Here is a 288,358-nt window from a genome sequence, read left to right as displayed (position 1 = left end):
AGCCTGCACAGAATGGACTGGTGGGTGCCTGTAGTTCCATTCCCACCCCCTAAAGGGCAGAAGGGACAATATCCCCTGAGTCTTTAAGAGAACTGCAGGCACATTCAGCCCACACAGATTAGATTGTCGGGCACTCCAGAAAGTCCATCCTCTCCCCTGGCAGGGGAAGAGGGTAACTGGTACTACATCAGTCTACCTGGACAACTGCAATCATTTTGGATACACACAGCATAGATTGTTTGCCCACACCTGCAGCTCCATCCCCACCCAGGCAGGGGAGGAAGGGGTGTGAAGCTTCATCAATCTCTCCAGGCAACTACAGACAGTCGTGGCCAACATGACTTGGATTATTAGACATGGCTGTGACTCTGTCCTTACCCCAAGCAGAGGAGAAAGGTGAGAGAAGCTTCATCAGTTCCTGGGGCAACACAGGCAGCTTCAGCCTCCATAGTTTACAGGACTAATTACATCCTCTGCTCCTCTTATACAGCCAGCAGGGAGAAAAGGCAAGAAAATCCTAAACTGAAGAGAGAAACTGAACACAGAATAAATACATCTAGTAAGCCAGATGCCAAGATACCAACAAATATGGTCCAGTCAAAGGAACAAGATAAGCGTCCAGATGACACAAAGGAGTTGAGACAACTAATCATAGATATTCAAACAAGTCTCCTTAAAAAATTCAATGAGATCACTGAAGAGATTAAAGATATTAAAAAGACCTTGGGTGAGCACAAAGAATTTGAAAGCATAAATAGAAATATATCTTGCCATAACCTACAGAATTGAGTGGGAGAGAGTGTAAACTACAATGTAAACTATAATTCATGCTTAGTTGCAATACTCCAAAATGTGTTTATCAATTGCAATGAATGTACCAGACTAATGAAAGATGTTGCTAATGTGGAAATATGTGGAAGGTGTGGGGAGCAGGGCATATGGGAATCCCCTATATATTCTCTGTGACATTTATGTAATCTAAGTATTTTTTAATTAAAAAATGAAAAGAAAAAAAGAAATAAAGTAGATCTTATGGGAATTAAAGGCACAAATGAAATTTACACTACAGGCACATTAACAGCAGACTTGAGAAGGCAGAAGAAAGGATCAGTGAACTTGAAGACATGGCATACTAAAGAACAGATGAAGGAAAAATCGAACAGGGTCTCAGGGAACTAAATGATGGCAAGAGATATGCCAACAGATGTGTCATAGATGTCCCAAAAGGAGAATAAAGGAAAAGGGACAGAAGGAATATTTGAAGAAATAATGGTAGAAAATTTTCCAACCCTATCGAAGGACATAGATATCCATGTTCAAGAAGCACAATGTACTCCCATCCAAATAAAACTGAATAGATCAACTCTGAGACACATACTAATCAGAATGTCAAATGCCAAAGACAAAACGAGAATTCTGAGAGTAACAAGAGAAAAGTGATGCATAACATATTAGGAATACCCAATGAGATTAATTACCAATTTCTTATCAGAAACCGTGAGGCAAGAAGGCAGTGATACGATATATTTAAGATACTGCAAGAGAAAAACTGCCAGCCAAGAATCTTATATATGGCAAGATTGTTTTTCAAAAGTGAGGGCAAGTCTAGAATATTCACAGATAAAAAGAAACTGAGAAAGTTTGCAACCAAGAGACCAGATTTGCAGGCAATATGAAAGGGATTGCTACAGCCAGAAAAGAAAAAACAAGAGAGAGAGGCTTGGAAGAGAGTCTAGAAATGAAGATTATATCAGTAAAAGTAACTAAAAGTTTCAAAAGAGTGGTGAAAATAAAGTATGACAGATAAAATCCAAAAGTCAAAATAGGTGAAATAACAACTGCTTTACAGTAATAAGATTGAATGTTGGGAAGTGGATGTGGCTCAACTGATAGAACATCTGCCTACCATAAAGGAGGTCCAAGGGTTCAGTACCCAGGGCCTCCTAGATCGTGTGGTGAGCTGGCCCATGCACAGTGCTGCTGCACACAAGGAGTGCCAGCCCATGCAGGGATGCCCCCACATAAGAGTGTCCCCTTTGCAAGAAGTGGACCCTGCTCAAAGAAAGCCACCCTGCACAAAACCGCAGCCCACCCATGAGTGGTGCCCCACACACAGAGAGCTGACGCAGTAAGATGACACAACAGATCCCTATTGCCACCTGATAAGAATACAAGCAGATAAAGAAGAACACACAGTGAATGGACACAGAGCAGACAATGGGGGGGGGGGGGTGAATAAATAAATAAATCTTTTTTAAAAAGTTTGAATGTTAATGGATTAAACTCCCCAATCAAAAGACACAGACTGGCAGAATGGATAAGAAAATGAGACATTTATACACGGTCTATAGGAAATTCTCCTTAGGCCCAAGGAAACCAATAGATTGAAACTGAGAGGCTTGAAAAAGATATTCCATGTATGCAATAACAAAAAAAGAATTATATTGGATGAAATAGATTTTAAAAGCAAAACTTTATAAAGACAAGGAAGGACATTATATTTAATAAAAGGAACAATTCACCAGGAAGAAATAGCAATCATAAATGTATATGCACCTAACTAGGATGCCCCAAGATAAATGAGGCAGACACTGGCAAAACTGAAGGAAGAAATAGATATCTCTATAATAATAGTTGGAGACTTCAATACACCACTCTCAGCATTGGACAGAATATCTAGGCAGAGGATCAATAAAGAAACAGAGAAGTTGAATAATATGATAAATGGACTAAACCTAATAAACATACACAGAACATTGCACCCCAAAACAGCAGGATTTACATTTTTCTGAAGTGCTTATGAGTCTTTCTCCAGGATAGACCATATATTGGGTCACAAAGCAGATCTCAACAAATTCAACAAGATTGAAATTATACAAAGCACTTTTATTATATGGAATAAAGTGGAAATCAACAAGAGGTAGACAAAGGGAAAATTCACAAGTATATTGAGATTAAATAACACATCTTTTTTTTTTTTCATTTTAACTTTATTATTCTTTTTGGCATATTTTGTTTTTTATTGTCTATAATATTTATCCAGTTTTTCCAAACATTTCATTATTCAGTAACTCCAAGTACCTTAAATCTTTACCACATTTATCATAAAGAGAGAAAAGGTCATTGGTAGCCATTAGGTAAGTAATTTGGGTTGCCAGCTCTACAACTCTAAGGACATTTGTCATCTGTCAGAACGATACTCTTGCAATTTCTCAGAAGAGTTGGTAGGCATCAAATATTAGAGGTGAAGAACGAAGGTTTGTTTCTTTCCTATTACAAACATGAGTCTAATTAAAAAACAGACCACAAACTATCAGTAAGCACAGTAATGTCCACCTTTGGCAAGAAAATTTGTGGGTATAGGTTTAAGTACCAGGCTTATACACCAGGGTACAGGTGACTGTCACATAAGTTTATATACCATAAATTCCACAAACTGTGCCCTCAAAGAGGATGTCAACATTGCCCTAAATACAGATGTTTGAAAAATAAAATACAAAGTTCATTTTCCTACACTCAATCTAGTCTATCTGGTCATAACTTATCTTTATGATAAAGTCCCTCTGCTCTTCTGCATGAATCCCACAACACATTCTTAAGTAATCAGTGGGTCAAAGAAGAAATTGTGGGAGAAATCAAAAAGTATATTGAGACAAATGTAAATGAGAACACAACTTATCAGAACCTATGGGATGCAGCAAAGGCAGTGCTGAGAGGGAAATTTATACCCCTCAATGCTTATATTCTAAAAGAATAAAGAGCCAAAATCAATGGCTTAACTACACAGCTAGAGGAACTAGGGAGAAAAAAAACAGCAAACTATTCTCAAAGCAAGTAGAAGGAATGAAATAACAAATATCAGAGCAAAAATAAATCAAAATTAGAACAATAGAGAGAATTAACAAAACCAAAAGTTGGTTCTTCAAGAAGATTAACAAAATCGACAAGCCTTTAGTTAGACTAACAAGGAAAAAAAGAGAGAAGATGCAAATAAATAAAATAATAAATGAAAACAGGGACATTACTACTGACCCCACAGAAATAAAAGAGATCATAAGAGGAAGTATGAGCATACAGTTGATGCCCACAAACTAGACAATGTAGATGAAATGGAAAACTTCCTAGGAATGTGCAAACAACCTATGATGACCCTAGAAGAAATAGAAGACCTCAGCAAACTAATCACAAATAAAGAGATTGAAACGGTCATCAAACAACCCCCAAAATGAAAAGCCCAGGGCCAGATATTTCACAGGTAAGTTCTACTAAGCATTCAAAGAAGATTTAATACCAATCCTACTCAAGCTCTTCCAAAAATTGAACAAGAAGGAACACTACCAAACTCATTCTATGAAGCCAATATCCCCCTCGTACCAAAACCGGGTAAAGATATTACAAAAAAAGAAAATTACAGACCAATTTCCCTAATGAAGACATATGCAAATATCCTCAAGAAAATACTTGCTAATTGAATATAACAATGCATTAAAATAATTATTTATCATGATCAAGTGGGTTTTATACCAGGCATGCAAGGGAGGTTCAACACAAGAAAATCAATCAGCATAATACACCACATTAATAAGTTAAAAAGAAAAAAAAACGATACTATTGATTGACAAAGAAAAGACGTTTCACAAAATACAGCATCCTTTCTTGATAAAAATACTATAAAAGACAGGAATTGAAGGAAATTTTCTCAAAATGATTAAAGCCATATGTGAAAAACACACAGCTAAATTGTATTCAATGGTGAAAGACTGAAAGCTTTCCCATTGAAATCAGGGGCAAGACAAGGATGCCCAATGTCACCACTGCTGTTCAATATAATGCTAGAGATTCTAGCTAGAACAATCAGGTAAGAAAAAGAAAGAAAAGGCATCCAAATCAGAAAGGAAGATGTAATACTTTCACTATTCACAGATGATATGATCCCATACCTAGACAGTCCCAAAAAATCTACAATAAAGCTGCTAGAGCCAATAAACGATTTCAGTAGAATGTCAGGATTCAAGATCAATAACATAAAAATCAGTGATGTTTCTACATACTAGTAAGGCACAATCTGAGGAGGAAGTCAGGAAAAAAATTCCATACAATAGTAACTAAAATAATCAAATATTTAGGAATAAACTTAACAAAGAGTATAAAGCTTTTATATCAGAAACCTACAATGCATTGCTAAAAGAAATAAAAAAGACCTACATAATTAGAAGAACATTCCATGCTCATGGATTAGAAGACTAAATTTTATTAAGATGTCAATTCTACACAAATTAATATACAAAAATTAACTCAAAATGGACCAAAGACCTAAATATAAAAGCTAGAACCATAAAGGTCCTAGAAGAAAATGTAGGAAAACATCTTCAAAACCTGGTGGTAGGTGGTACCTTCTTAAACCTTACATTGAAAGCACAAGCAATGAAAGAAAACATGGATAAATGGGACTACCTCAAACTTAAACTCTTTTGTGATTCAAAGGACTTCATCAAGAAGGTGAAAAGACTGTCCGCTCAATAGGAAAAATTATTTGGAACCCACATCTCCAAAAATGGCTTGATTTCCATTCTATATAAAGAGATCATACAATTTAATAACTGAAGAGCAAGCAATCCAATTTTAAAAATGGGCAAAAGACTTAAAAAATTTTTTTCTTCAAAGAGGATATATAGATGGCCAAAAAGCACATGAAAAAAAAGTTAAATATCACTAGCTATTAGGGAAATGCAAATCAAAATGACAGTGAGATATCATCTCACACCACATAGAATGGCCATTATTAAAAAAACAGAAAACAATATGTGCTGAGAGGATGTGGAGAAATAGGAACACTCCCACTGGGAGTGTAAATGGTGTAGCCTCTGTGAAACACAGTTTAGAGGTTCCTCAGGAAGCTAGATATAGAACTGCCATATGATCCAGCAATTCCTCTACTTGGAATATTTCCAGAAGAACCGAAAACTTTGACATGAACAGACATCTGCACCCAATGTTCATAGTGGTATTATTCACAATTGTTAAAAGACGAAAACAATTCAGTGTCCATCAACCAATGAATGGATAAACAAAATGTGGTATGGACATACAATGGAATACTGTGCTGCAGTAAGAAGAAATGAAATTGGGACATATGTGATGACATGGATGAATTTTGAGGACATTATGCTAAGTGAAATAAGCCAGACCCAAAGGACAAATATTGCACTGTTTCACTAATATGAATTAAATACAAAGAATAAATGCATGGAGTTAAATACTAGAGCATACGTTAAGAGATAAGAAGAGGACTGTGAAGGAGTACTGATGTTTTATGTATGTAGCAGTTTAAACGTGACTGTTATTGTGTGGAAATGGATAATTAATAGTAACACATTATAATGTGCAACAGCTGATTTATAAACAGGATTGCGGCTGAAAAGGGTAGTCTAGGGATGTAAATGAAGGTTGAAAGATAGCTAGAGAATAATCTAAGGACTGAATAGTACAGTGAACCCAGAGGTGTATGAGAATTGTGATTAATACTACAAATGCAAGAATGTCCTTCTATGAACTGGAATGGACGGATGTACATCACTATTGCAGGGTGGTGGGAATGTGGGGAAGGGAAAAATACAATTGATGTGACCTATGGACAGTAGTTAACAATAATACTGTAATATTCTTGCATTAATGCCAAAGCTGTACTGTGTTAATAATGGAAGGGTATGGAAAAAGTGTACCAAATGTATGGACCATGGTTGGTGAGTAATATTATCTCATAATCTATGATATTATCTCATAATCTATAACAAATATTTCACCACAGTGTGGTGTGTTGATGAAGGGGTGTTGAATGGGAATTTTACACATGTGCATGATTTTTTGTAAGTTCACAATCTCTGTAATAAAAATAAATTTTAAAAAATATTGGGGTGGGTTGGGGGGAAAATACACAAAATGTAAGATATGCACTATAGTTAGTAGTAATATTTTGATCATGCTCTTGCAGTTTGTAACAAATGTTTCACAATAATGCAAGGTGTTGGTAGTGGGGTGATGTATGGGACCCCTGTATGATGTTATGCATGTTTATTTTGTAAGTTCACAACTTTTACTACACACTTATTGTTTATGTATGTTCATGTATGAATGAGATACTTCAATAAAATAAAAAAATATTAAATAACTAAAAAAGTAAACAAAACAAGCAAACAAAAAAACCATGAGCTTTGATTAGTAAGGACAGAGGTATTATAAAATGAAAGAGGCCTTTGGACCCCCTCCAAACAGGAAGTAGCTGAAAAAGCTACCACCACAAACACAAGACATTTCATATGGATAATAAAGGATGACCAAAGGGCAGAATAAAGAACCCAAGGATGGTGTCAAGAGCCATGAAGATTCATTCTCAGGTAGAAGGACCAAGGAACTGGAAACATATTTGGCAGGGTTTTTCAATTTCAATGAACTAGGGAACTCTTGTAAGCCTCCCATCTCTTCCCTTTTTGAATTGCAGTGTCTATGGCTGTTATTCCTATTGTGGGGAGGAGATAACTTGTCTCTTTAGCTTATAGACATCTAGATCAAAATATGATGAGCTATGCATGAGGAATTACACTCAAAGTGACTCATCCACACACAGCTGGACCTGATTTAGATGATGAGATCTTAGACATTGAGCCTCAGTCTAATGCCATAGTGGAATAAGAATTTGGATGTAGTAGTGGAAGAGTGAGTGTATTTTTCACATGAGAGGGATGTGAACTGCTGTTGCCAGAGAGAAGACTGTGGTAGATTGTATTTTCCCCAGAAGGTCATAGCAATACTGCTGGTACCATAGTTCCTCCTTGACACTCCTCCCATATAAAGATGAAGTTAATATAGCCTGGCCTTCACAACTGCTTTGACAAATAAAATGTGGCAAAAGATATGTTGAGCAACTTCCAAAGCTCATTCATAAAAAGCAGTCTCGCTTCCACCTGGCTTTCTCTTTCTCTCTCAGGATGCTCATCTTTGGACTGCAGCCACCATGTTGTAAAGAAGCTCAGGTTGCACCAAGAGGCCACATTTAGAAGTTCCAGCTGACAACCCAGCTAGTGTGCAACTGACAGCACCAACTGCCAGAAATATGAATAAATGACAGGACTCAAGTCTTCTAGTTGAGTCCCTGGACCTTAAGGAAGAAGGACAAGTAATCCCTACTATGTTCTGTCCAAATTCCTAACCCATAGAATCCACAAGCATAATCAACATTCATTTATGCCACTAAATTATTATTTATGCCACTAAATTATGTGGTGATTTTTTAGGCAGACATAATAACTAGAAAAAGAGTAGTAAAGAGAATCATATAGTAGCAAAATAATTATATTTTATGTTAAAAAGCTACAATATTAACTCTAAGTAAACTATGATAAGTTGATGATGCATATTGTAATTCCTAGAATAATTACTAACAAAAATACAAAAAGAATTATAGCTTTAAAAACCTTTTAAAGGAATTAAAATGTAATACTAAGGGAAGCGGACTTGGCTCAACTGATAGAACATCCACCTACCATATAGGAGGTCCAGGGTTCAAACCCAGGCCTCATGACCCATGTGGGGAGCTGACCCACACACAGTGCTGACATGCACAAGGATTGCCGTGCCACGCAGGGGTGTCCCCCGTGTAGGGGAGCCCCATACGCAAGGAGAGCCGCCCCGTGCAAAAAAAGCATAGCCTGCCCAGGAGTGGCACTGCACACACGGAGACCTGACGCAGCAAGATGTGCAACAAAAGAGATACAGAATCCCGGTGCTGCTGACAAGAATGTGAGCAGACACAGGGAATGGACACAGAGAGCAGACAATGGTGGTGGTGGGGGGGGAATAAAAAAGAAATCTTAAAAAAGTAATACTAAACAAAATTTCATTTATCCAAAATATGGTAGGAAAGGAGGGACAGAGGAACAATTAATATGCTGAACAGATAAAAAACAAATAGCAATTTGGTAGACTTCAACCCAATCATATAAATAATTTCATTAAATACAAAGAAATTAAACACTCCAATGAAAAGGCAGATGCTATCAGACTAGATTTTTTTTAAAAATCAGAGCTCTATTGTAAACCATCTGCAAGAGACAGACCTCTAAATATAAACTCATAGATAGGTAGTATAATAATGACACTGACTATTTTTGATGTTTGACTGCTGACAGTTTACAAGCCCCACACCTACCCCTTTAGTCCCACATCTGTAAAAGAAAAAATAATAATAAAGATAAGAGCAGAAATCAATGAAATAGAAAGAAGACAAGCAAAAGAGAAAGCCAAAAAGATTTTTCAACCATATCAATAAGATTGATAAACCCTTAGGAAAATTGATCAAGAAAATAAGAAAGAATGCACAAATTAATATTGGAATGAAACAATGGAGGACACTATAAGATCCTAAAAATAATAAAATGATAATAAGGGAATATTATTAATAGCTTTATGACAATGAATTTGACAACTGAGGAAAAAATGAACAAATTCCTTGAAAAATATAATTCATCAAAATTGACACAAGACAATATAGAAAATCTGAATAGCCCTATATCAAAGAAATCAAATTTGTAATGAAAAACCTTTCTACAAAGAAAATTCCAGCTCCAGGTTATCTTATTGGTGAATCTGATCGATCACTTAAGGAATACATAATAATAATCTTAACAAAGAAAACAGAGCAGGAAGTAATACCTCCCTACAGATTTGGTGAGACCAGCAGCACCCTGATACCAAAACGTGAAAAAAATAATTGAAAGAAAAAACTTACAGGCTAATATCCCTTATATATATTTCAAGAAATAAATAAAATTGCAGACCAGAATCCTTTTAAAAATTAGCAAATTGAAGACAGCAATGTATGAAAAGGATAAAACATCATAACCAAGTAGGGTTTATCCCAGGAATATAAGGTAGTTTTGGGTTTTTTTTTTTTTAGCTGTTAAAAAAGTTCTTTATTGTAAAATTGCAAAATAAAATAGAAAATAGATTGAAAGAAATTATAAATTCTTAAAGAGACTGTAGGGAAGCGGACTTGGCCCAGTGGTAGGGCATCCATCTATCACATGGGAGGTCTGCGGTTCAAACCCCGGGCCTCCTTGACCCGTGTGGAGCTGGCCCATGTGCAGTGTTGATGCGTGCAGGGAAAGCCGTGCCACGCAGCGGTGCCCCCGCATAGGTGAGCCCCACGCACAAGGAGTGCACTCCGTAAGGAGAGCCGCCCAGCGCAAAAGAAAGTTCAGCCTGCCCAAGAATGGCACCACGCACCCGGAGAGCTGACACACACGGAGAGATGATGCAACAAAAAGAGACACAGATTCCATGCTGCTGACAACAAGTGTACAAAAGAAGATCCTGCAGCAAATGGAAACAGAGAACAGACAACTGGGGCGGGAGGAGAGGGAAGGGGAGAGAAACAAATAAAAAATAAATCTTTTTAAAAAAGATACTAATTTGCATATATTGCTAATCTGTAGTTTAAAAATAAATAAATAGATAGATAGATAAATAAATAAATAAAAGAGACTGTAAACCCAGGTTAGATTTAATATAATCCATTATAAGAAATAGATAGCATAGCAACAGAGATTTATAAACATAAACAATTCTAATATAATAGAAATTAATTATAACTTAAGTCTAATTTTTATATTCCAGCTCTAACTATTAGACATAATAATCTCTAAGAATGAAATAAATTATTGACTTAGTTATTTAATTGCCATTCAGGCCATAATTCTTTACAGATAATCAAATTCTTATTTGGGAATTCCTCATATCTTATTGGCATGAATTACCACAGATAACAATATGGCAACTCATAATTCTCTGAGGCAGAAAATCTTAAAATCTTTTTCTTTTTTTTTTTTTTTAAAGATTTTTTATTTATTTAATTCCCCTCCCCTCCCCCAGTTGTCTGTTTTCTGTGTCTTTTTGCTGCGTCTTGTTTCTTTGTCCGCTGCTGTTGTCGTCAGCGGCACAGGAAGTGTGGGCAGCGCCATTCCTCGGCAGCCTGCTCCCTCCTTCGCGCTGGGCGGCTCTCCTTACGGGGCGCACTCCTTGTGCGTGGGGCTCCCCTACGCGGGGGACACTCCTGTGTGGCACAGCACTCCTTGCGCGCATCAGCACTGCACATGGGCCAGCTCCACACGGGTCAAGGAAGCCCAGGGTTTGAACCGCGGACCTCCCATGTCGTAGACGGACACCCTAACCACTGGGCCAAAGTCCGTTTCCCTCAAAATCTTTTTCAACAGTAGTCATGCTAAAATTATTGATCCAGGGGGATTATTTTAATTAACAAGTATGCATAAGAAAGGGCTAAAGGCTAAAGAAGTATCCAAAAAGTTATCTCTTTTTCAGTCCTCAAATAGAAACAAGTGTTTCTTTTGTATGAAAAAAACTTACAGAATACTGATCACCACTCTTTTGATAGGCATCAGAGCAAGCAACGGGGGGGGGGGGGGGGGGGGGAGAGAAGGAGGGGGTGAGAAAGAGGGGGAGAGGGAGAGAGGGAGGGGGGAAGAAGAGAGAGAGGCAGAGAAGAAAAAGGAATTTTTTGTGCTCTTGTATCTTAAAAAAAAAGCTTAATAGAGAAAAAAAAAGAAAAATGGAGAAAAATGTCAATAAGGAGAGAGAAGATCAAAAACAAGATTATTAGACCCTTCAGTGCTGAGAAGGATAGATTCCTGCTCTTTTCAAGTCTACCTGAAAGTGGCTAGCATGGTCCCTATGCTAGGTCTAAATCTTTCTTAACAAATTTGAAAAAACTAAAACCATATAGCGGCAGTTCTCAGAAAAGCAATGAATTAAACTAGAAATCAATACTATAGAGATCAGTAGGAAAACCCCAGTGTTTCAAAATAGGGCTCCTCAGAGCTCAGGAAGCCAAGGGACAAGGAAGAAATGACAACAAAAATGAGAAAGTACTTAAAATTCAATGACAAGACACAGTCTATCAAAAGCCACCAGGTATTAGATACAGCCCAGCTTAGCCAGCAATGGATAACCTGTTCAAGGAACTTGAAATTGGCCTGCAGACCCTGGGTTCCAAAATGGCTCCTGGCAGAGGAGGCTGGTAAGGCAGGAGCATGCCACCCCTCGATATTGTGGTCCCACGGGCAGTTCTGACATTCAAAAGTAAATGTAGGGAAGCGGCTGTGGCTCAAGCAACTGAGCTCTTGTTCACCATATGGAGGACCCGGATTCTATTCCTGGGACCTCCCAGACCTGTGCGGTGAGGCACAGGCCCCTGCGCAGCATGGAGAGGCGCAGGCCCCCATGTGGTAGGGAGAGGCACAGGTCCCTGCGCAGCAAAGCAACACACCAAAAAAATGATGACATAACCAGTTAGAAAAAAATTTAATTTAATTCTCTATAATATAAGAATAAATGAGATATACTACGCATATATTAATCAAAAGGAAGTTGCGGTGGCTATACTAATATCAGACAAAGTAGATTTTAGAACAGGGATTATTACTAGGGTGAAAAAAGACAAATATTGATAAAAGGGACTATTTATCAGTTTGATATTTTAAAAATCATAATTGTGTTTTCATGAAATAACTGAGTAAACAAATGAAGCAAAAATTGACAGAACTGAAAGGAGAAATAGAGAATCCACAACTGGAGAAGGAGATTTCATAATTTCCTTTCAGCAATTAATAGAACAAGCACAAAGAAGATCAGAAAGTATATAAAAGACTCACCCAACACAACGAACTCACTTGACTTAATTTCCATGTATAGAATCTTTCACTCGATCACAGATAAAATGTTTTTTTTTTCATGTACATGAAACATTCACCAAGGCAGAATATATACCAGGTCATTTTATATCTCAACAAATTTCAAAATTTTGAAATCATACAGAGTACATTCTCTAACCTCAAAAGAAATTAATTTTAAAATGTCAGGTTGCTGTCACCCTGCTCATTGTGCCAAACCATCAATCAGACAGACACCCAATATCACCTCTGAGAGAGGGGTCTCACCGCATGGTGAGTAGCAAGAGCATAACAAGGTCTGCCACCAGTAACGGCAGGCCTAGGTCCCAACTCATTCCATGATTTGCAGATGTCATGGTTGCCACCAAAAGCATGACTCACATGACCACTGATGGAAAGATGCTCACTATGGAGAGAGGACACAGCAAGGTCAGCTTCACTAGTGGGCCTCAGTCCCCCAAGACCAGCAACTCCTGATTCAAGCCAACACAGGGAAAAGTATCTTGTCTATGCACACCCTCCTTGTGCCACAGTGCGAAGAAGGCTGCTCTCGCCCTACCAGTGGGGGTGGGGCAGGAGACATAAAACTTACCTTACTTAGTCTGGGAACGTTTACATGTGCTCAGGACAAGAAGAGAAGGAACCACTACTTGCCATGCCCCAAGAAGGGAGTCAGCTCACCTTTATCATCCTGCCCTAGGAACTAGGCCAACACATCTGCTCCCAAGCACAGACTTTATTTGTGGATGCCAGGAAAAGGCAGCAGGCTGCACTCACTTCCAGTAATATCAGTGACAGAAAGATATCTGCTAAATCCCCAAATGTTTGGGAAATAAAGATAAAAACATTACATACAAAACATATGGGATACAGTTGAAGCAATACTCAGAAGGAATTTTATAACAGCAAACGCTTATTTAGAAGAGAAGAAAGGTGTGAGATTTCCTGCTGTCGTACACTACCCTCTGGACTGGGACGTCCAAGTTTTGACTCTTAGCAGACTCAGGCCTGAGGCTGCCATGCGCCTGGAAACACTGTGCCTTAAGGTGCCTGACTGAACTTGGTGGAATGGCCACTGCAGCCGGGCCAGGGCTTCTACCCAACGGATAACCCATACCTTTGGAAATGGAGCCCATCCATACTAGTTCGTCTCCATCTCTGCTGTCTTGCCACACTATTCCAATATGCTTTGTTGTAGATCTCAACTCACAGGGTTACATCTAAAAAAAAAGTTTTTCTTTAAAACGTAGGAAAGGTACAGGTCATTTCCAATTTAAGAGTCACTTCTGAGCGTAAAAAAAATATCCTCAGAACAGTAAACAAACTCGGCCCAGTGCTTTGGCAAAAGAGCACCACCTGATGAGAGCTACACTGCCTGTCTTGGAAGTGCAAAAAAATAAAATAAAATAGAGGGTGGAATACCATTTGGTATTGACAGTAGAAAATGTTTGGAACCCCACAGGGACAGCTGACTCTGCTAAAATCATGAAAGAAGGTGAATTTCTTGAAGATGTAAAATCATTTGGGTGAAAATATTTTGTTGTTTTTGTAATGTGAATATATTTTCAGGTAGACAAGCCTGTCCTTTAAAACATTACAAAACTGAATCTTTTTTAAAAAAACATTTATTTATTTTTATTTATTTCACTCCCCTTACCACCCCCCCCCCCCCCCCCGTTGTCTGCTCTCTGTGTCCATTCACTGTGTGTTCTTCTGTGACCGCTTCTATCCTTGTCAGCGGCACCAGGAATCTCTGTTTCTTTTTGTTGTTGTTGTTGTTGCGTCATCTTGTTGGGTCAGCTCTCCGTGTGTGTGGTGCCATTCCTGGGCAGGCTGCACTTTCTTTCATGCTGGGCAGCTCTCCTTACGGGGCGCACTCCTTGCATGTGGGGCTCCCCTATGTGGGGACACCCCTGCGTGGCACGGCACTCCCTGCGCACATCAGCACTGCGCATGAACCAGCTCCACACGGGCCAAGGAGGCCCAGGGTTTGAACCACAGACCTCCCATGTGGCAGGCAGACGCCCTAACCACTGGGCCAAGTCCACTTCCCCATAATTGAACTTTATACTCCCTATTTTTGAGCAAATGTGCAAACTACAAGTTAAACTGGTAATAGTTATTTGTCGAAGAAAAAAGCTTCCAGCATATATTAGAGACCATCAAAACAATTTAGGCTCAATTGCCTACTTTCTCTGCTTCAATAGTGATTATCAATGTCCCTACTGCTGAACCTAAAGCAGTGGTTCTCAAGTAACACACCTAAGAGTCACGTGGGGAATGTGTTGTGAATTTTTGTTGTTGTTGTTGTCTGTGTGTTTTTTTAAGGAGGTTCCAGTGTTTGAACCTGTGACCTGAACTACACCCACTCTCCATGGGAGTGTGTTTTTAAATACAGATTCCAGGTCTCTAATCTCAGCGGTTCAGCTTCACTGGTCTGAATTGTGGCTTAGATATCTAGATTTTTAAACAAGCACACTAAACAATTCTAAAATCTCTTAGACTTGGGGAGATGATTTAAGGCACTGTAAAATGCCAAATTTCCTTTGGAATCATTAAAGAAAGATGAAATTATTTTTTATCCAAATATCTTTTAAGTCTTGAAAAGCAAGTAATTCCCATGTAAGTCACGTGCAATAGTTCTCTATAATCAGAATATTTGATAATACGAGACAATTAACTGCCTGAGCGCTGTCTGTTAAGAGGTAACAAATATTCCCACTGGGGAACGGAGACATAAGGGGATTTGCTACCTGCCAACTAAGCAGACCAAATTTCAGAACAAATTTCTGATGTCCTCCCCCTACAGTCTGCCTCTCCTGGAGGATGGAGCCACTGCCTCCATCTGTACATTCATCCCTCTGCTCCAAGACCAACCTGAGGCAAGCTCCAGCCACCCTCAACGGAGTCCCCTGAGCACCAGCAGCAAAGGTGAGCTCTCCTGACTCCTTTGACTATCTCCCTAAAGTTTGGATGAGCATCCTTGATTCTCTCCAAAGCCAACTGGCCCATTCAGTGTCAGCTCTTACATTTGGTCCAGTCCCATCACTCTGCTCCAAATATTCCTGTACAGGTATCCCCCAGCACATCCCCCTCAGCTGCTTAGGGCAGTGATTCTCAACCTTGGATGCCATCAGAACCATCACAGAAGCTTTTAAAAATCCCAGTGCCAGGGGCGGCGGACTTGGCCCAGTGGTTAAGGTGTCCATCTACCACATGGGAGGTCCCCGGTTCAAACTCCGGGACTCCTTGACCCATGGGGAGCTGGCCCATGCGCAGTGCTGATGTGCGCAAGGAGTGCCCTGCCACGCAGGGGTGTCCCCTGCATAGGGGAGCCCCACGCGCAAGGAGTGTGCCCAGCGCAAAAGAAAGTGCAGCCTGCCCAGGAATGGTGCCACTCACATGGAGAGCTGACACAACAAGATGATGCAACAAAAAGAAGCACAGATTCCCGTGCTGCTGACAACAACAGAAGCGGACAAAGAAGACACAGCAAATAGACACAGAGAACAGACAACTGGGGTATGGTGGGGGGAAGGGGAGAGAAAGAAATAAAATAAATAAATTTTTTTTTAAAAATCCCAGTGCCCCACCTCAGACTTATTACATCTGAATTTCCAGGGTGGGCCCAGTCACCAGTATGTTTTCAAGCTCTCTAGTTGATTTCAACATGCAGGCTAAGTTAAGGGCCATCAACTTAGGCTGTTACCGGCTGGTGTGTGTCCAGCCCTACCCAGCGTCTCAGTGGAATTGGTAAACACTTCTGGTGCCTAGAAGTGTCCAGGCAGCATCCTGCTTTGAGTACATTTGGGGCCATTTGTCTTGGTTCCCTGAGCTCTCCAGGGCTTACCAATCTCTCTTCAAAAGGCTGATGTCCAAGGAGGACTCTGGCCTGCCACCCCCAGCCAGCTGTAGCCTGCTTTGTTTCGTCAGATGCCGTCTCACAGGGTTGGGTGAGATCACTCCCTATAAACTTCCTATGTTCTGCCCTGAAGGAATTCTCACAATAACCAGATTTTACAGTCACTTCTCACACTGTCTCCACCATTGGCCATTTCTGTGACTGTGCAGTGTCTGTTTCCTCTCAGGATTTCTGACCTTGAGAGTCCTGGGGAGAGGCAAAGAACTCCCGAGAGAAGCTGAAAACGGCAGTTCCCCTTGAAGCTAGGGCATGGGCACGTGACCTGACTTGGCCAAAAAAAGGAACCCACTCCAGGCTTTGAAAAGAGCTAGTGGTGCAGATGAGTGAGGACAGCAGGGGAGCCGCCCTTCGGGACGGTTGCTGGGGTCTCCGTGGTAGTGATTCTGCTGACAGCATCCTCTTTCCAGAGCCAGTGGGCTCAGTGGTTCAAGCTATGCGATCTTGTCCTCAGCAGCAAGGGCCACGCCAATTTCCAGCCAGTTCAGTACACGTATTTGGGGTAATTTCTGCCTGTAAAGCCTCTGGGAACTTAATACATTCATTCGGTTGTTAAGTTAGTTGATTTTTAAAATTAGTCAGTGTCATTTTCTTTTCATTCAGATATCTGACTGTTTATCTCCCTAACGACCCTCCTTTTTGCTGCTTAACTTTGGCTTAAATTGACTGTTTGGACTTGGCCTTGGTGGGTGAGGGGTGGCAGGGAAATCCCACACTTGCTCTTTTTCGTTTTAGCTCCTGCTAGCTCCATGTCTGCCTCGTGCTCTCGGCAGGCTGCACAGTCACACCAGCCAAAGGCGTCCACCCCTCCCTGGGCAATGGCTGTGGGATGGGAATGCTAGCCAGAGCTTTGCAGTTCTCTGTGAAAAAAGTGTCACCGGTCTAACAGCCCGGTCAACCCATCCCTCTGCTCAGTTCTGCAACCACTCATTCACTCAGCAGATATTTTTGAGTCCCTACCATGTGCCAGACACTATTCTAGTCCCTTGGATAAAACAGTGCACAAGACAAGGTCCCAGTTTATATGCAGCTTAGATTTTATGGGGAAAGACAAGTAACTAAATTAATTTCACATACCGCTGAGTGCAATGAAGACAATCAAAGAGGATAAATGGTATACAACGTGAGAGCACGAGCAGGTGGGGTGGGCAGTGTGGCACGCTGCTTTATCTACAATGGTCAGAGATGAGGTTGAGCTGAAGGCTGAGCTGTGGAAAAGATCCAAGCAAGTGGAGATTTGGGGGAAGAGCATTTCAGTCTGCGGCAAACTGAAGAGGGCCACAGGTCTTGTGCTCTCTTCCTAACAAGAGGCAATGCCCCCTCCCCTGAATCTGGCTTGGCTCCGTGGCTGCCTTGACCAGCAGAACAGAGCAGGGTTGATTGGGGCTTCCACTTCCTGTCTGTGAGAACCCTCACTCTGGAAGCCACCAGGTAAGAAACCCATGTGCAGTGCTGCAGATGCCATGTGGAGAGGTCCTAAGACTTCATGGGGAGGCAGAGGGACCCAGCTGGATGAAGCCATCTTAGACTCTTGGGACCAGACCGGTCACCAGCTGAATGAAGTTTGTGACCCAAGTCAACACCACATGGAACAGAAGAACTGCCCAGCTGAGCCCTGCCCAAATTCCTGACCCACAAAATCATGATTGATGATAAATGGTTGCTGCTTAAAGTCTCATAATTGGGGGGTAATCTGTTATGCGGCAACAAATAACTGGAACACAGTCCAAGGGAACCACTACGCAAAAGTCCTGAGACAGGAATAAGTTTTGGAGAACATGACCAGTGTGGCTGCTTTAGTTTGGCTAGGCTGCTATCACAAATGCCACAAACTGGTTTTGGCTTAAACAACAGGAGTTTATTGGCTCATGATCTCAGAAGCTAGAAGGCTTGCTTCCTCCCAAGGTCAGTATCATCCTAGTTGGCTGGCAAGGGCTCTTTGGTTTTCCTGTCACAACGTGATGTCTTCTCCTTTCTCTCCAGGTTCCATCAACGTCCAGATTCTGGCCCATCCCAGTGGCTTTCTCTCTATAGGCCTAAGTTTCTTCTGCTTAGAAAGGACTCCAGTAATCTAAGTTAAGGCCCAACCTCATTCAGCTGGGCCACACCTTAACTAAAGCAGCATCTTCAAGAGATCCTATTTGCAGAGGGTTCATACCCACAGAAATGCAGATCAAGACCAAGAACATATCAAAATTGGGGTATGTACGGTAATACCATTGCTAGGTATATATCCAGAAGAACCGAGAGCAGAGACATGAACAGACATCTGCTCACCAATGTTCATAACTGCATTATTCACAATAGCCAAAAGATGGAAGCAGCCTAGAGTCCATCAACCGATGAATGGATAAACAAACTGTGGTGTATTCACACAGTGGAATATTATGCAGCTGTAAGAAGAAATGAAGTTGTGAAGCATATGACAACATGCATGAAACTGGAGAACATTATGTTGAGTGAAGCAAGCCAGACACAAAAGGACAAATACTGTATGATTGCACTATTATGTGTTAAATATATTGTGTAAACTCATGGAGTTAATAATTAGAATATAGGTCACCAGAAATAGAAGGAGGATAGAGAATGGAAAGCTAAGGGTTAATGTGTGCAGAATTGTAAAACGGTTGTTTGTAAATCTTTGGAAATGAATAGAAATGGTAGAAGAGTATAATGGTGTTTGTAACTAGCAGAACTATTATGAGTATGACGGTGGTTGAAATGGAAAGTCTAAGTTCATGTATATTACTAGAAGGAAAGCGAAAAACTGTAACATGGGCTTGTATAAGATAGTAAAACCTCATGTAAACCATGAATATGGGTGATATTGCAAATATAAGACGGTTCTTACAAAATATAAATACCAATATACTAGAGAAAAGGAAACAGAATAGCAGCTTTGTACAGCAGGGGAAGAAAAGAGTGTTTGAGAGGTATGAGTTTAGTTTGTTTGTTTTTTATTATTATTATTGGAATAATGAAGGTGCACCAAGAATGACTGAAATGATGAATGCACAAATATATGATTATACCAAATACCATTGATTGTACACATTGGATGAATTTATTCTTTATTAATATGTATCAATAAAATTGATTTGTTTAAAACATTTGGAGTAAGTAATTCAAGCCACCACAGTGGCTTAAGTCAATAAAAGGATGGAGAGGAGTAGGAAATGAGTTAGGAGAGTTGTGCAGGAGAAAGATTGTGTGGTGTGCCTGGAGGACCATGCAGTAGATGGCTGCTGAAAGGTTTTAATTAGACTAGTTATAGGATCTTAATTTTGAAAGTTCTTTCTAGCTGCTCTATGGCAAACAGACTTTAGTGGGGCAAGAGTGAACAACATGCCACCAGTTAGAAGTTTGCTGCAATTAGTGATTTTTTTCTGGTTGGGAATTTGGTCCAATATGTAGAAACTTTCCTTGCACTACTGTCATCAACTTCCTCACCTTTATTCCATTTCAACTAACTGGACCTCTGCCTTATTTCTAAACTTTATCCCTTATTTTGCATCTCAGTTCCAGTGATGGTGACTGTATCTTGTTCCCCCATGTTCCAAGCTAACAAGAAACAGGAAGAAGGAGAATCCTTCCCCACTTCTGATCATTCCTTATGTAAAGAAACACCACTGTGTGACATTGCTGGCCTCTCCTCTTCGGGAGGAGGGTAACTTATTTGGGAACAGTAAGTGTATTGAGCACAGTTGGTTTGGCTACTCACTTTTCTTGGGGGCCAGCCTACCCATGATAGCATGAGTTCTGCTCTGCTTTCTCCCATGTGGTAAAATGGACCTGTCCCCACGGAAGAGGTCAGTGGTGGTTGAGTGCTGCTCTGACTGGGGTTCAGTACTAAGACACTCCCTCACCTGCACTCAGAAGCCACATTCTTCAAGACCAGCTTCATCAATAAAAAAAGTAATATTTTGACCTATGTCTGCCTGATTCCTATCTGTTTGACAGCTGGATTCAAACTCAGGTTGAAAGAAGGAGTGCTGCTTACTGGAACCCTAAATCCCTAACACCTGAGAACTCTAGATCTGTTCCCACTCAGCGGGCAGGAGTTGTGTCTTGTTTACATGTCTGTGTCCCTCCCACTGACCAGGCCCAGAACCTATTGATTTAAGAACTCCCATCCTTGCAAGACAGATAAGACAGAGCAACATAATATTATGGGTTCTAGAGTTCTACTGAGTCCCAACTGTGTGTCTTTTGGCTAGTTTCTTAACCTAGCTCTGCCCCAGTTTCCTCATCTGTAAAAGTGGGGTAGTTTTACAGATGGTTTTACGTAGTTTTCTTACCTCATGTTTCTGTGAGAATTTCGAAGATACCTGTAAAACACTCAGCACATAATAATAACTCAATAAATATTAGCTAATATTGGGCAAAGCCCTTCCTCACGCACTTTCAGAGTTAATTTGAAATGCGGATGGAAAGAGATGTTAGGAGAGCTAGGAGATCAAAAGCCACAGAAGAAGCACACCAATTTCACATTAGGGCCCAAGACTCATTCACTGAGAAAAGAGACCATGACTTTTCATTTTTTTGTGTCTCTTTCACATAGCTTGGAGCCTAGCACATAGTAGGTGCTCAATAGATGTTTGATGAGTAACTCCAATAAGCAACCTAGGGTAGTTTGCCCCTGTATGTACCCCAGAAAGACATTCTTATTTGTAGCAGTTTGATATTGCTTATGAATTTCAAAAATAGAAATTGGATTTTGTTTGTGAACTGGTCTATTCCTCTAGGCATACTAGACTGGATTGGACTCGGCGGTTTTACTTTTACTTGATTAAATAATGATTAAGGCTTTGATTGGGCCACTGTCAGTAGGATATTGAGTCCCTGCCCTTTGGTGGGCAGGAACTCACAGAGAAACGACATGGCAGAGGAGAAAGTTGGAGTTTTGATCCTGGAGCCCAGAAAGTAAGCACACAGAGAAGCAGATATGTGAGGAAAGAGAGAAGGCTCCATTAGATTCAGCAGAGGCCCTGGGAAGAGAGATGAGCCATTTGCCTGATGGTTTACAGCTGGCATTGTGGGAGAGCAGAGCAGCTGAGCCCAGAGAGAGACAAGACTTGTCATAGACTAAAGCTGAGATTGGAAGGAGCTAGGACCACAGAGCCTTAAGAGGAAGAGGAAGACTGATTCCTTGCAGACATTACCTGCCATCTTTCATCAACGGTGGCAACAGACTCTGGGTGAGAAAGTACTTCTTGTGGTACCTTGAGTTGGGCTCTTTAGGGCCTTGTGACTATAAGCTTCTACCACAAATAAATATACCCTTTATAAAAACCAAACAATTTCTGCTATTTTGCAACAACATCCCTTTGGATGACTAATACATTATTCTTAATCTCTTCCTGTGGGTGTGAACCCATTGTCAGTAGGACTTTTTGAAAAGGTTACTTCAGTTGGGGTATGGCCACCTCAATCGGGATGGGTCTTAATCCTATTACTGAAGTCTTTTATAGGAGAATGAAATTCAGAGAGAGAGAGAAAGCCACTAGAAGCCAGAAGCTGGAAATCAGTAGAACAGGAGAAAAGAAGGAGGCCAGGAGAGGCCACCATATACACTGTCATGTGACAAAGGAGCCCAGGACCCCCAAACACAAGTCTTGGGAAAGAAAGCATCCCCTTGATGACATCTTGATTTGGACTTTCCCTTAGCCTCAAAACTGTGAGCAAATAAATTCCCATTGTTTAAGTCAACCCATTGCATGGTATTTGCTTAAGTAGCCATGGGAACTTAAACACATGCATTGAATAACTGGTCTTGACTGGAGAGACTCACCCACTCCAGGCCTTGGAATGGGAACCTTGAACTTCTCTTTCTTCTCATTTTCCTTCTAAGGCCAAGTGAGGCAGGCCCAAGAGTTTTATTTTGAACTCCCAAGTCACCGTGGACCTGCATTTCAGAACTGAGTGGAAGCCCAGCCTTGCAAATCTGGCATAGTTTCCAGGGATTGGCCCCACAGTGGACACCTCCTCAGGCAGTGTTGCAGGCAATGCTATTTTCCTGTAGGGCTGGGGGAGCATTGTAATGAGAAGGAGAAACTGGAGAAATAATGAAGATATGCCAGGCCTTCTAATTTTGCAGGTTGGTGCCATTTCCAGTGAGCAATGTGGCAGTGAGAGATAAGCCCGGGAATTTGAATTGCTATTGTGCTTTACTATGCAAGCAACTAGAGGTTTTTCTGTGGAGTCCTTTGTAATACCAGGTGGTAGTGATTATCATGAACACAGAATGGACAAATGATTAAGCTCTTCCTTTCTTACTGGTTCCTGTTTTACTTGAGCCTTTCTTCCATCCAACAATACACAGCACAGGATAGACACAGAAACATAAGTGTATGCACAGGGACTGCTGAGGTAACAGTCTCAGGCTCTGGGTTCTCAGCTCCACTGTCAGCCTGCTGTATAGGATTCTGCACAAGTCATTTCCCCTGCCTATGCCTCAGTTTCTTTCTCCTGGAACCCAGAATTCATGTTCTGCCTGCCATTTCCTTAGCCGAATGGTGTCATGAGCGATGTCAGAGGCAGGGAAGAAGGGTGCAGTAATGATACCTTCCTTTCTTTAAGCACGTGGCCTGCCTCCTCATCTGTATTATTGCCTCCTTAGTCCTAGAACACTCCACCTTTGCTTCCACATAGCATGAGATCCTGGTAGAGAACTTTGTACACAATATGCTCTTATTACACATTTATAGCTAATTAAGATAGTAAGAGCCCTCTCAACTGTGTACCTTGCATGCTGAATTTGGGACAAGTTTCTGAGTCCCCAGTATTCACTAATGTCTCCACCAGCTCTTGATGGTCCCAAACCCCTACAGCCCCATGCCTTCTACTCTTACCACTGGTGGTTACACTAAAAACATATGCAGCCTTGTGGTAACAGAGGCAGGAACATGGCTCCATCCCAGAGAAGAGCCAGTGCAGGACCTTTCCATTCAAACACCTGCCCAATGGGAAAGTGAGTTGAGAGTCACCCACCGAAAACATTTGGGAGGTGTGACATGGTGTCCAAGGTCCTGGCCAGGCATAGAATCTGTGATTCTGCCTTCCTTGTAGGAGCTAATAGAATTATGTAACATTGCGGTCATAATTAGAGGATCTTCTCCTCTACCACTGGACATGGGCAAACACTGAACCCACAACTGTAAACATTGCAACCTCCATTTAGGACCCAAGTTGGAGTTGGAGAAGCTGACCATTCCTGGGTTCACAAGTCCAGGAGCTCCCAGCCCACATATAACCTGACAAGCTTTCCTCAGACCATGATTGGTTAAGTCCACTCAGTTGGTGTCTCTGAATGCTAGACCACCTCATCCATCTTTGTAATTTAGTCTTTCATTACCTGTTTGTAATAGCCAAAAAGGGTGCTGATGCTAAGTACCAGAAACCTATTGGCTTTTATAATATTTATTTGGGGTAGAAGCTTACAGTCACAACACCCTAAAGAGTCCACCTCAAGGTTACTTCCGTGCCAAACTTTGTTGCCAAGTGTTGAGGCAAGATGGCGGGTGATACCTGTGAGGGTTCAGCCTTCCTTCTTCCTCTTAAGGCTCTGTGTCCCAGCTTCTTCTGATCTCAGCTGTAGGCTGGCATAAGGCTCGTCTCTGTCCCTGGGGTTTGTTTCTTTCCAGGCTCAGCTGCTCTGCTCTTTACACAAGGTCAGCTATAGACTATCAAGCTAATCTCTCTTCCCAGGGCCTCTGCCATCTCTATTGAGCTGTCACTATTCCTCTGTGTTCTTCTCCTGTGTGTCTACTTCCATATGAGAATCTCTTTTTTCAGTCCAAGAGGGCTGGGACTCAACTCTGAGTCACATTCTAATTATGTGGTTGAATTAAAGTCCTAATTAACATAATTTAATCAGAGATCTCAGCTGAATCTAAAACAATCAAAGGGTATCATGCCCAGAGAAACAGACCAGTTTACAAACATAAACAATATCTCTTTTTGGAATTCATAAATAACATCAAATTCCCACACTGTTCATAATATTTTTTTTATTAAACAACTCCAAAAATATAAAAAAGCAGAAAGAAGAAAAAAGCCTTCATAATCTTACCACACAGAAACAATGACTGATAGCCCTAAGGCTCATACCTTTCAAGTTGTTTTGCTGGGTGCTTTTATTTTATTTTATTTTTTATTAGAAAATTTGCATAGTTATGCAGAAAATACAGCTTCTCCTATACCTCACACACATACCAGTTTTCCCTAATTATTAACAATTTGCATTATTGTGGTACATTTGTTACAACTGATAAAAGAAAATCATTAAATCTAGCCCATATTTTACATTACGGTTCACTGTATTATACAGTCTTTTTTTTCCTGAAAAATTTTCTTGTATCATACATACAACCAAAAATTTCTCCTTTTAACCACAGTCAAATATATTATTCAGTGGTATTAATTACTTTCAAAATATTGTGCTACCATCACCACCATCCCTAACCAAAATTTTCCATAAACCCAAAGAGAAACTCTGTACCAATTAAGCATTGATTCCCCATTCCCCCCCTTATCCCAGCCCCTGGTTACCTATATTCTATTATCTACTCCATGAATTTTTTTATTGTAATTATTTAATTCGTGTGAGATCATACAATATTTGTTCTTTTGGTGTCTGGCTTATTTCCCTCACATGATGTTTTCAAGTTTCATCCATGTTGTTGCATGTATCAGAACTTCATTCTTTTTTATGGCTGGATAATATTTCATTGTATGCATAGACCACATTTTATTTATCCATTCATCTGTTGATATACACTTGGTTTTCTGCCATCTTTCAGCAATTGTTCATAATGCTGTTATGAATATTTGGGTGCAGATATCTGTTTGAGTCCCTGCTTTCAATTCTTTGGGAAATATGCATACAAGTGACATTGCCATGTGGTAATTAACTTTTGGAGGAACTGCCAAAATGTTTTCCACTGCAGCTACCCAATTTTACATTCCTATCAACAATGAGTGTTGCTATTTTTCCACATCCTCTCTAACACTTATTTTCCATTTCTTTAATAGTAGCTGTTCCAGTGGATGTGAAATGATATCTCATGGTGGTTTGATTTGCATTTCCCTAATGGCTAATGATGTTGAGTATCATTCCATGTGGTTTTTGGTCATTTGTATACCTTCCTTGGACAAACGTCTATTCAAGTCTTTTTTAATGTGGTTGTTTATCTTTTTTATTGGGTTGTATGATTTCTTTTCACCTTTTGTCTATTAAACCCTTATCAGGTAAAGTTTCCAAATACTTTCTCCCATTCTATAAGTTGTTTTCTACTTTCAAGATGAAATCCTTTGATGCACAAAACTTTTAAATTTTGATGAAGTCCCCCTTACCAATTTTTCTTTTGTTGATCATGCTTTTGGTGTAGATTAAGAAACTTTTGCATAATACAAGGTCCTGCCTAACACAAGTTCCTGAAGATGTTTCCCTACATTTTCTCCTAGGAGTTTTATAGTTTTGATTCTTATAGTTAGGTCTCTGATCCATTTTGAGTCAATTTTGTATATGGTGTGAGGAAGAGTCCACCTTCATTCTTTTACATATGAATATCCAGCTTTCCCAGCACCATTTGTTGAAGAGACTACTCTTTCCTAGTTAAGTGGACTTGACACCCCCAAAGATCAATTAGCTACAGATGTGAAAATTTATTTCTAAATTCTCAATTTGATTCCATTGGTCTATATGTCTGACCTTGTGCCAGTACCATGTTATATTCATTACAGGAGTTTTGTAATAAGTTTTTGGGTTTTTTTTAAAGATTTATTTATTTATTTTATTTCACTCCACCACCCGCCCCCTCCGGTTGTCTTCTGCTCTCTGTGTCTGTTTGCTGCATGTTCTTCTTTGTCCACTTCTGTTGTTGTCAGCGGCACGGGAATCTGTGTTTCTTTTTGCTGCGTCATCTTATTGTATCAGCTCTCCGTGTGTGCGGCACCATTCCTGGGCAGGCTGCACTTTCTTTCCCACTGGGCGGCTCTCCTTACGGGGCGCACTCCTTGCGCATGGGGTTCCCCTACGCAGGGGGCACCCCTGCATGGCACAGCACTCCTTGCTCACATCAGCACTGCTCATGGGCCAGCTCCACACAGGTCAAGGAGGCCCGGGGTTTGAACCGCAGACCTCGCATGTGGTAGACAGACGCCCTAACCACTGGGCCAAGTCCGCTTCCCTGTAATAAGTTTTAAAATCAGGAAGTGTGAGTCCTCCAATTTTATTCTTCTTTCTCAAGATGGTTTTAGTCATGGGGGGCCCTTCACACTTCATGTAAATTTGATGATCGATGTAGCAATTTGATATTATTGATGAATTCCAACAAGAAATATTGGATTTTGTTTGTAAACTGGTCTTTTCCTGTGGGCATATTAGATTATATTGGATTCAGAGGTTAAATAATTAAATATTCAGAGATTAAATCATTATCAAGGCTTTGATTAGGCCATATCAGTAGGAATTTGCATCTCTGCCTCCTTAGTGGGCAGGAACTCACAGAGGAAACCACATGGCAGCAGAGGTTGTTGGAGTTTTTGAGCTAGAGCCTGGAAAGTAAGCACACAGAGAAGTTTGGTGGTGAGGAAAGAGAAAAGGGGCTCAGAAGAGAAACAAGACATTCACCTGAGAGTCTACTGCTGGCCTTGTGGAGATAGCAGAGGAGCTGAGCCCAGAGGGAAGCAAGCCCCAGGAAGAGAGGAACCCAGGAAGCATGAACCCTGGCAGACATCACAGCCATCTTGCCCCAACACGTGGCAAAAGACTTTGGTGAGGGAAGTAAATTATGCTTTATGGCCTGGTAACTGTAAGCTTCTACTCCAAATAAATACCCTTTATAAAAGACAAAGAGTTCTGATATTTTGCATCAGTACCCCTTTGGCTGACTAGTACAATTGGCTTTTCCATGACAGCAAAGAAAGCTGTTGAAATTTTTATTAGGATTGCATTGAATCTATAAATCACTTTGGATAGAATTGACATCTTAACAATATTTATTTTTTAAGGTCTTCTTTGAGTTCCTTTAGCCATGTTTAGTAGCTTTCATGTATAAATCCTTTACATCATTGATTAAATGTATTCCTGTATATTTTATTCTTTTAGTTACTATTGTAAGTGGATTTTTTTCTTGATTTCCTCTTCAGATTGTTCATTACTAGTTATAGAAACACTACTGATTTTTGCATGTTGATTTTGTACCATGCCAAGTGGCTGAATTAGTTTATTAGCTCTAGTAGTTTTGTTGTCAAGTTTCCAGGATTTTCTATGTATAGGGTCATGTCATCTGCAAATAGGAAATCTTAACTTCTTCCTTTCCTATTCTAATGCCTTTTATTTCTATTTTTTGCCTAACTGCTTTGGCTAGAACTTCAGATACATTGTTGAATAACAGTTGTAACAATGGATATCCCTGTCTTGTCGTGACTTAAGAGAGAAAATTATCAGTCTTTCACCTTTGATTAAGATGTTGGCCATGGGTTTTTCATATCTGCTCTAAATCAAGTTACAGAAGTTTCCTTCTATTCCTAACTTTCTAAGTCTTTTTTGTCAGGAAGGGGTGCTGGATTTTGTCAAATGCCTTTCCTGCATCAACTGAGTTGATCTTGTACTTTTTTCCTTTGTTCTATTAATGTGATGTTTATGCCTGGTAGGCTGCCCAAAACAATAAACTAGAAGTGAGTTAACTTTTGCAATGGGGATTTATTGGCTTACAGTTCAAAGACTGAGAAAACTGTCCAGATCAAGACATCATCAGGCAATACTTTCTACTCAAAGACCAGATGCTGGTGATCCTGGGCTCTTCTGTCATATACACGCTGGTCTCTCCATTCTCTTTCAGGTTTTGTCGCTTCAGCTTCTTGCTTCTGTGGTTTTCTCTCTTAGCTTCCATGGTTTTTCCTCTGTGTCTCTCTCCAGATTCATTCCATTTATAAAGATTAGGACCCACCCTGGGCCATGCCTTAAATGGAGTAATCTAATCAAACAGTCCCTACTTACAATAGGTTTAAACCCACAGGAATGGATTAACTCTAAGAATATGATCTTCTGGAATCTATATAGTTTCAAACCATCAAATGTGGTGTATTACATTAATTGATTTTCTTATATTGAACCACCTTTTTATACCTGGGATAAATCTCACTTAGTCATGGTGTATAATTCTTTTTTTTTTTTCTTTTTCTTTCTCTCCCACCCCTCCCAATTGTCTGCTCTGTGTGTCCATTCACTGTGTGTTCTTCTGTGTCCACTTGTATTCTTGTCAGCAGCACTAGGAATCTGTGTCTCTTTTCATTGCATCATCTTGCTGCATCAGCTCTGTGTGTGTGACGCCACTACTGGGCTGTGCTTTTTTTGCACAGGGCAGCTCTCCTTGCAGGGCACACTCCTTGCGCGTGGGGCTCCCCTATGTGGAGGACACCCCAGCATAGCACAGCACTCCTCGCACACTGTAGCACTGTGCGTGGGTCAGCTCACCACACAGGCCAGGAAGCTCTGGGTTCAAACCCTGGACCTCCTATATGGTAGGCGGATGCTCTATCAGTTGAGCCAAATCCACTTCCCTTAATACTTTTTAGATGCTTTCTTTATGTTACCATGGGGCTTAGATTTAACATCACAAATACATAATGACCACATTTTACTTGATAACAGCTTAAATTCAATAGGATACAGATACACTGTATCTATACTCCCCCTTCTCACCAATTCTTTGTTGTACTTCTTACAAATTATCTTTATGCATTATGTGTCCAAAACCATAGATAAATTATTACCTTTATGTTTTTGTCTTTTGCCTACTGTAAGAAGTAAAGAGTGGAATTAAATATCAAAAACATACCATAGTACTGGCATTTATAATTACCCTTCTGGTTACCTTTGCCAGAGGTTTTTATATCTTTACACCACTTCAATTCACTCTCTATTGTCCTATCTTTTCAGAAAGTCTGAAGAACTCCCTTTAGCCTTGCAAGTTAGGGCAGATCTGGTGGTAACAAACTCCCAAAGCTTTTGTTTATTTGCTAAAGTCCTATCATCCCTCATTTTTGAAAGACAGTCTACCAGACTTTTTCTTCAGCATTTTAAATATTTTATTCCACTGCCTTCAACCCAAGGCAAATGTGAAATCAGGGTCCTCCCTATCTTTTATGGAGCCTGTGTCTTGAGCTGTTTGTGCTTGCTAGTGGCTTTAGTAATTCCTGTATACTGGAATTTGCATAACCCTCTACTCTCTAGGAAGTAGACTTTCTCCTTCTCCTGGATGCTCTATTGTTTCACTTAAAGCAGGTAATACTTTGCCCCAGGCTGCTTTGACTTAATTGTTTCTTATACTGTTCTAAGTGTGCAAAGGTGCTTCTGCCTGCAGGGCAAGTTTGGGAAGGTGAGCCAGAGAGGAGTTTCCTGGTTCTGACTTTCAGGCTGCGACCTGAGAGACTGTCACCAACATACAGGCGCCCGGGGATGTGCATCGAGGCTCTCTGCTCCCCAGGAACTCGGCCAGGGACTCACAGTGGGGGCACAGCCTGGCTCCACACCGCACTGGGGAGGGATTTGGGGAGAGTCTAGCATGGGCTTCTTTTGCCATTTTTTAAAGCTGGATTTTCTTGATTCAGCACTCACCTGGTTACGGTAACCTTTAAATGTTTTCCAGAATTCTGAGGAAGATGGTTTCGCCAGTTTTTGCTATTTGTCAAAGATTCTGTGGGAACAGCACCCTGAAGCATCTTATGCTGCCATCTTGTTTGACTGGAACCTTGCCATGTGCATTTTTCATTTAATTAAAACCATGCAATAGTAAAAATTATACACCTACAATTTACACACCCTTTTTCTAACTGTACAAGTAATACATAATTATGGGAAAACTTTTAATAACTTCTGAGATGCCAAGAATGAAATAGAAATCATTTGAGTTCTGCCAATCATAGCTAATCAATTTTAACACTTTGGTTTATTCCCTTAAAATCTGTTTTAATGACACAACATATACTTATTTTTAAGCAGTCAACATAGGAACATTCACAAATTCTAGATAAGTAGAGACAATATAGGAAAATATGTATGTAAGTGCCTAAATTAAAAGATAAACAGTGATATTCTCTTGGTGGAAGGATTATAAATGTTTTTTACTTCTTTTCATATGTCAAACGCTTCCAATTTTCCCACAATGAATATTAATTAATACAAAAAAAACAAAAATTATTTAAGAGACTATCCAATTCACAAAGGTGATTTAGTCAGTGTTTTTTTTCCTACTTTTCCCTGCCTCCAAAGCACAACTTTTCTCCTCTTCTCACCTTTTCCTGGAAGTGGGTCTTTGATGGGGACTCAGAGTGGCCCCCAGCATGTCTATGGCTTGCAATGAGCGAAGGGTGAAGGTCTGTCACCTTAGGAATGCTTCACTCTAAAGAATCTGAAAGGCTGATCCCCTCCAGGATGCACAGCCTTGAGGAACTATACAGCCTCCATCCCCCTCCCGGGATGGAGCTGAGACCCTTCAGGTAAGGACAGCAGGGAGCAAAAAGCCTTTGGTTGAAGGGAAAAGCAGCTTTTAGATGCCTGGGAAGGAAGGACTCTGCAGGGAATGAGGGTGGCTTGTTGGAAAGGTAAATAATTATTTTACCCCTCTGGGCTCCAGCAGTTTGTGATAAAATAATAGTGTGGTCACTAAATATGTTAAGAATATTAAGAAAAAGAGGGATATGATGACTATTTGGGTGACACTTTACTTTCTCAAAAGTAAAATAAATTTCAATAAAATTAAATAACCTCAAGTCAAAACTTAATAACTCCTATTTTATGGGTTTCTTTAAATGCAGAAAATCATTAATTGAGTTCCAAGACTGGGTAAATGTCTATTATCTTAATCTACTCTGCTCTGCCAAAAGGGAGTAGGAAAAAATGTCTTTTCTTTCCCCCTAAATTATCTTGGCCCAGAGTTCCAAACATGTAAAATAAATCCAATTTTTGCTAGAATATATCAGTATTGATGTGGGCTATGGGTGGGAGGCTCTTTGTCTCTTCAGAGATAACTTAAGCTGTCTGATTTGTGGGTGTGAAACGGTAAGAGGCTGCAGTCCTGCCCTTGGTGACAATGGCAACGATTCCAGTCCCAGGAAACAGTTTAACAATGCAAGGTCTATAAACTTTAAGTATTTAGGGGAAATGGAAACCAAATATGCTAAAAGCTTATCTAGAATGTATGAAGTCCATGCTAAAAGCTTACCTAAGATGTGGAAGATACATATGCTAATTCAAGCCTATTGAGAACTGAAACAAAGGGACCATTTAACCTTTCCTCTCTGTATAAAAGAAATTTGAAAGTCTTGTTCGGGGTTCAGGATTGAAACAGAAAGCTCCCGAGTCCGGCCGGCTGTCAATAAACCATTTTTCCTTCTCAAAGTCATTCTTGAGTCCTGGCCTCTCTATACGCAAATAATTGAACATCTTCCAAATTCTACAACAGTATCACTTATTATTTTAAGAGATCATAACAATAACAAAGATGGTAATTGTCCCTAGGAGGATAGGGAATAAAAAACCTATTTTCTGACACTTGGAAAGAATTGAGGCAGAAGAGCTGAGGAAAGTACTGGTACATTCAGTTTCATCCTTAGGCTGCAGAATTCACCTAAAAGTAAGTAGTCCAATAGATTCCTGAGTTTGGGCACAAATTAAGAAAGGTTGTCACTTGGTGATCTTTGTTTTAATAGGGTAGTTCACCCATTCTTGAGTTCTTCATTTTGATTTATCTTTAAGTTGGCAGTACTAAGCAATTTTCAAAAGAGGAATACATAGGTGGTATATTTTGTGAGCTCTGAATATCAAAAAAAGTCTTTGGGTTGTCTTCTCCCATGAAACACAATTTCACTGTGTTTTATAAAATTTTTGGTGCCATCTCTCCATTTAAAACATGGCAGATGAAGTTATATTTTTTCCCTGACATTCAGTTTTGCAGAAGATAAGTCTGTGACCCATCCAGTGTTGATCCTTTCTAGGATACCAGTTTTTAAATCTGAATGAATATAAAATAATTTTCTTTATCTTTGTAACTCAAATCTTTTTTCCAAGATGTGAGATGCTGTTTATAGACTTATTTTGAAATACAGTGAAGTGGATGTAGCTCAACTGATTGGACTTCAACCAACCACATAGGAGGTCCCTGGTTCAGTTCCCGGTGCCTCCCAAAGAAACAAGGAAGATGAACAGACACAGCAAGTGCAAACAAAGAGGAGGTGGGAAGAAATAAATAAAATTAAATTAAAAAAAAATACAGTGATCTTTTCCATTTGAACACTTAATTCTTCTTTCAACCCAGGAAATCTTTCCTCAATTGGTCTTTAAAGATTGCTTATTTCTTCAGGAGCCCCTATAAAACATAGATCAGATGTACAAACTCTGTCCTCCATTTATCATTTTAATCATCCCTCATGAATTTCTTTTCCTTTATGTTTTTCAAGAGCGTCTCAGATTTGTTTTTCATACCACTTATTTAGCTTATTCAGATCTACCCTTTCCAGCCTTAAATGAAGGTTTTAATTTGGGTTTTTGCTCTGATTACCTTCCCTACTTAAGGCTGTCATGGATGGCAATTAACAGAAAACCCTGACTCAATTCAACTTAGACAATAAGGAAATTTATTTTTCCACCTGACAAGGATTACTTGGACCCTCAGCTGGATATTAGCATAAGGTGCATGGCCTCTAATCCAATTTCCATTATCTCAGAAGTTTTCCTCTACTCTGTCTTTGCTGGACTCACATGGAATTCTCTCCCATTGCCTATTTCTTTCATTTAATTAACAATTAAAAGACATGAAAAAAATATAATCCTGGAGGCCTGCTACCAGGGATTTTCATGTCTCTGACTGCCTATGGTATTTCATTTGTGGGAACTGATTGACTTTATCCAGGATGCAATGTCATTCTTTGTGGCCTCGATCTTGCTCTCTCTTTCTCTTCCCACCCCACCCCCACATCCGGTCCCTCTCCAGGAACTGCAATCACTGTATGGATGTGCTACTAATTGTATTCTCAGAGGCACTCCGCCTTATTTCAAAATGACAGTAGGCTGAGTACGGACGGTTCATCACTTGTGCTTTTCAATGTAATTTCACTGGTCTCATTCTTAATAGGACTCCTTCCACATGCAAGCACTAGGCTGACTGTCTATACTAGTTGATGATGATTCACAGGGATTGGTCTTGTTCTGTGTCTACTTAGATAAAGGAATTCGTATCTGAACTTGCACTATTCAGAAAATAAGCTACTTTTTGCAAAAATATTCACCGTCCAACTCTGAAATTCACTTTAAGGCAGTGCATGCCCGAACCAATGAGCACACAAGTAACCCTTGCACCCAGGTTGCAGAAGCCATAGTGCTGGCATCTTCTCCACCCTCTCCCAAAGAGTTACCCTCCACGGTTCCCAAGTGAGCATCCCCAGAGCACCTGAGCGCACTACCAACCTGGGCCCAGTGCTGGTAGAATTTTCAATGCTTTTCGCATATTATTTCATTATTGACTTACTTTTCGGTACATGTTCACAGCCATGCAAAGGTACACATAATTTGTAACTGTTCTCAGTAACATTGTGTACTTCCCACAAAAAAAACCACTAATGAATAATTGTTGCATAAATGATGCTTTAAAATGCTTTATTTTATTCAGAAATTCTTGGTAGGTTTTCGTATCGGTGTTAAAGGGCATTTTAGTGGGGTTTTTTTTTAAGTTTTCAGAAAAATAGATAAATAAAGAAATACTTGGGTTCTGGGTAGCCAAGGAAGCCTTATTATTTTTCCCATTTAAAACAATAGAATAATGCTCCCAACCCCTGAAAAAAAATGTTATTCAGCCCATCTTAAGGAAAGAATATCATTCGATATAAGGGAGACTGTATTTCTGTGAGAAATTGGGAACTGTACCAAAGGCTCCTAGTCAAACGGCATTTTCCTCTCGCTTCTTAAGTGCTCCATTGCAGATGGATACTCCCCAGTTTTTATCTCTGTCATGTCTTGACACTCTGCAATGCTATTGCTGTCAGCCTTGGTCTCCTAATTACTGACCACAGCAGTCAATTTCATTTCTGGTGGAGGAGTCTAGAGGCCAAGAGTGAGTCATGGTAAGTAATAAATCGTGGTGAGCAGCAGGTTGCACAACGGTGAACCCGAGTGGAGATTAGATTAGTGTCTGGAGGAAGGAAAAGGCACCCTCCCATACACCCCTAGAGCCACCTTCTGCCCTTCTTTCACACACACATACGCAAATGCACACAAGCTTTGCGTGGGACAAACAGCAGCACATGGAGTAAAGAGCATTATAGGAAATCCATCAATCCTCCCACTTTCCAAACCCCCCAAGGCCCTGGCAGCTGGGGAAGGTTGCTATCACAGGCATCATGTGTCAGAGATAACTGCAATGATCTCATTATTTTCTCATCAACATAGAATTTTTCTAACATCACCATTGGCAGAAACAAGCTTAAAAAAAAAAAGAAAAGAAAATAGCACTAATCCCACAGCATCTGATTTATTTTTTTAATCAAATATTAGGAATTCAACCAAAACTGATAGCAGATTTTTTTATCTCCTGGACTCCCCCAAAAATCCTATCTGCTATCTTATTTTTGAAGAAATTAGGGATGTGGTAAAGTACATTGTGTAAATATAAAACATTTGCAGCTACATGTTGGCCCAGGGATTGGCAAACGATCTATGGGTCAAACTCAGTTCGCTGCCTGTTTCTATACAGGCTAAGAAAAGTGCTTATATTTCCAGATGGTTGGGGAGGGAATAAAAAGGAGAAGAGTATTTCATGATGCTAAAATCGTATGAAATTCAGTGCCCACCGTGTCCTTGGAGAGAGGCTGATGTGGGCACGCGCTGGCGGGAGGGAGGACACCAGTGCAGCCTGTGGGGAGGGCTCGGTCGGTTTGGGCCCCTGCCTTGGCTGCACCCCACGCAGCCCGCCCTCACCCCTTAGTGGTAAACAAGATAACACAACTTCTCACAGATAAGCCTGACCTTGCGGGAACGAGAGTGGGTGTCCCAGCCTTTGGGGTTATAAAAGCCTTTCTTTATTCTAGAAAATATGAAGACAAAAAGAGATCTTGATGAAGTTGTTCAAGAAGGAGTCAGAGGGTTTCCTGAAAAGAAGACACAGCCAACACTTTAAGGAACAGAAATGGACACTGTAGAAGACCAGTTATGCAGTGAGCTTGTATTCAATAACCCAAACATCAAAGGAACTTGTGGCTATGGAGAAAGCTTTAATATTTAACACCTCAGGCCTTCTCCTTTACCATTAAGCTGCATGAATGCTCCTGGAAGACTTGGGGCTTACTAAAGAAATAATGTGACTCTCACGTTGTTAAGGTTTATAATGTATGGCTGCCTGGATGAGGAAAATAAATATTGCATTTTGAAATATATAGATATGAAATTCAAATTTCAGAGTCCATAAACAAAGATTTATTGGTACTATTATTTCCAGTGTGGTAAGTCAGGTCTGAAAATCAACGCCCATCAATGGTCTTTTTATTCCAAGGACTACATCCCCCCTTTCCCCCTTCTCCCGCCCCTTCCTTGAGTTATATGGCTTAGCTTTAAGGGCAGATGGCTGAGGGGAAACGTGGTTTATAGGGGAGAGGAAACTATGCAGTTGAATATTTTCAAAAAAGTATTCCCATTACCCTTGCTAGTGAAAATGCCTTATAAACACTGGTATTCTTTAAAAATAAAAAAATTACATTATATTTCAGTAGAACTCTTTGGAAACAGCTGTCAAGGCCAGTATCAACTGATGGTTTTATATAGTTACTAATGGTACAGTTTGTACAAAAGAATTACACCAATGCAAATTTCAGCTGATGAATACGGGTTGATCCCACGATTTTTCTCCAGTGGTAGGCTCTTGATATTATAGAGGTCTAGGGTTTTCTCCCTGACTGACCACCAGTGACACTATTTATTTTAGAGCAGTGTTTCCCAACCTAGAGAGATTTAAAAAGAATTACTTGTAGCAGGAGAAAAAGCCATTATCTTGGCAACTGCCACCAAGTTCCTCTTAGAGATAGGAAAAAAAATCTTTTTCTTTTTAAAGATTTATTTATTTATCTCCCCCCTCCCCACCCCCCATTGTCTGCTCTCTGTGTCCATTTGCTGTGTGTTCTTCTGTGTCCGCTTGGATTCTCACCTGGCGGCACTGGGGATCCTTGCCTCTTTTTGTTGTGTCATCTTGCTGAGTCAGGTCTCTGTGTGTGGCACTACTCCTGGGCAGGCTGCAGTTTCACACGGGGTGGGCTCTCCTTGTGCAGGGGCCACTCCCTGTGCAGAGGGCACCCTTAGTGAGGGCGTCCCTGTATGGGCCAGCACTCCTTGCCCACAACAGCACTGTGCATGGGCCAGCTCACCACACCAGACAGGAGGCCCTGGGTATCAAAACTTTGGACCGCCTACATGGTAGGCAGATGCTCTATCTGTTAAGCAACATCTGCTTCCCATGGTTAGGAAAGTATCTTGAGGGATTAAGGGTTCAGAAGGGACAGAGTCTGAGGACAGAGGTTAGGAGACTGGGAAGCAAAGAAATACATGTGTGCTGTATAAGAAACAAAATGGGAGGTGGGGAGGTGGAGGGGGCAAGAGGAAAACCAAAAATAGGAGGGAGGAAGGGGGATGGAGGCAAAAGAGAGAGGCCAGGTGATGGGAGAGTGGAGTGGAGCCCAATCAAGAAATGGCCAAGGGAGGAAACTCCCAGGGGTAGGTGGACAGCCCTCTGTCCCTCCAAAATTATACTAAATTAGTTGGGAGAAGGGAGTCATGTCTTTTCAAATCTACACTATAGCTTTTTTTTCTGATCAAGTGGTGTCTCATAATCAACTTGCCAGAGGATTCAAGTTAATTTTAGATACAATTCTTCCACTACTGAAAACATTCCACAATGTTTCAGATTACTGAGAAGATGACCATGATCTGCCTAACACTTTTTTTCTGTATTCACTGATTTTTTTCCCCTAGGTGGTGCTTGAAAAGAGGTAGGCAAGCCGAATAGTCTTTCTTTGAGAAATTGCTCAAAGCTTTACGCCCACTGGCATTAGAGAAGAAGAGATTCTTTTGACAGACAAGTTTTAAAGGGCAACAGGACACTGTCGTAACCTCTCTGGCATTTTGAAGTTCCCATCTAAAGAGCAAGACACCGTCAGTGATGTGAAGTTTGCACACGAGTGCAGCCAAGCCCTAACAAGCAGGGACAGAAACAGCTTCAGCTCTGCTGATGCCTTACGTTTATTACTGTGAGCTGGAAGCAGCCTTGAAAGCAACAAAACCTGCTCACCAAGCTAGAACATGGCTTGATTACTATAACTACAGTGAGAGATCAAATTCTGTGTATTCCCACTGTATGATTCTATTTACATAACCTTCTCAAAATGACCAAATTACAGAGATAGAAAAACAGATTACGGTTTGCCAGATGGTAGGAATGATAAGGGGTCATGACTCTAAAGGGGTAGCACAAGGAAGTTCTCTGTGGTTTTGGAAGAGTTCCGGATCTTGACTGTGGTTGTGCTTATGTTTGATAAAATGGCACAGAATCTGTGATGCTTAAGTTCATGTGTCAACTTGGCTGGGTTATGGTGTCCACACACTGGCCCGATTGTTCCTGTGAGTGTATTTTGGAGTTAAATCATCAGTAAGTTGATTGCATCTATGGCTGATGACATCTACAATCAACTAAGGAGATTGCTTTTAGCAATGAGGGAAGTCTCATCCAATCAGCTGAAGGCCTTAAAGAGAGAACTGATTTCAGCTGTCAGAAAGAAGAATTTCTATCTCTACTTTAGCCAGCTTCTCCTGGGGAAATCATCCAAACCTTCACTGAAGTTCCCAACTTGCAGCCTTGCCAAACCCTATGGTCACATGAGCCAAAGAGGTTCTGTTTCTCTGGAAAATGTTGACTAAAACAGAGCTATATGTACACATTGTACCAATGTCAGTTTCCTAGCTTTGATATTGTACCATACTTATTTAAGATGGAACCATGGGGGGAAACCTTGTTTGTGCTATCTTTGCAACTCACTATGAATCTATAATTACTGCAAAATGATTTTTTTAAAGTAATGCATTCAACCTGCATTTGCCAGTGTTTAAATATAATATAATGTGATAGTTCCATTCTTATAGCTACATGGGAGTAGAGCTGATCCCTGTGGACAAATCACCAGTTAATCCTCCTTAGTCAGATATCTATAGGAGTTTTTACCAGGCTCTCTTGTAGTTTGAAAACTATTACATTTACTTTTAAATATTTTAGCAAGCTAGTGTGATATATGTGCGTTAGTAGGATTTATTCTACAGCTTGGGGGCAGTTAGTTAATATATAAACTACTCTAATAAAAAATATACCCTCCAGGTGTTTTTGCTAACATACTAAAGAATGAAAAGCCTGCACACCCAAGGCAAACTACTATTATTTCAACTATTTTCTTTTAAGTTCAATCAGCACTAGAGGGTTTATTAATTAACATAATGATGTTAAAAATTATTTTCCATCAGCAAAGTATGTGGTATTCAAAATAAATGGATTGTTTTTTGTTGTTGTTGTTGTTTTTGGCTTTTGGTTTTTGGTTTTTTTTTAAAGATTTATTTTCTATTTATTTCTCTCCCCTTCCCTCCCTGCCCTGTTGTCTGTTCTCTGTGTCCATTCGCTGTGTGTTCTTCTGTGTCTGTAAATATTCTTGTCAGCAGCACCAGGAATCTGTGTCTCTTTTAGTTGTGTCATCTTGCTGCATCAGTTCTCCGTGTGTGCGGTGCCTCTCCTGGGCAGGCTGCGTTTTTTTCACGCTGGGTGGCTTTCCTTATGGGGCACACTCCTTGCGCTTGGGGCTCCCCTATGCAGGGTACACCCCTGCATGGCACGGCACTCCTTGTGCGCATCAGCACTGTGCCTGGGCCAGCTCACCACATGGATCAGGGGCCCTGGGTTTGAACCCTGGACCTCCCATATGGTAGGCAGATGCTTTATCAGTTGAGCCAAATCCGCTTCCCAAAATATATAGGTTGTTTGCTGGTTGAGCCCAGAATATCAGCAGAGTTACAGCCAATAATCTCTCTCCAATTCATCGGACTCACCCAGGACAACTAACAAAATGACGATGATGGACAATGCCTATCCCAAAATTATAGAGTATCTACAACTGCAAGCAAGACAGTTTCATCCATCAGCCTCATGGGATCTAAGTCCCCTCCAATTAGAAACAGAATGGGCATCACCATCCCAAAATCTTCAATATTTAGGAATGAAAAACATAGTGGGAATGCAACAAAGGACAAAAGTAGACTTGTTATTATTCTAACAATGGAAGAAGTAACATTGATATAAAGGCAGTGACCACCAGAGGGTCAAGGGAAGGAGATGGAAGAATAGGTATAACACAGGGCATTTTTGAGACGTTGAAATTGTTCTAAAAGACATTGCAATGATGGATACAGGCCATTATATATTTTGTCAAAACCTATAAAAATGTGGAGTGCGAAGTGTAAACTACAATGTAAACTATTGGCCATGGTTAGTAGCAGTGCTTCAATATGTGCTCATCAATTCTAACAAATGTACCACACTAATGAGATGTTGTTAATGGGAAAAAGTGGGGGGGGGGATTTTTTTTTTTTTTTTTGGTATCATTTTTGTAATCTAAAGCCTCTTTAAAAATAAATTTTTAAAAAAAGCTATATGGACTGGTTGGATATATTAAATAGGAACTTCTACCTTGCCATGAACAGATATAAAAATTTGGCCAGCCCCAAAGTCTATATCCTTCAGAGTAAAAAGTCAGCTTTAAAGTGGCATATCAGCTTCCAAACCTGACAGATCTGAGACAGGCCAATAGCAGGAGATTCTGTCTCTTCAAACACTTAGAATATCTGTTGAAACCTGTCATTTAAACAGTATCACGCTTACCTCAAGTAAAATTTCATGACCACTACTTGTTGGGATGTAGAAATGGACAGAGAGCTAAAACTTCAAATTTACAGAATGGATTGTGTGACTATTTTTGTACCTACTTGTGTGATTTGCAGAATTCAGTATGTAAGAAAAGGGTTAAGTTTAGCTTTCACATGAAGATGTGAAATTGGGGAAAACAGAAACAAAAATCAGCCTCATGGTTTATTATATCAGGCACCCACATCCTAATAGGGGAACTAACTAAAACTGGCTCTGCAGGTAATGGAAGGAAAGGAAAAGCTCTAAAAGCTCTGGCACAAAGTTTAAAAGTGGTGCCAAGTTTGAAAGGCAGTGCCAACTCCTTATATGTGTAAAAATCCAGGGTGGGGGGGGGGGTGGAGACTCACATGGGTTACTTAGATCTCTTGGATAAGCTATAACCTCTGGAGTACCAAGCCAATAGGGAAAGGGCAAGGATCTTCATGCCAGACTTAGGTCATAAATTCTGCCATGCCCTGCCATGTGGCACGCCGACCATTTTACGCAGGTTGCATGCCCATTCTTACAAGATCGTGAATAAGTTTTCTTCTCCACAATCAGGTGAGTGTTCATTCTCTTTTAGGTACAGCTTTCTTTCTAACAACTTTGAAGCTTCATCTAGTATCTGAACCTTCGGAGAGGGACCCCAAGGGTGGATGAGGGGAAGGCATGCCCCGCTGATTGAGCAGTCTCAGACTCCGCCATTGGGGGCCCACCTCAGACAGCTGGAAAGACCCACAATCAAATGGTTAGATCTGCTGATTGTGGCCATGAAAAGGGGAAGGGAAAACCTGCCTCTCATTAACCAGGCAACTCCGTGCATGAACCAAGGTAAGAAAAAAGGATTATTAAGCATTGCCTTGGTGGGGAAATTCTAATGAGTCTGAAGTTAGTGATGTGTGTCTGAGACACACGACGTACTGCACAAAGTGAAGGCAGAGTTCCAATTCATGTTTGCCTTCTCCCACGAGGGAAAGGGCCATGAAGATGGACAAAGGGGAAGAATGTGAGAGAAAAAAACCCAGACAAGACTCAAAATGGGGAGTAGGGGTAGTAAGCCGGGGAAAGAGAAAAGGGTGTATCTGAAGGGTCTCCCAGGGACATTCCTCCAGATAGTCCATTAGGGAGGATGTTGAGACATTGGACCAATAATCAGACCAAGGGAAAAGACAAAAAAGAAATAATCACCTGATGTATTTTGGCCAAGATTTCGGGCAGATGAGGATTGGCTCTGTTCCAACTGTGTACTCTATTAGTGAAAAGAAACCCTTTTCCAAGGAGGCCTCTGACTATGCCATGTGCTGGTTAAAAGGAAAAAAAAAAAAAAAACACTCTTTATCCCATGAAAACTTAAACTCCAGACCTGGAAACTAAGTCTGTAAAAGCTAAAACCTGGGACCCCTTATTAAGCTCTCCTTCTCTCTATACTCGCCCTCCTCTTCCAGGGCAGAGACTGTTAGACTCGGATGTGCCACAATGGTGGGCTTGAAAACAGCCGTAAGAAAGGAATAAGAGTTACGGGTCAGATTAAAAAGCTTTATATCTCTGTTGGTGTGTCATAATTTTTTTGTGTTTGTTTGTTCAGTGTCAGTGTATATTTTAATATTTCCAGTTGGTAGTATTAAATGGATAAATGGAAATTCTCTAAAAAGCTCTACTAAAATTTGCTAAGTTTATTTAAAAGAATGTGTTCTGTGTGAATGTGAAATTTGTCTTGAGATGAAATGACTAGAAACTATGTGATTAAGGATAGTTGTGGGGAGTTTGTAGAAGCATTGTTTAAACCAAAGTATTTAAATATCTAATTCCAAGAAGTCATTATTCAACAGAAACTAAATTGATAATAATAACAAAAAGTAACTTTGTAACAGGAAAACTTGTTAGCAACCAGCCTCCCCTGCCAACTTGCCTCTAAAAGCCTGTTTCTGGTGTTGCATACTACTAAGTATTTTAAAGTAAGGAAAAGTTATATTTGCTTATAACCAAATTGAACAATTATTCTGACAAGTTTGCTTAGTGCTGATAGCAATTGTATGTTATAAGAGGTTTGCTGGAGACAATTTTCAAAATCATTTTGGTAACTAATATATGCAAGGTGTATAAAATGTGCTTTTCTTATTAAAGAAACAGAAAATAATTTTGTCCTAAGATAAAATGACTCATTTTTAAGAAAGAGTAAAATGTGGGACAAAACCTGAATGAATACGGAAAGTGCAGAAGGTTTGTGGAAAAGAAATTTTTAGGGTTAAAGTTGAGTAAAATTTGATGGGTCTACCAATTAAGATTTTAAAACTTTAGTATTAAATAATATACTGATGCAAAGTTAGAATTTTGTTCTTTCTGAAAGTTTTTTAAATCATGAGTCTGTTTTAGTAAAAGTTTATAAAAAGTTTTTCTCATGAATAATCAGTATACAAAGAAAAAAGTCTATTTTATCAAAATAGCTTCTTGTACTTTAACCTTATCATTTCCTTAGTTTTTAAAGAGAAAATATATCACTTTTGAAAGAATATAATGTTCAAATCTGACAGCTTTTTTTTGGTCTTTATTCATTTTTTTAATATTACATTCAAAAACTATGAGGTCCCCATATACCCCCCACCCCCCCGACAGCTTTTAATGTTGTGCTTCCTCAAAGTAAAATCCTGAAAAAGTATCTTTTTATTTCAAGTTATTGTAAAAAATTTGCTCTTTTACCTTGGAAAAAAGTAAAGTAATAAAATAGTTAAGTTCATTTAATATGTTATAAGTTGAAAAGAGAGTTTTTAAAAGGTTATAAATATAATTTTTAAAAGGTTATAAAATTAAAAGAGATTCTTGACACAGAGAACAGACAACTGGGGTGGGGTGGGGGAAGGGGAGAGAAATAAATAAATAAATAAATCTTTAAAAAAAAAAAGATTCTTTAACCCTCTGTTAATTAAAAGGTATATGAGTAAAAGGTTCATATGAATACTTAAAAAGTGTATAAAATTCCTAGAAATTTAACAATGTTCATGTGTCACAAAAACAATCTCTTATAGTAAATTAAAGTAATACCACTGTGGTATGCAGCAGTCCCAAATATAACTAGTTTATTGCAAGAAATTAATATCCAGTTATGTCAATATCACTTTGTTTTAGAACTTGCTAAAGCTTTCTTAATATCTTCTTAGGCAAGTCAAGCCAGCCTGCTTTCACATGTGAACAAGCCAGCAGTAAATTTTACAGTGCTTCCCCAAGGCTGTGTGCATAGCCCAACCATCTGTCCTGGCATGGTGGCAAAAAATCTGACTGTGTGGAAGAAACCTGTGGCTGTAACCCTATTGATGATATTATGTTAACCAGCAATCCTTTTTTTCCCCAAAATTAAAAGAAGCATCAAAGACAATGGTATCTTATCTTAAGGACCTGGAATAAGCAAACAATTGAGACAGGCTGCAAGGTCCCTGCTGCTCTATTAAATTCCTAAATGTTGTTTGGTTGGGTAAAAAAGAACTGGGAATCTCCCCTTACAAAATGCTTTTTGGCTTGCCTTTTCCTAGGAGGACTAGAGAAGTTCCTTCCTTAGAGTCGAAGGATCTCGTCCTTAAAAATTATATACTGGCTTTGTCCTCTACTTTGTCATCCCTCAGTTTGCCAGCCCAGACCCCACCTCCTGAATTCACTGTCCATCAACACTGACCCAGCCGCTGGGTTCTGATCAAGTCATAGAAGGAGTTCAAACTTTAGCCAACCTGGGAAGGACCCTATCAAGTTCTGTTGTCCACTGAAAATGCCATCCAGGCCGCGAAAAGAGGCTGGACTCATTACACCTGAGTAAAAAGACCAGTACCTGAACCAGATGATAAGTACCCAACAGCACCGTCTGAGTCATAACTCTAACACCATATCCCTTAAAAATATCTCTGAAAAGACAATACTTGGGAAGGCATATCAGGAAAGGGGGAGGGATGGTCAAACTCTGTATCTTACTGAAAATATTCTTCCACTTGAACGTAATTCATAGAGGGCAAACTATTACCCATACCCACATTGTCTAGTGCCTTCAACTGATAAATGAAGGATTTAAAGTTCAGTCCAAGAATGAGAATAGTTATACTGGCTATGATGTTCCAGATTCGGGACACAACAAGTCCCATCAACTTGGTAGCAAATGTAACCGAAAGCCTAGAGTCCCAGACTGTGCAGTTTGACGCCTGCCAAGTGATAGATTGTGGGAATTTAGAATATCAGTGGTGGCTGAGTGGAAAAAACAAGTACCTATGCCCAGAACCAGGAGGAACTCCTGGCACCCCTTGCCCCTCCTGGGATGTATGGTGGACTCTCCAATATAAAGGATGGGCCACAGAAGGGGGATGGGGCTCACAAAAATAGAAAGCACTGAAAATTAAAATAACCTTTTATAAAAGTAATACCCTACCAAATTGCAAAATTCTTCAGTGCAATCCAGTAGTAATAGCCATTAAAAAAAAAAAAAAAAACAGACAAATTAGAAATCAACAACAATAAGTGGGACAAAAACAAATATTCCTCCCCTAACAAGATATATGAGATGGGGCCAGATGTTACTGATAAAAATCCTTTTAAAAGTTTCCATATACAAATTGTCCCTCCCCCACCAAACACAACACCAACAACCAGTTAGCTCTTCAGTGATGCCAGAGGGAACTCAGCTGGAGGCAAGTTCCCCAATCCAAAACAATCCCAAAATAATGAGGATACTCAAGGCAGAAGATCTAAAGCAAACCATAGAAACAGAGACAGGATATAGAGACATAAATGCCTGGGTAGAATGGGTCAAATATACTGTCCAGAGTCTGAACAAAAGCATCTGTATTGCTTGTGCAATGGACTGGCCCACTTCTATCATACCCTTTCTGCCAAGTATAGAAAAGCATAAAAGGGAGTTTAAGTGCATAGTACTCCTCTTCCAGAATGCTATTCTTGGTGAAAATTATAATACATTGTCCTCTCTCTTTCCTCCAGTCAAGAAAAAAAACATCAAAGCCATATTGGCTGCCCGCCTTGGTCCAGGAAGTCACTCTGCCTGTCTCTCTAGATGGGGAGAAAGGCTCCGGGATCTTGGAACCACGACCTTATGTACACAAATGTGAAACATGAGTAAAGATAATACTGGCAATTTCTCCAGTTTGGCCATACCCCAAGCAGACCTGCAGTGGCACTGCAGGAAAGGCATCCTCCAACCCATATTACCTGAAAAGTGGGGTGGAACCTGTGCTCTGGTTCAATTGGCCATTCCATTTACCCTGGAATTTTTTAAAAAAGAGGTGGAAACATAAAATCAAGGAAAAAGGGGGAAAAAAAACGTATCTGGTTCTTTGATAACCCAATTTATCTTAATAGTATAGGGGTTCCCCAGAGAATCCCAGATAAATTTAAAGCTAAAACTCAAGCAGCTGCAGAATTTGATTCATTTCTAGTCTAGTAAGTCACCATTGACAAAAATGTATATTAGATTAACTATATATATTACAACCAGCAAAGATTTATTAATTACACCAGAGATATAGTCAAAAGAAAAAAAACAACAAATGGCACTAGTCAAATGACATGGGAAAATAAAATGGCCCTGGACATAATATTAGCTGAAAAAGGGGGCATCTGTGTTATAATTGGAGGTAGTTTTTGTACATTCATCCCCAATAATACGGCACCAAACAGAACTATCACCAAAGCTTTGCAAGGCTTAACTGCCTTATCTGAGGAATTTGCAGAAAATTCTGACATTGGCCACCCCCTCAAAAGATAGTTGAAAAGCTGGTTTGGTAAATGGAAAGTGGTCTCACTGTCTGTCCTGATTTCCCTTATCATTTGTAGGTGGGGTACTCACAGCATTTGAATGTTGCATTATTCCATGTGCCCAAAGGTTAGCTCAAAAACTCATTGAAGCATCCCTAACCAAACAGATGCCCATACAGTGTGAGCAAAACAACTTATACCCCCTTAAAGAGGAAAATTTCTATGATGAAGAATGTGAGGAAGCTCTTGGTAAATCTGAAAAACTAAATTGTGAAAACTAAAAGAAAGAAGGGGTATTTGTAAGAAAAGGGTTAAGTTTAGCTTTCACATGGAGACATGAAATTGGGGAAAATAGAAACTAAAACCAGCCACCCAAGTCCTAATAGGAAAACTAACTAAAGCCAGCTCTGCAGTTAATGCAAGGGTGGGGGTGCGGAAAGGCTCTAACAGCTCTGGTGCCAAGTTTAAAAGTGGCACCAAGTTTATAAGGCAGCGCCAACTTCTTATGTGAATAAAAATCAAGGGTGGGGAGAGTCACACAGGTTAGTTAGCTCTCTTGGATAAGTCGTAACCTCTGGAGTACCCAGCCAATAATGAAATGGGAGGGATCTGTGTGCCAGGCTTATTTAATAAATTTTGCTGCATCCTGCCACATGGCATGCTGGCCATTTACCATAGACCATGCACCCGTTCTTGCAAAATCGTAAATAAATTCTTTTCTTCTCCACAATTGGGTGAGCTTTAATTCTCTTTAGGTACAGTTGTCTTTTTAAAATGTCCAATACTTGTTTTATTATAGCATACCATTGGATGGTAAGGTTGAGGGGTGAAAACAACTAAGGCTCTCAATTACCTTTAACTTTTGAAGCTACTGGTATCTACCAAAAAGACATCTTTATAACTGCAGGCAACTAGATTGGTTGAAAACAATCTCTTTCATGTTTTATAACACAGAGCTCTAGGGTTTCAGCTGGATATTTGCTCAAGAACTTGAGTAGATAGAGGGGTGTGTGTGTGTGTGTGTGTTTGTGTGTTCACATAAGCCCTTTCCACATGTAGGTTGTCGTATGCTCCTTACTCTGAGAAGCTTTCCATACCTCCTTCTTGGGTCAGTTTCTTGTGGTCCACAGTTCTCCTAAGAAAGTATCCATCATACTGCACTGCCATCTTTCTTTGCTAAACTGTCTACCCTGTGAGACTTCAATTTCCTTGAGGCCAAGGATCTTATTCATCTGTGTGGCATTGGTTCCAAGCACAGAGCCAGAAAGCCTTTGGGTGGTGGAGTATTGGCAGAGGTGGGAAATGTAAAGACTATATTATGGGAAAACGGACTTTGGCCCAGTGGTTAGGGCGTCCGTCTACCACATGGGAGGCCGGCGGTTCAAGCCCCAGGCCTCCTTGACCCACGTGGAGCTGGCCCATGCGCAGTGCTGATGCGCGCAAGGAGTGCCGTGCCACACAGGGTTGTCCCCCGCGTAGGGGAGCCCCACGCGCAAGGAGTGCACCCATAAGGAGAGCTGCCCAGCGCGAAGGAGGGAGCAGCCTGCCGAGGAATGGCGCCGCCCACACTTCCCGTGCCTCTGATGACAACAGAAGCGGACACAGAAACAAGATGCAGCAAAAAGACACAGAAAACAGACAACCGGTGGAGGGGAGGGGAATTAAATAAATAAAAATAAAAAATAAAAAAAAATAAAAAAAAAAAAAAGACTATATTATGTTCTTCTCACCCCTGTGAAACAAGAAATTTCCAAGGTCTCACATTACACATATTTTTTATATTTCTTTCTAGCAACTAAATTTGACCTCATTTAAAATGTTAAAGTATTATACACTATCAAAAAAGACTTTTTGGGGCTGATCTAAAGCAGAGTTGAGTTATAAAGGGACATTTGGTGAGGAGATACTATAATACTTACTTTTTAAGATTTATTTTATTCCCCCCACCCACCCAATTGTTTGCCCTTGCTGTCTGCTCTCTATGTCCATTCACTGTGTGCTCTCTGTGTCTGCACATCTTCTCTTCAGGAGGCACCATGAACCAAGCCTGGGACCTCCCATGTGGAAGAGTGGCACTCAATCACTTGAACCCCCTCTGCTCCTTTCCTGTGCTTTTTATTTAGAAGTAATCTGATTCCTGTATGCTCTCAGACAGATGCAGTTCAGTCTAAAGCAAGACTGTGAAGTAAATATGTATGGTCCCTAATTTCTATGGTATACCCAAGAATAAAAGAAATTGCAATGTCCAACATTTAGAACAGGAGCAAAAATCCCAGGCTGCCTACATTGCCCAGATCACAGTAAGGCTGTATCCAAGGGGACAACAGACTCAGGTGTAATTTGAGGATTTACTTTTTGATGGAGATGGGGATGGCTGTGCAAAGGTCTAAAGACAGATGCATTTGAAGTCAGTCAACAGTCCATACTTCCAGAAGATAGGTTCCCTCGGGGCTGGTTGCTTGTCAGTGACTCTAGGAGATAAATCACTGATTCTTGGGTCCATTAGGCCCAATGCCCCCTTTTATAATAAATATCTTGTAATGCTTCCTTCACCAAGCTAAAACGAAAGTAATAGCTTATATAGGCCTCCTACACATAACGTTTTTATTTTATTTTATTTTATTTTAAAGATTTATTTATTTATTTAATTCCTCCCCTCCCCCGGTTGTCTGCTCTCTGTGTCTATTTGCTGCGTCTTGTTTCTTTTGTCTGCTTCTGTTGTCGTCAGCGGCACGGGAAGTGTCGGCGGCACCATTCCTGGGCATGGCTGCACTTTCTTTCCCGCTGGGCGGCTCTCCTTATGGGGCGCACTCCTTGTGCGTGGGGCTCCCCTACGCAGGGGACACCCCTGCATGGCAGGGCACTCCTTGCGCGCATCAGCACTGCGCATGGGCCAGCTCCACACGGGTCAAGGAGGCCCAGGGTTTGAACCGCAGACCTCCCATGTGGTAGACGGACGCCCTAACCACTGGGCCAAGTCCATTTCCCCACATAATGTTTTAAAAGTCAACATAATGCTTTCACTTGAGAGTAAAAAGGAAGGTAAAAGATAATATATATTTCAATTTGTGAATATTCACACACAATTACACTAGAAGACATTAAAAGATCAAAAGCATGCAGCTTTCCTGAATGCAGCAGCTGCGAATTAGGCTGAAACATGTAAACTTTATTGATAATTCAAATATCATGCAAATTTACCAATATGATGAACAACTCTTAATAAAGCTTTTTTTTTTAGGTATCAGGAGCCAGGGATTAAATTGGGTTCATGTGTGAGAAGCCGGTGCTCAACCACGGAGCCACACTGGCTTTTTTCATTTGTTTTTCTTGTTGCTTGTTTTTTTTTTTGTTTTTTCGGGAGGCACCAGAAACTGAACCCAGGACCTTCCATGCGGAAGGCCGGTGCACAACCACTTGAGCCACATCGGCTCCCTCTTTGTAAAGCTTTTGATGAAACAAAGTACAATCTTTCTTCTATTGCATATAGCATCATTCAAGAAAATCCAGTGTCAATTACAACCTGGAAAAAAACTACACTTTTTCTTTTTACCTAAAAATGGAGTTAGGTCCCATCTCAGATAATTAATAATAAATTGTCTATGCTAATGTCCTACAGGATATTTGAAAATTGTACAAGACAATTTTTGGTCGTGCAGAACTGTCCCAACCTTTCCAGATGTCTAGTGTCGCTGACCAACCACACTAAATGCCAGTGTGGCTCCCCTTTATTGGGACAAAATGCCCCCACAAAACTCCAAATATCGCCTGGAAGTATATAGTATCACACCCTGGTCAGGACCACTGAGACAGAGCAAGTAAGAAGTAGGTCCTGCCAAGTGAGTGCTTGCAGTTCTCATGGGGCACTAGATGATTCAACAAGGAAACCAGAGATCCAGTTCTCTAACGGATCACATGGAGAATGAGGAGTAAGGGAAAGAGGGATGCGGAAAACATGCCTTGTAAGCGACTATCAGTTCTGATCCCTGGGTGGTGGTTTCTTGGGCAGCAAGACTTAGTCCCGCCCCCTCCCAGATGGTGGCGCTGAAGAGCCTCATACACTTCTAGGTCACTCCCGCTGGCTCCGGATGAGGCAGAGCCGACTCGGCCCTCGACAGGATGACGCAGAAGCAGCTGCCACTGCTCATGCTAATGACAATAACAGCTACTATTTATTGAATCATGACCAAGTCCTTGACAGATATTTTTAATTTAATTTTCACAGCAACCTTTCACAGGCGAGAAAACAAGTTCAGAGAGTTGCAAAGAGCTCAGGAAATCAAAAATCATTAGAACAACGCAGGCCACGGTTACAGAGATTTGCAACCAACAGATCCAACTCGCCCGCTCACTCTGCGGGCTCACTCGGCGGACCTCCAAGGGGGGCTCCCGCTCCCTGCGGTTTGGGGGGGACGTCAGCTGGGGAGGTGAGCATGGCGGGTTCGGCTACTGCCCCGCCAGCCGGAGGACTCCGCTGCCAGCGCCGTCTTCTGCGTGTTCCCTCCACCACGAGGATCTGATTGACACAAGTGGACTCAGCCCATCCCCGGCATGCGCTTTCAAGGGTTTAAAGTTGTGGGAAGTACTTACTTCTCACGGGGCGGCTGGAGGTCCTAGCTTCCCCTGTAATCACGCACACGGCACTGCTGGAGCAAGTGCTGTCGGCTGACAGCAGCTCAGGGCACTTCATATGTGAAGGAGATTGGCCTCCGCCGCTCCTCGGCGAGACGTCTTGAGGCACTGGAGCAGGACTGAGTGTCCCTGTTTTACCCCTTCCTTTCTTGAAAAGCCCCCCCTGACCGGTTCTTCTCCAAGGGAGGACTCTTTGATGTTAGCCTACACCTTTAACCCTTTTCATGCCACATGCCACCCCCACCCGCACCCCAGTACCTACAGGGACTCTGTCAGTGAGCACTGGTGCTGCCCACGGTTATTTGCTTCCTGTGAGATCTTTGCAGGCAGGGTCAACTCGTCTACGGCCTTTTAACCCTAGCTGCAGTCTCCATCACAACAACTGCAGTTCTCAGGGCAGCGCCAATATTAGGGTACCTGCTATTTTTTTAACTCTCCTTTCACAGCACCTCATGTGATCCTCGCAACAAACTTGTCAGGCATTCTACACATGAGGAAATGCGAGACCCAAGTCACACACCTGGAATGCAGCAGGACTGGCTCCCCATTCCAGGTCCTCGGGCTCCAAACCACAGTGCTGACCGCCAGGGAGTGATGCGCTGGTCGGCAAGTTGCCTGAGTGCGACTCCTGAAAAATCATTCTATTAATATTTGAGAACACAGTATCCTAGTACAGGAGCAGGCCCTTTAAAAAAAAAAAATAGCAAGACTTTGTACTTTCTTTGTACTTTCCCTCACTTGAACCAGCTTAAAACCACAGGCTTTCAGTAAGATGCAGAGAGCAAGTATTAGGTTCCCTGTTTCACAAAGAGAGCAGTGCAGAGGCCAGCATCAGTGCGAGGGCCCCCTCCTCCCTGGACAGGTGTGGGAGCCAGAGATCCCAGCAAGTGGGGGCCCAGATTCCTTCAGGCCCCTGGTAGAGTGCTTGTTGCCAACGGGCAATCATTAAACGTACAACATAAGAGTCCAGAGGCAGGTCCACAGATCCAAACCACAGACAGGTGCGTCGAAACGCAGAGCCAAGTGCATTGGAAGTCATGGTTAATGGATGCACGACTCCATCTATATAACTCTGCACATTCCTGGAGTCAGAGGCTGTGAGTTTGGGAGTGGAACTCCAGGAGGGTGGTCCCAAGGGCCAAGCCAGCTGGGCCCTCCGCACTGCTGCTGGGGTCGTGCGGAAATGGAGGGGCAGTGCATAGAGCTAGGTAGACAGTCTTCAAGTGAAATGTGAGTGCAAACAGGCCTGGCAAACAGAAAGCCCAGATGTGAAGTCAAGCCAAATGGAGAAAGCAGATTCTGAGACTCTCAAAGGGGAGAGGGGAAGTCCTATCTCATTTTTCCCTACTGCCCTGGGGGTGCCGATGTGTTAGCCCACCTTAAAGGGCGAGCAGTTTTAGTAGCAACTAACCACTCACATAGCAAATAGATGATAGCATCACCTAAGAGTTCTAGTCTCTTAACATTCAGTGAAATTGCTGTCCCTTCTAGATGTCCTCAAGTTGCAGAAAATCAGAAGATTTTGAAGAAGGCAATTATCAGAATGCTAATGTCCTGATAAGACATTCCGCAGTGAGGCATTGTTCTTCTTTCCTAAGACCTTGGAATTACCTGTTTCAACTATAGACAAGAAGGGCCTTTGCAGAAAATGGTAAACAGATGTGGCTCAACCAACTGGGCTCCTGCCTACCACATAGGAGGTCCAGGGTTCGATGCCCAGGGCCTCCTGGTGAGGGCAAGCTGGCCCACACAGAGTGCCGCCCTGCTCAGGAGTGCCGCCCTGCATGGAAATGCCACCCAGCACAGGCAAGCTGCCCTGCACAGGAGTGCCTGCTGGTGCAGAGAACTGGCGCAGCAAGATGATGCAACAAGAGACACAGAGGAGAGAAAATAAGAAGACGTAGCAGAACAGGGAGTTGAGGTGATGCAAGAGAGTAATGCCTCTCTCCCACTCCAGAAGGTCCCAGGATCGGTTCTCAGAGCCACCTAATGAGAATATAAGCAGACACAGAAGAACACACAGCAAATGGACCCAGAGAGCAGACAATGGAGGAAGCGGGGGAGGGGGAGGAATAAAATAAAATAAATCTTTAAAAAAAAAGAAGGGCATTTGGACAGCTTCTAGAATTCCAAGCTGGAAGTGCTCCCTGGGAGGTCAATGTGGCTAACCTGGGATTTCTGGGGCTGAGTCACCTGGAGCCCAACAGTTGAACTAGAAGTGACCTAAGGTATGTGCAAAGGAGAGTTCCACTGATGTGCATTATCTGGAATCTCAAAATGGGATCGAGGATTTTATTACTTTTATCTAATAATTGTTATTCTTTATTAAATAAATGACACTATAAATTAATAGAACTTTTAAAAAAAAAACATTTTACCCACACTCTCACACTCCAAGTTGAACTGTTTTACATTTGCTCAAGTTCCTTTTCTATTCATTTTATTGGCATAGGTCTTTTTTAATTTTTTTATTTTTATTTTTAAAGAAGCTTTAAATTAAATAAATGTGGGGAGCAGATGTAACTCAATGGTTGAGCACCTGCTTCCCATGTACAAGGTCCTGGGTTCAATCCCTAGTACCTCCTTTAAAATAAGTAATTAATTAAATGTTACATAAAAAATATAGGGGATTCCCATATGCCCCACTCCCTCCCCCTCCCATACTTTCCCCCATTGACAACATCTTTCATTAGTGTGGTACATTTGTTACAATTGATGACCACATATCGAAGCACTGCTACTAACCATGGAATACAGTTTACATTATAGTTTACACTCTGCTCCACACAATTTTGTAGGTTTTGACAAAATGTATGTGGTCTGTATCCTTCCTTGCAATCTGATGCAGGACAATTCCAGTGTCCCAAAAAATGCCCTCATGTTACACCGTTCTTCACTCTACCTCCCCTCAGAACCTCTGGTGGCTGCTATCTTTACATCAATGATACAAGTTCTTCCATTGCTAGAATAATAATAAGTCTATAATAGAATAATGATAAGTTTATTTTAGTCCATTGTTCATTCCCCAATCTTGAAGATTTTGGTTTGGTGATGCCCACTCTGTTTCTAATTGAGAGGGGGCTTAGATCCCATGGGGCAGATGGATGGAACTATCTTGCTTGCAGTTGCAAACACTCTCTGTTCCTTGGGATGGGCATTGTCCATCATCATCTCCTTGTTAGTTGTCTTGGGTGAGTCCAATGAACTGGAGAGTAGGTGTTGCAACTCTGCTGACATTCAGGGCTCAACCGGCACAGGGGCAGACTATAGATTTATGTCTCTGGGCCATATATTTAACAAGTATAGTGCTAATTATAAGTTCAAATAAAAGGGCAGAAGAGCCATGTGTACGGAAATTATAAATGAGTCTAATACTGTTACACTGAGGAGCATAAATTACAAATTAGGCCATTGACAGGGTGCTGATTTCCTGATCTTGTCTGCCCTGCTTGTAATGTCTCTAGAGCCCTCAGGAGCCCCGCTGTTTGAAGCACTATTTACCGTGGCAGTCAATGAGATCCTGCTGAGACATGTGTAACTGTAATCTTTGAAATGAACTCCGGACTCACTTTGAAATCTCTTAGCCATAAAAACTCATTTGTATTTAATATTCCCCCTTTTGGTCAAGGTCTTTTTCCAGAGGCATTGCTAACTTGTGCTTGGTAATAATCCCTCAGTGCCAGGGAGGTTCATCCCTGGGGGTCATGTCCCACACTGGCGAGAAGGTAATGCATTTATATGATGAGTTTGGCTTAGAGAGAGGTCACATTTGAACAATAAGGAGGCTTTCGGGAGATAATACTTAGGCAATATATAATAATAGGCTAAGTTTCAATTTCACAAGAAAAGATTCCTAAGTACAATTATCAATACCAAGGCCTGGCATAATGGTCTGTATTCCTTCACTAAGTACTGCCCATGTACTGGGGGGATTCTTCCCATTCTCTTAGAGAATGTAGCAGGACTCCCCAGGATGGGAATTCAATATTCTTTCAGTTATTGTGTAGGTCTCCACCCACTGAGACAATGCCCCATGAACACTTGAACTTTGGGTAAAAGTTTATGAGTACTTGAACATTCATACACCTTAGAGGCATGTCCCAGGGGAATCCCTCCCCATGCATGCCCCTATCACTGACACCCTACACCAGTGATCCTCCCCGCCACAGTTGTGACCCTTCTGCGATCCAAAACCTTTCCAAAAATGAAGCCAAAAAATAACCAGATAAAATTAATAAGAAAATAATATAATAATAGTTTAAGAAATAAAAAACAAATCACAAAAATAAAAAATAGAAAAATTTGAAATAAAATAAAAAATTTTTATATATCGTCTTTCCTCACTGTAAGATCTGTTATCTTGTATGTACAGTGACAATTTCTTCCATATGTTCTCCAGTGTCTTATTTTGTTCATTTTATCTTCAAAGAAGATTTAGGTTACAGAAAAGTCACATAGAAAATATAGGGGATTCCCATATCCCCAATGATTTCCACTTCTTCTACTATCCCCTATTAATAACCTTTTGCATGTGGGTGGTAGATTTGTTACAACTGATGTACAAATACTGAAGCAATGCTACTAACGATGGTCAATGGTCTGCATTATGGTTTACATTTTGCACCATACGCTTTTATAGGTTTTGATGAAATTTAAAATGACCTATGTCCATTATTGCAAGATCATGTGGAACAATTCTAATGCCCTAAAAATGCCTTATGCGCCATCCATTCTATTCTTAACACCCCTCCTCCCCTCAGAACCTATGGTAACCACTGAGTTTTAGTTTTTGAAGGATAAGGTTCATAGTAACTTGCAATAGAATTGAGGGCTTGACATATTGGTCTGTTTTCTTTTATTAGGCACTGTCTGTGTTCTCAGAAGATTCTTGTCCCTCTAATTGAGAACATAGCAGGACTCTCCAGGATGGGAGTTTAATATTTTCTTGTTTATTGTGTGGGTCTCCAACCACTGAGATAACACACTCTGACAAGATGAACACTTAAATATTCCATAGAGGCATGCCACGGGTGCACCCTATCCCACATATTTCCCCACACCCAATGCCCTACACCAGTAACCCTCCCTGTCACATTTACCAAAATAATATTCGCACCACTGTAGTTTTAACCACAGACCTGCAAATCCCCAGAGTTCACCTGCTCCTTCCTCTAGCCCTCCCTCCAGTTCCATAGATAGTCCAACCCAACTCACAGACCAGCACCGCTGAACCCAATCACATCACTGCACCACTCTCATCCCCCTCCACTGCCCAACAACACCCTTCCACCTTATTATAGATTTTGCCCATATGGGCATTGCCTCACTACCTTCTACTTCCTTTCTGTCTCCTATTAATTTATCTTCCAGACTCTAGCTCTGTGAATCTGATCAATTTGCTTAAGTCATATCAGTGAGGTCGTGTAACATTTGTCATTCAGTGACTGGCTTACTTCACTCAACATAAGGTTTTCAATAGTCATCCATTTTGTCCCATGTGTTAATACTGCATTCCTTACTACAGCTGAGTAATATTCCATTGTATGTTCCTACCACTATTTGCTTATCCATTCATCTCTTGATGGACATTTAGGTTGCTCCCACTTTTGGCAATAGTAAATAATGCCGTATGAACATTGGTGTGCATATGTCTGTTTGTGTCCCTGCTTTCAATTCTTCTGGGTATATACCCAGCAGTGGGATTGCTGGATCATATGGCAGTTCTATAGTTAGCTTCCTGAGGAACCAAACTCTTCTCTACAATGGCCGCTCCATTCTACTTTCCCACAAGCAAAGGATAAGTGTTCCCTTTCCTCCACATCCTCTCCAACACTTGTAGTCTTCTGTTTTTTTAAAAAGCCACCAGTGTAAGAGGTATAAGATGATATCTCATTACAGTTTTGGTTTGCATTTCCCTAATAGCTAGTGATGTTGAGGATCTTTTCATGTGCTTTTTAGCCATTTGTATTTCTTCCTTGGAGAAGTGTCTATTCAAATCTTTTGTCCATTTTTTAAATAAGGTTGTTTGTCTTTTTATTTTCAAGATGTAGGGTTTCTTTATATATGCTGGATATTAGGCCCTTATCAGATAGATGGTTAACCAAATATTTTCTCCCATTGAGTAAGCTGCCTTTTCACTTTCTTGACAAACTTCTTTGAAATGCAAATGTTTTTAATTTTGAGGAGGTCCCATCTATCTATTTTTTCTTTTGTTTCTTGCACTTTGGGTATAAAGTTTATGAAACCATTTCCTACTACAAGATCTCATACATGCTTCCTCACAATATTTTCTAGGAGCTTGGTGGGCTTGGTTCTTATAGTTAGATCTTTGATCCATCTTGAGTTAATTTTTGTATAGAGGGTGAAATGGTGATCCTCTCTCATTCTTTTGGATATGGTTATCCAGTTCTCCAAGCATAGGTCATTTTTATATAGCTGAAATCATAGCAAAATATTTATCTATTTACTTACTTTAACTTTATTTTACACATTCAATAATTGAAAATATAAACAATTACAAACTAAAAAGAAAACACAGATGAATAAAAACATATTCTCATAAGCATTTTTAACGTTATTAGGTAGTCTTTGTAATTGTTACTGGCTCAAATAAATGTCATGAGAGGCCGTTGCCACATAACTCACCCAACTGTCTCTCACCTAGTGTACTTTCAGATTGCTTGCAGTTTTTCACTATTGTACCTAATATTGTAATGAACCTATTAGTGCATTTTTCAGAAGCCTAAGGAAAATTGAGGGTGAAGTGCTCACAGAGTTTCAGGCAACTGTTTGCCTGAGACAACATGCAACATGCAGTGTACCTGTTCTGACCTGTGGGGAGAGAGATGGAGAGATAAGAAGCAGAGGGTCGTAGCCTGTTCCACGGCTGGCCCGAGGTGCTGGTTCTGACCTTCTGTAAAGTGGGGGTGAACAGGCGGAAGCAGAAGCTGTCATTTTTATGAAAGGTCTTATGAGACCCAGAGTACAGCAGGGTCATTTCTTGGTCCAGGTGTGAAAATGCAGCCGCAGTGTCTGGAGGAGCTCAGGGAAGCAAAGGAGCATGGGCAGAGCTTGGCTTGCCCATGAAAATGGCCCCGATGCAGCATTTTCACGGGGCCCGCATAAGTGTTTCATGCAGACACAAGGTATTACCTCCCGATGGCTCACAGACCAAGGACCCCACAAGGAAGCTAGAGAGGAACAGAAGTCGATTTTTCCCTTAGCACATGTGAGACATGTGCAGGAAACTCCAGGGAGCAATTGGGAAGGCTCTGAGGCAGTTATGCAGGAGGGGCCAGAGGATCTGGAGATACTCGTCTGAACCCACTGGCCATTCAGGCTGGAGAGTTTCAAGTGATTTAGATTTGTTTGTTTGTTTTTGGATTAATTTCCCAATATAGATTCCCAGAAGTAGGATTACTGGGTCACAGGCCATCGAGCTTTTTCTTTTTCTGTGGAATTCCCAGAGCCAGTTCTCAGGCTCATGCCAGTTACCCACGTTCTTTGTTTTTCTTCCCCACCACAGCCCCAAGGACTCAACTGTTTTCCTTTTCTCTCCTTTACTGCTGCCATTCTCTGCCTCCATAGGGTTCCTCTCAATTCAGGACTATTCCTCCAGCCCTCGACTCCCTCCTTTCTTACTGGCTCTGAAGACAAACTCATGGGTCCTTTTTATTTTAAGTACCACTACAATGACACAATGAGGGAATAACTGAAATATTTACATTTTTTTTAAGGAGGTACCGGGGATTGAACCCAGGACCTCATACATGGGAAGCAGGCACTCAACCACTTGAGCTACATCCACTCCCTAAAATATTTAAAAGGGAAAAGTTACAAAAATTGTATATCTTACTAAGTTTTGACAGTCATAAACCTTCACTTACAAATTCCTGACTCTTTACTGAGATCATTATAAATATCCATTGATGACATCAGAGAATCTAAACTTGGGGTCCATGTTGAAGATTCAAGGGGACTATGTCAATTGGACTGGTCTGGAACAAAACCACACCAGTTATTTTAATAGAGAGAATACAAGGAACTTGATTGAAAAGGCATTGGAAGACTGAAAGGCAAAAAGAGGACACTGAGGTAACACAGAAATAATAACTGTAGGAAGCACCTCCCACCCTGGGCTGGAAAACAAATGTGCTTGTCCTGGGAAACTAGAAGCTTGGAGAAGGTTTCCACAGAGCTGGGCCCAGACCAGGGAGGAGCGGATATTACCCAGCTGGTGTTGGTATCTGCAAGGGGACACAATGAAGCAGTTCTGAGAGTGCAGGGAAAACGGAGGATGAAACCAACTGCTACTGAAATCACCTGCCACAGCTAGAATGAAACACCATTGTTGAGATGATGCTGACAGAAGCAAGGAGCAGAGCAGGAGACCTCTCTCTCTTCCAGCCTTCCAGTCTCCTTTTGTTAATACTCTTGCCATTGCCCACCAAATGGGAAGCCAGCTGTCAGAGGAGAAATGTGGTTTGCAGAGTGCCGAGGATGGTGGGGGGAATAGGGTTTGTGAACTTGAATGGGGGGAAAAGTACATCATAATTCTTATTAACTTCATTTTATTAACATTTTCATTTAGCATTTCCTTCAATTATGAATACAGGCTAAAGATAACAAAACCACAGTGGTATTAGCAATACTTGTGACCCTGTCACTAATAGAAATCACAGAGGTTTTTGTGGGTTTTTTTAAAGATTTATTTTTTATTTATTTCTCTCCCCTTCCCTCCCCCCCTCCCAGTTGTCTGCTCTCTGTGTCCATTCACTGTGTGTTCTTCTGTGACCGCTTCTATCCTTATCAGCGGCACCAGGAATCTGTGTTTCTTTTTGTTGCATCATCTTGTTGTGTCAGTTGTCCGTGTGTGTGGCACCATTCTTGAGCAGGTTGCACTTTCTTTCACGCTAGGTGGCTCTCCTTATGGGGTGCACTCCTTGCACGTGGGGCTCCCTTACGCAGGGACACCCCTGCGTGGCACGGCACTCCTTGCGCGCATCAGCACTGTGCATGGGCCAGCTCCACACGGGTCAAGGAGGCCCGGAGTTTGAACCGTGCACCTCCCATGTGGTAGATGGATGCCCTATCCATTGAGCCAAGTCCACTTCCCCACAGATGTTTTCATATCACACTAGAGTTGTTGCAGATATTACCCATTATCATTTATGCTCATCAGCACTATTTTAAAATTCTAGTAGTGTTAGAATTGTTGCTAGATCTAGTAATTTAATGTGCTAATAAAGATGCAAATATCACTAACAATTTTGTTTTTCAATGTTTATGCTATTATACTTCAGTATGTGGTTTCCTTTCATACTTCTATTATTGTACTTTACACATTTAAAACCCTTATTTGGGGAAGATCACCGAAGACTTCAGTTGACTGACAAAAGGGTCCACAGCACAAAAAATAGATTAAGAACCTCTGGTATTGGCTGATTCTTTCCACTATATTACAGAAAATGGGTCTCATCCAATAGTGCACACAAAGCCTGGTTTAATGGGTAGAAGGTAGAATTCTTGTTCCAAACAGAAGCATGAAGAAAGGGTACAATAGGGACTGAGTGGCTAGACTCCAGTCTTCTTTGGTATAGTTTGGAACAATTCCACTTATCCCTTGGGGCATCCAGCTTTAGAGTAGGAGGCTTGTCTTTCCCATCTTCCCAGAACTTAAAATGTGGTCTCTGCACCACAGTAGACCTCACAGTTTCTCCCAGGTAGGGCCAGCTTCGTGGACTTTCACACCAGGCTCCACAAAAGACCCCACAGCTGCTCTGCTATTGTCATCTTGATATTGTTAACAATTTTGAACAAGGGGCCCCGCATTTTCATTTTGCACTGGGACCCACAAATTGTGTTGCTAGTCCTGCTCCTAGGAGATGTAAAGGCCTTTGCCCTAGAGTTCCAAATATTTACAGTCAGACAGAAATTTTCCTAGTATTACATTCATGAATAATTCCCTTCTGGTTTTTAATAAAAGGCAAGCTTCACCTTATTTACTTCTCAAAATCATTTTTTTAAGGAGGTACCAGGGATTGAACCAGAGACCTCGTACATGCGAAGCAGGCAATCAACCACTGAGCTGCATCCCTGCAAGCTCACAATCATTTTAATGAGAGTTTGTTTTTCTACGAGAAGAAAGGAGAAATAGATGAAGGCAGTGGGTTTTGCGCTCTTTATATATTCTTGGTCTCTTGACATCTTTGAGAACTCATGATTGAGAAATATATAAAATGCTTTTAAAAATTAAGTTTTGCTATTACCCCAGGATTCATGGCAGATCAGAAATTTGAGACTGCTCTACAATCCCCAAGTCATGTGGGGTTCGCAAATTTTCTAGCTATCGATGGTTGAATTCCCAGACTGCACGATTTAAAAGCCTCAAACTTGCACTCTTCTCCGCAAGTTTTGTCCCTAAGACTGCAGCAGCCTGAAAAACTTGAGTCCTTTCTTTCTGCATCTGTGCTGGACAAAAAAACAGAACTGAAGTAACTACAGTTCAGCAGCAGCAAGTAGCCCTACCCATTAGAGGTTTCATTGGTTCCTCAACATACACGGGTTGCCCTCTGAAGGCTAAAATACCTCAGGCAAATTTTCAGACAGGAAGTATTTTCCTTCTTGAACCTCAGGGACAGTCTCTGCCTACTGTCAGAATGACTTGCCAGGCACAGAAGCAGGGTGAAGTTGTCACGGAAATCCACGAATCCACGGGACCGTGAGGCCTCCTCAGGCTGGATTCCAATGCTATGAGGCATTTCCAACTCCTGAGCGCGCATGCTTCTCAATCATTCATTTTTAGGGAAGCATCACATACAAGAACACCAGCTCTGGAAGGAACCTTTCTAGATACACTAGCCGTGTGACCTTGGGCACGTTATTTAAATGTGCTATGCTTTAGTTTCCTCCTTCATACACGGTAGATAATGAAACCACTTACCTCACAGGGTACGTACATGAACCTACCCAGTGTAAAGCACTTAAAACACGGCCTGGGCCTGGCACTCAGGCAGCATAAAATGTGCCTTTAGTTCACTCACGTCTTGAGGTGCCCTGGGAAATAGAAGCCATGGCCTCTATCATCTAGGAATTTTGTATTTAACGTGCGCTTCCTGGGTCCTGACATGAAGTATATCCAGGGTTGCCTTGGAAGCTGCATGGAGGTTGGTGAGCAGGCGGTTCTTTAGCACCTATCCCACTAAAGGCAAGAATCTTTCTTTTACCTAATTTATATATTGAGTTTCCAGATAAGATTGCATTTGAAGAAATGTCCCAAACAAGACTTTAAACTCTTTAAAGCTTAAAGTTTGAAAACCACAGCTCTTGGAACTTACTGTCTAAACAGAAGCCCAGGAAACGAACCCATGAAAAAAGTCCACAGTCACACCCGACTGTATGGGAATGTGTTGTGTTCATCATAGTCCCAGAAGGAAACAAGTGGCACACACCCAAGTGGTTATTAGAGGAGAGGGTAATGAAGGGACTATCGCCAAAGCAGTAGGCAAGTTTTAGGGAATGCAGGGAGGGTACCTCAAGCCATTTCCACCCCTATGCCTGAAGAGGCAACAGGAAGGAGTGGCCGGAACACAGAGCAGACACATGTATGGTGAGGGTGCCTAACAGCAGCTGAAAACCCTGGTAGAGGGAGGCAACCAACCTGTTGGTGAGAGAGCCTGGAGAATGAATACTCTGACCATGCTCTCTTCCCACCCTTTAATCCCCTGCAGGTGCCGCCCATTGCCAAACTCTACCAGAAACAGAGGGCAAAGGAGCCTGTTGCTGTGTGCTGGTGAATAAATGGCTGCCTGAGGTGGGGCTGGGGATGCTGTTTGTAGTGTTTGCTGATTTCCCTCTTGTAAATAATCTTACCATGGCTACCAGTCATGGAGTTATGAAGAGATGCAATCAGGTCTCACGGCCAGAATAAGCCAGCTCTGGTACATCCCTGAAGCAGACCAAACAGCTCAACCTCCTGGGGCACAGAACAGGATGGAGAAGGATGGAGAGTGGATCTGAAAGGACAAAAGACCCCACGGCTGAAGTTGCCATCTATGCTTCAGCTGCCAAGCTCAGGCCAAGGGTTCCGACAGCTAAACCAAGGGTACCAGTGGGTCCACCTTCACCATCAGCTAAATGCCAAGGCTGTTAAAGAATAGTTAAATAGAATAAGGATCCAGCATATCAGGAGTATACGTGAGAGAGAGAATGAGATGCAGAAAGAGAGAGACCGCTAAGGCTGGGGAATGTCTACATTCCTCACAGATTCCATGTTGCCAATAAACACCAGCGTTGGCACCGGGGTGCAAGAAATGTAGTTTAGCTGTAGGCCCGAGGAGAAGAGAATATGGATTTGATGAGTACCAGGAGTCTGGTCATCAAATATTTGTGCTGCTCTCCTCCCACACAGAGAAGGCACACCTCTCCCATTATCAATATTGTATCAGTCAGGGTTCAGTCAGGGAAACAGAAACTAGTCTAGTATTTCAAATATGGACTGCAGTACAGTGAATTGGGTGTTTACAAAATCGTTAGAAGATTTAAGGAAGCAGAGATCAAGGAAACCTGCTGCTGGCTTTTCAGGAAATGATATGCAGAAACTGCAGGAAGCTGGCTGAAGCACCGAACCAGGCAACAGGCAAGATCTCACTGTGAAGTAGCTACAAACCATTCATTGCATAGAAATCAGGAAGCCACCACCTGCTCACGTGGACTGCCGCTGCTGGAGGAGCATAAGCACGTCTTCCCTTCCACCTTCCTAAACTCGCACAATTGCTTCTTATTGGCTGACTTCTGGGCAATAGGGGGAAGAGGTGAAGATGAGCAAACAGCAGACCTTTTAAATCACTGGGGGAAATGGGAAAATAATCATAGAAAACATAATACATACAATAAATGATAGAAAGTTAAGGGAAAAAAGCGCTAAAATAGAAAACAAAAAAATTAAATAAATATTTAAAACACTCAAAATAATCAAAGGCAAATGCAAATTCCTGAAGTTAGTGTTAGTCCTCTATCAAATTGTCAAACAGGTTGGAGTATTGGGAGTGTTGGTAAATATGTAAACAGCTACTAACTTTCTTGAGAGAAATTCCATAGTAAATGTCAAAAGCCTTAAAAATATCTGGATTCTTCCATCTACATTGCAAATCTAGGAATTTTAGCCTTTGTTAATAGGCCTAGGTGTACACCAAGATTCAATGATAAAAATATTTATTTCAAAAAAATTTTATAGCTGCAAAGACGTGTAAATAAGCTAATAGAATATTGGTTAATTAAAACCTCTAGAAAATAGAATATATGCAGTCTCAATCACAATGTTGTAGATCATGTTACATAGGCAGATGCTCATCATAAAAGGCTAAGTAAACCAAGTTAAGAAACAGTCTTCAGAGTTTGATTGCATTTTTATATCTAAAAGGTCAAAAGGGAATACTCATATAATTATTTAAATAATTGTGAATATATAGGTGAACTTAAAATCTTAGCAAATTACGATGGCATACAAGTACATTTAAAGAATAAAGGACCAATCTTTTGAGATGAAATTACATTATTGGGAAACAGATTTGGTTCAATGGACCACATGGGAGGTCCAAGGTTCAAACCCAGGACCTCCTGACCTGTGTGGTGCAGCTGGCCCACACGCAGTGCTGATGCATACAAGGAGTACCCTGCCATACAGGGGTTTCCCCTGCATAGGGGAGCCCCACGCGCAAGGAGTGTGCCCCGTAAGGAGAGCCACCCAGCGCGAAAGAAAGTGCAGCCTGCTCAAGGAGTGGGGCCGTACACATGGAGAGCTGACACAGCTAGATGATGCAACAAAAAGAGACACAGATTGCCGGTGCCGCTGACAAAAATGTAAGCAAACACAGAAGAACACACAGCAAATGGACACAGAAAGCAGACAACTCAGAGGGGCAGGGGAGAAGGGGAGAGAAATACATAAAATAAAATAAATCTTAAAAAAAAAAGAAACTACATTATTTAAATTCTCATCAATGCAATAGGTAAGAAAAAAAAGGATATAAAGCATCATTACCGAAGGAAGGAGATTAATATCATGACTTATACAAGCTTTATTTGTGTACATAGAAAACCCAATTGAATCAATTAAAAAATTTTTAGAGATAAATAAGTTAGATTTCTGGTTAAAAAGCAAATACAATAAGCACATGAAAAGATGCTCAACGTCATTGTCTTTAAAGGAATGCAAATTAAAATCATATTGTATATCAGTGCATACCCAGTAGAATGGTTAAAATAAAAATAAAATAAAAACAACTGACCACAGTTGGCAGTGTTGGCAAAGGATACGGAAGAACTAGAAATCTCATTTACTGCCAGTGGGAACATGAAATGATACAATCACTTTGAAAAATGGTTTGGCAGTCTCCTAAAAAGTTTAATTCATGCCTCCCATATGACCCAGACACTCCACTGGTAGATATTTACCCAAGAGAAAATGTAGTATATGTCCACATAAACTCTTGTACATGAATATTCATAGTAACTTTATTTGTAATAGCCCAAAACTGGAACCAACGCAGATGTCCATCAGCAGGTAAACGGATAAGCATGTTGTAGTCTATCCATATAATACAACAAAGGAATAAACTATTGATCCATGACACAACATGGATAAATCTCAAAATTATGCTGAGAATAAAAGGGTGCATACTGTATATTTCCATAAATTTTTTTTAAAAATTCTAGAAAGTACAAACTAATCTGTAGTGTCAGAAAGCCAATTAGTGGTTGCCTTGGGCCAAGGGCTGGGGCCAGGGAGGGATGGATGACAAAGGCACATAAAAAAACTTTTGGAGGTGATGAATATATTCGTTATTTTTATTGTGTTGGCATTTTCATGAGTATACAAATGTTAAGGCTCATCAAAGCACATGCTTTAAATACGTGCAGTTTTAATTATGTCAATTATACCTCAAAAACCCTAAACCGTGTACGTAAATAAATAAATACAATAACCTATATACATGATTTTACATAGTAAGAACAACCAGTTAGAAAATATAATGGGAAAATATTGCATTCATCATACCTACAGGAGATACAAAATAACCTCTGATGAATTTAACAAGTAGTGTGGCAGCATTATGGAAAAACAGCAAAAGTCTTCGAGAGAAACATTTTAAAAAGTGATTTGAATAAGTGAGAAGACAGAGTGTGCCCCCAGATGGAAAGATTTATAAGGGTTTCCGGCACCGCGGAGGCGCCCCCTTCAGGACCAAGCGCCTCACTTCGCCGGGAGCGCCGGCTGCCGGCGGCGCGCAGCTCAGTTATTGCCAGGTATCTCCCTCCATCAAGAAAGCCACCTCATGCAAGCGGACTCCTCCTCCCCAGAAAGAGCTCTCATCTAATGAGTGGTAGTGGTCGGGCAGGAGATTTTGCAAAGACCTGGCCTCTCGCCTCAACTTGGGACAAATTTGAAGGTCCATCCTATCTCCAGGACTCCTCTTGGGACCCACTGAGGCCGCATGACAGTGTCAGCTGCCTCTGCCCAGCCCCATTTCCTTCACTCCCACGTAGGCAGTGAGCCCAGTAGTACTCCCTAACTAACACATTGCACGAAATCTCCCTCTCAGAGTCTGTTTCCCACGGAACTTGACATACCACAAAGGGTTAGGGCATCAATTAAAGCCAAATTAAATTATACATTTAATGCAATTTCCCAGAATTCTACAGAATAACAGGAGGAATAAGAAGCAAGTGAAAATAGCAAAAAAATTTGACAGAGAGAAAAGAATAACAAAATTGGGCTTGCAACACTGCAAATTAAATTTTATTACAAAGCTCCAGTAATTAAACATTCGGTTATACAATAATAGAGAACAAAATCAGTAAAACAGAAGAGAAAACACCATCTGCAATATAAGCAAACCCCCAGGATGATATTATTTTTAATGTTCTCTTCACTTCCTTAATTTTTTTTTTGAATCCTGTCTCAGATTTCTCTAAGGATATCAGTACCCTAGAACTTAGAACTTTTCAGTGGAGGTTGCTCGTTCCTTCATGTGGACGTCAGAAGTAGTATTAGCATTCCCCTAACTCCCTAATAATGCTATCAGTACATTGTTTTCCCCTCCTCATACCAAACACCTGCTTCTGAGGTTCATGCCACTTAATTATTTCAGCGTCTACCTTTCTCATTAATAATCTACTGGAGGCTGCATTTCCCTTCTACATTCATAGAGTACTTTGGCACCTGGCTGAGTCTTCCTCCCTCCTAAGTGTCTGCTACCATCTTAAATGAAGTCTATATCCACACGGTCAGCACATCCAACACCCTAGCCTTTGGTCCCTTGACGTCTATGACAATAAACTTCAACTCCCTTCCCCCTCTGCAATCCACTCCCAGGGCTTTGGCCACAGTGGTCCTTTCCGTTACTTTAGTCCATGACTACGATCTCCTCACCTTCCTATTTCCCCACTACCTCTCTTTTTCTAAATCTTCTTTTTCATTTCACAACGATCTAAAGAAAGTCATTTGAACGCTGCGGTTAATTAAGATCTCTCAATCCTACCTGAAATTTCTTCCTTTCCTTTTGAGCTTAGAACCCATCTTTGACTCTCCCAGACAAATTTTCAGTTCCCTGTCTCTTTGTCCTTCCACCACATCCACCCAACAAATTTCCAATCCTGGGACAATATTATAATCTGCCTTCTGAGTGTTTCTTAAGAAAGTGACATTTCCATGGAAACTGGCACCACTGTTAATCAGATTTCCGTTTCCAGGTATGCCTTCATGGCAACTTGAAAATGCTGTACTTGTAATCATCTGGTTTCGCTCTCATTTACCTTTGTTGCTACTTCAGGCCATTTTCTTTATACTCCTTACCTGTCCTTATAGCCTCCTCCCATCCTGGCTCCTCAACCTGTATTCTAGTTTCTGACACCATGAAATTTGCTTATTCTAATTGTATCAATGAGAGCACACAATATTTGTTCTTTTGTACTGACTTATTTCATTCTACATGATGTCTTCAAGGTTCATCCATGTTATCGCCTGTATCAGATCTTCATTCATTTTTATGGCTGAATAATACTCCATTGTATGTATATACTACATTTGTTTATCCATTCATCGGTTAAAGGACAATTGGGCTGCCTCCATCTTTTGACAATTGTGAATAATGCTGCTATGCTATGAACATTGGTGTGCAAATTTCTGTTCTAGCCCTTCCTTTCAATTCTTTCTATATATACCTAAAAGTGGGATTGTAGGTCATGTAGTAATTCTATACTTTCTGAGGAACTGCCAAACTGTCTTGCACAGCCACTGCACCATTCTACATTCCTACCAGCAATGAATGAGTGTTCCTATTTCTCTACATTCCCTCCAATTTTTCATTTACTTAAATAGTAGCCATTCTAGTGGGTGTGAAATGGTATCTCCTGGGAGTTTAGATCTGCATTTCCTTAATGTAAAGCCACTTGCAAAAGGAAAGAAAAAAAAAGACTCTTTCCTGTCACACGCCCCTTTCTCAAAAGAAAGGGAACACCGTTAACCTTGTGTTCCCATTCAAAAATACCCTAAGCACATATGAGTGGATAATGTATGTATCTTTGCTATTCTATTCTTTTGTTTTACTTTGTTTTTAATCACAAATAGGAACTTATTCCAGATGTTATTCTGGATCTTCCTTTTTTTTTTTAAGTTTTATTTACTTTTTATTTATTTATTTATCCCCATACCCCCAACGGTTATCTCATCTGACTGCTCATTGTTAGCTCACCTTCTCCAAGAGGCACTGGGAACTGAATCCAGGACCTCCCACATGGGAGGTGAGTGCCCAATGGCCTGAGCCACACCCATTCCCTGCAGGCTGTGGCATCTGCTAGCTGTGGCATCTGCTCATTGTAGCAATGCAGCACCTAGGTCATTGCAGCAGGTGCAGCATCTAGCTCATCTTCTTTAGGAGACATGAGAACCCGAACCCAGGACCTCCGTGTAGTAGGCAGGTACCCAACTGGTTGAGCCATATCTGTTTCCCAGGACCTTTCTTTTTTTAACCTAGCCTTGTATCTTGAAGATTCTTCTTCTTTGTTTTTTCTTGGCTACTCAGTGTTCCATTGTATGGATGATTCAAAATTTATTAAACTGATCACCTACTGATGAACAATCAGTTTGTTTCCTACCTCTAATACTGCCAACTCTGCAGCAATAATAGCTTTCAGGTTTTTGCACACAGGTGCAAGAATATCTACAGAACATAGCCCTAGAGGTGGAATTGCTGTGTCAAAAAGCATTCACACAAATTTTTTTAAAAAAACAAAGAACAGAAAAGAAAAAAAAACAAACAATAAAAATAAAATAAATTTTAAAAAGCATTCACCACTTTAATTTTGTTAGTTAAAGCTGAATTTTCCTTCAGCAAAGGATTAAAACCAACAGCCACAAAACACTGTCAGTGTCACCCAGGCGTGGGGAAAAGCTATTGCTTACAACAAGCTGTTGCTCACACACCTGAGTTTTGGAAAATTAACCAACCTTCATCATCACCCAGAAAGAAGGGAATGAACAAAAAAATACATTCCCTTGGAAGGCACCTGTCTTCTGCTTGTGGGATGTGGACGAATAGGGCAGTTTTCATTCATATGGAAGGAGGTGCACCAAGCTCTGTGCTCATAGTTTCCTTCTAGGAAGTTATTTTCTGCACTTCCCTTCCCCACCCTGCCTTCCTTCCTGAGGCTCCTTGTTTTGATTGACACCTGCCGGGCTAGAACTTTGGGTTGGGAATAGTTCTGCTTACCATCACCACTCCACCCCCACCTCCTGCTTTTGCAGCTAGTGACTCTAAGCATTTCAGGGGTGAACACCAGGGCAGGTTTTGACCAGGAACGGTGAAGCTCTGGGTCAAGTGGACTTCAGAAAAGGCCTTATCCACAGATGGGAATAGGCATGCAAGTGACCACCACACCAGTGTCTGAGTAAGTTTGCAAAAATTACTTTTGCATCCCTTTCTAGGTTGGTGCTTTGATTCCTAATTTCAGAGCTGACCCTTTATTTGGGATTCAGCATGAGAACCTTTGATTTATGCCTGCATAGCTGTATCAGCCAAGATAGGTTAAGTTATGCTTCAAAAACAAATGACCCCCCAAAATCTCAGCGGCTTACAACAACAAAGGTTTCTTTCCTCTCCCATTCATACTTCATATTTAATGAGGGTTGGTTGTGGCCCTGCTCCAATTCACCCTCACTCCAGGACTTAGAATCATGAAGCAACCTGTATCTTCTCCATTGCAAAGAGGAAGGATGAGTTCCAGTTCTTAAAGCTCTTTTTTTTTAACAACCCCCCCCCCTTGCCGCCTGCTCTCGCTACATGCTCTCCATGTTCATTTGCTGTGTGTTCTTCGGTGTCTGCTTGTCTTCTCTTTAGGTGGCACCAGGAACCAATCCTGGGACCTTACAGACTGGGAGAGAGGTGCTCAATCTCTTAAGCCACATCAGCTCCCTGGTTTGTTGGGTCTCTCATTGTCTCTCCTCTGGGTGTCTTTTTTGTTGTTTTTTGTTGTGCCGGCTCGCAGCACAGGCCAGCTCTCCACGGTGCGGGCCAACTCACCTTCACCAAGAGGCCCCAGGAACTTCCTATATGGTAGATGGCAGCCCAATTGCTTGAGTCACATCCACTTCCCATCTTAAAACTGTCTGTGAAAAAGTGGCACACGTCACTTCTTACGTTTTTGGCTTCAGCTAGATTCCAGCAATCACACACACACACACTTGGAGGGAGTAAGCAAGCAGATGAAACACACTGGGTGAGCAACTTTGCAGGCATGATTTGGAGGGGAGCTGCAGGGCATTATGTCATATGGTTTTACTTTCTATATGTATCTATGGAGATAAATAGCCATGATAGGGCTCCCACACAACCATCGAGCTGGCCTCCTTCTGGAAATGGCTCTGACAGTGCGGTTTTGGGGTCAGTAGCCACAGCTTCCTCTCTAGGCTAGATCTATGGTGTAGTTTGAAGAATTACTTCTGGAAGTTCAGCTTCAAATCTATTTTTCTCCAGAACACCCCAGAATTCTGTGAGCCACTTAAAATCGTTGCACAAGTTTTTTTCTTCCCAAAAAACAAGAGAATTCACTCTGCCTAGTTGGCTAAGAACAAGAACCAATACAAGCTATATATTTTTTATTTTACTTTGGAATGTGAAAGCAAAGATTAGGCAGAAATGACTGAAAGGGTTAAAAAGTGGTTGCCGCAAAGAGGCAGCAAGGGGGAAAAGGAGAGATCAGGCAGAACTGCCGTTTTTTAAATAAAAATTTGGTAGTACTAGATAGTTTTAAAATTATTTCATATATTGCTTTGTTTGTTTGTTTTCTTCTCATAAAGCAAAATGATTTAAGGAAACCACTGGAATATCATCATCAACAAGAAATCCTCAGGCTACTAAACGCAGAGGAAGATGTTTTATAATGAAACACAGCAAGTGTCATAAAATCCAGATTTCTATGTGAAGAAATGCTTCCCTTCCTCGCAAGTCACCCAGGGCTATGTCTGTCACTCCTCCGCCACCGCAGTGCAGAAGAGAGACAAACCCACGCAACCAGGGCTGCAGTGGAGTGTGGAGACAGACAGAGGGAGCAGTGGCAGTGTTCTGGGGGCTTCACAATTAGGATTAAAGCTGTGACAGCAGGAAGTGCAGTGCCTGTGGGGGACTAGGAGCGTGCTGCATGGCAATACAGAGCCAAGGGCACCGGAAAGGGGCTGAGTGGGACTAGACCGACACTTATTTCTCCCAGTCACATTGGCGAAGGGATTTCACTGATTCTTCAGTGAGAAGAGAGTGGAAGTTAATAATAGAATTAGACTGTAGATTAGTCTGCTTAAGCAGCTTGCCCAGATTGCTTTGTTCAGAAGAAAATAGAGAGTTTCTAGGTCACAAGGGCTGGGGTGGAGGGAAAGTGGGAAGAAGGAGTTACAGCTTAATAGGAGAGTAGTTTCATTTGAGGTGATGAAAAAGGAGGGGTAAAGGATGTCAGTGATGGTAGCCAATATTGTAAATGTAATTAATACAACTGAACTGCACATTTTAATGTAGTTAAAATGGGAAATATTGAGTTATAAATTTGTTACTATAATAAACAAAGTTTAAAATAAAATAAAAAGAAGAGGTGACCAAATACCTCAAACACTGTTGTCAGCATGGTAATCTGGAAATTTCTTTTGGAAAGCAATATTCCTGTTCCAATTCAACCAACATTTATTGAGAACTTGCTAGATGCTAACCCCTTAGCTAAGTGTTTTTTGCATGTATTCAAGAGTTCTTCAGCAGCAGCATCCCACTCCAATCTAACAGACTAGGAAAGTCATTTTATGAAGTGGTTCCTCACAGCGCTGTCTACACAGTGACAGTTAGGAACAACAAAATATAAGAGTGAAGTAACTGAGTGAATTAAGGCTCATCTTTTTAAGACAATGTCTGTTGCTATAAAAGCTATGTAGAAAAATGACAAGATGTGCTAACCTTAGATATAAAACAATTGCATTACACTGTGATAACAATGGGAGAAAAAATACATATACGGTCAAGACTGGAAGTGAACTAAAATAAAAATAGTTGCTTTGAGTAGATCAGCCTGGGCTGCTCAGCACAGTGGCCAGACCCCGAGCAGGGTAAAGAGCAGCTGCCTAGGAAGGATCCTTGGTGTGAGGTGATGGAGCCTGGGGGAGCACAAGGGAGGAGGATGGCCATAAGTGGGAGTGGGCAAGGGTAAGGACTCAGACCCTGAGCAGGATGAGGAGACCACCTACACAGAGAGCAGCAGGCATCCCAGAGTGGGAGCCAGAGCCCCAGCAGGTAGATTAGAATGGAAGGTCTTCAAGCCCAGATAGATAGATAGAGAGAGAGATAGATAGAGAGATAGATAGAGAGATAGGCTAAATATCACTAAGATGTCAATTCTACCCAAACTGATATACAGATCCAATGCAATCCTGATAACTATTCCAACACCCTTTTTTAAAAAAAAATTTTTTTTTAATGTTTAAAGAAGCTTAAACCTGAAAATGTTTACATAAATGTTACATCAAAGATATACCTCACACCCTTCCCCTCCCCCACATTTCCCCATTAACATCTTTCATTAGTGTGGTACATTTGTAATTATTGAGAGCACATATTGAAGTATTGCCATTAACCATGGTCTATTGTTTACGTTATGGTTTATACTTTGAACCACACAATTTTATAGGTTTTGACAAAATGTATAATGGCCTGTATCCATCCATGCAATGTCATGTGGAACAATTCCAATATCCCAACAATTCTTCCCTGTCACTCCTCTCAGAACCTCTGGTGACTACTGCCTTTATATCAATGTTACAAGTTCTTCCATTGCTAGAATAATAATAATGTACTTTAGTCCATAATTGCTTCCCTCTGTTATGTTTGTTCATTCCTCCATCTTGAGGATTTGGGATGGAGAATCCCATTCTGCTTCCATTTGAGAAGGGGCTTAGATCCCATGGGGCAGGTGGGTGGAACTGTCTTGCTTGCAGTTATAGATGCTTGAAAGGATGATGTCCGTCATCAGCCTTTTATTAGTTGTCCTGGGCAAGTCCCGTGAACTGGAGAGTAGGTTTTGGCTGCAACTCCACTGAGATTCAGGGATCAATAGGTATATGAACAGCCAGAAGATTAAATCTCTGGAACACATATTTAAGGGGTATAGTGTTCGTTATAGGTTCAAATAAAAGGGGCATGAGAACCGTGTGTAGGGAAATTATAAATGAGTCTAACTCTGATACACTGGGGAGACAGATTATCATATATTACAAGGTAAGTCCTGCCAGTGGGGTGCTGATTTCCTGGGGTTGTCTGTCCTGCCTATAGTGTCCAGATGTTTCTAGAGTCCTCAGAAGCACTCCTACTTGAGGCACTGTTTACTGCAGCAGTCAGTGAGATTCTCCTAAGATGAGCGTAAGTATAACCTCTGGAATGACCTCTCGACTCACTGTGAAATCTCTAAGCCATAAAAACTCATTTGTATTTAATATTTCCCCCTTTTTCCAAATGCATTGCTAATTGGCTCCTGGTAATAATCTTTTGGTACCAGGGAGGCTCATCCCTGGAAGTCAGGGCTGACACCAGGTTGAGGGGGCGCAGGGGAAGTAGTACATTTATATGTTGAGTTTGGCTTAGAGAAAGGCCACATTTGAGCAACAAGGAGACTTCCAGCAGGTAACTTTTAGGCAATCCAAGAACCTAAGAACCTGGAACCTTGTATATGGGAAGCTGGTGCTTACCACTGAGCCACATCACCTCCCCTGAGTTGGTTATTCCATTTGTTTACTTGTTGTTTGTTTGTTTATCTTTAGGAGGCACCAGGAACTGAACCTGGGACCTCCCATGTGTGAAGAAGGCACCCAACTGCTTGAGACACATTGACTCCCTGACCTTAAGTCAAAGAAGTAGAAAACCCAATTTTCAAGTTTATTAAGACAGGTAAGGGGCCCCAAATAGCCAGAAACATCTTAAAAGGGAAGAATGAAGTTGGAGGACTCTCACTTCTGGACTTTAGATCATATTACCTAGCTATAGTGGTAAAAGCAGCATGGTACTGACATAAAGGTAGACATGTAGACCAATGGAACCAAATTGATGGTTCAGAAACGGATCCTCACATCTATGGTCAAGTGATTTTTGACACAGCTGTCTAACCCACCCAGCTGGGGCAGAACAGTCTACTCAACAAATGGTGTTGAGAAAACTGGATGTCCATATCCAAAATAAATAAAGAGGACCTCTATCCCGCACCTTATACAAAAAGTAACTCAAAATGGATCAAAGACCTAAATGTAAAATTAGCATCATAAAACTCCTAGAAGAAAATGTAGGGAAGCATCTTCAAGGCCTGGTGGTAGGTGATAGATTCTTAAGCCTAGCACCAAAAGCACAAGAAATGAAAGAAAAAAATGGATGAACAGGACCTCCTCAAACTTAAACACTTTTGTGTTTCAAAGGACTGTCAAGAAGGTGAAAAAGGCAACCCACTTAATGGGAGAAAATATTTGGAAACCAGATATCTATGAGGATTTGATTTCCATGCTACATATATAGAGATCATACAACTCAACAATAAAAAGACAAGCAATTCAATATAAAAATGAGCAAAAGACTTAAATAGATCTATTTCTCCAAAGAGGAAATACAAATGACAAAAAGCACATTAAAAAATATTCAATATCACTAGTTTTTAGGAAAACGCAAATCAAAACTACAAAAAGGGAAGTGGATTTGGCTCAACTGATAGAGCATCTGCCTACCACATGGGAGTTCCAGGATTCAAACCCAAGGGCTCCTGACGCATGTGGTGAGCTGGCCCACGCACAGTACTGATGTGCTCAAGGAGCATGGTGCCACACAGGGTGTCCCTGCATAGGGGAGCCCCATGCACAAGGAGTACACCCCTCAAGGAGAGTCACCCTGCGTGAAAAAAGTGCAGCCTGCCCAGGAGTGGCGCCTCACACATGGAGAGCTGACACAGCAAGATGACGCAACAAAAAAAGACACAGACTCCCAGTGCCACTGACAAGAATACAAGTGGACATAGAAGAACACACACAGTGAATGGACACAGAGAGCAGACAATGGGGGGAGGGAGGAAGGGAAGAGAAATAAATAAAAAATAAATCTTTAAAAAAAAAAACTACAAAGAGATATCATCTCTCATGTCATAGAATGTTCCTTATTTAAAAACAATACAAACAAACAAAAACAGAAAACACAAGTGCTGGAGAGGATATTGAGAAATAGGAACACTCCTTCACTGTTGGTGGGAATGTAGAATCGTGCAGCCTCTGTGGAGGACAGTCTGGTGGCTCAGCAGGAAGTTAATATTAAACTGCCATATGATCTGGCAATCCCTCTCCTAGAAATATATCCAGAAGAACTGAAAACGGTGAACCGGGAGGTGGATGAAGATTGTGGTTAATAGTACAAACACAAGAAGGTACTTCTATGAGCTAGAACAAATGTACATCACTATTACAAGGTAGTAAGAATACAGTGATGTATGGGAAGAACACAAATAAAGTAACTTATTTTAAAAAGTAACTTATGGACTATAACTTAACAGCAATATTATAATATTCTTGCATCAACATCAAAGAACATACTATATCAACGGAAAGGGTCAATAATAAGATGGTATGGAATTTTTTCTTTTGGAGTAAGGAAAATGTTCAAAAATACTGGTGCAATGACTGCACAACTTCATGATAAAAGTGAGAGTCCCTGAGTGTATACTTTGGATAGATTGTACAAGGCATAGGAAAGTATAACACCGTGAACCATGTGGTGGAAGATGGACTGTGGTTAACAGCACAAATATGAGAGTATTCTCTCATGAACTATAACAAATTAACAATATTAATACATGGTGTTAATAATGGGCGAGGTATGGAAAAAATCTAGCAAATGTAAGCTATGGACCATAACTAGTGCTAATAGTCTAATGATGTTCTTTCATAATCTGTAACAAATGCTCCACAACGATGCAAGATATTGGTGGAGGGATATTGTATAGGAGTTCTGCATATTAGGCATGATTGTTTTGTAAACTTACAACTTCACTAATAAAAATATATTTTTAATATTTAATATCTTTAATATATCTTTAGCATATTATAACCCATTAAATAAAATAAGAAACCATGTTGATATACTTTGATAAGTAACAGGATTTCATAGTTTCAAAATAACTCTTGGGAAGTGGATGTGGCTTAAGCAATTGAGCTCTTGCCTACCACATGTGAGGTCCATGGTTGGGTTCCCGGTGCCTCCAAAAGAAGACAGCGAGCTGGTGTGACAAGCAGCCATGACAAGCTGACACAACAAGAAACACAAGAAGCAAAACATAATGAGAGACACAACAAAGCAGAGAGCAGAGGTTCCAGTGCCTCCTAGAGAAGACAAGCAAGACAGTGAGCTGATGCAACTAGGCAGGCACAGCAAGCTGACACAAGATACTCAACAAGAGACACAGGAAGAAAACATAATGAGAGACACAAAGCAGGGAATGGAGGTAGCTTAAGTGATCAGGCACCTCCCTCCCACATTGGAGGTCCCATGTTCAGTTTCCGGTGCCTCCTAAAGAAACAAGACAAACAGACACAGCAAGTGCAAACAATGAGGGGGTGGGCAGAAATAAATAAAAATAAATCTCAAAAAAAAAAACCTCTTCACTAAATTCTTAATATTTATAAAGAGGAAAAGTCTAACTCTACATAGGAAAAGTTTGGCAGATACCACCTTAATGAAATGACCAAAGTAAACATCATCTAGAAGGGACAAATGGAAATCATCTTTTCTGCATTAGAGGCATCATCTTAATCATACCATGAGAAAACATCAGACAAAACAAATTCAGAGGCAAAGTAAGTGGGCCATAACCTTTCTAAGCAGTAGGGTCATAAAAGTCAAGGGAAGACTGAAGAATTGTGTCTGGTTAAAGAGACATAACAACTGAATGCAAAACAGTTCTGAAATGGATCTTTTTACTATAAAGGACATCATTGGGACAACTGGTGAAACTTGAATGGAATCTAAGGATTAGATAATAATAGTGTACCAATAATAATTTCCCAGCTTTCATGGTTGTATTGTTGTGCAGGAAAATTGTCCTTGTCTATAGGAAATACATGCTAAATTATTGGGGAGTAGGAATGATGGAGAATTAAGAAAGCAATTTTTTCTCAAATGTTTCAGGAAAAACAAGTTCTTTGTACAGTAATTCCAATTCTTCTGTAAGCTTGCTTTCATTCAAACAAAAGATATAAACATAAGTACTCGCAGGTTGTTCTTATACTCTTTGCAAAGCACTCTTAAAATAAAATGAAGGCAAAAGAATAATCATGTTTCATAAAGACTCATTTGGAAAATTGTTAACAATTTTATCCCTGGTGTGATAAGTTTCAGTTATTTTGAAAATGCATTTAAGTGGAATACTTCACACCTTGGAGATACTCAATATATAACATATTGCATAATGGGTGTTTTCAATGCCAAATAACACAATCACGATGGACCTACATATTTCAAGTCTTGCTGGAGTTCCCTTACACAGTTAAATTCAAGTCTTTTCCAGGAGCAATGTGTTTATTTCTAAAGTGGCATTTTACATCATTTTATGGCTCCTTCAATAGGCTACCAGCTGTGTGCACCTCCCACATAGCCACAAAGTGTATTAACTAAGAGCAGAAGGAGAGGAGAAGGGAAAGGGAGATGAAGAGAAGCGTTGAATTTAATGTTACTCGGTCTTGCCAAAACATAGCATCATACCATATGGTGTACATGCAACGACACTGGATCTGGAAAAGGCAGGTGGAGTTGAAGGAAGAGGAAGATGGGAGAGGAGAAAAATTGGACAGTGGCACATGAATAATGGGACCAAGGAAAAATGAAACTCACTGGGGTGTACCAAAGCAAAACAGAGAAGCGTCAGTCCCTCCTCAGGTCTTCAGTGAGGGCATCGGCTCGCCCAACTCTGCAGGCCCAGACAGACACCTCCTCAGTGCCCACACTTAGCCCCTGTGCTTCTCCGTGCTCCAGGACGCCTCCTGGTCAACGATCCTTACTGGCCCGTTGCTCAAGGTATAAAATTCCACTGGAAAAGAATACGTGTGTTAACTAAAACATTGTTTTTAAAGTTTTTCCTTTTAAGATGTAAAGTTGTACAGGAAGAGTCGTGATTTAAGACTTTGTCAAGTCGCCTTAGTATGAATCGGGCTGTAGGAACAGGTGCAGATCAGGTCTGGGTGAAAGCTAAAGGAAGGGAATTCACGTTTAATAAGAGCCAAGGACTAGTTCCTTCCCATTCTCTCTGAGTGACTGTGCCTCTACCCGCTCCCCACCCTCCACACACGCTGATAGTCGGGGAACTTGAATTAGGCAAAACTTGGCCAGGATCCTCAGAATTTTCCAGGTCTTAACTTGTTCTCTTTTTTCAAGCTCAACTTCCCATCCCACCCCCAATTCCCTATCCAGTTATGATTTCGTCTCTCCTGTAAGATGCCATTAAAATAATACTTAATCTTTGAAGCCTGCCATGCTCCAACCCACTTCCAATACCTTCTTACACTGCTGTTTGAGCACTTATTCTTGTTTTTATTGGGGGATCTGCCAATTCTACTACCAGATTGTAAACGATTTGAGGGCATGGACAATTCCTTGTGCCTCTCCGTGTTCCCAGTACCTGCTACAGTGCCTGGAACATAGTAAGTGTTTAATAAATGCTTGCTGAATTAAATAAACTCTGAGTTAATAAAACTTTCAATTTTCAAGGTTCTTGTGTATATTTATGTATATTTCAATTTGTGTATATTTCAAGGTATCTTGTGTATATTCACGCTATGGTGCAGGAAAGCAATGAATCAAAATTGCATGGAAATGAGTCTCTTGCTGCCATAAATTTCAAAAAATTAATTAAAAAGCATTTCTTCCTATTAAAATGAAAGAACAGGCGGAGGACTTGGCCCAGTGGTTAGGGTGTCCGTCTACCACATGGGAGGTCCGTGGTTCAAACCCTGGGCCTCCTTGACCTGTGTGGAGCTGGCCCATGCGCAGTGCTGATGCGTGCAAGGAGTGCCATGCTACACAGGGGTGTCCCCCGCGTAAGGATTGCACCCTGTAAGGAGAGCCGCCCAGTGCGAAAGAAAATGCAGCCTGCCCAGGAATGGCACCGCACACATGAAAAACTGACACAGCAAGATGACGCAACTAGAAGAGACACAGATTCCCGTGCCGCTGACAACAACAGAAGCGGACAAAGAAGACGCAGCAAATAGACACAGAGAACCAGGATGGGGGCGGGGAGGGGGGAGAGAAATAAATAAATAAATCTTTTTTAAAAAATCTTTTCAGAAAATACTGTTATAAAACAAAATATAATATAATATAATATAATATAATATAATATAATATAATAAAATGAAAGAACAATTGCAAGAGCAGAAACTCCATCCTCACTTACCTAGGCAGTATAAACCCTTATGCTTGGAAGCAGATTTGGCTCAACTGATAGAGCGTCCGCCTACCACATGGGAGGTGCAGGGTGCAAACCCAGGGCCTCCTGACCTGTGTGATGAGCTGGCCCATGCGCAGTGCTGATGCAAGCAAGGAGTGCTGTGCCCCGCAGGGGTGTCCCCCGCCTAGGGGAGCCCCACACACAAGGAGTGTGCCCCGTAAGGAGAGACGCCCAGCGTGAAAAAGTGCAGCCTGCCCAGGAATGGCGCTACACACACAGAGAGCTGATGCAGCAAGAAATCACAACAAAAAAGAGACACAGATTCCCGGTGCCACTGACAAGAATATAAGTGGACACAGAAAAACACACAACAAATGGACACAGAGAGCAGACAACTGGGGGAGGGGGGTGCGACACGGCAGGGAAGGGAAGAGAAATAAATAAAAAATAAATCTTAAAAAAAATAAGAGAAAAGAAAAGAAAACCCATATGCTCCTATGTGGCACAGTGACTGAGCACCAGCTTCCCACACCCAGGTTCAATCCACTACCCAGGTACCTAAAAAAAAAAACAAAAAAAATGCATATGCTTTAGTGCCAATGATTTGAAAAGTAATGAACTTGAAAATCAGTTTCCCTTAGCTTTGTGAGCTGTGAATTATATTTCCTTCCCCGTTTGCTTAACAGTAAGGACACTGAGAACAATGCCGGAAAGGGCCTCTGGGGATGCTGGTGATGCTGTCAGGGAGCCAACCTGGGAGCCTGAACTGGGACCTGGCCAGAAAAGAAACTATATTTCAGGGGATCGAATATATCACTCTTATGTGTTATTTGAGCTGGGCTTTGAAATTTTGATTCTGTATTAAAGATTTTTCAAATCAGTGCACTAGAATTTGCAAACGTAAACGTGTGCCCAGACCTCTAAAATTCCCATGCTTATTGCATCGACATGGGCCTGCTCACAACTATCAGGATCTCTCCTATGAGATGGCCTCTGATTTTTCAGTCATCCAAGACTTTCTTTTGAATCTGAAAAGATGTTCTGTAGCTAGGTCACTCACCTACTTTTACCAGACTTCAGTCCAAATGACTTGGAGGTAATTTCAAATATTAAATCTACTCTAAAATGACAATAAGACCACTGAGAATATGTAGGAGAATATGGCCTGATGTGGACATATACAGCCACAGTTATCTATGGAACAAGAATGCAACACCCCAAACAGATGTGGTAAGAGGCATGATATTCGTTTGGATATGCCAAATTCTGGTATGTTTATTTAAAAGTCAGGGTCCTCTCATTCATCTGTAAAATAAGAATGATGATCCATAGATTAAACAAGGAGAATACGAAAGGCCTTGTAAAAGAAGAGCATCATCCATTCATTCATTCATTCGCTCAGCTCACATTTATTAAGCCCTGACTCTAAGCAACTGCTCCTCCAGGGACTGACGATAAACTGATCCTTAAGACTCAGTTTGTAATCTCTAAAAGTATTCATAGTCTGTTAGATAAACAGACACCGAGATCATCTCCATACCGTTTAAGTTATTTCAAGGAAGTATGCCCAGAGCAGCTATAGAAACAAATAGGAGGGGAGCTGATGCTGGGTGGACCCTGTAGGAGAGATGGGAGGCAAGCAGGACGTGGACAATCCTCTCTGTAAATATGGGCATCACTTTTCTTTAAGGCAGAGTACACTGCAGCATCCAGGATTCAACCTGGGTTAAAATAGCCCAACACCCCAAAAAATCTATATATAATTTTTTCAAGGGCAGATAGAACATAAAACAAGGTAATATGTGCAACTGGTTACATAATTGAAAGACCATGTCACCATTTTATCTAATGTGACACTGAAAGACATCTCAAGTTTTCACCAAGATAGACACAAAGAACTAAGGTAAACAATGATTGATTGCCTCTCACTGAGATCTACCACAGCTGGGTTAGACCATTCCCTACCCCACTTCCTCTTTTCCCAATCCAGTTGCTTCGGTTTGTAATGGGAGAAGAAGAGGAAGAGGATGTTGTGACGTCTGAACATGAGACATTGTTTCTACCTTCTAATTATACTTCCAAATGGGGACCTACAAATTAGTCCTGCCTGGTTTTCAGCCTCTGCTCACCTTCTCCTCCTACCAGGGGACCACTCACTAACCCAGATTCTAATCTGGAGTCAATGCTATAAGCAACCTTGGTTCAAACATATGAGATTTCAGTAATTTCACAGTCTGAGATCCATCTTGTCTTTTTTCCAGTACCTGGACGTCTGACTTATTCTCTAGAAGTAACCAACAACCCATAACTCATTTAGTATAAAACAATTTCATTACACAGGTATTATATTATCCACTTTGTAAATAAGAAAACTGATGTTCAGAAAAATTAAAATATTGTCCAAGACCCCATAATTACAAACCCATGGACCAAGGATTTGCATCCAAGTCTATCTAATTCCAAACACCGTGCTTTCTCCTCTACTTGCCAATAGGAGAAACTCACTCTGTGTCTTTTGAGTAAATTACTTCATTTGGCTGGGTCCTGAAATTTATGTTCATTGCTATGTCCATGTCCACAAGTGTGGGGCAAAAAAGGGGGTCAAACACATTTGAGAAAACTGACTTAAACAAGTATCAGCATAATTATTTCCTTCGGTACTTCTCAGATATGTTAATATAATGATATGCTTTGGGAATCTTTGAGAAATGAATATATTTTGCAGCATTTCCCTCATTTAACTATGAAACACCATTTTCTCTGGAACACTAGTGCTCTTTAGAACAAGTCTGGGCAACACTGTTGTGATGGTTTGAAGATGTATGTGCCCCAGAAAAACATGTTCTTAAATTTAAGCTGTTCTTACGGGTGTGGACTCATTATAAATAGAAACTTTTGAGAGGCTACTTCAGTTAAAGTGTGACTCACCTCATTCAGGATGGGTCTTAATCCTCTTACTAGGGTCCTTTATAAATGGAATGAAGGCAGAGAAAGGCAGAGGAAGCCACAGAAGCAAGAAGCTGAAAGCAACAAAACCTGGAGGAGAAGGCAGAGACTAGCAGATGCTAACATGTGTCTTGTGGAGTCAAGCATCTCCAGCATCCAGTCCTCGAGAAGAACGCATCACCTTGAGGATGACTTGATTTTGATATTTTCATGGCCTCAAGCTATAAATTTTTAAATTCCCATTGTTTAAAGCCAATGTATTTCATGGTATCTGCTTTGAGCAGTCTCAGAAATTAAACCAACTGTCCTGGGTGATATGTAAGATTCTATCAGTTCCTACACTCAGTGTCTGGGGCCCAGAGCCTCTGCCTCTCACTCTACACAGAATTAAAGACCTCAGGGGAAAATAGTTCATACTGTTTCTTAATGATTTTAATGATGAGTCCGTAAGATATCTTCCTGGCCTTAAGAAACATAGAGAATGTGTTAAGATAATTAATGAAATTAATTATTTGGGTGGCACAAAGATAAGATACCTTACAATTATCCTATTGATTTCTGGAGCAAAATAGAAGCCAGAGCGTCAAAGTATTCTTTACACATGCTCTTTCCCTTTCCGGTTTAGCAGTTTGATGTGGTTGTTAATTCCAAAAACAGATATTGGATTATGTTTGTAATCTGATCTGTACCTGGGCATGATTGAGTTATGATTAGGGCAAGGGGTGGGAACTCACAGATAAAAGGCATGGCAAAGAACAGAGTTGAGGGTTTCTGATATTGGAGTTTTGATGTTGGAGTTTGATGCTGAAGACTTAACCTGGTGCCCTGGGAATTCAGCTCACAGAGGAAAGAGAAGCCAGCCCCAGGGAGAAAAGAACCTTGAACCCAGATAGAAGAAAGACCTTGGAAGGGAGGAACCCAGGAAGACTGAACCCTCACAGCCATTGGCAGCCATCTTGCTCTAATAAGTGAAAATAGACTTTGGTGAGGGAAGTAATTTATGCTTTATGGCCTGGTATCTGTAAGCTCCTACCCCAAACAAATACCCTTTATAAAAACCAACCAAATTCTGGTATTTTGCATCAGCACTCCTTTGGCTGACTAATACACCAGGCTGCTGTCCTTTGGTTAGCATTGCTGTTTACACAAGCTCATTTATTTTTCCTTACACACTCAGACTTGGATTCACTTTCATAAACTTAAAGCTGCTATATATGGAGTTTATTTTTGTAACTTTAAATTGACTTAGGACACTTCTTTTTAAAAGAATAATTCACCCAGGGCAATTAACACGGAAATGATGATGGAAAATGACCATCCCAAAGAAAAGAGAAAGTCTACAACTGCAAGCAAGATAGTCTCATCCATCTGCCCCATGGGACCTAAGCCCCCTCTCAAGTAGAGATGGAGAGGACATCACCATCCCAGAATCCTCAGGATCGGGGAATGAATGATGGACTGGAGTAAACTTACTGCTATTCTGCTATAGACTATTGTTACTCTAACAATGGAAGAAATTATATCATTGCTGTAGAGACAGTGGCCACTGGAGGAGCTGAAGGAAGGGAGAGGGAAAAAGAGGTGTAGTATGGAGGCATTTTGGGGACTTTGAATTGTCCTGAATGGCATTGCAATGACAGAAACAGACCATTATATATCTTGTCATAACTTACAAAATAGTGTGGGAGAGAGTTTAAACTATAACGTCAACTATAATCCACACTTAGTGGCAATGCTCCAATAGGTGTTCATCAATTGTAACAAATGTACCACACTAATGAAGGATGTTGTTAATGTGGTAAAGTGTGAGAAGTGTAGGGAGTGGGGCATATGGGAATCCCCTACATTTTTTCATGTAACATTTATGTAATCTAAGTATCTTTAAAAAATAAAAAGTGTTAACAAGTAAAAAGAATAGCTACTCATTTCTCTGAAATAGTGTAAGTACAGTGCTCTCTAGATGCAGGGGTTAGGCTGGAGAGTTTATGGAGGTCTTGTCCTAGCACAGAATTCTAGGATTCCCTTATATTTCATCCTCCTCCTCCCATCTTTCTAACTCCTTCAAAGAGTCATGGAAATTTTTTTAAAAGGAAAGAAAGCTGTTTTCCTTCTCATTGCTTGACACTTTCTATCCCCTCTTTATTTAAAAAAGTTTTTTTCTGAAGTTTTAATGCCAGCGTGCCCCTTTAGCAGCAAGAAGAGAATCCCTGGTTTAATAGCTAAGAGACTAGGGAAGCGGACATGGCTCAACTGATAGAACATCCGTCTACCATATGGAGGGTCCAGGGTTCCATCCCAAAGGCCTCTGACTGTGTGGTAAGCTGGCCCGTGTGCAGTGCTGCTGCACACAAGGAGTGCCATGCCACACAGGGGCACCCCCACGTAGGGGTGCTCCACGCGCAAGGAGTGCGCCATGAAAAAAACACAGGCTGCCCAGGAGTGGCACCGCACATATGGAGAGCTGATGCAGCGAGATGACACAACAAAAAAGAGACACAGTTTCCCAGTGCTGGCGGATAATGCAAGTGGACGCAGAAGAACACACAGAGAATTGACAGAGAGAGCAGACAATGCGGGAGAGGGGGAGGGGAGAGAAATAAATAAAAATAAATCTTAAAAAAAAAAAGTTAAGAGTCTAGATTCGATTCAAATTTGCTCCTAATTTTTTGTGAATGTGAAATAATGGACAAGTCATAATTTCATCTGTTTTCCCATCTGTGAAATGGGATAATCATTTCTCTAATCTCTTTTTCCTTCCATAAACTTCCCAAATGATGAATCTGATCTCATAAAATCACTTTGAACACTTCAGTTAAAGCAACTGTGCAAATAAAAGATGTGATTAGAGAGCTGCTTGGTAAATCTGCTCTTGAAATCTGACTACAGTAAGCCCATACCTGATTTTTTATTGGACTTTGCTTCTCTGTGTCCCACCTTATATTATATACAACTTCCTGTTTCCCACTAAAAGGAACCAGGGCTCCTTGGAGAAATGGCTGATTTCAGGTCTGGAGCATTCTGTCATAACAAGAGGGCACGGCAGTTATCAAAGATTATTAGCGTCACTGCAAAAGGTTAGGGAAAAACCTGAGTAGGTTCCAATTGTGCAAAGATGAGACAACTTGAGCTTCAAAAAGAATAATAGCTAAAATGGTTGAAACATATAAACATGTTTCATTCATGAGTTTATAACAATACTTTAAAATCTAACCTGTGCTTATTGTCGTTATTGTAGGGGTGGTTTCATGGGTTTATACAGTTGTCAGAACTCATCAAATTCTGCACTTTAAATATGTACAGCTTGTCAATTAAACCTCAATAAAGGTATATTAAAAATCTAATTGGTTACAGTTGGACAATACTAATAAACCAACTGATTATTTTGAAAATTAGTAAATAAAGGGAATCAAGAATTTTTCCTTTTTCCAATCCAAACTATATTTCATTATAACCAAATAGTAGATGATGGAAATTTTTCTTTATAAACGTATTCCTATTAAAAATGAAGGAAACTCTAATAAATATATGGCCCTAGGCATAGATCATCAATGTCTACTAACATCACAAGAAAGACAATCCCAAAAAATCAAATCTCATTATGATCAGGCATCTACATCCAACTACCAATTTACATGAGATACAGAGGTGAGAAGAACATGTTAAATGATACAGGAGGATGCAATCAGAAAAATCCAGACAGTGGGAAATTTAGAAGACAGAAAGTCTGATTTCTTCACCAAATAAATTTCAAGAGAGATAGACCATATAAATTTAAAAGAAACTTAAAAGACATATTGACTAATCACAAATAGATGAGCCACACTGAGTCCTGATTTCAACTGGAAATTTGAAAACAGTTTAGATTTTTGATATTAGGAAAGTATTTATCACTTGGGATATGATATATTTATTGAAATTATGTTTCAGTTTTTTAGTTTTTTGGAGGTACCAGGGATTGAACCCAGGACCTTGTACATGGGAAGCAGACACTCAACCACTTGAGGTATATCCATTCTGCGATATCTAAGATTAGCTTCAAAATAACATGATAGGGAAACGGACTTTGGCCCAGTGGTTAGGGCGTCCGTCTACCATATGGGAGGTCCGCGGTTCAAACCCCGGTCCTCCTTGAGCCGTGTGGAGCTGGCCATGCGCAGTGCTGATGCGCGCAAGGAGTGCCGTGCCACGCAAGGGTGTCCCCCGCGTGGGGGAGCCCCACGCGCAAGGAGTGCGCCCGGGAGGAAAGCTGCCCAGCGTGAAAAGAAACAGCAGCCTGCCCAGGAATGGCGCCGCCCACACTTCCCGTGCCGCTGACGACAACAGAAGCGACAAAGAAACAAGACGCAGCAAATAGACACCAAGAACAGACAACCAGGGGAGGGGGGGAAATTAAATAAATAAATAAATCTTTAAAAAAATAAATAAATAAATAACATGATAGAGGGAAGCAAATGTGGCGCAAGCAATTGGGCTCCCATCTATCATGTAGGAGGTCCAGGGTTCAATTTCCGGGGCCTCCTGGTGAAGGCAAACTGGCACACTGCAGGAAGCTGGCCTGAGCAGAGTGCTGGCCAGCAAGGAGTGCAGGTGCAGCAAGATGATGCAACAAAAAGAGATACGGAGAAGAGACAATAAAGAGATGCATCAGATCAGGGAGCTGAGGTGGCTCAAGAGATTGAGCGCCTCTCTCCCACTCCAGAAGGTCCCAGGATTGGTTCCTGGTGCTGCCTAAAGAGAAGATTAGCAGACAGAAATGGACACAGAAAGCAGGCAGTGAGCTCAAAAATCAAGGAGGGGGAGAAATAAATAAATGTCTTTAAAAATAAAGAAATAACATGATAGACACAAGAAAAGTGGCTGTCACCAGAGTCAGATCTTTTGCCACCACCTCCTCCAAAGCCAGGCCCCTCAGCGCCGCTACATGCCCCTGGCCCCACCATGCTGTCTGAGAAGACCATCAAGCAGCGCAGCACCTTCAGACAGAGTACAAGACGTCAGACTCATCCGAGAGCAGCATATTACCAAAATCCCGGTGGTAAGAGGAAGATACAAGGGTGAGAAGCAGCTTTCTGTACTGCATAAAACCAAGTTCCTTGTACCAGATCGTGTCAACATGAGTGAACTAATCAAAATAATTAAAAGGCACTTGCAACTGAACACTATTCAAGTCTTCTTCCCGTTGGTGAATGGACACAGCATGGTGAGTGTTGCCGCACCCATTTCTGAAGTGTACGATAGCAACAAGAGTGGAGAGGGCTTCCTGTACTTGGTGTATGCCTCGCAGGAGACATTTGGACTGAAGTTGCTGGTGTAAGGCTGGCAGGCGTACCTACCCTAGAATTGTTTAAGCCCTTACACCGAGGCAAAAAAAAAAAGGTGCGCTAAGCTTTATCCGTCATCTAATCACAGGTCATCAAAGAATAGTGCTCCCACCTAGGAGCTCTAAGAAGTTGTTTTTGTATTTCAAGAGGAAAAACTGAGCTCCAGATGAGCACGTTCAGCTTTGGAAAACTATATTATTTAACCTAGAGCATCTTGTTTTCAAATTTTAGAAGTTTTAAAATAAAAGACTTTGCATTTTAAGTTGCCAATAAAAAACGGTAGTAACATGATAGAGTACAAGTGGGGAAAACAAGATTGGCCATGAGTTGATAGTTGTTGAAGTTGGGTGATAGGTATACTGAGGGGCATTATACTTCTCTCCCTACTTCTGTACATGTTAAAAATTTCCCATATTCAAAAGTATTTTTTAAAATAATAACATGTGAAGCCTCTTGACAAGTTAACTAACTTTTTCATTCTTTTGCAGGACAGAAATTAATCCAGGGACATCAAACCCCTGGGGCTGCTCTTGTCTATTAATATTAATATTTAGAAAAAGCTTTGAGGTTTGAAGATGAAAGACACTATATAATTATAAGGTGTTATTACCATATTAGAATTAAATAAATTACACGGTAAATTTGGAAATCCAAATCTGACCACCACCTAACTCAAGACAGGGTCATGCCGAGATTGTACATCCTGAGTAATGCCCATAAAAGACCAACGAACGAAGGTTGATTCAACTGACATCCTTTCCCATATAAGACTCCTTAGGCAGAACAAGCCTAAGACAAAATAACCAAGTTACTCACCTTGGTGTCCCCTCATATTCCTATTTGAGATACATCTCTCCTCTTCCTTCCTATTGGCTCCTAATAAACTCATGCTAGACCAGAAAATTATCCCTCCACTTAAGACTTCTCTTGTTCGTTCATTCATTCATTTTACTCAGCAAATATTTGAGTGTCTATTCTGTTTTGTGAATGCTGATATCAATAAAACTCATCCTGGAGGTGCTTAAAGCCTTACAGGCCAGCCAAACATCTAATCAAATAATTACAATGCCACCACATGAGGGATGAACAAAGTAAGTGGGAACAGAACTATAGGGGAATCTGGGAAATTGTCAAGGGCAGCAATATTTAAACTGCCTCTTGAAGGATGTGTAGGAGATCACCAGTGGAGTCAAAGGAGAAAGCATTCAAGGCAAAGAAAGGAACATAATCAAAGTCATGATAGGGACCAGAAACAATTTACTTAGGTATGGAGATACTTAGGTATGGAGAAAATGGGTTTGGAAAGATAGGTTGAGCTAACTATTTTTAAGGAGGTACCAGGGATTGAACACAGGACTTCATACATGGGAAGCAGGCACTCAACCACTGAGCTACATCTGCTCCCTAGGTTGAGCTAAATTTTGAAGAACCTTGTATACTATGCTAAGACCTTGTACTTTAAGCCTGAGGACCCCTGTATGCTTTTTAAGGAGATTAATGCATTATTCAGATGTGTGTTATGACTATATGTTTACCTGTCTGTGGTCAACATACGACTGCAAACTTTTTCCAGCATTTAGGCCTTTTGCAAGAGTCAGACTTAGAGTCAGTAATTTGCATTTTTTTAGGCATAAGAACTACAATGAACCCTGAGGAAATGGAGGGGGAAAAGGATGTCCTTTAAATAAGTCTAGCCTGGCTACCTGATTTGATCTAACCTTCATTCCCACTTCAGAACTCTGGGATGTCCATCTTCATATTTTTCCCTTGAGAGAAACTGAAAAGAGATAGAGAGGTCCAAGGTCATGTCCCCGGTCATAGGGAGTAAGACTCCTGTACAAGAGAGAGGAGAAAAGCATAAGCCCCACATCCCAGGAAAAGTAGGTAAAAGGAGCTCAACCTAAGAGTGGAAAGACCTGGGTCCTCATTATGGAAGTTGGGTCAGGGAAGGAGGGTTTTGGGTGCAACACAGAGCAGTTATTTCCCCAAGGAGCTTTCTTCCAGTTCAGAGGAACTGGGTCTACATCTATGATGAAGGGAGTTGTACTGCCTGAAGATCAGGAGTACTGCTGAGAGTTTGAAAAGAGCCATAAACTCTAAGAAATCTCAAGGACTAGACTGCCCTGGCACAAATTGCTGTCCTAGTTGGAAGGGGAACCCTTCGCTTGGATGGAGAGAGCTCTGACCTTCAGTGAGAGCAGGCTAATAGGGTTTGGGGTGTGCCAGTTACTCAATATCAGGATGTCTAGGGACAGCCAGCCTTTTAGCTGGAACCTTTGTGAGTCTCCCTAGACTTTGGAGGAATAAGTCTGGTACATTACTACTGAAAAAAAAGCAGCTTCTAGGGGCCAGAACTGGCGAAGTCCCACCAAACTTAGTTGGCAATGCCACCCCAAGAACTGGAATTCCTGCTTTTGACTCTCAGTCTCCAAAAGAAATCCTCTTGGACTTCCCTCAGGCTGGTTCCGGGCTGGAGTTTGGACCATATTCATGCCAATTCAGACCCTGTTGGACCAGGGACACTTTTGTTTCCTCTTATAATATTACCTTGTCTTATTCACTCTTTCTCCAACGGACTGTTCTGCCTTTGGATTTATCCCCACTGCTCAGCCTTAGCATTTGAAGTTGCTTTAGAGAGTGATGACACAATCTTGGGTAAAAGCCATTCATGTGCCAGTTTTTGTTTCTCCGAAGTAATCCGTGTAGCTTTTTTGGCATACTTGATTCCAATTTTCTGCTTTAACATCCTCCTACCTATTCACAGGCATTTTGGAAATGTATGTGGCCTTTTCATTTTATTAGTGATCACTAGTAACTATTAAGGAATGGATAATTTATTTGTTTCTATTGTTCCATCATCGACTGCCTGTCATTTACTACCAGTATAGCTTTGTTACCGATTACTGGGGCAAAGGCAAACATCATTGTTGTATGATCATCATGGATATTTCTGTTAGTTGAATCCACCTCTGATCCAATTGGTCTAAATGTCAATCAGTAATGCATTCGCAATTGGACCTGATGAGCTAATCACTCTTAAGTTAAAATGTCATGGTCTACAAACTTGACATCTTACATTATATCTAATAGTATCTTTTAAATTTCTGCTGTAAATAAACTGGAATGTTGTATTTATTTTTAAAATTTTAATAAAATAAAATAAAATAAAATGCTTATAAGCCTAAGTATTTCTTTTTCCTGTAATTGGTCTGAGTTAGGAATATGTATTACTCAACAATGTGGAATTCAGTTTTTAGATTGCTTTAGGGCACAGCCACCTTTTAAAACTGCACTTGAAGTATTGCCTTGAAGAGTATACGAGAACTACTCTATCTTCCAGGGGTGGGAGAGGGAGGGTGAGGGCAAGGTGGGGAATTGAGATGATCATCCAAAATAAGAGTCTTGACTAAAAGCATATATCTTAGCTATCTATTTAGGAGTAACAAATTACCCTAAAACTTAATGACTTAAAACAACAGTAAACATTTATTGTCTCTCATCATTTCTGTTGGTCCAAAACTCAGGAGCACCTTAAGTGAGTTGGCAAGTTGGTGCTGGCTGCTGGCAAACCACAGTTCTTTGCCACATGGACTCCTCCAGAGGACTGCCTAAGAGTCCTCACAAAGGAAAGCAGACATGGCTCAACTGATAGAGCATCTGCCTACCATATGGAGGGTCCAGGGTTTGATCCCCAGGGCCTCCTGACCTCTGTGGTCAGCTGGGCTACGCGCAGTGCTGCTGTGCACAAGGAGTGCTGTGCCACGCAGGGGCACCCCCGCATAAGAGTGCCACACACACAAGGTGTGTGCCCCACAAGGAGCGCTGCCCTGCATGGGAAAAAAAGGGCAGCCCACCCAGGAGTGGCACCACACACATGGAGAGCTGAGTCAGCAAAAAAGAGACAGTTTCCCACTGCCGCCGGATTATGCAGGCGGACGCAGAAGAACACAGTGAATGGACACAGAGTGCAGACAATGGAGGGGAAGGGGAGAGAAATAAATAAAATAAATCTTAAAAAAAAAAATGAGTCCTCACAAAAATAGCAACTGGTATCCCCAGAGGAAGTGACTCAAGAAAGAATAAGATGGAAGCATCCATCTCTCTTGTTATCTAGCCTCAGAAGTCACATCATTTCTGTAATATCCTATTGATTACACAGGTCAGCTCTCCTCAGATGGGAAGGTACTGCACAGGGTGTGAACACCAGGGGACAAGAATCCTTAGCGGTAGGTAATCTTAGAGGCTGGCTAACTGCAATGAGCCACATAGATATTAGTCTCTCAATATTTCTAAGTCTTCTACTTTTCTAGAGTGTACTTGGCCTTTACAGTGTAAGTAAAAATCTACTCAAACACCCATCCTATATATGGTATAAAACCTAATGACCATCCCATTATCCACAGGGGTTCTTGAGGTGGTCTGGTGGGCTTAAGTTTCTCCTACTCACCAGTGTCTTGGAGGATTTCATTAGAAAGCAGGAATTCTCTGCCTTTTGCCTTCTATGTGCTACCCTTTTCTGCACCATCTTGTTCCACTGGATACTGTCTCAACTGTCAGTCCTCCAAGAACCACTGACTTGTGGCTATGTGAAGTAGACTTCTAGGGAATTAGAAGGATGATGACTTAATAATTTATGGAGCATTGCACACAGACTACAACTAAGTATTAATCTCTTCTCTTCTTAGTGGTAACTTAGTCATGCCTACTATTAAAGAAATATCCCTGGTAACCCTCCTCCTCAGAATCTAGCACTAAAGTCCCCTATGCCCAGTATTGGGGATGCACAGCCCAGTCCCCCCTCAAGGAAGGAAGTGTGTCCCAGCTGCTGGGAAGCGGACAACCCCAGCTGACAGCCCCTGTCTGCCTCAGCTGCAGAGCCACCTACTCAAGGTCATATCTTTCTGGGAGTGGCCCACATCCAATGATCGAGGGTGGTATATGAGGGTACAGCCATTTCAACCCCACTCAGGACAGCGGTGACAGGCCATTTCCATTCCAGACTGCCCCAGAGGGTCCCTTAGACTTTGGGGCCTGCAACACAGCTTTCCTTCTCCCTCTGCTAATGCTCCTTCCTTCCATAATCTTGATCCCAAAGGCCCTCCTTAGCAAACATCTTGAACACTAAACTCTGTCTCAGGATCCACTCCCCAGAAAACCCAACACTCCATTTACTCCAGAGTTCCTCTGAAGCACTCACTCTCCCCAGTCCAAAACCAACTTACTGACTCTCTGCCTCACCCCTTGCCCAGGCCATATATACCTTGAGTTCTCTTTCATCATAACCAGCTCGGTCCATCAAAGTCTGTTAAAAAGACAATTCTCTCCCCTAATGTTCTCAGCTCAAATGTTAGGAGTTAGGAGGAGGGCCATGAAATAGGAAAATTTCTTCACTTGACTTTCCCACCCAGTGGCCTGACATTCACCTCTTCTTGGTCTTGGATCCCGACACATCCCGCCACTGCCTTCTAGTCCAGTTGGGCCATTCTCCTCACTTCACTCCCCACACCTGGCTTATTCCCTTTATTCTCACCAGCACCTCCCCGAAGCTACCTGACTGCTGTTCTGCCCCAGATCCGGAGCCCATCCTATTGCATGGGTATGATGTGTTTCGGGGCAAAGCAAGGCACATCTCACAACTTTCAGTGCTGGTTTTCATTTTACAAGGCTCCAGCCTCTGAGTTCTTATGAGAAGCTGTCCTTCCCACACCCATTCCTGGTTCCTGTTAGACTGGGCCATGTCTTACTTTCTCAAGTCCCTTGGGCAGGGTGTGGACTCCTGCCCTGCCTCCTGGAGGGAGAACTGCTAGTTGTCCTTCACTGCCTGCCTGCTTCATTTCCAAAGGCAGGCTGCTTCCCAGACCCCCACTGGAGTGACCTGTGGTACAGCGCTCTCCTCAGCACCTCACTTTTTTTTTTTAATAGATTTTTTCATTTATTTTTTTAAAGATACATAGATCATAAAAAATGTTATATTAAAAAATACAAGAGGGGAAGCGGATGTGGCTCAAGTGATAGAGCTTCTGCCTACCATCTGGGACGACCTGGATTCAATCCCTGGGGCCTCCTGATGAAAAAGAAGAGAAAGTGTGCCCACTCAGCAAGCTAGTGCCCATGAGAGTGCCCACGTGGTGAGCCAGTGACCCATGCAAGTGAGTCACACAGCAAGGTGATGATGCATCAAAAGAGAGACAAGGAGAGAGTCAAGGTGAAGCACAGCAGAAACCAGGAACTGAGGTGGTGCAATTGACAGGGAAACTCTCTCCCCATCAGAGGTCTCCAGGATCAAATCTCAGTGAATCCTAGAGGAGAGAAAATGAGAAAAGACAATACAGACAGTAAAAACAGCAGGGCAGAAGGAGGGGAACGGGGGGAAACAAATTTAAATATATATATGTGTATGTGTATATGTGTGTGTGTGTGTGTGTATATATATATATATATATATATATATATATATGAGGATCCTATATACCCCCACTCCCCACCCATTCCCACTCCTCCCACATGACCAAACTCATTCATCAGTGTGGCACATTCATTGCAATTGATGAATACATTTTGAAGCACTGCTACACAGCAAGGATTATAGTTTACATTGTAGTTTACACTCTCTCCCAGTCCATTCACTGGGTTATGGCTGGATATATAATGTCCTGCATCTGTCCCTGAAATATCATTCAGGACAATTCAAAGTCCCGAAAATGCCCCCATATCACACCTCTTCTTCCCTCTCCCTGTCCTCAGTAACTCACATGGCCACTGTCTCCACATCAGTAATAGAGTTTCTTCCATTGCTAGAGTCACAATAATTTTATAGTAGAATACCAGTAAGTCCACCCTAGTCCATATTTTATTCCTCCATCCTGAGGACCCTGGGATGGTGATGTCCACTCCACCTCTAACCCAAGAGGGGGCTTAGATCGCACATAACTGATGTATGCAATTCTCCTGCTTGCAGTTGTAGACTCTCTTGGCTCCGTGGTGTGGTGGTTGACCATCCCCACCTCTCTGTTAGCTGACCTGGGTAAATCCAATGACCCAGAGAGTAAGTGTTGCAACTCTGCTGAGGCTCAGGGCACCACCTCACTTTATACCTCTGGTACCCAGTCCTGGTCCACATGCCAACCACTGTCTCCAGGCTTATGTGTTCAGCCTCCGTAGCCAACCTTCCAATATGGGCCCACCCCCCGCAAGAGAGAATCAACAGTTACTCCTGCTCCTTCCACCCATATTAGCTTCCTCCCTTCCACTGCAAACCTACCCCTCTTTTCTTGACTGTTCCCACCCACAAAGAGCTCTCCTTCCCTCAACAACTCTTATGCTCAAAAACAGAGCCACAGTTTAGTACATAATTATAGCCTTCCTTTATTTACTCACTTCCTCTTGTGCGTCACGTCTCACCAACTAATTTGTAAACTCATTATTAAGTACAGAGCCTGCATCTTTATACAATGCTGTGTTCGTATTAGGCGTGCCCATTCTTTAATTCAACTGGTATTTGAGTGAGTGCTTTGTCCAGGCATGGTTCTAAGGACCAAGATGCACGAGGCAGAAAAAACAAGCAGGGTTCCTGCTCTCGCAATGGGAAGACAGACAAAGAATCACATAAACCAATGGGAAAATCATACCTGAGGTAAGTGTAGCAAAGTAGCAGGCTGCTGTAAGAGCGTATCTAGGAAGGCTGCCCAGAGGAGTTGATGGCGGAGCTGAGTTCCAAAGGGTGGGTAAGGTCTAATAGGGGAGTGGGAGCATCTGTCCTTCTGCACTTCTGAGGTCATCGACTTGCACAGAGCTCCAGGCTGGAAACCAAACCTGACATATCCGGCCTGGACCCAACGCTCTTTCAGACACACACTCCTCTCCACTGATGGAACCCAATCAATAGTTCACCTCATTCAGGCTTAAGAAATGTGCAGGAAAGGAGGTAAAGGAGCTTTTCGCTATAACGTCCTGTGCTGGTGGCGGTGGCGGTGGTGGTGGTGAACCCAGGACCTCGTATGTGGGAAGCTGGCGTTCAACCACTGAGCCACATCAGCTCCCCTGAGTTCTTGTGTGTGTGTGTGTTTGCATTTTTATTTGTTTTTTTTTTGTTTTCAGGAGGCACCAGGGACCAAACCTGGGACCTCCCATGTGCAAGGCAGGCAGTCAACCCCTCGAGCCACATTGGTTCCCCAACATCCTGTGATTAAATATCCTAGGACACGTGGATTGCCTGCAGACTTTGTGCTATTTTTTTCCCCAGGCCTAAACCAGGGGTTCTAAAATTTCAGGACACATGGAAGGAGCTTGTAAAAGGCAGATTCCCAGGCCCTAGCCCCAGATAATCTTATTTAGTAGGTCTGGCCTGAGACCCTGATATAGATATTCTAAATAGTGTCCCCCCTGCCAAGTGATTCAAAAGCAGACCACCTCTAGACCACAGATTTGTGAAATGCTAACCAGGATCTCTGTCAATTTTGTAAGCTTAAGACTCCAGGCTCAGGTCATTATTATTATTAATTTACCATCCCATTCTAGGGTTAGTAACTGAAGCAATTTATTTCAGAATAGCCTCACCATCAGAAGAAAATTAATAGTAGAAGTGAAGTCATATATTCACTCAATACCTATATCTCAAGAGGCTTTACAGACAAAAATTACCCACTACAACTTTCTGGGAAGCAAGGAAACATACTTCCATGGCCCATTCTATAAATAAATAAATGAAGACAGGCACAAGGCAGTAATGTGAGTTATCTAAAAGATAGGTGGTTGGCATGAAATACGGTCTCTGACCCACCTTCTATTAAGCCAGAAACGTTCCAGCCCACCATTTGGCAGAGCCTAATTTCCTAGAAGCACTGCTGTCAAAGGCACTCTATAAGAAGCATGCTAGGGAATGTTTACCACCTAACTAGCCCAAGCTATTAAAATTGTTCCCAGAAATTGCTCTTAGGTCAAAGCTTAGCAAGCCATCACTATTTTCAGTGGAAATCACTGTTTTCCAGTCTTACCCTACAGTGATGATCAAGTCATTTTGATTCTGCACAGTTCTGGAGGAGAAGCGGGGACCGTGCTCAATCACCAAAGAAAGACTAGTCTTACATTGGTTCCCTCTGTGCTACCATGTGACATTGTTCATTTCACCAGGTCTCTAGACCGGGCTGGATACAAGGTGTAATGAACACTCCTGTAGAGTCTGGAATGGAAAGTGTTCTGTTAACATGAATGGGCCATTCCTTTGCTTTATCTGGATCTTTTACCCTCAGCCAAACTTGTACAATTTCTACTCTGACTTTCCAAGACAATCTCTGGCTTGACTGTTCCATTTTAGTACTCAGGCCTTCCTACAAGTTCACTTGTTTGTGTCTTGCCTCCCTGCTGAGTCAATTAGCAACCTGAGAGCCAGGAGGAAAATCTAGGCCTCCTGATTCCTTCTACCATGATGTTCCACATATAATAGTCTCCTGAGTCCTAAGGGCCTTGCAATCCTTAATGATGTTATAATATAAGGAAGGACCGTGGCCTGGAAAACATGCCCAATAAGTCCTGAAGGCTGATAGACTAGTATTTGAATCTGTTATATCAACTGGGATGCTTTCATCCACAAATAACAGATACCCTAACTCAAATCCTTAAAAATTTATTAGTTGGGAGGAAGTGTAACTCATGGTTGAGCACCTGCTTCCCATGTACAAGGTCCTGGGTTCAATCCCTGGTACCGCCTTAAAAAGAAATATATATATATTTCTCACGACAAGAGACAGGGTGGTTCCAGACAGGTTAACTCAGTGGCTCAAGAATATTATCAATAATCCAAGTTCTTTCCATTTTTCTCCCTGCCCAACTCAAGGCATTGCATCCAGATTCAATGTTCAATAGAAGAAAAGACTATTCACTTCTTTGAGCCTAGTTATCCATAAAATTGTCTAATCATTGGTATATATTTTAAGGAGCTATTTTAAGAATTAAAGATAAAATATATGCCTAAGCTAAGCATGTGTCCTGTGGTAGCTACTCAAAATAAGAAGGTTGAATAAGATTTGACCAGAGCCTCATAGGGTTTATAGATTTAAGTGATTAATAAGAGTATGGGCAGACCCTAAAGTTCCTCTACCAGGATTTAAAATTTGGCACCACTTCTACATGAATTTTCTGCAAACCTACAACTGCGCTAATGCTTTTTTTTTTTAAGATTTATTTTGTTTATTTCTCTCCCCTTCCCCGCCATTGTCTGCTCTCTGTGTCCATTTGCTGTCATGCGGCACTGGGAAACTGTGTCGCTTTTTGTTTTTGTTGCGTCATCTTGCTGCATCAGCTCTCCGTGTGTGCAGCACCACTCCTGGGTGGGCTGTGCTTTTCTTGCACGAGGTGGCTCTCCTTGCAGGGTGCACTCCTTGCATGTGGGGCACCCCTCCTGGGGGACACCTCTGCATGGCATGGCACTCCTTGTGCACAGGCAGCACTACACATGGGCCAGCTCACCACACAGGTCAGGAGGCCCTGGGTATCAGCCACAACCACTTTCCTCTAATGCTTTTTTTTAAAATCACAGACCATCACTTAGTAGCTGAGTGATCTTGTATAAATTCACATATTTTTCTAAGCCTGTTTCCTCATCTATAGCATGCAGATAATATAATAAATTGTCTAACTTAAAAGAGTTTGGGAGGAGGTCAAACAAAATGACTCTTGTAAAACACGGGTACCTGGGAGTGCTCAATAAATACTATTATTTTTATTGCCTCTGTTTGCAGAATAGTTCCCTCTTTGCAGGAGAGCAGAGGAGGCCACTGCTTCATGAAGTAAATTGGAACACACTTGAATTTAAAAAATATGCCTGGGAAGGAAGTCTCACTAGCTCACCAAAGTGAAGAGCCGCTGGTACACTGGGAGATGACACTAGCTAGGTAAGGCTGGCGAGATGAGACCAGGCTTTCAGTAAATCTTCACTTGCCCAAGGAAATGTTAAGCCTTTGTAATAGTAATGAACCTGGGATGCTTCTGCAGGAATCGCGTCAAAGCGATGGAGCTGGAATGGCTCAAATGCAGAGGCCAGGCCTGTCTCCACAGATAAAAGGCAGGGCTGTGTGGCTGACTTGCCTCCCAAACACCGTAGGTGGCAGTGTGAGTGCAGCGATGAGGGCGAGATGGGGCGTGGCAGTCCCCGCGGCTAGACCAGACCTGGACCAACTGTACGCCAAAAGCTCCACCAGGCACCCGGGAAAACTGTGCTGACCCAGGTCAGGGTGCTTTCCAGCTGCGCTTCCACTGGCCCACGCTTATCTTTTCTGTCAGCCTCACTCTGCTGTAAGCAAAGCACAGATTTCAAAAGGTTCGTTTCAAATAAAAATACTAGGAGAAAAAGCCACAGCTGTAAACATCTTTACCAACTCCTTGTGCTCAGAATCGATTCTTAAATTTGTTTTTACGTCAAGTGATTCCATAGTCAGCCTTTGGGCCTGAGAAAATTGTTCTACCAGCAAGAGGCCTAGGAAAGGGTTAAATGGCTGCTAGGATTCAAAGTGAGGCTAATTCTTTCTCAGCTTGTTTGTTATTCACAGTGAAATACATGTTTTGCTCACCCTAACAAGACAGTTTTAGGTTTATGTGGTGCTTTATAGCCTCAGGGTACTCCACATATTATTTCCCTCTGGCACCTCTGAAAAGCAGTTATTTCAAAGGCAAAGGGTACCAGCTGTCTGGAACACACATTAACAAATCAGGTGAAGAAGGCAGAAAACTGGTCCTAAAAACATCAAGTCACCCAAAACCAAGGAGGTAGCTAGGGTTTTATGAAAAGAGCACAGACAATGGAGTCCCAAGTCCTGGGTTCAAATTCCCTGTCAGCCATTCACCACGGAGTCACTCAGCTCTTTCGAGTTGCAATAGTTTATGTTCACAAAATGGAGCGTTAAACCCTAATGAGTACAATAAGAGGTTTAGCAGTGCCATCTCCAACCACATCAGAGCCTGAGGCCAAAGGTACCATCATTAATGCTGACCTTGACTCTATTTTTCTAATCATGAATTTTTGCTTTAATTTGATTTTTAAAAAATATTGCATTAAAATATAGTTATCTTGATTATTGAAGAAATATTTTGGTGCCCCCTTAAATTGCGCACAAGAGACAAATGTCTCACTCACCTCACCTTGGTCCAAGCGCTGAAGATTAGATCAAGCAATATATGTGAACATGCCAAGAACATCACAGATTTTCCCTAATGTTTGCCGAAGGAATGCATTTGGGATTTGGGACTGAGATTGGGGGTTGAGGGCCATATGAACAAACACATTCTCTCTGCTGACCCTTTGACACAAGTCTCGTTTAACACCCACAACCACGCTGAGTTGAGTATTAATTTCTCCATCTTCAGATGAAAATCCAAGGCGACCTAACGGTTTGTAGGAAAATGCTGCTCCCTGAATCCTTTAGTCTCTGTTTGCAGACCCAGTAGCAATGAAGCTTCTGCACTGAGTCACTTGAATTCCTCCTGCTGCTCCTTCTCAGCACACCCACGTGTGAGACAGCAGGCAGTCTTGGCAGTGACCGCGGTGTGGGCGGCACCGTGTGTTCCTGGGCCAGCACCCTGGTGCAGCGGAGAACCCGCGGCTGTCCTGGGCTTCGGGGGCCCCGGGGGTAGTTTTCATAGGAGCTCATTGCACAGCCCTTGCTAGAGATCAGATAGGTTCTAGATATTTGCAAAGCTAGACCAACCTCTTTGTTGGCGGGGGAGGGGGTCAGGAAGACAAGAGGAGGGTAAAATCGTATGAGCAGTGTAATGCATTCACTGAAACTCGCGATGCATTCACTGAACTATAATTAAACTTCAATGGTTTAAAAAAATGACTCCAATATTATTTCTAGACTTGAAAAGAAAATTAAAAGTTCAGTGATCAAAAACATACCCTCCTCTGTTTGTATGTAACATCTTACAAATAAGATGTATCTGCTAAAAATTAAAAATTAAAAAAAAGATATGTCTGCTGGACAGAACTAGTCTTAAAGTAGAATGAAATAAAGTGGCATGGATGGTGTGCTTGCTTGCTTCTGAGGGTTTTAATTAAATTTGATGACTGGATTGGCAAAGACCTACTTAAAATAGCTTCCACTTTAATGCTGCAATATAATTCCTCTCTCTTCCTCCCATTTTTGTCCCCTGACTCTCTATTCCTCCTCTCTGGGAAAAAGGAACAAATGGCCAAGTCCTTGCTAGGTCCCAGGCCCTCCGTTAGGGGCTCCCTGGCTGTTATCTAATTTAATGCTAAAACGGGGCTGTGAAGTAGGCATTCTTATTGTCAACTGAAGGATGAAGACATAGCCCCGGTTCACAGAGAATCTAATGGCACCGTCAGGCTCAGCCAGGCCTTCTGACTCCAATGCCCCTCCCCAAACCCAACTCCAAGCCCCATCTGAAGTTCTGAATTCAATTCTACCATAGCCAATAATTGCATCAATAGATAACTGGGCATTGTGCAAATGGATGACCTTGAATTTGCCACATCCAAAGGATTATTGTCTTAATAATGTTTGTTTTGTATGAAAGGCAAGAGGTAGACATTAACTCCCTGTGTTCTAAAGGAGAGAAGTATCTTGAGATAAAATAACTCTCTGTAATCACTGACTGGATGGCTACAGGTCCAAATCCCAACAAGAGCCCCATTCTTCACCCAGCAGACCCCACAGTGTGGAGTTTAGAGCCCTTTCCTTAGAGCTGCTCCCCTTGGAGAACATGAAATGCCCTGTTTCTACTGCTGGCAGCAAATATCAAGGACCAAGTACACACTTCTCAGGAATCAGTTTCAGGACAATCATTTGTCTGCAGTTCAGAGGGCAGTTTTAGCATGAGCTCTGCACACGTGTCACACAAAGAGCAAGGGAAAGAAGAAGGAAACATAACATGTGAGAAAAAGAGCATGAATGTGTAAGTGGAAGAATCATCTCATTTAATCTTGTGCTTTAGCCTGGGATGAAAAACGTGACAATCTTCACTTCTGCGCCCCTCAGTTTAAGCGGTGTGGCAGCTTCTGTGTAGAGTGGGAGGGACCTAGAGGGAGAAACAAGTATGCGTCTTCTCCAGGATGAAAGATGTGAGAGACACTGCTATTTGCCTCCTTGAAACAGCCTTTCTCCCTTTCCTCCTTTGTAACTGAGCCTCAGTTGTAAGTGGAGCATGTTACCGTCCAGCTGAAAGACTTCATTTCCCAGCATTCCTTACAGACGTGTGGCCATGCACCAGAGTGTCATTGAAGGAGAAGTGCTGTGTGGGACTTAGTAAGTCGTTTTAAAAGTGAAAAGATGCTGTTTCTTTCTCCCCATGCCTCCTCCATCTTGCTTCCTCAAACATGGATATGATGACTGGAACATTTGCAGCCATCCTGGAGCATGAGGCCACCCTCTGGATGGAGGTATGGTAAGCTGGGAGGGACCTTCCCCGTTTACCAGCAGTGTTCTGTCTTTAAGTTGGATAGCATTGCCCTCAGCTACAAATAATTGCCTTCCCAAACTCTCTGGCAGCTGGCAATTAGATTCTCTGTTGCTTGCAGCCTAAACGCATTCGTAGGTGTTTTAACTACATACTTAAAAATGAAACTGCAAACCACTGCCTTGGTGTAAGAGCCTTAGGGACTGAGAAACTTTCATAAAGAACAAACGAACAAGGCTCTGGATGTCCACAAATCATCTTTTTTTTTTTTTTTTTTAGATTTTTTATTTTTTATTTCTTTTTCTCCCCTTTCCCTCCCACCCCAATTGTCTGCTCTCTGTGTCCATTCTCTGTGTGTTCCCCTGTGACTGCTTCTATACTTATCAGCACCAGCAATCTGTGTTTCTTTTTGTTTCATCATCTTGTTATGTCAGCTCTCTGTGTGTGCAGCACCATTCCTGGGCAGGCTGCACTTTCTTTTGCACTGGGCAGCTCTCCTTACGGGGCGCACTCCTTGTGCGTGGGGCTCCTCTACGTGGGGGACACCCCTGCGTGGCACCGCACTCCTTGCGTGCTTCAGCACTGTGCATGGGCCAGCTCCACACGGGTCAAGGAGGCCCGGGGTTTGAACCGCGGGCCTCCCATGTGGTAGACGGACGCCCTATCCATTGGGCCAAGTCCGTTTCCCCACAAATCATCTTATTCAAGTGTCAAAATTCTAGTTTTTAAAGACTGGAAAGACTTTAAAGTTGTATTTACAATATTATAATAACTTATAAGAGATAAATTCCTTATACTTATGAGTCTAAAACAACTATAAAACCAAGACAAACATATACATTAAGTCCAGGCAAAAATCCAAAACCCTAAATATTTAAATTAACATTATCAATTTCATATGATTGATCAGGTTTTTCTAAATGAACACATATACTTTGCATTTAAAAACAGGACCTAGTAGCCTCAAGTGCCCTTCTTTATTTAGACTGTTCTATAGTTTGACTTCCATAATAACAAGGCAAAGAACCTATATTTGCATAAGTGTTGTACAAAATGGCATTAATAATTTCAAGACTTTGTTTGCTGGTTCAAGATAATCCAACCCAATGCTTAACCAAAAGTCTGCCAGCAGATAATCTTCAATGCCGGTTTTAATAAGGTGTCATTTGATCTCTGCAAAGCAATCTTGCTAACTTGAACATAAAGTTAGCATTGCAGTTTTATTGAAATCTACACTAAATAAATACCTAATCCATTTATTACTGGAATTGGTTACAGAAAATTTCTTCCTGGCACATTTCCTACTACACTTACAGGTAATGAACTGTTGCCAGGTTGGCTCTAGACAGAACAGCTGATTTCTCTGTGCATCCAAGACTCATGCCCTGGCCTGGGGTTTTTTGAGGGCACATGCCCACACTCTCTTAGGACATGCAATGGTTTAAGCCACTGTCATCCCCACCCCCCCACTTCCCCTATCTGAACTGCTGAAACCTGATTCATATGGTATACTGTGACATAAATGGTTGAGATTGGGGTCCTAGAGTCATAGAGCCTGGGTTCAAATCTTGGCTCTAAGTTTTACTAGCTCCGTGGTATTTGGCAAGTTATTTAACCTCCCTGTGCCTTTTTTTTTTTAAGATTTATTTTATTTCTCTCCCCTCCCCGCCCCCACATTGCTCTCTTGTGTCTATTTATTACGTGTTCTTCTGTGTCCACTTGCATTCTCAGCGGCACTGGGAATCTGTCTCTTTTTGTTGCGTCACCTTGCTGCATTGGCTCTCCGTGAGTGCAGCGCCACTCCTGGGTGGGCTGTGCTTTTCACACGGGGGGACTCTCCTTGTGGGGCACACTCCTTGCTCATGGGGCTCCCCTACACAGGGGCCAACCCTGCATGGCACAGCACTCCTTGCACACAGCAGCACTGCACATGGGCCAGCTCACCACATAGGCCAGGAGGTCCTGAGTTTGAACCCTGGACGTTCTATATGGTAGGCGGACGCTCTATCTGTTGAGCCACATCCACTTCGCCTCCCTGTTCCTTAATCTTCTCATTTTAAATAGCATAATAATAGTATCAACTTCATAAAATTGCTGACTGAATGAGATCCTCTATGGGGCTTGGAAGAGTACCCAACACATAGTAAGCACTCAAATAAAGTTTGCTGCTGTTGTTATTCTCATGGGCACTTCTGGCACTTCAACTCAAGCATCACCACCTTCCTGAAGCCTTTCCTTACATCCTCACCCCTACCTCTCTCTCCTTTCAGTTCCATCGTGCCCTCTGCAGTCTTCCATCACTGGAGTTGTCAAAGCTGGTCACTTGAGTATGGCGTTCTCTACCATCTAGACCATAGATTCCAGACCAGGGATGAATTCTGATCTGTCTTTGTATCCCAGTGCCTGGCACAGTGTCCAGCATATGATGGTCGTCAATAAATTATGAAAGAAAAACAGAAAGAGAGAGGGAGAGAGAAAGAAAAGGAGGGAGGGAGGGAGACTTTCCAGGGAAATTAACATTTTGAAGGAAATCAGCCCTCATAAATGAAGCACTGGTAGTGGACTATTAGGCGCCATCTGGCAGGAAGAAAATGTTTGGGGGTGCAGGGGGGAGAAGCAGCAGTGGTGTGGGCTGGAGCCTGGTCACGCAGGCCCCCGAGAGCCCATGAGCACACATCTCTTACAAACTCTACGTTCAGAGATGTCAAGTTGGTAGCTTGAAATCAGCCCCGGAAATTTTCCTGAGCCCCCGTTTTTACACCTTGCTCAGCATACCGCTGGTAACAAAGCTACTCTGTGATGCTGAAAGCAATAAAATTGTACACATTCAGTGATGGAAGACTGTGTGGCCACAGGGGGACTCTGAAAGCAGGCCTGGCCATCTGCCCTCGGCCCTGGGTGGGTGCCAGCTTTCTGCACATCTGCAGCCTCTCGACCTGGCCCCATCATGGCTCTCAGGGCCACACCTACAGCATCTTCTTCATCTGTCATCACGGAGGCACCCATGGAGATCTTTGTCTTGTTATTACCTATTGTGTCGAATCCCTTAAAGATCGACTAATAATAAAATTCGTTATGTCAATGCTTTACTAGTCATAAAACAAAACAATTGAGGGGACTATTTGCTTAATATTCTCATGAGAGAATGTGCACGTGACCTTGCAGCTTGGTGCCAGTTACATTTCTATTTACATGGGGACTATGGACAATTAGAACATTTATCGTACTTGGTCACTAGTCACTCCTTCCCCCAACTTTCCCCTCCCTCTTCCCAAAAGAAATGAAAAACACGTTTCATTATAAACTGATATCTGTTGGTGAAAGAAGCTATTTTTTAAAAATGATGTCATAGAGCCTAGAATGCTACATTGTTCTGGTTTCAGAAAACGCTCAATGGACTCTTTGCTTGTATCTACATGCTAATTGAACACTAAGTGACCTCCTCTGTGCCCAAATGTCCTATCTTCTCATTTACAAAACTGTCATTTGACACCTAGGGAGATTTGTGGGTTTACATTTTTTAATATCCTTTAAATAATACAAGGCTTCATATAATGTATAAGCAAATAACTATCACATCATATTTATCCTTTAAAGGACAGTGCCATCTTTTATAACTCCAACTCAAAGTAATAATACTCCTGTTACAAAAGCATATTTGTATATATAAGCAATGTTTACTTGTTCTACCAAACCTGAATTAATTCCCAAACATTGAACTATTTTCTATGGGATACCCCAAGGAATACAAAATGTGGGGTTTTATTTTTTACAATGAGAAATACAAATAATAAAATTGCCCCCCCAAGACACCAACCATGAAAGCAAGAAATATTTATTATCTACCTGTATAGCATTGTAAAATTACATTTAGAGTTTTGTTTTCTAGATTTATATCCTTTCAAAGGATGTGAAGGATAAATTGGACTCTTGCCAGAGTAAAATTTTTATGAGAAAAAATAAATTTCAAGTTTAATCTTAGCTGAGAGAATAATCTCAGGGTCTTGAATGAGTGTGACCCGCAGGCCATGCTTAACATGCAGGGCCTCTGTGTTTGTGACTCCAGTAATGTGCATATTACAGGTATGAATTACTGATAAATTGAATTAGTGCGTGTGACAAGGATTGGAGCGAGATCTTAGAAACCTCTCAAGCCAGTCAAGCAACCTTTCTGAGTCCTCTTCAAAGTGCTTCAGCCTTAATTTACCACCTGCCTCAGGTTTCCTCCCCCACCTCTTCACACACATACACATCCCTCCACTCCCTTTCTACCCAAACTTTTTCCTGTACCTTCTGGAATCTTCTTTCCATGGTTAACATAGTTTCCTGCATTTACATTCTCAGCCTCTTGCTTGATCAGATTCTCAGTTTTTGGCTTGAACTAAAACCCAGCTCTCCCCTGATTCACAGATGGGGCTGCCCACGCTGCCACTCCTTGAGGACCTGGTATCCAGAGAGGAATTGGGGCCCCTCCTCTGTCTTAGTTTGTCAAGCAGCTCTGACAAATACCATGCAATGGATGACTGAACAAAAGGCATTTCTTGGTTTACAGTTTGGAAGACTGGAAGTCCAAAATCCAGGCATCGGCGAGCCCATGTTTTCTCCCCAAAGTCTGTAGTGTTCTGGTGCTGGCGTGCAGCAATCCCTGGAGCACCGCAGCTTGGGTCTCTACCTCCCATCACAGGGGGATCTTTCTCTCTTTGCGTCTGCTCTCCTGATTTCTGCCAACTTTCGGGCTTCCGGTTCCTCTCCCCATGGCTTTCTCTCCACAAAGCCTCCAGTGATACAAAGTCAGGTCCACTCTGATTCAGCTGGGCTCACGTAAATAGAACCTTCGAAGAGCTCTATTCACCCATGAGTAACACATTCAGAGATACTATTTACAAATGGTTTCACACCCACAAGGAACATGGAGTAAGATTAACATGGGTACATAGTTCAGTCTACCTCATCCTCACTCACTCCTGCTGCTTTCAAACCACAACGTCCTTCCTTTTGTGCAAAGGCTCCTGTCCGTCTTAGTACTATCTGCCCCCCCCCACACACACACACACACCTCACCCAGGTCGCCTACCCCATTCCAGTTACTCCTCTGCATTGAAGATTTGGCCTGTGGCTCATAGTCTTATTCTTTGAACTTAATTCTGCCTTTATTGGGGTAACGTTGCTATATATTCAAGTAACTGGGCAAAATCTTAGCTCCTCAGTTTCTTGAAAATCTCAACTTCCTGTCCACTTCAGACATCCGTTGCCATTAACCCGCAACTATTCAACCTCTGAAACTTTAATTCAAATGTTCTACTCTCCCATCTCATTCTCCTCTTTTTTAAGCACTTGTATTGTTATCCATTTCTGCAAAACCGATTACCCCAAAACTTAGCAGCTTAAAATGACCAAAAAAAAAAGATTAGTTCATTCAGTTTGTGAGTCAGGAATTGAGGAGCAGCTTAGATGGGTGTTCTGGCTCAAAATGTTCTTTGAGCTGAGGCGATCTGCTTCCAAGGTAATTCATTAACAGGCAGTTAGTGTTGGTTGTTGGCAGGAGACCACAGTTTCTCACCATGTGACCTCTCCATAGAGAAAGAGCAAATAGGAAGCCATGGTATCTTTTTGTGTGTGTGTGTGTAATTGGAGGTACTGGGGATTGAACCCAGGGCCTCTTATGTTGGAGGCAGGGGTTCAACCACTGAGCTATATCCGCTCCCCCCCACAGTACCTTTTATGACCTAGTTACTTTCATGTATTTTTTTCTATAGGTTTGAAGCTAAGCTCTAAGTCCAGCCCACACTCCTAGGAGGGGAACTAGGCGTCACCTCCTCGGAGTACAAATACAAATACAAGAAGGGAGTGTCAAAGAATTTATGGATGTGTTGTAAATTATGACCATGCCCTTTCTTGGTTCTTTCCTTTGCACCTGCTCTTTGATTCACTGATTCCTGTCTGTCAGGCCCTTTCCAATTTCACTTCCCCATACATTCTAGACCCTATCTAGAGCCCCATTAGTAGACTTTCTTGCTAATGTCCTCACTGATTTGCCCTACCCTCTTCTTATTGCCCCATCTAGGGCATGGGGGAAGTTTTTGTTCAAACCACAGTCTACCTTCATCCCATCACCCAGACTATTGAGCACTGCTAGAGAATATCACATAAACGAGCAGATCAGTGCACTCCATCATTTCCAGAGCTCCATCAGCCCTCAACACCGCACAGCATTTCTCGTTTTTTGTTCACCAGAGTGGCCATTTCAACCATTAACCCTTCTCCTCAAGCCTCCTTTAGCCCTGTGATGACATCCTTCCTCAGCTCCTCACTTGCCAGACCTCCCACCGTACTCTTCATCCCCCAACCTCTGCACCTAAACCTTACACACACAGCCCCTGTTTTTCGCTCTTTTCCTTCAGTTATAGTAGAAAAGGTGCCTTATCTATGTCCCAACCCTCCAAGGACTCTATTGGTTGAACAAAAATGTACCTGAATAGAGTTAATGGTAACACATTATGGTGAGTATAACTAACACAGCTGGTTTATAAATGGGATTGTGGATGAAAGGGGTAGTTTAGGGACATAAATGTCTGATGAATGAGAGCTAGAGAGTAATCTAGGGACTGAATAACAGTGAATCCAGAGGTGGATGAGGATTGCAGTTAATAGTACAAATACAAGAATGTTTTTCTATGAACTAGAATAAATGTATGTCACTACTGCAATATGGTAAGAATATGATGATACAAGGGAAAATACAATTAATGTAACTTATACCCCATAGTTGACAGCAATTTTGTAATATTCTTACATCAAAGTCAAAGAAGGTACTATATCAATGCTAAGGGTCGATCATGGTTGGATATGGGATTTTTTCTTTTGGACTAAGGAAAACATTTAAAAATTTACTGAGTCACTGACTACACAACTCTGTGATGAAAGTGAGAGCCACTGAGTGTACAGTTCGAATAGATTGTACAAGACATGGGACTGTATAACAGTGAACCATGTGGACTGGGGTTAATAGTGAAATATGAATGCTTTCTCTCATGAACTATAACAAATGTACAATACTAATACATGGTGTTAATAACAGACATTGTATGGAAAAAAATATACCAAATGTACCATTATTAGTGGTAATGGTCTGATGAAGTTCTTTCAAAACCTGTAACAAATGTTCCAGATTGTTAGTGGGGGAGTGTTGTGTGGGAATTCTGCATGATTGTTTTGTAAGTTCACAACTTTTCTAATAAAATATATTTTTTAAAAGGATATATATATTTTTTAATGAAACTGAACTCTGGATCCTGTCCTTTCTCTACACCTACCACCTCAGACCTCACTGCATCTCTAATCTTTTCTCTTTCCTGTATCTTCAACTTATCTATATGACTTCATCCCACCAGCAATTAGACATGCTTATTTTCCCATGTTGAAAAAAAAGTCTCCCTTCTAGCCCATATCCCAACCTATCCTCTTTAGGCTAACATACTAATTGTCTTTTTCTTTGTACTTAGTATTCCTGAAAGAGTGACAGAGTTAGTCTATGTTCACTTGCTCCATTAATTATTTTCTTTCACTTCTAAAATCCATCAGCACTCATTAAAATAGTTCTTGTCAAGGTGACCTCCATGGTGCTTGTCTTAATTTGCCTGAGCTGCTGTCATAAATACCATAAACTGAATTTGGCTTAAACAACAGTAATGTATTGGCTCATTGTTTCAAGGCTAGAAGTCCAAAATCCAGATATTGGTCAGGCTTGCTTTCTCCCCTACAGGCAATCCTTGGGACTCCCTGGCTTTCCCCTCTCCTTTCTCTTCCAAGTTCCTGCTGCCTTCTGGATTCTCTCTGTGGCCTCTCACCCTGGCTTCTGGTTTCTTCTCCTTAAAAGGTCTCCAGTAATGGGATTAAGACCCATCCTGTTTCAGTTAGGAAGATGTTAATTAAAAATAGCATCTTCAAAAGGTCCTACCTCCGAAGGGTTTATACCCACAGTTGCAGGTTAAGAACATGTCTAAATCGGAGTATGTAATTCAAACTACGTAATTCTAAAGCCATCCTCTTCTCATCTTCTTATCATTTTCAAGGTTTTGTAGCCAAGACACATGTGGCCACACACTACCTAACCAAGCTCTCTTCCCTAGGCTTGCATAGCATCATATCTCCAACCACAGCTGCAGGCAGGCTCCTTTTCCACTACCTTCTGTTAATGTTGGGGTTCCCCCAGGTTTTGTCTGTAGCCCTCTTTTCTTCTTAACCTGTACAGCTCATTCTCTTTTGTGGCTTTTGATGATATCTATAAACTGACAAATTGCAAATCTCTTTTCCCAGCCCAGACTTCTCTGCTGATCGTCATTCTTATAACTCCAACCACCCACTAGACATAGTAAACTAGCGCCCAGTCTGGGCTATGCCACTTATCCTCTGTGGGGCTTGGATAAATTACTTAATCTCCAAACCTCAGTAGTCTCTTCATCTATAAAACGGATATAGTAAGTATACCCAATTAATAAAGTAACTGCGAATAAGTTGATTCATGTAAAGTTTCGACACAGGGCCTGCCTTTTGTTATTAGGGTTCTGTGAATGTGGGGAGGATTAAATGAGATAATCCATGTGTAGCTCATGGCCGCCAGTGAGTGCTGAGGAAATATACTCTCTGGTATTACTACATCCCAACCTAACTCGTCATTTTCCCAGACCTCTTTTCACGCCCATAACACAGCTCCTCCTCCAGCATTCCCTCCTTCAGCAATGGGCGCTTTATCCTCTCATTTTTCCCTCACGCTCATTCCCAAGCAGTCACCAAGCCCTAGCCATCTACCACATTAATCCCTCTCTAATCGGTCCACTGCTTCTGGTTTGAGCCAATCACCGTGCCTTCCCCAGATTCCCACAAAGCCTCCTACCTGGCCTCTCTGCCTCTGGTCTGGCCCCCTGGCCAATTGGTTCTTCACACTGCAGCCAGGGTGATCTTCCATGATGCACATCTAATCATGTAATTTCTCTGGAGGCTCTGCAATGTCCTCAGGCTAAGGTCCAATGATCTTAATTGAATTGCAAAGCCATTTAGGATATGAACTTTGTTTTCCTCTCCAGAGTGAACTCTCAACCTCATATTACGTTCAGTTTCTAGAAACTGCTCTGCTTTCTCTAGCTCTGTATTGTAGGATATCCTTCCAAAACCTCCTCACCTGGCCAACTATCTCCTGCTTGTTCTTTAGCTCACAACTTGGATGACTTCCACCAGGGAGTGTTTCTGACTGCCACCACCACCCCCCAAAATACATTAAGTGCTGCCCCAATTTATTGTCCTAAAACACTGTATTTTCTTCATAGGTACATCTATCACCCTTTATTGTAATTATCTATTTGCTCCCTACCTTTAGATAATACATGTCACCGAACAATGGTTGAATAAACATATGGGCATCAAATTAACAATTGTCCATTATCCTGGGGTGGATGTAACACCACTAGTGAGTCCCACAGCAGTGTGGGCGGCCCTTTTCCAACTTCTCCCTAACAATATACATCAATGCACCGTGGAATTCAGGTGGGAAATTAGGACATCTGAGTTTAAGTCCTGACTTTGCCATTTGCTAGCTATGTGATCTGGTAAACTACTGAAACATGTTGAGTATCAGTTTTATCACATAAAAAAAATCATTAAACAATAATACCCTTTCCTAGGGCTGCTGGGCAGCTCAAATAATATATATGTGCCTGCTTGGTAAACTGTAAAGTGTCGCACGGTAGCAGTCGCAGCCATCACTCTTTCCCTCTGGGTTTTTACTCACCCTCTGTCCTGTCTTTGCCTGCAGGCTCTCCTCCCACTCTCTCCCTGCATCTCGGGCCTTTTCCCACCTTCTCCTCCTCTCAGTCCTGCTGGGGGCACCAAAAGCTTGGCTGTCAGCCTCTCTCTAGCATTCTCAGAGGGGTTTGAGGACTGGTGAAGGATAAACATGGGAAGAAACAGGGGCTGACATTGACTCCTTCAGTAATGTCGCCTCATTACTTCTTCACTGCAGGCCTCAATTTCACTCAACCTTTCCGTCCTTTGCAACTTGCACATAGAATTCTTGGAATGGCATATTGCTTCCCAATTATAAGCACATTAAGTCATTATTACTCAGAGACCTCCTATGAGAATCTTTGCTATTCTGAGTTAAACAACTAATGAAGCATTTGAGATGAAAAAGTTAGGGATTCTGGAATTCCTGTTAAAGCAAGTGCATCCGCTTAAGAGAAATGAAGCTAAATGCTTTTAAACATTTAATACGCACCAGGAGTACTACAAATATTTATTTCATTTCCTTTTTTTAAAATTTTTTTCTCTCCCCTTCCCCCCCACCATAATTGTCTGTTCTCTGTGTCTGTTTGCTGCGTGTTCTTCTTTGTCCACTTCTGTTGTTGTCAGCCTCACGGGAATCTGTGTTTCTTTTTTGTTGTTGTTGTGTCAGCTCTCCGTGTGTGTGGCACCATTCCTGGGCAGGCTGTACTTTCTTTCGCGCTGGGCAGCTCTCCTTACGGGGTGCACTCCTTGCAGGTGGGGCTCCCCTACACAGGGACACCCCTGTGTGGCAGGGCACTCCTTGTGCACATCAGCACTGGTCGTGGGCCAGCTCCACACGGGTCAAGGAGGCCTGGGGTCTGAACCATATGGTAGACGGACGCCCTAACCACTGGGCCAAGTCGGCTTCCCTCATTTACTTTTTACAACTGTGGGAGTGTACATTATTTTCCTCTTTTTATAGATCAAGCCACTAAGTTTCAGAGAAGTTAGGTAACTTTTCCAAGAATAACTTATAGAATTCAAATCTGCAAATTCAGTTCAGACTCTATATTCCAAGCTTTTGTACTATAGACAAAGTGTTCAGTTCATTTTCTCTCAAGTTTCTCTGTAGCAGTTCTCCAGATATTGCTTTTTCCTCCTTCCACTGCATATCCCAAACCCCTTCTAATCCTACATAAGCTGAGTATACTATAGGAATAGTCTACTAAAACTATAGGTTGACTGAGGGTCTATAGGGGCTCATGCCAAGAAGTTAGAAGCTTGAGAAGCGTACTCGTTCTCTCTAGCCACAGCTGCTCCCCATAACTCCACTATTCTTAGAAACAGCCTTGCAGTGGCTAAGAAGCAAGTTGTTGGTCGGTAAGGAGGTGATGGGGTTAGAGAGGAATAGGGAAGAAAAGGGAGGATTTTCCAGTTTGATGCAACTTGAAATGGTGGTCAACAACTCATTCATCAATTCCTGTATAACTCACAATGCAGCAGCCAAACAACCATAAATAATACATTAGAAATTCAGGGAAAAAAAGAGTTTAGTACAAGACAGGATCACCACAGAAGCTTGCAGCTGGTCAAGCACTATGGTAGATTCTTCAGTTCTTCACCCCTCTCTGGGGTGATGTCTTGTTATGGGCCTTCGCAGCACCTCCCATCAAGAGTTGGACTCTATTTCCCCATTCTTTGAATCTTGTCTGGTCTCATGATGTGCTTTGACAAACGAAATGAGGTAAGGGTGACCCTGAGCCTGGTCAGAGCCTGGGATTCAAGAGACCCACTCTCTTGGACCTACTTGCTGCCATGGGAATAAGCCTTGGCTAGCCTGCTGGGTGAGGAAAAGCTCGTAACCCCGTTGCCCCCATTACCCCGGCCTATGGCCAAAATCCTGCAGCTCACAAAGGAGGCATGAGAACAGAAGAGAGTGTAAATTGCTGATAAGCAAATTGTGAGGTAAATAAGTGGTTCTTATAAGCCTCTAAGTTTTGGTGTGGTTCTTATGTAGCACAGCTAACAGATACAAGCATTTTAGAGCTTCACTATGACTCAGTTTCTTCATGTGTAAAAGTGGCGTAATTTTTCCCACAGGTATGTGGAGCTATGGAGCAAATAGGAGACACTCAGTAGATGTTGCATCAGAATAAGAATAAAAATCTAAAAGCAAAAACCCCTCACACATTCTGAGGCCCTCTATGCCTCTCGTCAAAAGGAATTGCATCCTTCTATTCCTCCTGTTTTCAAGCTGGGCATGCCTTCAGATATTCTGCCAGGACTGTGTGTGAACCAGATTCAGCATCCCCAATTACTAGATCTAATCAGCTCAGCAGCAGGCAGATTCTGCAGGATTGAAGTGTTCACAGTGCAAACCCAAGTGAGCTAAGGATGACAGATTGATTTTTGCTTCCTGAAAACAAATTTAAACTGATGAGACCTTAATGAATTCCTTCTCCCATTCCTGGGGGGAGGGAGAGTTCAGATAATGCTTTAATCACACTGTGAATACAAAGTGTTTGCCAAGCTCTCTGATACTGAAAAGGCACTGGATTTCCCCTGGTGAAGTGTGCACTTGTTCAGTAAGAGCAGTTTCAGGATCTAAAGTGAACTAGTCTGTTTCTACTTTAGTTGTCCACAACTCACTCCCCAATTCTTCAGAAGCCCATCAATCAATCAATCAGCAAGGATTTTTTTGTCTGAGCTATCTGAACCATCCTGGGTGCTTAGTGGGGAGTGAGAGGGTAGAATCCATGGTCTCTCATGCCTGCATTCATTCATTCATTCAATATATATTTATTAAGGGGATGCAGAACATGTTTACAGCATAGTTCGAAGAATTTTGGAGACATCATTAAACAAAACAATCAGAAAAAAATCTCTGCTCTCTTGAACTTTCCTTGTATTTGAGGGAGACATATAATAAACAATAAATTGAATGAATATGTTATACAGTGTGTTAGAAAGTTATAAGTGCCATGAAAAAAAATAGAACTGAGTAAGGGGATTGAGAATATGGAGTGGGGCATGAGTAGCAATTTTATTTTATTTTGTTTTTTTTAAAGATTTATTTTTATTTATTTCTCTCCCCTTCCCCCGCCCCCAACCCCACTGTTGTCTGCTCTCTGTGTCCATTCGTTGTGTGTTCTTCTGTGACCACTTCTATCCTTATCAGTGGCACCAGGAATCCGTGTTTCTTTTTGTTGCGTCATCTTGTTGTGTCAGCTTTCCTTGTGTGAGGCGCCATTCTTGGGCAGGCCGCACTTTCTTTTGTCCTGGACAGCTCTCCTTATGGGGTGCACTCCTTGCCCGTGGGGCTCCCCTATGCCTGGGACACCCCTGCACGGCACGGCACTCCTTGCGCGCATCAGCACTGCACACGGGCCAGTTCCAGACAGGTCAAGGAGGCCCAGGGTTTGAACCGCAGACCTCCCATGTGGTAGGCAGACGCCCTGTCCATTGGGCCAAGTGCGCTTCCAGTGAGTAGCAATTTTAAATGGAGGACTCAGGCAAATGGTCAGCCTCAGTTGATTAAACCACGTGTGCAGTCAGTGGTGGCTGAGGTGGAGAAAGCAACAGTGGGTCCAAGAGATGAGGAAGGCCAAGAGAATGTGAGGAGGCAAACAAGATATCTCTAATATGGGGAGGGTTATATGGAAATCCCCAAATGTGTGTGTGTGTATTTTTTTTTGGATACTGTGGACACAGGATTGAACCTGAGACCTCATGTGTAGGAAGCCAGCGTTCAACCACCGAGCCACACTGACTCCCCTGAGTTGGCCTTCTTCTCTGTTTTGCTCGTTATTTGTTTTGTTTTCTGTTTTCTTTTAGGAGACATCAGGACCCAAACCCAGGACTTCCCATGTAGGAAGCAGGGGCTGAACAGCTTGAGCCACATCTGCTCCCCCCTATATTTTCAATGTATCATTTATGGAATCTAAAGCTTTTTTTTTTTTTTAACAAAGTCTATTAGAACAAAATAAAGTATATGCTAAGCAAGTTAAATTATTACTCAATATCAAAAAATCTATTTGAAATTACTTTCTCTTTCGGAATTTCATTAAGTATAGTTTATATATTTTTATTTACTTCTATAATATTTTAATATTACTTTCAACAAAATATATGACAGCTCATTAAATATAATAATGAACATATATTTATATGAACTTTTTGAAATAACCTTTAGTGGCTATTATATTAATATTTCTTATGTATTATCTTTCAGTAACCTCGAATATTAAAATAAAAAAATGAAAGATATCTCTAATACACCAGTGGCATGCTGGTGCCAATTCCTGCTGGCTCAGTTGAGCCAATTATGCACATCTCTTCACAACTTGGTGTTTGATGATGTTGGGCTGGTAGCTTGCAATCAGCTCTGATGGGAGTATCTGCTTCATGGGAACTGGAGACCCCTATTGATCAGGGCTTTTTAAACATTGCTTAACATACCACTGAATGGACCCTACCTCCAGCCCCACCCTAGGAGAAGCTCAAATGTTTGCCCTTTAATAATACGCAGAGAGGGCAATTAAGATTCTCAGTTATAGGGAGAGATCACTATGACAAAGTTTCAAGGGAAACTTCTGCGGAAGAGCTTGAAGGAGCAGCTGAGTCCGGTTTGCCTATGGAGAGGCAAGAGGACAGAGTGGGTAAAAAGAGATGATTGCATGGGCATGGAGTTTGGGCTGAGGAAGGTGGTATGGAAAACTACTATCAAGAAAACACCCAAATGACATTTGAGATTCTTTCAAATGCTACTTCCTCAGAGAGGACTTCTCTAACTCCAAAATCTAAAGAAGTTACTTAATATTATTACCTCCCTAGATTAGCGTTCTTTAATTCCATCTCCCCTTGTTTTTTTCAAGGACTCCGAATCATTGTTTATCCTCTTTTCCTCTCCTTAGTCTTCTCTCTCTCCCTCTTGACTTGATTATTCCTCTGAAGATTCTAAGATTTGCTAGCAACTACTATCCTTTATTTTTAACTTTTTATTTTGAAAATAGTGTGTGTATGCGTGTGTTTGTGTATGAATGTGTGTATGAAGAGAGAAAGAATGAGAGAAAAAACACAAAAGCAAATGTATCAAAATATTAAAAGTTGTTGAATCTGGGTAAAGGGCATCCTGGAGTTTTGTGCCATTCTAATTTTTCTCTTAATTTGAGATTCTTTCAAATGCTACCTCCTCAGAGAGGAATTCTCTAACTCCAAAATCTAAAGAAGTTACTTAAAATTATTTTTCTGTTATAACAAACTGTTTCATTTATAAAATTTACCATATCTTGAAATTATGTACATATTGCAACCATCTCAGCAGTATTCACCTGTTGACTCAGTCATGTCTAAATATGTGGGAAAGTCTGATGGAACTGAAGCCAGGACTAGGGTGAGGTAAATGAGGCACGCACCTTGGGCACAAAACTTACATACACCAAAAATGCAGAATCGGGAAGCGGACTTGGCCCAATGGATAGGGCGTCCGTCTACCACATGGGAGGTCTGCGGTTCAAACCCCGGGCCTCCTTGACCCGTGTGGAGCTGGCCCATGTGCAGTGCTGATGTGTGCAAGGAGTGCCCTGCCACGCAGGGGTGTCCGCCACATAGGGGAGTCCTACCCGCAAGGAGTGTGCCCGTAAGGAGAGCCGCCCAGTGCGAAAGAAAGTGCAGCCTGCCCAGGAATGGTGCCACACACACGGAGAGCTGATGCAAGATGACACAACAAAAAGAAACACAGATTCTTGTGCCGCTGACAACAACAGAAGTGGACAAAGAAGACGCAGCAAATAGACACAGAGAACAGACAACTGGGGGGAGGGGGGGAAGGGGAAAGAAATAAATAAAAATAAATCTTTAAAAAAAAATGCGGGAATCACAATAATGTTTTGCTATATTATTTTTTTAAGTAAAAATTAATGTGAAAAATCCATGGTGATTTCACACTGACGTTCATAGTGGCATTATTCACAATAACAAAAGATAAAAACAACACAAGAGTCCATCAATGAAAGATGGATAAACAAAATGTGGTATATACATACAATGGAATATTATTCAGCTGTAAAAAGGAATGAAGTTCTGATATGTGTGACAACATGGATGAATATCATGTTGAATGAAATAAACCAGTCACAAAAAAGCAAATATTGTATGATCTCATGCAAATGTAATCATTAAAATAAGCAAATTTGTAGAGTCAGAAACTAGAATATAGGTTATTAGAGACCAAATTGGTGGTAGGGAATGGGGAGTTAGTGCTTAAATTGTCCAGAATTCTGTTTGGGGTGATGGAAAAGTTTTGGTAATGGATGGCGGTGACAGTAGCACATTGTGAATATAGCTAACAGTGCTGAATTATGTATTTGAGCATGGTTAAAAGGGGAAATTTTAGGATTTATAAATGTTACTAGAATAAAAAATTGGGGAAGCAGACTTGACCCAATGGATAGGGCATTCGCCTACCACATGGGAGGTCTGCGGTTCAAACCCCGGGCCTCCTTGACCCGTGTGGAGCTGGGCCATGCGCAGTGTTGATGCGCGCAAGGAGTGCCGTACCATGCAGGGGTGTCCCCCGTAAGGTGGAGACCCACGCATAAGGAGTGCACCCCGTAAGGAGAGCCACCCAGCACGAAAGAAAGTGCAGCCTGCCCTGGAATGGTGCTGCACACAGGGAGAACTGACACAACAAGATGATGCAACAAAAAGAAACAGATTCCCATGCCGCTGACAACAACAGAAGCGGACAAAGACGACACAGCAAATAGACATAGAGAACAGACAACTGGGGGGGAGGGGAAGGGGAGAGAAATAAATATTTTAAAAAAAAAAAAAGAAACACAGATTCCAGGTGCCGCTGATAAGATAGAAGTGGTCATAGAAGAACACACAGCGAATGGACACAGAGAGCAGACAATGGGGGGGAATGGGGGAGGTAGGGGAGAGAAATAAATAATAGGGAAACGGACTTGGCCCAGTGGTTAGGGCGTCCGTCTACCACATGGGAGGTCTGTGGCTCAAACTCCGGGCCTCCTTGACCCGCGTGGAGCTGGCCCATGCGCAGCGCTGATGCGCACAAGGAGTCCCGCGCCACACAGGGGTGTCCCCCGCGTAGGTGAGCCCCACGCGCAAGGAGTGCGCCCCATAAGGAGAGCCGCCCAGTGCGAAAGAAAGTGCAGCCTGCCCAGGAATGGTGCCGCCCACACTTCCCATGCCGCTGACAACAACAGAAGCGGACAAAGAACAAGACGCAGCAAAAAGACACAGAGAACAGACAACCGGGGGGGGGGGGGTAATTAAATAAATAAATAAATCTTTAAAAAAAAAAAGAAAGAAAGAAATAATAAATATTTTCTTAAAAAAGTGAAAAATAAATAAAGGAGCTCTAAAAGCAGATAGAGAGACATAAATGAATAGACAAACAGATGGACTGATACACTGATGGACAGAAATAGAGAATGATATGGTAAATGTGGCAAAATGTTAAAACCAGTGGATAGGGGTATATTGGAGTTTGCTGTATAGGGTTTGTATTATTTTTGTAACTGTCCTGTGAGTTTGATTATTTCAAAATAAAAAGTTCAAAATTTAAAAAAGAAAAGCTCTAAACTTAGAGTCCAGGTGGAGGCACCACTACCACCAGTGAGGGATCTGGATAAGCAACAACATCATCAAAATAATGGATGAGCATCCATAAAAGTGAGTGGGACCAGTTTTTGAAAGCAATGGTGTGGCTGTGAAAGAAGTATTGTCAATAGTAGACTGATCCAACTACTCTTCTTTCTACCTGGTAGAATCACGACTGGCACCTAGCATTTTGGACTGAGCAGGTTTCTGGTGCTCTTAGACAAATCAAAGAGACTCAGCAAGGAGAAGATGTACTTCCTGCTAAGTTGGACATATGGGATCTTGAATGATTAATTGGGAGAATAGAAGAAGTATGTTCACATTTGTACACCCAAGCTGCTGATGCATGCCCATACTGGCTTCAGTAGGTATTCGAAAAGTTTGAAGCATGAATGGATAATGTAATTTCTTCCTCCCCATCTTCTGGATCCACGTTTCACCCTAGATTGGTAAGAAAGGAAGGGAAGGTGTCTTTGAACTGTGAGTATTATATCCAACAGCTACCAGTTTATCGTACATAAAAAGTTCCTATCTTATAGTGAAGAAACCTATGTCTTTATATATCATCTTTGCTCAAATCAGCAAATATATATATATATATAATATTAAAGAAGTTGTGAGTTTACAAAACAATCATACAAAACATACAGGATTCCCATACATCACCCTACCACCAATATCTTGCATTATTGTGAAACATTTGTAACAATTAATAAAAGAATATCCAAAAATTACTACAAACTATAGTGTATAGCTTACATTAGGTATATTCTCTCATAAGCTGCCCTATTGTTAACAACATGGGTTAGTGTTGTACAGTTATCATAATTCATGTAAGAAGGTTCTCATATTTATACTGTTGACCACAATCCGTCACCCACCACAGGATTCACTATGTAATACAGTCCCATGACTTGTACCATGCATTCAAAGTGCATACTCAGTGGCTCACAGTTTCATCACAGAGTTGTGTTGTCATAACCTCAGTCAATCCTAGAATGTTTTCATTACTCCAAAAGAAAAATCTCATGCCTCATTATTCCCTCTATTGTTGACCCTTAGCATTGATACAGTACTTTTGTTGCCATTGATGCAAAAATATTACAACTTATTCCTATTAACTGTAATCCATAAGTTACATTAGTTGTAATTTTCCCATGTATTACCATATTCCTAACACCCTATAATAGTGACTTACATTTATTCTAGTTCATAGAATATTCTTGTATTTTTACTGTTAGCCACAGACTTCATCCACCACTGAGCTCACTATGTTATAGAATCCCAATATTGGGAAACGTACTTGGCCCAGTGGTTACGGCGTCCGTCTACCATATGGGAGGTCCGCGGTTCAAACCCCGGGCCTCCTTGACCCATGTGGAGCTGGCCCACGCGCAGTGCTGATGCGCGCAAGGAGTGCCCTGCCACGCAGGGGTGTCCCCGTGTAGGGGAGCCCCACGCGCAAGGAGTGCGCCCCATAAGGAGAGCCGCCCAGTGCGAAAGAAAGTGCAGCCTGCCCAGGAATGGCGCCATCCACACTTCCTGTGCCGGTGACAACAACAGAAGCAGACAAAGAAACAAGACGCAGCAAATAGACACAGAGAACAGACAACCGGGGGGGCGGGGGGCGCAAATTAAATAAATAAAAATAAATCTTAAAAAAAAAAAATAGAATCCCAATATTATCCTCAAGTTTTCTTTCTATTGATATTTACTTCCCTAAACTACCTCTTCCATCCACAAGAACATTGACAAATCAGCAGTGTTAGTTATACTTGCTATAATGTGTTACCATCAACTTTATCCATTTCTTAACATTTACAATCAACCTATTAAAAACGCTACCTACATTAAGCATCAACTCTCCCTTCTTAACCCTTATTCTATCTCATAGCGACCTATACTCTAGACTTTTTTTTTAAGATTTTTAAAAAAATTTTTCTCCCCTTCCCTAACCCCCAGTTGTCTGCTCTCTGTATCCATTCACTGTGTGTTCTTCTGTGTCGGCTTGTATGCTTGTCAGCGGCACCGGAATCTGTGTTGCATTTTTGTTGTCATCTTGCTGCGTCAGCTCTCTGTGTGTGTGGCACCATTCCTGGGCAGGCTGCACTTTTTTCGACTGGGCGGCTCTCCTTGCGGGGCGCACTCCTTGTGCATGGGGGTCCCCTATGCAGGGTACACCCCTGCATGGCACGGCACTCCTTGTGCTCATCAGCATTGCACGTGGGCCAGCTCATCACACGGTCAGGAGGCCCTAGGTTTGAACCTTGAACCACCCATGTGATAGGCGGATGCCCTATCCATCCGGCCAAATGCAATTCCCATATACTCTAGATTTTAATTCCTTAACTTTACTCATATTTAGTTCATATTAGTGAGACCATGCAATATTTGTCCTTTTGTATCTGGCTTATCTCACTCAACAAAGTTTTCAGGGTTCATCCATGTTGTCAAATGCCTCCCAATTTCTTCTAACAGCTGAATAGTACTCCATTGTATGTATATACCACATATTGTTCATTCATTCATCAGTTGATGGGCACTTGGGTTGTTTCCATCTTGTGGCAATTGTGAATAATGCTGCTATGAACATCAGTGTGCAAATAGCTAATATTTATTTTGCACTTGTGCAAAGTGCACCTTAGCTCCAAAAAATTTTCCTATTAAAGTGTTTAGAATTCATTCTCAGTAGTGCATTACCATGTAGGATGAATCACAGACCTGCATCTCCCTGTAGAATCAAGTAAAGATATTACAGTACAATAGAGCCCACGTATTTGAGTATCTGGATTTTCTTTCTTGTTTAGGCATGCAAAGGTTCTTTCACATGCAATAATATTCCTGGTCATAGAGCTATCTTGCAATAAGTCACTAAATATGAAATGATCTATAAAGGGTAGATCCAGGTTTTATGGGGTATGAAACTTATACAATTTTGGAGACCCATTTTAAGAGAAAAAGCATAAAACTAAAATCAAAATTCAGTTCAAAAATGGATATTTACTCAAAAGGAGAAAAAAATCACAACAAATAGCAATTTTTAGAGATGTTACTCAGATAAATCCAGAAAAGCTGACCCGAAAAAAATCCAGGAAAGATAACTTAATGTTTTTGTCAACTCACTACCTAACCTAGCTCTATAATTCATTTTTCCTACATTTTGTACTCTGTAGTCTTTGACTGCCTCTTTATATGACCAAGATTTTATAAAATTATTTATAGAGAGAACAATAAGATGAATCTCTTTTTTCTAACATAGTTCTTTAAAACCTGTTGGGTTTTTTGTTTTTTTTATTAATAATAATAGTTTACTTTTATTCAGTGCTTTCTGTACAAAGCATTGTGCTAAGCATTTTTTAAAGCTGTTTTATTCACACACCATACAATCCATTCAAAGTATACAATCAATAGCTCTCAATATTACCACAGAGTTGTGCTTGAAATTTGTTCTTTTATTACTGATAATTCAGTTTCACAATTCATGATTGGTAATATATAAATTTTTAGAGCTGTTGTTAAATTTAGAAAACGCTTTATCAAATTTCTCTCATCTGTGAACCATAGAATTCGAAAGAATTTCTCACAGACTTGATTTTGACTCTGTACATTTCAAACCTCCATGCTTCTGATGCTAGGTGTTATAGGACACACTGGTTTCACAATAAGCCTTCTAGCCCTACACCTTTATGTCACTACACCTGCATGGCTAGCAATAACTTAAGTAGACCTGGAAATGACTGTGACCCATATAAATATAGTCTACAAAACCCAAATTAAGTGTATCTGCAAATCAACCTCCTAAAAATGCCCAGGGTGATTCCAATACCACCAACACAAGGGAAAACGTGTCAGAGTGGAAGACAAATGGACTCAGACAGCAATCCTAACCAATTATGGTTAAAGTGTCCTCATTCTGAAAATTTTACCAAAGCATATGACAATATGAGCACATTGCTAGGGCTCCCACAGGGTCTTGGAAGGGAGCAGTGTACTGAGAAGCCATGAGGCCTAAGCTTCTTAACTTGACTATAAATCTCTTCTATGGTTATACATCTTCAGCCCCTTACCCTTTTCCCTCATGACCCCTCTACACTTCAGTTGCCCAGGTCTTCTGTGCTCTCATGCCCTTAGAGATCCTTTTGTTACCAACCAGACTCATGTCGATTTCCCCCACAGATCTCCTCTTTCCACACATCTGGGCTCAGGTCTCAGGATGGGGTTCTGGCTTTGATCCCTGCAGCACGATCTTTTTCCAGAGCCAGGAGGTCTGACCATTAACCCCAGCCTGGTGATGGGTCCACTTATTTACGGAAAGTCCTGTTGGTCCAGGATGACCAATGCATGCCTGCTTGAATCTGGATACCAACTGCCCCAGATACTCATCTTGGACCTACTTGGTTTGCTAGAGTAAGACCCAGACACCTCCTTTTAAAAATGCTGCAAACTAGTTTTCGAATCACAATGGAGTACGTCTTACCCTTGGGCTCTGTACTTTGAAACTAGTTCCTTGTAGTTGGATCCTCAGAAGCCCTCAATCACAAGCTCTGTCCTGGTCCAATTTCTGAGCCAGTCACAGCTGATGAGGCTAGAACTGTTTAAATACCTTATCTCTACCCTACTTTCCACCTTCCTTTTGAAGAGAGAGAGGGAATTAACTTGTAATATCTCCCATTTCCCATTCAACACACTTGCAACCTGGCTTGCAACATATTTCACTGCTCCACTATGGTAAAACGATTTTCTCAAAGGTTTCCTTTAATCCTTATCCTGTCAAATTTTCTCTACTATAAAACTGTTGATCACCCTTCCTCCCAAAAACTCTTTTCCCTTGGTTTCCACACTACCTGCATCCTCACTTACCTGTTTTTCAGTTTCCTTCCATAGTTTCTTTTCCTAATATATTCTTTAATTTGGATTTTGTAGGATGTTTTGTAAAACAGCCCCCATCCCAGTTTCCCAGCTGCTATGACAAATACCGCACAATGGATTAGCTGACACAACAGGAATTTAATGACCACGGTTTTGAGACTAGAAACCTTCCAGTGCTGGCTTGTCAGTCCCTGAAAACAAAAAACAAACAAACAAACCAAAAATCTACAGCTTTAGTTCTGGCATTTCTCCCCAGTTTCTAGGCCTTCATTCCAACTGCTTGCTAGACCTTCCCACACGCATGTCCTCCCTGGTTTCAGACTCTGCGCATTTAAAGCTGAACACACAGTCTTCATTCATCCAGTGATTTTCTTCCTGTGTCCCTGTCTCCATTCATGGTCTAATCACTCACCCTGTGCTAGAAATCTCTAATCTTCTCCCTCCTTCCTTCAGCAAGCCCATTAGGTCAAATCGTGTCGCATTAACTACACAACATCTCTCAAATCCATCCCTTTCCAATCAGTTTTTTCATTCTCCCCTTCACACCATGCTCGCATCCTTTCCAACCAACCGTTTCCACTCTTCTTAATGTGAATGAGTCACCCTCTTTCAGAGCACCACAGCGTTAGCTAGAATGATGTAAGTTTTGATGATGATTGTATGGTGTGGATTTATTTAGATTTACTTATTTACATAGATCTTTCTTCCCCGTTAAACTATGAATTTGCCAAAAGCCAGTAGTGCGCCCTCCTCACATTTGATTTTCTCAGTACTTGGCCCTGTTCCTATGTTCTTAGCACTGTGCCTCTGCTGAGGAGGCGTGGTTGTTATTGTTGAGCTGAGGCTGTGGTTTAGGTCCTAGGGGACAGTGTTACTCGGTGTGGTGTGGCACAACTGCCACATAGAAGGGACTCGGGATTTTTCATCAACGAGGCTCAGAACCTGACTGCATCAATTATTAATGGTATGACTTTGGGCAAATTCCTTACTCTTTCCTAATCTCAATTTTCTTATTAGTAAAATTGGGAATAATTGTTACATTACAAAGATTAACTGATATAATATACACAAGAGGATTTGGACCTGAGAGGCTCTCAAATATTGACTGAATCTCATCATGCTGTCCCTGCCAAGCCCACCTCTGTTTTTTGTTGGTTTTTTTTATCCTGGGAAAAAATATCACGATCCAAAAAATTACTTTGGAATGAAAAACATTTCCAAAAACCAAATAATCAGTAATGCTAGTTAGAGAATAAAACTAGTAGCTAAAACAGAAAGAGTGTTAAGCTTTGAAACCCTTTTATAGTTCTTATCACATTGCATTATATTGATTTATTGGACTGCATGTCTCTCCTATGAACTTCTCAAAGGTAAGGACTGTGACCTTTTCATCTTTCATCCATAGCACCCAGTACAGTTCTTGGCATGGAGAGAGCATTCAGTAGAGGCTTATTGTCTATTTGGATAGCAATTTCACAATATCTTTCATAAAGAAAATTGCACATACTCTTTGACCTAAATATTCCACATTTAGGAATTTATCTTACAGATAAGCTTGCACAAATGTGCACAAAGATAAATACAAAAATGTAGCTTATGGTATTGTTTATAATAGCAAAGTAAAACAAAAAAAAAAACAACAAAAAACCCACCTTAAATATGCAGAATTAGAGGTCAAGTTAAATAAATAAGTAAATAAATAAATGCACACCAAGGAGTATTATGCAATGCTAAAAACAGTGAAGTAGATCTCTAAGTACTCATATGCAAAGGTGTGTAATATATATTGTTAAATGCAAAAATCCAGCTGTATAGTGCAAATATACTACACATACATGCACACACACTTGTACATGCAAGGACAATTTCTAGAAGGATATTCAGGAAAATGTTTAGAAGGTTACCGCTGTAGAGTGGGATTAAGGGATCAGAGAAAGGAGGAAGGGTCTTCTTGTTCACTCTTTATTCTCCAGTACAATTTGAACTTTTTACCATGAGCATGAATTAATTTTTTAAATTTAAATTAAAAAAAAGCAAATGTCAGTTGAACAATTCTGCTTTGAGCTTGTCTTGGTAGATTGATTATTAATTTCCACCAGCAGGATAAATAAAATGATATGCAGAGGCTCCTTTCTGTTTCCCTGATGTTCCATAAGGAACAATTTATGGAACCCTCTGTTGCACAGCAAAAGTCTCTGGTGGTTTATCAATGTCACTAAGAGGTCCATATGCATTTATAATCTCACCCATAAGAATTGATTGTGGCTTGTTCTCCAGGATCAATTAGCAGACCCGTCCTATACGCTGTTAGCAGAAAGCACATCCTTACCAAGACAAAAGGGAGTCTAGGAAAAAAATCAGCTCTGCAGATTTCATGTTCTTTCGGTCGAAGCCATGTGGCTGCCTTAACAGTTGTTCCAAAGCTGGCACTGCATAAAGGAGAGGTATCTATAGCAGCAAGTGGTGGTGATTAATTTTAAGCTGTCACGGAAAACGTTTTTGCACTTTAATGTCTGAGAACTGTATTATTATTATAGATCTAATGTTTTCTTGCCAGAGCTGCGTGTTTGTTCCCGGGATACAAAATGAACACAGAAAGCTTTCTAGTTGGCTCCCAGGAGCATAGTTTGGAGAAAGGACAAAAGAAACGCCTCCAAGCCAGCCAGGTCCCAGTGGAGCTCTCAGTGGGATTATCACACACTCCCCCACTTGCCTCCTCCCTGCCCCGGGCTGGAGACAGCCCTGGGCACTCCCCTTCTGCCCTTACGTTAGTCCAGCTGGAGGCCAGTTTCCTTCATGGGCCATCTGGCCTACAGGGTGTGCTGGAAATGCTACATAATGGTAGACACCCTGGAGGGAGACAAAAGTCACTGACAATGCAGAAGCAGGTGAAGGACACAGAGGCCTTGGTCAACAAATACACAGAGGTCCTTGAGATCCACGACATCTGGGTCTGAATCAAAAATAACAAACAAAAACTGTTCTTCTACCTTACCCACTTCCATGACTGCCACCACTCCTCACTCCCCACTATCCTCACAGAGACAGGGAGAGGGACCGAGAAGGAGAGGAAGGCAAGAGATGACAAGCTTTTGGATTTCAATAAAGTATTTATTTCTTGCATAATCCCCTAGCAAATTAAATGAAAGAGCTGTCAGTTTTTGAAGTCATGCGATTGTGAAGACACTTAAAAATATAGTCTAAAAAAAACATTTTCAAAGGGGATTCATTTATGTAGCTAGCACAGATCTAGGAAGTAGAAGAAAATAGGAAAGACAGAGAATCTGAACATTTACTTTATGGCACTATATAATCTCATTTTAAAATCGTCAGTAAACTAGTGGTATTAATCCTAATAACCACTATTTTTTGGCCACATACTGGGTGCCAGACCATGTCCTTTACAAAATTTTCTCTGTAATCCTACCATGTAGTAAATGCAGTAATTTCCATTTTTCAGATGAGGAATCTGACAATCAGAGAACTTGCTAAGGGCATCACAAGTAAGTGGTGAGCACCACCCAGTCCTGTCACAGCCTGTGGTCCGTGCACTGGGACATGTGGCTTCCACTTGGTGCTACCAAGAGGAATAGAGGGAAGCAGGTTTGGCCCAATGGATAGGGCATCCGCCTACCACATGGGAGGGCCAAGGTTCAAACCCCGGGCCTCCTGACCCATGTGATGAGCTGGCCCTCCGGCCGTGCTGATGAGCACAAGGAGTGCCGTGCCATGCACAGGTGTCCCCTGCATAGGGGACCCCCATGCGCAAGGAGTGCGCCCCGTAAGGAGAGCTGCCCAGTGCGAAAAAAGTGCAGACTGCCCAGGAATGGCGCAGCACACACAGAGAGCTGATGCAGCAAGATGACACAACAAAAACGCAACACAGATTGTGGGTGCCACTGACAAGCATACAAGCGGACACAGAAGAACACAGTGAATGGACACAGAGAGCAGACAACTGGGAGGAAGGAGGACGGGGAAGGGGAGAGAAATAAATAAAAACTAAATCTTAAAAAAAAAAAAAAAAGAAATACCAGGGCAAAAAAGAAAAAAAAACAAACAAACAAAACAAAAATAAGAGGAATACCAGGTATGGTCAGACAGGTCAGATTTTTAAGCCAGCATTTGATTCAAATATTTCTCTTCACTGTTCCCTATTCAATCCTTGACAGAACATGAGTCCTAATCTTAGTCCCTGCAGCTATACAAAGACTGGGTATAAAGGCTTGCACTTTGTTTCTTTGTTTGTTTTGACCTTGTCCTCTTGAGTGAAGGGAATGAAGATGATTTACATTGCTGTATTTCAAGTTAGAGTTTGATGGAAGAATGCAGGTGACTGAGGGCTGGCTCTCGCATGTAAGGTAGTTATGGCTGTGTCCTTGTTGAATGGAGTGATAGGCACCTCATGGGGTGGTAAGAGACTATAATGATGTCTCTGGATTAGCTTTCTCCTCTAGGCTCCAGAATCATACAACTAATGCCATATGGATGTCCCACAGGTACCTCCAACTCCCCATGTTCAGAACTGATCTCAGCATTTCCCCAAAAACTGACTCCTCCTGGTTTTCCACCTGAGCAGATGGCCCCTCCAGCTCCCCAAGGGTCCAAGGCAGTGACTGGGTGAGATCCCTGACCTCCATGTCTCATCCACCATCACCAAGGCATGTCGACTTTACTCCTTAATGCCTCTCAAATGCGTCCACTTCTCTCTGTCGGTATCACTCCAGCCTTAGTTAAGGTACTGCTATAACAGCCTCCTAAGAGGCCTCCTTTTCAACCTTGCCCAGACCAACCCACTGAGCAAAGGTACTGATGGCACTTCCCTGCTTAAAGTCTAATGACAGGAGTAGATGTGGCTCAAGTGGTTGGGCGCCTGCTTCCCACATGGGAGGTCCTGGGTTCAGGACCTAAAACAAACAAAAACAAACAAAAACAAACAAAAAACAACTCAGGGAAGTTGATGTGGCTCAGTGGTTAAGTGTTGGCTTCCCCCATACAAGGTCCAGGGTTTAATCTGGCCCCACAAACAAACAAACAGTACCACACACACACACAAACAAACAAACAAAAACCCTAATAGCCTCCCTATTACTCCCCAGATATTTTAAGTCCAAGCTCTTTAATCTGGTTTACAATGCCCTTCCTAATCTAGCTACAGCCCAACTTTCCAACGTCATCTCTCTCTATACCACAAGTGTGTACTTCAATTATGCTGAATTTAGCAGTCCCTAAAATAGGTTAGACTCTTCATTCGGGCTTTTGTCTACACCATTCCATACACCTGACTTGCTCTTCCCCCACCACAGTTTTGAGGCTAACACTCACTGATGCCAGGCCTCGGTTTCCATAGCACTTCTTCCCAGGACCCCCCAGAAGATTAGCACTCCTCCTGTGCTCTCCGTGGACTATGAATTCGCTGCTCTGACAGCAATTGCTACACTGTGCTATAATTGCTTGTTTGCTACTCTTTATCCTTTACTAAACTGTAAGCTCCTTGAGGGTAAGGAGCTTTTCCCTCTGCTCTGTCCCTAGCACCTAGAACGGTTCCTGGTATCTAAAAGAACCTCAATAAAGATTCTATAAATACACGAAGCTCCTGGCATGTGGTAAGTAATGACCCCTCTTCCTTGAGAGAGTAAAGCTGTGAGGCAAAAGTCTGAAACTCTGTTCTCCCCAAAGGAAATTGTCCCCAAACCATTTTGGAAATGCCCAATTGGATTTTAAAAATAAAATATTTGTAGCTCCTTCCTAACTCTGTTTTGCTCAGGCTAATAATAAAATGAGTTGGCATTCCTTGGGTATATATCAACTGACAGTAGAGGGAGCCAAGCCAAGAATGTGTTAGGTAGGGAGTAGGAATCTGTATGTGATCAAAAATAGGCTAAGTGAGGGCCATGTGTAATCATGAAGAAATGAAAATTGCTCAAATGGCCAACAATTGCGAAACAGTTAAACAAATACTGATATTAACAGAGAGAGAGATGATAGATTGATATAGATACATTATTTTGCCTTTAAAATTGTAAATCTGGAAATGTCTATTCAAAATAATTTCCTAAAAATAAAGATAGAACACAAACTGGAACTGATCATAAGTATGCAATGTTGTGTATGCACAATGATACTAACCAGAAGAGGTGATGTCATAAAACCATATTAATAAGTGGGTGCTTAGAGTTAAAATTAGAATTTTGTTTTTTCAATGTTTTTAGCTTTTACTGTAAAAACCAAATAATTTTCATATATTGGTTCCAAATGTGTATCATAAATTGAATATACAGAGCTTTTCTGTCTCAGGTACCTAAGGCCGCTGTTTATAATGTGTAGAATGTAGATGTAGATGATGCATTGCATCCCTTAATTAAAAACACATATATACATGTACATTCATAGATGTAGACATGTATGTATGTATATTTCATAGTGCTTTTAGAGATGGCAAAATGCTTTCACTTTGTTTTTGCACTTTGTCTCCAAAGCAGGAACTATGGTGCTATACCTTACACACAAACTGAAGGTGAGATTGATTAGTTGTCTCATTCAAGGTTACATAACTGGCAAGGGTCAGAACCAGGATCAGAAGCCAGGTGACAACACAAAAATGGCCTCCTGGACTCTGTCCAGAAACCAGAACCAGGATGAGAACAGGAAGGGTTCCCTTAAAGGATTCAGAATTGGCCAAGTTCTTTGTTGAAGCACTTTGCACAGTGTCTTACACTGGAAAATGCTCAGGTAACATTTGTCAAAGTCTAGAAGGATGGATGGATGGCTGTATGGATGGATCAATGGATGATGGATCAGAGGAACGATGGATCAAGCAATGATGGGAATTAAACAGTTTAGCACTGATTAGCAAAAATTCTTTGGTATATTCTGTGGTGGCTTTCATTGCTATTTAAAATTTCTTCTCTACAAGTATCCTGTTACATTCATTTGTTCATTCAACAATTAATTATTGGTGGATTCTATACATAAGAAACTATCCTAGTAGCTTAAGGAGTTGTAGAAATAAGGTATTTGGGAAGTGGATGTGGCTCAAGCAATTGGGCTCCCATCTACCATACAGGAGGTCCAGGGTTTGATGCCCAGGGCCTCCTGGTGAAGGCAAGCTGGTCCGTATGGGGAGCTGGCCCAAGCGGAATGCTGGCCTGCACAGAGTACTGCCCCGTGCAGGAGTGCTGCAATGTACAGGAGTGCTGCTGCCCCCCGCAGGAGTGCCAGCCCATGCACAGAGCTGGCACAGCAAGAAGACAGAACAAAAAGAGACACAGAGGAGAGACAATAAGAGACGCAGCAGATTAGGGAGCTGAGATAGCGCAGGAGAATGATCACCTCTCTCCCACTCGGGAAGGTCCCAGTAATCGTTCCCAGAGCCGCCTAATGAGAATACAAGCAGACACAGAAGAACACACAGTGAATGGATGCAGAAAGCAGACAATAGGGCCGGGCGGGGAAGAGGGGGAGAGAAAGAAATAAACAAATCTTTAAAAAGTAAGATATTCCTACCTTCAGTATACTTGCAATCTACTAGGAGAATGAGGTTTAGCAGAATATGAGATTGAGAGAAATAAGCAAAATGTTCAGAGTTCAGAGCACAAAGAAATGACATTTAGTTGAAAGAATAGAGGAAATTTTCATGGAAATGTGGCATTTCAGCAAGGCCTTGAATGACAGGTACAATTTCACAAGAGGAGATGGGGGAGGACATTTCAGGGAGAAACAAAGCATTTTAGCAGTAAGACACAGGGTGAAAATTTTTGCAAAAGAAAGGATCTAAAAATCACTTGGTTTCCTTAGGAAAAAAAACCACATTTCTGCTAAAATGTGTTATCTTTTTCCACAGTCACTTTTTCAGGTCTCTTTGTCTAAAGTGATACAGACAGTGGTTCAGACACCTCACCTGACTTTTACAGATGCTAGAACTTGGGTCATAGATACATAGAAATATATTATAAGGATGTGACTTTTAATTTCCTTGCCTTGATGAACAAGGTAGAAATTATTAATAGCCCTGTTTTACAGAGGAATGAGAAACAAAGAAAGGTGCAGAGAGACTGGGAACTTTCCTAAGGTCACAGATGAGTCAGCTGGAAAGAAACCCTTGACAACAGCTGCACCTCTCCAAAGGAGGCTGATAGGTATATCTGCATGAGGGGACAATTTATTACCACTCAATACCCTCTGTATCCACACAGTGCCTTTTACCTAGGAGCTCAGCATACACTGCAGACATTATTTCATTCATCCTCACAGCACAGTGATGGTTTAAATAGGGTCAAGTCCACAGGTTTCCTATGCAGTTCATCTGATAGCAAGTAATACGTGTTAGATCCAAGCCAATAATTGACACGAGCTCTTATCTGTAAGTGGAGATAATAATTCTTCACTTGTGGATTTGCTGTGAGGATTAAGTAGACAACCATATACTGTGCTTCAGTAGGCATGGAATAATACAAAAAAAATAAAAACAGACACTGGGTACAAGCTCCTATTTTACCTGCTTTCCTGTGGTTAGATTACTCCAAGTGTTTAGAGGACTATATCATAGAAAACACATTGAGGGAAGCGGACTTGGCCCAATGGATAGGGTGTTTGCCTACCACATGGGAGGTCTGCGGTTCAAACCCCGGGCCTCCTTGACCCGTGTGCAGCTGGCCCACGCGCAGTGCTGATGCGCACAAGGAGTGCCCTGCCATGCAGGAGTGTCCCCCGCATAGGGGAGCCCCACACTCAAGGAGTGCACCCCGTAAGGAGAGCCGCCCAGCGCAAAAGAAAGTGCAGCCTGCCCAGGAATGGTGCCACACACATGGAGAACTGACACAACAAGATGACGCAACAAAAAGAAACACAGATTCCCAGTGCTGCTGATAAGGATAGAAGCGGTCACAGAAGAACACACAGCGAATGGACACAGAGAGCAGACAACTAGCGGGGGGAAGGAGAAAGAAATAAATTTTTTAAAAAAAGAGAAAACACATTGAAAACCAGCCAAAGTAGATCCACCTTAAATCTTCCTGACAAAGACACACTTGTGGTCAAATGCTCACCAGTGTCTCCCAATATATTGGGTTTATTGCTGAGTTTTGGTATCTGATGTTGTTTAAGGAGCTATAAACTAGGCAACATGCTTGCCTTCTTCCAGCCTTCCTTGTTCTGATTAGACAAACCTTGCCTGTATAAGGAATCTGGCCTGAGTGCCCTTTTTAGTGCATGGAGTTTTTGACCAGATATCCATAGCAAGCTCTAAATTAAGATGACCACTTCCATGTACTTTTTTTTTAAGATTTATTTTATTTATTTCTCTCCCCTTCCTCCCACCCCCATTGTCTGCTCTCTGTGTCTATTCACTGTGTGTTTTTCTGTGTCTGCTTGCATTCTTGTCTCTTTTTGTTGCGTCATCTTGCTACGTCAGCTCTCCATGTGTGGCGCCACTCCTGGGTGGGCTACGTTTTTCACACAGGGTGGCTCTTCTTTTGGGGCACACTCCTTGCTCGTGGGGGTGCCCCTACGCAGGAGGCACCCTGCATGGCACAGCACTCCTTGCATGCAGCAGCACTGAGCATGGGCCAGTTTACTACATGGACCAAGAGGCCCTGGGTACCAAACCCTGGACCTCCCATATGGTATACGGACGTTCTATCAGTTGAGCCATGTCTGCTTCCCTCAAGGCCCCTCCTAGGTTCCCCTAGTCCAAATACTATATACTTGTATATTCAATTTTTGGTTTATGTGTCTCCTTTACAATGAGATGAGCAACTTAAAGGCAGTGTCTGAAATTTTCTGAACATTCCCAAGGCTTAACAAGTGCCTGAGGGTAGAACATAATTGGTCCTCAGTCTTGATTGTTGAAGAAATAAGTGGATTAATATGTAATGAATACATGCACAGCAACAAATCTACAACAAATAACAACCCAACCCTGTTTCTTACTTCTTTTACCCTCATCCATATCAGTGCAACCAACCAACTAGCATTATGTCAATTCAACAAAGATTTATTGAACAGCAGAGTGGTATAAAATGTTGCTGGCATTTTGCCCAAGGGACCTGGGCACAGATTTCTTGTCTGTAAAAGGAATATAATAACCATACCTTTAGCACAGGAATGCTGTGAGAGCAAAAGGAATAACGGATGTGGAAGGATTTAGGAAACTATAAAGTGATAGGCAGATGTTGCTGATGGTTATTTTGTTATTGCCATATACAAGGCACTACATCAGGCACTGAAGGAGGATTTAAAGATGAGTCAGCTACTGTCCATACTGACGTACTCGAGGGACCATGAAATAAGGCAGAAATTATTAAGAGAAGTTCAAAGACATGTAGGGCCTCAAAGGAGAGAGAAATCAGAGCAGCGCGTTGGCCCCGAGCCTTGTGGGAATGCCTGAGAGGTCTCCACTCTCGAGCAGTTTATGGTCATATGCAACAGTCACGCATGACGGAAATATGTGGTACTTGAGCATAGAGAGCTTTTCCAGTGTGTGGTTGGGGAAGATACTGGAAGACCCGAGGTGGATCTGAGTGGGTGGGATTCAGGTAAGGGAAGAAGAGGGAGTATGAAAAAAGGCAGGACGGAGCTTGGCGAGTTTGGGAGACAAATGGGGAGAGCGGAGGAGAGGGCTGCTGTGTGCTCCATCATGTCCTCAGGCAAGGCACAAAAATCTTAAAAAGCGCCATGCTGGGCTGAATCAATAGTCCATTCAGTCTTCTATATTTGGACAGTAGCCCCAGGGGATATTTTGGGAGAGCCCGCTAGTTGCACTATTTGGCTGATTCTTTAGAGATTAGGAAGGTAAATTATATAATAGCCCAATACCGACCACTCACTCATGAATTTTTATTAACCCTGTCTGCATCTATAAACAAAAGTCCCAAAAAAGATCAGCTTAAAGGACTGTTCTATATTACAAAGCTGTTTCCATGGGCTCTCAGATGGCTGATAGAAAAAAAAAATTTTTTTATATGAAAAGCATCCCTAAAATAAACTATAGAGACAGAAAGCAGATTAGGGGCTGTCTAGAGCTAGGGGTAGGAGTGGGGACTGACTATAAACAGGCACTAGGGAATCTGGGAGGGGGGAATGAAAGTGTTCTAACAGTAGTAGTTTGGGATGATGGTTACACAACTGGGTACATTTACAAAAGTCATTGAACTATATACTTACAATGGGTGATTTTATGCTATGTATATTACATCTCATAAAGCTGTTTTTAAAAACTATATAAAGCAAAAATTTTTAAAAAGCAAAAAAAAACTACATAAATAATTTCTCTGCTCCCCATCCACAAAACATTCTTTATAAAGAAAGATATTATGGGGACAGAGTGAAAATGGGAAGGGGACTCAAAATCATGTTACATGAGAAACGTTGGGAGGACCTGGAGATACTCAGCCTGGAAAGGAGAGGGAAAAAGAGAGGAAACCTGGAGGGACCTGGTTGTATTGTGAGAAGGAATCAGAATTGCTCTTTGTAACCCCAAGGAGATTGAACTAGTTAAAATATGAAAGTTGACTTGTCCTGGGAAGTAGGGGGTTCCCAAACACTGAAAGTATTCAAGCCCAGACCAGACCCCCTGTTATTGAATGTTACAGATGGTTTTTCAGCTTGGATGAGGGCATGGATGCACAAAGACTTTCAGGTTCTTTCTCATCCTGAAAGTGTACAATTAGGGAAGCGGACTTGGCCCAGTGGTTAGGGTATCCGTCTACCACATGGGAGGTCCGCAGTTCAAACCCAGGGCCTCCTTGACCCATGTGGAGCTGGCCCATGTACAGTGCTGATGCACGCAAGGAGTGCCCTGCCATGCAGGGGTGTCCCCATGTAGGGGAGCCCCTCACGCAAGGAGTGCGCCCCGTGAGGAGAGCCGCCCAGCATAAAAGAAAGTGCAGCCTGCCCAAGAATGGCGCTGCACACACGGAGAGCTGATACAAGATGGCGCAACAAAAAGAAAACACAGATTCCCGTGCTGCTGACAACAAAAGAAGCAGACAGAGAAGAACATGCAGCAAATAAACACAGAGAACAGACAACTGGGGCAGGGTGGGGGGAGGAGTAATAAAATAAAACAAATAAATCTTTAAAAAAAAAGTCTGCGATTATCTAAACTTGGTTAATGTGGGTTTGCTCCAGTCCTGAGGAAAACTGAGTTAACACACCAGATTCCTCTGTCCCTTTCCTTCCCAAAGACCCTATCTATAAAACTCTGTGAAAAGAACCAGGAACTAGGAGGGGGAAAGGGATATCAGTGGTCAACATTACTTTCCTTTCCCAGAGTGTGGAATGTTTCTTTACAGTACCTACAGGTTGGGGGTCAGTTCTTTTGTATTTTGGTTCTTAAGAGAACTGAGTTCAATCTGTTGGCCTTACATTTAGAAGCTCCCCAGTCTGAAGAACCCCAAGCTTTCTTCCAGCCTTACTTCAGTACTCCCACCGCAAGCCACCTGTTCCAGGTAAATTGATCACTGCACAGCCTCCCAAACATCCTTCACATTCTTCACTCTGCTTCTTTCCTCAGATCACTCCTCCTGTTCCCGATACTTGTCTGCCCCATGCTAGCCTTGAGGCCTAGCTCCCATTCCAAGCCCTCCTAACACACCACAGCTACCACCAGTTGTGGAGGTGTGACCTGGGAGTGTCTCCATTGGGTGTTGCCCACCAGCAAAAGCAAGAGCTGGTGATCGAGGGTTCCACAGGTCGAGACTGAACACAGAAGTGAAGACTCAAAATCCTAAATAGGTCAAAGCTAAAAGCATGCTTGCCTTTGGCACAGGATTAAGGATCCAAATGGAATACCACTAGAAGCCTGATTGCTGCTCCAAGGGCTTTTTTCCCTTGAAAAGTTTTGATTTTTTTTTTTTTAAAGATTTATTGATTGATTGATGGCACAAGAACCTGTGTCTCTTTTTGTTGCGTCATCTTGTGTCAGCTCTCCGTGTGGGCGGCGCCATTCCTGGGGAGGCTGCACTTTCTTTCGCGCTGGGCGGCTCTCCTTATGGAGCGCACTCCTTGCGCGTGGGGCTCCCCTACGCAGGGACACCCCTGCGTGGCACTGCACTCCTTGCATGCATCAGCACTGCGCATGGGCCAGCTCCACACGGGTCAAGGAGGCCCGGGGTTTGACCCGCGGACCTCCCGTGTGGTAGACGGAAGCCCTAACCACTGGGCCAAGTCCACGTCCCAGTTTTGATTTTTTATATTTATATATTAATTTATGAAATCCAACCCTGAAACAGAATAAAACTGTGTTATTACCACTTCAATTGTTTACTTAGAAAGTTATCATTTTTCTTTGAGTTTAACTTCAGTTAAGTTTTGAGTTTAAGTTCAGTTTTTACTCTTAATTAACAAGGTGCCCCTGTTGAAAAAGTTAATGGATGTAGAAACTATTTATTTCTTTGTTTTAGGCAATGCAGAGGGAAGTAATTATTATAATTTCCCAGTCTGAGGATTTTAAGGAACCAACTTATAGAGCCAAGCCTTCTCCAAAAGGTATCTTCTTTGTCTTTGAGGTTTCCTATTTTCAAACTTAATGGTAGAGATAAATAAACAATTGAAGATAAAGAGACCCTATCCTGGGGGTTTTCAAAATTGAAAGATCTTACTTTAAAAATCCAGTTTATATTTTCATATTCGTTGATTTATGGCCTGTACATACATTTTACCTTACGCTGAGCACGTAGCATGTACACAATAAATACTCATTACACTGAAGTGAACTGGTGAATGCCATTAGTTACATTATTCCTAACAACCAAAGACATTCTTGATTTCCAGCCTTTTGGTGACACAATCAAACAGCAGGTCAAATTCAACTTGAGTAGAGCCTTGGAAGAAATAATAGCATCCTTTGGAGTAGAAGACTTTTGATTTTAGGTCTAATTCCTGGAAATTTCTTGATAATCAATTTGGGATAACTGGAGTCCATGAACTGTATTCTCTCTTCTCTCCTCCAATACAAAGAAAAAGGGCTGGTAGATAAGAGGTTTAAAAACAGCAGTATCAGGAAGCAGATGTGGCTCAAGCAAATGAGCTCCCGCCTATCACATGCGAGGTCCCAGGTTTGGTTTCGGTACCTCCTAAAGAAGATGAACAAGACAGTGAGCTGACACAACAGACTGGCACAGCAAGCTGATGCAACAAGAGACACAAGAAGGAAAACATAATGAGAGACACAACAAAGCACAGAGCAAAGGTGGCTCAAGCAATTAGGCACCTCCCTCCCACATGGGAGTCCCGGGTTCAGTTCCCGAGGCCTCTTAAGAGGAAGATGAGCATGCAACAAATGGACACAGCAAGTACAAACAGTAAGGGGGTGGGGAGAAATAAGTAAATAAAATACATCTAAATTTAAAAACAGCAGTATCAATTTTTTTTCACAGAATGTGGAAACCCAAAGAATGTATGTTCTTGGGGATGTTTGACTGTGGTTTGAATTCACTGATTAACCAGTACATGTCATCTTTAAAAAGAAAAACTGGATTCCTGGCTCCAATTTCCTAGGCAGCTTGAGTGTCAAATGATAGGGTTGGCCATAAGGATGAAATTCAACTAAACACTGTTTTTTGATATCTCAAGAAGCTTCAACCAAAAGAAACTGCTTTAAAGAAAAAGATTTTTTTTCTCTCCAGTTGCAGTGATAGCATCAAACCTCACATTGGGGTCACATGTAGTTGGTTCCATAGTATAAGGATGTGACACGGGTTAGTGCTTTTATGGCCCACCATAGAGCGACAAATGACATGAACGTCATCACGAGAGAGGTAAAATCTGGTGGGGTCAACATCGCTGTAGGAGGGGAACATCACAGCCTTTGGATTATGCTTCTACCTTAGCTTTCAAAAGAATTGAAGTCCTCATGAGCTCCTTATGCAAAATAAATCATAGTGTCAGTCTCACCTGGATTAATCTGTCTGAATTTCTGGAAGGGCCCACATCACTCCTTACTTGAAGTTTTCAGGATTGCATAACCAGCACCCCTCTATGGCATGTCAGGGGAGTAATTATTGATTCTGTAGGTGATACAACATTCCTTCCTACTAACTTTCCTGTTGTTGTTCAGAACTCATTGACATCAGGTACTCTACATCGAGGCGCGTGCTTCCTTGCCCAAGTAGATGTGTCCAGGTGCCTAGTACGATTTAGCCCCAAGAACTGCTACATCTCCTAGATTTTGCCCTCTATGAAGTCATTATTGACTTTCATTTTGAACACTGGAATTCCTTCCATCCAGAGGCCATAAAAGATGCTCAAGTAGTTTTGTGCAAACCCCACATCATTTTCTCTGGGCTTGTATCACCAGCCAAATAAATGGCTCCAAAAACAGCAGCTTGCAGGACCAGAATTAATAGAAGAAACTTCATTCTAAACTTCCCTTGACTAGTTTAACCAAATTTACTCTGTTCCTTTTCAGTCTCCAGCTGCCTTTTATTCCTGCCTTATATACATGCAGATATTTCCACCCCCAGGATTCCTGAGTGTCTCTGACACCAGATCTCAGGGATCACTCCCACTTCTAAAATCCTTATTATCTGTACCTTCTATTTAATGATGGCTTATAATATTAGTTAACTTTTAATTAAAATGATATGATTTATCAACTGCATTATAAGTCTCTTGAGGGCATATAGGTCAAACCGAGTTTTCAGATTTATTATAGTTTACTTACTATTTTTTATTTTATAGCTGGCATCTCCCTCCACCTCTCACTTTCTCCATTAGCCCTGAAATCTCAACTTTAGACCCAAAAGAGTTTTCAATGATGTGTTTAAATGAAAATGAGGTGAGAAAGACAGAGCTACAGCTCGGCCAGAAGGGAAAAGAAACCTAAGCACATGGGATCAATGTCCACAAATAACTGGGTCATAAGAATCTCAGATAAAATCTGCTTTTTAAAATTAGGACTCTATATCTACAAATACCTATGTAGAACTTTTAAGCTATTCTGAGCTGTTTTGTTTTGTTTTGCTGTTAAAACAAATAAATGCCATTATAATGAGTCAGACCTACATACAAAAGCTTCCCTCAGAATGAAAGGACTTAATTTAAAAAATTTTTGTTGGCAGTCATTCTGTATTAGTCAGCCAATGGAGTGCTGATGCAAAATACCAGAAATCTATTGGCTTTTATAAAGGGTATATATTTGGGGTAGAAGCATACAATCACAAGGCCGTAAAGCACAAATTACTTCCCTCACCAAAGTCTGTTGCCACATGTTGGAGCAAGATGGCTACTGACATCTGGAAGGGTTCAGCTTCTTCTTAAGGCTCCATGGTCCCAGCTTCTTCCAGTATCAGCTGTGGGCTGGGATAAGTCGCATCTCTGCCAGGGCTTGTTTCTCTCCAGGCTCAGCTGCTCTGCTCTCTCCACAAGGCCAGCTGTAGACTATCAGGCTAATGGCTCATCTCTCTTCCCGGGGTCCCTACCATGTCTAATGAACCCTTCTCTCCTTCCTCATGTATCTGCTTCTCTGTGTCTGTACTTCCCCAGGCTCCAGTGTTAAGCCCTAATCATTATTTAATCAAGTAAAAGTGAAACCTCTGAATCCAATATAATCTAATATGCCCAGAGGAACAGACCAGTTTCAAACATAATCCAGTACCTAGTTTTGGAATTCATAATATCAAACTGCTACACATTCCAAGCTCTTTGAATTACTATAATTGCTGTTTGTTCTTACCCACTAAATGGGCAGCAGCCCAATTTTTCTCATGCCCCCTTTATTGGTAGGAGGACCATGGATATATTTATTAAAATCTCAATACAAATATAATTTGGTTATTGCCACCCAATTCCCTTCCTGCTATGGGGATCCTAGAGAGGGGAGTCTGCTTGATGTTTATTCAGATTACTTGCTTTCGATTTGGGCTGGTCACATAGAAAGGGCCCTTAGAGGTTATTTAGTTCAAACTCCCACCAAATTCTGGGATTCACTTTTACATCTGGCCTCTGCTCAATCACTCCCAGTATTGGAGAGAGCACTACTGTTTGAGAAAGCCCTATCCACTGCTGCACAGCTATGGTGGGTGGAAAGAAAGTTCCTGTGAGTGAGTGGCACTCCGTATTTATCTGAAATTTTCCTCCCCACCTGCTTCTATTCACTGAGAGTAATGACTTGAACTGCCATGATAGGCTCATCCTCAGTGGGCACAGGATGCACAAGTGGATGGTATAGGACTGAATATCAAAACCTAGTGGAGAATCGCATCCATCAGCCATGTGGGATCTCAGCCCTCTCGATTTAGAGGTAGAGAGGACATCACCATCCCAGGGTCCACAGGATGGAGGAATAAAATATGGATTAAGGTGGACTTACTGGTATTCTACTATAGAAACTATTGTGACTCTAGCAATGGTAGAAATTGTATCATTGTTATGGAGACAGTGGCCACGGGAGTTGCTGAGGGCAGGGAGAGGAAAGAAGAGGTGTGATATATAGGGGCATTTTTGGGACTTGGAGTTGTCCTGAATGATATTTGAGGGACAGATGCAGGACATTATATATTCTGCCATAACCCACTGAATGGACTGGGGGAGAGTGTAAACTACAATGTAAACTATAATCCATGCTGTATAGCAGTGCTTCAAAATGTATTCACCAAGTGCAATAAATGTGCCACAATGATGAAAGAGGTTTCTGATGTGGAAGGAGTGGCAGGAGTGAGGGGTGGGATATATGGGAACCTCTTATATTTTTTAATGTAACATTTTTGTGATCTATGTACCTTTTTTTAAAAAGACAAACTTTTAAAAATTAAAAAAAAACCTAGTGGAGAGAAGCAGATGTGGGTCAAGTGATTGAGCTCCCACCTACCACATGGGTTTGGTTCCTGGTGCCTCCTGGAGAAGACTAGCAAGACAGCAAGTTGGCGTGATGAGCTGACACAACAAGATGATGCAACAAGGAGACACAAAGAGGAAAGACAATAAGAGACACAACAAAGCAAGGAGCTGAGTTGGCTCAAGTGATTGAGTACCTCTCTCCCACATGGAAGGTTCCAGGTTTGGTTCCCTGTGCCTCCTAAAAAGAATACAAGCAGACACAGAAAAGCACACAGTGAATGGACACAGAGAACAGAGAGCGAGTACTAACAATGGGGGGTGGGGGTGGGGATAAAAAAATAAACCTTAAAAAAAATACAGTAGAGACCATGTTGGGATTGCCGCTGTATTGAATGATCTTTTTCATTTCTTTCTGCCATTATTTCAGATACGTTAAACTCAAAGCTATACAAATGCTAACTTTTCATAGGACTTCAAAGTTCACCTAGACTATGAATAATCAACCAGGGCAAAATACCTTACTCTTTTTCTGTATAAAGCAGAGACATACATATAGTACATAAGCAGAGACAGTATATCTATGGTATTACAATTTCATGGGGGAAGTAAATAGGAGAAATATGTCAAAAAAAAATGTTTCTTAGGAGACCAATATTTAAAAATTGTTGAGAAACACTGATCTAGAAAAACATCTTCAGGGAAGCAGATTTGGCTCAACTGATAGAGCAACCACATGGGAGGTCCAGGGTTCAAACCCAGGGCCTCCTGACCCATGTGGTGAACTGGCCCGTGTGCAGTGCTGATGTACGCAAGGAGTGCCCAGCCACGCAGGGGTGTCCCCCGCATGGGGGAGCCCCATGCGCAAGTTGTACACCCTGTAAGGAGAGCCACCTCACTTGAAAAAATTGCAGCCTGCCCAGGAGAGTCCCCGCACACAGGGAGAGCTGACACAGCAAGATGATGCAACGAAAGGACAGATTCCTGGTGCCCCTGACAAGAATGCAAGCAGATATGGAAGAACACACAGCGAATGGACACAGAGAGCAGACAGTGGGGGGGGGGGGGGGAAGGGGAGAGAAATAAATAAAATAATAATAATGAATCTTAAAAAAAAAAAAAACCATCTTCAGACCAATTAAAGCATCATCTATTTTTATTTATTATTATTATTATTTGCTATTCCTCTACTATGCACCCAGGATTGAGAACCACTGACCTAGACAAAGCCTCTATAATTTCATGGGTTGAATGAGGATGGAAAAAGTAATAAACTGACAAGACTACAAAACCAGCCAGTGGCAGGGATCCTCTTGACTCCTATTTCAATTTTGTTTTCACTGTGCCATGACATCGTTTCAACTTTTGTTTTATATTGTTCTATCATGTATGTCTTGTTTCTCATTACGTATTAACTTGTTGATAATTTGATCTATATTTTAGTCCCAGTTATCCTGACAACTTAAGTATTGGTTTATAGCTTTTTTTTTTTTAAGTTGAAAATGTAATACATGCACATGGCTTTAAAGAATTAAAATACAAAAAGGTATATTATGAGGGAGTGGGGTATGTGGGAACCTCTTACGGTTTTTAATATAATGTTTTCTGTGATCTATTAGCTTTAAAAAAAGATAATTTAAAAAATTAAATTAAATTTAATTTTTTTAAAAGATATATTATAAAAACTGAGTATTTCCTGACTCAGACTCTAGTCTCCCAGTCCCCAATCTATTTCCCCAAATGCAGGCTCTGTAACAAAAATCTTGAGTATCTATCCAACAAAATTTTATATCTCATTCTACAGGTTTTAAATAACTAAAGTGCTGATAATTAAGCAGAAAAGTATAATGCTCAAATCATTTTTTACTCCTAGCTCCATTGTACCATTCTTAGGGTTTGGTGATAAGAAGTATACACCCTTCTCTAGGAGTGAAAATAACATCATTTTGAATAACACTACAAATGTAGGTTTGCTCATTTTATACCAAACCTGCCTACACCGGAAATGGCCCAGCTGTAAAACTGGACCAAAAACAGGCAGTCTCATTGTCCTCTGACTAGGCAGCAGTAGCTGTGAGTTACCCAGCGTTTCAGAGAACAATTGACTTATCAGAGAAGGAAAACATTGCCTATCACAGATTTCCTTTTTTTGTGTTTGTATGTGTACAAATTGATCAAAATCTTGCATAGCTGATTTATTTAGTAAACTGTAAATGGCTTGGTGGTCTTTTAAATGTACATAAACCTATGTTCTCCTCAGTGGAAAAGGTAGCCTTTTGATTATTGATTCTTCTCTTTTGCAATGAGATTTTCTAATAGAATATTTGCCTGCCTTTCTTTACCAAGATATTTTTGATGTCACAAAAGTTCCTTGAGTCAGTGACAAGCAATCATATATAGATTCTTATTCTAGGTTGATGACTAATCTCCAAGATTCTGCTACTCTCCCCTACCCAACCTCCAATTCCTAAATGTTACCCAAAAAGAGAAAAACACTTTATTTCTCTGGGAAGATAAGTTTTAAAAACTGTTCTCTTGGAATTTATCCCTACCCAGAACATGCTGACACAGAAGTGATAACAGTTAAATTTAGAAAGTTATTTATCAAACCAAGGAATACTCAAGCTGAGAGGAAAAACAGAGCTCACTCTCTCCTGTTATTTCATTTTATAGAGAAAGGCTTGCAAGTCTAAGGAGGCTAACTGGTTTGTCCAAAGTCACGTGGGAAAAGTCATTCATTGTTCTTAGCAAATATTTACTGAGTGTCTACGATGTGTGCAGCCTGCCCTAAGCACCGGGATACAGCAGTAAGTGGGTTCCACCCAGGACAAGGAGTGGCAGCACCAGAGCCAGATCTCAGTTCCGCTCTCTTTCCACCTCCAACACTGTCCGCTCTGTGGGACTCTGGCCCTACCTCCTTAGGGGATTAGCATTCAGAGTGAGAAAGATAAGACAGTCTCCAGGAAGGTGGAGCCTCGTCTGCTCTCAGTTCCTTCTGACAGAAATCGAAGGACATTTGGGAGGAAGTCAGGGACACAAATTTGTCCTTACCCGCAGAGATGAGGCCGCTACCTCCGAACCTGGGGGACTTGGGCCTTGAATAATTTTAAGAGGTAGCCCTCCTACGATCACACACTCTTGGGAATCCAGAGGGTGGTGGAGGCTTGAAATGGACACTGTAGCTAGAGAACATATACCACGAGAAAGCCACTGGCCACTTAGGGATTGCAACCAGGACTTTCTCCTCTAGAACAGTGCTGGCACCAATTGAACAACAATCTGCAACAACTGTGGAATGACTCTGGAGTGTGAACTACGTAGTAGCTCCTGAAGTGCCTGTTTCTTTTAGCTTCACGACTTAACAGGAATAATGGGAGGTAGAATGACCTGGCTCGCTTTGGCCTTTCCGATGGTGAGGTTCTAGCCTTGACAGTAGATAGCACACGGCATGCGCGTGCACGCGGGCAAGGACACACATGCGTACGCACACACACACTGAAGCTAAAACTTTTTCTTATGAAAATCTTCCCAACTAAAATTAAATGCATACCATGGGCTGATGATAGGAAACTTCACAGAACACTAACTCTGGAATATGTCTGTGAATTACTACTCATTTTACTTAAAAATTCAAACAGGAAGGAAATAACAAGTGCCCCAATCAAGAGTTTTCTATTGCCTGTGTGCTACTGAAAAAAAAAATTTTCTTCCAGATATTTAAAGGAGGTGCTTTTTGTGATAGTTCCTGAAACTTTAATCAATACATTTGTCAAATGAATCTCTTTCCTCCTGCTAGGACCCAAAATATATATATATATATAAAAATAACTGTGTGAGAACCTTGCCTGTTAGTTCAAGCTTAGCCCAAAAAAGGCTGAAGCTAAAAACTTAAACGATCTTTTGAGATCATCTAGCATTGCAGAGGAGCAGGGACATGAAATCTGGGGTTGCATGTTGGCACAAAACGGTGATTTTACCTCTGGGAGGCATCAACTGGAAGGCACAGGGATTTTATTTTTACTCTAGATTCTGGAGCCTAAAAGAAATTACAAAAACATGTCCTCCCTTGGAAAGCAGATTTGGCTCAACTGATAAGAGTGTCCATCTACCAAATAGGAGGTTCAGGATTCAAACCCTGGGGCCTCCTGACCCATGTGATGAGCTGGCCCATGCACAATGCTGATGTGCACAAGGAGTGCCGTGCCACGCAGGGGTGTCCCCTGTGTAGGAGAGCCCCCCACACAAGGAGTGTGACCCATAAGGAGAACTGTCCTGCGTGAAAAAAGTGCAGCCTGCCCAGGAGTGGTGCCACACACATGGAGAGCGGACACAGCAAGATGATGCAACAAAAAGAGGCACAGATTCCTGGTGCAAGCAGACAGAAGAACACACAGTGGATGGACACAGAGAGAAGACAGTGGGAGAGGGGGGAGAGAAATAAATAAAAAGTAAATCTTTTTTAAAAAAAGTGTCCTCCCTTGATGCTCATTGGTTCTCAGGCCCAATAGATGCAGGTGTAAATTGTTTTCAGAGGGGTAGGGATGTGTGGGGGGGGAAGTTTAACTATTTAAGAGGATTTTCTCAATATCGCTTTGGAGTCTTACAATTCTATGTGCTTTGCTTCTTTGCTGCAAGTAATTGCAATGTGCCTTATTTTTTATGAGTTTTCCAGGCAGAATTAGAAATCCTGTAAAGCCTTGCTTCTCAAATTTTGACACTAGACCAGCACCATCGGCATCTCCTGGGAGCTTGTCAGAATCTCAGGCCCCACTAAATCCGAATCTGCGTTCTAACAATATCCCTGGGAGACTCCTGTCTCCCTATCTCCCTGTAATCAGGGAAGGCTGGTTACAAATCCACTGCAGTGACTCTTTCCTAAAAGTTTGAGATTTCCTGCCCTAGGAATTTCGACTTACATAAAAAATTAAATACAAACATATGAAATTTCAGAGACATAGGATTACATTAAAACAGTGATTGCTCCTGGGGGAGGGAAAATTTCATGTAATACCTGTCATACTACAGGGACTTATTTTTGTTATGTGCATGTGTTACCTTCTCAACAAGTAATCATGAGCCTTATCTAACTACCACATTTCAAAAGGACCTTATAATTTACAAAATACTTCCATATGTGTAATTTCACAAACACCCTGAACATCCTTGAACCAAAAAGTGATGCATTCAGACATTCCTGTGTTATAGATGAAGATATTGGGGCACAGAAATAAAGGTCATAGAAACCAATGAAAATTAGAGCTGAAAATAGGACCCAATTTTGTACTTATTGTGCAAAATTCAAACATTTACAAAGTAAATAGAATACCATAAAGGACCCTTAGGTACCCATCAGCAGTCAACTTCAATAATTATCAAGGTTTTGCCATTCATTTGTATCTTTATCACCTCCCCCTCGATTATATGTGTGAGTATATATCCATACATATCCATCTATATTTATAATTTTCACTTTACCTGCTAAAAATATTTCTCAGAGACTTAAATCTTCAGATTGTTCATATGCTAGTTGAGCCCTGAAACCCAGCAGAATTTTGGCCAACTCCTACCCTCCAATTCTTCAGGTTGTCCTGGACAATGAACAAAAACTATGATGATGGATAAGTTCTATCCCCAAAACAAGGAGCATCTTCAACTGAAAGCAAAACAACTTCTTTCCTCTGCCCCTTAATATCTTAGTGCCCTCTCAGTCTGAAGCAGTCAAGCAGGGATCGTCCCAAATCCCTCAAGACTGAGAAATGAACAAAAATAAAGGAAGAGTATAACCAAGGACCAAAGCAGATTTGTTGTTACTGTAGTTATTACCTTGTGTAAATAGAGTAGCTTGTAACATTGATGTAATTTTTTTTTTTTTAGTTTAAAAAAGAGGGAAACAGATGTAGCTCAACCCATTGGGCACCCACCTATCACACGGGAAGTCCTGGGTTCAGGTCCCCAGGCCTCCTCAAGAAAACCAGCAGAAGTCACCCAAGCTGCACCCACCGGATCGAGCAGATGCCAGAAGCCTGCAGACACCACAGCCTACAGGGAGTGGATGTGCTCAGGTCATTGGGCACTCCCTTCCCATGTGGGAGGTCTGGAGTTCCGTTCCCAGTGCCTCCTGGAGAAGGCGAACAAACAACAAACAGACAGAGAGAACTGTCTGGGGAGTTGGGGGACAAATAAAAATAAGTAAATAAATAAATCTTTTTAAAAAATTTCAAACAGGTATTTAAGTAAAATTTATATACATTAATATGCATAAGTCTTAGTATACATAGTATATATTGTGTGTGTGTGTGTGTATATATATATATATATATATATTTGCTGTTTGCCAAAAATCTGACCCTATTCCTCCCAAGTGTAAATGCTATTGACGGATTTCCTGTTGTTTCCTACCCAGAGTTGAATCATCCTTCCCTCTGTTTAGGTTTGGCTTGGGGAAGAGGAATGTCTTTGTTCTCAGTCCGAAAGCCTATGGGCTATCAAGTCTGCTTGCTGCACTGTTACCCACCGCAAGTGAAATCCAGACTTGCCTCCTTCAAACTGTCTTCTAGTGCCTTGCTCAGAAACAGACGCTCAGACCCCGTAGGTGCGTTCCTCCCGGCAGCCAGCTTTGCCTTCTCCACTTGAATGGTCACCACTCTGAACAGGCTAGTTGGGCCATCTTAGATAAGTTTAATACTCATTTATTTAGTCCTACTATGTGCCAGACAGTTGCCAGTATTTGATCTCCTCTCGAAGAGACCCGAAATTGTAAAAATCCCATTTCCCTTTAAAAACTAGACAAGAGAATATAAACTTGTCTTACATCTTGTTGCAGGAGATGAGTCAGCAGAACAGGAAATTCTCCTTGCACAAGCCCTTCTGATCCCGTGGGTTGGGCGTGTGGGTATCGGGCGAGGGCTGAGAACCGGCTTCTCTGATGGAACCCCTTAGAAAGGTGAACAATGCAAGTTGGCCAGTGAGTTTAGAAGTGTTGACACACAACTTGCCAATTAAAATTGTCCCAACATGTTTTGGGGAAAACTCAGCTGCTTCCAACTATGGAACTGGGCAAATAAGGAAATTGGTTGTTGCCTATGTTTAGGTAGCCACAGAATGCAAGGGGTTAGGGAGTTCCTGACAGCGGAGCTCTCATTGCACTATAAGGCATGCCCCGCATTCAGGGATGCTTGAGGCAAGAAGTGACTTAAGGTGGGTTTCAAGGAAGGTCCTTAAACTCCACCAAAGCCCCAAAATGCAATTATGCACATTTAAGGAATTAGAGACTGAAGAAGAGCTGTGTAGATTGAAAACATCTGCATGATGAAGCCTTTTCTGGACCAATCTCCTAAAGGCAGTGCAAAGTCCACTGCGGAGACCCAAGTTCTAGTCTTGTTTCTGCTCCTATTTAGCTCTGAGATTTGGGATAGCTCACTTAATCTCTGTGGACCCCAGTTTTCTCACCTGCAAAAGAAAGTGTTTAACACAATGAACTCTCCCATTTCTAAATAGGGTACTTCCATTACAAACCCAGATTGGTTTGACATTAGCACCACTTTGCTTCCATTCGATGAAGAGGGAGAAAAAGCTAAGTATGCTAGTAGATAACACTGGGACTCTAAATATTCTGTGGGAATCTGTGTATTTATGTGTGTGTGTGCACATTTCTATACTGTGGGGCAAGGAAGCAGTCTGCCGTGTAGAGGGGGGAAGCATTCAGCCAGCTTTAAATGTTTCAGCCTTGCAGAAAAATAAATGCAGCAGAGAGGAGCGAGTTTTGCATATGAGAAGGAGATGGGGGAGGAGTAAATGTGCTGAGATTCCAGCACAGAATTTAAAAAGAGGATGATATCGCAGCTAGAAGGGTAGGCTGAGAATGAGCCAAGAAGTAAAAATATGCTGTGGCTTTTAAATAGGGTGTAGCCAGAGCCAGTTAAACCCTACTCTCGTACTCTCACTGACTTTTTACCTGCCTGGCCTTCCCTCATCCTACCCGGACCATTCTGAGCTCTTTCAAAGCTCGGGTCCCTCCTCCTCCCGCCCCTTCGCCTCCCCTCTCTGCCCCACCCCCCCCCCCCCCCCCCCCCCCCGAGGGAGAAATTATATAGGAGCGGAGAAGGAAGTGACACATTTTCCTGCTTGAATGGAGCAGGCCCCAGCAGCAGCGTCTCTGCATTCATCAGCAGTCTTATCTTCCCTCGGCCATCTCGGGCGCCTGGGTCCTCACACAATGCTTTCCTCTGGCTGAACCCTGGGTAATGACTAGAATGGCTAGGAAGGAGCCACACTAGGGGTCTGGAGCACATGTTCACGGCTCACATTCCTCTTGGTACCACTTCCTGTCAATAATCAAGCGCAGAGGGTAGTGCTTAGAGCTTTGTCAGACGGATGAACTGGCCTGAGTCCTGCCCCTGCACCTCATAAAGGGTGTGATCCTTGGAAGGCAGAGGAGAGTCCCAAGGTTGGTAGTCGCTGAGACCTGAATTTGCTGGCCAGCTTGCTTACGTACTAGTTGTATGAACTTGGGCAAGTTACCCTACCTTTCAGACCCCCTGTATCTTCATCTCAAAAGGAGGATGGGTCATAATAACTACCTCACAGATTTTAACAAGGATCTAATAAGGTAGGATACGTGAAGTGATTGGAATATTGTAGGTAAGTAAAGAAATCAGTTCCCCTTGCCCTCCCTTCTTAGACATTACCCTCCCTCCTAATCCATCCACACTATTTGCCTATATATCTTTATCACATTTCTTATCAGTAATTTACCTGCTTGGCACTTAATTTTATGTGGTTGTATTGTAGTTTAATCATATACGCCCTGTTCCCTCATAACACAGAAAACTTAAATCAGCATTTCTATCTAATATCTCATAAGTAGTTCCTGAAATTACTAGCTAAATACTATTTTAACAGGATAATAAAACCACCTAAAAATGGAAAGTAAAGTAAAAAGCATCATGGGCAAAAATGGCCTCTAGTCCTCCTCTTTGCACTACTGTTTTGGCCTTGCCCAGTGTATATCTCTACCATAGGATTTTTCTTATTATATTGTAATTATCTGCTTCCATACTTATCTCTCACTAGCCTATAAGCTCCTTGTAGGCTTATAGTCAGGGGGCCTCTTTGATCTTTGTACCTCCAGAACTTAGCCTAACAAAATTAATAATTGTTTAATGAATTCTTTGAACAAACTATTAAACCAGGGATTTCAGCCTTTTCTGTTCACTGGTATAGCCTCTGCTTATAGAATAGTGCCAGGCACATGGCGGGCACTCGATGGATATGTGTTTAATGAATGTTTTTGGACATGTTTGGGCTTCCTCATGATAAGGAAATGGTTCATTAGGATCAGTAGACTGCTCCTCCAATAAGCCCTAGCAGAATCACATGGGAATTTTAAAAGATACAGATTTCTGGCTCCATTCCTGAATGGTTTAGTAGATCTGGGATAGAGCCTATGAATCTGTAGTTAAAAGCAAAAACAAACAAACGAAAAACAACTTTCCAGATGATTCTTGTACAGAGTAAAACTTAAGATTCACTATAACAGATGTTTCTAATAGTTCTCATGTATATAATTTTTTAAAAAAATTTTATTGTGGCTTACCATACATACAACATAAAATTTATCATTTTCACCACTTTCAAATATACAATTCAATGTATGTTTTATTAATTATACTCACAATGTTATGCTACCATCACCACCATCCATTACCAAACTTTTCCATCATCCCAAAGAGAATCTCTGTACTCATTAAGCAATAACTCCCTATACCCCCTCTCCCCAGTCCCCACCCGTGCTAACCAACAATCCACTTTCTGTCTCATGAATTTGCATATTCTAGTTATTTTATATAAATGAGATCATACGATCTTTGTTCTTTTGTGTCTGGCTTATTTCACTCAACATGACATCGTCAAGGCTTCATCCATGTTGTAGCAGGTATCAGAACTTCATTCCTTTTTATGGCTGAACAATATTTCTTTGTATATATATATATATGTTTATCCATTCATCAATATAATATATTATATTGAAGTAATATAATTTTATATATCATTTTGACTCTTTTCAAATGAGTTCAGATCATCAGCATTGTTTTCTAGACTAATATAATGTGAACATACAGAGCTTAATTTAAACAAATGGTGCCTTAGACAGTCTTGTAATCATGCACCGCTTTAAACTGATGTACTTTTATTATCTGTTTAGTGGAAATAGGGAGTAACTGATTTTTAAAATAAATACATTTTGTATATTTCTTTATGTTCAAAATAAGTGATTTATTACATGTATTTTTTTTTCTGAATTTCTGAACCAGACAACTTCTTAGAGGGTATACAGCATAGTTTCAATTTTAAATAAGAATGAATTGTTCTGGGTAAACAACACTATGTCACTCATTATTCAGGGACTGTCAGCTGGCTGCCTTAGAGGGTGGTGGTAGGATCCAAACAAAGTTGCATCTGGAATCTTACAGGTATGTGTCATTGAATGCTAAAGGTGCCAGGGAGAGCGTTTTGTTTTCATTCAAGAGCACTCTCTACTTTGGTGGGAGCAGGACTGATTTATGTTTCACCCACTACATGAGAAACCTGCCTTAACTGGCTGAGATTGTTCAACTTGGTTCTAATGATATTTTAATCCCCCACAGTGCAGAGATGGGGGTGAGGAGGTCAGAAGCCATGGAGGGAAGCTGGTCTTTTGTGAACTGAATCAAATTTCCTCCCAGTAGCAGTCAGAGCACATGATAAGAAACCAAGTAACTGGGAAAAAGGCTCAAGGGAGAATTTCTAGAGATTTCTAGAGATTCCACATCTCTTAGCAGAGAGACTGAGGGAGAGTCAGAAATGTGTGTACAACGAAATGTAAAACTTGTGAGCAGTTATATAAACAAACAAACTGACGACCGCTAAGCACGGTACCCACCAAGTGCCGATGGTACGATGAAGGTATTGAGATGCTCAGCTGAATTAAACTAGTGTGTCCCACAGCTGCAGTTTGTCTTCGAAACACATCCACTTTTATTATTGTTCTCCTACATTTACAGCCTAGAAATAATGGTAATGAGGATGAAAAACAGCATTTGCTTTGCATCACCGAAAATTTTTCAAAGCATTTGTTACTGGTTGGCCATTCTAACATCTCATTTCTGTGTTTAGTTAAGGATAGACTGCCTGGGTTTGACTCTCAACTCCGTCACTTCTTAGCTGAGGGACCTTCTTCAGTTACTTGTACCATCTCTGCTTTGGTTTTCTTACCTATCAAATGAGGGTGATGGGGGAAATGGATGTGGCTCAACAGATAGAGCGTCCGCCTACCATATAGAAGGTGCAAAGGTTCACTACCCAGGGCCTCCTTGCCAATGTGGTGAGCTGGCTCACCCGCAGTGCTGCTGCACGCAAGGAGTGCTGGCCCACGCAGGGATGCCCCCCCATAAGGGTGCCCCCCGCGCAAGGAGTGGCCCCTGCACAAGGAGAGCCACCCCAGGAAACTGCAGCTCTCCCAGGAGTGGTGCCACATGCAGGGAGAGCTGACGCAGCAAGATGAAGCAACAAAAAGAGACACAGATCCCTAGTGCTGCCAGATGAGAATACAAGCCGACACAGAAAACACAGTGAAGAATGGACGGACACAGAGAGCACAAAATGGGGGGAGGGCGGGAGAAAGAAAGAAAGAAATCTTTAAAAAAAATGAGTGTGATGGTTCTCGCCTCATAGGGTTATTGTGAGGCACAAATGAGTCCAATGTGTGAAGGGTGTGAGTTCAATAGGGAATATTTGCTGCTTCTGTTGAAGTTGTTATTCTCCTCCGTAAGACACAACAATGCGCTTGGCAAGCACCAAGAGCAAAAAATGATCATGCTGATCTGTTAATATGAACAGAGTAGACATCTTAACCTCATTTAATTAGGGCCTGGGATCTAATAAAAATAAAAACACTTCATCACAAGTGATATTTTTTTTTACCAGGCAGGGCTTATTCACTAGACTAACCTTAAATGGGCAGTATTTTACCAGTATAAGGATATTTGCTATCCCCTAGAAATCATCTCATATGATTTTTTCTTTCCAATAAACAGGTGGTTCTTAGTATTTTGGGTCATGGACCCCTTTAAATATCTGATGAAACCTATGAATCCTCTGCTTGGAATGTGCACACTCACATATGCACAGAATATTTTGTATACAGTGCCATGAAGTTCACAGACCTCAAGTTAGAATTCCCCTGCTTTAGACATGGGAGAATGAGAAATTTAGTGTCTGTAATGGATCTTCTTTCCAAAATCCTTTGAGGCTCGTCTCCATGGTGACTGTTTCAAATGTCAAGTTCTAAAGCCACACCTTCATAAGATGAACCTCAGGATCCAATTATATTTGCCCTTATTTTTAACTTCTCTCACAATGGTTCTCAAACTTGGCTGTATGTTAGAATCACATGTGGAGCTTTTAGAAATCCCAGCCACACCCCAGATCAATTAGATCAGAATTTCTGGAGGGTAGGACCAAGACATCAATATTCTTTAAAGCTCCCCAGATGATTTGAATGTACTTCCAGGTTGAGCAACAGTGATCTACTGCCTACTTATAATTAAGATAATAATTTATTTGATCCAGGCATTCAGCCCCTTGTAAATCCCCCTTATCTTCCTTTCAGCGTCCTTTCTGTATGGTGTATAACGTTTTCCTCTTTAAGCTTATAATTGATTTTTTCTTTTTTTTAGGTACTGGGCCCCGGGATTACACCCAGGACCTTGTATGTGGGAAGCTGGCGCTCAACTGCTTGGGCCACATCTGCTCCCTTAGTAACTGACTTTCACCTCATGTTATTTAGTATGCCATGATCAAATTTATTATGCAACTACGACTTAAGAAAGACTCCTTCTAACTCAGAGGTTATGAGGGGTAGAAAAAGAAGAAAAAAGGAAAAAACAAAACTGCTCTGGATTATTAAATTCCACCCGATTCCATGAATATGCTTTAATCGAAAGAGCAGAAGACAGGGAGGAGGTGGTGGCCAAAAACAAAACAAATAAAAAAACTCATGTTGAAGAGGTAGATGACTCAGTTAATTCCATATGAGTGAAGAAGTCCAGAGAGATGAGGAAAAAATATCTAAGAAGGGATGTTTCTTTAATTGTAGGAGGTAAAGAGTAAAGTGAAAACTGAGTAGGCAGAATTGAGTAAGCAAAAAAAAAAGGTTTTTCCTGTAGAGTCATAATTTTAGAGCTAGACGACACCACTAAGATGCTCTTGTCCTATTTCTTTAATTTTATAAGTGAGAAAGCAATCCAGGCTGGTGACAATCTTGCCTGAGGACTTGGGTAGTGGCAAGGTCAGGCTAAGGCTGTGTCGCCTTAATTCGCTGTCCCATGCTGCCAGGCTGAGGGAGACTCCAAGAGAAACCAGGTAAGCAGAGAGGAAGCTCATATAACTTATTAGTAAGATGACCATACAATTCATCCACTAGACACTTCTGCCAGTAAAAGGAGTGCTAGTATAACAACAGACATACTTGGACTTATCTCTCTTTAAAACCTCTTATGTTTTGTTGTTGGTTTTGTTTTGTTTTGTTTAGCATTATCTGTCACGTTATTGATAATTCTACCACTAAAATATTTCTATGTGAAGAACGGCCTTTATCTGTCTGCTCTTCCAATTGAGAGCTTGAATTCAAAATCAAAAGAAAAGTTTCCTGGTTCTAACTCCTGTGACTTCTCTTTTTCCTTCCTTTTCAGTGGTGTAACACTACAGAATCTACCTTAAGAGTTTCCCAAACTTGCCTACAGTTGCAGTAAGGCCTCAGATATGTGTCCTGTATTTTCCTCTCCATTTCCTTCCTTGTGGAGAGTTCCCATAGGGAAGCCTCTCTGAATTGACAGGCAGAATTTCCCAGACATGCAGAATTGCTTCTCAGGTGAGTGCAATACTTCTTGCTCCCTGGACAGATTTCCTTTTTGAGAATGCAATGCATTGATTTCTGTGACTTTCTTGCGGGTTAAAAACAGATCTGCATTTTCCCCAGAGTAGGTCCAGTTCGGGTAGGGCTGGATTTAAGTATCTGCCAAATACTGGTCAAAGAGAGTAATGGAACCTCTAGTCGGTTTTCTGTAGGTGTTGCTGTTGGTGTTTCTGTGTTAAGAATTTACTTTTTTAGGACTTGCCAAAAACAGAATGCATTTCCTTAAGTGAAAGGAGTGTTGTTTCCAAATGGACTAATTATATATCTTTCTTACATCACCTGTTTATTTTTTTTCCCCAAGAGATTAAAGGAAGTTACCAGGCTTTGGGATACTTGGAAAGCTGTTTTAAGAGCCTCTCCATACTAACGTAGAGCAAATTCCTGTTATAAATCTCTCAAGACTGATTTTTGGAAATCCATTTCTAATCTAGATGAAGACCAATCTAGAACAGGTCTCAGTCAAGGTTACATAATCCCTATAAAATATATTTCTCAGTTATCAGTACTGCAACTCCCATCCAGCAGACACTGCCTCCTCTTCAGATTTTTTAACATAGTAACTGATTAATTCAATTATCTTAATTCTTGCAGGTTTATCAACCATGTGCTGCTGGTACTCCTCAGTTTGCTGTTACTGTAGACTTTTGCTATATGGAGGTAGCTTAAGCCAACATATTCTTGCATGCGTCACCTTTTAGCTACAGGACAGGCTTCCAAATTTGCTAGAACTGTTAACTACTTTATCACATTGTCTTGATTTCTATTAGTCTCCATACCAGACACAAGCAGTATTTTTCTCTGGATGACTTCTTGGGACTATGAAGTCTGTAGTAATAAAGGAGGCTAGATTGTGGGGGTGGTGCCTCTGCAGTAGAGAAATTTTAGGATTGAAAGGACTCAGGCAGGCAACATAGGTGGGACCTCAGTATTCCCATGTGACCTTCGAAAGAATCACAGTTTTCCTTCTGCAACTCGGTTGGGACTATCAACTCTGCTGTGGTGGAGGAGGTTAGATTGTGGAGGTGGGTGCTTCAAACAGCATTTGCAGAGAGGTGCCTCATCTAACTTCCCTTGCCAAAAGCAATTTTGAAGTTTAACTTTAGTCATAGCTTTATTGCCTTCCAAATTAAGACGTTATTAAATTTCAGTTTTTATTGCAAATCTACCAACATACCATGTCACAGAGGTTTTTGCAGTGCTATTAAGTGTAAGCCAGATTCGATTCATTAAGCTTTAAATTTTCTGTAAAACCATGTTCAAGTGTTTGTGGAGGCATTTGTAACCTATTTTGGATTGGGGGGCGTGGGGTCTGTTCTAAAGCTGAGGGGTACAGTCATACCAGGTCATATTTTGGGACCTCATAAATGAGTTTACATGTTTTACCCCCAAGGTATTTTCACTAGGTTAGCTATAGTTTTGATTATTCTAAAATGTGTTTGCTGACCTTTCTTCTGAAAGTGCCCTGGATCAGAGTACAGTACAAAGGTAAACATTATAAAAACAAGCAGCTTGAAGGGATAATGGAAGGAGCATTAGACGGAGTGGATTGAGAACTAAAGCCTGGCACTCTGTTCCCAGCCTCTCCGTTAATTAGCTGTGTGACCTCAAGAAAACCATCAGCATTTAATAACAAATGCCTCACTCTTTTAGAAGCCTATTTTCCTCATTTATAGTATGGTCTTTGAGATAATATACACGAGAATGCTAGTGTATTGTCCAAACGTAGAATATATTTATTGATTTTGTTGTCATGAATAACAATATATTTGAAACCAGAATTAGGGTAAAAATTGATGTAAGCAGAGCTGTGGTTTGTTCAAAAATTTGGAAGTTGAACACAGGAAAGCCTGCACTGAGATTCTGTTTCCCCTATACACTTCAGAAGCTTTTAGTGCTCAAGACAGACTCAACGCTGTAACAAGCTTCGCATTCAGAAGTGCTGTTGTTGAAGTAGGACTTAGAGAATTGTGTGCCAAAATCAAAGACCTGTTTTCCAGATGGTGAAGTAGCAATTCAACATTCAACTTTGTTGCTCTGAGGGGCCTAGAAGCAACATGGCTGTAATTAGATAAGGCAGAACATGATATTGTAATCAACATTAGAGGAGTCCTAGGTTTCCAAGTTTATCAGACCCAATAGCTATCCCAATAACTGCCACAAAACTGAGGAATAGAAAGTCTGACTGAGGCACATCAAAGAATCTAGTATTTAGTGTTGAATATTCCATGGCTAAATATGTGTGTAAGGTATTAAGCATTCATGATTTTTTTTTCATTTTAAAAACAATTTATTGAAGTGTATCATTTATACATGAACATATATAAACAATAAGTGTATAATAAAAGTTGTGAACTTACAAAACAAACATGCATAACATCATACAGGGTTCCCATACATCACCCACTGCAAATACCTTGCATTGTTGTAAACATTTTAAGAAATTTTGAAAGAGCAATATCAAAATATTACTATTGACTATGTAGTCTATATCTTACATTTGCTGTATTTTTTCCCCAACTCACCCTATTATTTTTTTGTTCATAAACCATACAATTTATCTACAGTGTACAATTGATGGCATTTGGTATAATCACCACGTTGTGCATTTTCATGATAATATGGCTGAATTAGTGTTGTCAGTTACTTAAGTGGGATAATGGAGGACGAAGCAGAATCTTCAGCCATGAGACCTTGAAAGAGCTATTAGCACTGAAGTATTTCTTACAACTTGCCGTAGAATACCCTAGATATGAGTGGGGAGTGGACAATGGCAAGATATGATAAACTGAATATAATGAATGGCCAAAATGAGGTCAAAGCATAGAAATAATAGTTAAAGCAAGTCTTAAAGTATATTATCAAACATTGGGGCAAAGCTGTGGACTGACTTCCAGGTATAAATATGGGAGCAAATACTATCTGGCAATATGATTAAAAACGAATGTCCAAATCCATCTACACTGCAATTTGTCTGTAAGCTTAGATTTATGTAATATTTGTTGGTCTGTCTTCATTCATGCCTTCACATATTCTAATATCACTGATATACCCTGTCAATAGAAAAAAAGGTTAACAACTAACACAGGTACATTTTAGTAAACAACCTGAAATTGAAATTTTAAATAAATAAAAAGTTTAGATTCATTATGGAGATGAGGGTCATAATTGAAACATGGCAATGGGAGAAAGTACTTTTAGGGGAAAATACACTGATTAGGAAGGAAAGCAGAGGATAACTGTAGGTCAGAGATTTACTTATGTGGACATCGATGAATTCATGGGCAGTAAATGTTTTCAACCAGCTCCCTGGGAGGAAAAGCCCTAACTTATAGCATTTGCTAATTGCTAAGGTGTAAATAATTATACCATGACCAATTTTAATTTGATATCACTGAATTCAGAGATGAGAAGAGTTGTGCAGTAGCCCACCTTTAAGTTGTATTTTCACCACACAGATATATTAGATGTAAGTAACCCCAAGAGCATAGATAACAGTAAATTGTAGTAAAATTAGTAGGAGGTGATGAGTTTGGAGTATTGATTACCATTGTTTGTAATATAAATAATTCAATTCTAAGTTTATAAAATTTAATTTTATAGTGTCAGTTTTTAACAACCAGCTCACAAATTTCCTAAGAATTGAACAATCAGCTTTCACAAGCCAGCATGATCTGACTCCGACACTGGTTATGAGTGAAAGAACTCCCGTGCATCTTTAGGTAAAGAGAAAAGAGAAAAGAGTGCAGCAAAATATATTGATATTTATAAAGAAAAACATAGAGAAACTTGGGTTAGAAAATTTTGTATAGTCATATAGAATTATTATCCTCAAATGATACTGTTTAATGGAGCAATGACTTTTTTTTTTTTTTTTTTTTTAGTTCAGCCAGTAAAAAGAATTTATTTGGGAAATGAGGGAAAGAACAGTGCTTGCTAAGAAACGGAAAAGATTGAAATACATACCAAGATTGGGTGTGGTCCCAAATGATTTACAGAGCAATCATGCAAAAAATACAGAATTCCCATATACCAGCCTATTATTGACACCTTGCATTGGTGTGGAACATTTGTTACAATTGATGACAGCACATTTTAATAATTGTGCTATTAACTATAATCCATGGTTTAACTTAGGGTTCATTGTTCATGTAGTATAGTTCCATGGATTTTTTAAAAAGTTAATTCTGTTACTATATATACGATCTAACATTTCCCATTTTAATCACAATAAAATATACATTTCAGTGCTATTGATTACATCCACAATGTTGTTCTGCCTTGAACATTCATTTTTAAATTTTTATTTATTTATTTTTTCTGAGGTACCAGGGGCCAGGATTGAACCTGGAACCTCCCGTGTGGAGGTAGGCATTCTACCGCTTGAGCCACATCCACTCCCTGAAATATTTGTTTTTAATGGCTTTAATCAGATAATTTATAGCATGTTTGTTCATCAAATTTGTAAATGCCATAGTAGATATGCTAAATCAGGTATTCTCAAACTTGACAGCACATAAGATTCACTTGGAAACTTCTTAAGAGAACTATTAAATCAGATTTTTTTGGACATTGAGTCTAAGAAGCTCTATTTTTTGGAATTTTCCAAAGTGATTCCAAGGTAGCCAGCCTAAGACCAGTGTTTAGGACTCACTGAGTTAAATAACAGAATTTCCAGAAAACATCTCAAGCAATTAAAATGACCAATCATTTCAGTTGCGGTCATCTCAAGATGATTTAATACAAATTAATAGGGAATGAGGCATTCAGACTCCCATGCTTCCCACTACAACCAGCCAATAGGTGCAAGTGGAAAGTCGATGAAGCTAAAAAGCATGTAAGGAAGAGTTCAAGAGAAGATAGCAAGGTTGTTAGCCAAACCCGCTCCTAAAAAGCCAGAAATGGCAGCAGAAAATGAATATCTCGGGGGGGCGGGGGAAAAAGCAAATCAAAGGGAAAAGTGGAGCAAAACAATCGTAGACCAAAGTGGCTAATCAAGAAACTGAAAAGACTTACCTTGCAGAAAATGGAGAAACTAAAAACCGTGAAAGCCCAGCCTATAGTAAAGCAGGACTGAAAGAGCCAACTCTAATTACTATCTAATGAATACCAAGTCTTACTGGTTGTCTCTTGTTGTCCCTTGTTGTCCAGAGGAATGATTTTATCAGTGGTTTTAAAGGTGCAAGTTGTTTTTTTTTTTTACTGGCTCTAGAAGTATATTTTTAAGAAGGAGGAGTCCTACCTCATCTCCCTGTTCTGTTTATGTTTACCTATTTGGAAAAGTATAAATGCCTTTTTCAGAGATGCAATGATGTGCTGGGTCTTTACTTTTCTGTACCACTAGAAATTGGTGAACTACTAAGTGCAGCTTTGACTGTAATACATCAGTCTAACATTCCATAGGCTGGGGAGGAGAGAGGCAGTTTTTATATCCTATAATATAAGTGTAATTAAATGGCAGTTTAAACTTAAAATTATATGCATTTAGCGTGTCTTAAGGATTTTTAATTACTTATTTCTATACACATGCTTTTTTTTTTTTTAGTGGAATTCTTCCTAAGGAAAACTGAGGTTGGATTTTGGCTCTTCCTGATAATTTTGTTAATGTGCTATGACAGATACTAAGTTTTTGAGTATGTAGTATGAATGCTATTAAATCACGAATTCAGGAGACTTTAGACCTAAGATAATATTTTAAGATAATATATTTGAAACCCTCTTTTTCAAACATTTTGTCACCAAATTTGAAAAGTCACTGGATTAATTGTTTAGAAAGGATTACAACTATAAAACTGTTTTAGTTTCCTGGCTGCTAAAACAAATACCATGCAAAGGTTGGTTTAAACAAGAGGAATTTATTGGCTCACAATTTTGAGGCTAGGAGAAGTCCAAAATCAAGATGTCATCAAGGCAATGCTTTCTCCTAGAAGAATGTGGCACTCTGGGGTTGGCTGTCTGTGATCCTTAGCCCTTGGCTTTTCTGTCCCATGGCAAGGCACAAGGTCGCCTCTCCTGGCTTCTCCTTTCTCTTCCAGTTTCCATTGACTTCCAGCTTCTGACTGTTCCCTGCACTTTTCTCTCTTTCTGTAGCCTTCCCTAAAAGACCTTTAGGAATAGGATTAAAACCCACCCAGATTCAGATGGGACACATATTAATTGAAATAATCTCTTCAAAAGGTCCTATTTACAATGGGTTCCTACCCACAGGAATAGATTAAGAACATGTTTTTCTGGGGTACATAGCTCCAAGCCACCATGATAGCATTTTAGATTTTCTGTACAAATTGTTCATAATATACTCTGCACTGACCAAGCAATAACCAATACAATTTCAATCAGGAAGGACACAATTAATATAGACTAAGATAAAACCTTGCATTTGTTTACTAAAATATCTTTCAAATTCCTCCTCTTGTCCAGGGACTATGCATGGATCCAAAAAAATGAGCCATGTAGGAAAAAGATTAGGGAAAAATGTATTAACAGCTAAGCATGGAAAATGGCTCACATTGCAATATGAGTAGCTACAAACTATGTGATTGTCAAATCCATTGACTCTTAGGCAACATTAACAGAAGTGTGGTTTGCAGAAGAGGGCAGGTAACAGTTTTACTCAGGTGAGTAATTGTTGGGCCTGAATCATTATATTTAGTTCTGGGTATCACTCTATGAGGCATTTGAAACATTTAGACTACCTGCAGTAGATATTGACCAAGCAAATGTAGAAATGCAGAGATCAAAGCTGGCTAAAGTAAGGAAGTTTTGAAGAAGGTGGGTTGATTATTGTGAAGAAGAGAAAATTTGGGAGATGTAGTTGTAGTCCAATATCGAAGTGACCTTTGTATTCAGTGAAGCGGTCCCAGGTGGGAGGGCCAAGGTTTGTAGAATAAAGTTGCAATGAAGTATATCTTTTATGCAATATAAAGAAAAATTATTTAATGATTATAGATGTGTAATAACAGAATTGATCTTCTTAGGTCTCAGTTACCTGGAACTTTTTAAGCAAAGGCTGAGTGAACACTGCAAGACATATTGTATGGGGATTTCAAGTATCCTTTATGAGAACTGGCCTAGTTAATACTTAAAGTTCCTTTCACCTTGAGCCTATATATTTCTGTTAAATAGACATAAAACACATACTTGCGTCATAGGTAAAGTCAAATGTCATAAAAATCTACAACATGGAAATAGACTTGTTTTTCAAGCAAATAGGCTATTTGAATAACAGTTTGTATATATTGCAGGGCATTTGTGATCATTTAATAAGCAATACTTAAAACGCATTCCAGAGATAATGTGTAATTTCATAAAGTTTACATTCTATACCAAGGAGATTTTCAGATTATATTATTGCATAGGAATGTGCCTCTCATAAAAGTATAAAACAACATTTTCAGTTAGAATTTATAAACTGAAGGTAAACACATGAATTTACTGATATGTCCTTCATTGTTAGATAAGCACAGTGTTAAAAGACCAAAACAAAATGTTTCTCGATTCTATAATAAAACCATGGATTAAATCACATATCTGCATGTGGCTATAATGGAATACCTTTACTTTAAAGCAGAAAACCTATTACAGAGATGTTATCATACTCTAACATCATTAAAATGTACTTTTAAAAGTAAGTTTAGGGGAACAGATGTGGCTCAAGCAGTTGGGCACCTCCCTCCCCCATGGGAGGTCCTGGGTTTGGTTCTCATTGTCTCCTAAAAAAAGGAAGATGAGCAGACACAGAGAACACACAACTAACAGACACAGAGAGCAGACAGCAAGCGCAAACAATGGGGGGGGGGCGGAGATAAATAAATACAATAAATCTTTTTTAAAAAGTAAGTTTGTTCTTTCTCCCTAATATTAAACATTAATTATAGAATATTTGAAGAAACTCAAAGGTTACCCTTTGTGCCACTGCCCAGAGACATCGCTGTGAACACCTTGGTGCATTTCCTTCCTGTCTTTTTGGCACTACATATTTTGTGTTTGTTGTACATACTTTGCTTACCTGAGTTCATACTGTTTCCTAGATACCCCCAGTTCTAACTGCCTAGAGGAGAGAAGCTTCTAAACTGTGCCACTTCTCATTTCGAGTGGAGTTTGTGTTCATTTTAACTTCAAGCATGCTTCAAGGAAAAGAATAACTTTCAAGTGTTTCTTCTCTTATCATATAACATACTTTAAAAGCTGCCTTGCAATAACCCACAGACTAGTCCTGTTAGCTCATTTATGCCTGTGAGATTATGGATGCCCTTGGTGCATCTTAGCTCAGACCTAGAGCAGGATACCTCCTAGACAGATAGGCTCTCCAGAACCTCACCAGGAAAGACCTAGAGAGTTTTTCTTTTAATGCCAAAGCTGAGCACAGTTCTGCAGGAAACTATTACTCGGCACATTTTACATGTAGTGAGATGTTGAGGTTCTAGCTAGGAGCTCACATGAGAAAATGCAAGCATGGTATAGCATGTTGATGAAGGAGTAGTATTCTAGGGCATCTTGTTGGATAATGCATCTTCAGTGCATGGAGGACCAGTTGAAGTAGTTGGGACAAATCTACCTATAACAAACACACAACTGTTGCCTAGCAGATGTAGAGTAGAATGACCAAGAGAGTTTACAAAATGCCTCTTCTTCCAGAGTAAAGAAGGGGTGAGTGAAACATTTATGATACGGCAAGCTTTACTGATCCAACATGTTGGTGGTTTTGTTCCCAAGGCACAGAGATTAATTCATTCATCCACTAATCTATCATGTTATGTGGCTGGTGATGTAGAGATGTGTAAGATGCACTTCCTGCCCTCAAAGAACTCAGTCTAGTAGCAGACACATAAATAATTAGGCAATTAAAATGTGATCTAGTAAGAGAGAAATGCATTAGATTTTATGAGAATATTTAGGAAGGGCACCCAATTCAGCTTAGGATAGATTGGGAATGGGGAAAAATATCAGAGTCTTCCTTGGAGGAAGTTACATATGACTTTTTAAAAAAATATAGAGCCTTTTATTATCTCTGGGTTTTTTTTTTCTTTTTTTTTTAAATAGAGAAGTTGTGAGCTTATAAAACAATCATGCCTAATGTGCAGTGAGTTGGTTTTTAAAGGAGTGTTACAGGCTGAGAAAGCAAAGAGGGATGGGTATGTAAGAGTGTTGGGGTAAGAGTGGGGTGAATGGACAGTGGTGTTTCAGGGAAAAGGACAGCATCAGTCAAGGTATGAAGGAGATATGGGAACTGCTTAATGCACATCTGTGTGGGAATGTCAAGTAGGCACTTAGAGGTATGTGCCTGGACTTCTGGGATGAGGATAGGGTTGGAGATCTAGATTTAGCAGCCAGTGATGTACATGGTATTTAAGATTGTAAGACTAAATGATGTTGCCTCCAGAGAGTGTGTAGTTAGAGGAGGGGACCCACGACAGAGGCCAGGGAGGCAGATCACCCTGATATTTAGAGAATGGGCTGGGAGGAGGAGCCAGCAAAAGAAACTGAAAGCGGTGGCTAGAAAGATTGGAGGAAAACCAATAAAGTGTCAAGAGAAAAAAAGAGTGTCAAGAAGGAAGGAGAGGTCCACTGTTTCAAATGCTATTGGAAAATAGCAAAAGATAAAAACAGAAAAGAGACTATTTGATTTGGTAACATAGAGATCATAATGACCTTGACAGAAGCCATTTCAGTGATGTGATGGGGATACAAGCTTTATGCAAAGGACAGAAGAGAGAAAGCAGATAAGGAAGGAGAGACTGACAAGAGCAACCCTTAACCCTGAGCTAGTATTCTGGCTTCCTTTCCTAAGAAGAAAAAGAAGTAGCTCATGGTCCTCCATAGGGATTGTTCAGGGCCAAAACATGCCAGGTCACTTACATCAGACTGCCAAGGCACACTGACCCTTGATAATTAGACCCATCTCAGGTCAACCCACAGACATACAGTAAACTCGAAACTATATAATGCTCTTTGAACAGTGCCCAGCAGAAAGGCAGTGCTATAAGAAATTTTGTTATAATTTTCTTTCCAGGCAAGCTTTATTGGCTTCTAAGAAGAAATTATTTATGTAGACCAAATCATTTTCAGGATGTGTGAAGATACAAATCTAACAGATGGCAAAAACTGAAGCATCAAAAAGAAGAGTGACTTGCCTATAGGAGTGTCAGTCTCCCAGTTTAATGGTCAGTTCCTTTGCTCTTTTTCTCTAAGAGTTCTGGTTTAGATCGAGAGCCCTCACTGGGGGAGTCTGGGTTGAACTAGCAAATAAGGGAAGAGAAAAGGAAAAGGAAAATATATGGTGAAGTCATATCCAGAGAAATACAGTACGAAATCAACCACAGAAGTAAATTCCACACACACACGTGACGTTTTTCACTTGTTCGTACTGGCAGTTGAAAGGTTACAAATGCAGAGTGAATTTCTAGTTTGAGTTTGTTCGTTGATAAAGTGAGACATAACGTAGAAATGGGGCGGGGGGAGGATAAGGTAATGGTGCTGCTGTGGCATCTGAAGGATTTTGGAAACTTTGTTTTACAATTGATCTGTTTTGGTAATCAGTAAGGTAGGAGAGGAAGAAGATGGGAAGGAGTTGTAAGTGCCTTAAAGGCCCTTCCCTTCTTGGTCTAGCAATGCTTTATCAGTACTCCATTCAACCATAAGGTCAGATTCTTGTGTGTTTTTTTGTAGTTTTTTTTGGCGGTACCCAGACCTTGAACTGAGGACCTAGTGCACAGGAAGTAGCCTCTCAACCACTGAGCTACATCCACTCCCCAGATTTTTGATATTTTTGTAGCTGTTTTTCATATGTAAAATGCAGATATGTAACTCATAGGATTATTGTGGAGATTAAGTGAGATAAGGAAGGCGCACGGTAATTAGTAACTGCATTATTAGGGCATCTTTGACTAAAGTGCACATCCCTTCCTGGCTGATAACCAGCTGCTTTCCCTGTGCCCGCTGATCTCCTTTCACCTCAACTCAACCGAAGAAGTTTCAATGCATATCTAATAATAATGGCAGCTATTAATCATTGTTTACGCAAATTAAATCATTTCGTTTTCAAGACATTATTCTAAGATAGTTATCTTCATCCCATGCTAAGTCAGCACTTATTCCCAGGCAGCCTGGCTTCAGGGCCTCAGCTCTTAACTACTGAGTCTACTACCTTTACCCTACAGTCCTGGGTCACATTTTCCGCCATATTCTGCTAATAGCAAGCTCAGAAACCACTCTTCTAGCTTTCAGCGCCAAAAAGGACTCTAAAGCTTTATTAATATGTATCAATAAAATTTGTATAAAAAGGGGGCGGAGGGGATTCATGCGCTGGTAATTTAATTCATCTAGATGGGAGCCGGGCCAGCCCAGTTCTCTTTCTCAGGTCCGTAGATTTTCACTTTGGCTGAGCAGCGAGTCTGTACCATCCTCCCTTTATTTTATCGACCTGAGAGTTAAGCCACAGTCTCATTTTCTTAAGTAGCAATACGGGTATGCTGCAAAAAAGACACAATACCCACAGAAACTCTCGAAACCCTGCGAGCGAGCACCTTAACCGGACAGCGGACCCAGCCCCCGAGCCCCAGTCCCGAGGCTCAATTCACTGGTTCGTTTCTGAAAGTCGCGAGTGCTTGGGAAACGGTGGTGTGCAGACGGGCTGCGGTCTGACTAGTCCACGCAAAACGAGCTGGGGCGGGAGACTGGTAAGACCTGGCGGAGGGCGAGCCACAAGGAGACAAGACAGGAAGCGCGCGTGCCAGGCCGCCGGGCAGGCGGGGACGCCGCCGCCCGGCAGGACCCAGGCGCTTTGGGGGCGGGGCAGGGGCGAGAGCCCGGGAAGTTGGAGGGCGTGGCCGGGAGCCAGGCGGCCGCTCCCCTGCCCCTCCCCCTCTCCCCTCCAGTCCTCTCCCCGCCCCGCCCCTCCGGCCCCGCCCATCGAGTGACGTCACTGGCCAGGCCAGCCGGCGCCATTTTGAAAGTGGAGTCGCCTTCCCCTGCCGCTGCCACCGCCGCCGCCGCCGCCGCTGCTGCTGTCGTAGCTGCCGCCGCCGCTGGAGAAAGAGCAAGAGCGGGGAAGCCTGAGTGAAATCCACCATCCTGCTGGCTGATCTGCCCGCCCCTCCTTCCTTCTCCCCCAGCCCCCGCCCCCTCCCCCACAGGTGCCATCCGCCGCCATCCGCCCTCTCTACCCCCCCAGCCCCTGGTGAGGGGGGTGAGTTCAGGAAGCAGAGACCCCGAGGAACCCCGCAGGGGCACCATTTGCAGCGCAACATGGCAGGTAAAGGAGAAATCACCCTCGTCCACTGACAAGGCACCGCTTCCTTCCTCTCTCCTCCCTCCATCACCCCCTAGCGACCGCCCGTGTTTCTTAGAGCCACAGGGCGCCCCTCGGTTTTCTGGGAATTGGTCAAGTGGGGTGGGGTGGGGTGGGGGTGGGGAGGGTTCTGGTGAGGCCACTGGTGGCTCTGGTATCAAATTGGCTTTTGAAATAAGGGCTGGAACCCTTGCGTGGGTGGGGGTGGGAAGTGTGTCGGCAAGCAGTGGGGTAAGGCGTGGGTGGGGTGGGGCGGGGTGGGGGCCAGCAGATTTGCCCTTAGTGCTTTGGTGCCCGGCCTATCCTGCCCCCACCCCCCAGGCTTTTTTGTGTGTGGCTCTTCATTTAATTCTGTTTCTCCCGGCTTCAAGTCTTCTTGGGTGTATGTACAAATAGATTTTGCACAGGGAAGGTAGAGTGCTTTACAAGTTGAAATACAGTGGGAATATTTATGCATTTTTCTAATGTGGGTACGTATATTTTCAGACCATAAACTGACATTTTTGCTTTGAGCCGTCTACCTTTTGCCTCTTTCCCTTAAAGGCCTTTTATAGAGCAAGGTGCATGAAAAATGCAATTTAAACTTTCCGTTTTGCGTGTTAGCTTTTGTGCAGATGTCTTTTCCCCAAAAGGGTTTCATAGAGTTAGTTAAAATAGTTGTCGAGTTCTGCGATATAAATAGCAAAAGGAAAAGATATTTGGGTAAAAGCTTGGGGAAAAAAGGATGTACGAGGAAAACCAGGTTGGAGTATTGAGCAAGGAATGGGAGTGAAGGAAGAGAGGTAATTGCTTTGAGGATTATTTGTGTACATTTTTTGGTGTACACAAAATGTGTATACACAAAATGTGTATACACAAAATGTGTACACAAAATGGTGAATATCTAGTAGTGTCAGTTATAGATTTAGATTTTCTTCCTCCGTAGATACAAGACATTTTCACGATTTCTCTCTCAGTGTTTGGACATGAAATAGAACCATTCAGGGACTGAACTAATTTTTCCATGCTTTTTTCAATATTTAGATAGATAATGAAACCTTTTTAAAAGTATATTTAAATGATGGGTCGACTTACAGTTTGTCCTAAACGAGTTGCTCTTTGGCTTTGGTGAGCAGTAAAATGAAATTAAAATTGTTTTGTACAAGATGGGAAATTAGCAAAATAAATCCTTTGCAAGGTCCTTTGGATTCTGAGGGATAAGCTGAACCGAGGCAAAACAAGCTTCCTTTGACAACTTCTTTCAGCAGCATTCATTTCAGTTTCTTTTCCTCTCTGTCTCTGGAGCCAGTGATTTGCTGGTAATGAAATGCAGAGAAATGGGTGGTGAGTGTTGTGTTGCCTGTGAGTGCTTTGGTGATTGGGCTCATATGAATCACTTCTCACCTAAGCAGTAATGTTTCTGAAGTTTTCTCTTCGTTCTGTGTTTCATGGTAGTTTAAGCTTATTAAAACTCTCCTGCAGGCTTTTGGCACACTTAAAGGAAAACTATCTGACTTTTGGTATTTACTTTTTTCTGATAGGTTGTCTTGAATGTAAGGCTCTTACTATATTTTGGGGTAAGGGAAATTGGAAAGGAAGTTTTGGACACATGTGCAACGGTAATGATTATACATGCCTTTAAATATTTCATACCTAAAAGCTCTTTTATTCCTCCTCCATCTTTGAAAGCAGTACCAACTATTGGGGACTAATGTTTTTCTACATTAGTGCTGTGGGGTGGTGGTTATATATGTGGGCAGTACTATAGACTATTAGAATCATGCCAACCATGGATACCATCTCTGTGTTTACGAGAGTAAACATGAACAGAACTTGGTTTTAATTGGTATGTTTTTGTTGTTTTTTTTTCCAGGAGCTGGAGGAGGGAATGATATTCAGTGGTGTTTTTCTCAGGTGAAAGGAGCAGTAGATGATGATGTAGCAGAAGGTAAGAAAGTGTTTAATAAATGGAAAACTTTTCAAAATCTTGTTTAATGAAGAGTTTCCTTGAGGCTGAGTCTGTAATAGTTTAAGAAAATTTTGTGTTTATTTGTCCAAGAAATGTAAGAAAAATTTTAAAAATCATTTTTCAGGAAAATAGTCTTGACTCTTGGTCAAATCTTTTTTTAAAATTGATACCTTGTTTTATTATTATTTTCCTGAATTCAATGAAAGGAGCAGTAGATGGTGGTATATATGAAACCATCACACAAAAAATCTAAGGTCCACATGGTAAAGGTTTGCTTGCTGTGTATATTTTATGTACATATAAATGGTGATGCTTTTTCATGTTCATTCTTTGTTTTTAAATAATTAGGTTGAAATAGGTGCTGTCACCATTTAGCTCAGAAACATTATTGACAGCATCTCATAATTTATTTTGTGGAAAGCTTTTAAGCTTCTTTTGAACTTGGTGCTTTGGAACTGTGGTGTCGATTGGCATATTCTATGAAATGCTGGCTCAAATTTTGTATTTTATTGCAGAGATTAATTTAGGTGGATAAGAACATAACAATATTGTGAATCTTGTCTTCTGGGGAGCTTATATTCCTATGCACTTAGAAACTGAGTTTGATCATTTGGAAGTACTTATGTCTAATTCCCCCCCCACACACACACACGATTGTGTATTAATGTATTTTTAAGAGTTTTAAGGTTTGGCACTCAATTGAGAGATGGTCTTAGGTGGTGGCGATGGGGACATTATTTATCATTAAGTAGTTGCATTACTTCATTGGCCAGAAGTGCTGTTTATAGTTTGAATTTGATAGTATTCAAAAATAGTATCTTGAATTACAGTAGGACTTCTCCAACAAAACTCCGTTAAATTGAAACATTTAATTTAAAAAATTTGTCTAGTGAAAATTTATAAATCTTCCTTCTCTGGATTGTATTTTCTCATATAAAGATCATATTTCTGATCCACTATCTAGGGTACTGTTTGTTTTGAGAGTTTTAGGTGGTAGTTGGTAGATAGCTTTGTGTCAGCTGAATTCTTGTATTTGCTTATCTCAACGTCATTCTTAATGTAATTTCTGATCAGAGTGTTGTGAGTCCGATGAGAAATGAACTGGCATACATTATACTTAGAGTACTCTACAGAGCACTCTCAAGTTTTTTTTCTCTTGGATCCTCATCTGTTTTCCAGATGAAAAACCAGAAGCTTACAGATGTTGAGAGACTCACTGACGGGCACAAATACGTGCTGTGGATCTAGGTTTTCTGGTGAAGCCTGTGGTGTTTAACTTGTTTAGAGAAATCCTAAATTCAGGGGAGGAGTCATGTGTTACTCATTTTGTAACTTCATTACCTTTTGAATAGTAGACTCAAATATTGGTTTGTTCTGTGCTGTTGTGTAATACACACCAAGTTAAGAAAGTGCTGTATACTTTTTTAAAAAAAAAGCATTCCTTGGTTCAGTTCCATTTTTCAAGTCCTGTCGGGGGCCACCTAAATGCTGATCCCTGGGAGTATGAGGCATCTTGAACAAAAGCCCTGTCCTTTTAGGGCTTGTAAGTTACTTGTTGAACATTAGACAGAAAGACCACATGGGTTTTTTTTTTTTTTAAATCAGAAGGAACTGATATGCTAAATTTACCTAATTGAACCAAATGATGGTTTGTGATATATATGATGGATCAATCATGGTTCTCCTTTACTTAGTAGCTGCATTTTACCACTGATTATTAAAGAATAAATTTCTTTTAAGTTTGTTAAATGCTGTTTTAGCATTCAGTGCATTCCTGGCATTTTAAAATGCTGAGACTTGGTATGTCTTTTTTAATAAAACATGACTTGTTCTAGTACCTATGTGTACATAAGTATATTAAGGATAAAATAAAAACCATCCAGTTTTCAAATTATGCTGCTTTATTTTGGATATTTTTGTATACTCTGTTTGTATACCATAGTTTATTGTGTTTATTTTACTAAGGGAATATTCTTCTGAAATATATAAGATTATTAATGGTTTAGACTGTAATCTCAAAAGAGGTGACACCTAGCTCATCCTTTAGCTTAGCTTGCCCATATTCTGTTAATGATATCTACCAGCTCCTTACCTGTCAAAGTCTCCAAATTGTCTCTTTCCCCTTCTATGAGCAGTCCACTGCCAAGTCATACAGTTTTTACATCTTTAGTGCTTTCATCCTTTTTTTTTTTTTTTTGAGGGGCCGGGGATTGAGACCAGGACCTCATATGTAGGAAGCTGGTGCTCAACTGCTGAGCCATATTGGCTTCCATGAGTTATTTTCTTTTCCCTAGGAGGCACTAGGAACTGAACCTGGGACTTCCCATGTGGGAGGTGGGAGCTCACATGCTTGAGCCACAAACGCTCCCCTTTCATCCTCTTTCTGTATCCATTTTCATCTTAGTTCAGGTTCTCAGTATCTCATCTGGATTGCAGTAAATTTCCTAAATGATACCCTATTCCTTTTCCTGTGTTAAGTGCAGTCCCAGTTTTGTCATTCTTCTGAAAAAATCTTCAGTTATCCACTGTATTATGAATTAAGTTCAAACATTTTGGCCTACAAAGTGAGACCTTTCACCAATATGGCCCATACTTTTTTAGGTTTATTTGCTAGTATGGTTTATAGTCCAGCTGAATGGACTTCAGACAGGTCTTCAAACCTGTTCTTCATACAGGTTCTGTATGTTCTCACTTCCAAACCTTTGTTTTTGCTCTTCCTACCTTGGAATGTCTGGCACGACTTCCACGGTTGCTCTTTTATCTCCAAATCCTATTCCTTCTTCAAGTCACACCTGTAACCCTTTATTTATTTCCTTTTCCCATAAATGTTTATTTTTGTAACCCTCTTTTATGGTATTTAGTATCTATCATATTGAGTATCTCAAACCTCTGCTGTTACACTGTAAGCTTAGTGCAGGATTAATATATCTTTGTGCTCTAGCAGTGCAGCCTATATAAACTGCTCTGGCTAGAATAATGGCTGGTACAGTAAATGTCCCATAAATACATGCTGAATGAAGGAATATAAATGTTACTTAGCCATAAATAACAAGATTGGATTAGATGATTTCGACTGTTCCTTAAACTCTTAAGAAGTCTTGTTCATTCTCAAAGATGTCTCAGAAAGAAACAACCCAACATTATTTGTATTAGTGGGATAAATTGAGATTTTGGACTCTGTAGGAGCCTTTAATTTAAAATAAATCTTTATTGGACTTAGTTATTCAAGTTTCAAAATTTTACATTAAATATATTACAGAGTTAAGACAGAATTTGACATTTAACCACGTACTCACCTCTGGTCCATATAGGCCCTACCAGGACCTGTACTGGTATACTTCCTCTAAATATAGGTCTTCAGGCATTTTTAAGTGGTTTACCTTTGGTGTAGCTACTTATCTGGGAGGAGAGTGGGGCATTAAAATTTCTATCACTGGATATTCTTATGTCATTGAGTTTTCATTTTACTCTTTCCATGGTAGCAGAAATTATATTTTACCATGTTTTGTACTTTTAATTTTCTCTTTTTATTGGCTGCTTTCAGTCTTGAGATAGTAGGTAAGTGCACAGACTCAGATGGTAGACTGCCTGGTTTAAATCCTACTCAATCATTTTACTAGCTTTGTGATCTTGAAACATTAGTTTGCCTTTTGGTGCCTGTTTCCACTTTTATAAAATGGGAATAATAATAAAACCTACCTCAGAGTGTTGTTTTGATGGTTAAATGAGTTAATGTACATAAAATGCTTAGTATAGTACCTGGCACTTAGTAAGAGCCATATAAAGGCTTAATTATTATTTGAAAGTTTGTGGCAAGTAAAGGAACATTGTTGCTGAAGAATGAGGAAACTGGGGAATTATATTTGAAGGCTGCTAAAAATTTCTCCTGAGCCAAAATAAAGCGAATCAAATGTGTGTTTTATACATATTATTTGATTTCACTAAAAAATTTCAAAAGACATTAAAAACTAAACTATGGGCTTAGAGACATATGTCTCTTTATAAAACTATAAAGAAAAGCTATGAAGTAATAACTATAAAAGCCAGTGTAGTGATTTCCTTTAGGTGGGTCGGAGGGAGTTATAATTGGGAAGGGGTCTGGAGATAACTGGGGGATGCAGGATGAGTTTGCTGACTTGGCCTGACTTGGATGGTGTTTTATAGATGTTTATAATGGCTAATTAAACCAGGCATTTGATTCTATAAGATTTTTCTGTATCTGATATATTTTACAGTAAGAAGGTTTTTTAAAAAAAATCCAATCCTGTGCTAAAGGGTTTAGAATGAAAGATGATAATCTCTTCCCTCACCCACTCCTCAATTCCCAGTCTGTTTCCCTAAAGGCGTTTGCATTCAACTCTTATAGCTGTATTCCCTTTTTGTGTGTATGTCAATAAAGTGATGATACTTCTCTTGCTTGCCAATTTTAAGACATTTCCAATAGATTTCCTTCCATAGTAAATGAAGACTTTACTGTCCCACTTTATCATCCTCACAACTCTCCCCACTCTGCCCCAATATTATGGTTCAATTAGAAGTCAGTGCTTAAGAAAACAAACAAAAAATGCAGAGTGGTGTAGCTCAGTAGTTGAGCATCTGCCTCACATATACTAGGTCCCATATTCTATCCCCAGTACCTCCTTTAAAAAAAAATATAAGCATACAAGTCACTAATGAACCAATAGTGCTCCACAGTATTGTTCATTTCTTCTGCATCCCTTCACAAAATCTTTTTTTAGAAATTCCTTGTTTTTGATTTTTTAAAAAATTTGCCTAGTTCTTTTTGTACTTTAGAAATTTTTCATTATGTTTCAAACATTACAGAAAATAGATAATATAAATATAATGAACTCCCATCTCCCAACAGCATCAACCTGTAGCAATATGGCCCCATTATACTTTCATCATTTTGCCCCTTCTCAATCCTTTATTATTTAATAAATAATGTTATTGATTTTTGTTTTTAAAATCTGAATTCGACAAAATAGAAAAACAAGTTATTTTAAAGTGAGACAGTAAGGAATATGCAGTTGCAATTCTGATAATCTGTTTATTTGCTTAAATTTTATTTGTGGAAATAAATTATTAAAAATTCACATACGTGTGGATCATCTGAAATGAATGATTTCTGATTAAAAAATATGGAACAACTGTTAACCAACCATTCAAGATGTTTCCATCTCCATATTTGACAACATTTGACTGTCTTTCACTGGAATATGGATATGATTTTATTACATGAAGCCTGATTTTATGAAACTCATATCCAAACACACTGCATCTCTTCAATACTTTATCTTGGTAGGCTGTAGAATTGTGGACTGGTTCTTGGAATTTAAAAAAAAATAATACAGTCTAAATATTCCCCAGGTAAGTTCATACAGTTTTGTGGAACAAGTAATCCTTGGGGCATCACACAACATTTAATGTATTTTTAATCTATTTCATATGTTTAATGCTACAATATAATTAAGATTATTTGTGTTTTGTTTTTCTTGAGTAGTATGCATGTTAAATTTAGGCACTAGGGCAAATTAGTGGAAAGAATAGTAGAATCCTGTTATTGCATATTTCAAAATATTGACACATCAACTATATTCCAAAACCTAATGATCCACGATAAAAGTCTTAACATTCTTACCCTGGTATGACATGTCACAGTCCTTTCTCTTAACACTAGCATTACTATTGATTTGTGAAGTTTAGTAGACGTCATACAGTATAATCATTTAAATAGTGTAAATTTGCCCATTAATTAACATGATTGACAGTATTTACCTAGTTAATGGGCAGTATCCTTGTTTGTTTTTAAGATATATTGATTTTCCCCCATTCCTTTATTAATGAAAAATTTAATGACCATTGAAAACAAGATATTTTGTTTCAGGTTACTAAAAATTAAATATAGGTTTTTTTTAATAGTCTCTCATAGTGAACCAAATTATGTTAAAATTGCCTGATTTCTTGAAAATTATGGAGTAAGTGGAAAAATGAGAGGTTATTTAAAGCAAAGAATTTATTTTATTAAAAATCATTGAAGGGCGGGAAGTGAGTGTGGCTCAATCAGTTGGGCTCCCTGGGTTTGTGTCCCAGGGCCTCCTTGTGAAGGCAGGCTTGCCTGTACACTGCAGAGTGCCACCTGGCCCGCCAGCGCCACGGAGTGTCAACTCAGCAAGGTGATGCAACAACAACAAAAAAGGGAGACAAGCAAAAAACACAGAAGGGTGCGCAGCAAGTGGACACAGAGCAGACAGCAAGCAAGCTGCAAATGGGGAGGGGAAATAAAAATAAATAAATATAGACACAGAAGAACTCACAGTGAATGAACACAGAACAGACAGCATGCAAAAAGCCCCAAGGGGTGGGGTAGGGTATAAAAATAAATAAATTTTAAAAATCAGTGAAGGGGAATGAATGTGGCTCAAGAAGTTGAGCCCTTGCTTCCCACGTGAGGTCCCAGGTTCGGTTTCCGGTGCAAAAATAAAAAAAAAAAAACAACTCAGGGAAGCCAGTGTGGCTGAGTGGTTGAGCACCAGCTTACCATGTACAAGGTACCGGGGATTAAACAAGGACCTCATACGTGGGAAGCCAGCGCTCAACCACTGGAACTTCATCCGCTCCCCCTTATATTCTTAGTTTATGTATTGGCACATATATATTTGCCTTCTTTTTTTAAAGATTAATTTTTGCCCCCTCACCCATCCCGCTGTTTTTGCTCTCTCTGTCCATTTGCTGTGTGATCTTCTGTATTTATTTCTCTTTTTGTCTTCTCATCTTTCTCCTCCAGGATTTCCTGGGGACCTCTGATGTAGAGAGAGGTTCCCTGTCAGTTGTGCCACCTCAGTTCCTGGCCTCTGCTGAGCTTCACCTTGACTCTCCCCTTTGTCTCTTTTGTTGTGTCATCATCTTGCCACATGACTCACTTGCACAGGCACTTGGCTTGCCATGTGGGCACTCATGTGAGTACTTGGCTCACCACAGTGGCACTTGGGGTGCGGACGCTTGGCTCACTGCGCAGGCACCCACATAGGTATTCAGCTCACCTCATGGGCACTTGACTCACCATGCGGGCCCTGGCTCACTACACAGGCACACTTTCTCTTTTTCTTTTTCACCAGGAGACCTGAGGGATCATCGAACCTTGGTCCTCCCATGTGGTAGGCGGAGGCCTTATCACTTGAGCCATTTCTGCTTCTCTATTTTATCTTAAAGTTGAATTACAGGAAGAAGGATAAACTACGTTTTAGATAAGTTTCTTAATGTTTCTAAATATTAAGTAAGAAAATGGAAGGATAGAACCTAGATGCTTTAGCTGACATCCTCAACTTCCTTATCAGACTTTTGACAAGACTGAATATGCAAAATTACTGTTCTGTATATAATCTCTTTTCTCTTAGGTGATGATGAAATTCTAAAGAGTAAGCCAAAAGTTGCTTCTTCAGTAGAAGGAAAGAGTAGTGAAGGCCTGGATAACCTGTGAATTAGATTTCCTATAAATAATTGAGTTTGATTATGACAGCTATGTAGTTAGTCAATGTAAGAAAGATGGCATTTCTCTCTTTAACCAGTTGTTGTTTTCCTTGAGGCAATAGGTTGGGCCAGGTAATGCTTTAGGTGCTTTATTTATATATATATATATATATATATATATATATTTTTTAATGCCACCCCCCACCCCCCACCCCCCGTTGTCTCCTTTCTGTCTCCATTTGCTGTGTGATCTTCTGTGTCTGTTTGTGTTCTTGTCAACGGCACCCAGAATCTATGTCTTGTTTTGTTGCATCAGCTCGGTGTTTGTGGTGCTATTCCTGGGCAGGCTGCACTTTCTTCGTGCTGGGCAGCTCTCCTTACAGCGCGCACTCCTTGCACGTGGGTCTCCCCTACTCAGGGGACACCCCTGTGTGGCACAGCTCTCCTTGCGCGCATCGGCACTGCGCATGGGCCAGTTCATCACACGGGTCGGGAAGCCCTGGGTTTGAACCTTGGCCCTCCCATGTGGTAGGTGGATGCCCTATCCATTGGGCCAAATCCACTTCCCTATATATATATAAAAATTCAGGGATCTTCATAGCAGCGCTCTAAAATGAGTAATCACTGATCTTATCCCCATATTACAGATGAGGAAGCTAGGCTAGGAAGATTAAGTAACTTAACCATCTAACCTTGGGGAAATAGTAGAGCTGGAATTCTTCCCTCAAACCTCTTAGTAAAAATTATGGGTACCTAATGTAATTTTATTTGTTTAAAAACTTCATCTCCTTCCTTTAGTTCAAGTAGAGGTGTTTTAGAGTGTTGGATTTGTTTGTAATACGGTTTATTTGTAATGCCTAGTAGACTGCTGCTGTTTTAAAGTAATTAAATCCAATTTGGAGATGTACTGGGTTTTCTACTAATGGAATTCTTAAGCTAGGACATGCTATAGATGAGCTATAAGGGTTTTTTACCTTCCGAAGTTGTTTGTAAAATTGTATTGTGTACTTGTACATGATTTTTCTGGTCAGAAAGAGTCTTTTTTTTTTTTAAGATTTATTTACTTATCCCCTCCCCCCATTGTTTTTGCACTCACTGTTTTCGCACTCGCTGTCTGCTTTTTTGTGTCCATTCGCTTTGTATCCTTCTGCGTCTGCTTGTCTTCTCTTTAGGTGGCATCAGGAACCAATCCTGGGACCTTCTGGAGTGGCAGAGGGGTGTTCAATCTCTAGCACCACCTCAGCTCCCTGGTCTGTTGCTTCTCTTATTGTCTCTCCATTGTCTCTTTTTGTTGCATCATCTTGCTGTGCCAGCTTTCCTCGTGGGCCAGCATTCCTGTGCAGTCCAGCACACCGCATGTCAGCATTCCACGTGGGCCATCTCACCTTTACCAGGAGGCCTCGGGAATCAAACCCTGGACCTCCTGTATGGTAGACCCGGAGCTCAGTCTCTTGAGCCACATCCGCTTTCCTGAGGGAGTCTTTAATCATTGTCAAAGCATCTATCATTTAGTTTACCATGTGGTCCACTGACCCTTGAACACTTTCAAAAGGTCTGTGAAGTCAAAACTGTTTTCATAATACTAAGGCAACATTTGCCTTTTTGCTATGTTGACATTTACCCAGTGGTGCAAAAGCAAAAGTGGGTAAATTGGCTCGAATCAAAGACAGTGGTATCAAACAATACTAGTAGTCATGGAAATCTTCATTGCCACCTACTGGCAGTTTTAAAAAATGCCACATTTGCTTGAATACTCTTCGTGAAGCAGTAAAAATTATTTATTGTATTAACTCTCCACCTTAGGGTACATCTCTGTTTAAGTATTCACTGTGACAAAATGGGAAGTATACTTAGAGCACTTCTGATACAGACCACAGTAGAGTGGTTGTCCAGAGGAAAAGCATTTGTACATTTTTTTGTTTTGTTTTGTTTCAAGTTGACTAGCTCTTTTTTTCATGGAACACTATTTTTACATGAAAGATCCACTGACAGACTATGGCTATTCAGACTTCATTTGGCTTTTTCTCAGGTGAGCAATGAACCTTTCATCTCAAGGAAAACAGTCATTTGTTGCCCATGATAAAATTTCCACTTCCAAGCAAAAATTAGAATTTTAGAAAATTAGATCTGTCATCAAGAGCATGACTGTTTCCCAGTATTTAAAAGACTATTCTGATGTGATCAGTAGTAATATAAGGAATGCAATATTTGAAACTGTGTAATAAAATGTGTAAACATTTGCAAGATCTGCATAACTCAGTGAAAATCAATGTTTTCCAAATGTCCAGTGCATAATGTTTACAAAATCATGCATAAATAAAATTGCAAAATAGAGCATTGGATTTTTAGCATAAAATATCACCATTGTGGCTTCAGATTCTGCAAACATTTAAGAAACTATCACTTATTGAGTTTTGGTGTAGTATCAAAGAAGAATATCCACAGCTACCTGAAAGGCTATTAAAATGCTTCTCCCTTTTCCAGTTCCATATATACATGATGCTAAATTTTCATGTATTTAGCTAACACAACATGTGGCAGCATATTGAACACAAAAGCAATTAAGAGAACACAGATAACTCCTGTCAAAGTAGAACTAAATGGATTTTCAGCAATGTAAAACAATGCCATTCTTCTCACTAATTTTTTTTGGGTGTGGAGCAGAATAGTATTTTTCAATACATTTTTTGTTAATGCATAGATTTTATTTTTAATAATTTATCCAAAGTGTATAATCAGTGGTATTTGATATAAACCCAAGTTGTGCATTCATCATTTCAATCATTATTAGAGCATTTTCATTATTTGAATAATAATAATAAACAAAAACAGACAAAATTCTTCTCCTCTCAATCTCTTATGTTTCCCCTGCTGTACATAGCTGCTATTTCTGGCTATTCTTTCACAATTATTTATTTATATATAAATAAATATTTAAAAACATGGTTTTTTTGGGGTCCTCAGTTTTTAGGAATGTAAAGGGATCCTGGCATCCAAAAAATTTGAGAACTACTTACTGGTTTAGTCTTTTTTGATAGGTTTTATTGTATTAATATACTTTAAAAGAGTCTCTGAACCATGAGAAGTTATCAGAATAGTGTGCTGCTTTTTTGCATGAATGTCCATAAGTTGTCCTGTAAACACTGTTGCTGTGACTTAAGGTTGTTTTAGTGTGTTCTTTTAGATAACGAATTAGGTCTGCATTAAGCTCTTTCATCTTGTGATCATTGTAAAGGAAGGATACCTTCGGGACTTTTAAGTGTTTTTAAACTTACTTCCTCTCCCTTATGGAGATTAAATACCAGTTAACATATTTGCCAAAAAACTCATATTGGCACTAAGTATTAGGTCAACAGAGTTTTCCCCACCATTGTCTTTACTTGAGTCTGTCTATCAGTAATGATGTCGGATTACTGAACTTTTCAGAGTCTAGTCTAGTGCCATTTCTGGATTGGTTTTAAGCCTCTTATAAATTGGTAAATTCACTGGGTCATTAGAAATGAGTTGGTAACCGTGACATTGTGTTTTATTTTGAGCCTAGCATGTTGGCAGTTTGATATATTGTCTCTTCTTGGAAGAACGGGGTAAAATTGACATAGCAACTTTCTATTCCCCAGTTCTTTTTCCAACTAATAAAGTGAAGAAAGGAAGAAGAAACTAATGTTTTGTTTTTTTCAAATATTATTTTAAAACATAAAGTAATTCTATTTTTAAATAAATACTGAATTTCTTATTCTAAAAATGCTTTATCAACTTTTTTCTCAGTATTTTCAGTATTTTTGTGGTTATTTTTCTACCTTTTTTTTTTTAACTTGTCAAAGTATGCAGGACTTTTTAAAGTAGCTGTACCAATTTTACATCCAGGTTTAAATTATGGGTTTATTTAAACAGTAAATTAATATGAATATTTTTAGTTATAGTAGTAACAATTAAAATTTCATATAGATAATTTGCCCTTGACATTTATGGAATCCTTGGCAAATCATTAAATGCCTGTATATGCTACTATACCATAGTTTCTAGTGGTTTAATTCCTCTGATTGTTGAAAATATTGTTAGCTGGGATTTTCTCTTTTGGAGTCTTTGAATTATTTCTTATCCATCCAGTACATGGCATTCCCAGACCAACTCACCGTTTTAAGAACCCCTTGCTTTAATCTAGAAATTTTGCCTTTAGTTATAGGCTACTAAAACTCTTCTATATGACTTTTAATTTAGAAGAATCAAGTGTATCAGAATGTAATGATGGATTTTAAATTTGTTAAGCAGATAGTGTTTCTTAGGAATCCTCTTACTACTTACTGTTCCTGATACTATATTAGAAGATGGATTTCTTTTAAGATTTTGGCCTTCGCAGTTTTAGCATCCCTAAATTAAAGATCCCTGTCTCTTTAACATTGGTAAAAATATTAGAGGGATATGGGATATACTGTATTTTGAACCAACTGTTTATTTTCTACTTCATTCAGAAGGCATCTGGGTTTTTCTTCAGTAGCCTATGGTAAGAGAGAAACCAGACTAGGCAAAAAGGGTTGGTGGGGTAACTTTAAAATTTTTATAACTACCTGGAGAACAAGGTTAGATTGTATTACTCATTACTACCTTTTAGAACCTGCCATTGGAGAGTTTCAAGGCTGTACATTATGCCTGAAAGTGGATATAGAAACTTTATGATGTTACCCTGCATCTGTTAATCTTTTCCAGCTTACCACAGGTAAGCAAGCATCTTATAGCCCTGGAGTAGATGAGCTTCTAAGGTATTATGAAAGCATTTGTTAATGTTTTCTGTTGGTTATCTATGAGTGGAAACGCTCTTTTTCAAGAGAAATGGGTTGTTATAGGCAATGAGTAATTCTAGTCAAACTCCTTTTCCTAGGTATCTAGGGACACAGCATGCAAAAATGGTTATAGGAGTTGGCAGTAGAGAAGGTATTCCTCATATGTTTTTATGGTTGTTTTCAATGTATGTACTATTTCAGGATAGGATCATGCAAAATCAAATTTTGATGAAAGTTTTGACTCATTTCCTTTGCGTTTTCTGGTTTACAAAACAAAAAGTTTGGAATTTTGGTTCCCATGGATTTTTAAAAAATCATTCCATTATTGTAAAGCCTCTTGTGTTAATAATTAAAAGACAGCTAGTACATTGTTTGTTTTATGTTTTAAAGTCCTCAGCTTAATAAGAAAATTTGATAACTTAATTGCATTACAGTTTTTTGTAATGAAATTATAGATAAGGAATGGAAGTGAGGAATGCAAAGTGACTAAATAGAAATTAGGATTTAAAGTTTCAGGGTCACATTTTTTTACAGTAGCCTTTTTTATTAAAGATTTATTTATTTATCTCCCTTTGCGCCCCCGCCCCCCATCCCCCAGATGGTTCTCTCGTCTGTTCATTGTTTGCTTGCTTTCTCCAGTAGGCACCAAGAACTGAACCTGGGACCTCCCACATAAGAGGCGAGTGCCCAATGGCCTGAGCCACATCTCTTCCCCATGGGTTGTGGCACCTGTTGCTTTGTAGCATCTGCTCATTACAGTAAGAGCAGCATCTAGCTTGTTGCAGCTAGGGCAGCATCTGCTCATCTTCTTTTAGGAGACTGGGACCTGAACCCGGGACCTCCCATATGGTAGTCTGGTGCCCAACTGTTTGAGCCACATCCGCTTCCCTACAATAGCCTTTTTTTTTTTTTTAAGATTTATTTTTCATTTATTGGCCCCCCTCCACCCCCCACCCCTGCAGTTGTCTGCTCTCTGTGTCCATTTGCTTTGTTTTCTTTCTGTGTCTGCTTGTATTCTTGTCAGCAGCACCGGGAATCTGTGTCTCTTTTTTGTTGTCATCTTGCTGCGTCAGCTCTCCATGTGTGCAGCGCCACTCCTGGGCAGGATGCACTTTTTTTATGCTGGGCAGCTCTCCTTACGGGGTGCACTCTTTGCGCTTGGGGCTCCCCCTACACAGGGGACACCCCTGGGTGGCATGGCATTCCTTGCACGCATCAGAACTGTGTGGGGCCAGCTCACCACATGGGTCACAAGGCCCTGGGTTTTAACCCTGGACCTCCCATATAGTAGGCAGATGCTTTGTCAGTTTAGCCAAATCCTCTCCCCCCTACAATAGTCTTTTGAGGTAGATATTATTATTGACATTTTATAGATGAATGCACTGAAGCTCAAGAAAGTTTGGCTAGTTAGTAAAAACTAGTCTTTCTGCCTTTTACTGTCCCCTATGTTGCTTCCTTTGTTGTTGAGGGTTTTACTCTCTTTTTTGGTTTGTTTTTTATGTGTTTTCTTTTTTTCTTTCCATATAATTGATTAAATCCTAACTTGTGTGGAGCGGCTAGAGCTAAAATGGGACCTTTGTTATCATCCATATGTCAACAAGTATAGGTTTTGTGGAGAATGAAAGAAATAAAAGACATGTTTCCTTAATTTTAGGTATATGAGCTAGTTAAGATCAGTTTTATTCATTTTCCACAATACTCTGTGACTTTGGGTATTAACCTGTTTATGGTACTAAGATCCTTTCCTGATACTATGTAAGAATTTTTCAGGTAATGCTGGGAATTGAGTACTAAATTATTTTCCCTTTTCTAAATTGATATGTTATGTTGCTTGAGATTGAGGTAGTGCTGTAGTAGAAATGCTTAGTTGATTCTCAGGGTTAAATGAAAGAATCTTCTGTATCTGATGTGTTCCTACAACCATAAATACTGTCTTTCAGTGCTTTCAAATAGTTGTGAAATGGACTAGTTGGAATTTACCAGTGAATATTACTGGAAGTTTCTCCAGGTGAATATTTGTAGTAGCCAACAAGCCTTTATCTCTCTTCTTCCTCTGTATTTTATATTCTCTCAAAACTTTCATTTTAAGAGTTGGCAGTTCCTTAAAAAGTTAAACATAAGCCAGCAATTAATATGACCCAGCAATTCTTCTAGGTACACACCCAAGAGAATTGAAAACATGTGTCTGAACACAGACTTGTACATGTCTGTAGCCCCATTAATTGTAATAATCAAAAAGTGGAAACAATCTAAATATCCATCAACTAGTGAATGCATTTTTTAAAAGTGATATATCCATAAGATGGAATATTATTTGACCATAAAAAGAACTGAAATACTGAAACATGCTACAGCGTGGATGAACTTTGAAAGCATTTTGTTAAGTGAACGAAGCCAGGCATAAAAAGCAACATGTTTATGATTCAGTTTATATGAAATTCCCAAAATGGGTAGAATCGTAGAGGCAGGAAGAAGACTAGTGGTGGGTAAAAGGAGTATTCCTCATGGGTACAGAGTTTCTTTTAGGGGTGGTGAAAATATTCTGAAATTAGATGGTGGTGATGGTTACATGATTTAGTGAATATACTAAAAACCACTGAGTTGTACACATAAAGAAATAGTAAATTTAAAAATAAAATAAATGGGAGAGATGAGGTAGGAGTCCCTCTTTTTTAAAAAATGTATTTCTAAAGCCAATAAAAAACTTGCATTTACTAAAGAAAAAACCTTCATTTTGTAACACTTCTTACAGACCACAACTACATCTGATTTTATTGAATTTAGTTTGCACAACTTTAAAATAAAAACTGAACTCAAGGCAATTACTTAATATTTTATTAACTAGGTTTTTTTAAAAAAATGAATATATGCACAATGATATTTTAAACAGTACACTATAGACAGTGAAAGTGTATCTCCCTCACATATATATAAATCTCCTCTCAAATTCCATGTTCCCTCCCCAGAGATACTGTTACAAATTTCTTGCTTATCCTTCCAGAATAATTTTATATTTTCTCCCCCTTTTTTTTTAATATTAGAGCATTTGTGAATTAACAGAAAAATCACGTGGAATGTACAGTTCCCATGTACTCTTCTCTCACACACCCAATTTTCCCTATTAACATTTTGCATTAGTTTGATACTTTTGTTACCACTGATGAAACAATATTATAGTTACACTGCTAACTTTAGCCTACTATTTTACATTACGATTCATTCTTTGTGTTGTACAATTCTGTGGGTTTTTGTGTGTGTGGTGATTTATATACAACCTAAAACCTACTCTCCCCCCTTTTTTTTTTTGGCTTTAAAGAAATGCTTTATTTACTACATCCTAAGAATGTATTGTAAATGGAGCAAGATCTAAATGTAAAAGCTTTTCAAATAACAAAGCAGCTAAAAATAACTAAACTATTAGCAAGTTGGAAAACAGCCTCCCCCTTTTTTTTTTGAAGTACCAGGACATCATATGTGGGAAGCCATCACTCAACCACTGAGCCACATTAGCTTCCCTGAAAGATTTATTTATTTATTCTTTAAAGATTTATTTATTTCTCCCCACCCCCTCGTTGTTTGCACTAGCTGTGTCTGTTTGCCGTGTGCTCGTCTTCCTTTTAGGAGGCATGGCGACCTCCCATGTGGGAGGGAGGTGCCCAATCACTTGAGTCACCTCCATTCCCTGTTTTGTTGTGTCTCTCATATGTTTTCATCCTTGTCTCTTGTTGCATCATCTTGTTGCGTCAGCTTGCTGCACCAGCCCATTGCTTCAGCTCACTGTCATCTTTAGGAAGCACTGGGAACTGAACCAGGGACCGCCTCCCGTGTGGTAGGCAGGAGCCCAATTGCTTGAGTCACATCTGCTTCCCATTATTCATTTGTTTTCAAAAACAATTCATATTACTTATGTCCAGAAAATCTATTTCTCCTTGTAATGCTTATACATTTGGTGAATTTTTAGTTGCTGAGATCTTAAAATCTCTTTTTTGAGGTACAAAATAGGATGGATAAATAAAACAGGTGTCTGAATATTCCAGGAACGTAATTGTCTAATTTGCTATAAAGGCAATTATCAAGATTGTTTCCTTTATTTTCATTTCAAACATTTGTATTTATCAATGAAATTAAAGTCAATCATTCAGCTTTTGATTATTTTATATTCTCTTTTTTTAAACACACACACATAGCCATATGGTTAACCTAATCTGATTGTCTGACCAACTTTTCATTGTCCAGTGAGTTACTTTTTTTTAAAGATTTATTTCTCCCCACCCCCACATTGCCTGTGCTCCCCTTCTGTTCATTGTGTGCTTGTCCTCTTTTTTTTTTTTTTTTTGAGAAGCACCGGAAGCCGAACCTAGGGCCTCCCATGTGGGAGAGAGGTACCCAATTGCTTGAGCCACCTCTGCTCACTGCTTTTTTGAGTCTCTCATTATGTTTTTCCTTCTTGTGTCTTTTGTTGCATCAGCTTGCCATGCCAGCCTGTTGCATTAGCTCTCTGTTTTGCTTGACTTCTTCAGGAGGCACCATGAACTGAACTCAGGGTCTCTTCTGTCACTTGAGTCACATCCACTTCCCTTCAGTTATGCTTAGTGAAGATGCCTAATTTGGCCTCATCGGCAAGTAATGATTAGATGGTGTGGTAAAGCTGCTACACTTTATTTGGGGCAAATTGCTAATGTGTGAAGGTAAACCTAAGTTTAACATATAGGAGAAAAAGCTCTGTTGACTATTTCAACAGCTCTAAATTGTACATGAAGCAAAGATTCCAGCATAAACCCAAAATGTCTTCACTTAGTCAAATCCATCACCATCAGGAATGTCATGACTGCCTGCACTTGGTTTTGATGCTGTGGCAATATGCTATGTCAAATATAGCTGAAAACATATGAGTTGCTGATTAGGCCTTGGACATGATTTTATGTGGAACCTCAGATTATAGTTATATTTGTTGGGTAATAATCTGGCCCCTAAATTTGTTGGCAACCTTTGTCCTAAGATTCAGGTTTCTTTGATAGTTACATTTCCCATGCACGTTTTAGAGGTTCAGGTTGTTTTAAAATAGTAAGTTAAACTAAATGTGAACACACAAAGGTAGATATGAATTGCCCGAAGCAAAGCAGCAGTATTTGATATCTGATAACTAATGACACATGCCTCATTTTAGATATTTTTTTTTTAACTTATAAGGTTTTATTTAATATGGAGGTAAAGTAGGCCTTGAATTGCAGAGGAGGCACAGAAGAGCACACCCACATATGCAACCCCTATAGCAAGGGAAAGTGTAGTGCCCAGGACCATGGCTCTACCTGTTTAGGGTACTATAGTGCCCATTTTCTTTTTGTGATCATCTGTTTTTCATGATAGCCATGTGAGTGAATCAGAATACCCATCATCTCTCTGTTTTGTTTTGTTTTTGGTGTGATACATTTGTTACAGTTGAACACATATTGGAGCATTGCCATTAAGTGTAGATTACAGTTTACATTTTATTTTAAACTCTCTCCTGAACAATATTGTAAGTTATGAAAAGATATATAATGGCTGTGTCTGTCATGGCATCATCATTCAGGACAATTCCAATGTCCCCAAAATGCCTCCATATTACATCTATTTTTCTCCTGTTCCTCTTCTTCCTCCCCTTAGAACCTCCAGTGGCCACTGCCTCCACATAAATGATAAAACTTCTTCCATTGCTAGAATAACAATAAGTCTGTAGTAAAATAACAGAAGTCTGTTCTAGTCCTTTATTCATTCCCCAGTCTTGAGGATTCAGGAATGGTGATGCCCTCTTCTGCCTCTAATTGAGAGGGGGCTTAGATCCCATGGGGCAGATGGGTGAGAGTATCTTGCTTGCAGTTGTGGACTCACTCAGTTCCTTGGGAGATGGTTGTTGTCCATAATCATTCCCTTTTTAGTTGTCCTGGATGAGTCCAATGAACTGAGAATAGGTGTTGCAACTCTGTTGAGATTCAGGGCAAGACTGGCATATGGAAAGCCCAAAGACTTAAGTCTCTTGGATATAAACCTATCAACTCTAGTACTAGCTATAGGTTTAAATAAATATAAGGGGCAGAAGAGCCATGTGTTGGGAAATCACAACTGAGTCCAACTCTCCCCCTTCGGGGAGCATAAATTTCACAGTAGAGCACACTGGCAGAGGGCCAAACTCCTGAGCTGTCAGCCCTGCCTGTAGTGTTTCCAAAGCCCTCAGGAACCCCATTATTTGAGGCAATATTTACTGTGGCAGTGAATGAGATCCTGCTGAGTCATGCATAAGTGTAACCTCTGTAATGACCTCTGAGCTCACTTTGAAGTCTCTTAGCTGAATAAACTGATTTGTCTTGACCCTTTTCCCCCTTTTGGTCAAGGTCTTTTTTCCATTTGCATTGCTATTTGGTTCTTGGTAGTAATCCCTGTGTGCCGGGGAGGCTCATCTCCAGGAGTTATGTCCCACGCCTGGGGGCAGGGAGGTAATGCATTTTTATGCTGAATTTAGTTGCTGAGCAGCTGTATTCTCATTTTAATCCTCTCAACTCTTCCCTTTGTAAAGTAGAAAACCCAGACTTAGATATAGTAGTACCCAAGGATACATAGTTAGTTGGGGGAAACGGGTTTAACTTTGATTTTTCTGACTTTTAAAAGGCCATACACTTTAAGTGAATGGGGCAAAAAAATCACATAATTTCACCATTTCTGTTCATTTGTGCGTATTCCTTTCCAGCATTTATTTCTCTTTTTACACTTTAAATACTTTTTCAAAATGTGTGTTTTGAAAATTGACATCACATTCTTATACTTCTGTATTTTGCTTTTTTCCTCTTAACATACTTGAGAAGTTCGGTGGCTATATATATATAATTGGATGTCTAGTCTCTTTAATTTAGGTTGTTTGCATACAGTTTTTGCTGTTATAAATATGATAATGAACATCATTTTGAGAATCTTATTATTTCTTTAGGATATATTCCTAGAAACGGAATTGCAGGGCCAAAGGGTATGATCTTTTTTTATCATGGCTTATGATATTGTTACCGGATTTTATCTAGGTTCTTGGCCATGCTGCAGAAATGAATTTGAAGAGCACGTGGGTGAATTAGGCCAGTAATTTATTCAGGGAGGGAGGGAAGAGAAATGGGAGAAAATAACAGAGCAGAGGTCCCAGGTAGAGAGGAAGGGGATGAAAAGGGATGAAGAGGGCCGATTTACAAGCTATAACTCCCCATTGTAGATTATAAATTCCCAGGTTTACTTGCGTGGCCACATGGCAGAGGAAAAATTGCGACAGCGGTGCATAGAAGGCAGGACAGGTCCACAGGCAAAAGAGCTGGGTGAGACCCAGTGCTCCGGTTTGTGCCTGGCTTTTAAACTGTTAATTATTCCACCTCTTTGCTAATGGCAGGGGAGAGGGTTCCAGCTATTTGCTATTTGGATTGATTATTCCACCCATCAGTCCCTTAGTGAGGACCCAATGATAAAGTGTCTAGGGAACATCCGGGGATTTTCCTTGAAGAAGTCTTTGTTCTGGATAGCAGAATCCCGGGGATGGGGGTTCTCCAGCAGCTGTCGTGGGGGTTTCTGATGTCCACATGGACTCTTGGTCAGTTTCCAGATTCGTCTTTTAATGCCCTATTTTACTAGCCTGCTTCAATATGTTTTATCAAATTGCCCCCTGAATAGTTTGTACAGGTTTTTACTTTTTCCACCAGTGAATGGGAAAGTTCATTTTTTGGCCTCTTGACTACTCCTGGCACAATATTACCAGTTCTGAATAAATCTTTTCCAGTTGAATGTATAGATTCTGCTCATGCCCTTTTTCTTTTTTTGTGTGTGTGTAATGTTTGTCTTTTTCTTGTTAATTTGTAATAATGTAGTTTTTTCCCCGCTTGAATCATACATTCTAGCTGAGGAAGATTATATGGAAGCTCAAAGAAGAAATAATTTGAATCTAGAGTAGATGAGAAAGACTTTATAAATTTATTATTTTTTTTTGATAGGTAAAAGAAGGGAGAGGATAGGAAAATAACATTTGATAACTGTAATAGTTTTTCTTATCTGCAAATGGGGATAATAAATAGTATTTGCCCCATTTTTCAAAGGATTAAATGGACATGAGTGGTTAGTCTTGGTATATTCTAAGCATTCAGAAAATTGAGTTGATGTGGTTATTTAATTTTTGATAAACAGTTAACAGATTAGCAATTAACAGAAGAATAAAAATGTAATCAGAAGTGCGCCCAGGGAAGCGGACTTGGCCCAGTGGTTAGGGCGTCCGTCTACCACATGGAAGGTCCGTGGTTCAAACACTGGGCCTCCTTGACCTGTTATGGAGCTGGCCCATGCGCAGTGCTGATGTGCTCAAGGAGTGCCATGCCACGCAGGGGTGTCTCCCGTGTTGGGGAGCCCCATGCACAAGGAGTGCGCCCCGTAGAGAGAGCCGCCCAGCACGAAAGTAAGTACAGCCTGCCCAGGAATGGTGCCGCGCACACGGAGAGCTGACACAACAAGATGACACAACAAAAAGAAACACAGATTCCTGTGCCGCTGACAACAACAGAAGCAGACAAAGAAGAGCATGCAGCAAAATAGACACAGAGAACAGACAACCGGGGTGGGAGAGAAAGAAAGAGAGAAATCTTAAAAAAAAAAAAAAAAGAAGTGCACGCAAATCAAGATGAGCTAGCTGTTTTTGACATTTGGGGTGCATTTTAGGCACTTTACATAAATAACATGTTGATTAATGCCTACCACTTTAGTGTGGTTGGTTTAGCAGTTTGAAAAAACCACAGAGAAATAGGAAGATTGGTTTAATAAAAATTGGGATTAGACTGAGGTTTGATGTTTTGACTGCTTAAAATTACTGTGCTACAACAAAAGTTCAAATTTATTTCTTTGCTATTTTTGTCTCACTTTTCTTTTTCTCTCAGTTTCCTCCAGGGTTTTGTTCTATTACAGTTTCTTAATTTCCAGGGCGGGGACTTGAGGATGGGTTATACATGCACTAAGGCCCAAAGCATCCTTTATGTGATTAGTTTTAATTTCTCATAGGAGTTAGGATGGAGTTTGCAAGCATATGAAATTGTGGTATCAGAAAAGTCCATGTTGGAAGTATTGGCTCTTAACTGCTGAAACTTTTAAGTCCTGTTTTTACTTCCCTTGCTACTCTAAGACAACCCTAAATGGGATATTGTTTTTATATTATAAATATTTTTTTCTCTACACTCTTTCCTTCACTCCTCAGCTGGTTTGGTTATTGTATATCAATCCTATATCAGAACCTTGAGTGGGCTGAGAAATGTAGTTAGAGTCCTTTAGTATACAGGCATTTGAAGAAAATAGCAAATTTTATTGTACCAATAAATACTCTTCTCTCCCTGATACCTTATTCAGAGGTATGTTGTGTTTGTTTCAGCAATGGAATTGTATTAGCCTTAGAGCAATACTTCTCAAACTTTATGTGCATATGAATCTTGTTAAAATGCAAATTATGATGCTGAATTTAGGTCTGGGGTGGAACCTGTGGTTTTGCATTTCTTAACAAAGTCTCATGAAGCCAGTGCTGCCCGTTGGTGGTGGCCCTTACACTGTTTTTGGGTGATGTCCTTTTGGCAGGGAAGGGGTAGCAGGTAGGGTAGTGTCTTAATTCTTTGCTCAGCATTTCTAACAGATTTAATAGACACATTGTGCTTTTCTCATATCAGTTATTATTCAATAAAACACCTCCCTGGGAACTTTGTACTGGCTTTTAAAAGAATTACTTTACCATACTACTATACATTAACTATCTCTAATTGTTAAATTATATTTGTATTTGTATTTCAAGTTTAGCTCGGGTCAAGATCTTAGTATACTTAGTGAATGTTTGCTTTTGCTAGTAATTTGCCTTTTTTGTAGATTATCCCCCCAGTGTGAAAAGAATTGAGAAATGAAATCCTAATAATCTTAATTGGGTTGTTTCATAAGTGTCTACATGGGTGTTTAATTGGTATAAATAGGAATAACCTTTTCATTTTTATTTATGTGATTATCTATTTGCTTCAGATAACCCTTGAGGTATCTTTTCAATCGCTGATCAGGATTTCACTTCCTTCACAACCATCTAATCTTAGATTTCTTTTAGACTGATTTTTATTTTAACCATGTAGTTCATGCACATAGTTTAAAAAGTTAACTAATTTCAGGATATTTTATAAAGGAAAATAGATTTTCTGTATTTCTCGCCCATCCTCACCTTATGTCCCCTTCTCCAGACTCTTCTAGCTGTTTCTTCTGGTATTTATCTTCCTATTTCTAAGCAGTATGCTCATACAGCTGTTTCTTTATCTTTTAGACCTTTATAGATGTAAATGGCAGATATAATTGAGCTCCATTTTGCCCCCTTAACTGCTCTTTCTCAGGATTATTATACCATTATCCACTGTATGTTAAACCAATACTCAGAGTTGTGGTAGACTCAGTAATGGTCCCCTTCAAAGATATCCACATCTTAGTCCGTGGAATCCATGAGTGTTATAGCTTGCACCTATAATTAAATTAAGGATATTGTGTCATCCCGAAATCCTCAGACAGGAGACTAAATCTCTCAGTGTTTTGAAGCATATCAGGTGTTCTATCAGTTCCTTCCAATGCTCCTGCTTCAATGTGGCCTGAGCACTTTTCTACCTCTGTTGACAGCTGTTCTGGGATTTCCCTTCATTATTATCATCGTTCTTACCACTTTTTTGGGTATTCCTTTTACCTCTCCTGTGTTGAATATCCTTGTTCTTGGATCCCATGTGTTTTTCTTTCTTGATATACTGCCTCATTTTAGTGGGTGCACATCATTTAATATTTCCTAAGAAAGATTTCATGGGAGATAAAAATGTAAGATTTTACCTGTCTGGAAAAAGTGTCTTTCACACTTCCATGTTTGGCTGGGTGTTGAAAGATTTTCCCTCAGAATTTGGAAGGCATTTCTTTGGTCTGCTTTTTTTTCCAGTGTTGCATTTGAGAAGCTGATGCCCTTCTGTTGGCTACTCTTTTTTTCCTTTATCTGAATGATGTACCCCTGGGTGTGAGTTACTCCTAATCCACTTCCCTCAGTTTGTTTCAGTTTTGTTTGCTCTTTCTGAAATTCCTCTTATATTGGTCTTTGATTTTCTGTACTGACTGTCTTTTTTTTTTTTTTTTTTAAAGATTTATTTATTTCTCTCCCCACCACCCCGGTTGTCTGTTCTCTGTGTCTATTTACTGCGTCTTGTTTCTTTGTCTGCTTCTGTTGTTGTCAGTGGCACAGGAATCTGTGTCCCTTTTTGTTGTGTCAGCTCTCCGTGTGTGCAGCACCATTCCTGCGCAGGCTGCACTTTCTTTCGCGCTGGGCAGCTCTCCTTACGGGGCACACTCCTTGCGCGTGGAGCTCCCCTACGCGGGGACACCCCTGCATGGCACGCCACTCCTTGTGCACATCAGTACTGCACATGGGCCAGCTCCACACGGGCCAAGGAGGCCCGGGGTTTGAACCACGGACCTCCCATGTGGTAAACGAACACCCTAACCACTGGGCCAAGTCTGTTTCCCCTGACCGTCTTTTTGTCCTCCCTTTTATTTAACCCCTTTTCTTTTTCTACTGTCAGAGAGTTTCTCAGTTTTTTTTCCAACTCTCATTAATTTTAAGTTTTCTGATCTTGGCATTCTTCTGTTCCTTTTTTCTTACTTATGTTAGTTTTTTCCATGTTTTAGACTTCAGTATCTGGTGATCCTTGGTTGTTTGTTAGTATTTAAGAATGTGGTATTAAAAAGTATATTGTTAGCACTTTGCCTTGTTTGCTGCCAGGGCTAATCAATCAGCTGGTGGAGCTTCACTGTAGGGTGATGAGCCAGGGATTGTCAATATCATTATCTCCGTGTGAGAACAAATTTCCTGTTACAGAGAGGAGTGGGGTGAATGGCTGGGTCATGCCTCAAGCTTGGCTCCTGCCATTCTGGCATCTAGGAACACTGCTCAACGTCTGATTTTGATTTCAGTGTGTCCCGTACCTTTAGAGGGCCGGCAGTGAGGCACATGACACAAATAGGGTTACTGGTTGAAAAATCTGTAGTAGACATAGAGGAGAAATCCAAGTAATAGTCCCAACCTAACACAAGTTTGCTTGCTTGAGCAGCTGAACCACAGAAGACAGGTTAGACCTGAGGTTGCGGGTCTGCAGGGTCAATCTGCTTGTCTCTCATTGGCATCCCCTTTTTCACATTATCTTACATTCCAGTTTCCTTATCTACTAAGTTTCTGCTTTCTATTTTCCACATATTTGTTGTCATCTTCTTTCTGCTGTTTCCTTCCTTGTTCTCTTTGTTCTTATTGTCTCCAAATATTTTTATTCTGTTACTGTCATTTTTGTGGGTTTTAGAGGGGAGAGAGAAAAGCATGTAGTTTGAATCATCTCGTTTTAAGATTCACAGGTGTACCAATAAAATGTTTATAGATCCTTTTTTTTACTTAACACTTTTAAAAATTAAAGTTAATAGATTACAAGGAACGTTATATTAAAAAACATAAGAGGTTCCCATATACCCCACTCCCCACACTCCACGCCCATCATTTTTTAAATTGTATTTTTTGAAGATATATCTCAAAAAATGTTACATTAAAAAACATAAGTTCCCGTATACCCCCACCTCCCCACCCCAGTCCTCCCACACCAACAACCTCCCCCATCATTGTGGCACACTCATTGCACTTGATGAACACATTTTGGAGCACTGCTGTACCACACGGATAATAGTTTACCCTGTAGTTCACACACTCCCCCAGTACATTCAGTGGGTTATGGCAGGGTATATAAAGTCTATCATCTGACCCTGCAGTATCATTTAGGACAACTCAAAATCCCAAATGTGCCCCCACATCACATCTCTTGTTCCCTCTCCCTGCGCTCAGCAACTACTATGGCTACTTTCTCCACCTCAAAGCTACAGTTTCTTCTAAGTCCACTCTAATCCATATTTTATTCCTCCATTCTGTGGGCCCTGCTATGGTGATGTCCATTCCACCTCTAGATCAAGAGGGGTCTTCGATTCCACATGGATAATGAATGCAATTCCTTTGCTTGCAGTTATAGGCACTCTTAATTCCCTGGTGTGGTGGTTGACTATAATCATCTCCCACCTTAGCTGACCTGGGTAAGTCCAACCCTGGTCGGAGCAGAAGTTGCAACTCTGCTTAGGCTCAGGGCCCAGCTGACACGTGGGCAGTCTAGAGATTCAAGTCCCCTGAGTACACACCATCCCTAGGGCCAACCACAGGTTCAGTAAAAGTGACAGAAGAGGCATGTGTAGAACGGTCACATCTGAGTCTAGCTCCATCACACTCAGGAACACAAATTCTGAAGTAGGGCCATCTGACATGGCACAGAACTCCAGATCCATCTGCCATGACCATATACCCTTTGGGTCTCCATAGCCTTCAGGAGAACCCATTACCTAGGGTTGTATCTACTCTGACTTTTTCTGGGATTCTGCTGAGGCCTGCGTAAGTGTGACCCCTCTGATGACCTCCCGATTCTTTTTTGAAGCCTCTTAGCCATATAAGCAAAGCCATGTAAGCAAAGCCATTTGTCTTTGCTATTTCCCCCTTTTATTCAAGGTCAAAAAGCAGTTTTTAACACATGATCCTACACGTAGGCTGAGATATTCTGCTGGTCTGAGTTGACCGTTTTATTCAAGGTCTCTTTCTAGTTGCAGCACCAGGTAGTGATTGGTAGTATATCTTGGCGCCAGGGAGGTTCATCCCCGGGAGTCATGTCCCACGCTGGGGGAAAGTAATGCATTTACATGCTGAGTTTGGCTGAGAGATTGGCCACAATTGAGCAACATGGATGCTCTCAGGAGGTAACTCTTTGGCACCCTGCAACTCTAGGCCTAGTGCATATTTCAGGCACACAGCCTCATAAGCATAGTCATCACTATCAAGGGATCATTACTGGACCATCCTTCCTTGTTGGTCTTTGCCATTGCACTTGGGGGATTATTGCTGTTCCATTGAGGAATGTAACAGAGCTCCTTTTGGGTAGGAATTCATCACTCCCTCAGTTGACGTTTGTAACTGTAACTAATATGAAAATACCCAACATAATCAGAACATTTTTATGTCCCCTATATACATGCCCTGGAGAACTGTCTCCCACCCATGGGCCCGACATCAATAACACCCCACACCAGTGTTCCTTCCCTGCCATAGTTGAACCTCACTGTGGTCCAAAACTTCTTCAACAGTGAAGCCTAATATAATGCTAATTCAATTAATAGGAAATTGAAATACAGTGATGAGTTTAAAGTTTAGAAATAGAATACATACTAATTTAGAAATAACTAAAATAAAGTAAAAATAAGTTGGTGTACTTAAAAAACGAAAAATATTATAAAGCTTTGTTTTGCCTTTTCTTTCATTTCTTCCTCAGTGTCTACATCTTTTATATTTTAGACTGTACACATTTTAAATTTTTTAGTTTCCTTATGTTTTACATTATGGTTTACATTTTAGCTTATACACTTTTATACAATTTTGGTGTAAGTTAACATGTCCTATATCCATCATTACATTATCTTGTGGAGCACTTCCATTGTCCCCCATTTACCCTGCCTCCATCTGTTCTATACCTCTCTCCCCCTCCCCCCAAGGCCCACAGTGACCATCAGTCTTCAAATACTTGAGGGACCAGATTTACAGATACTTGCAACAGTGCTGAGGGCTTGACATACTAAACTGCTGTAACTGATTGTGAGCCCCCAATTCTCTTGAGACACAGTTCCCTCTGTTTGAGAACATCAGGCCTCCCCAGGAAGTGGATATACCTTCACACTCATTTTGTGGTCTCTACCCAATGATATAACACACTGTGACAAATTGAGCACTCACACACTCCCTAGAAGCCTCTGTACCAGATGCCCCCCATTAAGCACCTTAAACATGTAATCCTTCCTTATTATATTTTCTAAAGAGTTTTCTCAAAATTATAGTTTCAACCATATTCAACTGTTCCCCCAATCCCTCCCCCCAATTCCTTGGGTGATGTGACCCATCCCCCTAATCCTAGCCCCTCTAAAGTCCACAAAACCCCACCCAAAGGTATCTCTATGACCCCATCTTATCCCCTCCCTGTACAAGTACTTATCTCCAGCTTATCATAGATTTTACCCATGTAGGCATGGGCTCACAACCTTCCTCTCTCCCCCAAATTCCTTTAAGCCTTATCGTAGAGTCTCTAACTTTCTGAGACATCTTGGTTTGCTTGTTTCATATCAGAGAGGTCATGTAGTAGTCATCTTTCAAGCCTTGCTTCACTCAACATAAGGTCCTCAAGATTCATCCATGTGTTTGTACTATATTCTTTCTTATAGCTGAGTAGTATTCCATAGTACGTATATACCACATTTTATTTATCCATTCATCTGTTGATGGGCATTTGGGTTGATTGCAACTTTTGGCAATAGAGAATAATGGTGCTATGAACCTTGGTGTACATATATTAGTTTGTGTCCTTATTTTCAGTTTTTCTGGGTATATATCCAGCAGTGGAATTGCTGGGTCATATGGCAAATCTGTAGTTTTTGATAAACCGCCAAACTGTCCTCCAGATTGGCTGGATCCTTCTGCATTCCCACCAGCAGTAGATGAGTGTTCCCATTCCTCCACATCCTCTCTAGCACTTGTAGTCTTCTGTTTTTTTGGTAGGTGCCAGTCTTATGGGAGTAAGGTAGTATCTTATTGTAGTTTTGATTTGCATTTCCCTAATAACTAGTGATTTTGAGCATTTTTTCATGTGCTTTTTAGCCATTTGTATTTCTTCTTTGGAGAAGCATTTGTTCATATCTCTTGCCTGTTTTTTAAATGGATTGTATGTCTTTTTATTTTTGAGATAGAAGAGTTCTTTATATATGCATGATATTAGGCTCCTTTCAGATATATGGTTACCAAATATTTTCTCCCATTGGGTAGGTTCCCTTTTCACTTTCTTGACAAACTCTTTGAGGTGCAAAAGGCTTTAATTTTGAGGAAGTTCCATTTATCTCTTTGTCCTTTGCTGCTTGTGCTTTGGGTGTGAAGTTCGTGAAGCCATTTCCTATTATAAGGTCCTGTAGATGCTTCCCTACATTGTTTTCCAAGGTCTTTATGGTTTGGCTCCTACATTCAGGTCCTTGATCCATCTTGAGTTGATTTTTGTGTAAGGTATGAGATGGTAATCCTCTTTTCTTCTTTTGCATATTGATATCCAATTCTCTAGGCACCATTTGTTGAAGAGGCCATTCTCTCCCAGTTGAGTGGGCTTGGTGGCCTTGTCGAATATCAGATGAGTGTGTATATGAGGATCTATTATCAGAACTCTCAATTCGGTTCTATTGGTCAGTGCATCTATCATTGTGCCAATACCATTGTAGTATGTTTGTTTTTTTTTAAAGATTTATTTTTTATTTCTCCCCCCCACCTCACCCCCAGTTGTCTGCTCTCTGTGTCCATTTGCTGTCAGTTCTTTTGTGTCTCCTTGTATTCTTGTCAGCGGTACCGGGAATCGGTCTCTTTTTGTTATGTCATCTTGCTGCATCACCTCTGTGTGTGTGTGGTGCCGCTCCTGGGCAGGCTGCAGTTTTTTCCGCGTGGGGCAGCTCTCCTTACAGGTGCACTCCTTGAGCATGGGGCTCCCCTATGTGGGAGACACCCTTGTGTGGCACAGCACTCCTTGCGTGCATCAGCACTGCATGTAGGCCAGCTCAACACACGGGTCAGGAGGCCCTGGGGATTGAACCCTGGACCTCTCATGTGGTAGGCAGATGCTCCGTCAGTTGAGCCAAGTCTGCTTCCCTGTAGTATGTTTTGAAGTCAGGTAGTGTGATTCCTCCAGTTTCATTTTCTTTTTCACTGTGTCTTCAGCTATTCAAGGCCCCTTTCCTTTCCAAGTAAATTTCATAGCTAGTTTTTCTAGCTCATTAAAAAATGCTGTGTTGATTTTTATTGGGATTGCATTGAATCTGTAGATCAGTTTTGGTAGGATGGACATCTTAATAATATTTAGTCTTTTATCCATGAACAGGAAATGTTCTTCCATGTATTTCGGTCTTCTTTGATTTCTTTGAACCAGTTTTGTGTAGTTTTCTGTGTATAAGTCTTTTACATCTTTAAATTTATTCCTAGGTATTTGGTTTTTTTATTTACTATTGTAAATGGTATTTGTTTCTTGATTTCCTCCTCAGATTGCTCATTATCAGTGTACAGGAATGCTGGTTTTTGTGCATTGATCTTATATCCTGCGACTTTACTGAACTCATAAGTTCTTGAAGCTTTTTTGTAGACTTTTCATGGCTTTCTATGTATAGGATGATGTCATCTGCAAATAGTGAAATTTTGACTTCTTCCTTTCCTGTTTGGATCCCTTTTATGTCTGGGTCTTGCCTCTGCTCTAGCAAGTATTTCTAACACAGTGTTAAATAGGAGGGGTGATAGTGGGTACCCATGTCTTGTTCCTGATCTTGGAGAGAAATATTTTAGGATTTCACCATTGTAAATGATGTTAGCTGTGGGTTTTTCATATATACCCTTGATCATGTTCAGAAAATTTCCTTCTATTCCTGTATTTTGCAGTGTTTTTATCAGGAAAGTGTGTTGTATTTTGTCAAATGCATTTTCTGCATCTATAGATACAATCGTGATTTTTTTTCCTTCAATCTGTTTACGTGCTATATTATATTAATTGATTTTCTTATGTTGAACCATCCTTGGATACCAGGAATGAAACCCACTTAGTCATGGTGTATAATTCGTTTAATGTGTTGTTGAATATGATTAACAAGTATTTTGTTGAGGATTTTCACATGTAAGTTCATTAGAGAGATTGGTCTGTAATTTTCCTTTCTTGTGCTGCCTTTGTTTGGCTTTGGTATTAGTGTAATGTTGGCATCATAAAATGAGTTAGGCAGTGTTCCTTCTATTTCGATTGTTTGGAAGAGTTTAAGCAAGACTGGTGTTATTTCTTTCTGGAATGCTTGGTAGAATTCACCTGTGAAGCCATCTGGCCCAGGGCTTTTCTTAGTTGGGAGGTTTTTAATAACTGATTCTATCTCATTAGTTGTGATTGGTTCGTTGAGATAATCGATTTCTTCTTTGTCAATGTAGGCTCCTTACGTGTTTCTAGGAATTTGTTCATTTCCTCTAAATTGTCATTCTTGTTGGAATATAACTTTTCAAAGTGTCCTCTTATCATAGTCTTTATTTCAGTGGGGTCAGTGGTGATATCCCCTTTCCCATTTCTTATTTTGTGTATTTGCATCTTCTCTCTTTTTTTCTTTGTTAATCTAGCTAAGGGTTTGTCAATTTTATTGATATTCTCAAAGAACCAGCTCTTTATTTTTTCAAGCGCTTTCCTTTCTATTTCATTTAGTTCTGCTCTGATCTTTGTTCTTTCTTTCTTTCCTTCTTTCTTTCTTTCTTTCTTTGGGTTTTTTTTTTAAACTAATTCCTCCAATTTTGCAGTTATTCAATTTTAACTCTTTTTTGATCTATGAATTTATGGCTATGAATTTCCCTCTCAGTACAGCTTTTGCTGTCTTCAAGTTTTGATATGTTGGGTTATCGTTTTCATTAGTTTCAGGGTAGTTATTGATTTCTGTTGAGAAGTGTGTTGTTTAATATCCATATCTTGGTGCCAAATCTGGATTTCTGGCCCTTGCAGATTTCCAGCTTTATTCCACTGTGGTCAGAGAAATTATTTTGCATGATTTCAGTCTTTTTAAATTCATGGAGACTTTCTTTGTGGCCTAGCATGTGGTCTGTCTTGGAGAATGATCCATGTGCACTTGAGAAGAATGTATATCGTGCTGTATTTGGGTATAATGTTCTGTGTATGTATATTAGGTCCAGATCCTCTAATACATTGTTCAATGTATCTTTATTTGTATCTTTATTGATTCTCTTTTGAGATGTTCTGTCCAATGGTGATAGTGGTGTGTTAAAGTCCCCCACTATAATTGTAGAGGTATCTATTCCTTTCCTTAGTTTCTCCGGTGTTTTCCTCACATATTTGGAGGTGCTCTTGTTAGAGGCATAAATGTTTATAATTGTTCTTTCTTCTTGAACGATTATCCCTTTCACTAATATGTAGTGTCCATCTTTGTCTCTCACAATAGTTTTGCATTTAAAGTCTATTTTGTCTGCTATTAATATAGCTACTCCTGCCCTTTTTTGGTTATTGTTTGCCTCTAAGATTGTTTTCCAGCCATTCACTTTCAATCTACTTGAATCCCTGGGTCTAAGATGTGTTTCTTGTAGACTGCGTATAGATGGGTCATATTTCTGTATCCCGTCTTTCAATCTGTGTCTCTTAATAGGTGAATTTAATCCATTGACAATCAGTGTTATTACTTTCAAGGAATTACGTATATTAGCCATATTGTCTTTGGATTTGTGTTTGTCATATGTTGTTTGATTTTTTTTTCTCTTTTTGTTGTTTCACTTGTTCTTACACTCTTGTCCAGCTCTGTCTTTCCTGTTTTTTTCTTCCCTCCTGCAGAACTCCCATTAATATTCTTTGAAGGACAGGCTTTTTGTTGGCATACTCTCTTAGTTTCTGTTTATCTGTGAATATTTTGAACTCTCCGTCATTTTTGAATGCTAGCTTTGCTAGATAGAGTATTCTTGGTTGGAAATTCTTTTCTTTTAGTACCTTGACTATGTTTTACCACTGCCTTCTTGACTCCATGGTTTCAGATGAGAAATCAGCACTTAATCTAATGGCACCTCCCTTGTATGTGATGCTTCTCTTTTCTCTTGCTGCTTTTAGTATTTTCTCTTTGTCTTGAGCATTAGACAATTTGACAAGTATATGTCTGGGGTAGGCCTGTTGGGATTTATGCTGTTTGGGGTGCATTGTTCTTCCTGGACATATACATGCATCTCCCTCAGTAGGTTTGGGGAGTTTTCAGCCAGTATTTCCTCCAAACCCCCTTCTGTCCCCTTTCCCTTCTCTTCTCCTTCCGGGGTGTCTATAATGCATATGTTTGTGTGTTTTGAGGTGTTGCTCAGGTCCCTAAGTTCCTGCTGGATCTCTTTTATCTTTTTGTAGATCAATTCCACTATCTGTTTGATTTCCGATATACTGTCTCCACATGACTAATTCTTTACTGTGCCTCTTCAAATCTGCTGTTATTTGCTGAGAGTGTATTTTTTATTTCTTGGATTGTGCTGTTCATCCCCATTATATCCATTATCTTTTTGTGCATGATCACAATTTCTTCTGTATGCTCTCCAAGTGTTTTCTTAATATGCTTAATCTCTTCCTTCACTTCATTAAATTGGTCCATGATACATGTTTTGAGAACTTTAGTTTTTCGATGGTCCACTCTGTTTCTGGTTTTTAGTTTGTTCATGGGATTGGACCATGTTTTCTTGATTATTGGTATGGTCTGTAGTTTTTTGTTGCTGTGTGGTCATCATTTTATTTTGTGGGGTTTATGCAGTTCATTAGCTTCTTCATCCCCGGGTTTAATTAGTTGTTTTTATGTGGGTATTAAGTTTTCTCTTTGTCACTGTGTTTTTATTATATTTCCTTGTTGTTGGTTAAGTTCCCTTGAAGGAAAATATTAGGGCCAGTGAAAGTAAAAGGGGTAAGAAAAGTAAAATATAATAGTAGTATTGATAATGAATGTTAGCAGAAGAACCAAGTAAGACCTAGCAGAATGAATATTGAACTCAGCTGAGCTGTGTAGATTTATAACAGTAAAAAGGTGGAGTACCTATAATGAGATAGTAAACTGAATGTGGGGAGGAATATAGTATGAACTAAAAGGCCATTGTGGTCAGGAGAGAGGGAAAGAGAAAAGAAAGGACAATAATATAAAGAGTGAAAAAAAATATAGAAATCAGAATAGAGGTATTAGAGATAAAAAGTGAGAAATATTGGGGGCTAAACAAAGAGTTGGAATGTAAGAGAAACCATAAATGATGGAGGATAGAAAGATGTAAAGGAAAGGGGCTGGTGTTGTTCCTCCAAAGTCAATAAAAAGGGGGGACCAGACAATTGAACTTGCACTTCCTTGGGCCCCTTAGCCCTGGAGGGAAGGGATTTACCTTCCCAAGGCCTCTGGGCTCATGTTAGAAACCCACAGTTTTACACTGAGAAAGCAGTAATTTTGGTGCAGTCTCTCCAGATGGACAGCCAGACACCTCCTGCTTCGTAGGTTTGGGAAACAGCCTGCTCCTGCAGGATTCTGTCGCTACCCTGCCAGCCCTGGGGTCTGTGTGGGTCTTCGGCAGAGAACTGTGCAGACGCTTTTTATTCAGCTGGCAGGAATTTGGTGAGCCCTGCATCCAGCTTTCACTCGTGCTCCTGGGATGGCAAGGGGATTGCAGGGTGGGAGTCCCTGCTCCTTGCGGCCTGCCTCACAGTAAACAGTAGCGTGCCCTTGCTGCCCCTGAGGGCAGGCACGAATCCAGGCTCCAGAAGGCGGTGCTACCCGCCTGCCTGTGGCTCCAGCTCGCGCTCCCTCCCCCTCTCCAGATCCTTTTCTTTTAGTGCAAGAACGCTTGGTAATCACTTTCTCTGCCATAGAAAAGGAATATGCACAAAATTTATTTTTTGACTTTTTAAAATGTAAAATATTTATATTAAGTGTTTTCTTAGATCTAAATTTCATAGTTGTGTACTATTTTTAATATACTGAGCTTTAGAAAATTGTGAAATTCTTTTCCTCAATCATAGCAAAAATGAGAAAAGTTAAAATAATAGCCTGTATATAAGACATTTAGACTGCTTTTTTTTTTTAGATTTATTTTTTATTTATTTCTCTCCCCTTCCTCCCCTCCCCCCAGTTGTCTGCTCTCTGTCCATTCACTGTGTGTTCTTCATTGTCCGCTTGTAGTCTTGTCAGTGGCACCGGGAATCTATCTCTTTTTGTTCCATCATCTTGCTATGTCAGCTCTCCATGTGTGTGGCGCTACTCCTGGGCAGGTTGCACATTTTTAGCGTGGGGCTGCTCTCCTTAAAAGGTGCACTCCTTGTGCATGGGGCACCCGTAGGCGCTGGTCACCCCTGCATGGCAGGGTGCTCCTCGCATGCTTCAGCACTGCACATGGGCCAGCTCACTATACGGGTCAGGAGGCCCTGGGTTTGAACCCTGGATCCTCCCATGTGGTAGGCGGACACTCAATCAGTTGAGCCAAATCCGCTTCCCTAGACTGCATTTTAATAAAAGGTAAATTTTAGACATTCAGGAATCAGCAAAAGTAGTTAGATGTTTAAACTTCCACTTATTACTGTTTTTAAACTTATAAAATATACTTTGACATATTAGAATCCAAGAAGACTGGGTCTTTGTTAACTGCTTTATCTTCCGCACTTGCACCAGTGTCTGGTATACATAATAGGTGCTCATTAAAAAGTTGCTGACTGTATGCATATGTGAAAATTGTTTGTGTATTTAAAATATCAAAGAAAGCTTTAGCTTTATTAGATATGATTGCATTTCTTAATTTTTTTCGCTCAAGGAATGATTTTAAATTAATTAAAAATGCCTCAGTGAAGACATTTGCAAAGCAGAATATAAGCTTATAGTCAGTTACTGATAGAAGGGTGGCTAAGATCGTAATTTTCTATTGGGAATATCGTTTTTTTACTGAAACTAAAAAATAGAATTAAGAAGGTAGTAGATTTTGTTTTTCATCAGGAACATTTATCCCCTGATATTAGTAATAAAACAGTCATATACTTGGGACCACACTGCCTCTGACTACCTCTCAGATCTTTTCTGTCATCCTCCTCCTTGCTCTTTAGTAGCTCCAACCACAGGGAATCTGTTGGTGTTTTATGAATACATACCTTTTTTTTTTTTTTGTAATATATTTTTAATATATTTTTAAAAGATCACAGAAAATATTACATTAAAAAATGTAGGAGGGGTAAGCAGACTTGGCTCAATGGATAGAACGTCCACCTATTACATGGGAGGTCCATGGTTCAAACCCAGGGCCTCCTTGACCCGTGTGGAGCTGGCCCATGTGCAGTACTGATGCGTGCAAGGAGTGCCGTGCCAGGCAGGGGTGTCCCCTGTGTTGGGGAGCCCCATGCGTAAGCACTGCGGCCCATAAGGAGAGCCGACCAACACAAAAGAAAGTTCAGCCAGCCCAGGAGTGGCATTGCACTCACAGAGAGCTGACACAGCAAGATGATGCAACAAAGAGAGACACAGATTCCCGGAGCCGCTGACAAGAATAGAAGCAGACACAAAAGAACACACAGCGAATGGACATAGAGAACAGACAGCTGGGGCGGGGTGGGGGAGGGGAGAGAAATAAATAAAAATAAATCTTTAAAAAAAGAATTGTAGGAGGTTCCCATTACCCCACTCCCCACACCCCCCACTTTTCCCACATCAACAACTTCTTTCATTAGTGTGGTACATTCATTGCATTTGATGAATGTATTTTGGAGCACTGCTACACAGCACGGATAATAGTTTACATTGTAGTTTACACTCTCTCCCAGTCCATTCAGTGGGTTATGGCAGGATATATAATGTCCTGCATCTGTTCCTGCAGTATCATTCAGGAAAACTCCAAGTCCCAAAAATGCCCCCATATCATACCTCCTTTTCCCTCTCCCTACATTCAGCAACTCCTGTGGCCTCTGTCTCCACATCAGTGATATAATTTCTTCCCTTGCTAGAGTCACAATAATTCTCTAGTAGAATGCCAGTAAGTCCATGCTAATCCGTATTTTATTTCTGCATCCTGAGGGCCCTGCAATGGTGATGCTTTCTCCACCTCTCAATTGAGAGGGGGCTTCAGTCCCACATGGCTGGTGGATGGGACTCTCGTGTCTGCAGCTGTAGACTCTCGACACCATTCTTATCTAGGGTTTTGAACTAGCTCTTTTTAACTGGGTATGTTTTTCCTCGGTTTTTGCATGACTTTCAACCTCCTTGTATAAATTAAACTCTCAGTCCCAGAAAGAGACACACACAGTTACTTGCTTTTTTCTCTTTTTAAATATACTTACTACTATTTGAAATCATCTATTGTGCTTGCTTGTTGTAGGCTTCCTCCTCTCTAATTTGTAAGTTTCATGGTGGAAGAACTGAACCCTATTTATCTCTACCACTTTATTCATAACATTTAGAATAGTGTCTGGTACTTCATGGACATTCTGTAATTTTTTTTTCATTCATTCATTCATTCATTCATTCATTCATTCATTCATTTATTTATGTTTTGGGAGATACCGGGGATTGAACCCAGGACCTCATACATGGGAAGCATGCTCTCAAACCACTGAGCTACACCCACTCCCCTGTTATTTGGCGGAGGGGGCGGGGGTCCTGGGGCCAGAGATTGAATCTAGGACCTCATATATGGGAGCCATGCTCAACCACTGAGCCACATCGGCTCCCCTTACTTGGTTGTTTCATTTGTTTGGTTATTGTTGGCCTTTGTTTTTAGGGGGCACCAGGGATCTAACTCAGGACCTCCCATGTGAGAAGCAGGCACTCAATCACTTGAACCACATCCACTCCCTGTAATTATTGTTTAAATGGATAAATTGTGCAAGGTTTTGCACATCATCTCATTTAAAAATATTTGAAACTTCATTTATTTCACTAAATATGCATGATTGTTTCTAAAAATAGAAAATAACATTAAGCAAAAGAAGAAAGAGCAGGGAAACGGACTTGGCCCAGTGGTTAGGGCATCCACCTACCACATGGGAGGTCCGTGGTTCAAACCCCGGGCCTCCTTGACCCATGTGGAGCTGGCCCATGCGCAGTGCTGATGCGCTCAAGGAGTGTTGTGCCACATAGGGGAGCCCCACGTGCACTCGCCCATAGGGAGAGCCACCCAGCGCTAAAGAAAGTGCAGCCTGCCCAGGAATGGCACCGCCTACACTTCTCATGCTGCTGACAACAACAGAAGTGGACAAAGAAACAAGAGGCAGCAAATAGACACAGAGAACAGACAGCAGGCGGGGGCGGAAATTAAAAATAAGTAAATAAATCTTTTTTTAAAAAAAGAAGAAAGAGCATTCATATCATTTTTTTCCAGTTTTGCGAACCAGTAAAATGAGGTCCATAGAAGTACTCAGGGTCACGCAGACTAGTATATTAATTAGCAGTAGTTCCAAAAATCAGAAGCTTATTTCTCTCTTCATGTACATGTAAACCCACCAGAGATAGACAGGGTTCTGAAGGGGCTAAACTGCTTTTACTCTTCTAAATTATCTGGGATCCCAGGTTTATTCTCTTTTGCATGTTCTCTCTTCCGTAAGTTATTGCCCTGGTCTGCATGGTCTGATCTGGTTTACATCTGTGTCCTAGCCCACGGGAGGGAGAGACAAAGGAGGGCAAGAAGTTTCTTTTTAAGGATATGGCATTAGAAATTTTACACTCAGATCTCATTGTTCTGAACGTGGTCACATGGCCTCAGGAAAGGCCAGAAATGTTGTCTCTAATTTCTGGTAAAAACTGTGTGGTGGGGATGGGGTTCTGGGGTGTTGTCACGAAAATGAAGGGGGTCAGTGTGGCTATTGTAGGGACAATGATTCTTTACTACAGTTAGTAACTAGAACTTTGACTCAGGTCTATCAACTCCTAAGTACAGTGTTCTTTTCTTCGTACCTCAGCTGCCCCTAGTATTAGATATTTTCTTCAGGAAATGCAGAAATAAAAATATTAATGAAACTCATTGTGAGAAGATGTTAATGCAGAATGGGATAGGTTCTGGAGTATTAACGTAGAATGGTAACCATTATAATCTTCAGTGGTGGTTTGTTTGGGTCTTGTTTGATGGGGAGGTTTAGGTATACCTCTCCTTTTGGATAGGTTTGGGTGTTTTGTTTTGTTTTAATAAAGCAATTTTATTGAAATATATTCATAAACCATACAATTCATTTAAAGTTGTATAATCTCCGTTTGAAAGAAGTATGACCACCTCCTTCCCCAAATCATGAATGCCCCATATTCGCCTGGGTGGAATAAGGGAAATAATCAGGGTCAGTGATGGTTTGGAGGAACATGTTAGCATAGATCTTGGTTTTCATACTGGAATAAGGTTTAGTTATAAGTCTGGCATTTTTTCATTATAAGTGGATTCATTATTTCAGTACTAGGCTAAATATGAAATAAGGTCAGACAGATTAATATTAGATCTATACAGTGAAATATGTCTGCTGGGGGCAGGAGCCAGGGATATTCTGTGAACCATTTTAAAATTAGAAAACCAGGGATTTTAAGGATAGATCAACCAGTTGTAATGTAAAAAACCTTAGTGGATCATAATATAACATTAAAAAAATGTTTATGACATGGAACAAGTAGATATTTGAACATGTATTGGGTATTTTATATTAATGAAATACTGTTGGCTTTTTTCAGGTATGAAAATAGAGATTTTTGTTTCGTTTTTTTTCATTAGAGAAATTGTAGATTTACAGAAAAAATTATACATAAAGTACAGAGTTCCCATATACCACCCTGTTATTAACACCTTGCATTACTGTGGTACATTTGTTATATTTCATGAAAGAACATTTTTATAATTATACTATTAACTATAGGTCATTGTTTACAATAGGGTTCACTGTTTGTTTTTTGTTGTTGTTTTTGTGTGTCATCCTTGCTCAGGGGCCATGCAAGCCTTCTCTGTATTGCTCCAACTCCAGCATATGTTCATGTTGTACTGTCCTGTGTTTATTTTTTAAAGTTTTATTCTAGTTAAATATATACAGTGTAGTTTGTTTATATTAAAAATGTGTGTGGGGGGGTCTTTTAGAGATACATCCTGAAATAATTGATGCTTGGGATGTGCTTTAAGATAATGAGATGGATTTAGATAGATGAAACAAGATTGCCATCAGTTTGTAATTCATTGTACAGTTGAATGTAATTGCAATTGTATAATTGGTTGGCATGTGTATATGAACTCATTGTACTAAACTACCTACTTGTGTATATTCTTAATATTATGTAACAATAAAAAAATTTATAAGCAGTTTTATTCACACACCATAAGGTCCATTCAAAGTGTGCAACCAGTGGCTCTCAGTATAATCACAGGGTTGTTCTTTCATCGCCACAGTAAGATTTAGGGCATTTTCATTGCTTCAAAAAGGAAAACCACATACCACTTACAACCCCCTATTATTAATACTGACTAGCATTGGCATAGTTCGTTACAACTGATGGAACAATATTAAAATATTACTGTTAATTATAGTTCATAGTTTGTGTGGTGTATTTTTCCCCATATACCATTCTTATTAACTCCTTGTAATAGTGGCACACCTTTGTTCTAGTTCATGGAAGTTCATGGAAGAACATTCTTGTTTTTGTACTATTAACGACCTTCATTGTCCACAACAGGGACAATGTTGTACAGTCCCATGTTTCATCCTCTGCCTTTCCTTCTAGGGACACACGTGACCCTAAGCTTCCCCTTTCAGCCACACATTTTTAAAATACCCTTTCATATTGATATTTCGATTGAATACCACAGGATTCTTCCTTATCTCCCCCATTCTATATTTGTCTCTTCTCCCACAGTCAGAACCCTAGTTCCAAACCTTGTAGCTATTTTTAGGCAGAAAATAAAGATGGAAGAAACCTGGATGACATTAAGCCAGTGAGCTAACTAACTCTGGATATATTTACCCTAACTTCAGTCGCCTTATGTGAGATAACATGTTTTTATTCTTTAGCTGATGTGCTGGAAAGATTGAAAATTCCTTTTCTTTGACTAAAATCATACCACCTGAAAATCTTGTGAGAACAGATACAGGACTTGAACAGGACTTCCAGTTTTAGGCACTTCTGCCTTTTATTGTCTGCACAGGATGACTGCTAGTGCAGGTTAGGTACTATGTAACCAGAGGTAGTGGCCTTGTGTTTGTTGCACAATAGTTGTGTTGAGTTCCTTCTTAGTTATGTTTCCCTCATATTCATCAAGGACAAAGAACCCACATTCTGATTATGTAATAGACTATATACTTTGTAGCTGGGTATCACATCTGAAATCTTTTTGAGTTCTGAATAAGTTTTTGTTGATCCCCTTTCCCCATTAGTAATCTCAGGAAATAGATTGAATAAATTGTCTCCAAGTGTTAACGGTGGGGCAATATGGTATACATTTTTTATTGGTAAACCAAAAGTGAGTATTTTGGTTTGTGAGTTAGAATACTATTGGTATTCCAATTTATGATTTGCTCTTAAGTATTATGAGCATTCTGCATTGTTGGGTACTCAGTGCTCGGCACAGTTGTAGGTACTTATTTGAAATGGTATGTAATATCGTGGGAATTGATGGTGTAGATTAAAGCATCTTTGTTTTATCCAACAATAGAATTAAATTATATGGCTGGGAAAACCAAGCATTTCCTGTCATGTTTATCAAAACAGTCTTAAAGAATGTGTAAAGTGCCTTACTTAAACAAATAGCTGTGTTGACTTCCATGGAGGATGGTGATTTAAGCTCATGTATTAAAGAAACAGACACACACTGAAATGACCACCAAGCATAATTATGTGTGTTCAGTATCCTAGGAAACTATGGAAGGGTGCCATGACTAAACTAAAAAGAATTTTGACAGGAAACCGTGCATATGAGAACATAGTGAAGGAAGTACTAACTTGATGTTCATTTTTGTGGTTGAGAAGCCCTTGTGGGAAGCAGCTGGACCTAGAACAGAAGGGTGGACAATGGAGCAGTTTGTTGGTGTGATTATTTTGTACTTTGAAGCAGGGATTCAAAAACTGAATAGAACTGCTCAGAATGGCTCTTATCAAGGGGACTGTGACCCACAGGAGAGGGAATGACTGCCTTTGGTGACAGGAGAGAGACTCTCCATGAAGCACAAAGTTGAAACTCCCTTCTCCAAAACTACATTCTTTGGTCTGTAACCCTGCTATACCTAACTATCTCTTAACCAGTTTATAAGCTGACCAAGGAAGTGGTAGGCTGAGATAGCCCCCAGTGGTCCCTACTTCCTGGTATTCATGTCCTTGTGTAATTGCCTCCCCTTGAGAGTGTGACTGGACATAGTGAATTACTTCTTAAAGTATGGCTAAAATGATGGGCTGTCACTTTCAAGATTAGTTTACCAAAAGGCTTTGGTTTCCTCATTGGGCTGCTTGCTCTAGTTGCCATTTTCAAGTTCATGTGGCAAAGAATTGTTGTCTTTGGCCAACAGCCAGCGAAGACTTGATCCCTTCCGCAGTTAAGTGTATGAGAGCTTGGAATTAGATCTTCCCCCACTCAGGTTTTGAGATGGCAGTGACCCTTATATATTGACTGCAGCCTTTTCAGAGAGACTGAGCCAGAGGCACCAGCTAAACTGCACCCAGATTCCTGACACAGAGTAACTGTGAAATAATAAATGTTTATTTTAAGCTAAGTTTGGGGGTAATTGTTAGGCAGGAATAAATAACCAGTGCAGGAAGTACCAAGGTGAACATACTTTCGCCCCCAGGTCTGAAAGATTTAAATTTGATCTGATTGAACCCAACACAATTCCCAATATTACATAAACATAGGCATTTATCTTTAAAGTTGCATAAGCAAAAAGATAGTCACATATAGACCCTGTAGACTTAAAGAAAGGGACTGGTATGAGCAAGTAATTTCCTGTGAAACAGATATAATGCAAGAAATGAAATAATGTTGAAATTTAAATAATAGCTAATTAGTAAGGAAAAGAATCAGAGCAAGAATTTGCTCTTAAGTGAAATTTGTGATTCTTAATTATTGACTCTTAGAGGCAGGTTATAGCAAGGCTTTAAGAATCATTCCCACAGTTCAGAGAGAAATAAAATGAAAATTATATCGAAAATATAATGAACATGAAGAATAGATCCGGGTATAATAAAAATTAAGAGTGAAAGATCAGAACAAACAAAGTCAGAAAATAAAAATTCTCTGAGCCAGAGAGAGCAGATCAAAAGAGCCCAGAGAGATACATTTATTGAGCACTTTTTGTGTGCCAAATATTTGGTGCATTTAAACTCATATAATACTCTCTAAAACCTCGTGTGGTAAATTGTTATTTGTTACCTAGGAATCACCTAGCAGACTTTTGAAATTTTAGGATATATGAATAAATAGTACAAGTGTCCAGATAAGACTTGCCTGCAAAGGAGGGACTATCAGGTTGCCATTGCATTTGTATTCTGCAATTAAATGCTAGAACTGGCCTGTCTACGGTGTAGTAGCCACTAGCCACATGTGGATATTGAATTTAAGTTAACTAAAATTAAACGAAATGGAGCGGGTGTAGCTCAGTGGTTGAGCACATGCTTCACATGTACGAGGTCCCAGGTTCAATCCATGGTACTACTGCCTAAAAAAAAAAAAATCAGTTCAAGTGCTCAGTAGCAATATGTGGGTAGTGACTACATATTGGACAAGGTAGAAGAGAGCATTTATGTTACCACGTTTTGTTGGGCAGTTCCAAAAGATGGTGGAGTGCTATCTAGAGAACTCTGAGGAAAAAACTGTTGTAAACCAAGAATCCTAAATTGCTGAAACTATCCATAAAATGGAATTTTTCAGACATTTAGTGACACATTCCACTCAAGAACATTTCTTGAAAGAATACTGTACCTACCAGCTAACTGAAAAGTCAGCAATTCAGAAGTATGATGAGTCAACTTCAGTGCCATCTTTAGCTTTCCAATTCAGTTTCCCAGAATAACTCTAGCAATACAAAGCTGGGGGGGGGGGGGGTGGTCTTCATCAGTGGCAAATATTAAGAAGGTCTCTTCATAAGCCATGTTTCAAACTGTGAAAACAATGATATGAACCTAGAACTCCAGAATTCCCTTATCTCCTTCTGACAACTGTAAAATCAAGCCACAAAAACAACTTTTATTTTAGGGAGACTAATCCACTGAATGCCTTTGCCATTTTCCTCCATTTGGTTTGGTTCTAAAACTGTCCTTTAATGCCTCCATCCATCAGAAAGTTCTGCCACCACTATCTTCTAAATTCATCCATTTCTCTATGGCTACTACCCACAGCCAGACCATTGTCATCTCTTGCTTAAGCTACTGCAATAACCTCTTAAGATTTTGCATGGTTTTTGCACGGCAGATGAGTAATCACTTTAGACATAAATTAGAAACTCTCCAGTGGCTTCTTACCACACAGCAAAGTCCATAGTCCTTTTACCAAGGCCGGCAAGACCCAGACAGACGATCCAGCGTCAGCTAAATGCTCCAGTCTCCTCTACCACCACTTCTCTTACTTATTCTTCAGTCTTACTGACTTTCTTTTTTTCTAGTTTTCCAAGCTCATTTCCATTCAGGTCCTCTGCTGGAAGTACTTTACTTTGCATACAAATTTGCATGGCTCATTCACTATTCACTTTGCTTTCTGCCTTAAGTCAACAACCTCAGAGAGCCTTTCTCTGGCTCCTCTACCTCAAATAGTCCTCTCACTCACCCCCCAGTTACTTTCTGTTCTTTTAATGATCTTTGTCTTTTTATAGCCCTTAGCTCTGCCGGTTACATTTTATTTTTATTATTCATTTGTTTATAACAATATGCCTCTATCACTAGTGTGTAAGATCCATGAGGGTAGGGATTCTTTTTTTTTTTTTTTTTTAATTTTTAAAGAAGCTCTAGATTACATAAATGTTACATAAAAAATGTAATGGGTTCCCATATGCCCTGCTCCCTCCCCTTGCCACACTTTTCCACATTAACAACAAACTTCATTAGTGTTGTGCATTTGTTACAGTTGATGAACACATATTGAAGCATTGCTACTGACAGTGGACTATAGTTTATAGTTTACACTCTGTCCTGCATAATTTTTGTATATGGCAAAATATATCATGGCCAGTATCTGCCCAAATGTGCCCCCATTTTATACCTTTTCTTCCTTCTCCCATCCCTCAGAACCTCTTGTGGCCACTGCCTTTAAATCAATGATAAAAGTTTTTCCATTGCTAGAGTAATGATGTCTGTAATAGTATAATAATAGGTCTACTTTAGTCCGTTGTTCATTCCCCAGTCTTGAGGATTTGGGGATGGTGATGCCTACTCTGCCTCTAACTGAGAGGGAGTTTAGCTCCCATGGGGCAGATAGATGGAACTGTCTTGTTCGCAGTTGCAGGCACTCTCTGTTCCTTGGGATGGCTGTTGTCCTGCCACCCTATTATTAACACCTTCCATTGTTGTGGTACATTTGTCGCAATTGATGAAAGCAAATTTTTATAATGGTACTTTTAACTATAGTCTATGATTTAACCTAGGTTTTATTGTATAATGCTGTTCCATGTTTGGTTCGTTTTTAATTTTTACTGTTACTATATATATACAACCTAACATTTACCCTTTTAACCACATTTGGATATATATTTCAATGCTGTTAATTATGTACACAATTTTCAGCCACTGTCACCACTATCCATCACCAAAGCATTTCCATCATTCCAAATAGGAGCTCTGTACATCTTAAGCCTTAACTCCTTATTCCCTTTCTCTCTCCTAAGGGCAGGGATTCTTTCTGTCTTACGGTATTCTTGAATCCCTAGCATACAGAAATAGTGTCTAGCATGTAGTAGATGCTTTATAAAATATTTGTTGGAGCCATGGCTAGGAATGATGAAAATGAGTCACAAAATTTATAAAAAGTAAACCAGATTTAAGAGTCACTGGAATAAACTTAGTCCAAGGAAGTGGAGAAAATCTTTAATGTTAAGTTCTCTTTCTAGTGAGATTCATGAGAGACCATGTATCTTGAAAAATGGAATCTTGTGGAGCAGACGTGGCTCAAGTGGTTGAGTGCCTGCTTCCCTGGTTTCGTCTCTGGTGCCTCCTAGAAACAAAAAAACAACAAGCAGAACGACCAAAAAAAAAAACTCAGAGGAGTCAATGTGGCTCAGTGGTTGAGCACTGGCTTCCCACATACGAAGGCCTGGGGTTCAATCCCCAACGCTAGTACCTCAAAAAAAAAAAGAGAGAGAAAGAAATCCTGTGAATAATTTAAAATCATATGTAAAACATTATTACAGAGTTGTTAAATAGTGGAGGCCATGATTTTCCGTTTAAATGCAATTGAAAACAAGAACAGGAAATTATACCTTGAGCTAATAACTAACCTACCAGAACTGAAAAGGAAAGGATTTTTTTTTAATCTGAAAAAATCTGGACTAAGTTTATTTATTTTTTTTTTTAAGATTAATTTTTATTTATTTAATTCCCCTCCCCTCCCCTCCCCTCCCCTCCCCCGGTTGTCTGTTTTCTGTGTCTTTTTGCTGCGTCTTTTTGCTGCGTCTTGTTTCTTTGTCCGCTTCTGTTGTCGTCAGCGGCACGAGAAGTATGGGCGGCGCCAATTCCTCTGCAGGCTGCTCCCTCCTTCGCGCTGGGCGGCTCTCCTTACGGGTGCACTCCTTGCGCGTGGGGCTCCCCTACGCGGGGGACACCCCTGTGTGGCACAGCACTCCTTGCGCGCATCAGCACTGCACATGGGCCAGCTCCACACGGGTCAAGGAGGCTCGGGGCTTGAACCACGGACCTCCCATGTGGTAGACGGACGCCCTAACCACTGGGCCAAAGTCCGTTTCCCAGTTTATTTTTTGAAATAGTAAAAAATATGATGCATTCTTTTTGGTTAAGAGTTTTAGAAAAATCATTCTTAGCACAATCTTCTGGGTTATTTAGCCAGTGGATCTTAACTTTTTTTTGTCTACCATTTAGATACTGTTTAATACTTAAGAACTATTAATGATAGCAAGTACATTCAGCCAGTGTGAGAACATAGGCGTTATTGCTTTCATCTTTATCTCTCCACACCTTATTAATGCTTAATCCTTGCTTTTTACACTTCATACGTTTATTTTTAAGTCCATACACTTCTGTCCTCTCTTTACCCCTATGCTTTAGTTTCTTCATCTGTTAAATGGTTATATTAATACAACCTGTTTTATACCGTTATTGTGAGGATTAACTACCTGACATAGTGTTAAATGCATTTTAAATGTTTGCTGTTTACAATAATACTAGAATAATAATGGCTTAGATCACGATTACTGCTTACCAAGATTTCTGGAGTTAACTCAGATTGGCTTCCAGTCTTCCCTCTGTTCACCTGTCATGCATTTCCGAGTCTACTTTACTGCAGTTTTGAATAATATAAGGTGCACATCTAATTGGATTATTCCTACATAAAATTCTCCAGTGGCTTCCTTTTGCCTTTGGAACAGAGTCTTATATTTTTAAAAACATTTTAAATATCTATTTAGCTTTTCTCTAAATATTCTACCCCTTTTTACTCATTTTGGAGGTGAGCTGGAGGTATCCTGTCAGAAAATAAATTTGAGTTGTGTTTGACTACCAAAATAAATGGGCAGTTAAGTGCCTTCTGGGTCTTATGTCATGGCCATAATAGTCATAGTTTGAAAAGATTTTAGGCAGATTTATTAATAATAAACAGGTATTCTGGTTATAAAAATATCTTAAGATATGTATAAATTCAGTAGCCTTGTGCTGTATTACCTGTTTGTATAATCTCAATGAGAAACTATTTCTATTATATTTGATAAGGCAACTGAATGAGGTGATTTTTCTTTGTGGGGTCATTAATTATGACAATTAAAAGTTGGTTGGAGATCCAACGAAGGTAACTTGAGGTTTAGAATAGTCAATTTTATAGTTCTTTTTTCCCTAACACTGTATATATAACATTTATACAACTGAGGCTTGTTGTCTTTTAAGATCACAACTTTACACTAAATGTATTAGCAACTGTTTATCTTTCTGTTCTTTGTTGCAGGAGGGTATGGTTCCATTCCGTTTTATCCAAACATATAAGATTTTCCAGGAACAAGTTAAAAAGAAGGGAGACTGTTCCAGAACACATCTCTGGAAATTACCCTATGGACCCTGACTTTCATGACAACATTACAATGTAGGTTCTGTATGAGCATTAGTAGCCAGTGGTCTTTGTTGAACCTATTACATAACATGTTCCTGTTCTCTAAGTCCAGGGACTGAGGAAAGGTTATCATAAAGGCCTTTAGCACTTGCTTTAGTCCTTGCAAATTTCTCTGTAAGACAGTTGTTGGAAATCAGAGTGAGATTTCTGCATATAGAATCCAATTCTTGACTACTCACACTTCTGCCTGAGGCCTCTGTGAGAGCAAAGAAAGGCAGTGTAACATTTTGTTTTTAGCTTGGGCTTTACCCTCAGTCTCCAGTGAGTTAAGCTAGACAGATAATTTGAATACCCTCTTTACCTAGGCTATCCTAACTTGAATAACCTAGAAGTAAATATAGGTTAAAGGCTTGTGGGTTTTTTGCAGCAAAGCCTAGAATTCAACAAAAATCTTCTGCTTAGCTGCGTACTTGACGTGTTCCTGAGGCATAAGCCTCATTTTTTAATTTTTTCATTTATTGCTCAATTACCCTTTATAGCAATCCCATGAGGTATAGGTATTTAAAAATTGGGAATATTAAGTCTTAAAGAGGCTAAGTTATTTTACTCAAGGTCACACAGACAATGGAAAAGTGGGGCTTTAAGCATCTGACCTGAGGTTTTTTCCTACAGAAATTCCCTACAGAAAGTGATCCTGAGAATGTTACAGGTATGCTAAGATCTAATGATCCCTCAGCCCTTGGGGATAGGTGGCTGAGTGGGACCTTAGATAACCAGAGTTCCTTGGCAGACATGAGTGGCCTCATCATATCTTAATACTTGTGTCCATATAAATATTATGTTCAGTATTCTTGTGTATGGCATGACATGAAAAAGGCACTGGGTCTGCTACACTAAAAATAACAAGAGTCGACAAGAAGGAGCAGTTACCCCAGTGCCTACAGCTAGTCTTCCTTTAGCCTCTCAGGTGAGAGTGATAGGCCCTATTTAATGCCAAATGAGAAAAGAGAACGTTTGAAGAGAGATTCATAAGAGTCTTATCACTGATAACATAGAAGGGAGAGAGGAAGAAATTAAATGGTTGGGGCCTCTGGAGCCGGTGATCAGGCCAAGCCTTATTCAGTTCATAGAAGGAAGAAAGTCCTAAACAAATGGTACAGATGTAACTTGCCCTTCAGGGTTCCATAATAGAACGTTGTTAAATCTTGAACATACCTGTGCTTTTGTGGGAGGAATGGCCTGACCTTTGGGAAAAATAACAAGAACTTTGAGCTCCCTCTAGAGGTCAACAGTGATAAAAGACCATCCTAACGGTTTGTAGGGAAATCCCTTTAGCAAGAAACTAGCATTTTATAGATGCAGTATCCAGTAAAGTATTTTCTCTCATTGGAGAGTAACTAGTTACCCTTTGAGAAGAAAGTGGATTTATTATATTCTCATTAGCTCTGTGGTGTCAACCTTAAAGTTCAGTATTTTCCATTTAGAGCATATAGTACAAAATAAAGATGAAAAATATCACATATCCAAATAAAATAACATGCTTCTTCTTGTTATAATTGACTTTAGTTTTTGGGTTTTTTAAAAAATTTTATTTCATTTATTTCTCTCCCCTTCCCCCTGTTGTCTGCTCGCTGTGTGTTCTTCTGCATCTGTTTGCCTTATCTGTCAGCTCTAGGAAACTGCATCTCTTTTCTGTTGCATTATCTTGCTGCGTCAGCTCTCCCTGTGTGACGTGCCACTACTGGGCGGGGTGCACTTTCTTCCTGCGGAGCAGCTCTCCTTGCAGGGCGCACTCCTTGCACGTGGGGCTCCCCTGTGTGGGGGACACCCCTGTGTGGCATGGCACTTATTGCGTGCAGCAGCACTGCGTGTGAGCCAGCTTGCCATACAGGTTAGGACACCCTGGGTATCGAACCCTGGACCCTCCATATGGTAGACGGACACTCTATCAGTTGAGCCACGTCTGTTTCCCTAGACTTGAGCTCTGAGAGTAGTTGGTGTACAGAAAAATTTGCAGAGAGTAGAATTCCCACATACCACTCCCACCCCCCACCCAGATTTCCCTATTAACATTTCGCATTATTGTGATACTTCTTTTAGTACTCTAAGTTTTGAGACAAACAAGATCAAAATGAGAATTGATTTTGTGTTCTATTAAATACAGAATTTGACAGTAGAACCCTGAATTTAACAGATAAAGGTGATAAGTACACCTGCTGTGCTCTCCACCCACCCTACCTCCTCCAACACCTTCCAAAACAGAGAGTACCAGAAGATTAATATTACAAACTTGTAGGCATATGTTAAGCCTTCTAAGAAAGCTAACACATACAATTTCTTAACTTTTAAAACCTCATCTGACCAAATAAATCTATTCCAGGACAGAATTCTTAGACAGTCAGATGTTCACCAGGGACCAAAGTTGTTATGGTTCCAACTGTGGCTGTTCCTTTTGTTGAGTATGTTTTTACTTCAGAGATTGCAAAGAGAACCCAACCCTTTAAAACTTAGTATCTAACAACAGAATGAGATAGTTAGAAATAATATTTAATTTTGTGGTAATATTTAGAATATATAAAAATTACACAGAATGAAAGTTCCCAAAGTGCTCAAAAAAATGAAAGGATAGGAGCATATCACAGAGACATAGACACCAACCTGAAAGAGCTTTCTCCCAGTGTTCAAATTTGGAACAATTTGAGCAACAAAATTAATTACATTATTATAAAATTATAACCCAAATTAAGTAATAAATACCAGTAGGTTCACTGATAATAAAGGATTGAAGGAAGAAATGTGAAAGAGACAGATTTCCCATACAGAAAAATTCCAAATAATTTATGTAGACACTCCCCCTCTCAAAGAAGTGGGGCTTAACCCTTGAATGTAGGCTGTGCTACCAAATAGTACATCATGGAAAGGAGGGGAGAAAAGACTTTATAGTGGAGAAACCTGGTAAATATGCCTTGATCAGGTAATTGAGGTTATCAATGATGTCATGGCAGGTGGTTTTTTGTTGTTTCGTTCTGGCTTTTTTTTTTTTTTTTTTTGAGTTTCCAGGAACCAGAGATTGAAACCGTGATCTCATGTGGGAAGCTGGCACTCAACCACTGAGCCACATCTCCTTCCCTAAATTGATTTTTTTAAAATTTATTTTTATTTTTTTCTGAATTGTTTTTTGTTTGTTTTTTGCTTGTTGTTTGTTATTGTTTTTTCAGGAGGCACTGGGAAGCAAACCTGGGACCTCCTGTGTGGGAGGCAGGAGCTCAACCACTTGAGCCACATGTGCTCCTAGCAAGGACCTTTAGATAAGATGTGATGTGAATGGTATTTCACCTCTGTGGTCTTCCTGCCCCAAAAGTATACCCACAGTGTAGCCATCAGGAAAACCTTCAGTAGTTGCAAATTGAGAGCTGTATTGCAAAATATTTGACCAGTGCTCCTCAAAACTGTCAAGCCTCAAAGATAAGGAAAGGGGAGAAAAACAAATAAGGAAAAGCTGAGAAACTGTCAGCAGACCACAGGAAACTAAGGAAACATGATGACTAAATGTAATGTGGAATCCTGCACAGGATCCTATGACATAATAAGGACATTAGGGAAAAACTAGTGAAATCTGAAGAAACTTTAGAGTTTAGTTAATAATGTACCAGTGTTGCTTCCTTGGTTGGGTCAAATGTACCATGGTAATATAAAATATAAACAATAGAAGAAATTAGGCAAGTGGTGTATAGGAACTCGCTGTACTATCTTTTCAACTCTTCTTTGAACCTAAAATTATCCTAAATTTTAAAGTTTATAGAAAGCAAAAAGTTTCAGCTCAGTGACTTCTGCTGTATAGTTTTTATGTGATGTTTGAAACATGAGGAATTTTTAAAAATGTATGTATATACATTATCACTTGCAATTAAGCAGATTTTGATTTATGTTTAAAAATGAGGGAAATCCTTGCCATTAAAGTGTATTTATAGTTCTTAAATATATGCTTTTGCTTTTAATATAAGTTATGAAATAGTTTTCCAACGGATAGTAAAGTATGTTGCTATCTACAATGTAGGCAAATATCGCAACCTTTAGAAAATTGTATATTTCCTCTAGTGTAAGAAATAGAAAATAGTGTCTTTTTAAAAGAAATCTATTTAAATTGATTTGGCTGGGTTATTTAGGTTTTATGAGTATTCCTCTTTTTATTTTGTCTTTCTGTGCTGTATGAACTCTTTTTAGAAATACTTAACTCTTCTATTTTTACCACAGGTATTCCTAGTCTACTTGTCTTGAGTTACTGTGAAAACTTCTAATTTGTATTTATTATGCCTAACGACAAATATTATCCTTCGGTGTATTTCTACCTTTCCAGATACCTAATATAAATTATTTTTTCCTGATGGCCACAAAGAAGTGCTAAGGGGATGGGGAGAGGAGGAGAGATATTTCAGGCAAGATAGGTAAATAGTGCATTCAAGCTAAAGAAGGTGGGGTGAGGGTGGAAATAACTGACGTTGATTTTCGTTATTTGCAGATTTTGTATTTGCGAATTTACCTACTTGGTAAAATTTATTTGTGACCCCTAAACCATTCTTGAAACATATTTCTGGGCATGTATAGAATGGCAAAAAATTTTCCTTCTCCTGGCGGTGAACTTGTCCCAGTGGTTAGGGCGTCTGTCTACCACATGGGAGGTCCGAGGTTTAAACCCGGGGCCTCCTTGACCCGTGTGGAGCTGACCCATGCGCAGTGCTGATGCGTGCAAAGAGTGCCATGCCACACAGGGGTGTCCCCCGCACAAGGAGTGCGCCCCGTAAGGAGAGCCGCCCAGTGCGAAAAAGTGCAGCCTGCCCAGGAATGGCGCTGCACACACGGAGAGCTGACACAAGATGACGCTACAAAAAGAAACACAGGTTCCTGTGCCGCTGACAACAACAGAAGCGGACAAAGAAGACACAGCAAATAGACACAGAGAACAAAAAACCGGGGAAGGGGGGGGCTGGAGAGAAATAAATAAAGCTTTTTTTTTTTTTAATTTTTCCTTCTGACATGCATGTTCCCAGTTGAGGTGGAACAAGGCAACCCTGTGCCATTTTGTTTCAGCTCTCGTAATGTAAATGAGTGCCCTTTTCACAGTATATTTAGTGCCACTTTTTTTACATTTTTGTGCTTTTTTTTTGGGTGATTTCATTGTTTAAAATGGCCCCCAAATGTAGTGCTGAAATGTGTTATCTAGAGTTGTTAAGCACAAGAAGGCTGTGGTGTGCCTTGGGGAGAAAATAGGTGTTGGGTAAGTTTTGTTCAGGCCTGAGTTCACAGTGCTGTTGATCTTAAGTTCATCATTGATAAAGCAATAACATATATTATATAAGGTTCCTTAAAACAGAAACACATAACACCACGATTAGTAGCAATGCTTCAATATTTGTTCATCAGTTGTAACAAATGAACCACACTAACAAAAGATGCTATTGATGGAGGAAAGAGTGATGGGGGAGGAGGTGTGGGGTATATGGGAATCCCCTATATTTTCAATGTAACTTTTATGTAACCTGAAACTTCTTTAGAAATAAAAAAAAAAAGAGAAAAACAAATAAACCAGAAACACACATAAAACAAGGCTATATGTATTGATTGGTTAACAAAATTTTGTGACCAGAGGCTTGCAAGAACCTAACCCTGTGTTTCCTCGAGGAGCAATATAGTACAGTTCACTAGCATGGTGTTTGCAGATACAGTGTAGAATACAACTAACATGAATAACAAGAACTGAGTGTATTTAAGTGGGTGATTTAAAGCATTTGCCTTGCTAGAGAATTTGGTGAATGTTAGTGTAGCAGAAAGTAAGATGGTATAATTAAAGGAAATGCTTATATTATGGAAAACATTAACATTGACTGCCAGGCAGTACTTTAAAAATTTTACAGTAATCCTCAAAGGACTTTTGACGTTTTCAGATCCAGAAAGCATTGTACAACAAATATTAAAACATCAGATTTAGATTTTAATATGTCTTGAATGTGTTTGCAGTATCTGGATTTTATTGTTATTTTTGTATTTCATATTGAGCATTTGCAATTACCTATGGACAAACTGTGGAAGGATAATATGCAAAAAGTAATTATAGTGGTTCTCTCAGAAGTGGGGTTAGGAGTTTTGATCATCTTTTCTTTGCAGAGTAATTTGTACAATTAGAAGGATAATACTAATTTTAAAGACCCATATCTACATGATAATTTCATTACTGGAAGTGGTCTTGAAGAAATCACCATATATAAATACATATAATATATATTTTGCATTTTACATGAATTTACTGAAATACTGTTCAACAACAGTAGGGTTGTTGGGTTTTTTTCCTTTATTAGAGAAGTTGTGGATTTGCAGGATTTTCATGTACCACCCTATTATTAACACTGTGCATTGGTGTGGCACATTTATTATAATTGATAGCACATTTTTATAATTTTACTATTAACCTATAGCCCATGGTTTAATTTAGAGTTTATTGTGTATTGTAGTTCCATAGATTTTTATTCTGTTACCATATATACAACCTAACATTTCCCTTTTAACCACATTCAGATATATATTTCCCTACTTTTTTTTTTTTTTAAAGATTCGTTTTTTTATTTCTCTCCCTCCCCCTGTTGCCTGCTCTTTGTGTCCATTCACAGTGTGTTCTTCTATGTCCACTTGTAATCTTGTCAGCAGCATTGGGAATCTGTGTCTCTTTTTGTTGCATCTTTTTTTTTTTTTTTCTTTATTTTTTTAACGTTACATTCAAAAAATATGAGGTCCCCATATACCTCCCACCCCCCTCACTTCACTCCTCCCCCCATAACAACAACCTCCTCCATCATCATGAGACATTCATTGCACTTGGTGAATACATCTCTGAGCACCACTGCACCTCATGGTCAGTGATCCACACCACAGCCCACACTCTCCCACAGTCCACTCAGTGGGCCATGGCAGGACATACAATGTCTGGTAACTGTTCCTGCAGCACCACCCAGGGCAACTCCAACCCCCAAAAACGCCCCCACATCACATCTCTTCCTCCCACTCCCTACCCCCAGCAGCCACCATGGCCACTTTCTCCACACCAATGCCACATTTTCTTCGAATACTAATCACAATAGTTCATGAATAGAGTATCAGTAAGTCCACTCTAATCCATACTCTATTCCTCTATCCTGTGGACCCTGGAATGGTTGTGTCCACTCCACATCTATATCAAGAGGGGGCTTAGATTCCACATGGATGCTGGATGCAATTCTCCTGCTTTCAGTTGTAGGCACTCTTGGCTCACTGGTGTGGTGGTTGACCTTCTTCACCTCCATGTTAGCTGAGTGGGGTAAGTCCAATAAACCAGAGTGTAGGAGTTGCAAGTCTGTTGAGGCTCAGGACCTGGCTATCACATGGTCAGTCCAGAGATTCAGGTCCCCTGGGTATACATTAAACCCAGCACCAACTACAGATCCGGTAAAAGTAACAGGAGAGGCTTGTGGACAGAGATCACATCTGAGTCCAGCTCCATCACACAGAAACACAAAGTCCAAAGTAGGGCCAACTGACAGGACACTGAACTCCATCTGCCATGACCATAGAACCTGTGTGTCTCTGTATCCCTCAGAAGAACCAATACCTGGGGTCGTATCTGCTTTATCTGTCTCTGGGACTCTGCTGAGGTGTGCATAAGGGCAACCCCTCTGATTACCTCCCAGCTCTTTTTGGAGACTCATAGCCATATAAACTCATTTGTCCTTTCCATTTCCCCCTTTTCTTCAGGTCAAAAAAGCATTTTTAACTCCTGGTATTATATGTGGACTGAGATATTCTGCTTGTCCGAGTTGACCCTTTTATTCAAGGTCATTTTCTAGTTACATCATCAGCTGGAACTTGGTAGTAATCCCTCGGCACCAGGGAGTCTCGTCCCCTTGTTGCATCATCTTGGCTGCATCAGCTCTCTGTGTGTGCGGTGCCACTCCTGGGCAGGCTGTGTTTTTTTGCAAGGGATGCTCTCCTTGTGTGTGGGGCTCCCCTACATGGTAGACACCCCTGCGTGGCACAGCACTCCTTGCACACAGCAGCACTGCGCGTGGACAGCTCACCACACAGGTCAGGAGGCCCTGGGTTTGAACCATGGACCTCCCATGTGGTAGGCGGATACTCTTATCATTTGAGCCAAATCTGCTTCCCTATTTCACTATTCTTAATTACATTTACAGTATTGTGCTATCCCCACCATCCATTCTCAAAACAGTTTCATTGTTCCAAATAGGAACCACGTACAGTTTAAGCCTTAACTTTTCATTCCCTGTCCACACCCCATCTCATGGTAACATATATTCTAGATTCTGACCCTCAGTTTGCTTACTCCACTTAATTAATATTTAAGTGAGATAATAAGCCTGCCTGGCTTATTTCGCGCAACATGTTGTCTTCAGGGTTCATCCATATTGTCGCATGTATCAGAACTTCATTCCTTTTTACAGTTGCATAATATTCCATGCTGTGTATATGCCACATTTTGCTTATCCATTGATCAGTTGATGGATATTTGGGTTCTGTTGTTTAATAGTAGCCATTGTAACTGGTGTGAAATGGTATCATATTGTGGTTTTGATTTGCATTTCCTTGATGGGTAAGGATGTTGAGTACCTTTTCATGTGTTCTCTGGCCATTTCTATATCTTTGGAGAGATACCTATGCAAATCCTTTGTCCATTTTTCTGGTGGGTCGTTTATCTTTTTGTTCTTAAGTTGCAGGATTTCTTCTTATATCCTGAATATTAAACCTTTATCAGATATGTATTTTTCAAATATTTTCTCCCATTGTGTATATAGGTTGTTTTACTACCATGACAGCCTTTTGAGATGCAAAAGCTTTTAATTTTGATGAGGTCCTATTTATCTTTTTTTCTTCTTTTGTTGCTTGTGCTTTGTGTCAAAAGTCTAAGAAACTATTACCTAACAACAAGGTCCTGAAGATGCTTCCCTTTGTTTTCTTGTAGAAGTGTGATTGTTCTGGCCCTTATTGGGTGTTTTTCCCCCCCACCTGCAAGTGGGGATCCAGTTTTCCTGACACCATTTATTGAAGAGACTATTCCTTCTCAGTTGACTGGTCTTTGCCCCATTGTCAAAAATCAATTGGCCTTAAATGTGAGAACTGATTTCTGAGCTCTCAAGTAGATTCCATTGGTTTGTGTGTCTGTCCTTATGCCAGTATCATGCTGTTTTGATTACTGTGACTTTGTAATATGTTCTAAGATTGAGAAGTGTGAGGCCTCCTCCTTTTTCAAGATGGCTTTGGCTATTTGGGATCCCTTCCACTTCCATATAAATTTGATTGACTTCCATTTTTGCAAAGAAGGTTTTGGAATTTTTAATTCGGATTGCATTGAATCTATAAATCCCTTTGGGTAGGATTAACGTAATAACAATATTTAGTCTTCCAATCTATGAATGCAGAATATCCTTCATTCTTTTAGGCCTTAATTGGTTTCTTTTAGCAGTGTTGTTTTGTAGTTTTCTTTCTACAAGTCCTTTACATCATTGGTTAGATTTATTCATTATTTGAGTCTTCTTTTTTTTCTTAGGAGGTACAGGGGATTGCGATCTCGTACATGGAAAGCCAGGTGCTCAACCACTGAACTACATCCACTCCCCAATGAGAGTTGTTTTTTTCATTTGTTTGTTTATTTTTAGAGTTACTGGAGATCAAACCTGGGACCTTGTACGTAGGAAGCAGGTGCTCAACCACTTGAACTACATCTGCTCCCCAATATTTGAGTCTTTTAGTTGCTATTATAAATGGAATTTTTTTCTTAGTTCCTTATGTATTGAAACACTATTGGGTTTTGGGTGTCGATCTTGTACCCTGCCACCTTGTTGAATTTGTTTATTAACTCTGGGAACTTTGTTGTAGATTTTTCAGGATTTTCTATAGGTAGGATCATGTCATCTGTAAATAGGGAAAGTTTTACTTCTTCCTTTCCAATCTGAATGCCTTTTATTTCTTTTTCTTGCCTAATTGCACTAGGAGGAACTTTCAGTTTACAGAGTCTCCTAACAGTGCTGATAGTGGGCATCCTTGTCTTGTCCCTGATCTTAGGGGCAAGCTTTCAGTCTTACACCATTAAGTAGGATGTTAATCTGTGGGTTTTTCATAAATTCCCTTTATCATGTTGAGAAAGTTTCCTCCTATTCCTAGTGTTCTAAGTGTTTTTAATCAAGAAAGGGTGCTAGAGCACATGTTTTTTTTCTCTCTTAATAAGATGTATTACATTATTTGATTTTCTTATGCATGCCAAGGATACATACCACTTGATCATGGTGTATAATTCTTTCAGTGTTGTTGGATTCTGTTTGCTATGTTTGTTTTTTTAAAGACGGTACTGGGGATTTAACCCAGGGTGTTGTACATGGGAAGCAGGCACTCAACCACTGAGCTACATCTGTTCCTCAGTGAGAGTTGGCATTTCATTTGGTTTGTTTGTTTTTAGGAGGTACTGGGTTTACCTCGTACATGGGAAGCAGGCACTCAACCACTTACGCTACCTCTACTCCCTGTTGCTATTATTTTGTTGAGGGTTTTTTTTTTTTTTTTTTTTTTTTTTTTAAAGATTTATTTTTATTTATTTATTTCCCCTCCCCTCCCCCGGTTGTCTGTTTTCTGTGTCTTTTTGCTGCGTCTTGTTTCTTGTTTCTTTGTCCGCTTCTGTTGTCGGCAGCGGCACGGGAAGTGTGGGCGGCGCCATTCCTGGGCAGGCTGCTCCCTCCTTCGCGCTGGGCGGCTCTGCCTACGGGTGCACTCCTTGCGCGTGGGGCTCCCCTACGCGGGGGACACCCTGCGTGGCGCGGCACTCCTTGCGCGCATCAGCACTGCGCATGGGCCAGCTCCACACGGGTCAAGGAGGCCCGGGGCTTGAACCGCGGGCCTCCCATGTGGTAGACGGACGCCCTAACCACTGGGCCAAAGTCCGTTTCCCCTGTTGAGGGTTTTTGTTGAGTTTCGCATCTACAGCCACAAGAGATAGTAGGGTGTAATTCTCTTTTCTTGTGATCTCTTTATCTGGCTTTGGTATGAGGATAATGTTGGCCTCATAGAATGAATTAGGGAATGTTCCAGCCTCTCTTTTTCTGGAAGAGTTTGAACAGAATTGAATGTACATATTCTTGGGATGTTTGGTAAAATTACCTTTAAAGTCATCTGGTCCTGGGCTTCTCTTTGCTGGGAGATTTTTGTTTACTGATTCAGTCTCTTTACTAGCAATTGGTTTGTTGAGATCTTCGATTTCTTCTTGAACTAAAGTAGGTAGTTTGTGTTTTTCTAAGTATTTTTTCTTTTCATCTGGGTAATCTAATTTATTGGCGTACAGTTCATAGTATCCACTTATAGTCCTGTATATTTCAGTAGGGGTGGTAGTAATGTCATCATTTTTATTGTTGTACATTATTTGATCCTGTCTTTTTTCTTTGTCATTCTAACTAAAGGTTTGTCAGTTTTATCAATCTTTTCAAAGAACCAACTCTTAGTTTTGTTGATTCATTCTATTTCATTTATCTCTGCTGTAATCCTTCTGCTTGCTTTAGATTTAGTTTTCTCCTTTTATATAGTTCTTCACACCACTTCTTCAATGTGAAGTCTTCTTTTTTAATCTAAGTGTTTAAACCTGTAAACTTTCATCTTGACACTGCCTTTGCTCTATTCATAAGTTTTGTATGTTGTATTTTCACTTTCATTGACTTCTAGGTATTTCCTGTTTCTCAGATAAAATAGACTTTAAAAGATGTAACGACCATACAATGAGTGTTTCATCTTTTAAATTCTATTTTATCTGATATTAGTATAGCAACCCCAGCTCTCTTTTAGTTATTACTTGCATGGTGTATTTTTTTCCATCCTTTCACTTTTACCATACTTATCTTTGACTTTACGTTAATTCTCTCATAGGCATCATATAGTTTGGTTATGCTTTTTTATCCATTCTGTCAATCTCTGCCTTTTGACTGGAATTAATCCATTTACATTTAAAGTCATTACTGATGATGCAGGACTCTCTTCTGCAATTTTATTTACCTTTTTAAGTCTTATACCTTTTTTGTCTCTCAGTTCTTAACGTTAATGCCTAGTTTTATATTTATTTGAATTTTTGTATTGTACCATATTGTCTTCTCTTTTTTATCTGGATATACTTTTCATTTATATTCTTTGCTAACATGGTTTAAAATTTAACATCCTAAGTATATAACAAGCATATTTGGATCGTTACCAATTTCAGTAGCATACATACATATACTTTTCCTATACCTCTCCATCCCCTCATCTTTTTTGTATGTGTTACCACTTAATATTTTTTACATTGTTTGTCCAAACTATACATTTATCATTTTTTATTCATCTGCATTTTAGTACCTCTTGGAGGTAAGATGCTGGTGGAGTTACATACCAAACAATACAATAATAATGGTTACCTTCATGAAAGATTGTTACTTCTTTGAGCTGCTTTGAACCACTGTTTTCTATTGTTTTGGTCTGAAGATCTCTCAGGGTTTTTTAAAATTCTTTAAAAGTTTATAGGTTGGTTAGTTTATAGTGAGCACTCTTTTTTTTTTTTAAATCAGTGCATCATTTTTTAAAGTTTTTTTTACACTTTTTAAATTAAAGTTAATAGCTCACAAAGAGCATTACATTAAAAATAATGATAATATGAGGTTCCCATATACCCCACTCCCCACACCCCCACCTCATCATTTTTGTAAATTGTATTTTTTTGAAGATATATACATCACAAAAAAAAGGTTACATTAAAAAATATAAGAGGTTCCTGTATACCCCCCACCTCCCCACCCCAGTCCTCCCACACCAACAATCTCCTCTATCATTGTGGCACACTCATTGCACTTGGTGAACACATTTTGGAGCACTGCTGCACCACATGGATAATAGTTCACACTCTCCCCCAGTACATTCAGCGGATTATGGCAGGGTATATAAAGTCTAGCATCTGACCCTGCAATATCATTTAGGACAACTCAAAGTCCCAGTAGTGCCCCCACATCACATCTCTTCTTCCCTCTCCCTGCCCTCAGCAAGTACTGTGGCCACTTTCTCCACCTCATTGCTACAATTTCTTCTATTACTAGTCACAATAGTTTTATAGTAGAATATCAGTAAGTCCACTCTAATCCATAATTTTATTCCTCCATTCTGTGGACCCTTGGGTGGTGATGTCCACTCCACCTCTAGATCAAGAGGGAGCTTAGATTCCACGTGGATGATGGATGCAATTCCTCTGCTTGCAGTTGTTGGCACTCTTGATTCCCTGGTGTGGTGGTTAACCGTCTTCAACTCCCTGTTAGTTGACCTGGGTAAGTCCAATGAACCAGAGAGTAGGGGTCACAACTCTGCTGAGGCTCAGGGCCCAGCTGGCACATGGGCAGTCCAGAGATTCAAGTCCCCTGAGTATGCACCATCCCTAGTGCCAACCACACGTTCAGTAAAGGTGACAAAAGAGGCATTTTTAATATTTATATACTTAGGTTCCTTCAAAACTTTCTAAAGTACTTTATTGCAATATTGATTTTTTATCTTTGCTGTAAGAGTTTGAAGATTACCAAATGATTGATTTAAACCATTGTTACTAATCTTTAGTTAACTTTATTGTGGCTAGAGACTGTGATCTTTATATAGTTCTTTAAGTTTCTCTTATGTATGAAGCTTTTTTTTTAATAATTTACTGACGTATATTATACATGAACAACATACAGAGAAAAATGAGTTTATAATAAAAGTTGTGAACTTACAAAACAAACATGCATAACATCATACAGGGCTGCCATACATCACCTCCAACAAATACCTTGCACTGTTTTGAAACATTTATAACAAATTTTGGAAGATTATCATCAAAGTACTACTACTGTATAGCCAATATCTTACATTTGGTGTTTTCTCCCCGCCCTGCCCCCCCCCCCAAAACTACCCTATTTTTTTGTTGTTGTTCATAGGCCATATAATTTATCTAAAGTGAACACTCAATGGCATTTGGCAATTTTTAAGAATTGTATAGCTCTTTGGAAGAAATATATACTTTTTATATTAGATAAAATTTTCTTTATCAATTTATCAGTTATATTTCTCAGGTATCTCTTTTCCCCTTTTTTAATTTATGGGGCTTTGAGGGCTTTAAGTCAGATATACCACATTTTATTTATCCATTCATCTGTTGTTGGGTTGCTAGCACATTTTGACTTCTGTGAATAATGCTATTTTGAATGTTGGTGCTGAAGTATTCATTTGAGTCCCTGTTTTCAGATCTTTTGGGTATATATTCAAGAGTGGATTGCTGGGGTGTAGAGTAATTCTATGCCTAACTTTTTGAGGAACTACCAGATTTTTCCACAGCAGCCTTACCATTTTACCCTCCCACCAGCATTGTACAATGGTTCTAATTTCTCTACAACCTGGCCAGCACTTATATTTTCCTTTTTTTAAAAAAAAGGTATTTTGCTAATTTTTAAATTGGATTGGCTTTTTTTGTTGAGTTGTAGTTCTTTATATATATCGGATAGTAAATGCGTTATCAAATATATGATTTACAAATATTATCTCTCGTGATAATGTCCTTTCAGGTACAAAAGTTTTTAAAATTTTGACAAAATCCAGTTTATCTTTATTTTCTTTTGTTGCCTGTGCTTTTGGTATTATACGTAAGAAACCACTGCCAGGTCCACAATCATGAATATTTACCCTTATATATTCTCTTCTAAGAGTTTGATGGTTTTAACTCTTAAATTTAGGTCTTTGATCCATTTTGCTTTAATTTTTGTATATGTTGTGAGGTAGGGATCCACCTTCATTCTTTTGCATATGGATATCCACTTTTCCCTTCATCATTTGTTAAAAAGTGAGTCTTCTCCCTTTTTATCTTAGTTTATCTAAGGTTTGTCCATTTGTTGACCTTTTCAAAGAACCAACTTTTGGTTTTGTTGACCTTCTGTATTGTTTTTCTTTTCATTAATTTCCATTTTAATCTTTGCTTTCTTTTCCCTCTGCCAGATTTGGGTTTTTATTCCTTAAGGCATACTGTTAGATTACTGATTTGGGAATTTCTTTTTATAATGTAGGCATTCTTTTTTATCCATCTGTGCACTATTTTCACTGCATCTCATAATTTTGGTATGTTTTTATTTTCATTTGTCTCAAGGTGTTTTCTAATTTCCCTTGTGATTTCGTCCTTGACACTTTGGTTATTTTATAAGTTTGTTTCTTTGCATATATTTGAGTTTCTGGTGGTCCTCTGTTACTGATTTCTAGCTTTATTCCATGGTGATCAGAAAAGATACTTCATATAATTTCTCTCCTTTTTAATTTGCTAAGATGTTTTGTGACCTCGGATAGCTTCTCTCCTGGAGAATGATCCATGTGACTTTGAGAAGAATGCATATTCCACTGTTGTTGGATAGAGTGGTCTGTATATATCTGTTGGGTCAAATGCATTTGTAGCACTGTGCAAGTCCTCAGTTACCTTACTGATCATTCGTCTGGTTCTAACAGTTACTGAAAGTGGGGATTGAAGTCTCCAAGCTATTATTGTAGAGCTGTCGAGTTCTGTCTTCAGTTCTGTACATTTTTGCTCATATCTTGGGGCTCTCTTGTTAGGAGCATGTCAGAGTTTGCTTTTAAGCTTTGTTAGGACAAGTTCAGAGCAGCCTTTAATCTAGGGTTTATTTAACCATATTGCTGTGGTGATACTCTTCTAAGGATTCCACATGGTGCCTCATTAATTATACTATTTCTCTACTTTGGCTAGGAATGTGCAGGGGACCCTAAACTAATGTGAGCTCTGTGCTTACAGAGGTTCTTTCCCAGGCCTTGTGGAGTTCATGTCACACATGCTCACATTTGTATTCAGCTAAAGATTTTAAGGGATTCCTCTGTAGATCCCCCTATAGTCATCAAGCCTTTTCTCTGTGCAGCTCCCTACTTTGAGATACTCTGTCCACAAATTATAGATGTTCTGTCCTTGAACTCCCAGTTTTTGTCTCCACAACTCAGTGGGATTGCTGATCTCTGTTTGTGACTTAGAAACTATTTAAATAAATAAAGTAGAAGCTCACTTTAGTTTGTTCCTCTCATAGTTCATAGTTCTACACTCCATGTTGCCTAGCGTCTGATAACATTTATTTAATATATTTTGTTCGGTTTTCTACACCTTCATAGCTGGATAAATCCATATTGTCTTGCTCCTTCATGGACAGAAGCAGATCAGTTATCAGATTTAAAATTTTGAATTTTGTCCTCTACTTCTTAAAAGAAGAATTTATTTCTCAGTTATCGCATATTTTCTTTGGGTCCTTTTTTGGATACTTTGTTTATGTAGTTAGTTGTATTCTTTGTTATTCTTTGTTTTTGCTAAAACATAACCAAAAGTAGAGGAAACTGATTACCTCGTTTTGTGTTTTGTGGTAAATCAAATATTATTTGTAAAAAGGCAAGATTGATTATATCCACTCATTAGTCCATTTTCTTCCAGATAAAAGTTTAATTTTGTATCTAGAATGTCACAATGACAGCTGCTCTTGTAGTAGTGTTTGCAGGCATTGAAGGCACTACCAGAGTAGTCCTGTTTGCAGGATTTTAAGAAACAGTAGTTATTACAATTTTTGTGAACCTCATGATTATCTTAACATTTTTGCTGTTTTCTGTTGCATGAGGCAGATATCCCTGGATTTTTAGAGGTGTTTGTTTTTCTAAGCAGTGTTTACAATATTTTATGAGAGTTTCAACAGTTTATGTTAGTCTTTAAGACCTAATCATAATGGGTAATATAACAGAATCTAGCTTTTCAGCCTCCAGTGGATCCTCTAATTTAAGAGCTTTAAGGAATTTACAATCCAGATGATGAAAAATACTTCAGCATTTCCTCCCATTTGATCCTTTTTATGTTTATTTTTTAAAAGGAGGGAGCCATTTCTTTGTATTTACTCAATCTAAGTCTTAGAATTCATTCTGTAATTATTTCCCCCCAAGATGCTCCTTTGGTTCTCTTAAATATTTACTAATCCTTTATTGGCTGTTCATTATTTCCACTTTCTTACAAGCCTCTTTATGGGGTAGAATTTAGAATATATACCACCCAGTGCCTTGAATATAGCAGGTGTTGAATAAATACAGTTTTATTGTAGGGACAGGCAGCAATTGCAGTGTGGTAATTAATAAGTAGTATTAAGTTATTGTAGTTTGGTTCTGTGCTTTCTTCAACACCTAGGTAATTTTGCAATAAAAAGAAAAAAAGTGTTAAACTGAATACTTACACATTTCTTTTTATCTGTTCTCCAATGATTTATAGAATTTATAGAATAATTCTGTAAGACTGCTGCTTTTCATGTGGTTGTTCATACCTGCTAAATTTGAATCCTGGCTCTGACCTTTGATAGTTAATATTTCCTTTTTTTTTTTTTGATCAATTTTATTGATAAATATTAATAAATCATACAGTTCATCCAAAGTGTACCATCAGTAGCATTTGGTGTAATCACATAGTTGTGTGTTCATCATTTCAGTCATTATTAGAGTGTTAATTATATATTTCTTAGGCAAGTGTTTTAGTTTGCCAGAAGCTGTCAAAAGCAATATACCAGAAACAGTTTTTGTGTTTTTTTGTTTTGGTTTGGTTTGGTTTTTGGTTGTTTTGGGTTTTTAAAAATCACACATGTCTCTTTATTTATTCATGCATGCAGACAGACAGACATCTATCTTGTGTGGGAACTGAGCTACCCAGGTTGTCTTTTTTACAATAGGGGGGTTTATTGTCTTGCAAGCTCACAGTTCCAAAGCTGAGACAAGTGTCTAGATCAAGACATCATCAGGTGACATTCCCTCCCCAAAAAAGACTGGCTATAGGTGATCCTGGACTTCTCTCTTGCATGAGAAGGCAATGGTGGCAACTGCTGGTCTCTTTGCAATGCAAGAACTGAAGTATTTTGAGAATGTTAGGGCCAATAATAATTTGGTTATTTAATTTATAGTAATTATTGCTAATTACTAACATTTGTTTATACCATCTGTGACTTGTCATCTTGAGGATGTTTATATATATATATATATAGTGGGGGAGGGGGGAGTGTAGAGACAGAATGAATTTCTCTTTCTCATTCTTTGACTCATCTCTCGTTGTTTCTGTGGCTCTCATGCTCTCACTTTCTCTCTTGATCTTATTTTAAACTGCCAGAAAAGCACATTTCTTTCTTAATATTGTTAAACAACACTTTTTGAAAAACAAATACAATTCCAGCAGCAGATTCAGCAGTGGACACTACCACCAGAGACACGAGGTAGCATGTTTTTCCCAAAAGACTCATTCTGGGGCTGGCTACTGGTGATTTCTGGTCATTGGCTTTTTTCTTACATGGCAGTGCATGTGGCAACCTCTACTGACCTCTCTCTTTCCTTATTAAAGTTGTGCGTTTACAAATAATCAGGCAAAATATAAATCATTCCCATATAACACTCTTTTATTAAGACCTTGCATTGGTGTGGAACATTTGCTACAATTCATGGTAGCACATTTTTATAATTCTAGTATTAAAAGTCCATGGTTTAACTTACAGTTCACTGTGTAGCATAGTTCAGTGGATTACACTCACAATGCTCTGTTATCATCATGTTTTATATTTTTGAACCCTTGTTATCTGACTCTCCTATTTTGTTTAGGGAATAGACGTGAAGACATACTTTCTTTTTTTATTTATAGTATATGAAACTTATTAGCAAAGGTCAAAGCACTATATTATGCTTTCTTATCATAAATTTGATTATGGCTTCTCCATGCTGCTTTTGTGTGACACAATTTGGATATTAGTATGTCCCTAAAATTGCTGGGTGTTGACTCAGTGCACAGTAGTAGGGCAGTTGACTAGTTTTCTGAAAGGAGATCCTTCCTTTTTATAAATTTTATTGGAATGTTCTTTTATAAGATTAATGTGGGAATTTTCTTTTTATTTTTTCTTTTTCTTTTTTTGGTAAGGTAACATATTTTTATTTGCCATAGGAAAGATTGTTATTTTTCCTTTTAAAAGAAGTTTTTTATTCTTTGTTGTTGTTGTTGTTGTTTGTTACTGGTTTGTGAAGGAATAATTAAATTGATGTGCTCTACTGGTCCTTTCTCTAGCTCAGTGTTATGACTTTGACATTGGTGTTAATACTTTTGTTTTAAAGCATGATGTAGTTACTTTAATCTCAAGAGTAAAGTGTTCATGAGTATTCGTAGCTTTCATTAATCTATTTTAAACTAGTATTCAGAAATCTACATTTTTATGAAACATATTTGCAGCCTCTTCCTTTGAGCAACAGAAGTCATTGTTGTTGTGTGTTCATTCATTTGGTTTTACTCAATACATTGTCCAAAGCTTATTTTCAGTGTTCCTGGATTTGCAATAAAAGTCAGTGTCCACTCTGTCAGGTTTGAGACTACAACTTTAGTATGGTGGCCACTAGCTACATATGACTATTTAAATTATTAATAACTAAAATTAAATTTCAGTTCCTCAGTTGCACTAGTTACATTTCAAACCTATTTTATACTCACTACAATTTGCAGTAATGGCCCAGGGATCAAAGCATCAGAAAAATATTTTCTAGGCGTATATTTTTTATTTTCCAAAAAGATAGATACCAGTGTTTGGCCAAACTTGATTATGTATAGCATGATACACTAACACTATTTTTAAAGCTGTACTTCCTCACCTTGTTTGCTTGTGTTGCACACATAGAAAATAGTTCCATTTGTATGGGACACTGGGATAAACTAAGGAGCTTGCTAATAACTGGAGGTATATATTTGGGGGGTGTATTAGTCAGCCAGAGGGGTGCTGATGCAAAATACCAGAAATTGGTTGGTTTTTATAAAGGGTATTTATTTGGGATAGGAGCTTACAAATACCAGGCCATAAAGCATAAGTTACTTCCCTCACCAAAGTCTATTTGGAGCAAGATGGCTGCTGGCATCTGCAAGGGTTCAGGCTTCCTGGGTTCCTACATTCTTGGGGCTTACTTTACTCTGGCTTCAAGGTTCCTTCCTTTCTGGGGCGGCTTCTCTTTTTCCTCCACAAGGTCAGCTGTAGACTATTAGGCGAACGACTCTTTCTCTTGCCCCAGGGCTCTGACTTAAGACTTCAGCATCAAACTCCACTAGCAAAACTCCAACATCAGAAACCCTCATAGCAAAAGCTCCAACTCTGTCCTTTGCCATGCCTTTTATCTGTGAGTCCCCACCCCTTGGTGGGTGGGGACTCAACACCCTAATGACATGGCCCAATCACAATCAAAGCCCTAATCATAACTCAGTCATGCCCAGGCACAGACCAGATTGCAAGCACAATCCAGTAATTCTTTTTGGAATGCATCAATTATATCAAACTGCTGCATGGGGCCTATGCAGTATCCTGGCAAACCCATAACCTGTTCTGGACAAACCAGTATCCAGTGGTACATAGGATGGAAATTCAGTTTCCTAATGTTTGCCACAATTCATTCCTAGGTGTTTTTCTTGGTCTATAAGCAAAATTTGGATTCATTCTCCCCTTTTATACTCATCATTTTCATGTGTTTTAAATGCAGTGAGATGCTGTGAGATTTTGGCATTTCACAATTTAGAAAAATTTTAAAGCAATTTAAAAATATTTTGTATATACTGTGGTTTTCAGATGTGTATAAAAGAGTATCCAGGAATCACAGTGTTTCTTTTTATCTCTTTTTTGGAGGAACGGGATTGGTGAATGGAGAAGGAACACTACGAAATAATGCTATTTTAAAATTCTTTTGTACAAATCAGGAAAAATTTCCTTATATGAAATATGTGCAGTATAAAAATGAAACCCCTGAATTTTAAGAAAAATCTATAAATTGAGAAAATTCTGTTTTGTTAGAAAGCTGTACCTGTAAGAAAACAAAAGATCACCCAGTTGTGGAGGAGAAAAGAATTTTATTAACATCTTGCAAGAATAGGGTGCACAGGATAAAATGGCCGGCACACCAAACAACAAGAAACACTGACATTTATACCCTAAACCTAACACACAGATCCTTCCTGTTCCGCATTAATTGGGCACTTCAGGGATTACAGCCTATCCGTGATGTCTGTCTAAGTTCCATGGTTCCACCCTCAGTCCCCATTCCCATGCTGTCTACACTCCAGTGGGTCTAGGTGGGCTGCTTTCACTCCTGGCACACTTTTCAAGTTTGGTGCTTTCACTTTTGGCCTGCCCTCACTTCTCACCATTGGCCCTCCTCGCTTTGGTCCCGCCCTTGCTTCTCACCATCCGCCCGCCCACGCTCCTCCCCCCACCCTCCGTTTTGGCACCACTTTTCAAATTCCTGGCATGCCAAAGCCACTAGAACCCCTGTCCCTTCCTCCTGGATTGGCAGAGCCTGCTCTGGCTTCCCCTTTGTGCAATCTAAACTTAAACCCTTTCCTACACTTTCACCCTATTATTTCTCTTCATCAGGGATTTAACCTAGGTTGACTTTAATGGTGTAAATGTTCGGTTGCTTATCCTTTCTTACACTGTGGAACTTTCAACCTCTCTTAATTTGACTGTTATTTCTAGGATTTCTCGTTCTATCTCAGGTGTGTTTCCTAAAGTTTTGTCACATGCTTTATGTTGCTCCCATCTTTGCTTTGGTGACACAAGGTTTTTAATAAAGTTGACTTTGGAGAGATTTGGTGCATTTATTAATTTATTCCACTAATTTGGTTTTTGTATGCAAAATATTAGAATGAGTGCTGGCAGTATAAAAGTAAACAAGATAGACTAACAAGTGCAAAAAGGAAGTCAAATAATTAAAGTATATGTAGTAAGCGCTGTGGTAGGGAAAATGTAAGGTGATGCTGATCATCACAAAACCAAGCAAGAAGGTGGGACATCTTGGGTTCAAGCAAGGCTCTGGAGTATGTTACACCTAAAATGAAACTGAACTGTTCTTGCTACTGAGTAACAGTTGAAAAGGAGGCTCCCACCATCCTGCCTCAGATAGAGACATCTTGAGGCATAAACAACTCGATGTCAAGAATAGATAATCCTTCACTTAAGACATAAAAATTCTAGTGGCTTGGGAAAAGAGAGATAACCTCCAGATCATGGTATTTAATTTAGCAGAGGTTTTATACTCACCTAAACGTTAATCCTTTAGAAGAGGTGAAAAATTTTAATACCATGTTAATGGGTAACATAGAATTAATAAGTATATCCTGCCATAACCCACTGGGTAGACTGGGGGAAAGTGTGAACTACAATGTAAACTCTGGTCCAAGAAGTGTGGCAGTGTTCCAGGCAATGATGGTGCCTTACTGATGAATGGGGATAATAATGTGGGAGGAGTAGAGGGGGGATGGGGGGTGGGAGGGTTTGGCAGTAGGGTATATGGGAACCTCTTATGTTTTGTTTTCTTTTTAAAAGTTTATTTTACTTATTTCTCCCCCATTCTCCCCTTTGTCTGTTCTCTGTGTCCATTCACTGTGTGTTCTTCTATGTCTGCTTGTATTCTCATTAGGAAGGTCCAGGAACCAATCCTGGAACCTTACCGGAGTGGGAAAAAGGTGATTACTCTCTTGCACCACCTCAACTCCCTGTTCTGCTACGTCTTCTTATTTTTTCTCCTCTGTGTCTCTTGTTGGTCATCTTGCTGCGCCAGCTCTCCATGTCATCCGGCACTCCTGCACGGACAGGGTGGCTTTCCCGCACTGGGCAGCATTCCCACGCAGGGCAGTACTCCTGCTTGGGCCCTGGGCATTGAACCCTGGACCTCCTATGTGGTAGATGGGAGCCCAATTGGTTGAGCTACATCCATTTCCCTCTTGTGTTTTTTAACATAACATTTTGTGTGATCTAATTTAAAAAAAATAAAAAGAATTAAAAAATACCAAAAAAGAGAATAATTGAACTCCCTTCGGTGAAATATTAAATTATCTTGAAATTTGATAGTGTGTAGCCTTTTCCACCTGTAAATATTGACAGTGCTTCAATGTTATGATAGTTGATCATTTATTTTAAAAACAAGCATAAGTAATACATATATTATTGCCATCATCAAAAATGTAAATATCATTTAAGAATTTTCCCCCCCGCCAGGACAAATGTTTTGACTGACAGTTATTGTACTGTGAATGCTTATAGAAGGTAAAAAGGTACTATGTATTTAAATATTTACCTTCATGTGCTTTAAGGGGAACGTTATATGAATGCTTACGTATAAATTTACAAAACACTAATTATAAATTTACAAAACATCTTCATCTAATTTTTTTTTAGCTGAAGAGATGAGATTGGGAATACAGGATTTCCATTTTTACCTTCCTAATTTAATTTAAACTAATTTTGGGTTTCATTTTTTTTTCTTTATTTAAAGATTTATTTTTTCATTTATTAATCTCCCCTTCCCCACCTCCCACCCCCCCACCCGGTTGTCTGTTTTCTGTGTCCATTCGCTGTGTGTTCTTTTGTGTCTGCTTGTATTCTTGTCACTGGCACCTGGAATCTGTGTCTCTTTTTTGTTTCGTCATCTTGCTGCATCAGCTCTCCATGTGTGCAGCGCCACCCCTGGGCAGGCTACACTTTTTTCGCCCTGGGCGGCTCTCCTTGAGGGGCGCACTCCTTGCACATGGGGCTCTCTTCTGCAGAGGACACCCCTGTGTGGTATGGCACACCTTGTGCGCATTAGCGCTGCGCGTGGGCCAGCTCATCACATTGGTCAGGAGGCCCTGGGTTTGAACCTTGGACCTCCCATGTGGTAGGCGGACGCCCTATCCATTGGGCCAAATCTGCTTCCCTGTATTTAGTTTTAGATTTAGTATTTCTTTGGTTAAATCTGAAGTTTAAGCAGAGTGTTTTCTTCTCATTTATAATAACTTCTTTTTCAGGCAATGACAACATTTTTGTAAATGCTAAAATTTAGGCTTTAGACTCTTGTGAATAACCCTGAAGTGAGTTTCTTACTATCATTTGACAAAGTGGCAAAAAGCAGGAATAATAAAACCAAACATCTTGAGAGTCCCTTTTTGGAAGAGGGGACCGATTTATTTCAGAATATAAGATTTAACTCTCCTCCTTGGCCACCCGCCCCACTTTAATCCCTAGTTTCTCTTTCTTTAAGGAAGATGAAGGGCGGAAGTCTTGATACCCTTGCCACATAGCTGGTGTTTCTTTCCATCATCATTTCATTTGTTTCAATTACTATAGCACAGTTTTATAACTGTACTATTATTAAAGTCCGTGGTTTAACTTAGGGTTCACTCTGTAATGTAGTTCCAGGATTTTTTTGAATTCTCTTTACCATAGATATGATTTAACATTTCATCCCTTTTAATCATATTCAGATAATATATTTCAGTGTTGTTAATTACATTTGCAATGTTGTATCATCCATTACCTAAACATTTCCATAATTCCAAATAGGAACTCTTCAGTTTTAAGCCTTAACTTCCCATTTCCTATCTCTGTTCTGTCCCCTGGTAACCTATATTCTAAATTCTAATTCTATGTGACTTGTTAACCAAAATGGTGACGACTTCGGTATAGTTGCTAATACTCAAATCTATAACATAATGCACTTTTTTTTGTAATATAACATAGACTTTTTTCTTAGGAAAATGTCGTATGTGTCAAAAAGCAAGAGAAAAACTATCATTTTATTTGAACTTGACTTATGGAGTTCATGTCAACTTTGGGTATAAGATGACTGATTCTGGTAACCCCTACAGTGCTTCGGAGCCACAAGGAGAGCTTGTGTGCTCACAGCATTTCTGGTATAAGTGTTCTAGTTGCATACTTATATTTAGGAGGCCATAATTTGATTTTTTTTTGAGGTACTGGGGGCTGGGGATTGAACCCGGGACATCGCACATGGGAAGCCAGCACTCAACCACTGAGCCACATCGGCTTCCCTGAGTTGGTTTTTTCGTTTGTTTTTTTGTTTCGTTTTCCAGGAGGCACCGGGAACCAAACCCAGGACCTTACGTAAATGTGGGAGGAAGGTGCTCAATCCCTTGAGCCACAGCTGCCTCCCTGTAATTTGAATTTATGACCAGAACTTTTTTTTTTAAGATTTTTTATTTATTCTCTCCTCTCTCCCCTCTCCCCCACCACAGTTGTCTGCTGTCTGTGTCCATTCTCTGTGCGTTCTTCTGTGTCCACTTGTATTCATTTTCAGTGGCACCAGGAATCTATGTCTCTTTTTTGTTGCGTAATCTTGCTGCATCAGCTCTCCGTGTGTGCAGCGCCACCCCTGGGCAGGCTGCACTTTTTTCGCATGGGGCAGCTCTCCTTACGGGGCACATTCCTTGTGGGGCACACTCTTGTGTGTGGGGCTCCCCTACACAGGGGACACCCCTGTGTGGCAGGGCACTCCGTGAGCACATGAGCATTGTGCGTGAGCCAGCTCACCACATGGGTCAGGAGGTTCTGGGTTTGAACCCTGGACCTCCCATGTGGTAGGCGGGACACTCTGTCACTTGAGCCAAATCCACTTTTAAATTCTTCCCTGTTTCAGTAGTGCCTGCTTCTGTTTGCATAAACAGGTTCATCAAAAACATGTAACAATTGGCAAGATAATTAAATGTTTAATGGTGCTGTTATCATAGAATGTTTTTCAAGTTGTTGATTTCTTGGCATTCACAAATTTACTAGAACATACCACTAGTAACTGTTACTCATTGTGTTCCTATTGTTAAAATAGTTTCATACTGGGTTCCCCCCACCCACCGGGGAATAATGTTTTTGTTTTTTTCTGAACCAAAGTATTTGCGAAAGAACCTTAGATTCACTTTATTTCTGATTGCAGTTTGATATACTGATTTGAGATATGTTAGGAAAAACATGCAAAGTTGAGAAAGAAAACCTAATGTTTTTTTTTGGTTTTGGTTTTGTTTCAATTATACAGCAGATATAATTTCTACAGTAGAATTCAATCATTCTGGAGAATTACTGGCAACAGGAGATAAAGGTGGTAGAGTTGTCATCTTTCAACAGGAGCAGGAGGTAAGTGTAAAGTTTAATATCTAAATTTCAAATGGGTCTTGGAATTGGAGCTTGTGTTGCACTGGAGAATCTGTTACACCAGAGGATGTTGGCCATTTTTTCTTTCCCCAAAGAAATATCTGTTTATCAAGCAGAATATCCAATATAGAGTTAGCTCTGGTTCCCTTATCTTTGTGTGTGTGTGCGTGTGTTTTGTTTTGATTTTAAGGTACAATTTAATTGTAAGAAGATTTGGCTAGGGAAGGGGCGGGAAATGGTAGAATGATAAAAAACACTATATCATTCATGGTTTTGAAGCCTTGACCCTCAGTTGTAATTTTTCTCTAAAAACTCCATAAAGCAAAGTTGATTCGACCTCTTCTCAGTGTTTAGTTTGCTTCGTGTAATTGGGGGTGGGAAGGTAGTTTAAAGAAAAAGCAGCTCAATTATTTTGACACCTGTTCATACTAATACCATTCTGTGATTTATATTTTAAATGACAGTTGTATGTATATGCATGTAATATAATTTATAAGCTGAATTGTAGCTTTTAAATTGAGTTGATTTGAAAATTGTTTCTTTTTCTCCTTGAAAAAAGGAATGTCTCATTGCAGAATCTGCAATAAAAGGTTTTTGTTTAGTTTTGGTTTTGATATAACTTAGGCACACTTCTAAATCTGATTGACAATATTTCTCATTAAAATTTGATGCTAAACAAGATTTGTCACACTGGATTTTCCCTCCCTCCCCCCATTTACAAATAAAAGTTAAACTTTGAAAATTACGTGTTTTGAAACATATTGCCCCTATCTATATATTCAAAAGAGTTTAAAGTAATGGGGATAAATAGCAGGGTTTTAAAGATAGATGTCTAAATCATAACACAGAGTTAGGTTTTAAAGGATTGTGAAATTCCTTAAATAAGCAGAGAATCTAGTAATAATACTACTACTTTGCACTTCTATAGCGCCTTTGACCTGAGGATCTCAAAGTGCTTTACAAACACTAATGAATTAATCCTCACAACACCCCAGTGAGGTAGGTAATTTAATTTTAAAAGAAATGATTAATAGTGTCTGATTCGAAGATGCACAAACACTAAATATGTCTCCTTTTACTTTTTTTTTTTTTTTTTTTTTAACGGTTGGAAGAAAATATGAAAATAAGAGTCAGGCTTTTCTTGACAAAGAATGGTCTGGGGGCGGTCAGTACTAATTCAGTTTTCTGTTCCGTTTTCAGGCAGCTAAAACTTTGACGATAAGAATCTTGAAATATTAAAAGTTGAAATGGGACCTTACCTATCATGTATTTTCCCCTTATCTACAAATGAGAAAGTTAAAACATAGAGAGATTACTTGATTACTTGGTGGCAGAACCAGCAGCTAGAACTAAGAACATCTGCATGTGATCTTTTCATTGCTTGCTATCTTTTATGTTATATAACCAAGGTGTGGGTGTAAAATTTTATTTTGTTATTCAGTATTTAGAATAGGCTTTTCCCATAGACAGTTTCTGCTGTTGGATATATTTTTTATTAAGTTAATGGCTAGGGGAGCAGGTGTAGCTCAGTGGTTGAATGCCTGTTTATGGATACTGTATACTTTTGCTTTTGTTTTTTAGAAAGGCATTTGGAGAAAAACATTTTAAAATTAATTTTACTTACTTGGCAGAATAATAAATACATGGGCTTATATAGCAAGGGTTTCAGAGCATTTTTATTTTAATGAGGGCATTGTATTATTTGGAAATACTTACTTAAGAATGAGGTTACTCACCTGTAGGTGGTGATTTGTTATTAAAGTCAAATGCAAATATGAAAATGTTGCTAGAATATAAGGAAAATGGGGAATGTTTGCTTTAACATGGGATTTGTAGATGGGACTAAAGTAATAGTTTATTAATTTCTTAAAGCCTGTCATTAATATGTAAAATTGAAGATCTAACGTGTACTTATTGAAATTGCTTTAACATTTTACTTGCTTTAGAAAATAAAGCCAAAAAGTTTTATTTTAAAGAATAGTCATCTCTTGTGATCTTTTTTTTGAAATTGTTCTAGAGATTTTGAAGAGCTAATATTTCCATTATATACTCTTGTAAGAAAAAATAAACAGAGTAACTTTTTTAGTAAGGCCACTGGTAGAAACAAAAGGAGATTCCCTTTTTCATATATCTTCATTCTTAATTGTCTTTAAGAATTTAAGAAAGAGAAACTTGCTATCTAGAACCCCAAATTTGAGAATTATTTAGTATAAATATTATTAATCATATATATTTTTAAGTATAGATTAATTTAATAACAGTGATCATGGTGATTGACTTTTCCCTCTGAAACTTACCTTGTTAATACTAAATTTAGTGCGTTTTATCATTTATTTTCCACATTTTAAAGCCTTGCCTTATACTGGAGCTTCTGATGTAGTGCTGTCTTCAGGATCTATGTCATTGATTATAAATGTATGTACCTTACATAGAAACTCCTTTATTTCATTAATTAATATATTTGCATTCGAGCTTATAAACTCATCTGTAGACCCCTGTAAAATAGTGTTGCAGTTTGAAAAGTGGAGGAGGCCTTAAAGATAATCTTTCTCTTGTTTTAAGATAAATCCCAGAAAGAATAAATTCATATCACTAGTGTATATTGTTTAGTTTAATAGCAAAGTGCTGAGATTAAAATTTCAGTCTCTAAATTTCAGTCCAGCTTCTTCTGCCAGCCACAGCTATTATGCATTCATTTCTAGTGTACACTGGTGCCTATCCAATAGGTATTTCTTAGTAATTTGTAATGATACTGGCTTTGTTTGCAAAACACAATGCCCCTGAAATTCTTGTGATTTTATCCTCTTACCCAGTGATAGTGTTGCTTGCTAAATTTCAGTTTACTAGAGACTGCAGTATTTTGCCCATTCATTTTATTGTCCTTACTTAAGAACAAAAGGCCGGAGGGTAACAGCAGTGAATTTTTTTTTTTTTAAACAGCAGTGAATGTGACACTACAAACTTTGTCTTTAATATTTCCTTTCTCACATCCTTTACCCTTCAGAAGTAGCAGATCCCCTTCCCCCCATCCTGTCTGTGTTCTCTTGCCTGCTGCCCATCTATTCCCCAATCAGAACTTAAGGAAACCGAGAAGTCATTTAGAAGCTCTTCATTCAACGTGAATAAAATTCAGACTGATAACCCTACATTTTTACATGTCATTTAATAGTATTTTTATATTTAATAATATTTGTATATAAATTTTCTGTAATTTTATAGGTTTTCTATTACATACAATCTGTATGATAGAAGCAGAGAATGACGAAAATTGAGGCACATAAATGTACATTGATTTCATGAGGAATCACAGATATCACATGGTCAGTAAGAACAATTCTTCTATCTAATCCAGTGTTCTTTAGAGCTTGTTCCAAAATAGATGATCCAGCACTCTTTAATTTATTTTCACAGCTTATATTAGCTCATTTTGTTTTATTTTTTATATAATGGCTCTTGTATTAGTCAGCCAAAGGGGTGCTGATGCAAACTATCAGAAATTGGTTGGGTTTTATGAAGGGTATTTATTTGGGGTAGGAGGTTACAGATACAGGCCATAAAGCATAAGTTACTTCCCTCACCAAAGTCTGTTTTCACGTGTTGGAGCAAGATGGCTGCGGTTGTCTGCGAGGGTTCAGGCTACCTGGGTTTCTCTAGGCTCAGCTCCTCTCTTTTCTCCACAAGGTCAGCTGTAGACTATCAGGAGAATGGTCTGTCTCTTTCCCCGGAGCTCCAGCTTAAGACTTCAGCATCAAATCTCCAATATTAAGAACCCTCAACTCTGTCCTTTGCTAGGCCTTTTATCTGTGAGTCCCCACCCCTGGGAACTCAACGCCATAATGACATGGCCCAGACCAGATCACAAACATAATCCAATATCTATTTTTGGAATTCATAACCATATCAAACTGCTACCACTTTTGACAAAATGTATGGTAAATATTCTTTTCATTAATGAAGGGTATTAATGCAGTTTTTCTTGGAAGATTCCAAGCAGCTGTTAGAACGAATATTGATGTTCTATCATTTTAGAGAAATTTTTTGTTCCCAAGGGTATTCAGATTTACTGATAGCTGTTGAAGGAGCTAGTTTCCTACTGCTTTTGGATTACTCAGTCCTTCATTTTCTTCTCAGATTTTCTGATATACATGGTAAGATAAGGTGTGTTGGGAGGGGTGAATTTTTTTAAAGGGACACTACAGGAGGAAGGTGAGAAGGAGGTTGTTTATTTTTATCCCCCATTTCTTTCCATATTATTTCTAGATTGGTATGATGCTAACCTGCATGTTTATCACAAAAGATGTACAGTATGGTTCATATAATCTTATTCTCTTACTTACTTGGATAAAGGCTAGAATAGGGATTAAAAACAACCAGATATAGTCTAACAGACTTCAGTGTTATTTATGTAAAGAGGTTGCCTTAGTCTGATGTTTATTTGAGAGAACAGAACCCTCTGTTTTAGAGTAATATAGCACCTAGCACTTAACATGGTACCTACTGTGTGCCAGTCACAGTAGTAAATACAGAAATGTCATTGTGGAATGGTGAAAGGCATTGAAACTGCATAACCAGTAAAAGAGGAGAATCAGAAGAATCCTAATATTTAAGGGTTCAAGTTGAAAAAGACATGAGTTTGTTTTATAAACATAAGATGTTCATCTTCAGGGATATTGTAGAAACACATGAGAAATTCAAGATAATACTATTAAGATTTCTTTCATATCAACTTTCAGCAAGATAAGGATCCTCTGTCAGCTGTCAAGTCTTAACTGTTTTCATTTTTCATTCACCCTTCAATCTAAGTACTTTACAGAGTACAAAATGTTAAAATCACCTAGATCATTTAAAATGCAGATTTCTAGATTGCTCCTTAAGACCCCACTAAGTAAGACTCTCTGGGGACCGGAGACTCCTAGTAGTGTAGACTCTCCCAATCTGAAGAACTTATTCTTGGTTTTCTTCTTTATCCAACATAGCATTTTAGGTCAGCAGAAATTTAGTTGTTGGATTCTTCTGTTGAATCTGAAAAGGAAACGATTATTTGTTGAATGAAAAAAAGAAACATTCTATCCTAAAATGGACAATTAATGATAATGTCACATATGTGAACTTCCTTTTTTTCTTTTTCTTTTTTTTAACTGTAGATCCTAGATAGTGTTTGTTGCTGTGGCGATGGTAGCCATGGGTTCTTTGTTTTTATTTATTTTATTTTATTTTATTTTTTTAAAGATTTATTTTTATTTATTTAATTCCCCTCCCCTCCCCCGGTTGTCTGTTTTCTGTGTCTTTTTGCTGCGTCTTTTTTCTTTGTCCGCTTCTGTTGTCGTCAGCGGCACGGGAAGTGTGGGCGGCGCCATTCCTCGGCAGGCTGCTCCCTCCTTCACGCTGGGCGGCTCTCCTTATGGGTGCACTTCTTGCGCATGGGGCTCCCCTACGCTGGGGACACCCCTGTGTAGCACGGCACTCCTTGCGCGCATCAGCACTGCGCATGGGCCAGCTCCACACGGGTCAAGGAGGCCCGGGGCTTGAACCGCGGACCTCCCATGTGGTAGGCGGACGCCCTAACCACTGGACCACAGTCCGTTTCCCTATTTATTTATTTTTAAGACCCCCCCCCCCAATTGTCTGCTCTCGGTGTCCATTCTCTGTGTGTTCTTCTGTGACCACTTCTATCCTTACCAGCGGCACCGGGAATCTGTGTTTCTTTTTGTTGCGTCATCATCTTCTGTTAGCTCTCCGTGTGTGCAGCGCCATTCTTGGGCAGGCTGCACTTTGTTTCACGCTGGGTGGCTCTCCTTATGAGGTGCACTCCTTGCTCGTGGGGCTCCCCTGCGTAGCAGGGCACTTCTTGCACGCATCAGCACTGCGCGTGGGCCAGCTCCACACAGGTCAAGGAGTCCCGGGGTTTGAACCACGGACCTCCAATGTGGTAGGCGGACGCCCTAACCACTGGGCCAAGTCCACTTCCCCTGTGGGTTCTTAAATTCACCTTTTCTGCTGCCCTGATCATTTTGACCAGTTTGATCTTTGCGGTTTGCCATGTGCTGCTTTTCTATAAGTGTTTACAAAGTCACTTGTTTCTTTTTAAGCCTTGGGGAAGGAAAATAAATTTTAAAAATTACAATAAAAAGGAAAAAATTTTTAAAGAAACAATAAAGCCTTGGGGGTTTTCTCATAGAAAATATTAAAATTGTCTACATTCCACTTCTAGGATAATGATACAAGTTGCAAAATACAGCTTTAAATTTGTTATCTAAAATATTTTGAAACATCTTCCCCAGGATAGATTATGGAAAAAATTTTAATGTTCTTTTATTGAAATATAACATGCATATAGAAAAGTGCACAAAATACTAAGCTCCATGAGTTTTCACAAAAACAAACATACTTGTGTAACCACCAACCAGATCAAGAAATAGGATATTACTGATATTCCAGGAGCTTTGATGTCCTTGCTGTCATTACTACCTACCCCCAAAGATAACAGTGAATTTATTTTGCCTGGTTTGAATAAAATATGTTTATGGTAGAATCATAGAATTTTAAGGCTAAAATTTATAGTTTTGCAGGGCCTCTTAACATTTTTTGTGGCATGGTAAATGATAGCCTGGTGAATCATGTATATGTCTCAGCATATTTTAAATCCATAAAATACATAGAATTATAAAGGAAACTGAATATATTGAAAAATATTAAAAATATCTACCATTAAGCAATGTGTTTGTAATGCATAACAGCTGGGATGTGATGAAAAATGTTATTTCCATAAAGACAAAGTCACAGATACTAATACTGGGTTTTGTTGCTTATACCCATAATTGAAGGGTGGGCAGTCTGTGGGCCTGAAGGATCTGTACACCTGCTAGTATAGCCTCCTTTTACCAATGAAGACACTGGGGTCCCACACAACAGGTTTACTTATCCAAAAGCATACAGCTAATAAGGAGGTGAAGCCTTTCTTTAGAATCCATATGTCCTGATTCCCAGCCCATACATAGCTTTTGGAACTATGACCTGAGTATAGCAATGACAGCCTGTGTACCAGGCCCTGGGCCCCCCCTACATCTTATTTATCTTCACAGCAATGTAAAGTTATGTGTACACTTACTGTGTCTCAGTTTATTACAAATTTATAAATAAAACAGAGGCTTAGGAAAGTTAGGTATCCTTTCCAGAGACACACAGCTGTCAAGAGGGTAAAAGTTAATTCAACGTAAATTGAGACCAAAATCCACAATGCTGGATATTGATTAACAAATGGAGAGGGGGGGAAAAAAATCCTACTCCTGTAAGGTTATGAACATAATTATTATAAATCATATAGGAAAATCAGTTTCATTATTTAATAATTATACCTAATTAGGAAAGTCTTTGATCTCAGATTATTTTTCTTTTTTTAATTAGAGCAGTTGTAGGTTTACAGAAAAATCACGCAGAACAACATATCCTCCCTCTCACACAGTTTTCTCTATTAACATTTTGCATTGTGTGATATTTTTTATTTTACATTTGACTAAACACCAGTCATAATTATGCTGTTAACTTTAGCCTACTCTTTACATTAAGTTTACTCTCTGTGTCATATAGTTCAGTGTTTTTATTTGTGTGTGCTTGGTATACAACCTAAAGTTTCCCTTTTTAATCACTTTTCGCTTGTATAATTCAGTGTAGTGTTGATTGCATTTAAAAAGTTGTGCCTTCCTCACCATTGTCTATTGCCAAAACTTTTCCATCACCTCAAATAGAAACTCAATACCCATTAAACATTAACTTACCATTCCCCTCCCCAAGTGAACACTGGTAACCTGTATTCTAGTTTCTCACTCTGTAACTTTACATATTCTTCTTTGATTTAAGTGTTTCATACACTATTTCATCCAGTATATGTCCTTCTGTGTCTGGCTTATTTCATTCACCATGATGGCTCCATGGTTCATCCATGTTGTTGCATGTATCAATACTTCATTCCTTTTTATGGCCCATTTTGTTTATCTGTTCTTTGGTTGATGGACACTTGGGTTGCTTCCATCTTTTGAATAATGTGACTGATGCTGCTATAAATGTTGGTATGCAAATATCTGTTTGAGTCCCAGCTTTCAATTCTTTGGGTTATATACCTAGAAGTGGGATTGCTGGGTCATAAGGTAATTCTATATTTAACTTTCAAGGAGTTGCCTGACTGTTTTCCACTAGAACAGGATCTTTTTACATTCCCACCAACAATGTTTTAAGGTTTCCTATAATTCAACTTCTTCTCAATACTTACTTTCCTGTGATTTTTATTATTTATTTTTTATTTTTTTAAATAGCCAGTCAAGTAGGTGTGAGGATGGTATCCCATTATGGTTTTGATTTGCACATCCCTGATAGCTAATGATATTGAGCATCTTTCTTGTGGTTTTGGCCATTTGTATAATTAAAGTCTTTTGCCCGTTTTTAAAATGAGTTTGTCTTATTATTGTTGAGTTGTAGGATTTCTTTATATATGCTGGATATTAAACCCTTATCGGATATATGGTTTCCAGATATTTACTCCCATTGAATAGATTGTCTTTTCACTTTTCATGATTATTTTAGTCTGCTAGGCTGCCAAAAGCAATATACTGCCCCCCGCACGCCATTATTCAAACAATCACCCATATTTCATTTTTCCCTTTTAAATTCATTTGGAATTTATTACCCTGAATTATATGATGCTCTCTCCCATGCCACCACCTCCCATTCTACTTCCAGATTGCCAGGGAATTTGTTACAATGTTATTTATTGGAAACCTTTCCACAGTGATTTAAAATGTACCTTTATCAGATACAACATTCTTCTATGGAGTTGTTTTTATACTTCACTGTATTTTACTTTTTAAATATCTTTTTCAAGGATGTTGAAACTACTAATCTTTTCTGCCTCTTTGCTCTATGTTGTGATTTGAGTCATAATTTATCAAAGTGGGGTCTTCCTCAGCTGGCTCTTTGTATTCCTTCAAAGTAAATACTTAATCAGAAAATTTAATTTATTGTAGGTTCTCTAATTTGGGGTTTGGTTGTTCAGGAAGATTTGACTTATCCTCTTATAAAGGGAAATTTTCTTGTGAACTTAACCCATAGCCAGTTTATACTCTGTGTGTTTGTGTGGGTTTCCATCTAGTTAGAATGTTACCAAGGGTAAGGACATTAAAGACCATCTTGACTAATACCTATCCTCTGCCACTTTTCCAACTGAGATGTAGAAAAGAAACAGAAATTAGGCTCCCTGATTTCCAGGCCATTATTTATTTAGCTAGCTCAAGTTGCCTCAGAATGGCATAAAGTGGATTTACTGGGCTTCTGGAAAAAAACTAATATTGAAATATTGAATATTATTACTTACCTCATTTGATTCTCACAACTGCCCTGACCCTCTAAAGGTAGATAGGGTAAATTTTGTTTAACACATGAAGAAAAACGAGATCCAAAGGATTATTATATTTTATTAATCTCAAAGGTAAAAATCAGCAAAATTAGTAAAAAGAAACAAAAATCGAGCACCAAGTAGGGTCCATCTGAATCTCTTCAGAGAGAAACCAACTCCTTAAGTAGACGTCAGATTGAAATTAAGATTTAGCTCCTTGAAAATCTAAACCTGGGGAATGCAATACTCTGAGAAAGGCTTTTTTGGTCGGGAAAGGGGCATGGGATCCCTTCAGCATCATGCAAAACCTAGAATAAATAAGCACTTACTCTTCCCATGTAATTCTCTTCCCTTATTGTTCAGTAGCATGGTTTAGAACAAATATTCTGGCTAGTTTGATAATCTTGGTAATAAATATCATATGAATAGTTTTAGATTTTATAATATTTAAGGAAGTTTGAAATTTCCTTTTATTGTTTGCATTGTTTGACTTGTATTTTGCTTATTTCTAGATATTTCCCCTTGGTTGCGGAACGCAATGATAGTAATTGTCATTGCTGCGAATTGATTTTGTTTTGTACCATTTTTCTGCTAATGTCCCTGAAAAGCTATTTCACGAGACTCTAAAACTCTCATTTAAATACCTTTATACTTACTAATACAAACCAAATGATTGCCTGTAACAAATATATAAGAGTATTTTCACAGAGGTTAAGGAAAAAGAAAGTTGTGTGAAAAAGTACAGTGCTATTATTTATATTTAGAAGTAGCTGTGAAATTCTTTCACAAGTTTTCTTTAACCTTTCAATTTGATTATTCATAATGTCTGTTGTAGAAAATCGGAAACATGTATGTCATTTCTACAAAGAGTAACATAAAAATCCAAAAACATCCCATATTGCAAATAAAGACCATTAATTCTGTGTCTTCAGCTTTTTTTTTTTTTTTTTTAAACAATAAGAGTTGTGTGCTTTTTTGGGTAACTTTCAGTTTTATATACTATGTTTTCTCTGGTTAAAAGTATTTTTCATAGTCTTTCAATCTGGAAACTGAAGAAACTATTGAACTATTGGGTGAAAAGGAATGCATGTATAGTTTGGAAAAACGTACCCATTCTGGCTGTTTTTATAGCTTGAGTTTAATAAACTTACAGCTTGTGGGATATGCAGAAAATAGTAGAAGGAAGTATTGCATATTGGTTAAAAGGGTTGAGAAACGTTGAACTGCCATGTGAATTTAATTGGGCTGTAGTAAATTCATAATTTATTTGACCCAATGGTCATTTAAATTGTTTACACATCAAATTGTCTGTACATCTTTGCACACATGTTCTTTTCATTTGGATAGACTTTGAAGTGTAATTGTTGAGTAATTACAGTTATTTGTCAATAATTATTGACAAATTGCCCACCAGAAGAGCTATACTGATTTTTATTTCTACCCATATAGATGACTGCCTAATTTCCATCATACAGAACAGTGAGCCTTATAATATTTTTTTAAAATTCTGTTTAAGGAAGAGACATTATTGCTTAGTTGATTACTAATGAAGATGAACAAATACTGATATATTTACTGGTTATTTTTCATGTGAGTTACCTATTCATAATGTTTCTCATCTTTCAAGGGAGAATATTCATATTGTTCCTAATGATAAAAGATATTAATTGTTGGCTTAAGATATAATTTCTTCCCTGGTACACCTTTTTTTTTAAGATTTATTTATTCATTTAATTCCCTCCCCTCCAGTTGTCTGTTCTCTGTGTCTATTTTGCTGCGTCTTGTTTCTTTGTCCGCTTCTGTGGTCGTCAGCGGCACGGGAAGTGTGGGCGGGCCATTCCTGGGCAGGCTGCACTTTCTTTCGCGCAGGGCAGCTCTCCTTACGGGGCGCACTCCTTGTGCGTGGGGCTCCCCTACGCGGGGGACACCCCTGTATGGCATGGCTCTCCTTGCGCTCATCAGCACTGTGTATGGGCCAGCTCCACACAGGTCAAGGAGGCCCGGGGTTTGAACCGCGGACCTCCCATGTGGTAGACGGACGCCCTAACCACTGGGCCAAGCCCGTTTCCCCCTGGTACACCTTTTTTGACCTTCAGTGTATTTTACTTCTTATCTAAGTCAGATCAATCTTTGTCTAAAATCTCTGCTTTCATTTTTACACTTAGAAGAAGTTTTCAAAATTACATAACTCACTATTTCTTTTGCTACTTTTATATATATTTTTAAACATTTAACTATTCCCTCTTTTATATTTTGTTTTGGTTTGTTTGTACCTCAAAGGCATACATGCTTTCTTTTTTTTAGATTTACTTTTTTATTTGCCACCCACCACCCCCCCCCACCACCACCCCCCGGTCTGCCTTCATTCTTGTCAGCGGCAACGGAAATCTGTGTCTCTTTTTGTTGTGTCATCTTGCTGAATCAGCTCTCCATGTGTGTGGCGCCACTCCTGGGCAGGCTGTGCTTTTTTCATGTGGGATGACTCTCCTTGAGGGGCACACACCTTGTGCATGGGGCTCCCATAAGCGGGGGACACCCGTGCATGGCACAGCACTCCTTGCACACATCAGCATTGCGCATAGGCCAGCTCAGAGGCCCTGGGTTTGAACTCTGGACCTCCTATGTGGTGAGGCTGATGCTCTATCACTTGAGCCAAATCTGCTTCCCCATACTTGCTTTCTTGATGTATTACCACTATAGGTCATGAGAAAACTACTCCCTTTTTAAAATAAATATATTCACACAGGCCTGCAAGTAATCATGCATACTCTTTTATTCACATAATTTTACTCCCGTTCTCCTTCTTACATAGGTAACCATTTAAATATGTTCTCGTAAACTATATTGATTTTGTCTGCTGTATTTTTTAAAACTTTCTGTTGAAAGTTACACAGAAAAGTGTACCAAATTAGTGGATTATTACAAGAAATACAGTTTCTCACCCTTCCATAAACTGTTCTCAGTCCAATCACTAATTTCTCCTTCCACCCCTTACTGTCCTGTCTTCTAACACTCTTAGTTTGGCCAATTAGTCTTTAAAATTTTTTCTACATAGAATCATACAGCAAATATTCTTTTGTGCCTGGCTCTTTTGCCCAGTATTATATTTGTACAGATGTAATTTTCTTTTTTGCATTGCTATGTGATGTTACTGTATTACTTTACTACAATTTACCAATTATGTTATAGATGGAAGACATTGTGTTTGTTTATAATTTGGGCCTAGTAAGAAAAATGCTATTAACATTGTTGACTGTGGGCTTTTTTGCACATAGTTGTCATAGTTGTGTGGACTTATTGTGTTATTTATTTTTTTGAAGACTTATTTATTTATTTAATCCCCCCCCCCCCCCCCCCCCCCCAGTTGTCTGTTCTCTGTGTCTATTTGCTGTGTCTTGTTTCTTTGTCCGCTTCTGTTGTCGTCAGCAGCACGGAAAGTGTGGGCAGTGCCATTCCTGGGCAGGCTGCACTTTCTTTCGTGCTGGGCAGCTCTTCTTACGGGCGCGCTCCTTGCGCGTGGGGCTCCCCTACGCGGGGGACACCCCTGTGTGGCAGGGCATTCCTTGCACGCATCAACACTGCGCATGGACCAGCTCCACACGGGTCAGGGAGGCCGGGGGTTTGAACTGTGGACCTCCCATGTGGTAGACGGACGCCCTAACCATTGGGCCAAGTCCGTTTCCCTTATTGTGTTATTTAGTGTGCATTAAATTTTAGTAGGATCATAGAAAAAGTGGTTCCGCCTATTCACATTCTCATGAGCACTATATAAAAATTTTAACTGTTCCACATCTTTCCCAATGCTTTGTATTATCAGTCTTTTAAAAATATTTTCGTGTTTATGAGTGTATCTTATGATGGTTCTGGTTTATATTTTCTTAATTAACATTGAGACTGTATCTTTGTATGTGTTTATTGGCCATTTGGATATTATCTTTTGGGAAGTACTTTTTCACATTTCCTTAACATTTTTCTACTGGGTTGACTCATTTTTGTTACTGGTTTGCAGGCTTTTTTTTTTTTAGTACTCTGTGAATATTATGAACCCCTTTGGTTATATTCACTGGAAGTATCTTCCTTTCTTTGACTTGCCTTTTCATTTTTTGAACGGCTTTTTTTTTTTAATAAACAGAAGTTAATATTAATGCAGTCCTATTTATCAGTGTTTTCTGTAGGGTTACTGCTTTTTCTGTCCAGTGTTAGAAATATTTCTTAACCCCAAGGTCTAGTAGAATATTCCATGTTATCTTTTAGAAACTCTGCTGTCCAGTATCATAGTCACTAGTTACATATAATTATTCAAATTTAATTAAAACAAATTTTTAAAAATCTTCCTTATTGCAGTAGCCACATTTCAGATACTAAATAACCACATGTGGCTAGTGACTATCATATCGGACAGCACAGATAAGGCCTTTCTGGTATTGCATAAAGTTCTGTTGGACAATGTTGTCCTAGAACCTAATTATTGTACATTTTCACATTTTATTTCTGATTCACCTCGACTCACTTTACATGTATGGTTTGAGGTTGGTGTCTTTGTTCCTTTTATTTCATATGACTAGCCAATTTGACCTAACACCATTTGGTAAAAAGACCATCCTTTCTCATCGAAGCCACCTTTGTCCTAAAGGCCTGTTTCTGGGTCCTATGTAAGCACTGCTATGTCTCATGTCATTTTTCCACTAAAAGCTACATTTTCAAGATCCTTCTGTGTTACTACATATGCTTCTAAACCATTCCGTCTAATTTCAGTACAGTAAGCCATCCAGTAGGTTAACTCCAGCCTCCCTTTACCACACAATAACCATCTTTTATTCTTCTCATTGTTGTTGTTCATTTAGAAAAAAAATTTTTTTTGATTGCCCCTTTACATGTTGTGCACTATTAAGTTAAGCAGCACAAAATTTATTTTCTATTGTAATATTTCACACAAGTAGAATCTGTGGTGAAATAAATTCTCTTCGTGATCTTAAAGGTGAGCTAAGGAAAACGAGAGGGAGGTACAAAGGCAGTGCAGGAAAACCCAAATATGAAGCACTCAACAAAGTGTCACAATTCTGTTATTCTATGAGAATTTTTAAAACAAAGTAACTTTAACTTTGATGACTCTTGTTTTGAGTGGCATTAGTTTGAGCACATGAGATTTTGGTTCCTTATTGGAGAACAGTACCGTTATGATCATAATACTGTCAACACTGCACCTGCCCCCTTCACATACATCCCAACCCCCAGTTTTTGGAAAATCCCCACTGCTGACTAGGGTTCATCTGTCCAGTGTGATAAGTCATTTACCATTCATGTGTCTGTCTTACAGCATCTTCTATTACTGCTGCTGTCATGTCTGCTTGTAGATTTGTCTTTAAAAATTCTTTTACTGCAAATTTAGGGGCATTTCAGATTGTGTTTAGACCCCATATTGTTGTTCTTGGGTCTTCAGGATGATGTTCTTTTTCTAAACAGAATGTTTTCACAGGTTTGTATTGGTGTTTTTCTTTACTTTTATGAAATACATTGTGACTCACACAGGCCCACTTCTGTGTAGAAGGTGTGTAATGTGCCTTGGCTTTTTATATTACTTGCCTGAATTGTGCAGATCTTAAGCAGTTTCTACTTTTGAGTAAAGTTTTATATACCCAAGTTACTTGAAAAGGCTTTCTATATAATTAAATCTCTCTTTTCCTCTAGGACATGGTTTACGTAGTACCATAGTCTCTTGTTACATTATTGTAGTACCATAGTCTCTTGTTACATTATTGAATGAAAAACCAAAGTTTAAACAGAACATTCATTTTAAAAATTTAATTGCTTTTTAGTGAATCTTATTTTATCTTGGAGAGCGTAATGATAAACTTTGTGAGTTGGGATATGTGTGGAATTTTATCAGTGTGATACTATTTAATGGATTAGATTATCTCATTTAAGATGAGTATGGTAATAAGACCAAGGTTATGGGTTTGATTTTTATTCCCCCCTGCCCCCCATCCCCAGAACAGATTAAGTTCTGTGGGATGCCCTGTATTCTTAACACTGGCACTGTTAAGCAATTGACACTGCTTTCAGAGATCCCAAATTTAACTATACTAATGAATGATCAACCTGGATAACCAAGCTTCTGAGGAACAAAAATCAAAACATACACTTTCCAGATGGTGATTCACTAAGGCCTTTTTATATGGCGAATACTAATAGCTAATGGTTATTCCTGTTATTAGACAGTCTTAAAGAAACTTTTCATTTGATAATTTACTTAAATAGTTGACCTATTCATACTATCCAATAATATCTCTCATTTTTAGCTGTTTCACTGTTTTTGATAGAAAGGTTTTGAAATTGCAAACATGGTTACAACTCATTTTTAGTGACGTATTAATGATACTGAGGAAGTTCACCAGTAGTTTCTTTAGTAGTTTAAACTGTATTCTCTCACACTGATATTAACTGAAATAAATCTTCAGCACATGCTTAGCCTCATAGTATAAGAAGGCTAATTTAAGGATAAACAGTGGTGGTGGTGACATAGTGGAAAGTGCTGGGTAATTCTGAATATGGACGTAACTAGTGACAGCACTCTGTAACAATGGTTTACAGGTGGGGTATTTCAAAATTCTTATCCCAAAGATATGGTCTTGGAGTGGGATTCAGGCATTAAATGGGATCCTTGCAGTGACCAGAGTTCTTCTCAGGGTTTTCAAGAAGTGGTAGGACCAATTAGGAAGGAAAATAAATCATATTAAATAATAGATTGAGAATTGACCCTAAAGTAGACAGGAAGCAAGGTGTGCCTCTGCCAGTCTTTTTTGAGCAAGCTTTTCTTATCTGATCTTTACTTTTTAGATAAACTCCTTTACTACAGATACAGATTTTTATCAGTATGTTTCTGTATTGTTTATAATTATATAATATATAATTAATGGTAAATTAGATCCAGGTAATGAAAATGATCCATGTTTAATGTTGGTATTTTCCTTTTGAATTGGGTTTGAATTATTAGGCTTTATTTAGCTTTTCTTTTTTTTTTCCCATCTTTTTTTAAGCTTTCTTTATTCCTTTGAAGGCCTTTAAATATTTTTGTAATAAACAGAATATAATTGTATATAAGATGCAGCTAATAGATTAATCAGGATTTGTAACACCATTTAAAATTGTTTACATTTGATAAATTTGCAAATATTTCTCAACGGTTGTCCAAATATTTTTTTTCTACTTTAGAACAAAATCCAGTCTCATAGCAGAGGAGAATATAATGTTTACAGCACCTTCCAGAGCCATGAACCAGAGTTTGACTACTTGAAAAGTTTAGAAATAGAAGAAAAGATCAACAAAATTAGGTGGTTGCCCCAGAAAAATGCTGCTCAGTTTTTATTGTCTACCAATGGTAAGTAACTTTTTTGTTATAAATTTTCATATTTATTATGTGTAAAAGATACACTCCCCTTTCATAGAGAAATAAAGTTATTAGTAGATCTCTGAATAAATATTTGGTAATATTTCTTCTCGATACATAATATAAACTTCCTTTTGCTGGCATTTTTTTATAATTCTCTTTCAGTTTTTAAATTATATGAAAGAGATTCTCAGGTGCTAGCACTTCTTTTAGTAAACAAAGTATGTATGAAAAAAATAGATGGATTTTACCTTTGGATTTAGAACAGATCCTGTTTTTCCCATTTCTCAGCTTAGTAACTTTGAGCAGTTTACTACCACTGACTTAAGCTTTCCTTATCTATAAACTGAAGGTGGTAATATCTGTGTTCTATTATTGTTGCATTAAATGTGATAATGCATAATGTGTGCTCAGTAAATGTTAATTTCCTTTCTTCTTTTTACGGGTACCTAGACTACAAAAAGGTGTTTGAAACTAATTATAAAATACTCTGTGAAAGTATGGTTTCCATTCAAGGATTTTTTTCTTGGAGAGGACTCTTGGTTAACCCCTTTCTAATAAAGGCACAAACTAGAATTGGCATCTTGCCTTCCTACCCCAGGAAGCACCATGACTGGAAGAAGATCCTTTTCCTATTGTTTTTCCAGTACAGAAAAAGTTGTTAAATGAGGATTAGAATTATATGTGTCTGCCAGAATTTAAAGTTGTTTTGGGACAAGTTAAGAGTTGGGTGATTTCTTTCAGTTTTCTAAGAAAAAAATTTTCTTATTAAGTGTAACTTGATTTACCGTTGGGGACTTGAGTCTCAAGAGGGTCATTAGAATGATTGAGGGGTGCTTCCAGGTTCTGGGTAACTACAGTCTATAATCTATAAAACCACAGTCTAAAAATTTAGATTAAAACTTTTTTGAGGCTGGCACAAGGGTTAGGATAAACTACTCAGATTTTCTCATCTCCTTACTATTAGTACAATATAATTTTTTTTTAAGATTTATTTTTTATTTATTTCTCTTCCCTCCCCCCCAGTTGTCTCCTTTCTCTGTCCATTAGCTGTGTATTCTTCTGTGACCACTTATATTCTTGTCAGCAGCACTGGGAATCTGTCTCTCTTTTTTGTTGCAATTTCTTGCTGCGTCAGCTCTCCATGTGTGCAGTGCCATTCCTGGGCAGGCTACACTTTTTTCACGCTGGGCAACTCTCCTTACGGGGCGCACTCCTTGTGCGTGGGGCTCCCCTACACGGGGGACACCCCTGGGTGACACGGCACTCCTTGCACGTGTCAGCACTGCACGTGGGCCAGCACATCAACACGGGTCAAGGAGGCCTGGGGTTTGAACCTTGGACCTCCCATGTGGTAGGCAGACGTGCTATCTGTTGGGCCAAATCCACTTCCCAGTACAATACAATTCTAGCACCTTGACTTTACCGTTCTTTGTCTTTGAAGAATGTAACTTCAGGTGACTTCTGTGGTAACATGGTGGAAAATATTGAGTACTCCATCATACAGTTTATGACTTACCAGTCACTGTTTCGAGTTCTTCAAAATGTAGTTCACAAAATAATGCCACAAATGAAGCTGATACCATGTTTGCCCATTTTCTCTGATCATCAGTGCTCTCCCCAACCAACCTATTGAAATTTGTACCCTCTGCCCTCTCTCTTTTCACATAAACTGCATTCCCTTCTCTTCTCCTTTATTAAGACAAGTAAATAGAAATAACTATGCAAATGTTTCCTGATGCCATTTGTTGGCCCCCAATCTTGGTTCAGTTTTAATTTATATGGTAAACTCAAGTAGCACTTCATAGGTACTGCTTTTCTCTTTGACATTAAACAGTACATAATTATATCATTTGTATAAATTTCTACTCTTGGAAGGTAAATTGTCTCAAGGAAATATGTTTTGTTATGTATTTTACGTACTGGTATATTTGTTCCTGATAGTTAAAAACAGTTTTTATAAAGGGAAATTATTAAAGCATACACTGAAGTCCCACATACCCATCACCCAACTTTAGCAATTGTAAATTCATGACCAGTCCTGTTTGTTCTTTACTTCTCATTCTCCCCAGGATTATTTGGAAGCAAATCCCATTTTAATTCATTTGCATATTAAATCATAAATATCCATACATTCTTGTGTCTTCCATGTGGGCTTCCATGTACTCCTGTAGTTTGAAATATCAAGGCAATGTATAAGCACCAAATCTGCCATTCTAGACACTAAACATGTCAAAAGCTAAGTGAAGGAAGAGACCACTCTGAACTCCAGTGATTAACAGGGATATGAATCTATGTATTTTATTAATCTGTAAGCAAAATCAACAGTGTCTCCTAAATATATTCACTACATACATTTGAAAAATCATTGATTAGTAATACAAATTATTTTACAGGCACTACAGTGCATTGTCATTTTTTGTCTTTGTTGTTTTTGTTAATTGCTAATGGACACTAAATAAACTATATCAATTTGGGGAGCTACAGTGTTTTTTGTGTTAAAAATAATGATCATGTTAATTAAAGCTGGAGTACAGTGTGTGAAGGCTAAAACAAGAATGGGAGTCTTAACCATCTTCATGTTATTTATTGTGCCTAGGAATGGTGGGATAGGAAAAAGAATGGGAGGAGTAGAAGTTGAACTAAATCTGAAATTTTTTTACTTTTGAAAAAGAGAGAAAACAATTACGGTTAAAAAAAAAGTCAGTATCTGTTAAATCTGAATAATAGCTTTGTTATCTTGTGTAGTTTTCTCCGTGAGATTTAGCAAGGGTAATGCTCCCCAACCCCATGTGATGAATCTTCATACTCATAAAAGGATAATTACTGTGGGAGGATGGTAGTATTAAAATAGAATCAAACTTTCTATGATAGCTTTGACTATCCAAAATTAATCTTACTTTAATCTTTACATTAGCTTTTGTGTGATCATAAATTGTTTTGATTCCCAGACTCCATAGTCACTTTCTTTATAGTTTTAGTTCATTGTGTTGCTTCAAGTGATTTTATTTTCTTGCTCTTTAATCTTACTTTGCCTTTCTCTGAATTCTCCTTGATTTCTTTATAGTGCAAAGAAAAAAAGCAAATTAACATAAAGGCTCTTATATATATGAGTAAAACGGAAAATTGATCCATTAATTGGTTGGTTTTTTTGTTTTTAAGATTTCTTTTTTATTTATTTCTCTCCCCTTCCATCCGCCCCATTGTCTGTTCTCTGTGTGCATTCGCTGTATGTTCTTCTGTGTCCCTTGCATTCTTGTCAGGTTGCACTGGGAAACCGCATCTCTTTTTGTTGTTACATCATCTTGCTGGCTTAATGAGATTCAAGGTCACTTTAAGCAATAAATTTTTATGTATAAAGATTAATGGGGCAGCAGACTTGGCCCTGTGGTTAGGGCGTCCGTCTACCACATGGGAGGTCCGCGGTTCAAATCCCGGGCCTCCTTGACCCGTGTGGAGCTGGCCCATGTGCAGTGCTTATGCGTGCAAGGAGTGCCGCGCCACACAGGGGTGTCCCCTGTGTAGGGGAGCCCCACACGCAAGGAGTACGTCCCATAAGGAGAGCCGCCCAGCGTGAAAGAAAGTGCAGCCTGCCCAAGTATGATGCTGCACACGCAGAGAGCTGACACAGCAAGATGACACAACAAAAAGAGACACAGATTCCCAGTGCAGCTGATAGGGGTAGACGCAGTCACAGAAGAACATACAGCAAATGAATGGACACAGAGAGCAGACAACTGGCAGGGGGAGGAGAGAAATAAAAAATAAATCTTAAAAAGAAACAAACCCAAAACACTTTTTGTTATATTAATAATTCCTTTTTTATTAAGATTTTTTTTTAAATTTCTCTCCCTTTTCCCCACCCCAACCCCCCCCTTTGTCTGCTCTCTGTATCCATTTGCTGTGTGTTCTTTTTTGTCCGCTTCTGTTGTTGTCAGCAGCACGGGAATCTGTGTTTCTTTTTGTTGCATCATCTTGTGTGTCAGCTCTCCGTGTGTGCAGCACCATTCCTGGGCGGGCTGAACTTTCTTTCCCACTGGGCGGCTCTCCTTACGGGGCGCACTCCCTGTGCGTGGGGCTTCCCTACGCGGGGGGAACCCCTGGGTGGCATGGCAGTCCTTGCGCGCATCAGCACTGCGCATGGGCCAGCTCACTACATGGGTCAGGAGGCCCTGGGTTTGAACCATGGACCTCCCATGTGGCAGGTGGGCACTCTATCCGTTGAGCCAAGCCCGCTTCCTGTTAATAATTCTAAAATAACATTCCTATATACACGGGTTACACCCCTGGGTGGCACGGCAATCCTTGGGCACATCAGCACTGCACGTTGACCAGCTCCACGCGGGTCGAGGAGGCCCGGGGTTTGAACTGCGAACCCCCCATGTGATAGGCAGATGCCCTATCCATTGGGCCAAGTTTGCTTCCTATAACAGAAAGTTTAACATGCATACTTGAGTCCATACTGACATAAATAAATGATTGAGTAAGTAAATAAGTGGGGAATAAGGGATGCATCTTTCTTGCAGAAGAATTCCAAATAATATGTGGATAGATACCACTCCATTCAGAGTTAAGAAGTAAAACTTAATTCTCCCTTTAGTGATTTGAATCCCAAGGTGAAAATAGTACCTGTACCAAGAAGAAACCTGGCAGACACTACCTAATCAAGTTCGAAGTTAGCATCACCAGTCACAAGTCATGTTGATACCATGTAACCCGCCCCCTCCCCACCCCTATCCCCCAAAATGATGCACTGACAAAGTACTTTACCTATGGTAATTTTCCTGAAAACCCATAATCCCAGTCTGATCATCAGAAGACATCAAGACAAACCCAATAGAGGGACATTCTACAAAATATTTTACCAGCACTCCTTAAAGCCATCAGTATCATGAAAAACAAGGAAAATCGGAGAAATCCTTAAAGTCAAAAGAGATGAGGGGATATGATGACTAAATGGAGTATGGTTTGGATCCTGGAACAGAAAAAAGACATTAATAGAAAGCCTGGTAAAATCTGAGTAAAGTCTATAGTTTAGTTAATAGTAATATAACAGTGTTAATTTCTTCGTTTTAACAAATGTACCATGGGGTGGCATAAGATCTTAACCTAAGAGGGAACTGGGTGAAGGGTATATGTGAATGCTCTGTACTATCTTTCTTTGCTGTTTCATCTGTAAATTTAAACTTAATCACCACCACCACTCCCAAATTATTTTAAATGCTATATATCCTTACACACCTAGAAATTTCGTCTTCTTGAAAGGCTTTGGGAGATGTATGCATGCTTTTAACCAGTTTTTTTCAGGTCCTATTTCCTTCTTCTGAATCCCTGATATAATTGGCTTAGGGAGGAGGGAATAGAAGGGGAACCAGACAGGTTTAGATTGAGGCATCCGAGCCAGTGAATGAATCTTTATTTTTTTATATAATTTAAATTGTTATTTGGTAGGAAGTAAAACCAAGGGAGATCCAGATTCCTTACCATTTGCTTTTTTACATAACAGGCTGTTTTAACTTATTGTGTTTTTTCTTTAGTATCTTTAAAATTAAATCTTAAACATATGTGAATATGTGTATATGTATGTGTAGATACACGTGTGTATATGTCCACACATACATATAGAATTTTTTTTCCATCTGGCTTTAAATTATTTTTAAAGCGTGACCTGGCTTTGTTTTTTAAAAAAATAGAATTTTATGAGTGCCTATAACATAAAAATTTGTGATTTCAGTACCTTATTTATTGTGTATGTTCTTATTCACCTTGGTAATATGATATTAATTTTTTGTTAAGTCAGACAAGAGTTTTAATTCTTGGAATCCTATTTTTTTGTTTGTTTGTTTTGTTGTGTTTAAAGATTTATTTATTTCTCTCCCCTTCCTCCCCACCCTGGTTGTCTGTTCTGTGTCTATTTGCTGCATCTTCTTTGTCTGCTTCTGTTGTCAGCGGCACGGGAATCTGTGTTTCTTTTTGTTGGGTCATCTTGTTGTGTCAGTTCTCTGTGTGGGTGGCGCCATTCTTAGGCAAGCTGCACTTTCTTTGGTGCTGGGCGGCTCTCCTTACGGGGAGCACTCCTTGCACATGGGGCTCCCCTATGCGGGGACACCCCTGCGTGGCACGGCACTGCTTGCACGCATCAGCGCTGCGCGTGGGCCAGCTCCACACGGGTCAAGGAGGCCCGGGGTTTGAACTGCGGACCTCCCATGTGGTAGACGGACGCCCTAACTACTGGGCCAAGTCCACCGCCAGAATCCTATTTTGGGTGAAATATGAAGTGGTATGTCTAAATAAGCCTTAAAATACTCCTTTTTTTCTATCAATGTTAGCTTCTTTTTTTGAGCACTTCCTTCATTTTCTCCCCAGATAAAACAATAAAATTATGGAAAATCAGTGAAAGGGACAAAAGACCAGAAGGGTATAATTTGAAAGAGGAAGATGGAAGATATAGAGATCCTACTACAGTTACTACACTACGGGTAAGTACATAAGAAGAAATTATTGTAATTCTGATATATAGTGTTCTGTACTCTTTATTATATATTCTAGATCCTGAGCAGAACTTTAATAGGAATAATTTGTTTCACTCCATTTTAAACATAAAAACTGACCTACATAGGATTTCGCTGTGGTAGAACCAGAGCCAGGTCTTAAATATAAGACTGTGTTATACTATACCATACTATCTTTCCCCTCATGATTTGAATGTCACTATTACTAGATGATGTATCAAGATTAACTTTGAGGGGGAGGTCTTAACACTGCAAAACTTTCTAGCAGAAGATTGGAACAAGGGAAACTTATAGTACATAACTTTTACTGATAAGGTAAATTGTCCAAATGTTCATTTTTCTTCTTCCCGTTTTAACACTTTAAAGGATAAACATTAGAGTTGTAATATTGTACTGTTTTATGTTCCCCCAAGTGTTCTAACCTTGACTGCTCTTGCATACAATGAACTTTTAAAAATAAATTTTCATGTGTTTTATTGACAGGTACCAGTTTTTAGGCCCATGGATCTAATGGTTGAGGCCAGTCCACGAAGAATATTTGCCAATGCTCATACATATCACATCAACTCTATTTCTATTAATAGTGATTATGAGACATATTTATCTGCAGATGATTTGCGGATTAATCTGTGGCATCTGGAAATTACAGACAGAAGTTTTAGTATCCATTTGGTTTACCTTTTTTGCTGTTTTGTAAAGATGGCATATTGGTCCCATTTAGGTTTTATTTCATCTCTTGTAATGTATTGTTTCCTTCCTTTTATATGGTCTTTTTTTTCCCCCAAAAGATTTTTTTTTTTTTATTCTCCCCCCTCCCTTCATTGTCTGCTCTCTGTGTCCACCCACTACGTGCTCCTCCGTGTCCACCTATATTCTCACCAGGCAGCTCCAGTAACCAATCCTGGGACCCTCTGGAGTGGAAGAGAGGCGATCACTCTCCTGTCCCACCTCAGCTCCCAGGTCTGCTGCATCTCATTATCTCTCCTCTGTGTTTCATCATCCTGCTGTGCCAGCTCTTCGTGCAGGCCAGCACTCCCCGTGGGCCAGCTCACCACATGGGCCAACCTGCCCCCACCAAGAGGCGCCAGGCATCGAACCCTGGACCTCCCACATGGTAGCTGGGAGCCCAATCGCCTGAGCCATACCCATTTCTCTATACTGTCTTTTAATGTATGTGACTCCTTATTTCATACCACTTTTTTCTTTATCTATGAATGATTAGACACTGGAAAAGTGATAATCGAGTTTTTTGTAAAAGTACAAATTTGAGGAATATTATACTTTCTTTTAATTGTAAAAAAACTCTCATTAAGGTTGAAAAAAGAAATCAAAACAAGTCAGAATGGTATACAGTTAATAAAAATACTTCTCCAAATCCAATTTCATTGTTTATATTATCCTTCTGAAATTTTTTATGCATATTTGATATATAAACAAACCTGCACACATATGTATAATATACATATAAATGTGTATATTTGTGTTTTTGAGTGGGTTTTTAAAAATTTATTGATTGTAGCAGATACTACAACCACTGTTACATATATTTCCAAATACGTATCAATTGAAAACTTAGCAGAGCCTTTAATTGAGCTTCACTGGTGTTTGAGGTCCTATTTCCCATGCCTATTTACCAATGTAGTTAGTGAAACATATTTTGTTGTTGTTTGATATACATTTCTTTTTATCATGAATAGGTTTGAACATTTTTTCATATGTATCGCCTATTAGTTTCTTTTTGTTCTTTTCCTATTTTTTAATTAGAGCTGCATATATTTTTATTCATTTTTTTAAAAGCACCCTTTTTTATGTTAAGCTCTATTGTTTGTGTTGCAAATAGCTTCCTCCCCTCCCTTGATTTTTTAAAAAATTTACAATAAGTTCTTCAATATTTATGAAGACAAATTTATCACTTTTTAAATGACGTCTGGGGTTTATATTAATTGGAAAGACCTTTAGATTCTCAAATGATTTAAAATTTTTTCTCCGCCCCCCCCAGTTGTCTCCATATGGGCAGCGCCTTCTTGGGCAGGCTGCACTTTCTTTTGCACTGGGCGGCTCTCCTTACGGGGTGCATTCCTTGCAAGTGGGGGCTCCCCTACGCAGGGGACACCCCCACGTGGCACGGTATTCCTTGCACGCATCAGCACTGTGAATGGGCCAGCTCCACATGAGTCAAGGAAGCTTGGGGTTTAAACCATGGGCCTCCCATGTGGTAGGCGGATGCCCTATCCATTGGGCCAAGTCCGCTTCCCATCAAATGGTTTAAAATTTGCCCATATTTTCTTCTAAGATTTTTTTTTAAGCACTGAATATTTTAAGCCCTTTGGATTTTTTCTCATGTAAGGGGTAAAATGTAGGTCAGTTCATTTTTCCCCCAAATCTTCAGTTGTCCCTTAAAGAATAATTCTTTCCCATCCCATGTTTTTTATTATAATTATTAACATTCCGTATGTGTTCTAGTCTGTCTGCACTATATTCTGATCCATTTGCCTATACTCTGTTCTGCTTACCGCAGATTTAGTATGTATTTTAATATCTGGTAGGTCTAAATTCTTTTCATTAAAAGAAACCTGGTAAAGGGAACAGTTATAAACTGATTGCTGAATAATGGCTGTCAAGAATTAAAATTTTTTTCGATGAAATGGAAGAGACCAGTTTTTGGACCACTAACTAAAATGCCATTCAGGATTAATACTTGTGCTTAGGTCTATGAATGACTTTTAGGTTTGAAAAATGTAAGATTACATTTGCTCCTTTTCCTAAGTGGAAATTCCTTAATGAGATGCTGTCCAGATATTGTGGATATCAAGCCTGCCAATATGGAAGAACTAACAGAGGTGATTACAGCAGCAGAATTCCATCCAAATAGCTGTAACACATTTGTATACAGCAGCAGTAAAGGAACAATTCGGTTATGTGATATGAGGGCATCTGCCCTCTGTGATAGGCATTCTAAATGTAAGTTACTTGAATCTTCCTTTAAAATGTCGATGTTTTCTATTTTCTAGCCCCAGGCATGTTAACTGCATGTTACATAGGCTTGCAAGTCTTAAAACCTATGTGCCCAAGATCTCTTGTACAACTTAGTCAACTGCCTAACTCCACAAGGCTTTATGGGTCACTACACTGGAAGAGTTTAGTAAGGCTCACCTGGTAGCATGTCTGCTTACACGGATATATTTTTTAGTGGAGTGCTATTCTTTAGGAACTTGTAGTTTGGCTTTTGGGACTCCCCAACCTTGTATTCAAGTAGAGCAGTTCCTTTTCTTTTCTCCTTCTCATTTCTTTTCTTGCCTCTTTCCCATCCTTTCTTCTGAGCTTCCTGGGATGATTTCTTCTGAGAAAAGCTTTCCATGGCTTAATTTAAAAAAAAAAAAAAACTTGAAAACCTTAGATTAAATTAAGGGGAAGCAGATGTGGCTCATGTGATTGAACACCTGCTTCCTACAAGGGAGGTCCTGGGTTTGGTTCCCAGTGCCTCTTGGGGAAAAGAAAAAACAAGCAAAACAAGAGGGAGCCAGCTCAGGATGCTGATGTGGCTCAGTGGTTGAGCTCTGGCTTCCTACATATGAGGTCCCAGGTTCAATCTCTGGCCCCCAGTACCTCAGAAAAAAATTTATTTTAAGTTAGTGGTATTCTTGTCTTAATGTGGTTGAATAATTTTTAAACTCATGAAAATTACTACATGCCTAGTAGAATAATTTACCTGCCCACTAAAAGTACACATTTACATGGGTTAGGATGGTATGTTTTCCACTGACATAAGCAAAATATGCAGAATATACAGACCTGATACACTAAAATCAAAAGTTCTAAATGAGTCTGATTTTATACATTTAGCTGTATATGACTGAAAGTGTGTACTCTATATATATTTTTTTCCCCTTTTTTTAAAGGAGGTACCAGGGATTGAACTCAGGCCTTATACATGTGAAGCAGGCGCTCAACTACTGAGCTACATCTGCTCCCCAACGAGAGTTGGTTTTCATTTGTTTTGCTTTGTTTTTTAGGAGGTACCAGAGATCAAACCCAGGACCTCGTACATGGGTAGCAGGCACTCAGTCACTTGACCTACATCCACTTCCTACTATATACTTTTTTACTCTTCAACTTCAATATTAACTTATCTTAAGATTCTTTCCGGGAAATTAGGTTCTTAAAGCCATAGAGATGTTTTTCAGTTGTTCGTTAGCCTGTCATTTTACATCACTCTTAGGAAGTTTGTTAATAGCTGTTTCAGGAAATGTTTTATCTAAACCAGAATATTGTACACCTTGCCCTTTGATTTATTTTTATTTTTTTTAGTGTTTGAAGAACCTGAAGATCCCAGTAATAGGTCATTTTTTTCTGAAATCATCTCCTCTATTTCTGATGTAAAATTCAGCCATAGTGGTCGATATATGATGACTAGAGACTATTTGTCAGTTAAAATTTGGGACTTAAATATGGAAAACAGGCCTGTGGAAACCTATCAGGTATTTGCAGTCTTTTTTCTTTCAGTGAGAATATATTCTATTTACTTGTAAGAAAGACTGTGTACTATGTGTTATCACCAGTGCAGTGTTTGGTCATTAATAGGCTCCACCACTCCCACCCATCCAGGGATCCATGAGTTTGCTGCTTTTTTTCCCTATTTTAAATTTATATGTGCTTATGTAGGTTGTATTATCTGTTCAGTTTTACAGCTAAAATAGGATTTTGCGAACAATTTGAGTATTGAAAACTTTTTTCCCTTCAGCTATGTGCATTTAAAGTGACGAGAGAAAAGCACTCTTCCATTAAGGTGTAAGGAAGCAGGGGGTTGGGGAAAACAACTTGTCCTAGTAAGGTGTACTGGTTGATACGTGTGCAGTAGTAGTTGAAATAGAGCTAAATTTGGCATTCTGTGTTGATTGGATTGGCATTCTGCCTTTTGACTAGTAATTTCTCTTAAGCTAAAGGCCTTGAAAGACCAGCAGACTGCTTTAAGAGTTGTCTATCTGTTGTTGGATGTCAGTTCTCATTTTTCTTCTTGTCACTCACCACTACCATTGATCCATATCTTGTACACCAGAGGTAGAAAGCAGAATGAAGTGCACAGCCCAGAAGACGGGAAGCGGCCAGCATAAATCTATATTTCTTACTTAGATTTTATATAAATCTAAAATTCTGTGCTTGACTACAGTATAGAAAACACTTCACACTGATTTAAGAATACAGAATTTATGAATTATACCACTGTTTCTGTTGTATGTTCTCAGTAAAATTAGATCAATATTTCTCAAACTTTATAACTTGACTAACATATAAAACACTCAGCAATCTCCTCAGTGGTATAGTAATGTCAGACTAAATGTCGTGGTTGAAACAAAAGCACAGGGATAAAGTATACTGCCTTTTTTTTTCCTTCCAAATTAACTTGTGTAACTCAAGATTCTTATATATCTCCTATTCCCACTAAGAAAAATTGGTTTGAACTTTAGCTGCACCTTAAATTATTTGATGAGAAACTATATGTGTATTCTAAAACTGCTGAGTTGTTAAGATAAACCTAATTTTACCTGATTTTAAGGGTTTTGTTTAGGCTGAATAAAATTAGTGATTAAGTACAGTCACACCATACTCAAATTTAACTTACACATGAAGTCTGATAGACATGCTTGAAGCATTCCCCTATACTTAGTTAAAACGGATGCTTAAAATAAGTTTAGGTTGCTTTACAAAGATTGAGAATTCTAAGTGTTTAGAAAGTACCTACACTTTCCTAGTATTTTTTTGTGTGATTCCCTTTAAGTAAAAAAGGATAGTGAGAGGATCCTTTTTTTTTTTTCCTTTGATTGCAACAAATACTTGGTCATTTTCCTTTGGAATATAATACTAATGGTGAAATATATTTTTCAGAATACATTTTAAATAACAGGTTTATTTTCTCATTTATCCCTTTGTTTGAAATATTAGTAGGTAAATATAGAATTAAACTTTAGACCATGGAGAGGTATACGTCAGTTAGCGTTTGATATTGTGTAAGTAACATCTAGTGATGCTATCAGATTTGCAAATAATGCAAATCTAGGGTAATCATATAATTTATCACCAAACAGGGACATACATGGTCATGCTCTACATAACATATGCATTTAATAAAAAACCATAGTCTTCTGTTATTTATGCCCAGAAAATAGTATTTTAAAAGAAAAAAATCATAGTGTTCTGTGTTTTTTATGAGCAAATAATAGACTATGAAAGCCAAGTAGTGATACTCAAATACTGTTTTCTTGTTCTTTAATTAGTTTCTTATCTGCTAGATTCAACTGTTTTCTGTCCTAAATATTTAAGTGAAGCTTATAATGGTACATATGTGTGCCATGCTCAGAAGTGAATTTTTCTCTGTTCTGCAATTAGAAAATGTATTCCTGAAAGGGGACTGGTATGTTTCTAACAGGGTAAAATGTCTTTGTTATTAATAAGGAGGTTTTAAAGAGAAAGATTAAAAGGGAGTGTGTGTGTGTATCTGTGCTTTGTTTTTGTTTTTTTTTGGGGGGGGGGATAAGGATTGTTAAAGTATTTTCCTAATTTCAATAGGTAAATCTTGAAGTAATCTGAATATATATTTATGTTTTCCCTCAGGTGCATGAATACCTCAGAAGTAAACTTTGTTCACTGTATGAAAATGACTGCATATTTGATAAATTTGAATGTTGTTGGAATGGATCTGACAGGTAATTAATTTTAATTAGCACATCTCATTCCAATAGAAATTTTATTAGAGGAAAGAAACTTACTGTTTCACTCTTCCTGATATAATTTCCATGTTCACTAAAAGTCTTGCCAATTTTTCTTAGATTGGCATAAATTATAAGCCCTTAATTTCATTTCCCCCAGGGTTTCCTTGAACTATATTTAGTAATCTTAGATATAGCATAGCAATACTGGCAGATAGGACACTGAACTTTGTGTTTTACTGGTAAAAGTGAAAATACACAAAAAATTCTAGATAACTAAACTATGATTTAAATATCTTTATTTTTTTTTTCTGAACAGATAAATCATATTTCAGATATACCAACAATTAAAATGGTGAAAAAATTTCAATTTGATTGTTACTTTCCTAGTATACTTTTATTAGATGTATTTAAGCAGTAGATAGTTCGTTTAGATTGTTATACAGTTTTTCCAGTTCATACATTAACACCTCATAGAAGCAGTAGTTAGTATATATTATTTTAACCATATAACCATGAATAATTCTGCTTTTTTATAATCTCCAGTTTTGCTGTCCTGTGATTTCTTTTTACTAAGCCATTAAGATATATACCATTTTTTCCAAATATAAATAGTCTTTAACCGTTCAGTGTTTGTCAGTACACTTACTGTGTTCCAGTAGAATAAGATATAGTAAAAGAAAATGTAATTTTGAAATTATTTATGCTTGCTAATTAATTAAGAGGTACTCTACTCAGCAATCTATAAGGAAGATGGGAAGGGATGAGGAGTGGAGAAGAAAAGAAAGCACATTTGAAGAGAAAGAAGAGACTTGACACTTTAAAAATTTCTTTTAATAATTTCAAACTCTGGGAAAATTTGCCAGAGTAACACAGAGAACACTTTAGACTTCATGTAAGGTCTCCAGATGTTATTTGCTTTATCATTCTATTTCTCTCAGTATCTCTGTATCTACCTGTGTAAAACACTTACACACGTACACTTTTTTTATCCTGCAACAATTGGGAGTAAACATAGGCATGAGGCCCTATTACCTCTAAATTCTTTAATGAGTATTTCCTAAAAGATAAAGACACTCTCCTTCATAATCACAGTACCAGCATGTAAAGCAGGAAAATTAATGTTGATGCAGTAGAGCAGTACAGCCCAATTATTTTATACAATGTTCTTTAATTTGAATGTTTTCTAATATTTTCCTCATGATTACATTCTGGTTATATATTTTTGACAAGGATACCACAGAAGTAACAACACCTTTAAAAATTTGCAAATAGCCATAGACCGGGTGTCCTAACCCCATTAAAACCTCTCAGCTAATCTAATAAAATCGTTTTAAAAGAAAATACACTTTTATTACCTTCAGATATATTCACCAATTTGAGTTTGATTAAAACTGTTTGTTGTTGTTGTTTTTAAGATTTATTTTTTTATTTCTTTTCCCTTCCCCTCCCCCCCAGTTGTCTGCTCTGTGTCCATTCGCTGTGTGTTCTTCTGTGTCCGCTTGTATTCTTGTCAGCAGCACCCAGAATCTGTGTCTCTCTTTGTTGAGTCATCTTGCTGCATCAGCTCTCTGTATGTGCGGCACCATTCCTGGGCAGGCTGCTCTTTTTTCGCATTGCGACTTTCCTTATGGGGCACACTTCTTGTGCGTGGGGCTACCCTATGTAGGGGACACCCCTGCATGGCACAGCACTCCTTGCGCACATTAGCACTGCATGTGGGCCCACTCTTCACACAGGTCAGGGGCCCTGGGTTTGAACCTTGGACCTCCCATGTGGTAGACAGATGCCCTATCCATCGGGCCAAATCTGCTTCCCTAAAACTGTTGTCAAGTGTCCTTTGGAAGAATTTACATTACTGAATAGATGAAAATCCAGGGTGCTTTCAAGCATTATTTTGAACAATTCCCTATTACTCTATGATCTCATGTATCATAATTTGAATCATATGGGAAGAATGTGATACATAATAGCAGTACCAGTCCCTTTCCTTATTAAAAGTTTCAAACTTGTGAAGTTTTACTTATTTGGGTGCTTAGTGAATGTTGAGCAGTAATTGATGGCAAATAGGACAGACAGATTGTCTCAGGAAGGCTAAGAATTTGGCATCCCTTTAAACTGACAACTTGTAGAAATATTTGCTTAAAGTGTATTTAGTGGTGTGATTAAGATGATTTTCTGTTAATAAAAGTGTTATATGCTACTTTCTTCAGATCCTCAGGTACAGATTTATTATATGCATTCATAACATGTGATTATCCAAACCAGACAACCTCCAAGAAATAAACTAAATAGTTCATAATCTAAATAATCTAAATAAGAAGATACTACATGAATTTCTTATGAACAGCTGTTATCATGCATTTAAAAAATTTTTTTGGTTATTTTTTTATTTTATTTTTTGGTTATGGGTCCCACAGGTAGTTGTTGCTACTTCATTTAAAAAGTTGCTGTTAGGCTTGATAGCTGATGACACAACTTGTAGTTGCAAAACCATTCAACAAAGATAATTCAGTACTATTGAATTTTACTGGAGGATGCTATCAACTTTAGTGACAGTTTTGGTTGTCATGGAAAGAATTCATTGGTAGAAAACTAAGTTAACTAGTACCGTATTTCCAGTTTATTCCAAAGATTGGTGCTCTGGGTTGCTATCAGCAAATCTGCTTGAAGTAGCCCCTTCCTTTGTATTGCTATTGTTAGATTTAATCATTGAATAATTTTGCTAAAAAAGTCTCTTGTTCACATGTTTGACTGAGTGTTCTGTCTCCTTTTGCAGTGTTGTTATGACTGGATCTTATAATAATTTCTTCAGAATGTTTGACAGGAACACAAAGCGAGACATAACCCTAGAAGCATCACGGGAAAACAATAAACCTCGCACGGTTTTGAAGCCACGCAAAGTCTGTGCAAGTGGCAAGCGAAAGAAAGATGAAATAAGTGTTGACAGCCTAGACTTCAACAAGAAAATACTTCATACAGCCTGGCACCCCAAGGAAAATATCATTGCTGTAGCAACTACAAACAATCTGTATATATTTCAAGACAAAGTGAATTAGGGTTGGCGTTCTTAGCAGAAGATCCCACTTCCTGCTTAGTTGAGATAGTTGAATCTAGTATTCATACCTATAAAAGAGAGAGGTCCATTGTGGCACCCCTTTCCAGTGTTTAATAATGTGCCATTTGACAACACATTTTTATAGCTACATGGAGAAAGCTCTGTGGATTCATCACTGTGTTGTTCTCCATGTCTGCTAGCCATTTAGGTAAGGGTAGGGCACTTTTAATTTAAATGACTTCTTGCACCATCTTGCCTAATGGACTAGATTGGACTGTATCAACATTGATTTACTCCACTTTTTATGCCTTCCATTGTGATGACGTCAAACACAGTGAAAGCCTTCAGTCATGCTATGGGATTTAATTGTGTATCCTCATTACTGTATCATTTGTGGGGTACACCCATCCCCTTCCCCCTTTTTAAATTAAATACAGCTCATTCTTACTGTGGCTTGTAGCATTCCTCCTCTCTGGCCTCCTGGACTCCTTCCCTTCATCTCTCTTCCCTTGCCCCCTCCACCCAGTCTTGGTGGTGGTGTATTAAAAAAAGAAAGAAAGCACACAAAATTAGTCAGTTTGGGGTCAGTGGTAAAGGGGGTATATGTTGCGAACAAATGTTTTTAATAACAGTTGGCTGTAATCACTCCTTGCCATGTCTGGCACTGAAAATAAGGAAAAAAAAAACTACTGAATAAAAGTGACAAAGAACAGAGAATCTGGTTTTCTTTTTCTTTTTAATCTACCTCTTTAAGCCAATATTTTGTCTTACCTTAGGCGCAGTGAATGAAATAAGTTTCCATTGTTTTATTGCTAATTTTGTTAATTATTTTAACGTGTTTTTTTTACATGGAGAAGAAGAGGTGTTCATTCTGTATCAACATGTTTTGAATATATATTGGTATTACTAAGGAGTGCACAATTTATAAAATGCTACTAAAGGATTTTTTTTACTCTAGTTAGGGGAGTATTGGACACATTGTATTTACACTCAACTCTTATCTGTTAATGAAATTGTTGTAAATAGGAACCAAATTTGTAGAATTTCATTTTTAAAAACGTTTTAAGTGATTAATTTGATTTTTGCCTTGCTAAATACTAAGTCAAAGGTTTAAAATACTTTTTTAACAGGTTAAAGCTTTTTTGTTATTCATATAACAAAGTAAAACCAGTATCAAGTGATTTACGTAGATAGAATTTGACACTGCACTAAATTATTTTTTTGTATTTTACTCCTATCAATGAATGAAATGTACTTTACCATAGATGTTTTTCTTCTATTTTTCATTTTTCAAAGCTATTATTTAAGACAAACTTTAAAGGCACAGTGTTCAAAAAGTGCTTAATGTACTCCAAAAGTTGCCTCAAATAAAAATTGAGTAATCTGTATATGATCACATTGTCCATAAGTGGATGATACCTTATCCAAAGATGAAGAGCACGCCTATTTTTAATAGGTAGAATGTACCTTTGTCAATCTTCCAGAAGCTTTAATTGAGAAAAAAAATGGAGTTTATTTTTAAAAGATAAATTGAGTGGGCATTTATATTATTAAAGAATATTAGTGTATTTTGGTTGTGTAGTAATATAACAACCTTGAATTTTAGAGGACTCTGAGTGCTTCTTATATGTCCACCATCTATTGTTCTATTCTTCAATAATGAAAAATGATTAAACAAGCTTAATTCCCTCTACATTTATACGAATATTATGTCTTGTAAATTACCATTTTCAGCACAAGGAGAAATTTATGTAATAAAATTACTGTTTCTTTTGGACTTAAACAAGTCTGAATTTGTATTTAAACACTGATTATATGTCTGATCATTCTTAAGATAATTGCACTTTTACTTATTTATTTGAGAGTCTTGGGTAGCCTTTGGAATTTGTTATTTATACAGACTTGACTGGGAAGTGGGATGTTCCCCTGCCGTAAGTATCAAGTGGTGACATTGTTTTCTGTTTGGGCAGCTTTCCAGAAGAATACTTCTGGGTGGTTGTTTCCCTAACTTTTGGATGCATGTCTTGAGATAAAACCACCAAAAAATTCTTTTTTGATTTATCAGTAGGTATGATGTTTCTCATCCATGACACTAAGGCACCAAGGGTTAGTTTTTTAATACTTAAGAGAAACATTAGTAAAAATCAAATGCCTCTATCAAGGAATGCTATTATAAATCATTGTAACAATATTTCTCAAGTATTTTTAATTTCTTTGGTGTAGCACACGATAAGCCCAGCCACTCATTTTATATATGGTCATGGTTCTTTTATTAATAAAAAATGTATTTAGAATAAACTAAGTCTTGTCAAGTTGCTTGTATTTTCTATTCTTTGCCACTAATAAACATATGAATATTCTACCCTTCTGTCTTAACTTGAAAAAAGTATGGCAGGAAAAAGAATTTTCATTCTGTTAATCTCCTTTAGTGGCTGGGCAAAAGTAATAGTTATTTTATAAATTTCTGTATCTATATAAACACATCTTTGTATACTAACTACTGGATATTAAGCTTTATTCTCTGAAGCCCTTAGTCTCTTGGGATAAAAAGTGCATCCATGCACTCTTTTCCAAATAAAATGAGGATTTTTTTAAACTTTAAACGTGAGCGTTATTCTGGTTGCAGATACTTCTTGATTAAGAAAACTAGAAATATGAAAACTGGTTCTTTTAGTGTGTAACGGTATTTTCCCTTTTAAGGATGTGTGTGTTCTTAGAAAATTTGTGTGAAAGCTAGGCAGTACTGATTAAAGCATTTTTAGTGAAATTAAAACCATTAGTTTATTAGAGAACAGTTTGCTTTAGCATCTTTACTCCACTTAGGTTGAAATGGAGATAGTGTGTACACTCCTTGAAGTAAAAAACCAAGCCCCCCAAAATAAATAGAAAAGATAGATGGATGCTAGGTACTCAGCAGTCAAGTCGGTTTACATTTGTATTTGAGAGCACCTGTTTTAGGTATCTTACGTAAGTTCAGTTGTTGACTCTAGGAAACTGACCCTGCTTCATTTTATAGTAATCCATAATGAGACTAAAGCAAATTACAACTCTCTAGTGTTAGTCACATGCTTAGTGAATTCCAGAAGTCCCAGGATGTTCTCAAATGCTGAATATACTTGTCTAAGTTTACAGATAGTTTTTTCTCTGGTGTTTTATTGTGTAGCTGGAAGAGTATGAGAGTTAACTTCTTACCTTTATGTAAAAATTAAGATAATACCCACCTAAATAAAAGGCCCTAGCCCAGTGCCTATTAAACAGAAGGCCCTGCAAAGTTTAGTTTCCTCCAAAAGCCTAATTTGGCAGACAGGTAATTAAATCACCATAGGGGAAAAGCTTAGTTTCTCATCCTTTTAATGTGCTATGCTTATGTTTTTAGTTAAATGTGAAAAGCAACACGTTATTTGGGGATTTTCCCACTAGGGGGCAACATTTAGGTCTTAACAGCATTTACCAGGCATTTTTTGAGAATGCACAGAGGGTTTTCTTTCTGTACTGGAACAGTTTTATTAAAAATCCAAATAGACAGGAACCAAATAAAGGGACGTTCAAATAAAATCACTATTCAATGTGACCCATGAGTGTTTGGGTTGCCCGGTGATAGAAAGGCAACCCAAATGTCAACTGTGATATTGCACATGGCCCTTCATAACTTATTGAAGAAGCAGCAAAAATGGAATTGGGAGAGGGTCCTGAGCTGCCATTTCTCTTCAGTCATAGACTACTCAGTCTGCCCACCCCTTTGCAGAGGCAGACCTTTCTTGCCAGAGTAGCAATTGCTGTATCCTCCATAAGGAGATGAGAAATTTCATGTTGCACATGGATGAGTTAACTAGGATGTCTAAATTCATTCATAAATAGCTTGCATATAAGATTAACACATTCTTTAGAAAATACAGAAAATGGAAAGAACGTGAGTCTGATGCAGAGAAAACTGCATTTTTATGTATCCTTCTGGGCTTTATTTTTTAAGAAGTGTGGAATCTTGTATACAGTTTAATGTCCTGTTTCTTCACTTTAGCATTATTTATTTCCCCACATTAACAAATATCCTTTAAGCAAGATTTTCATGTCTATATATACCTTAACATTTTATGGATATACCATAAGTCCAGTTCCTGTTATCAAGGCTGAATTTTGTTTTTGTTGGTTTTTTTTTTTTGCTAATATAAGCATTGGAATAATGCATACAGACTTGCAAATCTTGGTATGTATAATTATTAGAATCCATTTCTGAAACATAATATGAAGGGATATGAGTATATTTTTGATTCTGTTCATATTTCCAAATTTCACTTTCAAAAATGGGTTTTCCATCAGATAAGTTTATGTGATAACCCATATCCTCACTCTCACTAAATTGGACAAAAAGGCCATGTTTTATCTTGGTCACTTCTAAATAGTAGAAATGGTAACCCAATTTGCATTTCTGTATTTCTAATGAGATAGTGATTAATTTCTATAATCTGCATACAAGACCTTTAGCAGATAGGTGTTTTGTAAATATTTTCTAGTCTGGGGCGTGTCTTGAAGAGCAGAGATTTTTTAATTTTCATAAAGTCAGATTTGTCACATTTTCTTTTACATATAATGCTTTTGGTGTCGTATCTAAGAAATCTTTGCCCAGCCCATCACAAAGATTATCTACTATTTTATTTTAAAGTTTAATAGTTTGAGTTTTCACCTTTAGGTCCTTAACCCATTTTGAGTTAATTTTTATATATGGTACAATTTATGAATTTATGTGGGGTTTTCCTGTTTTGTACTGTGTTTTTTGTTAGTTTTTTGCAAATGGACATCCACTTGTTAAGGACTATCCTGTCTCTACATAAATCTTTTTTTTTTAAGATTTATTTCTCTCCCCTTCCTGCCCCCCCTCGCCACCCCCCCTTGTCTGCTCTCTGTGTCCAGTCACTGTGTTCTGTGTCTACTTGCGTTCTTGTCAGCAGCACTGAGAAACCGACTCTCTTTGTTGCATCATCTTGCTGTGTCAGCTCTCCGTGTGCACAGCGCCATTCCTGGGCAGGCTGCACTTTTTTCGCACGGGGTGGCTCTCCTTGAGGGGCGCACTTCTTGCAAGTGGGGTCCCCTACACGGGGGACACCCCTGCATGGCACGGCACTCCTTGCATGCATCAGCACTGCACATGGGCCAGCTCACCACTTGGGTCAGGAGGCCCTAGGTTTGAACCCTGGACCCCCTATGTGGTAGGCCGACGCTATATCAGTTGATCAAATCCGCTTCCCTATGTAAGTCAGATACTGTGAGTAATCTAACTTTGTTCTTTTTCAGAATCGGTTTATTGATTTCAAAATAAAATTACTTGGATTTTGATGATAATTTCATTGAATTTATTGACCAGTTCGGGGAGAATTAACATCTTTACAGTATTTCTCTCTCAGTTAATGAATATATCATATTGTTCCACTTATATAGGGTTTTTTTAAAAATTCCTGTCATCACTGTTTTCTGTTTTTAGTGCTAGGAATACCTTCAGTGAAATATTCGGTATCTCTTCAAGGAAATATCTACCTAGCCTTTTTTATTAACTTTTTTTCTTCTTAATCAGATGTAATTACATCAAATGCTTTTGGTATCGAGTTTATTTTTCCCCTTTCAACTATTAAAGTAATGAATAATATTGTATTTTTACTTCTGTGTACTAATTCAGATTAATCTTTAATTTCTGTATGTAGCTATTTTTGTCAGGTTTATGCCAGCTTTTTTTTTTAAGGAGCTACCAGGCATTGAACCCAGGACCTCTTACATGGGAAGCAGGTGCTCAACCACTGAGCTACATCTGCTTCCCTATGCCAGCTTTCAAAAATGAAATCAGAAGATACTGTCTCTTTCATGGCTTTAAAATAGCTTCGCTTCTTTTACCCAAGAGTACCCTTAGTCATTCAAGTGGTGTGGATATGGGGTGGCAAGAGGTGAAGAGACATTTGCATGGTGGTGACAATTTTATCCAAAAATTCTTTTATGTTTCTAATTCTGAATTCCACCAAGGTAATAACATAAAAATTATTATAGGTAAACTATTCATCCGAAATTACCAAATAATGTGTCCCATTAATCTTAAGATTCATATATTTATTTCTCTCCCCTCCCCCCCCCACTCCGGTTGTCTGTTCTCTGTGTGTTTGCTCATGCTTCTTTGTCCGCTTCTGTTGTTGTCAGCAGCACGGGAATCTGTGTTTCTCTCTGTTGTGTCATCCCGTTGCATCAGCTGTCTGTGTGTGCGGCGCCACCCCTGGGCAGGCTGCACTTTCTTTCACGCTGGGTGGCTCTCCTTACGGGGCGCACTCCTTGCGCGTGGAGCTCCCCTACACGGGGACACCCCTGCGTGGCACGGCACTCGTTGCACGCATAAGCACTGCACATGGGCCAGCTCCACACGGGTCAAGGAGGCCCGGGATTTGAACCGCGGACCTACCATGTGGTAGACGGACGCCCTAACCACAGGGCCAAGTCCGCTGCCCCATTAATCTTTATACATAAAAATTTATTGCTTAAAGTGACCTTGAATCTCATTAAGCCAGGCTTCTCATTTGGAAGACAATATTAAATTGCTCTGTCAAGGATCAAATAGCTAGCTGTGAGTCAATCTACAAAGAGAACTGTAATATTTATCCCTTGGAAAATTGATGTGTGTTACTATTCTCTGAGTTGCCCAGCAGAAACAACAGAATGAAGCACCATAATTTGAAGTGTGCTTTCAAGTGATATTTTATTTCCTCACATATCTTTGAAATGCTTTTTAGTTCATATCTAGTAGATCGAATTCTTGTTGCCCAACAATTTCGTTAGTGAATAATGCCTGAAAGGATCCACTGATCAGGTTAGGTAATTATCTTAAGTAGCAGAGAACAAGGTGGGTGGGATATGATGGAGTGCCACACTGTGTCCCTGTGCATGAGAAGCACTGGGTGTGACTCTTAAGAAAATATAAAGTTCTCTCCCTACCCAGGCTTACCTTCCCCTCCCCTTACCTTTCTTCCCCTCTACTCTTCCACTTCCTCCTCCCCCTCCCCTCCTTTTCTTCTCCCTCTCCTCCTCCTCTCCATCTCTCTCCAAGTTATTCTGTTACTCTGTTTAGTTACCTCATTCCTTCTGGGTTTGCACCTCCTCTGCTTTAGAATTAGGACTAAAACTAAGCAAAATTACTTGTAATTGGGTATTATATAATGGAATCAACATTTAATATCTCCCTTTCAATAGTATTTGAAGAACACCTCATAGTTTATGTAACTCTCTTATAAATATATTATTTGCTCTCTATTACATCTCCCAGGTAGCTGGAGAGGGTTGCGTTCCCCACTTTACCCATAAAATTAGGCTCAGAGTTTGTGATTTGCCCACGTTCTCACCACTACTAAGCTTGAATTTGAACCCTGGTGTTCTTACTTCAAGTCCCATGTGTTGTAATACATTATACTTTCTCTCTGAAAACAAGAATTTTAAAGCATATGTAGTTTTGTTTCCAGTTTATAATGGTGGTGATGATAATTATAATAATAGTTTATTAACCATTCATCATGTCTTAGGCACTATTCTAAGAATTTTACATGAAGTAACATTTAATTTTTTCAGAATAACTTGCTTAGAGCCACATTACTAGTAAGTGGTAGAGCCAAGGTTTAAATCTAGTTCATCTGTATCTAGAGCCCACAATCTCAATCACTTCCTTAGAGTGCCAGAAATCTTTCAGAAATCACGTTTTGCTTTTATGTATGCAAAACCTGGATTGCTTTTCATCCTATTTAATAAACTTTTCACATTACGGTTGACACATTTCTGTAACACATATACATGCATATGTTTAATGTCTGCATAGCAAGGATATTCCATTATGTATTGTTGACTTCATGTTGACCACATCTTCTTTGTTTTTTCAATACTTCAGTTGCAAAAAAGTACTGTGATGATTATTCACATTCAAACACCTTGTACGCTCTGATTATTTTGTTAGAATAATTTCTTGGGTGAAACTATACAGGAAGCCGACTTGGCCCAGTGATTAGGGCGTCCGTCTACCACATGGGAGGTCCGCAGTTCAAACCCCTGGCCTCCTTGACCCCTGTGGGGCTGGCCCACGCACAGTGCTGGTGCGCGCAGGGAGTGCCGTGCCACACAGGGGTGTCTCCCGCGTGGGGGAGTCCCACGCGCAAGGAGTGCGCCCTGTAAGGGGAGCCACCCAGCGCGAAAGAAAGTGGAGCCTGCCCAGGGGTGGCACCGCACACACGGACAGCTGACGCAACAGGATGACACAACAGAGAGAAACACAGATTCCCGTGCGGCTGACAACAACAGAAGCGGACGAAGAACACTCAACAAATAGACACGGAGAACAGACAACTGGGGCGGGGGGAGGGGAGAGAAATAATCTTTAAAAATAAAAAATATTTTAAAAGTGAAATAAAAATATTCTTTAAAAAAAATTAAGACTATACAGTTTACAGGAAGTGGATTTGACCCAATGGATAGGGCATCTGCCTACCACATGGGAGGCCCAAGGTGCAAACCCAGGGCCTCCTGACCCATGTGATGAGCTGGCCCACGCACAGTGGTGATGTGCGCAAGGAGTGCTGTGCCATGCAGGGGTGTCCCCCGTGTAGGGGAGCCCCGTAAGGAGAGCCGCCCAATGCGGAAAAAGTACAGCCTGTCCAGGAATGGCACCGCACACATGGAGTGTTGACGCAGCAAGATGATGCAACAAAACGAGACACAGATTCCAGGTGCTGCTGACAAGAATACAAGTGGACACAGAAGAATACACAGCGAATGGACACAGAGAGCAGACAACTGGGGGAGGGGGCGGGAAAGGGGAGAGAAATAAATAAATAATAAATCTTAAAAAAAAAAAGCCTATACAGTTTAGATGACAAGGAGTGACAAAATGCAAAATGGCAGAATAGGAAGCTGTAGGTTCAATCCCTAGTTTAGAACTCTGGAATCTGATCAGACACTTAAAAAAAGCAGGAAAGTGCTTGATGAAGGGAGAAGCTGCTAATCTTTAAGTGAGCAGCATGCCTGAACCAGTGTCTGTTCTTCATTCCTCAGCCCTGCCATGGCTGTGGAGACAGCAACTCATAATCCAGGAGCAACCTGACTCGTGTCAGGGTTGACAGTGGGGACACTGTCCTCCAAAAATTTGGATTGTGTTTCATTGGTCTGGTGGTAGAAGGACTGGGGCAGATGCTTGTATTGTTTCAGCTTAATGTTGCAGCAGCCTCCCTCAGCAACATCATTTAGAAGACAGTGTGCTCTTCCCCCACTCCCCCACCCCCACCTTTTTGGTCCCAAAGGAAATCTTTGTCGGGTTACTAGCTGATAATAGACATAACAACATAAACTGCAGGATCATACACAATAAGGAATACACAGTTTGCAAAAATGGTTTCAAAAAGTCACAGTTGGATGGATCCAGTCCTCATGAAGAGGAAATCCACATCCCTGAGTGAAAGAATTAGATTTCTAAAGTTACCACATAACAATTTCAGAATGTCCAGTTTTCAAAAACAATGAAAAATTACAAAACATACAAAGAAACAGGAAAATAAAGCCTATTCACATGGAAAAAAATTTGACAGAAATCATGTCTGGAGAAGACAGACATTGGAATTAGTAGTCAAAGATATAAAACCAACTATGCCAAATATGCACAATAAGCTAAAGGAAACCATGGACCAAAGAAGTAAATTAGAAAAATGATGTATAAGCAAAATGAAAATATCAAGAGAACTATTACAAAAAGGGACTAACAAATACAATACCAAATGAAAATTCCCAGGAGGGTTCAACAGCAGATTTGAGAATGTAGAAGGGATGAGTGAATTTGAAGATAAGAATATTGAAATTATCCAGTCTGAGGAATAAGAAGTAAAAAGAGTGAAGAAAATTGAACAGAACCTGTGGGACCTGTGGGATGCCAACATATGTATCATAGAAGTCCCAGAAGGAGATGAGAGAGAAAAGGGGCGTGCGTGTGTGTGGAATCTTTGACAATATAAAAATGGCCATAAATTTCCCAAATATGATGAAAGACAAGAATATATACAAGTAGGATGTTCAACCAGCTCCAAGCAGGATAATTTCAAAGGAATCAACACCAAGACACATAGTCAAATTGTCAAACCCCAAAGATAGAATTTTGAAAGCAGCATGTTCGAGAAATCCTCAATGAGATAAACAGGTGATTTCTCATCTGAAACTATGGAGACCAGAAGATAGTGGGAAAACATTTTTAAAGTACTTAAAAAACGTCAATTAAGAATTCTATATCCTGTGAAATTATTCTTCAAGGATGAAGAAAAATTAAGACATTTCCAGGTAAACAAAAGCTGAGGGAGCTCATTACCAGTAATTCTGCCCTACAAGAAATCCTTAAGGCTAAAATGAAAAGAAAATGGAAAGTAATTGAAGCTATAAAAAAAAAAAACTGATAAAAGTAATATCATAGATAAATATAAAAGTCAATATTATTGTACTTTTTGTCTGGTTTGTAACCTCTCTTTTCCTTATATGAATTATAGGGCAAAGTCACCTTTTTTTTTTTTACAGGTAACCAGTAAAAAAAAATAACTAAAAATATAGGAAAAGAAAAGAAAGAAGGAAGAATTAAAAATGGTACACTATAAAAAAATCAAATAAATCCAAAAAAGGGCAGTGATGGAAGTATTAAAGAACAAAAAAATTTATAACACATATAGGCAAAGAAATAGCTATGATAGAAGTAAATACTTTAAATGTAAATGAATTAAACTCTTCTACTAAAAGGCACAGCTTGGGAGATTGAATTATAAAAGCACATGATCTATATAAGTGCTGTTAACAAGAGACTACACACATTATTTCTGAAGACACAAAGAAGTTGAAAGTAAAATGATGGAAAAAGATATTCCATGCGCATAGTAATAATGTTTTTTAAAAGCTGAGGGGCCTATAGTATTATCAGAAAAAATAGGATCTTATATATCCTGCCAAAACCCACTGAATGTACTGGGGGAGAGTGCGAACTACAGGGTAAACTATTATCCATGTAGTGCAGCAGTGCCCAAAAATGTGTTCACCAAGTACAATGAGTGTGCTGCAATGATGAGGGAGGTTGTTGGTGTGGGAGGAGTGGGGTGGGGGGTAGGGGGTATACAGGAACCTCTGATATTTTTTAGTGTAACATTTTTTTTGGTGATGTATATATCTTAAAAAAAATACAATTTACAAGAATGATGTGGTGGGGGGTGG

General features: G+C 39.8%; 1 protein-coding gene, 1 non-coding gene and 1 pseudogene across 5 annotated transcripts; 2 read left to right on the top strand and 1 right to left on the bottom strand.

The window, feature by feature from the left end:
* Positions 1-87,873: 87,873 nt before the first annotated feature.
* LOC101420136 (microtubule-associated proteins 1A/1B light chain 3B pseudogene) lies at positions 87,874-88,266 on the top strand (annotated as a pseudogene).
* Positions 88,267-168,564: 80,298 nt separating this feature from the next.
* Positions 168,565-279,720, top strand: PPP2R2A (protein phosphatase 2 regulatory subunit Balpha). 4 transcript variants are annotated; one of them, XM_058287831.2, is made up of 10 exons: positions 168,565-168,912; positions 170,801-170,875; positions 243,956-244,053; positions 260,669-260,834; positions 267,210-267,322; positions 267,839-268,016; positions 270,152-270,316; positions 271,664-271,833; positions 273,965-274,056; positions 276,839-279,720. In XM_058287831.2, exons 1-10 carry the CDS (start codon positions 168,906-168,908, stop codon positions 277,116-277,118), a joined length of 1,344 nt encoding a protein of 447 aa, XP_058143814.1. In that variant the 5' UTR covers positions 168,565-168,905; the 3' UTR covers positions 277,119-279,720. The 4 variants fall into 4 exon arrangements, with proteins under 4 accessions (XP_058143814.1, XP_058143815.1, XP_058143816.1 ...); XM_058287832.1 differs by having other exon boundaries at positions 168,576-168,912; positions 243,959-244,053; XM_058287833.2 differs by lacking the exons at positions 168,565-168,912; positions 170,801-170,875 and adding an exon at positions 217,922-218,056.
* LOC111766065 (U6 spliceosomal RNA) lies at positions 209,730-209,831 on the bottom strand. Its single transcript, XR_002798229.1, has one exon. It is a non-coding gene; the product is annotated as a U6 spliceosomal RNA (small nuclear RNA).
* Positions 279,721-288,358: the final 8,638 nt, after the last annotated feature.

This window comes from Dasypus novemcinctus, chromosome 25 (genome assembly GCF_030445035.2).
Source record: "Dasypus novemcinctus isolate mDasNov1 chromosome 25, mDasNov1.1.hap2, whole genome shotgun sequence".
Taxonomy (NCBI): Eukaryota; Metazoa; Chordata; class Mammalia; order Cingulata; family Dasypodidae; genus Dasypus; species Dasypus novemcinctus.
This window is presented reverse-complemented; position numbering and strand designations above follow the sequence as displayed.

Bases quoted from the DNA above. Each gene is read 5' to 3' on its own strand.
- PPP2R2A (XM_058287831.2), top strand. The intron at 267,323-267,838 runs GTAAGTACATAA...TTTTATTGACAG, and splicing joins CTACAGTTACTACACTACGG to GTACCAGTTTTTAGGCCCAT. The intron at 268,017-270,151 runs GTATCCATTTGG...GATGCTGTCCAG, and splicing joins AATTACAGACAGAAGTTTTA to ATATTGTGGATATCAAGCCT.